Here is a 288,358-nt window from a genome sequence, read left to right as displayed (position 1 = left end):
ATACAAGAAGTGTCTGCATTGGTGGAGGATGCGCTGGTAGGATGCAGCGTTGCAGACTTGAGGTGTCTTCCGCCTCTGACTCCTCAGGAATTCATACTTGGTATTGTGCGGGCTCCTGTTCCTCTGCAGCTGGCTCTGTGGACGACATAAGAGCAGATAGTGACGAGAGCTTGGGACAGGCAACAGATGCTCGTACTGTTTAAAACAATGAGATGACAGCTCATCCTTTAACAGATGGTTTGCACAGGGAGTATCAGTGGAGATGTGCATCTCCACGTTCAGTGAACATGGAGATGTTGAGATCCTTTCACCCTGCCTGGGGTGAGCTCCATTCCCAGCATCCCAATGGTTTGTCATGCTCACCACATCAAAATGTGTCAATTCTATGAGCTGGGGCATCCCACCATCCAGTCAGGCCCTCTCCCTCTCTCTGGCATTCACCTCCTGTTTGGGGAAAGTTGCTGTTAGGACTATGCCCTCCTCTTCACCATCCACTGCTTTACATTCGGAAGAGATGTTGCAGTGTGCACTTCAGCCTCCTGTTCAGCAACAATAGGATTCTGACCTCTGCATTAAGGATGCTGAATATATCCCTCTCCCCTGGGCTCAGGGGAACTCTGTGCACCCTCAGGCTGCCTCTGCTCACTGTCAATCAGGATGCCTGCCATCTGGCTCCATCTTTGCTCTCGCCTTGTTAGACCTGAGCAGAATACTGAATGATTTCCTGCACTGTTTATTGGGGCAACACGGTGCACGGTGGTTAACACTGCTGCCTCACAGCGCCAGGGACCCGGGTTCAATTCCGGCCTTGGGTCACTGTCTGTTTGACATTCTCCCCGTGTCTGCGTGGGTTCCCTCTGGGTGTTCTGGTTTCCTCCCATACTCCAAAGATGTGCAGGTTAAGTTGGTTGGCCATGCTAAATCGACCCTAGTGTTAGGGGGATTAGCAGGGTAAATGTGTGGGGTTACGGGAATGGGGCCTGGGTGGGATTGTGGTCGGTGCAGACATGATGGGCCGAGTGGCCTCCTTCTGCACTGTAGGGATTTTTGAATGTCCTTTAGGGAAGGAAATCTGCCGTCCTTACCTGGTTTGGCCTATGTGTGACTCCAGAGCCTCAGCAATGCGGTTACTCTGAAATGGAGGGCAGTTAGGGATGGGCAAAAAATGCTGGCTCAGCCAGCGATGTCCACATCCCATAAATTTATTTAAAAACTGTGCCCAGCTCCTCCTCGCCACTCCTCGGCTGCTGACTTTGTTAGCCACCTCCAACCATGCCCTCATGGTAAGCCTTGCCAGCTTTCTGTTACCGCTTGCAGGGACCAGTGTGTTTCCAGGTTCAGTCACCTCCTCCAGGAGGACTTCCAGTGATGTGTTGGTGGAACAGGGCGGGGGATCGTGGGGGGATTGCCCTGGCATGGGCTCCGCCTGGCCTACTCCCCTCTGCATCTTCTCCTTACATTGTGGAAACAAAAGGCAGCCTCATCAATAGCTGCTGCTCATCCTTTTAATTGGACCCACTGCCTCCTACGTTCCTCCTTCCTCCCTCTGCCACCACTAACTGAATGCTGAATGTGACTCTTAGTTAGTTTCTTTGCACATTTAAATAGCATCACATGACATGGAGTCAGCATCCAAAAATGGCAGTGACATGGGGCCCTGATCCTGGATTTGAAATGCTGTCCATAGAGTGGATGCCCTGGTTAAACCAGGCTAATGACATCCTTTAAGCAAATGTGGGACAAAATGTATGAACTCGTACAATAAGCTTCATTTAAACACCAAGATCATCTTTGTGCACAGGTCTGGCAGCGAGAAGCAGCTTTTCAGACGTACAGACAGAGCAGGAGGCAAAATACTGGACACCAATCACAAGGTCTCTGCAAAGCTCACTTTCCACAATCTCCATCATTTTGTTCCATTTGGAACTTTAGCCATGGAGGAGTGTAATCTGCTGTAATACCAGAGCATCAGATGACCAGTAACCCTGCCAACACCACACATGAAAGACCAATGCAGGTAGGACGTTTGGTAAACCAGATTCTCAAACATTTCCCTTATTATTCTGACACATTTCACTTACTGGCTGAGCTGCCTCTCTAAGGAACCTTCCCGTACACTTGTGCAAAATAAAATCGCCCTAAAATCCCTTCAGCAACACCATCCTCTGCACCGCTTTAAGTACTTTGTTAGCCCTTACCCTCCCAAACTCACCAAATCCCAATTCACCATCACCCCTGTGCTCAGTAACTCACACTGGCCTCTGGTCTGACAGCACCTCGATCTCTGTGCTCCTCCGATTCTGGCCTTTGGCACCTGCGCTTCAGTCAAGGTCAAGCTGAGCATTTGAAAATTGTCGCACCTTCATTCGTTTTTTTTTCCCTGAGAGGGGTCAATATGTCTTAGTTAGTCCTCAATATTCCACATCCCTCCACAACTCATTCAGGCCTGATTCCTATTGTTATTAGACATAATGTACAAGTCACATTGCTGTTCATTTTCCATTAGCATTGCATTGCTATTCTTAATCCTCAATTACAAATACAGGCTCCACTACTGACAAAATCCACACTCTAAACAAGCAGCTGCTTATATCAGCCAAAACCCGACAACCATTATCCATTCATCTGCATTAACACCCATTTTAACATTGCCAGTTACAGCATATTATGTGCTCTGATTATTTCAGGCAGAAACAGCTGTGTTTACTCACAAGTGCGTACCTCATTAAGATTTCTCTTTCATTAAATCCCTATTTGTGTATTCAGCCCTATCTACTACTTTGGAATGTTGTTGCTCTGTGATCATTTTCACCCAGTTCATATTCCCACTGGTTTTACACTAACGTTGAGGAGAATTTGACTATTTTCTGCATGGATCCTTCCAATTTCTGTTCTTCCAGCTCTAGCTTTGCTGCAATGTGCAAAGAATTGTATCATACACACAGATCGTGCTAAGTGCAAAGAAGGTTCCCCAGGATGTTGCCTGGTCTCGAGGGCATTGGCTCTGAGGAGAGGTTGAATAAATTGGGGTAAAAGCAAAATACTGCGGATGCTGGAATCTGAAACAAAAAGGAAAAACGCTGAAAAATCTCAGCAGGTCTGACAGCATCCGTGGAGGGAGAATCGAGGCAACTCATCCACTGCACCTCTGCCCTCACCCCCTCTCCTCTCTCCCCTCCCTCCCAGAACCAGGATAGGGTCCCCCTTGTCCTCACTTTTCACCCCACCAGCCTCCACATTCAAAGGCTCATCCTCTGCCATTTCTGCCAACTCCAGCAGGGTGCCACAAGCAAATAAGTCTTTCCCTCACCTCCCCCCATCTGTATTCCACAGGGACTGCTCCCTCCATGATACCCTGGTCCACTCCTCCATTTCTTCCCACAATCCTGCAATCGTAGAAGGTGCAACACCTGCCCATTTAGCTCCTCCATTCTCACTGTTCAAAGGATCAAACATTCCTTACAGGTGAAGCAACGTTTAAATCCTTCCATTTGGTCTACTGTATTCATTGCTCCCAATGGGGTTGACTCTGCCTTGGGGAGACTAAATGCAGACTGGATGTTTTATTCGTTCATGGGACATGGGCGTCACTGGCTGGCCAGCATATATTGCCCATCACTAGTTGCCCTTGAAGGGCAGTTAAGAGTCAACCACATTGCTATGTCTCTGGAGTCACATGTAGGCCAGACCAGGTAAGGACGGCAGATTTCATTCCCTAAAGGACGTTAGTGAACCAGATGAGTTTTTCTGACAATCGACAATGGTTTCATGGTCATCAGTAGATTCTTAATTCCAGATATTTTTTATCGAATTCAAATTCCACTATCTGCCGTGGCGGGAATTGAACTGGCTCCCCAGAACATTAGCTGAGTTTTTGGATTAATAGTCTGGTGATAATACCACTAGCCATCGCCTCCCTCACTTTGCAGAACACCTTTGTTCTCTCCTCAAGAATGAGCCCAATCTTCCAGTTAGTTGCTTGCCATTCAGCTCAGCATCTCTCTCTTATTCCTGTTCTTGACCCGCTGCAGCAGTCCAATGAGGACCAATGCAAACTGGAAAAGCAACACCTCATTTTCCGATTAGGCACGTTACAGCCTTCTGGGCTCTACAGTGAGTTCAACAACTCTAAATTGTGAACATGGGCAATATGATGCTAACTGTGCCTCAATCAGATAATAGCTGCAGGGATTATGAGGCGCTCCCAGGTTGTTAGCAGTGACTCAATTGACTGTGTCAGCTAGTTGTTCTCGGCCTTTTGGCTAAGATCAAGTGTAGTACGGTCGGTAGCCCATGGTTGGCCGCACTTGGTCGAGGTCATTAGGTTACACTGAAGCTTCATATGTTTCATATGAAGCAATTTTTAAAAGCAGCATCTCGGCCTTTTGGCTAAGATGCAAATGAGCTCAAGTCTTGGAGGAGGAACCTCCCCCTTCTCCAATCAGCTTGGCTCATGTAGATCAGGCCCAGGACAGGGTGGTTTGGTCGCTCGCCCTGTCTTGTCAGCCTGGATCTGAAATGTCTCAACTTGTTGAGACTCTGAATTGGATTTGATTTGATTGAATTGGAAAAGTATTTTTTAAAAAGTTGTTCACTGCAAAGCTTAGACCGTGCTCACAGTGGTCTAAAGTCATCGGTAAACTGTGAGCAATCCATTGTCATTGCAGAGTGTATCTTTAGTGTGCTGCTATCATTATATATTTTTAACTGTTAGTGGAATTTTTAAAGCACGAGACTATTTCTGAAGTGGTACTTGCTACCCCGGTGCATTTGATAGCTGTGATTAGAGAGCACTGAATCTCGGCAGCAACTTCAACAAAAGAGAAAAAATAATAACATCTGTTCCTACAACCGCAGCTCAAGCAAACTACCATCTGTGAAGTGAACTTAAATCATTGAACAAAGAAAGATTAGCAAGGAAAAACACAGACTGGCTGCAAGGTGATGGTGGACGCAATCATAGAATCCCTACAGTGGAGAAGGAGGCCATTCGGCCCATCGAGTCTGCCCGACCACAATTTCACCCAGGCCCTATCCCCGTAACCCCACATATTTATCCTAACCCCTGACACTACGGGGCAGTTAGCCATGGCCAATCCACCTAAGCTGCATATCTTTGGAGTGGCTCCCATATACAGGCTCCCATATACACTCAATTAAAAGCCTCCAAACTCACACATACTGCCTGACTGTGTGGCCAAGGATGCAGAGGCAAAGGATGAGAATCATTAGAGTTAGTTGTAATCTGTCTCATTCTGCCAACACAAAAAATAACAATGTCACCGCCAGTTTGTTAGCTCGGTAGTAAAAGAGTATTTGTATTGGTGAGTCTTCCTCCAGTTCATTTCTGTACTTTCAGCGTCCCACATAAGAACATAATAAATAGGAGCAAGGGTTGGTCACTCGGCCCCTTGAACCCACTCCGCCATTCACCATAATCACAGCTGAGCTGATTCAACTCCACTTTCCTTCCCACCCCCATAACCCTTAACTCCCTTATCAAAAACCTGCCTAACACAGTCCAGAATATACTCAATGCCTCTGGTATTCACTAGGAATTCCAAACATTAATGTCCCTCTGAGAGAAAAATCCCTCCTCATCTCCATTTTAAGGAGAGCCATTATTCTGAAACCAAGCCCCCTAGTTTTAGATTCCTCCACCAAAGGAAACATTCTCTCAGAATCTACCCGGTGGGGCCCCCTCGGAATCTGATCTGTTTCAATAAAATCAGCCCTCGTTCTTCTGAACTCCTGTGAGTATATAGAACATAGAACAGTACAGCACAGAACAGGCCCTTCGGCACACGATGTTGTGCCGAGCTTTATCTGAAACCAAGATCAAGCTATCCCACTCCCTATCATCCCGAAGTACTCCATGTGCCTTTCCAATAGCTTCTTAAATGTTCCTAAAGTTTCTGACTCCACTATCCCTGCAGGCAGTCCATTCCACACCCCAACCACTCTCTGAGCAAAAAACCTACCTCGGACATCCTTCCTATATCTCCCACCATGAACCCTATAGTTATGCCCCCTAGTTACCGCTCCATTCACCCGAGGAAATAGTCTTTGAACGTTCACTCTATCTATCCCCCTCATCATCTTATAAACCTCTATCAAGTCTCCTCTCAACCTCCTCCGCTCCAAAGAGAAAAGCCCAAGTTCCCTCAACCTTTCCTCATAAGACCTACCCTCCAAACCAGGCAGCATCCTGGTAAATCTCCTTTGCATTCTTTCCAGTGTCTCCACATCCTTCTTGTAGTGAGGTGACCAGAACTGCACACAATATTCCAAATGCGGTCTCACCAAGGTCCTGTACTGTTGCAGCATAACCCCACGGCTCTTAAACTCAAACCCCCTGTTAATGAACGCCAACACACTATAGGCCTTCTTCACGGCTCTATCCACTTGAGTGGCAACCTTCAGAGATCTATGGATATGAACCCCAAGATCTCTCTGTTCCTCCACATTCTTCAGAACCCTACCTTTGACCCTGTAATCCACATTTAAATTTGTCCTACCAAAATGAATCACCTCACATTTATCAGGGTTAAACTCCATTTGCCATTTTTCAGCCCAGCTCTGCATCCTATCTATGTCTCTTTGCAGCCTACAACAGCCCTCCACCTCATCCACTACTCCACCAATCTTGGTGTCATCAGCAAATTTACTGATCCACCCTCAGCCCCCTCCTCCAAGTCATTTCTAAAAATTACAAATAGCAGAGGACCAAGCAGTGATCCCTGTGGCACTCCGCTGGTAACCGGTTTCCAGTCCGAAAATTTTCCATCCACCACCACCCTCTGTCTTCTGTTAGATAGCCAATCGGCCAAACTTCCCTCTATCCCATACATCCTTACTTTCTTCAACCTTTCTTCAAGCCAAAAGGCTCAACCTTTCCTCATAAGACCAACACCCTCATCCCAGGAATCAGCGAATCTTCCCTGAACTGTTTCCAATGCAAGCATATTCATTGCTACGTAAGGTGACCAAAACTGGACACAGTGCTGTAGGTGAATCTCACCAATGCTCTGTATGTTTATAGCAAAACATCTTTACTTTTATTTTCTATTCCCCTCGCAATAAAGGCCAACATTCCATTTGCCTTCTGAATTACTTGTTGTACCGACATGCTGACTTTTTGTGATCTATGTACATGATCACCCAGATCCCTCTGTACACATTCTGTAGAATCTCTCTCTAATCAAATAATTTTCTATTATTTTCTATTCTTCCTGTCATCATTGGCAACTTTACATTTTCCCACACTACACTCCAAATTTTGGCCCACTCACTTAACCTATATCCCTTTGCAGATTCTTTGTATCCTCCTCACAACTTGCTTTGCTACCTATCTTCATACATATTTAGCTACAATACAATCTGTCCCTTCATCCAAGTTATTAACATAGATCATACAAAGTTGAGGCCCCCACACTGAGCCCTGTGTCACTCCATTAACTACACTTTGCCATCCTGAAAATGACCCATTTAATCCAACTCTCGGTTTCCTGTTTGTTAACCAATCCTCTATCCATTCTACGATATCACTCCCAACACTATCAACTCATAGAACCACTGCAGTGCAGAAGGAGGCCACTCAGTCCATCAAGCCTGTACCGACAACAATCACACGCAGTCCCTACTCCCATCACCCCACATATTTACCCTGCTATTCCCCCTGAAGCTAAGGGTAATTAATTTAGTATGGCCAATTAATCTAACCCACACATCTTTGGACTGTGGGAGGAAACCAGAGCACTCGGAGGAAACCCACGCAGACACGGAGAACGTGCAAACTCCACACAGTGACCTGAGGCCGGAATCGAACCCGGGTCCCTGGCACTGTAAGACAGCAGTGCTAACCACTGTGCCACCGTGCCACCCATAACACTTGTCCTTTATATGGCATCTGACTGAATGCTTTTTGGAAATTCAAAAACATTTCATCCATCCTACATGTCCTACATCCTACATGTAACTGTCTATAGACAATTATATGGGTAAGATGGGTATAGAGGGATATGGGCCAAATGCGGGCAATTGGGACTAGCTTAGAGGTTTAAAAAAAAAGGGCGGCATGGACAAGTTGGGCTGAAGGGCCTGTTTCCATGCTGTAAACCTCTCTGACTCTATGACTCTATGTCACATAGAGCCATAGAATCCCTACAGTGCAGTAGGAGGCCATTCAGCCCATCGAGCCTTCACCGACCACAATCCCACCCAGGCCTTATCCTCTTAACCCCACGTATTTACCCTGCTAATCCCCCTGACCCTAAGGGGCAATCAACCTAACCTGCACATCCTCAAAGAACTCTAATATCAAAGGTGCTGCTACATGTCTGTGGCATTTGATGTGATTATTCCAATTTTACATAGGCTTTTCCATTTTCTATGAAAGCAAAATGCTTTCAAAAGAATTCCATTGTAGCAAAAGCTTCAGTTATAACCTCAACCTTTAGAATTAAAATCAGCACTTTACATACTTTTCTACAAGGAAAAGCAATTATTGTTTGACGAGAATATTATTAATTCTTTAGCAGATACCCATTAATAGCAGAAAAATGTGACGTACATTAAGGAGGAAGTTGTTTTTCTCATTAATTTAAGTTAGTTTACTCGGTTTGCCAAAAAGTTTGGTGCAGGCAGTCCTAATCTCATCATTAAAGAGAAGAGGTGCTCATTTACTCAGGAGTAAAGCTGTGCATATTAAAGTCTTGATTACCAGGGAACAGTCTAAACATAGAAACATAGAAGATAGGAGCAGGAGGAGGCCATTTGGCCCTTCGAGCCTGCTCCGCCATTCATTACGATCATGGCTGATTGTCCAACTCAGTAGCCTAATCCTGCTTTCTCCCCATAACCTTTGATCCCATTCACCCCAAGTGCAAAATCCAGCCGCCTCTTGAATACATTCAGTGTTTTGCCATCAGCTACTCCCTGTGATAATGAATTCCACAGACTCACCACTCTTTGGGTGAAGAAATATCTCCTCACCTCCGTCCTAAATGGTCTGAATCCTCACAGGACTCCCCCACCATCGGGAATATCCTCCCTATCTAGTCGGTTTATGGTGCACCTATCCTGCCTGCTTCATGTCGATGCAGAGCAGCATTTGGTGTCAATCAACTCAAAAATGGCTAGATAACTTGGAAGTCAGATCAAGGTTCAAAAACATTTAGACAAAGTTACGTGAGACTTCACTGCGGGAGACTGTATTAGAACTATTTGACACAGGCATCATGGCACCTTCCGTTAGGATGCACAATTCTTTGCATCTAACCATTTTGTTTCTGTGAAACTCAGTAGAGAGTTTATAGTCGGAGCTCACAATGCTACATGGTTACCATCTATCATAGCTTGCTCTCTGAGGAAGGCAGCAACATGGCAACACTGCAGAGCATGGTGAATGAACCCTGAAAATGCTGAAAAATGGCATCAGTTATCTGATGAATTCATACCCAGACTGTACCAACCGATGAAACAATATTGAATTCCATAGAACCCCCACAGGGCAGGAGGCCATTCAGCCCATTGAATCTGCAACGACTCTCCGAAAGAGCATGTTTACACAAACCTCCCCCCCGCTCCATCCCCGTAATCCCGCACATTTACCCAGGCCAGTCCACCTAACCTGCACATCTTTGGGAGGAGACTGGTGCACCCAGAGGAAACCCACGCAGACACAGGGAGAATGTGCAAACTCCACACAGACAGTGACCCAAGGCCGGAATTGAACCCGGGTCCCTGGCGCTGTGAGGCAGCAGTGCTAACCACTGTGCCACCCTTCTATTGTTACTTACATTTCCACAAGTATTTATTTAGAATGTAGGAAATAGATTTCCTCCAACCTCTCTGATGATGCATTCTCGTTTCATACAGATTCCTCACTAAGGTCGTGTGAGTGTGTGTGAGTGTGTGGGGGGGGTGGGGGAAGGGGAAAGAGTGGGGAGGGGGGGAACATTCGTCAATCTCCCTGGTTCTCCGACTGTCAGAGGTTGCTCCAACCAAATGAAAAGAGAGGGAAAGGGAGGGAAATCTGTGATAAAAACTCTTCCAAATTCAGCACTCGCTCCATAAGGTTTTGTTTAGTGTTGTTAAGCTTCAAGGATATACAGATATCGATCTTTAAACGCACCTTTGGTAAAGTGAGTACAAGCCAGGGTTAGTACCACTCCAAAGCTATTTATTCTCATTGTGATCTATGCTAATGACCTCCCTACAGCATCAACAAGCTCACATTGAGGACTTCAGACTCTTGGAAATGCCGTGCAGTTATTACAGGCCAGAAATGTGAAAACACAGGCTTCTTCCCAAAATGTACTCCTAAACTGGCTGCAGAATTGAATTATGCAGGAAAACATTCAGGGTCTCCGTGTTGAGTCAGCTTACTGATTGACCAGAAACGTAACTTCAATTCTCTCCCCACAGATGCCGCCAGACCTACGGAGTATCTCCAGCATTGTCTGTCTTTAACTCAGAAAATGGCAAGTGATTTCCATATGGTTTCTACATTAAGAATTAGTCAATAAGATAACAATCATGCACAGTGCTCTCCCCCTGGTGGGCACCTTGTGCACTCTCCAGGTGGGCACCATGTTCAGAACTCAATCTCGCTCTCTCTCTCTCTCTCTCTCCAGATGGGCATCATGTAAATAGTAGTCTGTGATACAACATATTTTTGCGAGCTGCAATCTTCAGCTTCTGATCTGACTGGTGACGTTATTAACTGCAGTAGTGAATGTAAAGCTCTGTGATAAGCATTATAAAGAGTCCCTGAACATTAACATCAGTGTAACTTTTATCACTTTTGTTCTGATCACAGCTGATGTTATTACTGAGCAGTCAAGTCCCAGAGCGGAACCTCAGCTTGACAGATCGGAACTTTTTGTTTAGTTTAGAAACGTGGATGAACAGAGTCATAGAAATCATAGAAACCCTACAGTACAGAAAGAGGCCATTCGGCCCATCGAGTCTGCACCGACCGCAATCCCATCCAGGCCCTACCCCCTTATCCCAACATATTTACCCACTAATCCCTCTAACCTATGCATCTCTGGACACTAAGGGCAATTTTTAGCATGGCCAATCGACCTAACCCGCACATCTTTGGACTGTGGGAGGAATCCGGAGCACCCGGAGGAAACCCACGCAGGCACGAGGAGAATGTGCAAACTCCACACAGACAGTGACCCAAGCCGGGAATCGAACCCAGGTCTCTGGCGCTGTGAAGCAGCAGTGCTAACCACTGTGCTACCGTGCCGCAGGACTATGAATTAATTTTTAACAAATGAAACATTTATTAGGCAAAAAGAATAGCTATAATACGCTGCACCGTCACCCTAGCTATACCTTTACAGATATACACAGATTTGTAAGGGTAACTCAAGTTACAAAGTATATCTTATGCTCTAATGTTCTCAATAAGGACACAGTCCAGGGGGTAGCTTCGATGCTACGCATTGTTGCATTGGGCTGGAATATCTACAAAACTAGTGTGGGATGAATTATACCAGACCGGTGCACGGTACTCTGCAGTCGAGTAGACGATGGCAAGAGCTGAGGTCCTTAATGTTTGAGCTTCTTTACCACATGAAGAGCCAGCAAGTTTGCTGAGAAGGTTATTTTGCATCTCAATTTTTGTGAACAGCATTGAGACTTTGTGATTTTAAAGGGGCGTGAATCACAAAAAGCAAGTTCAGCAGGTAATAGAAAAGGCAAATGGAATGTTGGCCTTTATTTCAAAGGGAACAGAGTATAAAAACAGGGAAGTCTTGCTAAAACTATACACTTACATCACACCCAGAATACTGTGAGTAATTTTGGTCCCCTTATCTAAGGAGAGATATACTGGCATTGGAGGCAGTCCAGAGAAGGTTCACTAGGTTGATCCCAGGTGTGGAGGGATTTTCTTATGAGGAGAGGGTGAGTAGGTTGGGTTTGTACTCATTGGAGTTTAGAAAAATGAGAGTCGACCACATTGAGACATCTCGGATTCTCGAGGGGTTGACAGGGTAAATGCTGAGAGGTTGTTTCCCCTTGTGGAAGAGTCTAAGGGCAGAGAGCATAATTTCAGAGTAAGGAGTCCACATTTAAGACAGCGATGAGGAGGAATTCATTCTCTGAGGATAGTGAATTTTTTTATCACAGAGGGCAGTAGAGACTGGGTTATTAAGTATGTTCAAAGCTGAGATAGATTCAGTAAGGGAATCAAGGGTTATGGGGATCAGGTGAGAAAGCGGAGTTGAGGATTATCACATCAGATTAGTCATGGTCTCAATGAATGGCACAGCAGGCATGATGGGCCAAATGGCCTACTTCTGCTCCTATATCTTATGGTCTAAGGGGAAAAGAATAATGTTATATTGTAGTATTGCTGAAAAGAGAGACATGTTGTTGATGCTTTTCATTTTGCACTCATCAGGACAAATACAAGAATGCCAAATTTCAAACATGACAAAAGGGTGCTGATTGGTTAGCAAGTCAATTCCAATTAGCCAAGGTGTTGCCATGAATAAAGCAACAGGGAACTAACTGTAGGTTCAGCAAATTCCCGGATAATTCAAAAAAGACAAAAGACTTGAACATATTCCTTTAATCTCAGGAGAACAGAGGCAGGATTCTCCGGCCTTCCAGCTACGTGTTTCTGAGCTGCGGGAGGCAGTCTGCCATTTGCTGGCAGAGGGATTCTCGCTGAAGCCACCCTAGGCTGCCAGGAAACCCACAGCTGGGGGTGCGCTGCCAGTGGGACCAGGGAATCCTGCCGGCATGAATGGCTGGCGAATCCCGCCTCGGGTTTCTGCATATGAATTATGTTGCTTCTAGCAAGTGTAAACGAAACACATTATGAGCTTGACTGAATATCTTAAATTGGTTGTCAGTGTAACTATTAGAGCAATCAGAATTGTTCAACAAGTGCTGTCCAATCACAGAATCACCTTGAACAATAGTATTACAAGCGCAGGCTGGCTGGTTAAGTGCGATCTGTACTTTGTCTATCACGAACAACCGAAGGAACATGCTGGTGATTTGATCAGCCAGTCGCTCAGATATAAAGCCCACGTTCCTGACATTGCACCAGTGTTGAAATTCATACACGATGTTGCTCAATTGTGTGGCAGGCAGGACGTCCTTTTGGTCCGACGGCAGCATCTGTTAGTGGAAAAAACCATGAATGTATATATTATACTTTACTTGCTAATGGTTCTTATAAAATTGTGTACTTTTATAAGAATATCTGCAGTTTCTCTATTGAGCTCTTGAATCACTTTGAATAAAGACAAACAAAGAATAAAGAATAAAGAAAATTACAACGCAGGAACAGGCCCTTCGGCCCTCCAAGCCTGCACCGGCCATGCTGCCCGACTTAACTAAAACCCCCTACTCTTCCGGGAACCATAACTCTCTATTCCCGTCCTATCCATGTACTTGTCAAGACGCCCCTTAAAAGTCACTACTGTATCTGCTTCCACTACCTCACCCGGCAATGAATTCCAGGCACCCACTACTCTCTGTGTAAAAAATCTGCCTCGTACATCTCCTTTAAACCTTGCCCCTCGCACCTTAAACCTATGACCCCTAGTAATTGACTCTTCCACCCTGGGAAAAAGCTTCTGACTATCCACTCTGTCCATGCCTCTCATAATCTTGTAGACTTCTATCAGGTCGCCCCTCAACCTCCGTCGTTCCAGTGAGAACAAACCAAGTTTCTCCAACCTCTCCTCATAGCTAATGCCTTCCATACCAGGTAACATCCTGGTAAATCTTTTCTGTAACCTCTCCAAAGCCTCCACATCCTTCTGGTAGTGTGGCGACCAGAATTGAACACTATATTCCAAGGGTGGCCTAACTAAGGTTCTATAAAGCTGCAACATGACTTGTCAATTTTTAAACTCAATGCCCCGGCTGATGAAGACAAGCATGCCATATGCCTTCTTGACTACCTTCTGCACCTGCATTGCCACTTTCAGTGACCTGTGTACCTGTACACCCAGATCCCTCTGTCTATCAATACTCTTAAGGGTTCTGCCATGTACTGTATATTTCCTATCTGTATTAGACCTTCCAAAATGCATTACCTCACATTTGTCTGGATTAAATTCCATCTGCCATCTCTCCGCACGATCCAACATTCTGAGTTGAAGCTTAACTATCATGACTTAAAATGAACTCACCTGGCCATGAGCCATTAGATTATAGGCTAGATTGTCTGTCCTTTATACTGTTTTTGCCAGAATGGCTGGAGGCAGATTTTAGATAGTCTCTAATAGAGACAGATAATTTTCACTTTCAATCCTTAGATCGCCTACCCCTCGTAATATACATCCGATTTTAAATTCCATTGAAATCAATGGGGATGGAAACTGGGGGACTTCAAAAATGAAATGAAATGAAAGGATATACTGGCACTGGAGGGAGTACAGAGGAGATTCACTAGGTTGATTCCGGAGTTGAGACGGTTGGCTTATGAGGAGAGACTGAGTAGGCTGGAGCTATATTCATTGGAATTCAGACGAATGAGGGGTGATCTTATAGAAGCATATAAAATTACGAAGGGAATAGATGAGATAGAAGCAGGGAAGTTGTTTCCACTGGCGGGTGAAACTAGAACTAGGGGGCATGGCCTCAAAATAAGGGGGAGCAAATTTAGGACTGAGTTGAGGAGGAACTTCTTCACACAAAGGGTTGTGAATCTGTGGAATTCCCTGCCCAGTGAAGCAATTGAGGCTACCTCATTGAATGTTTTTAAGGCAAGGATAGATGGATTTTTGAACAGTAAAGGAATTAAGGGTTATGGTGAATGGGTGGGTAAGCGGAGCTGAGTCCATGAAAAGATCAGCCATGATCTTATTGAATGGCGGAGCAGGCTCGAGGGGCCAGATGGCCTACTCCTGCTCCTAGTTCTTATGAAATAACAAACTACTCTGCCAGTTTAATCAATCAATTCAATTACTCAATTTCACTTTATTGCACAATGGAAATTCATTTCAGATGTATTGATCGTTCATTAAAAAAGTACTGACAAATAAATGATAACAATAAAACAAGGAAAATTACCCTATCACAGAGATCTAACTTTAATTAAAATGTGTATTAAAAACTATCCACTGCATCAAAATAACCAGTGAGTCTGACCCTGAGTGCATATCCTCATCAATACATCAAACTTCTCCCAGAGAAGGGCACAAAGGAGTTCAGGAATTGATTTGTCCTGCATCTGAGCGATTGTAATTCTTTCCCCGAAGGCAACGTGCAGTAACATTGAGACAAAGGGGCAATTCGAATTGTTTGTGACACTTTACTTTCGAGAGCAGATTTCGCCAAGAGAGACCTTTCCTGCTTGGTTCAATAATCTCTGTTCCCTTAAAGAGTTCACTTTCCTAAGACAATAGTACCAGGCAAGACATCCAAAAAGGCTAATACACTCTACTGGAGCTGTATAGGAACGTTTCATGACTGTAGGATATGCTCGAAAAGGATTGAGTTGTATAATTGTGCATGTCCCCTGGCTGCTACATCTGTACACTGTTCCCTCCAATTCAACTTACTTTGACATCGAGATACTTGTAGTTGGGAACAATTCAATGTCCATGTCATGAATTTTCACAGGAACGATAGTAACTAGATTTTTCCTGAAGTTTACAACTAGTTCTTTTGTCTTGTTTACATTCCCTGTAAGAGTTATCACCCCATTTTACAAACTTCTCCACTGAGTTCCTGTAGCCTCAATGGTTATTCCTGGAAACTCACAAATACCGCATCATCAGAATACATCAGGATCTGCTGTCATACTCTGACTGGCAGTCATTTGTAAAGATTTTATACTATAGAGGATAAAAAGCAACAGTGACAGAACACAGTCCTGAGGAGATCCAGAATTTGTTAGTATCAGTTCCGAGTAAATCCTGGAAACTCAAACCTGCTGGTTTCTGTTGTGAAGGAAATCATAAAATCCCTACAGTGCAGAAGGAGGCCATTAGGTCCTTTGAGACTGTACTGACCACAATCCCACCCAAGCCCCATTCCCGTAACCTCATGTATTTACCCTGCTATTCCCCCTGACACTAGGGGAAATTTAGCATGGCCAATCAAACTAACCCGCACATCTTTGGTCTGTGGGAGGGAACCGGAGTACCCAGAGGAAACCCACGCAGACACGGGGAGAACGTGCAGACTCCACACAGACAGTGACCCAAGGCCGGAATTGAACCGGGGTCCCTGGCGCTGTGAGGCAGCAGTGCTAACCACTGTGCCACTGTGCTGACTCTTCATTGATGCAAAGTAGGAGTGATATTAAAAACAAAGGTTTTTTATATCTTCTGAATAAACTCGAATGGTTGCGTATTGTTAAAAGCTGCAGAACAATGACCAAAGGTTTTTTCTTTATTCTTTCAAGTGATGTGGGCATTTCTGACAAGGCCAGCGTTTGTTGTTCATCCCTCATTGTCCTTGAACAGAATAGTTTGCACGGCCATTTCAGAGAGCAGTTTAGAGTCAACCCACGCTGCTGTGGATCTGGAGGCACATACAAAGAACAAAGAACAATACAGCACAGGAACATGCCCTTCAGCCCTCCAAGCCCGTGCCGCTCCCTGGTCCAAACTAGACCATTCTTTTGTATCCCTCCATTCCCACTCCGTTCATATGGCTGTCTAGATAAGTCTTAAACGTTCCCAGTGTGTCCGCCTCCACCACCTTGCCTGGCAGCGCATTCCAGGCCCCCACCACCCTCTGTGTAAAATATGTCCTTCTGATATCTGTGTTAAACCTCCCCCCCTTCAGCTTGAACCTATGACCTCTCGTGAACGTCACCACCGACCTGGGGAAAAGCTTCCCACCGTTCACCCTATCTATGCCTTTCATAATTTTATACACCTCTATTAAGTCTCCCCTCATCCTCCGTCTTTCCAGGGAGAACAACCCCAGTTTACCCAATCTCTCCTCATAACTAAGCCCCTCCATACCAGGCAACATCCTGGTAAACCTCCTCTGTACTCTCTCCAAAGCCTCCACGTCCTTCCGGTAGTGTGGCGACCAGAACTGGATGCAGTATTCCAAATGCGGCCGAACCAACGTTCGATACAACCGCAACATCAGACCCCAACTTTTATACTCTATGCCCCGTCCTATAAAGGCAAGCATGTCATATGCCTTCTTCACCACCTTCTCCACCTGTGACGTCACCTTCAATGGTGACGTCACATGTAGGCTACACCAGTAGGTTTCCTTCTCTAAAGGGTATCAGCGAACCAGTTGGATTTTTTATAACAAATAACAATTGTTTCATGGTCACCATGACTGATTCTAGCTTTTTAATTCCAGAATTGTTAATTGAATTTAAATTCCACCAGTTGCTCCGGTGGGATTTGAACTTGTGCCCCTAGAACATTAGCCTGGGCCTCTGGATTACTAATCTAAATGTGGAGATGCTGACGTTGGACTGGGGTAAACACAGTAAGAGTTTTAACAACACCAGGTTAAAGTCCAACAGGTTACATCCTTAATGGAGATGCATGTGTCCAAGAATGCAACCGATTCCGGAGAGTAGTCCATGGTCAGTCGGATGGTGGGATGGAACCTGTTGATGTCATCATATAGTTGTTTCAGTGATTGTTCACCATGAGTCCAAAGGAAGAAAATATCATTGATGTATCTAGTGTATAGCATCGGTTGAAGGTCCTGTGCGGTGAAGAAGTCTTGTTCGAACCTGTGCATGAAGATGTTGGCATATTGAGGTGCGAATTTGGTCCCCATGGTTATACAGTGTGTTTAGATGAAGAACTGGTTGTTGAAGGTGAAGACATTGTGGTCCAGGATGAAGCGGATGAGTTGTAAAATTGCATCTGGAAACTGGCAGTTGTCGGCGTTGAGTACTGAGGCCGTTGCAGCAATGCCATCATCGTGGGGGATGCTGGTACACGACAGTGCAGAGTTGCTGAGCAGAAACTGATAGCCAAGTTCCACACACATGTGGACAGCCTAAACCGGGATCTTGGGTTCATGTCACACTGTCTGTAACCCCCACAGCTTGCCTCCTGGACTTGCAGAATCTCACTGGCTGTCCTGTCTGGAGACTACACATTTCTTTAACCTGTGCTTAATGCGCCCTCCACTCACATTGTTTGTATCTTTAAGACCTGATTAGCTGTAAAGATTCGCATTCTAATCAGTATTCTGTAACTTGATTTTGTGTCTCTGTATGCCCTGTTTGAGAGCAGATTTCCACTCCATCTGACGAAGGAGCAGCGCTCCGAAAGCGAATGGCATTTGCTACCAAATAAACCTGTTGGACTTTAACCTGGTGTTGTTAAAACTCTTACTGTGTTTACTAATCTAAAGACATTATCGTTACACCACTGGCGGAACTCAAACCGAGCATCAGTGAGCAGGTTATTGCTCAACAAGTGCCACTTGATAGCACTGTCGATGACCCCTTGCATCACTTTACTGATGATCGAGAGTAGACTGTTTGGGCGGTAATTGGCCGGGTTGGATTTGTCTTGCTTTTTGTGGACGAGACATATCTGGGCAATTTCCCACATTGCTGGGTGGATGCCAGTGTTGTAGCTGTATTGAAACAACTTGGCTCGGGGCATAGCTCGTTCTGAAGCACAAGTCTTCATTACTATTGCTGGAATGTTTTTAGGACTCATATTTTTTGCAGTATCACTTGGAGTGAATCGAATTGGCTGAAGAATTGTGACAGAAAAAATATATATATTTATTCATCAATTGGAATATTTTATAATGCCATTTTTTTCTGCGCTGTTAAAATGGAGAATTGCTGAACTAACACATGCTTCAGCCAGTCACCTGGCGGCTTGCAGCAACTTCGAGGTAAGAATGGCCGCACAATGCGGAGTCTGGTGGCTAACTCTGCACAAAGGAAAACCTTCACAAGATTTATTCTTTCACAGCAGTGCAGTGCTCATGGCAAAAGCTTCATCAAACCTAACACCTGGGTTCAACAAAGGGAGCGGCAGTTAGTTAACCTGACACCAATGTCTCCAAAAACAAAAGGAATCTCAATTCAACCTGGATTCCAGCTGTGGGTCCAACATAAAGGAGATGTCACATCACCACCCCCACCCCCCCCCCCCCCCCCCCCGCAAACTGCACTGTGATAACCTCTGTTGGAACGTAACTCCAGCAGTTCCTGTTTGACTCCAAAAGTGAACAGAACTCCAGGCAACAGCCTGCGCTGTCTCCCAGCCAGCCGCTGGCAGCAGAAAGAACTGGGACCCTCGTCAAACCTGCCAATTGCTAAGCCCCTGAACTCGTACCTCCCAACTGACTCATTCTACCGGCTTTCTCCTGTTATACCAGCCTCATGCTGGAAAGACAAAGCCTTCTTCAATCAGCCAACCTCCCCGCGGAAGGAACCTTCCAGAGAATCATAACACTGGACACATGTAAAACTGATCATTTGTTTGTGGTCCTGCCCTGAGCCCGCTTCCTTTTTCTTTATTCCCCCTTTATTGCGTGAGCGTAAAAAGGGGTGGACATTGTGAAACTCCTCTCAATGTGTGTATGTAAACTTAAACCAACGCTTTTATTTTCTTCTTCCCTCAAGCTTCCTGTGCAAGTCATTAATAGAGAAACATTTCCAAATTCAAAGAACAAAGAAAATTACAGCACAGGAACAGGCCCTTCGGCCCTCCGAGCCTGCACCAACCATGCTGCCCGACTTAACTAAAACCCCCTACCCTTCCAGGGACCGTATCCCTCTATTCCCATCCTATTCATGTATTTGTCAAGACGCCCCTTAAAAGGCACTATCATATCTGCTTCCACTACCTCCCCCGGCAGCGAGTTCCAGGCACCCACCACCCTCTGTGTAAAAAATCTGCCTCGTACATCTCCTTTAAACCTTGTCCCTCGCACCTTAAACCTATGCCCCCTAGTAATTGACTCTTCCACCCTGGGAAAAAGCTTCTGACTATCCACTCTGTCCATGTCCCTCATGATCTTGTAGACTTCTATCAGATCGCCCCCTCAACCTCCGTCGTTCCAGTGAGAACAAACCAAGGGTTGGGGGAAAATATGTCACAATTTATAAAGAAGGAAACCAGAATAAAAACCTCACCTTTCTGTTTACGGATGGGTAGTGGGGAAATCAGGACAGTTTAAATTAACCCTCCCTCCTGTTTGTGACAAATGTCTGAAGTATCTATGATGGCTGGGACCTCAGGTACCTGCCACTTCTGGCTGAAGATGGTTGCAAATGCATCAGCTTTGTCTTTTACACTGATGTGTTATATTATCCTCCGAAGTCTGGTACTTGAAGCAAATTTTCCAAGGTCAGCTCATGCTGAAGTGGAAGTGGTCGAGAGATTCAGGTTTCTAGGGTCCACATCACTAACAATCTGTCCTGGTCCCCCTCCACGTTGATGCTGTAGTTAAGAGAGGCCACCAACGCCTCTACTTTCTCAGGAAGCTAAGGAAATTTGGCATGTCCGCTACAACTCTCACCAATTTTTACAGCTGCACCATAGAAAGCATCCTTTCCAGGTGTATCACAGCTTGGTATGGTTCCTGCTCTGATCAAGACCACAAGAAACTACAAAAGGTTGTGAATCTAACCCAGTCCATCACGCAAACCAGCCTCCTATCCATTGATTCCGTCTACACTTCCCGCTGCCTCAGAAAAACAGCCAGCCTATACAAGGACCCCATGTAGCCAAGACATATTCTCTTCCACCTTCTTCCATCAGGAGAAAGATACAAAAGTCTGAGGTCACGTACCAACCGACTCAAGAACAGCTTCTTCCCTGCTGCCATCAGAATTTTGCTTGGACCTACCTTTTATTAAGCTGATCTTTCTCTGTGCCCTAGCTATGACTGTAACACTACATTCTGTACCCTCTCCTTCCCTTCTCCCCATGTACTCTATGAATGGTATGCTTTGTCTGTATAGCGCGCAGGAAACAGTACTTTTTATTGTACAATACATGTGACAATAATAAATCAATTCAGTTCAAATCACAATAGTTTGAATTGTGGATTCAGACAGGTGTAATAAACATAAGAATAGGCGAGTCAAAACAAGTGATATTAAAGGAATGGGTATAAGTGTAGGAGAGTGCCACAATAGAGTGAAGGCTTTTCAATCTATTCCAGCCTTTACTAAGGGGCAGAGAAGTGAGAAGAGACACACAGAAATGAAGGGGTTAACCCCATATGAGAGTGGGGCTCTCTGAGGTATGATGATGGTGGCATCCCTCAGCACCATTCCCGAGAGACAGCAATGGCAGCAAACCTGCAAAGATGTGAAGCAATGCTTCGGCTCACAGCTGATTGCTTTTTTTTGTTATATCCAATCAAAATCCAATCAAAGTCCCTACAAGAGAGACATTCCAGATCCAAGCTGACAAGACAGGCTCCCTATTTCCTGTCTTAGGCTCGATCAACAAGATCCAAGTTGATAGGAGCAGGCATTACACCCCCTCCAGTGCTTGATCAGAGCTCCATCTTAGCCAAAAGGCCTAGATGGCGTTTTTAAAAATTGCTTCAAATGAAGCCTCAGCATGACCTCATTGACCTCTATCAAGTGCAGAACAGCAACTACTACACTTGGTCTCAGCCAAAAGGACGAGAAGCTCACTGATTTTTGATTTGATTTGATTTGATTTATTATTGTCACATGTATTAGCATACAGTGAAAAGTATTGTTTCTTGCACGCTATACAGACAAAGCTTACCATTCATAGAGAAGGAAACGAGAGAGTGCAGAATGTAGTGTTACATTCATAGCTAGGGTGTAGAGAAAGATCAACTTAATGCAAGGTAAGTCCATTCAAAAGTCTGACAGCAGCAGGGAAGAAGCTGTTCTTGAGTCGTTTGGTACGTGACCTCAGACCTTTGTATCTTTTTCCCAAAGGAAGAAGGTGGAAGAGAGTATGTCCGGGGTGCGTGGGGTCCTTGATTATGCTGGCTGCTTTGCCGAGGCAGCAGGAAGTGTAGACAGGGTCAATGGATGGGAGGCTGGTTTGTGTGATGGATTAGGCTACATTCATGACCTTTTGTAGTTTCTTGTGCTCTTGGGCAGAGCAGGAGCCATACCAAGCTGTGATACAACCAGAAAGAATGCTTTCTATAGTGCATCTGTAAAAGTTGGAGAGAGTCGTAGCTGACATGCCAAATTTCCTTAGTCTTCTGAGAAAGTAGAGACGTTGGTGAGCTTTCTTAACTATAGTGTCAGCATGGGGGGACCAGGACAGGTAGTTGGTGATCTGGACACCTAAAATCTTGAAGCTCTCGACCCTTTCTACTTTGTCCCCATTGATGTAGACAGGGGCATGTTTTCCACTACGCTTCCTGAAGTCGATGACAATCTCCTTCGTTTTGTTGACATTGAGGGAGAGATTATTGATGATCTGGAGGAGGAGGCCGAGTGTAGGGGAACAAAGTTTGCGGATGGTACAAAGATGAGTGGGAAAGCAAATTGCGTGGAGGATGCAGAAAGTCTGCAGAGAGATTTGGATAGGCTAAGTGAGTGGGCGAGGATCTGGCAGATGGAGTATAACGTTGACAAGTGTGAGGTTATCCACTTTGGAAGGAATAATAGTAAAATGGACTATTATTTAAATGGTGAAAAATTACAACATGCTATTGTGCAGAGGGACCTGGGGGTCCTTGTGCATGAATCGCAAAAACTCAGTTTGCAGGTGCAGCAGGTGATCAAGAAGGCAAATGGAATGTTGGCCTTTATCGCGAAGGGGATGGAGTATAAAATCAGGGAGCTCTTGCTGCAATTGTACAAGGTACTGGTGAGGCCGCAACTGGAGTACTGTGTGCAATTTTGGTCCCCTTATTTGCGGAAGGATGTATTGGCCTTGGAGGGAGTACAGAGAAGGTTCACCAGGTTGATACCTGAGATGAGAGGGTTAGCTTATGAGGAGAGATTGAGTAAATTGGGCCTGTACTCATTGAAGTTTAGAAGGCTGAGGGGAGATCTTATAGAGACATATAAGATAATGAAGGGGCTCGACAGGGTAGAGAGATTCTTTCCACTTAGAAAAGAAACAAGAACTAGAGGACACAGCCTCAAAATAAGGGGGAGTCAGTTTAGGACAGAGTTGAGGAGGAACTTCTTCTCTGAGGGTAGCGAATCTCTGGAATTCTCTGCCCATTGAAGCAGTGGAGGCTACCTCGTTAAATATGTTTAAGTCACAGGTAGATAGATTTCTGATCAATAAGGGAATTAAGGGTTATGGTGAGCGGGCGGGTAAGTGGAACTAAACCACTATCAGATCAGCCAAGATCTTATTGAATGGCGGGGCAGACTCGAGGGGCTAGATGGCCTACTTCTGCTCCTATTTCTTATGTTCTTATGATCTTATTGTTGCCGCACCAGTTCACCAGATTCTCTATCTCATTCCTGTACTCTGTCTCGTCATTGTTTGAGATCTGACCCACTATGGTGGTGTCGTCAGCAAACTTGAAAATCGAATTGGAGGGGAATTTGGCCGCACAGTCATAGGTGTACAAGGAGTATAGTAGGGAGCTGAGAACATAGCCTTTTGGGGCACCGGTGTTGAGTTACTTAGCACCGGTGTGCTAAGATAGCTGCAGAAGTCCTTGAAGGTAATCCCTGACAACTGCTTTTGTCTCACTGCTGATCCACTTCATTGTCATTGGCAGACCTGAACATCTAGTGCATGCAGCCAATAAGGAAATAAAGGCTTTACATTAACTTGACATATGTGCTTTTTTTTTGCCATCGAAATACTTTTTGTTTGGTGTGTTTCATTATGATTAGTCAGACATTTAATAAGACCATAAGATTTCGGAGCAGAATTAGGCCACTCAGCCCATCGAGTCTGCTCCGCCATTCAATCATGGCTGATATTTTTCTCATCCACATTCTCCTGCCTTTTCACCATAACCCCTGATTCCCTTATTAATCAAGAACCTATCTATTTCTGTCTTAAAGACACTCAATGACCTGGCCTCCACAGCCTTATGCGGCAAAGAGTGTCACAGATTCACCATTCTCTGGCTGAAGAAATTCCTCCTCATCTCTGTTTTAAAGGATCATCCCTTTAGCCTGAGGTTGTGCCCTCTGATTCTAGTTTTTCCTACTAGTGGAAACATCCTCTCCACGTCCACTCTATCCAGGCCTTGCAGTATCCTATAAGTTTCAATAAGGTCCCCCCTCATCCTTCTAAATTCCAACGAGTACAGACCCAGAGTCCCCAACTGTTCCTCATACGGCAAGCTCTTCATTTACAGTTCTTAAGGTGCCACATAAAAGGTTAATAGGCAAGATAAAGGCTCATGGAGTTGGTGTAGTATTTTTGCATGGGTAGATGTAAGATTTTTGAGTTTTGAAGTATAAAACCTTTCTAAGTAAAATTTCAAATTCCAACTTCTTTATTTCTAACACTAGGATCCTCAGTTGTGTTTGACCTAACAAGTTACGAATAACTACTATTTATGAATCAAGTAGAATTTATTAAGCAAAACTTTACATATACTTAAACCAAAGCAGACAACATGGACAACCCTCATCCCTTAAGTTCTTAGGAGTCCATGAGCCTTGCCAATATAAGCAATGTCTTTCTCTTCTCTGTCTTTGAAGTGATATTCAACTGTGTCCAGAACAGTCACACTCCAGAAGCCATGATAACACTGTTCCAACACAAAGATTACAATTTTCCAACCTTTATCCCCACTTTTTATGATTCTTCTTCTCTTATTTTGGAAATAGTCCAAGTTCCCATCTTCCATTGATTTAGGCTGAGAGTTGCCCCGGAGCCCCAGTTTACATTCCATTGCAAAGAAATGATAAACTTCCTTTAGACACAGAACAGTCACCAAGTCACATCCCTTTCCAATAGTACACCTATCATAAATATTCAGATGAACATATCATAAATCATTCCCACAAATACTCAATGATTAAGAACACATGTTAAAAACATTTTTTACCATAATGTTAAAACAGAAAGATGCTCTACCCTACAAATAGAGTTAATGAATGAAATGGGTTTTGTGTAATGTCATCCACATTTCAACGTACTTTTAACCAGTCCTTCAAAGTTGATTTTAAAAACTCTTTGTTGTATTGTGGGCAATTAAGACAACATACAACTGCTCAGAATCAAGATTCTTGGCAACTTAAAGTTGTAAGATAATTAAGGGCGGGATTTTCTGGCTGCGCTCGACCCAAGGTCGGAAAATCCTGCCCGAGGTCAATGGAGCTTTGCATGGTCCATGTCCCACCCGCTACAATTCCCGTGGTGGGCGGGACGGTAAAATTCCGGTCTAAGTGTAGTCGCTAAGTGTAGTTGTAAAGCATCATAACTGCCTTGACTGCCCATTGTCGAGCAGAAACTCAAACCAAACCATTTAATTTAAAACATGGTTAATCATAAAACTCTTAAATGTTTACAGAACAACAACAAACCCTAAAGATTAGTAGAATTATTAAAATCTTGCAGTCCCCAACTGAAGCAGGGATGTTTACCAACACTGATTCCTTGCTTAGCCTATATTTAATCTGACTCTATTCACTCAAAATCAAGTACATAAATCCTTATGCACCTGCTGTTAACCTTATAATATTCGTTCTATAACTTTCTCTAATCTCCTTCACAATCTCCCTCTAATCTGTTCTAAAACCCAAATTATATCCTCAATTCTCCAGTTATTCCCATGAATCCAATGTGGTTATTCCCTATTATTATTTTCCTAACCCTTCAATCAACTTAGACAAACTCGTTTAATTTTATTATATTTCCTCTAAACAATCATTGTTAAATTAGTTTCTCAAGAGAGATATGCCTTGATAATTGAACAATTCTTTCTTCCAATACTAGCCATTTTAACCACATCGCACTGCTGTCCAGTAGCCAAGCAAGTTTGAGATCTATTCTTCAGTGCATTTCAGCATACATTTTTGCATGTTAATCATTGAGAACAGCACACTCACATTGGTATCTCAACATCACGTCATCCTTCCTGCACTCCCTGTGATCTTATAAAAAGACCAGTGTGTATATACATATAAATGTTGACAGGGGCGGGGGGGAATCTCCATGACAGAGTCTTTGCTTACGTTCCACTTCAGGGTCTCAATGGCTTGGATGTTAGCCAAACTATCAAATTCAAGCCTCTTCAAAAAAACCTTATAGACAAGAACACAAACATAATCAAGAGAAACCCATCAAATAACTAATTTAATTGACTTTTACTAAAACTTACATTTAAACCAGAATATACCCTTAATGTTTATCCTAAGTTGAACCTTTCCTTTATCTCTTACTCTCAATCACTATTTACACAGCCCATTGGATATCATTTCCTATTTCATTCATAAACATTGAAAATACTTTACCGTCCAATACAATATTTGGCTTTTCCACTTGATTCCTGGCCCTAACATGTTTTGTTTGCTTATTCAGTTTAATTACTTTGTCACAGCTGTCATTGCAATTCTAAATTCCTAATAGTCACAGCCCAAAATGTTGGTTCCCATTTGCATAATCTAAATCAGTTGAAAACAGAAACGACGTCGAGGCTTAAATAACTCATGCAATTACCTGACCTTTAAGTATGCATATTGTAGAGGAAACTCCGTCATTACTGTATTGTTGTTCGCTGCTACTCTCTTTCCCCTAGTTCATGAATAGCGTGATCTGTACAAATTCCACATTTTATTCTTCTATAAAGTTGTCTTCCATTCCATAACCCCAGATATCTGTTGCAACTTCATTGACACTCCCCAGCTGCAGATCTTCTCACACATAAATATAACATTCCCTATCCTTATACAGGAAGTTTTCATTCCTAAGCTATTAGCATGTAAATACATGGTATTCAAATAACAGGTTATGCATGTTCACATAGGCACGGTAGCACAGTGGTTAGCACTGCTGCTTCACAGCTCCAGGGACCTGGGTTTGAATCCTGGCTCGGGTCGCTGTCTGTGTGGAGTTTGCACATTCTCCCTGTGTCTGCATGGGTTTCCTCCGGGTGCTCCGGTTTCCTCCCACAGTCCAAAGATGTGCGGGCTAGGTTGATTGGCCATTCTAAATTGCCCCTTAGTGTCCTGGGATGCATAGGTTAGAGGGGTTAGTGGGTAAAGATGTAGGGATATGTGGATAGGGCCTGGGTGGGATTGTGGTTGATGCAGACTCAATGGGCCGAATGGCCTCTTTCTGCACTGTAGGATTCTATGATTCTAGGCATTACCTTAGATAACATTTTACTAATTATAAGAAGCCCGTCAAAAAAATATGAATAACCCCCTTTATATAAATTTTCTAAATTCAAATAGTAACATCATAAACTGAGAAGATGTTAATTTACCTTTCTACAAAGAACAAAAAACAAGTTTTTCTTTGATACTCAAAAGCCACCCAGATTGTCTTTCCATTACCCTTTGTTTATCGAAAATTGCTTTATTAAAAATTCATTTATGGGATGTGGGCATCGCTGATTAGGCCAGTATTTATTTCCCATCCCTAGTTGCCCTTGAGAAGCTGATGTTGAGCTGCCTTCATGAACCGCTGCAGTCCCTGAGGTGTAGGTACATCCAGTAAGAGTTTTAACAACACCAGGTTAAAGTCCAACAGGTTTATTTGGTAGCAAATGCCATTAGCTTTCGGAGTGCTGCTCCTTCGTCAGATGGAATGGATATCTGCTCATAAACAAGGCATACAGAGACACAAACTCAAGTTACAGAATACTGATTAGAATGCGAATCTTTACAGCTAATCAAGTCTTAAAGATACAGACAATGTGAGTGGAGAGAGCATTAGGCACAGGTTAAAGAAATGTGTATTGTCTTGAGACTGTTGGAAACTGTTGGACTTTAACCTGATGTTGTTAAAACTCTTACTGTGTTTACCCCAGTCCAACGCCGGCATCTCCACATCATGTAGGTACATCCACAGTGCTGTTAGGGAGTGAATTCCAGGATTTTAACCCACTGACAATGAAGGAACGGCAGCGATATATTTCCAAGTCAGGATGGTAAGTGACTTGGAGGGAAACTTAATTTTAAAGTTTTATATTGACAGATATATCTAGGCTAAATTAACTCATTTGGCTCCAAGCATTGTGTTTTTCTATTTTTTTAAATCATGCAATCACAGACAACAAGCAATTCTAGAAGCTTCAGGTTTTAAGAATGTTTATCACGGCATGGTAATAATTGGGAAAACTACCCAATTCAGATATATTTATTATTATTTGTTATCTTTAGAGCTAAAGTATAATTAGTTACAGTTAATGTCCATCCCAACTGTAGACACTACTGTTTCCGATCATTTAATTTTAAAACCACCACGCCTGGATATAATAGCTCCTGATATTCAATTGAATTAAATAAATTGTGTGAGCTGCTATTCCATGCATTCAAAGGGAAAGTTACCTGAACTTTAAGGGGATTGATACCAGAGGTGAGGTGAGAGTGTCTGCCTTTGACATCAAGGCAGCATTCGACCGAATATGGCATCAAGGCGCCCTAGCAAAACTGGACTCCATCAGAATCTGGGGAAACCCTCCGCTGGTTACAGTCATACTTGGCTCAAAGGAAGATGGTTGTGGTTGTTTGAGGTGAATCATCTCAGCTCCAGGATATCTCTGTAGAAATTCCTCAGGGCAGTATCCTAGGCCCAAACAATTTCAGCTACTTCATCAATGACCTTCCTTCCATCGTAAGGTCAGAAGTGGGAATGTTCACTGATGACTGCACAATATTCAATACCATTTGCAACTCCTCAGATACTGAAGCAGCCCATGTCCAAATGCAGCAAGACCTGGACAATATCCAGGCTTGGGCTGACAGGTGGCAAGTAACATTCACGTTACACAAGTGCCAGGCAATGACCACCTCAAAAAGCGAGGATCTAACCATCACCCCTTGACATTACCAGCACTGAATCTCCCAGTATCAACATCCTGGGTGTTACCATTGATCAGGAACTGAACTGCACTAGTCAAATAAATACTGTGGCCACCAGAGGGTCAGAGCCTAGGAATCCTGCGGCAAGTACCATAGAACCATAGAATCCCAACAGTGCAATAGGAAGCCACTTGGCCCATCGAATCTGCAGCAACTCTCCAAAAGACCATCTTACCCAGGCACTGGCAAAGTATCATTGGTGGGTGGGATCCTGAGAAAGGACATTAGGTCTGTGCTCCTCATGGTCTTTGCTATTTCTCCTGCGTGGCTTCCCAGCAATCCTTGTAATCTGCTGGAGCACAAATTGCTTGACTACTGTGAGACCCTGCAATGTCCTGCAAGGTCGGGTATCCACAGCCATGATGCCAGCAGTCTGGGCTGCACGGCAGCAAGCTGAGATTGCATGACCTCCATTCGAGCTATCTTTGCAGCGCCGAGACATTGGGGGCTTTGGCTTGGCCTCCAATGGAATTGGTCATCAGGCGCTGCAGCATGGCTCTGCAAGCTTTCCCATGGTGCAGGTCAACACTAGCTCCACATTGGAAAGGATAGGCTCCAATCCCAGTATAAAAGCCTGTGCCAAGTTAGTGTCCAACCCCTCCATGCTCCCTGACAGTGACAGCAGGCTTTCAGGCCTGCCAATCAACAGGCATTTCTGTGCACATTCCCATCAGCCTTCAGTCTGTAGGCTGTGCCATTGAATCTTCATCTAAACTCATGTGACCTCACCCATTGGTGAGCTCGGCCCCATGTCACCCTTCCCGCCCTGGCCCCAGACCAGGACAGTTGTACCTGGTGGCTCAGCCTATGCATATCGTACTGCTGTCTTTCCTCTAAGGAATGCGCTGTGCCGTTATCTGAGCTGCAGGTTGCGAGTGTAAAATTTAGTGGTGGTGTTTCTTGGATTTTATGTTCCTGCACAACTCCAGGTGTCTGAAAAGGGAAAGATGCAAGGGTAGGAAGAGATGGGGCATGAACCAGTGTGTGATTACTCCAATTACAACTCCTACATCAAAATATTGTGAGATGAGGGATTAGTGAGATGTTGCAAAAGTAGATTAGGTTAGGAACATATTGTTATCTTTCATTGAATCCGTTTAGAGCATTCGGCGCAACGGGTCAGCACCAAAAATAATCCCACCCAGGCCCTATCCCCATAACCCCATGTATTCACCCCGCTAATCCCCCTGACAGTAAGGGGCAATTTAACATGGCCATTCAGCCTAACCTGCACATCTTTGAGTTGTGTGCCAACCCTTGTCCATAGTTTCGGTTGTCGGGGTGCAATGATTGTCAGCACTGCCCCCTCCACTGGGACTGAGTGTGAGGGTGAGGCTGTCTGCTGTCTGTGGCTGTGTGCTGCCTTGTCCTGTACCAGACGATTGTTTTTCGTTAGAAATCTTCTGTAGCATTCACTACTGTCCTGGTAATATATGGACAACACAACATGTTCTCCATAACTCATGGTCTCTTCAAGAAGTAAGAAGTCTCACAACACCAGGTTAAAGTCCAACAGGTTTATTTGGTAGCAAAATCCACTAGCTTTCGGAGCGCTGCTCCTTCGTTAGGTAAGTGGGAGTTCTGTTCACAAACAGGGCATATAAAGACATAAACTCAATTTACAAAATAATGGTTGGAATGCGAATCTTTATAGGTAATCAAGTCTTAAAGGTACAGACAATGTGAGTGGAGAGGGTTAAGCACAGGTTAAAGAGATGTGTATTGTCTCCAGACAGGACTGTTAGTGAGATTTTGCAAGCCCAGGCAAGTCGTGGGGGTTATAGATAATGTGACATGAACCCAAGATCCCGGTTGAGGCCGTCCTCATGTGTGCGGAACTTGGCTATCAGTCTCTGCTCAGCGACTGCGTTGTCGTGTGTCGTGAAGGCCACCTTGGAGAATGCTAATCCGAAGATCAGAGGTCGAATGTCCGTGGTCACAACCCTGCCACAGCAACCTCTGCAAGACGTGCCGGATCATCATCTCACATGAGAACACCATCCACCAGGTACATGGCACATACTCTTGCAACTCGGCCAACGTTGCCTACCTGATACGCTCCAGGAAAGGATGTCCTGAGGCATGGTACATTGGGGAAACCATGCAGACGCTACGACAACGGATGAATGAACACCGCTTGACAATCATCAGGCAAGAGTGTTCTCTTCCTGTTGGGGAACACTTCAGCGGTCACCGGCATTCGGCCTCTGATCTTCGGGTAAGCGTTCTCCAAGGCAGCCTTCACGACACACGACAACGCAGAGTCGCTGAGCAGAGACTGATAGCCAAGTTCCGCACACATGAGGACGGCCTCAACCTGGATCTTGGGTTCATGTCACACTATCTGTAACCCCCACGACTTGCCTGGGCTTGCAAAATCTCACGAACTGTCCTGTCTGGAGACAATACACATCTCTTTAACCTGTGCTTAACGCTCTCTCCACTCACATTGTCTGTACCTTTAAGACTTGATTACCTATAAAGATTCGCATTCCAACTATTATTTTGTAAATTGAGTTGGTGTCTTTATATGCCCTGTTTGTGAACAGAACTCCCACTTACCTGACGAAGGAGCAGTGCTCCGAAAGCTAGTGGATTTTGCTACCAAATAAACCTGTTGGGCTTTAACCTGGTGTTGTGAGACTTCTTACTGAGTTTACCCCAGCCCAACGCCTGCATCTCCACATCATGACTCTTCAAGAACTGCAGCTCTGACCTGAGGTGAAATATTCACTCCGTGTGTCTCCACAGGTGCAGAATTCTGCACAATTTCCTTCCTAACAACCTTTAAAAAGACCTTGATAAATCTTTTTTCTTTATCCAGAGAGTCCTGCTTTTAACGGCTCAAGAGTGTTCAGAGCTGCTGTACACATGAACAATTATTGTCTTCCCCTCTCACTCCACTATTCTTTACTCTTCTTAACATTCTAGCCAAGGTTCATGGGCAGAAGAATGCCAGCTGTTTGATGGGAGGTAAAAAGCACTTTCTTATTCATCGCCTGAGCTGCAGCTCAAAGCTTAAGGCAGGGCCGGGGCAGAGTTCGCAGAATAGCTGTCATGACCATTACAAAAAAGAGCTGGGAGAAAATGGCTGAAATTTTGTCTCTCCGTTTCTGTTATGCCATAAAATTAATACAAGATGCTGCGATTAAGATTCTCAGCCGTGCACCTCCAGTGTTGGGTATCCTTGAGCTGCCTCTAGGAAGAATGCTGCAGAATAGGTTTGTGTGAGATGTGACCATGAAAGTACAGTACAAAGTATTGACGTGAAATACTGATATGCATCGTTAACCTTAGTTACGCATTTGTACACTTCCTAATAGACCACAACAGGCATGTGTGTCAAACACTTAATTAGGCAACACTGAGCAGCGGTGACTAATGTTGGAGATGATGCTTGCTTGATTGTAATCACCAATTAGCTAATACTTTCTTTCCTGTCCAGATGCTCACATGGCTAATTCATCGGCGATTCAATATCACCAACAATCCAAAACCATTTTGGCTGATGCTAAACTGTGGCTACCACAATTCAACCTGACTCTGGAGTGAAATGAAGACTATTTCCTCTTGGGAGTCTCATTCTGCGTGGAATCTGTGGCCAGTTCAGATCCTGAAACTGCATTTATATAACTGCAGCATCAGTGTGAAGCATCACACCATTGGCATTTAAGCTGGGACTTACTTGTAATTGTTACGGTCATTTTGAGTACAGAGTGTTCTTATAAGCCTTTTCTCCGATGTAATTGTTTTACAGGCGATTTTCACAGTAACTTCATTGCAGTGTTGATGTAAGCCTACTTGTGACTAATAAATAAACTTTACTGGCGTCTGTTGAGGATTCTGAGCATGTGCAGGCTTTGGCAAGATTTTTCAGTCTGCAAGAGGGTGTTCTGTAAGCAAGATCTGTTTTACTTGTGCTCCTGTTTTCATAGTTATGACTGCTCTGCTGAGTTACTGTTAGTGTTGAATTGTTATTTATTTACATAAAGAAGCTTCTTTAAACAACGCATTCGACGAATGTTTTTGTGGTCGCACGTTACCACTTTTTGGTAACAAGGAGAAAGTAATGTTTTTGATGTTCAGTGCGGCACCGTGAAGATGTTTGGGGTGGTCGGTGAGTTCGATGAGAGAAACAAAGGCTGGCTGATTACGTTCATTTTAAATGAATGGAATAGAAGATATGATGGAGCAGTGCTCTATTCTTCTGTGTGTGTGCGGGGAAAAGACCCAAGTTGATGAGGAATCTGGCCACACCATAAACGTCAGGGGAGATTTTATTTATAGATTTAGTTGCTCTGGCCCAGAATCACCATCACCTGAAGCCCTTGGTGATTATTCAAAAACTCAAGTTTCAGAGCCGGGACTCCCTCCCTGTTGGGAATTGTTGTTTGGGGAGAAGGCCAGAGTCTCATCCCGATCTCAGAGCAAACGTCAGCTTGATGGGAGGCAAAAAAACACTTCTTATTCAACACCTGAGCTCCAGCTCAAAGCTTAAGGCAGGGAGAGTTCACTGAATAGCTGTCATGACCATTACAAAAAGGAGCTGGGAGGAAATGGTTGAACGAACAAAAGGATAAAAGGCTGATCAGAACACTCTGTACTCAATTTTGTTTCTCCATTTCTGTTATGCCATAAAATTAATACAAGATGCTGCGATTAAGATTCTCAGCCGTGCACCTCCAGTGTTGAGTATCCTTGAGCTGCCTGTGGAGGCTGTCTCTAGGAAGAATGCTACAGAATAGGTTTGTGTGAGATGTGACCATGAGAGTACAGTACTGACGTGAAATACTGACATGCATTGTTAACCTTAGTTACGCATTTGTACACTTCCTAATAGACCACAACAGGCATGTGTGTCAAACACTTATTCATTGGAGTTTAGGAGGTTGAGGGGAGATCTGATAGAAACTTACAAGATAATGAACGGCTTAGATAGGATGGACGTAGGGAAGTTGTTTCCATTAACAGGGGAGACTAGGACGCGGGGGCACAGCCTTAGAATAAAAGGGAGTCACTTTAGAACAGAGATGAGGAGAAATTTCTTCAGCCAGAGAGTGGTGGGTCTGTGGAATTCATTGCCACAGAGGGCTGTGGAGGCCGAGACGTTGAGCGTCTTCAAGACAGAAATTGATAAATTCTTGATTTCTCGAGGAATTAAGGGCTATGGGGAGAGAGCGGGTAAATGGAGTTGAAATCAACCATGATTGAATGGTGGAGTGGACTCGATGGGCCGAATGGCCTTACTTCCGCTCCTATGTCTTATGGTCTTATGGTCTTATAGGTAACACTGATGTGGAGATGCCGGTGTTGGACTGGAGTGGGCACAGTAAGAAGTCTCACAACACCAGGTTAAAGTCCACTCCTCCTTCATCAGGTGAGTGGAGGTAGGTTCACAAACACGGCATATATAGGCAAAGACACAATTGCAAGCTAATTACAGATTGGAATGTGAAGAATGGTTGGAATGCGAGTCTTTTCAGGTAATCAAGTCTTTACAGGTACAAACAATGTATGTGGAGAGAGGGATAATCACAGGTTAGAGTGGTGTGAATTGTCTCAAGCCAGGACAGTTAGTAGGATTTTGTAAGCCCAGGCAAATCATGGGGGTTACAGGTAGTGTGACATGAACCCAAGATCCCAGCTGAGGCTGTCCTCGAGCGTGTGGAACTTGGCTATCAGTTTCTGCTCAGCGATTCTGCATTGTTGTGTGCCTTGAAGGCCGCCTTGGAGAACAGTTACCTGAAGATCAGAGGCTGAATGCCCTTGGCTGCTGAAGTGTTCCCTGACTGGAAGGGAACACTACTGCCTGGCGGTTGTTGCATGGTGCTGGACGGACACCGCTGCCACACTCTGCCTCTCGCTGCCACACTCTGCCTCTCGCTGCCACACTCTGCCTCTCGCTGCCACACTCTGCCTCTCGCTGTCACACTCTGCCCCTCGCTGTCACACTCTGCCCCTCGCTGCCACACTCTGCCCCTCGCTGCCACACTCTGCCTCTCGCTGCCACACTCTGCCTCTCGCTGTCACACTCTGCCTCTCGCTGTCACACTCTGCCCCTCGCTGCCACACTCTGCCTCTCGCTGTCACACTCTGCCTCTCGCTGTCACACTCTGCCCCTCGCTGCCACACTCTGCCTCTCGCTGCCACACTCTGCCTCTCGCTGTCACACTCTGCCTCTCGCTGTCACACTCTGCCTCTCGCTGTCACACTCTGCCTCTCGCTGTCACACTCTGCCTCTCGCTGTCACACTCTGCCTCTCGCTGTCACACTCTGCCTCTCGCTGTCACACTCTGCCCCTCGCTGCCACACTCTGCCTCTCGCTGCCACACTCTGCCTTTCGCTGTCACACTCTGCCTCTCGCTGCCACACTCTGCCTCTCGCTGTCACACTCTGCCTCTCGCTGTCACACTCTGCCTCTCGCTGTCACACTCTGCCTCTCGCTGCCACACTCTGCCTCTCGCTGTCACACTCTGCCTCTCGCTGCCACACTCTGCCCCTCGCTGCCACACTCTGCCTCTCGCTGTCACACTCTGCCTCTCGGCTGCCACACTCTGCCTCTCGCTGCCACACTCTGCCTCTCGCTGTCACACTCTGCCTCTCGCTGTCACACTCTGCCTCTCGCTGCCACACTCTGCCTCTCGCTGCCACACTCTGCCTCTCGCTGTCACACTCTGCCTCTCGGCTGCCACACTCTGCCTCTCGCTGCCACACTCTGCCTCTCGCTGTCATTCTACCTGTTGTGAACTCCATGTCTCAAGACATTTTGAGACTTGTAACTCCTCACATACTGAAAAAAGGATTTTCCTTTTTAAGATTGCAGCAAGGCGTCTCTTGGCTTGTTTATTGTGTCACTAAAGCCTCGCGCACTTGTTGAATCTGACACCTGCAGATGCATCCGCCAGGCAACAACATAAGCAGTTATAGTAACCAACACTTTAAACATATTAAGAGACATAATGTTGTATTTCTAAGCTATAATTTGAAACATCTCTCAGTTTGAATAGTATTTTTAAAACACTTACTCCTCTTAACATAATGAGAGCCACAACCCATAAATACTGATGCTTTCAACAACAAAACCCCCAGCTTATCTCTCTGCCACTTCACACACCAGCTGTCTCGGTGGCTGGGTGAATAGTCAGATAGCACAACTAGGCATCAAGTGGTACAGTAGCTGTTCCTGTGAGCACCAGAACTGCTTTCCAAGAGTTTAAATTCTCTGTTTTTTCTGAACAAAGATATTGGAGAGAGGTTGTTTCCCCTTGTGGGAGAGCCTAGGACCAGAGGCATAATCTCAGGCTAAGGTGTCACCCATTCAAGACAGAGATGAGGAGGAATTTCTTCTCAGAGGCTGGTGAAGTTATGGAATTCTTTACCGCAAAGGGCTATAGAGTTTGGGTCATTAAGTATGTCCAAGGCAAGGCCGAGATAGACAGATCTTTAATCATTGAGGGGATCAAGTGTTACATGGATAAGGCAGGGAAGTGGAGTTGAGGGTTATATCAGATCAATTATGATCTAATTTGAATGGCAGAGCAGACTCGATGGGCTGAACGACCTCCTTCTGCTTCTACATCTTATGGGGTTTCCATTCAATGGCAGCAGTTTAAGCTGCCTGTAGGATTGTGGCATTTCAATTGTATGTTCAGTTCAAATCAAGTCTCCAAGACCTTTTGCTTGATTTGCGCTTAGCCAACCGGGGCAGTGAGAGCATATAAAACACTGGGCCGTAACTTTCCAGCTCCCCAGCTTGGGATTGGGGGATGCCCCAAAGATGCGCTGGGGAGTTCCTCTTGGAACTTTACAGGTAAGCGCTAGTTAGCAGTGCAGACTCCCTCTGGGCAATTGCCATGCACTGTGAAGACGACAACACGATTTAAATCACAAACTCTGAATGGTTCCGAAGGGGTTACACCGGAAAGGTGACAGGAATTAAAACCGCTTCCAACTCCCGGGTACTTAGTATAAAGACTCTGCCCCTAGACAGGACTCTCACCTCCCCAGGGAACTCCTCCTGACCTGCCAGGGGACTCCCCCAATTAACCCCCTCCTCACTGTATTTCTCACATCCCTGGCCGCCATGGGATTCCTATCACCTGTATGGGACTCTTTACCCACCTGACCAGATCCCTACCCCAAAAGGTCACATTCCCATACCCCAGTGGATTCCCACCAGCTGCACGGGACTCCTCACAGCCTCCTGGCTTCCTGATCAGATCCCCCTATCCAGCAGGCCTTACTGGACCCCACCCCCCCAACCACACCGACCTGACCCAATCAGCTCTGACGAAGGATCAGCTAGACTTGAAACGTTGGCTCTACTCTCTCTCCACAGATACTGTTAGACCTGTTGAGATTTTTCAGCATTTTTCTGTTTTTGTTTCAGATTCCATCATCCGCAATATTTTGCATTAATCTTTGTGGAACTGAGTGATACAGCTAAGGTCTGAAGTTTAATTCCTAGTCTGTGCCAAGTGCGCTGATCTGTGCAGCAGGGAAAGAATATCAGCTCCCGTTCCCACTACTAATTGTTACATTCTCCTTCTGCTTGGCATAAGTGGACCAGTCGTACACAAGGATCAGTGAAACAAAAATACGGTTCATTATTTGAAGTAAGACAATAAACAGATGGAATTAACTGGGAGACTAAGTATAGTACATCTGACCTCTACTGCTTGTTGACTGACTTCCAATCATAGGACTAATACATGTTGGCTTGGTAATAATTGGCAGCAGTTTAAGATATGTGACCTTAAAGGTGCACACACATCATATCACAGCACTACCCGTGAACGTCTCTGATTATCTCACATGACTAATCAAACCGCGATGCATTGGTTTATAATACACAACACTGTTATTAAGGAAGTCTTAACAATGCACTTAGAAACCCTAACCCTAACCACTGCCTGCTGCTGGAAGGCCACAGTGTCTGGATAGACTCTGGCTTTTGTTGAATGCCTGAATTGTACTGTTGTTTCACATTTGAAGAATGGCTGCCTAATGACGTACTAAAAAGCTGCCAACACCTATGAAACTACACCCATATACTAGCTAACGATGCCAGGAGAGGACAGAGAGTAAGTATGACCATGCGAGTGTGCTGTCGGTGTGCTAACCAAGGGCTAACTCATTTGTTACTTAGCTTAAAGGGTTACAAAGGAATCTGCTCAAGGACAGTGACTGTGCATTAAAATCTTCAGCATCATAGGAACAGGACTGGGCTAATCAATCCTGCTTCGACTCATGTTGACTTTGTCTGATTGTCATGATTTTCTAAGTGCATTGTTAAGGCTTCCTTAATAACAGTGTTGTGTATTGTAAACCAATGCATCGCGGTTTGATTAGTCATGTGACATGTGGTGAGATAATCAGAGACATTCACCGGTTTTGCCCTCTCTTCCATCCTGGACTGTAGGCCAGCACCACACTGTCTAATAAAGCTCCACTAACTGGTTAACTAACCCATCGTGTGGCAACGTCTTCACCCTTTGATCTTGCTGTACGAGTGAGTTGACCTTGGTTAGTTTATGACAAATAGATTCCAGCGTTTCCCCAATGGCTGACGTCAGCCTAACTGACCTTTCTCCCTCCCTCCTTTCTTGAATAACATGTTACAAATGAGAGGTTTTATAAGACAGTTAAATCACTTATTTCTTTATGGTAAAATGGGGAAGTGAAGAGAGTCATGTGAGCCATCATTTCTTCCCGCCATCAAGCCTGAACGGTTTAGTTATCATAGAATCCTACAGAGCAGACGGAGGCCACCTGGCCCATTGAGTCTGCCCCAACCATAATCCAACCCAGGCCCTATCCCCGTAACCCCACTTATTTTCCTGCTAGTCCCCCTGATACTAAGGGGCAATTTACTACAGTCAATCAACCTAACCCGCACATCTTTGAACTGTGGGAGCAAACCAGAGCACCCGGGAGGAAACCCACGTAGATACGGGGAGAACGTGTAGACTCCACACCGACAGTCACCCGAAGCTGGAATTGAACCCAGGTCCTTGGCGCTGTGAGGCAGCAATGCTAACCCCGGTTATCGTGAAGACAGTGAGTGGGGGCGATGGTGGGGGAGGTTGGTTCCAGGGTGAGATTTACTGGAAGTAAGGTGCAAAACGTTCACACCCAAAAACAAAGGCAGTAACAGCTGAACTGCCAGTGGACAGATTTTCAGTCTGTGTTTTTAGGAGAGAAAAGAAGACGACTGTGGTTCTTGGCAGCTACCAGGCTGCAGGCAAGAGGACAGGATGGTCTTTGGTCAAAGGGATACATCCTATGGCACTCTAACACACAGGAAGATTTATCCTGACAATGCAGAATTAGATATTGCTGGAGTGGTCCTTTCTGGTTAAGGACATCGACAAAAACTGAGGGAAACACCTTTCGACAGTGAATCTGTAGGAAGTGACTGAGAACCATTTCCTATCAAGACTGCTATCCTATGGAGAGCCTGTTGTAATGTATATGTATGTGGCATGGGGTTATCGGGCACGTTAAGACATCGAGAGGATTAGTTGCTTACGAGATAATGTTTCGTTGATGTTGCAGTAAAAGTATTAAAACGTGAGGCATTCTTATGCAATTTCTTCACATTGGCCACTGGGAATTAAAAATAGTTATTAAAATAAAAATATTTGAAAGTTATTGGTCACTACAAGGGTTGTAACAAAGTGTTACATTTGCGAACTTCCAATCTTCTGGAACCATTTTCTGGAATCATAAGCAGTGAATCCAGTATCTCCGCAGCTCCCTCCTTTAGAACGCTGGAATGTTGGCTCTCAATCCTGGGGATCTGTCAGCTTTTTGTACCTTAACTTTCTCCTATTCCTTTGCTGGTAAAGTTCCTCAGTCTTATCGGCCTTTACGTTGCACTCTATTTCTGGTACGTAACTTGTAAAAGCAAGACATTACCTCATGCCCCATGGAAACTTATTCTGCCTCTGAGGGATCAGCTTGTACTTCAGATACTCTCTTTTAAATTGTTGTAAAAGCCAGTTGTTTCTATATTTCTGGCTATTTTACTCTCAGGTCAGTGGGTGGGTAACTCGTGTGGTGGCACTGGGCTCACATACTAAAGTAAAGGTAGTGGCATCTCTTGCATCCCAGGGGAAGGGAGCAGGGCCTGGGTTATGAAGGAGCCTGATCCCAGATTAGGAAGGCGGCCACCCCTGCCCCACATCCAAACCTCCTTGCCTCTCATGTGCAGGCTTCAGGAACCCACCATGCCTCCATCACTCCGAGACCAGACACTGAGACCCATCGCTCCCCAAGAATGTACAAGGCCCTCAACTGCTCCGAGGCTGGGAACCATCGCTCCTCCGAGATTCCATTATTACAGCTTCACAGTAATGCGTAAATGACATCAGCGATAGCACCATATGTGTAAACCACTTCACAAGGACAGAGTGATCTTTAAATCAGCAGTTTTCCCTGCAGTGGTGACACCAGACATGGTGTTTCTTCATGGGCAGTGAACGCCACTCACTATATAAAAATTATCTGCAGATTGCCCCTGCCTCTATTGCAAAAAATCTTTTTCCTGCGTCCCCTACTCTTTGTAACATCAATCAATGGAACATTGGTCCTCTTTGTTCAAAGGACAACAACCCTGGCTTTTCCAATAAGTGTGATGACCAGAACTGAAGGCAATACTCTATAAACATTTGCAACTAAGTGTTCAGCATAAGGTTCCTGCTTTTATACTGAATGCCCAAGTAAGTCTACTTACGAAGCCTAAGATCCCAATACTTTACTAATCACTCTCTCAATGTGTCCTGCCACCTTCAAAGATCTACACATTTTGATTTATTATTGTCACATGTATTAACATAGTGAAAAGTATTGTTTCTTGCAAGCTATACAGACCAAGCCTACCATTCATGGGGAAGGAATGGAGAGAGTGCAGAATGTAGTGTTAAAGTCATAGCTCGGGTGCAAAGTAGGTCCGTCCAGAAGTCTGATGGCAACAGGGAAGTTGTTCACGAGTCAGTTGGTACGTGACCTCAGACTTTTGTGTCTCTTTCCTGACGGATGGAGGTGGAAGAGAGACTGTCCGGGTACATGGGCATTGATTACGCCGGCTGCTTCTCCAAGGCAGCGGGAAGTGTAGCCAGAGTCATTGGATGGGAGGCTGATTTGTGTGACGGACTGGGCTTTGTTCACGATCCCTTTGTATTTTCTTGCTGTCTTGGTCAGAGCAGGAGCCATATCAAGCTGTGATACAACCAGAAAGAATGCTTTCTATGGTGCATCAGTAAAAGGTGGAGAGAGTCGTAGTGGACATGCCAAAGTTCCTTAGCCTCGTGAGAAAGTAGAGGCGTCGGTGGGCTTTCTTAACTATAGTGTCTGCATGGGGGAACCAGGACAGGTTGTTGATGGTCTGGACACCTAGAAACTTGAAGCTTTCGACCATTTCCAATTCAACAGGGACATATCCTCCACTATGCTTCCTGAAGTCGATGACTATCTCCTTCGTTTTGCTGACTTTGAGGGAGAGATTATTGTCATCACACCAGTTCACCAAATTCTCTATCTTTTTCCTCTCTCCCTGCACTTTTTGGAGCCATTGAAGCTAATGCTTCACCTTTCTGCCAAAATGCATCACCTCACACTTTGCAGTAAATTCCACCTGCCAATTGTCTGCTGAGTCTGCTAGCCAATGTCTTGTTGCAATCAGTTAGTATCATCCTCACTGTTCACTTTTCTCCAATTCACTATCACTGGCCAATTTGGACATTTTACTCTGTATTTCAATATACAAGTCATTCGTATATAGCAAAAAGGCAGTGGTCCTAGCACAGATGTCAGGGGAACAAAGCACTCCTACCCTTCAGTCTGAAAGAAAAACAGTTACCACATCTCACTGTTTCCTGTTCTTAAGCTAATCCTTTTAGCCAAGTTGATACTGACCCTTCTATTCTATGAGCTTTAATTTTGTGAACCAGTCTTTTATGTGGTACTTTGTCAAATACGTTCTTGAAACCTATACAGAAAACATCCACTGCATTCCAATAAGTTAAAAACAAAATACCACAGATTGATACTGAGATATTCCAGCATTGGAATATGTCCACTGCATTCCCTTCATCAAAACAATCCAATGATATTAGTCAAGTGGTGTGGTGAACCATTGTTGGTTCCCACCAGGTAGTGCTGAGCCATGGTCTGGCCAGTACTATGAGTCTGTAGATATGTTACTGTTGAGCTGTTCTACCTGTTAATATAGTCCTATGGTACACCCCAGTTGGCTCCGCCTCCTGGGAGAGGTATAAAGGTCACTGCTCTGTCTGGTGACCCTTTAGTCTGGGATTGTATATAGTAGCTCTGTTATTGTTGGCAATAAAAGCCTTTATTTCCCGAGTACATCCTGCCTCCCGTGTGATATATCGCGCATCAAGTGGGAACTGCCTTTTACAAATCTGTGTTGGCTCTCTAACTCAAACCTCTCCAAGTGCCTGTTAATTTCCCCCCACCCCCTGAATATTATTTCCAAAATATTACCCACTTTTAGAACAAAGATCAAAGATCACTTTTAGAACAAAGATCGGCGGCACGGTAGCACAGAGGTTAGCACTGCTGCTTCACAGCTCCAGGGACCTGGGTTCGATTCCCGGCTTGGGTCACTGTCTGTGTGGAGTTTGCACATTCTCCTCGTGTCTGCTTGGGTTTCCTCCGGGTGCTCCGGTTTCCTCCCACAGTCCAAAGATGTGCGGGTTAGGTTGATTGGCCATGCTAAAATTGCCCCTTAGTGTCCTGAGATGCGTAGGTTAGAGGGATTAGCGGGTAAATGTGTAGGGATATGGGGGTAGGGCCTGGGTGGGATTGTGGTCGGTGCAGACTCGATGGGCCAAATGGCCTCTTTCTGTGCTGTAGGGTTTCTATGATTTCTATGATCAAAGAAAATTACAGCACAGGAACAGGCCCTTCGGCCCTCCAAGCCTGTACCGACCATGCTGCCCGACTGAACTAAAACCCCCTACCCTTCCAGGGACCATATCCCTCTATTCCCATCCTATTCATGTATTTGTCCAGACGCTCCTTAAAACTCACTATCGTATCTGCTTCCACTACCTCCCCCAGCAGCAAGTTCCAGGCACCCACCACCCTCTGTGTAAAAAAAAAACTTGCCTCATGCATCTCCTTTAAATCTTGCCCCTCGCACCTTAAAGCTATGCTGCCTAGTAATTGACTCTTCCACCCTGGGAAAAAGCTTCTGACTATCCACTCTGTCCATGCCCCTCATAATCTTGTAGACTTCTATCAGGTCTCCCCTCAACCTCCGTCGTTGCAGTAAAACAAACCAAGTTTCTCCAACCTCTCCTCATAGCTAATGCCCTCCATACCAGGCAACATCCTGGTAAATCCTTTCTGTACCCTCTCCAAAGCCTCCACATCTTTCTGGTAGTGTGGCGACCTGAATTGAACACTATATTCCAAGTGCAGCCTAACTAAGGTTCTATAAAGCTGCAACATGACTTGCCAACTTTTAAACTCAGTGCCCTGGCCGATGAAGGCACGCATGCCGTATGCCTTCTTGACTACCTTCTCCAATTGCGTTACTACTTTCAGTGATCTGTGTACCTGTACATCCAGATCCCTCTGCCTATCAATTCTCTTAAGGGTTCTGCCATTTACTGTATATTTCCTATCTGTATTAGACCTTCCAAAATGCATTACCTCACATTTGTCCGGATTAAACTCCATCTGCCACCTTTCCGCCCAAGCTTCCAACTGATCTATATCCTGCTGTATCCTCTGATGGTCCTCATCGCTATCCACCAATCCACGAACCGTTGTATCGTCCGCAAACTTACTAATCAAACCAGTTACATTTTCCTCCAGATCATTTATATATTCCAAAGAGCAAAGGTCCCAGCACTGATCCCTGAGGAATGCCACTTGTCACAGCCCTCCATTCAGAAACACGCCCTCCCACTGCTACCCTCCTGCTATTGATGTTAAATTAATTGGCCTAATGCCAATGCTGTCCACACAACCTTTCTTGAATAAAGAGTGTCACATTTGCCACTTCCAAATTCTCTGGCAGCTCCTTCCTTTCTGGGGAAGATTATGGTGAGCCTTCTATTATTTCCTTCCTTTAACAACCTGGGATGCAAAACAGGCATCTTAGCCACCCTAAACACAGCAGGTTTTCAACACTCTCCATAACAATTTGCACCCAATCCATGACCTCTACTATTTCTGTTTCCACTAAATTTTGTCAGATTCTTCTTCCTGAGTAAATTCCAATGCAAAAGAGAATTCCAGCCTTGCCTACACCTCTAACCTCTCTAATGGACCCACTCCACCTCTTACTACCTACCTTCTATTTACATACCGGTAGAATATTCGAATTCTTTTTATGTTATGTCATTCTATTCTCATTCTTTTTGCCAGATTTATTTTCCTCATGCATAATATTCTCTCTGTTTCATCATATTCTCTACTGTCATCTGAGGAGCTATGGTTTTGGTTCCCTCACCTTTTGTTCTTGTTGGAATGTGCTTAGCCTGTACCTGAAGCACCTCTTGATGATCACCCATTGTTCGGCAAGTTTTCCCTGCCAGTCTTTGGTCATTTTATCCTGGCTAGATCCCGTCTCATCCAATTAAAATTAGCCTCATTTCAATGTAGACCTTCTACTTTAGATTGCTCCATGCTCTTCTGGCCTTATGATTTGATGGTCACTCTCAACTCAAGTTCTCACTTACAGATTCTTGGGACTGGAAACTTGGCAGAACCCGCCTTGGTTTAAAGTGCCCAGCTAGACTTTAATGTTCACTCATGGAAGTTGAGGGCAAGATGGAGTCAGGCCCACTGACCCCAGGTGGCCATAGGGTAATGGAAGCTTTTGTTTAGAAAGCCACTTCAGTTCATCCCAGTCATTTTAGCTCTCCCCACTCATAGCCCTTCATACACCTATACAATGTATACCACCCCTATTCATGGCCCCTCAAATCCCCATACCAACTCATGGCCCCCACCAAGCCATTCTCCCATTCCCTCATATCCCCTTCATAGTCATTCACCAAGTAACCACCAGGAGCAGACCTCAGGGACCATGTGAAGATAAAAAATTAAATCTAATACAGCTCACTCATACACACTTGATAGTAAAAAAAGGCTCCAATGAAAGAAAATTAATTATTCTAAATCTCAAGTGGTTAAGCTAGAAACTTAACCAAGTTTCTATCAGACCCCACACTAAAGGCAGCAAATCCTTTCATAGCCTCTTTTAACTGTCAAATTGAACTCCGAACCCTCTACTGAACGTACACCAGTCAAGCATTCACAAAGATATAATAGCCCTGGGTGAAAAGTTAAAGATTTCCATTGAATCTGCACATGTAGATGGTAACAATTTTTCAAACCTACATTGAATGGCCTCAATCAAAACAATTCAGCAGCTGGTTTCATCCAGTCTTTTCACATTTTAGAGCGAGGGATTTATATAGCTGGAGAACTTAACCAAACCTTATCCCCTCTTCAAGAGTACTTATATTTACCCAATCAATTGAAAATGAATTCGAAGTGGACTTCCTATTTAACAATTAGTCCCACTGTAAAAATGTTTGAAAAGTATTATCTTGTTAAATCAGGTGTAACTGAATTTTTAAACATCAAATTAAGTTTGACGACAAGAGGTCACACGTTTAAGGGGAGGGGTGGTAAATTTAGGGGAGATGCGCGGGGAAAGCTTTTCATAGGGTGGTGGGTGCCAGGAACACACTGCCAGTGGAAGTGATGGCAGCACGCATGTTAGCAATGTTCAAGGTGTATCTTGATACAGACACATGAACAGGAGGCACACAGAGGGATAGTAACCACATATCAGTGCAGGTTTGGTGGGTCTAAGGGCCTGTTCCTGTGTATTGTTTTTTGTTGCAAGTCATGATTATTACGGAACCTCGTGTCCCAAGATAAAACTAATTTTGTATTTGTAAAATGTCAGATGTTTCCATTGCATGCTAAAAATGCTGTTGGTTTTTAAAATAAGGTATTTCAGCTTCTACTTTAATTCCACGTATGTCTTTGTAAAACTATATAAAAATATAACTTGCTTGCCAATTCCGGACTTGCTGTCTGTGAGAATTCTTCAAGGTGATCGGCTGCTTAGTCTGATTGGTATCATTGTTGCTGCACACCAGAGATCTCCAATAGCAATGCCAGAATTAAATTAATCTTGGGAAAGATGAAATGCACCCTGGATCGAGAGAGCTTTGTGGGCATCCTTCTTTATTGCTGGCAAGTACCATCACTTTAGGCAGTAATGTGCTGTCAGTATCAATTTTGTCCATTGTAAAATATTGAGTAATAATTCTAAAAATATTCAGAAATTTGCAAATTTTGCTCCAGTTATAGAGTATCATAAACCTTTCAGTCTAGAAATTGTTCCAAGGTTCACCTCATTTTGGATCAATGGACAACGTGTACGTGTGGAGAGATCTAGTCTTCTGCGGAGATTGCTGGTTATCCTATCACCGTACTGAGATGCATAGCAACTGGGATTTCAACAATGTTGCTGACTGAAGACAAAGCTACTGGAGCACAACACTGTGGATACGTGTTTACCAAACTACATTAGTAGCATGGTGTTGAAGATGTTTCCTGAAGGATGACAAAGACCACCAGGCTGACGTATGGTTATGATCACAGTTTGTGGGTCCAGGTCCCTCTTGCGATCACATCCCCATAAGAGAAGAATCAGCTGCACCGATTTGCATTTTTGTAGCCTCACCTAAATAGATTCAAGTCTCATAACACTGCACAAGAAATAAAATTAAAGCAAAAAACGAGTACTGGAATCACTGCATGCACAATCTAAATGCCTTTCTCATAGATTTAAAAATAAAGCCCCAAAAATGCTGGTAATACTCAGCAGATCTGACAGTACCTGTGTCTGACCTTTCATCAGTTGTACTTTTGACGCGAAAGCAAGGCAAACTGGTGAGAGATAAAGGGAAAAACTCTACTACTACCTGCTTTCCACACATTTCAAAACCTGCAGGTTTAGCTATAACATTTAATTGTAAGTGACTTTCGGAAAATACAATTAAGGTAGGCACAATGATTAGAACTGCTGCCTCACAGCACCAGGAACCCAGGTTCTCTGTTTTGGGTCAGTCTGTGTGGAGTTTGCATGTTCTCCCCATGTCTGCGTGGATTTACTCCAGGTGCTCTGGTTTCCTCCCACGGTCTGAAAGACATGCTGGTTAGGTGCATTGGCTATGCTAAATTCTCCCTCAGGTGTACCCAAACAGTAACTTCATTGCACTGGATAAAACCAAATTACTGTGGATACTGGAACCTATCTCCCCCCCCCCCCCCCCCCCCCACTCCCACTGTTCATGTATCACAGCTTACCCTGCCGTTTGGCCATTCACACCTTTTTTTCTCCCTATGGACTGCCATTAGCAGCCTTTCCCCTTGTTTCTATGGCTATGACTCTCTTTCATTCCCTCACCCTACAGTGTAAATATCTCCCACTCTCTATGCATTTTGGCTTTGACAAAGGGTCATCTGGACTCAAAACGTCAGCTCTTTTCTCTCCTTACAGGTGCTGCCAGACATGCTGAGGTTATCCAGCATTTTCTCTCAACTTCATTGCACTGTTAATGCAAGCCTACTTGTGACACTAATAAAGACAAGACTATTGAGGAAAGACTGTTGTAAGGATTTGAATACAGCTATTGCCATATTTATTGTGCATATTCAATATTAAAGCTTATTAGTGACACAAGTAGGCTTACATTAACACTGCAATGAAGTTAGTGAAAATCCCCTAGTCACCATACACTAGCACCTGTTCGGGTATATTGAGAGTCAATTTAGCACGGCCAATGCACCTAACCAGCATGTCTTTTGGACTGTGGGAGGAAACTGGAGCACCCAGAGGAAACCCATTTAGACATAGAGAGAACGTACAGACTCCGCATGAACCTGGATCCCTGGTGCTGTCAGGCGGTAGTACTATTGTGCCATCGTAGAACCACCCTGGGAGTATGAAGGAAAGCATAAAACGTGCAAATCAGTTCTAGTACTCCAAAAACACGTTTATGTTATAGAGATTCTGCACAGGTTACCTTGCCTTCAGGATCCATTACCAACTCTATCTCCTTGCCACCAATTCCATCACCCTCCTTTCACCATTAACTCAGCCATTTGCAACTTCAGCAGAGCTCGAAATTCCTTAATCTTCTCAATTCCTAATGCTATCTTTGCCTATGACCGCCTGCTGCCAAAATCCTTATGTATACTTTTCCAAAGCTCACTCTGGCACCCTCCCATAAATCTCAGGTAATCTAAAACTCCAATACTATAGTAACCTGCACAAAATCCATCAATTACTCCTGTGCTCCTTATTTACACTGACTTGAAGTCACCCAACACACCAAATAGAAAATCCTTATTTTCCCATTTAATCCCCTCCACACCTCACCCCTTCCTTTTTCCACAACCTTTCCAGCCCTACAACTTCAGCTGGCCTCTTGTATCCTTTCTACTCCCTTTACTGCATCATTTGTGGTTACACCTTAAGCCAACCTGGAATTCACTGTCCAAACTTCCCCATCTTTGCCTTTTAAGTAGTTCATTAAAAGCCACATTTGACGCTAACATCTATTCCTGTATCTCAAAGTCAATATTTTGTCTTTACTGTGGGACATTTTTCAATGTTAAAAGCCGTGTATAAATGGACATTTTTGATTTCAAAAAAATATTTCATCTGGGATGAAGTTGACTTTGCTGGAGTTCAGAGCTTGTATTGCCTGTCTTGAAGGTCACATTGATAGCTATGTAGTTGCAGTCTCTGGCCAGCTGAGATCATTCATGCATCTAATTAAACAGCACAAGTGCCGACAAATTTGTGCATTAACTGGTCCCCTTTCACATTAAGCCATAGCTGTTTTCTGTTGAGCTTCCATTTCTATACATACTTGTCTACAAATTTGTTCCTTGGATCAAATGCCTGCATATCTTGTGGGAAAATTAACAGGGTCCAAATCAGAATGTGTGACATTTGGTACTTTTCTAGGACTTAAGGGGACACCTTTTGGTGCAACCAATTGATCATTTCCATCACTCAAGTATTCATACCTCTCAATACTTAACAGAACTGTTAAGTTCTAGAGAATCTGCAAACAAGTTCAATACCATGCAATTTTTTTTAGGTTTTTCCTAGCATTTGCCACAAAATTCAAGTTACATCACGGCCAGAATCCTGTATTGCCAAGTGTAATTTGCATGTTAGGTTGAACTTTTATTAGAATTGCCCTCATGTGCAGCAAACGTGTTTAGCAGTCCCTTTCCATAAAGGAGTAATTCCACAGAGCTTTGGAGTTCAGTAAGCATCATCCAAGCATTTGAATCTTTTGATTTGTAGAATTCCATATCATGCACTATTCTTCCAGTGTTAAATTTCGGTAGTGCACAAGTGTCATTGAATCAGTCATTATTTTGCATTATACTTTGACTGATCAGGTCGTGTCCAGATGGCAGTACTCAATACAAAGTTCACCCATGTATCTGATATTAGCTGGCTTTGTAAACCATCTTGTATAAATCAAACCTGCCTCTAAAAATCCAAACTCTCATTCATTTTATTGGGGTAATGGAAATTTAGCCTTGCTGAAAGCTTCTTGATATTCTTTACAGCTACCCACATAGGAAAAAAAGTTATTTTACCCAAATCTAAGGGTTTTGACTAGTCCCAAAGCTGCAATCTTAGATGAACAGTAGTGGAGACATTAAAGATCACAGGAGCATTGAAAACAAGTTTTCTTCACCTAAACCCAATGGATAACTGACTGCAATTCTCATCGGAAAGTATGGGCCAGAAGTTTATGCTGGTGGGTTCGGAGGTAGAGGGCGAAATTGCATGGATGGGATTCTCTCTGGGTTCCCACCTGCCTCAACCTGACTGGGATTTTATACTGAGCTGAGCATGGGAAGCCCACTCTTACCGCACCCAGCCTCAGTTTTTAAGGTGGCAAGGTTCCTCTGTCAGATGGCCCCTTCTGACTGGGACACTACCCTTGACTAGACCTCCTTCCCCAAAGACCCTGAATTCTTCCCTTGCAATATCCTCTCCCCTCTCAACCCCTTAGACATTCCCTACACTTGCCATCCTGGGACGCTGTCACTTACCTCCAGGTCCCAGGGCTTGATTCCAGGCAGCTCCCTGCAGTGTCTCTTCCAGACACGACAGTGCTGCACCTGGGATGACTGGAGAACTGCCAACCAATCTCAAGTGAGGATGAAAGTTTTGGCTTATGCCAATCATTGCTTGTTAAGAGCGTAATATGGCATCAGGGCTACTGGAGTGGCATCAATGTGCCATCCTAAAAATTCAGGCCATGGAATTACGATCACAGAATTGGGTGTATCTGCTAAACTGAAAGGTGACAGAAATTTGCTAAGAGTGGGAACTTGATAGGGGGAAGGAGATGCTAAGTAGTAATGTAAACTAAAGGATAACAGCAAATAATCAGAATAATGCATTGAACCCGAGTAGAGGATATAGAACATAGAACAGTACAGCACAGAACAGGCCCTTCGGCCCACGATGTTGTGCCGACCTTCATCTGAAACCAAGATCAAGCTATCCCACTCCCTACCATCCTGGTGTGCTCCATGTGCCTATCCAATAACCGCTTAAATGTTCCTAAAGTGTCTGACTCCACTATCACTGCAGGCAGTCCATTCCACACCCCAACCACTCTCTGCGTGAAGAACCTACCTCTGATATCCTTCCTATATCTCCCACCATGAACCCTATAGTTATGCCCCCTTGTAATAGCTCCATCCACCCGAGGAAATAGTCTTTGAACGTTCACTCGATCTATCCCCTTCATCATTTTATAAACCTCTATTAAGTCTCCCCTCAATCTCCTCCGCTCCAGAGAGAACAGCTCCAGCTCCCTCAACCTTTCCTCATAAGACCGACACTCCAAACCAGGCAGCATCCTGATAAATCTCCTCTGCACTCTTTCCAGCGCTTCCACATCCTTCTTATAGTGAGGTGACCAGAACTGCACGCAATATTGCAAATGCGGTCTCACCAAGGTCCTGTACAGTTGCAGCATAACCCCACGGCTCTTAAACTCCAACCCCCTGTTAATAAAAGCTAACACACTATATGCCTTCTTCACAGCTCTATCCACTTGAGTGGCAACCTTTAGAGATCTGTGAATATGGACCCCAAGATCTCTCTGTTCCTCCACAGTCTTCAGAACCCTACCTTTGACCCTGTAATCCACATTTAAATTTGTCCTACCAAAATGAATCACCTCACATTTATCGGGGTTAAACTCCATTTGCCATTTCTCAGCCCAGCTTTGCATCCTATCTATGTCTCTTTGCAGCCTACAACAGCCCTCCACCTCATCCACTACTCCACCAATCTTGGTGTCATCAGCAAATTTACTGATCCACCCTTCAGCCCCCTCCTCTAAGTCATTAATAAAAATCACAAAGAGCAGAGGACCAAGCACCGATCCCTGCGGCACTCCGCTAGCAACCTGCCTCCAGTCCGAAAATTTTCCATCCACCACCACCCTCTGAAGAAGGGGCTCAGAGCCTCGAAAGCTTGTGTGGCTTTTGCTACCAAATAAACCTGTTGGACTTTAACCTGGTGTTGTTAAACTTCTTACTTCGATCAGATAGCCAGTTACCTATCCAATCGGCCAACTTTCCCTCTATCCCACACCTCCTTACTTTCATCATAAGCCGACCATGGGGGACCTTATCAAACGCCTTACTAAAATCCATGTATATGACATCAACCGCCCTACCTTCATCAACACACCTAGTTACCTCCTCAAAAAATTCTATCAAATTTGTGAGGCACGATTTGCCCTTCACAAATCCGTGCTGACTATCCCGGATTAATCCGCATCTTTCTAAATGGTCGTAAATCCCATCCCTAAGGACCTTTTCCATCAATTTACCAACCACCGAAGTCAGACTAACCGGTCTATAATTACCAGGGTCATTTCTATTCCCTTTCTTAAACAGAGGAACAACATTTGCCATATTTGGATATTAAAAGACATTTGGATATTAAAAGAGATCTGCATTACATTAAAAACTTGGTATTTTTGGAAACAAAATGATAAACAAGTGTAAGAAGTTGATAAAACCATCAAGAAAAATGATAGAAGAGCTGAGATTCTTGCACCATGAGGGAATTCAGACATGCAGAAATTGCCTCCAGTTGCTCGAACTCAGGATTCCTCCGAGTTTAAAGAACAGTTAGAGTCATGGCAGGGCTTATGGGAGACCAAAGAATTCCTTGAAGAGACATTCCAGGAGGCGGCCACCCCTCAGCTACTTATTTCAGGTGATGGGTGGCCATCTAGGAGGGAAGAGGCAGGTAAAGCAAGTTTCGTCGGTGTACTGTACACAAACTATTTTAAGTACCATGGGTTAACACTGGGAGTGTGACTAGAGGACTCTGGGGCAAGTGACTGCATGCATGGTATGGTTGGGGGGAGGGGGGGGATGTTAAAGAGATGGCAACTGTAAGAGTGGTCATGGGGAATTCAACAAATCATAGGATACACACCCATTTCTGCAACAACCAGCACGAAGTCTTGCAATAGTGCGCTGTTCCTCTGGTGTCAGGGCAAACTGTGCAGATCATAGAATCCTACAGTGCTGAAGGAGGTCATTCGGCCCATCAAGTCTGCACCGATCACAATCCCACCCAGACCCTATCCCCACAACTCCATGCATTTACCCTAGCTAGTCCCCTGACACTCTGGGGCAATTTAGCATGGCCAGTACAACAAACCCACACATTGGACTGTGGGAGAAAACCGGAGCACCCGGAGGAAACCACACAGACACGGAGAACGTGCAAACTCCACACAGTGACCCAAGCTGGGAATCGAACCCAGGTCCCTGGCGCTGTGAGGCAGCAGTGTTAATCACCGTGACACCCCTTTATGAAGTTACTGCAAAATTCCCCTAGTCGCCTCAGTCCGGTGCTTGTTCAGGTCAATGCACCTAACCAGCATGTCTTTCGGACTGTGGGAGGAAACCGGAGCACCTGGAAGAAACCCACGCAGACACGCAAACTCCACACAGACATTGATCCAAGCTGGGAATTGAACCCGGGTCCCTGGCGCTGTTAAGCAGCAGTGTTAACCACTGTGCCGCCCTTATATGTAGGACTTTTTTTTTGGGAGGGGGGTGGAAAGGAAGCAAGATGAACGGACAAGTCATGTTCCACTTTAGGAGCCAATGACTTCTGACGGAGCTTTGAAAGCTAGAAAGGAATTTAAAGAGCAGGATTTCTCAAAGTTGGCCTCTCTGGATTCTCCCAATGATGTGGAGATGCCGGTGTTGGACTGGGGTAAACACAGCAAGAAGTTTAACACCACCAGGTGTATTTGGTAGCAAAAGCCACACAAAGTGGCAACTGTAAGAGTGTGGCCAGACCATAGATTCTATGATTCTATGATCTGGCCGGATTCTATGATCACGAAGTGTGGCTTTTGCTACCAAATAAACCTGTTGGACTTTAACCTGGTGTTGTTAAACTTCTTACTGTGTTTACTCCCAATGATACATGCTAATGGAGTATAATAGCAAGACAAGCCAAGTTAAAGCATGGTTGGAAAAAGGGTGGGGGGAGGAGGATGATGATTCAGGTTTCTGGGGCAAGGATCCAAACAAGACTGGAACCAATTTACAGGCAGAAAGCAGAGGGTCGGGATAAATGGGAGCTTCTCTGAATGGCAAACTGTAACTAGCAGAGTGCCACAGGGTTCAGTTCTCGGATCTCAACTATTTACAATCTATATAAATGATCTACAAGTAGGGACAGAGCGTAACATAGCAAAATTTGTGGATGATACTAAAATTGGAGAGAAAGCAGGCTGCGATGAGAAGATAAAGAGGTTACAGATGGACATTGATAGGCTAGAAGGGGCCAGGATCTGGCAAATGGAGTTTAATGTGGAAAGTGCGAGATTATCCATTTTGGCCAGAAAAATAAAAGGGCAAAATATTCAAATGGGAAGTAGATTCAAAGCGCATCAGTGCAGAGGGATCTGGGTGTCCTTGTACGTGAATCGCAGAAACGAGCATACAGGTGCAGCATATATTAAGAAAGGCAAATGGAATCTTGGCATTTATTAAAAGGACTGGATTTTAATAGTAGCGTTGTTACAATTGTATAAGGCTTTGGTGAGACCACACCTGGAGTAGTGTCCCCAGTTTTAGTCTCCTTACTTGAGGAAGGATGTGGTAGCACTGCAGGCAGTTCAGAGGAGGTTCACCAGATTGATCCAAAGGATAAAAGGGCTGTGGTATGAGGAGCAGTTGAATAACTTGGGCTGGTACTCACAGGACTTCAGAAGAATGAAGGAGGATCTGATTGAGGTATATAAAATGCTAAAGGGGATGATAACGTGAACGTTGAACAGATGATTCCCCCTTGTGGGACAGTCTAGAACAAGATGTCATAGATATAGAGAGAGGTAGGTAGGTTCAAAACTGAGGAGGAGAAACTACTCTGAGGGTTGTGAATCTGTGGAACACACTGCCCCAGAATGCAGAGGAGGCAGAATCAATCAACAGATTCAAGAAAGAGGTAGATATATTTCCGATGAAAAACCAGATAAAGGGCTATGGATAGCAGGCAGGAAAGTGGAGTTGAAACCAGGATAAGTTCAGCCATCATCATTTTAAATGGCGGAGCAGGCTAAAAGGGCTGAATAGCCTACTCCTGCTCCTAATTCCTATGTTCGCATCAGGAGCTAAACTAAGGGCAAGGGTTTATGTAAATTTGGTAGGTGGTGAGGCACCAGGATGAAGCACAGAGGTCTTGGAGAGACAAAGTATTTGAATGATGATTAGTCTCCTACATGAGAAATGCAAAACACACGAGGATGGGTTTACAGTGCTCATACATAAATGCCCAGTGCATAGTAATTAATTTTGGTGAGCTGCAAGCACAAATAGCCACAAGGATTATATCATTGCATTAATGGACACCTATCTCAAAAACGAGGAGGAATGGACTTGTTACACCAAAGCCATGAATATTGTCAGGAGGATCGGTAAAGAAAAAAGGGGGAGACAAATATTGATCAAATATACTGTTTTAGTACAAGAGAGAGATGATGCCATCAGCATCCAAAGGCAATTTCTATGTTTAAAATTAGGGAAGAGAGAAGCCAATACACTACCTAGCTTATACTACAGGTCACCAAATAATGGGAAGGAGAATGTCAGAGAAAAAGTGCAAATTGCAGAAAAATATAGCAACAGTAGAGAAACTTTGGCAAAACAGTATAACAGGAAAGAGAGGAATTCCTTAAATATGTGCAAGAGGACTTTGTTCATCATTATGTTTCCAAGCCAATGAGCAGTGCTGGATCTAGTGCCGGGGAATTAAGTGGGGCAAATGGAGCAATTTTCAGCGAGGAAGGGAAAAAAGTGAAAATATTCAACTGGAGGGTGGCTAATTTCTTTCTAAAAGAGGACCTCACCCAGATGGATTGAAATCTGAGGCAGATAAACAGTAAATAAGCAATGGAAGGCCTTCACTGACAGAATAGATACACTCCCAAGAGAAGAAAGGAAGGGCATCCAAAGCTGGAGCTCCTTTAATGACTAAAGAGGGGTTATAAAGAAAGAGCGGGGAATCTTAAAATATGTCAGGTTCAATTTTAGTCAATAATAGTGCTGAATACAAAAAGTACAGTGGGAACTGAAAAAGGAAGAGACACAAAAGGAGTTTGAGAATAGCCAAGGAGGTAACATAAAAGGGAACCTAAAAGTATGTTATAAACGCAAATTGGAAGAGGGGAATCAAAGGAGTGCGGCCTAGTAGAGACCAAGAAAATCTCTTGTGGGGTAGAAGTGCTAAAATGAATACTTTGCATTTGACTTCACTAAAAGAGGATGCTACCAGCAATCTCAGTAAAATAAGGTAGTGGTAGAGAAATTGAATAGCATAGCATTAAACAAAAGGGCATTTAGGTCAACAGTGCTCAAAGTAGAAAAATCACCCAGTCATCTGGAGGATTGCAATTGTTACACCCCTTTTTGAAAAAGAGGTACAAGGCTGCCAAAATCAACTCAATTGTGGGAGACAATGGAAGACAAAATTGTCACTTAATACAGGTTAATAAATGGAAACCACTGCAGATTTAATGGAAAATTATTTTTGATTAACTTGATTTCTTTGGCGAAGTAACAAAGTGTCAAACTTTCAAAAGGCATTTGATAAAGTACTGTGTAACACACTTGTTAACAAGCTTGAAATTCTTGCGATAAACGGGGCATTGGCTGCATAGATATGTTATCAGTTGAGGGACAGAAAGTAATTGTGAAACCGTATTTTTCAGGCTGGAGGGAATGTGCAGTTGGTGTCCCCTTGGGAACGCTTTCTTTCCATTTATATAAATGACTAGACTAGGGTGTACAGGGCATAATTTTAAATTTTGCAGATGACACAAAACGCATGTAGCAAACAGTGAGGAAAATAGTAACAGTTTAGGCACATAAATTGATGAAATGAACAGACACATGGCACATGAAATTTAACATAGAAGTTTAGAATCTAACATGGGAACACCACCACCTCAAGTTTCTCATCCTGTCTTGAAAATATATTGCCACTCCTTCACTTGCTGAGTCAAAATCTTTTCCGAACAGCACTATGGGTGTTCCTATAACAGACAGCACAAGTTCAAAAAAATCAGCGCACCACCTGCTCAAGGACAATTAAGGAAATGTTTGTGCCCGGTCTCGAACTGGGGACCTTCTGCGTGCGAGAAGAACATGAGAATCACTGCACTGCAGAGCCATGTGCTGGGCAATAAATGCTGACTGATTCTCATCCCATAAACAAATAATAATAGGGAAGTGAGAACGGATTCACTTGGGCACTTGCCTGTACAAATACAAAAATAAAGTACAATAACAAAGGATGTCATGCAAAGCCTTTACAACACTGATTAGGATGACTGTGGCTAATTCTGGCACAATTGGATGGCAAGGCCTTGGAGAAGGTGCAGAAGAAACTGACTGGAATGTTACGGGGGATGAAAGATTTCAGTCAGCTTGTAAGACTAGAGAAACTGGGGTTATTTGCCTTAGAACAGGGAAGGTTACGGGGAGAGTTGGCAGAGGTGTTCAAAATCTTGATGGGTTCTGACAGATCAAGTAGAAACTGTTTCCACTGGCATAAGGGTTGGTAGCCAGAGGAGACAGATTTGACAAAGAACATGGAGAAACAGGAGAAAAGCATTTTTTGTTCTGTGAGCGGACATGATAACTTTCAAAAGGAAACTGGATGAATATTTGAAAAGTAAAACAAATTGCTGGGGGAAAGAATGGATGATGAGATTGATTAATTGTGTTGCTCTTTCAACAAGCCAGTAGAGACAGTGGTCAGGATTCTCTGGCCGTTCATGCTAGCAGGATTCTCCCGTTCCACATCAGTGAACGGAGATTTGACAGAGTGTATTTTCCATCCTCTCTGGCAGCAATGGCAGGGTGTGAACAGTTGGAGAATTCTGGCCAATGAGTCAGATAGCCTTCTTCTGTGCAGTATCATTATTTGGTAATTTAGCAAGTTACTTGTGAATTAGTTTAATGTCTTGCTGTACTCACCAGAACCTCATGCAGATTTTACTGTTTCGGTCGATTTCTTATTTTGCATTAACTTGAAAATTTGCTAAATTAGAAAAAGAGGACTGCGTGTCCAGAGGAGATAGGAATACCTGTGGCTATTATAATCATCCTCTGCATTTGATGGCCAAGTGAAGCATGTTGACAAGTTTGAAGCAGATCTGATATTTCAACTGTCAAACAATGTTGGAAGATGTGGGAAAACGATCACAGGCAAGGATCCAATGATGTTCAAAACAAATTTTACCTACTAATGAGTATTTGAGTGGGGTAAAGTCAATTGGCGCAAAATCAATCTGATGAACGACAATTGAGATACAATAAATAACCATGATATTAAGAGTGGAGCAAACTGAAAAACGCAATTTTGAAACTATCCACAACTATCAAATGCAAAACAACAATGCTGAAGAACTGACCTTTACTGGACTATCAAAACAACAGGTGGTGAGGGGAAATATTTATATATGCAGGTTACCTGGACAAGACAGAGGCAACATGGCACAAGATTTTTAAAGGGCCAACGTCTCAAGGTGATTAATCTCTTCAAACAAAGCAATATCTTATTTATGTGGGCGCTTCACAAATGAGGAAGAATGTTCCCATTATCACAATGGTCAAACGTAAGTAATGACTAAGAGGCAATTATTTTCCAATGATCTAATTGTGCAATTCAATAAAGTAGTAAAAAGAAAATAATCAGAACAAAGTAATTACTGAAATTCAAACAAGGATCAATTTACTTTTTTCAATATAAGCATTAGGTCTTGAAAAAGATGTATGCTATAAACTTAAGTTATTTATGAAGTGGTCCAATAAGTTACCTCCTCAAAGCATTACCAGCCACATAATTTCCCCCCAGATTTTTTTTTAATCTAACTTACCAGCATGGTAAAATGGTGAGAGCTCACATTTCATAATGCTTCAATTACAAAATACTGTAAATACACAAATTACTTTTCTTTCTAATGTAGCAAGAAAAATAACTCCAACACACGATACAAAATTTAAAAAAAAAACACAGCTGTTGGTCAACATATAATGCCCTGGGTTTATTTTGTGAGAGTTCTGTCACAATTCCAGGTGGGATTAAAAACCTTGAGGATAAATATGCCATTGGACTGGGCATTCAGACTCAGGTACTGACAAAGCACTAGTAGTAGTCTGTTAAGTACCAATCTCTTCACAGAAGAGAGGTCTATTATTTCCAAAGGAAGGCACCCGATATCGTGGTTCTGGCCTTATAGCCTTCACAAGAATCTGAAAGTAAAAGCTGGCTGTTTCAGAAACTGGAATGATGATACACGTACAGCAACTACTGCATTCATCTCCCTTATCTCCTTGTTGTTTCTTCTCTTTTTCACATGAACAAGTGAAGAATGAAGTCTGTGTGTACAGGAGCACAAAATCAACAAGAAAATTACAACTTTAACAGATACAAAAATAACTGAATGATGAATGAACAATGAAAAAAAAGCTCGGGAAACTCTGATACAGCTCAGATTTGTTTTGAAGGAGGTCCAATTTGTTTAAACTCGAATGAGCAAAAAAAACTAAGCAGCATAGAAAATAATTAGTGCTAAAATAATTTTGCAGAAGCGTCTCTGCTTCTGAAAAAAGTGTGACTTCATTTCCAGCTTGTTACTTGCGTTAGAACAAATATAAGTGGAAGATCCCTATGTCTCCATGAAGTAGTTCCATCCCCATTTACAAACCGATGCCTTAATTTTCAAATCTGTATGTATGTCACCATTTTTACATGATACACAGAAACTCAGGGACCCAGAGGGGAACCAAGTATGTTCACCATATACAAAATACCGAGGAGTCCACAGCTACCTAACACATTTACTACAGCACAGGAACCAATGAAGGTACAGTGTACAAAACTGTAAACACAGCACAATAAATAGATAAAACAGCAGGTTCCGCACCATGCACATGATGTGATGACACTTCATCTCTATAGATCTCTCACATCTCACACTCTTACTGGTTGCAATTTTGTTTTTTTTCAAGTGCAAAGCATCACAAATGAACAGTTCAGTATTCAAGTAACATATATACAAGTGTATTACAAATATGCAGTACTGTACAGATAATTGCTGTATCATAATTTACAGATGTCAATTCCTATTAACAGTAACAAAAAAAGCATGAGATGTGCATTGCCATCAAGTCCCTAGAGCTGCCATGGAAACGCAATGTGCTGCATTCCGCCATCCCTTGCATTCACAAACGCTATTGATGCATAGCACCTAAATGAGTTCCCAAGGCTGCAGCTGTCTTTGTGGACACTACGTTACTTCCATTGCCACTGTATTGTCTGCTATACTGTTTAGTGCTGGCTTTTCTGTGTCGTGGTTTTCCCTGGAGGAATAAAAAAAGAAACTGTTAGTCACTGCTCTGATCATTTTTCATATTTTCATACAGGAATACATAATGTGGTGATGGATTACACTGATCATAGCAGTAACCCAAATTTAGCTAGATTTTATAAAACGTCAGGGTGAAATTCTAGCAACTGTTTAATAAAAAATGGTTTCATAGAATCCCTACACTGCAGGAGACCATTCGGCCCATCTAGTTTGCACTGACTCTCCAACAAAGTACACAAGCCCTATATCCCTGTAACCTCATGCATTTACCCCACTAATCCCCCTAACCTACACATCTTAGAACACCAAGGGCAAATTTAGCATGTCCAATCCACCTAACCTGCACATCTTTGACCGAGAAGAAGAAACTGGAGCATCCAGAGAAACTCATGCAGACACTGGGAGAACGTGCCAACTTCACAGTCACCCAAGGCCGGAATCGAACCCGGGTATCTGGCACTGAGGCAGCAGTGCTAACTGTGCCACCATGCCACCTATTGTCCCCACTCTATGTCTTGTACATGTATGGCCAACTAATACAAGAGTCTGACATGAGTGCTCAATTTCCATTCAAACCCCTCTGACTCTAACTTGGCCAGACGTTTTGCTTGCTCTATGCAGCTGAATTGTCAGATCGACAATTTATTCCTGTGTCATAACATTTTCCCTGTATTAATTTATGCAACATATCTATCTTAATTTTCCAATGCATTACTACCTAATAAGTCAAACATCAGCAAAGACCAGTAAACAGACGTACCATGCAAATGTAACCAAATCAAAATTCTTTGTCAAGAGAAAACTGTAATTTGACTGAAAATTAGCCTAGTAAAACAGACTTGGCGATCTGTGAAATTAGCACTATTTTGAAGCAATAATTTCAGTTGAGGTTTTCAACCTGCTCCCAACGTGGCAACAACTAATAAATTGGGCTCACTGATTGTGAATTAATATAGAAGTACTGCAATCTACAAAATGTTTGCACTATTTTAAATAATTAGACCCAATGACTTCAACAATCCCCATTTAAAAGGCACATATGACAAAAAATCTTTTTTCGTAAAACACAGGGATTTTACTCTGACTAGATAATCATACTTTGCTTCTTCATTCCACTTGCTTCAACTGTGAATGGTGTTGAAGTGGAAAAGACAGCAATATTTGTAGACAATCGTATGGCGATATCTCCACTTCTTTAATAGTTGAACTAAATGCTAACATTTGTAACCATTATGGCAATGCGTTTTGGAAAATCCTCCACTGCAATTCAATATTTTCAAGAGGATTTTCACAAAAGGGCATACCTCAAGTGATAATTATTCTGTGCCACAGATAACTTTCCCTAATAGTTGACAGGAAGCATGCTTTATGTTTTGTGTTACAGCATGGTTGGAAGACCAATTATCATAACTAACATTTGATTAATTGCCAACATGAAAGTATGGACATGGATTTTTAAACGTAAACTGGAAAGGAAACAGCATGTCACCTTTTCTTCAATAATCACTTCCTAGCGGCTTGAAGACAAGACAACAGATTGGAGTCTGGAACAGGTTAGGCATTACACAAATTATGCAATATGGAGATATAAACATTGGCAAGGCCCAGCACCAAGTATTATGTGCATTAATGCAATATACATTTTTACTGTATATTTTTCATAAATCTTTCAAATCTATGTAATACGAAACTTGAGTAAAATTAAATAGAGTAAGCCAAGAATTGACTGCTAAAGGTTTACAATTATTTCTCTAAATGTCAAAAATGGAGAAAAAGTGTATTGTAATTTAAGAGTGAAACCTTAAATGCAGTATTAAATAAAGATCACAACACTTGTATGACAACTGCAAAGGTACAGTATTACATTCAAATTGATAGAAGAAAGGTAAAGGCCAGCTAGTCTGTTGAGCCTGTTCTACATGACAGTTACACTATACAGCATGCATCACCTCAAGGCAGGAACAAAAAAAAAGGAGAAAAAAATTTAAGGCCAATTTTAGGAAAAATTAGGTAATTCCTCTCTACCTCAAAGACGATCAGTAAGTTCTAGAAGGCCATAGTATTTATAGAACACACCACCTATAATGATTAGGTGATCAGCATTTGCAAGTGGAGAAAACAATCCAAGCTTTTGGTACTTTCTGCCAACATTCTGCTTATGATTTATTTCCATTAGCCTGTGTAATTTTCTTACATTGTGTTACTAGATATATGTTCCATTTTTTGTTAATAAGAGAGAATGCCAACAAAATAGATACAGGTAGGCACACAGTAAAGTTATACGTGCTTAGCATTCCCTGGAGAAAGTTCTATTATTTTGTTGTTTCAGCAAAGTAGTGTAGATTCTTAGTTAAAACAAATGGATTGGTCCACCAATAAATTCTTGCTAGTAGGATGATTGATATTATATATATATATATTATAGGGACTTTTAGTTAATACTTACACTATATTCAAGAACTACTAGATTCTGTGCCTGAAGCAATATATAAAGACTAAAACAGCATTTTAATATCAGTTGCACAATCTTCTACAAGAGCAATGAAGGGCAATTTAATTAAGTTATACCACAAGGAAGATTAACCATGGATAAAAACCATGTATTATTTAAAGATATCAAAGCTAACTTACTGGACTGACTGAAAGATGGTCTTCAAAATTCCAAATCAGCCATATAAATTTAAGCAGGTTTTAATAGCAAAATATATTTGAGGCTATGACAGCCATCGATTTAAAAATAAGAGCTTTTTTTTTCCAAAAAGGGAAACGATCCGATTGCTCACTTAAAAAAATATAAAAAAACAAAAGCACTTTACTTGCCTCCCAACCTCCTGCTCCTACCCTTAAAGTTTCCCGATGTGCTGCAGTAAAGTCTCCTTTTATCACTCCTATTTCACCATCTGGGTGGCAACATCACGTCTCTATGGCGCTATGAATTGCAGGGCCAGTGACGTGTTTATGGAGAGACACTTCCTGCAGGTGTGATGTTTAAAGAGTGAGTCATCATCAGTACCCTTTTATATAAAAAATTCAAACCATTAAATTATCAACTTCAAATTTTCAGAATATGTGGTGGGGAGAGAATTTTTTTCCCACTTAGAACAGTAAAGTTTTGTGACATCACACCATTGGGCTAATTAACTCCTTCATGCCAGTTCCTCAAATATTCACTCACCTTTGTGAAAAAGGGTACTGATTGAGAGTTTCATCTATGCTTTGAAGTCTTCCTTTTTCTTTAAATGTGGTTCAATCTCCACACAAAAATAATCAAACCCGTCTTGGGGAAGGTATAGGGGTGAAAGATTCATAGGCGATATAGCTCATACGGTTCAGTTACCATAAAAAAAACCATGAAAATACATAGTCCTTTTATAATGTCTGCTGCTTATAATGCTTTGAAGGCTACAAAGCATTAATGTAACAAGGCAAAATGCAAAAATAACCATCCCACAGCTCTGTATACATTATAAATATATGGACTAAATGCAAAAGAAAAACAAATCCATGTCAAAGGTAGCTAAATGTTCTTTCCTCCATTGTTCAGCCATTAGATTCAAATGAACCACCTCAAGTAGTGGAAAATAAAGACGGAGTTTTTAGTGGATTACAAAGCCAATTTGAAGCACAAGGTGCCAAATCATTTATCTCCAGTTATGAAATCAAGACCACAATGCTTTGTAAAAGCAGGCAAATTGCTCTTTAGCTGCCTTTCAGATAGTCTGAACAAATCTCATTGTTATACAAGGACGTGAATGTGTCTCCCTTTTGTTGGTGGCTTCAAACCCAGTTTTACAAAATGACACATTACACTGCCTACCTTTGTCAGATACAGCTCACTCATGGGCTTGTCGAGTTGCTTTGCTACGGACAAACCAAAATGCACTATATTGTTGTATTTTCTGTTATTAACTTTCTCCACACATTCCCAAAATTGCTTGGGTGTGGTGTAAACAAGTGTTTGACACTACTTAACACCTCCCAATCTTCATTATGCACATGTAGCTCTTTGACCACCAAGAGTGAAAGGGCAATCACAGCTAACCCTGACTCTAACTGCATGTTCTTACACACATTTGGGGAGGGTGAGGCAATCAAAATCAGAAGAAATCCTGACCACTTCCCTCATTGTCCGTTTCAAATCCAAGATTAACCATAATACCACTTTTCTTGCCCTGGGTGAAACCAGCACACACAAGCAGTATGAAAATGAACAACAACAACAAAATCACAAGGACAATATTCAAAATAACTAGTCCCAATTACATGGAAAGATTAAAACTGAAAACAATGGGCTGCTGACCATAAAAGGACTTCATTTTCCATGAATTTGAATATCACAAGGTGCTCTCAAACTAAATGTTTTGCCACAAGTGGGTGACAAGTATAAATGGTTGTGACAGAAAACCCTAAATGGGCAAGAGACCTGAAGAGTAAAGACTGCATATAACTGAAGACTTCTGGTATTTCACACCAATCCATTCATTGTTTGATGGAGAATGAAGAATGTCACTGTCCAGATTATATGCATGATAAATTGTATCTTTACTGCAGCATATGAGGAAACTAGCTGTTAAAGGCAATACTCTTCTTCCATAACAAAGCCCACTTTCAACCAAATCATGAGTGTTATTGATCAACATCAGGCTCAATTGCATAAATCTATACCGCACAGTAAAAAGAGATTTTCTTAAATATAAATTTGCGAGAATGGTGTTTACCTTGGTACTCCATCCATGGAGGTGGAGCCTGGAACCTTGGGCACCTGACAATTTGCTGCTGTAGCCAGCTTTAAGGCAGATGTTGGAACAGTATTTAAAGTTCTAGGTATATGCCGTGCATTCAGACTGGTGACAGAATTAACAGTAGCTACTGAGCTAGGTACACCTAGACGAAGGCTGTTGCCAATCAGAACCTGAGGACTTGAGTTTGTAGCATTTCCATGGTGACTCAGTGCACTGTGGGAAGTTGCTGTCTGTGTGTTGCTGCAGGGTGGCAGTAAGGCTGAACCTGCTGCTGATGATGATTGACTGGTTTGTACAAGAGCCGTAGGCGTGGTACTAGTGAGGTGTAAGCCCTTGTACGATCCTGAAGGAAAGCAGAGACACAGAATTAGAACATAATTGAAACACTGGCATGCTTTGGGACCAGGACAAGGGAGCAGTCGATAAAAAATTTGTGAAACCATTAAATTCAATATTTATATACAATTCTCTCAAGTTGGATTGGGCCACTATGAAGAATCAAGGCCTATCGGTAGTCCAGTTTTTATTTTTTTTCAGACTACCTGAGCAAGTACCTGAGCACAAAGAGTGGATGCAACTGACCAGTCTTTCTTGCAATTTTGCTGGCCCTATATTTTTGATGGGTGGGAGGAGTAATTAGGAAAAAAATTACAAAAGTCTGAGGACACGTACCAACCCACTCAAGAACAGCTTCTTCCCTACTGCCATCAGACTTTTGAATGGACCTATCTTGCATTAAGCTGATCTTTCTCTACACCCTTGCTATGACTGTAACACTACATTCTACACTCTCATTTCCTTCTCTATGAACGGTGCGCTTTGTCTGTATAGCATGCAAGAAACAATAATTTTCACTGTATACCAATACATGTGACAATAATAAATCAAATCAAAGCAAGCAGCCTCCAAACTTTAGCACAGATGTTATAAGATTCAAAGGTGGAGGCAAGCTCTCAAGGAAATATATTGGTGGATATTAATTTGTTTACACAGAGTATCTACCAGTAATTACCTCCCACATATAAAGTGAACTTATTGTTCTACCTTCCAAAACCACATGCCCAGATTATTTAAAAATTGGTCATAGCTTGGTTTCCTTTCCTTTTAAATTTCCTCATCCTGTAACTATCCTTGCCAAACTGATTTTAAAATCAGTGGCAGCCTGAACGAAGGTCAGTGGAAAATTAATTTAAATATCAGTGCTGCAGGAATGGACTGATAGGAAGAACTGTTGACAGTGCAATTATATGCTGCTTCAGTAAGTTCCAGTCTTTGGAAGTGGTTTTACTTGGCTAACTCAAGAGGGAAAACAAAGGATATGACACTCACCTTTTCCCTCTAAAATTTCTCAAAATAAGGATAATCATTTCATTTAAAAATGAAATGGTTTAGTGTAAATCAGAGTAGTTTTCTACTACTGTACAATGAGACATAATCTGTAGTAGGGTATCTTCAACAGTATTTGCTGTTTTTTTGAATTTGCCCGTACACATTTAGGTTTCAAGTTTTTGCGTGGCAAATTGCTGGACATGCCAGTTGACAACGATACAGTGAGGTAAACAGCACGTCTGGGATCTGAGTAAATAGGCCAAACGGTGGTCTATCTCCTTATCTAATCAGATTGAAGGATTAGGAAATAAACAGCGCCAGGAGTAAAGAGATGGTGCAAACTGGAGTGGGTAAAATCATCATCAAATCAGATACAGAAAAAGAATTTAAAAGAGGGAGAGCGTGTGCACGTGTGCAAGAGGGAGCGAGCGAGCTAAAAATGTTTTGAAATTTTCCAACAATTAAAACCTAAAGGAATGAGATTTCACATTTGTAAAAGTTACTTTTTGGTGCCAGAGAGCTGACTAACAATGATGAAACATTTTTGTCATTAAAAGGCACTTATGAACACCATACGCCTTTGTGGCAAGTTTAGTTTGTATCTACCGTGTGTACTTTCATGCTGTTCAATGCATTTCAATGATGAGGCAGAGAATGATCCGTCATTTTCATGAATCCAACATTAGAGTGGCACAATTTGGGTCAGAACCTTTAGATATTTGAGTATAACCCTGCCCTCTGTCCCTTGCCTGATGTTACAGTACCATTTGTGAATAAATAAGGACAGCGCCATTACGTTCACCATTATTTTGCTGCATGTTTCTGCACATTTTGTAGTACTGCAAATATGAAGAAAGAAAATCACATAGTAACCACATTACAAAAATTCTTCAAAGGAATTGCAGTACACAACAGCAGAAAGGGCAGGGTGAAGGTGAACAATTCTTTACAATTTAAAATGTCAACATTTTGCTTTGATTCTCATTTCAGCAACAGTATCTATCACAAGTATTCAATTTTATAAATTCATCACTCTCAGATACAGATCACGCTTATGTAACTTCTCATCTTGTGAAATTATACTCTCACCTGAGGCTTGTAGGACACCATTGATTCCAAGCACTACTTCCTCCTTTGCCTTGAAAGCCATCAACTGTTCTGATGTCATCAAAGCTGAAGCAGCAAATTGTGCACTAACTGAATCCAAAGTTTTTGAAACAGAACCCTGTCACAAAATTTAGGCAAAATCAATCACAACCTTGAAATGTTCTTACAAACAACCCAAGATCAATATTCATTTTAATAGAAAACAATTTGCAATACTAGGAATACAGCATTGTAATATTTGAAACACATCCCTCGCAAAAAAATTAACCAACAGCGAGAGTGATAAGCCAGTGAACAATTAATTGTGTAACTGTATTCATAGTTGAAAAAGCTTACAAATGGCATGAGATATTAAGACTCTCATTACTGTCTCAAACAAGATCATGAGCAACAGGTGCCATTTTCCTTCACTGAATTGATCTTGCTGGATTTCTAGCAAGCAACAGGAATAGCACTGTTCATTTCAGCAGCTTTAGATACACTCAGAGGATTATTGACAAAAATATCAATAATTTGTACAGAATCATTGTCAATTCCCTCCACTTAACAGGCAAGCCTTTTACAAAATATTTTCTTAATTTTAATCACAAACCTCTAATTCAACTGTGACACAATCCTATAATACAATTGCAGTAACTTCCAGTTGATAAAGCATAACTTGCTCAAACTTTCAAAACCAAGCTAAAAATGAATTTTGCATTAATTACTGTAATATGATACTTCCAACTATAAATCTGCCTGTCTTGCTGAACAAGCAAAACTGAACAACGCTGCCCATATTTCTCTACTGTTGTTAATTTGCATCAGCCAGCTTCAATTTCTTTCAAGTATGCCATTTAGCAATATTAAAAGCCACAACTAATGGAGAAACCAAAAATGTTAATTATGTGCAGGATTTGAAGCTTTTTGACAGAGGTTGTGTCACAATTATTTTAAAAGGTTAATGATTTGAAGATAGTTGTCCAGTGTCAAATTTTATGTGGTTTACCATATTATTTGAGCTTGGCTCATTCTTACCTGTGAAGCATTGGAGCCTGAATTATTATGTGCTAGCTGCTGCTGAATCTGTGCAAGCTGTTGTTTCTGCATCAGTACTAGCTGCTGTTGATGTTGCTGGTATTGTTCTGCTGTAAATGCTGAACACAAATTAATTTATTAAGGCAAATTTGATGCAAAAATAAATAAGACAGTGAAAATAGACTTGCAATTATAGCCTTAAAATTGCAGATTCTACATACAAATGTGATCCTGTAAGTTCAGATACAAATTTTCCAATATGCACTGGTGGCAATACTTCTTCCAAGCAAGAAAAAAAAAGTAATTTATCAGATCAACTGTCCTCTCAAATCAAGATTAGTCATCTCAACACATTCAATAGGATTTAGTTCACACACTTAATCAACTATGGGCAGCTAAAAACGATGCAGAATATTTTTGGGAGATGGTAAACAAAGCAGTGATGAAAAGATATTGCATTAAAAACTTGCTGACAAGGACAACAATCAGAGCAAACCCTCACCTGTGCCCACTAAGAATCTGTAAACATTTAGTACTGGCATATACACAAGGTCCTCAGCTTGAGCGCAACCATAAGAAGACCATATTAAGGAAATACTTGGGATGCTACACTTAGTGTCACAATGTTTGGATCAGTTAGCATCTTCAGAAACAGGGCAGGGGGTCAGAAAGAATTACTATCCAGTAATGCCAGGCCACAGTGAAAGGAAGAGGATAAATGACAGGTGGTCCAAAAAAAAACTGAATTTCATCATCAGAATTTGATTTGAATATTCCACATCAAATAAAAAGGCTTAGATTTTACAATTGAAATCCTTGCATTAAGTAACAAATTGCATTAGTATGGACTACTGCATTGAAGCAGGATGGACTCTTTTCAACCACCCACAAAAGCCACAAGGCACTTGATACATCTGCAAGTTGAGATCTTGAATAAAAACTTTTATTTTATAAAAACTTCAGAGAATTCTCAAAATAATAATTGTCAACTCATTAGTAACATATCAAATTATTAAAAGGGCAAGCAGCCACATTATTGGAGCTGTTAGTTTCTTTTGCCTATAGCACTATCCCTTTTATATTTGAGTGATCGCATTTTATTTACTCCAGTTTCTAACCTTAAAGGACAGGGTAGTTAAAGTATTCCTCCATTTTAGCCAAGAATACACTATACATCACTTGGTACAATAACACTTGTAATGTTAAAACAGCACATCACCCAATTTGCATCAAGCTACATCATGAGAATGCAAGAATTAGTTTAAAGCACAATTTCTGTCTTGCATCTCAATCACACTATCAAGTTGGTAGGAAGCAGAACCTGACTCCCCATACTACAAAAAAAGCTAACAATGTTTGAGTCCGCAGTAAAGGATAATTAAACTCTTGACCAATGCCACTGTTAAAGTTGCTTTTTACCTGTAGAATATTTTCTGTATTACACAATTCTTAACTGCATTATTCTACTTGCTGTGGTGTATACAGAGACACTAAAACCATGAATTGTAGCCTTAATGCCCAACATCACCCAGTTCTTTAAATGGAGAACTGCATTGAACATGCAGGCTCAATGTTCAACCATTTTGGCAGCAAACGATACCTCCAAATGAGGGGGCAGCCACTGTAGTGCAAGCATCTTTTTATTTTGCATAACTACTTTGCAAAACTACAAGGCCATCCTGGAACTGCATCATGAGTTACAGTTCATATAAGATCAAGACAAGTTAGGTTAACTTCATCTTATTCAAGAAAAAAGTAGGGATTTTACGATACACGTTTCAGTGGTTCAATAGTGTTTCCGCAAGATGTTTTGGAAATATATCCCTAGACGTGCTACTCTGAGGAAAAGTGAAACACTTTCACTGATGAATGAAGTCCCAAATCATCCAAGATCACAGTTGATGAGCTCTGAAATTTTAGTTGTCATTTAAGGTTGGCGTAGGAGCAATGGGGCTGTATCACCAGTGCTGGGGAAAATGGAAGCTGTACTATTGAGACAGTTTTTATTTGAATCATGCTGGGACTAGTCTTTTGGCGAGTCATATATCTAGGGTGGCAAACAGGGTTCAAATGAGGAAGATGTGATAAATTAAAGACAGAGGACAATACGAGAGCAAGGTAGCAATAAGGGAATTGATAACCTGAATGTGCGAGAAAGGGATGGAAGTGCACCAGCAGATAAGGCGAGAGATTGTTAATTAATAAAAAGATGGAAGGCACTCCATCTGAATGCACACAGTATTTGCAAAAAAATAGTATAAATGGAAGCAACAGGTATGATCTGATTGCCATAACGCAGACATAGCATGTAGGGTAACCAAGGCTTGGAACTGAATGTTCAGGTATTTAACATTTAGGAAGGATAGGCCAAAGGGAAAGGGAGGTGGGGTAATACTGTTAATAAATGGTGTCAGTACGTTACCAAGAGAGGGTCATAATGTTCCAGATGTAGGATCCTTTCGGTGAAGTTAAAAACAGTGAAGGGGAAGCAAATATTGGCAATCGTTGTTTATAGGCCACCATACACTAGTGGTCATGAAGGGCACAGTAGAAAATCAGAAAATTAGAGGGAAGGGGAGCTCGCCAGAGATAGAGGGGCAAGTATGTCCATTGCGAGAAATCAGCTTTACAGCATCATCCCTCCCTTTTAAAATGAGACAAGACGCAAGTTTTTTAAAAACAAGGGAACTTTAATTATTACCAGATTACCCATTCCTGAAGTGGTTACTACATTGAGAGGTTAATGTTAAGGAGACATGGGAGGGTGGTTTGGCCAGGTGTGTTAGGAGGAAGAAAAGTTGTTTGATTTCTGTGTTTGCACCTATTTTACAGCAAAACAGTGTTATTGACATCATGAGAATTTTTGGGGTTCCCTGATGGTTTTGGGGGGGGGGGGGGGGGGAGGAGGAGCAACTTGAAGTTTGTGAGACCCTGACATAGACAAATGAGGGCCCACTACAAGCAGAGAGAGAAAATTGTATAATGGGGAATAAAAAAATGGCAGAGAAACTAAAGTGTTGTGTACCTGTCTTTACAGAGGATGATTAAAAATCTCCCAGGAATACGAGAGAACCAAGAATGAGGAACTGAAAGAAATCAGTAAAAAGTGAAGAAATTAATGGAACTGATGGTTGGAAATCTCTTGAGCTTGATAATCTATATCCCAGGATATTGAAAGAAATGGCTTTAGAGATAAGTGGATATGAAAATTCTATAGATTTTGGAACAGTTCCTGCAGATTGGAAGGTAGGAAATGTAACCCCGCTATTTAATAAAGCTGGGAGAGAGAAAATGGGGAACTACAGACTTGTTAGCCTATCAGTAACTGGACATTTAGAAAATAATGGGCAAAGTCACACTGATTTATGAAAGGGAACTAGCAGAATAGATAAGGGGGAAAGCTGTGGATGTGGTGTATTTGGATTTTTAGAATGCTTGCAGTAAGGTCCCACACAGGTCAGCAAGTACATAGGATTTGGAGTAATATATTGGAAAAGATTGAAAACTGGTTAACCAAGAGAAAACTAGTTGGGAATGAGAGTTGTCAGGAGGATGCAAAGATGTTTCAGGGTCACTTAGGCTAAGTGAGTAAGCAAGAACATGGCAGATGGAATATAATATTGTAAAGTGTGAAGTCATCCACTTTCATAGGAAAACCAGAAATGCAGAGTAAGTCTTAAATAGTGAGAGACTGAGAAGTGTGATGTCCAAAAGGACCTGGGCATGCTTTTTCATGAGTTACCAAAATTAACATGCAGGTGCAGCAAGCACTTAGGGAGGCAAATTGAATGTTGGCCTTTACTGCAAGAAAATTTGAGTACAAGAATAAAGAAGTCTTCCTGCAATTATTTGGAGTCTGTGAGACTGTACCTGAAGTATCATGTAATTTTGGTCTCCTTACCCAAGGAAGAATATACTTGCCACAGAAGGAATGCAATGAAGATGCACCAGACTGATCCCTGGGATGGCAGGATTATCCTACGAGGAGAAATTGAGGAGACTGGGTCTGTATTTGAGTGTTTAGAAGAATCACAGAATTCCTACAGTGCAGAAGGAGGTCACTTGGCGCATTGAGCCTGCACCGACAACCCAGGCCCTTTCACCGTAACCCCACGTAATTACCTTGCCAACACCCTGACACTAAGGGGCAATTTAGCACGCCCAATTCATCTCGGCCGGAATAGAACCCGGTTCCCGAGTGCTGTGAGGCAACAGTGGCTACTGCCACTGTCTTCACGTGTAAACACTTTGCACCTTCTTCCTTGTAAAACAATCTGGGTCCCGTTTAATCTAACAACCCAGGCTTACTGTCAGGCAGATTTCAGAACATGCTATTTAACTTTAGGTTAAAGACAGTCCCACAACATAACAATATTATATATCTCTAATGTAACAGTATACTATTATGCCAAGATAGCTTCTTAGACAAGAAAGACAAATGAGTCAGCAGCAAGGATAGGGAGAAATGGAGTAACCAATGGCATTGTATAGCTAAGACGTGGTTTGGGTCAAACTACACTTCAGTGATGAGAGGATAGATTAGTTAGACTAAGAGAAATCCACATGACTAAAGTTTTACAAGTAATTACAATCATCCACCTCTTACATCATTTCAATTTATTCTGGAGAACTGGGCAGCTCAAAAGTGATTCTCACATTGGTAACGTGCATTCACTTGTTCAGACTTCTTGTTGGGACTAAACTATAAGTCACATTAATTGCACACTGGGAAGCAGTTCCATGTCTTCCTGGCTAGCTGATTGTTCAGAGAACACAAATAGAAGATGAAGTCCCAGAAGTGGAGCTGAGGTAAGTAGGGGGTCTGTAAGGAATCTATTGTTAACATCTTTGGCTATATCTTTGGGCGGCACGGTAGCACAGTGGTTAGCACTGCTGCCTCACAGCTCCAGGGTCCCGGGTTCGATTCCTGGCTTGGGTCACTGTCTGTGTGGAGTTTGCACATTCTCCTCGTGTCTGCGTGGGTTTCCTCCGGGTGCTCCGGTTTCCTCCCACAGTCCAAAGACGTGCAGGTTAGGTTGATTGGCCAGGTTAAAAATTGCCCCTTTAGAGTCCTGTGATGCGTAGGTTAGTGGGATTAGCGGGTAAATATGTGGGGGTAGGGCCTGGGTGGGATTGTGGTCGGTGCAGACTCGATGGGCTGAATGGCCTCCTTCTGCACTGTAGGGTTTCTATGATTTCTATATGAAGCAGCAGATGAGATGAGGGTCGCCTGCTTGGGTCTTGTACTTTATCATTGTCCTAGCAATCTATCAGATCTTCTACCTGCAGTAGTTTCTCAAAGCAAGAAACTCTGAATAATGGTGAACAGAACTCTTGTGTATATTGGGTCTGGAGTGAATTGAGTGGGTGGGGTTAATCAGTAATATTTAATCTCATTCCTTATTTGTAAAAGTTGGATTTTTTTTGGAATTACTTATTTTGGCTTTTGCAAGGAGGAACTTGAGTGCAAGTAAACCACCACTGACAAAACTGCCAGGAAAATAACTAAGGATGAAGCATCAGCAGATAATGAGCCAAGGACCTGCCTTCAGGTACAGCGCACATACCGTACCAAAGAACTTGCATTCATCAAAGCATATTTACATGGGAAAATTTATATTTCTGATTCTTTCCTTTGAAAGACCGGAATAGATGGCATGTTACACTGACACAGGAAAATCAACCTTCCACATTGTTAAGTAAAAAAAGTTTTCTTTTTTGTAATTAATATAATACAACCAAGGTCAATCACTAATGTCAACCAAGAAGGACTTGCACAAGTGGGTCCTGGGATCCTCACACTAAAATGGTTGTACTTTCACTCTATTTGCCGTTCAGTTGGCAATAATTCCCATTCAGAGTTAATTTCAAGGACAAACCTGGGATACAAATGTTACAAAATTAAAGATTACACTTCATAAATAAAAAAAATGACATCTCTCAACCCTTAAAGGATCCACATTGAGCAAATTGATCTCAGGTGTAGCAGATAGTGAGATTTCAATACTTCCAGATTGCCTGAAAATATGTAGACTGAATACAACAGTGGGGGGCTGTATATGCAACTTAAGTTTCATTTGGTATTGGTAAAACCATTCCCTCTCACCTTTACACTCAAGGTATATCCAAGCACTTCATACAGCAAATTACTCTGAAGGACAGATGTCTGGTATATACAGGCTAATGTTGGAACCTTTTTTGATTCATCACATTAAACTCATCCAGTCAACAAATAAATCACAGAAAATTCATGAGTCATAGGACATGTACACAAACACCCACTGAATAAGAATCAAAACATTGAACTCAGAGGTTCAACCTTTGCACTAGTTTTCTTTCATATCTGTCAGGAACAGAAATTTTATCTTTCCCTTTCAGCTACTTAGTCAACTTTGGCTTCGTTCTTTGCACCCACTTCACCCTCCATTCATCCAAATCTCAAATGTATAGAAACTTTATACTAATTATATTTGGCATTGATGCCTAGTGCAATGGCACTGGCGTAAAAATGGGTATAATTTAACATTGCTGAAAATATTAGATTAACTATATGAAATAACACAATCACGCGATCTTAATTCCCAAATATAAATTCTATAATTGCGGGACACATTACAGGTTATAGAATTTCACTGAAATAATCTCAAAATGATTTCAAGATACCAATGAACATAAATCATGTGTGTCAGATAGGAAGCACAAAAAGAAAATACAATAGGTATCCAACAGATAACAGCTTGCACATGAATTACCAAATGCCACACAAACATAGACTATTTTTAAACTTCATATAAAACCTGGGAATTATTAGTATAATACACAGCTCACAAGACCAAAGTAAAATCAAACAAAAAATGAAAATGATAACTGATACAACGAACCAGTCGATCTACTGATATCTCAAAGATAGCAACAGTTTTAAGCTGCACAGAGTTAAAATCACCATATGCGATTCCTGGCCTGAATGGAATAGAATCCATACAGTGCAGGTGGTGGCAAACTCGGCCCATCGAGTCTGCACCGACCACAATGCCATCCAGGCCCTATTCCTGTAACCTCACATTTATCCTGCTGATCCCACTAGGATCAATTTAGCATGGCCAGTCAACCTAACCTGCGCATCTTTCGACTGTGGGAGGAAACCGGAGCACCCGGAGCAGACACAGGGAGGAAAGTGGAAATTCCACAGACAGTGGCCCGAGGCCAGAATTGAACCTGGGTCCCTGGCACTGTAGACAGCAGTGCTAACCATTGTGCTGCCTGGTTAATCACAAACAAAAACAGTGAAATGCAACAAGCATTATATACATTTTAAATCAAAGTAATTCCTGAAAAAATATTCTATATAAGCTTGAACATTAAATATGAAAATCTTTCCACTTTTCACCGACAGTTTGAACATTTTGAATATTTGTATTTTTACAGCTGAACTGGTAAACTGATCAGTATTTTTTTTTGAGAATGATAAAACCATAATATGTAGGAACAGAAGTAGACCATTCGGCCCATCGAGTCTGTTCCACCAGTGAGATCATGACAGATTTGATATAATACTCATCCTATCCCCATAACCCTTGATTCCCTTACTGATCCTCTTAGCATCTGCCCTGTCAAGCTGTCTCAATAAAGGTAATCTCTCATTCTTCTAAATGTCAATAAGTATAAATCCAACCTACTCAATCTCTCCTCATAAGAAAATCCCTCCATACACAAGATCAACCAAGCAAACTGCCAATGCAGTATATCTTTCCGACAGTATTCCATGTGTGATCTAACTAGTACCTTTTAGTTTTGACCTTCTGTCTAAACTTTTCTACAAGAGTTTTCCTTGTGATTCTTTTGATACTTCTCAAGCTAAAATGTCACAAAATTACTGTCATTTCCTGGTCCTCAGGCATCGCTTACCCAGCCTAGCTTCCCACTGCACCCCCCCTCTGAATTCTTGAAGAATATTTTTGTTAATATTTTCCATTAAGTTTCTCCTTTGCTGCCTCTTCTTACATATTTTTTTTCCAGAATTTAATACATCCTTAAAACCTTTAAGGAGAAGCGGTATGGTGGCACAGTGGTTAGCACTGCTGCCTCACAGTGACAGGGACCGGGATTCGATTCCCAGCTTGGGCCACTGTCTGCGCAGTGTCTGCACATTCTCAGTGTCTGTGTGGGTTTCCTCCAGGTGCTCTGGTTTCCTCCCACAGTCTGAAGGAAGTACTGGTTAGATCCACTGGCCATGCTAAATTCTCCCTCAGTGTACCTGATCAGGTGCAGGAATGTGGCGACTAGGGGATTTTCACAGTAACTTCATTGAAGTGCTAATGTAAGCCTACTTGTAAATAAATAAAGAAACTTTAACTTAATAAACTTAAAAACTTTAACATGTTAGTTCTTTCCTCTCAATTGCTTTCTGGAATAAACTGCCTGTGATGAAAAAAAAAATCCCCTTGAAGCATTGCCCACTTTCCGTCCCCCTTCTTCAAAATTGTTCCTCCCATTTATCCCTTTCGTACAGCATATCCCACTCCAAAGTTTGTTTTCTCGAGACCAATCGTAAAAGGTAGCTATGACAAGGTCCCAAAACATTCAACTCGACTTACTGCCTCTTTAGAATTCCCTGCTTGTGAATTCCTACAACTCGTGTTTAAGGAAAGAATTCTATAGGACTAAATACATTCCCATACACTGTTAAGTCTATTAGTTATGGTCATTGGGGTTTTTGAGGCCTCACTACCAAACTTATTTGCAGCAGACAACCATAGATGCACCTTACATGATGGCCTGAAACATTTCTATCAAGACCATTTTCCCCATATCCATCCAAGGCTATGGTTTCCTCTAAACAATGTAGAAACTGTATTCAATTCATATTTATTCTTTCATGGATTTGGGCAGTGGTGGCAAGACCAGCATTTGCTGCCCATCCCAAATGCCCTTGAATTGAATGGCTTATCACATTATTTCAGAGGGTAGTTAAGAATCAACCACATTGCTATGGGTCTGGACACAGGCCGGAGCAAAGATGTTAGATTTCCTTCCCGTTAGGACACCAGTGAACAGTTTACAACTGATGATAGTTTCATGGTCACCATTACCGAGAGGAGCTTTCAAAGCCAGATTGTAATTTCCACCAGCTGCCATGGTGGGATTTGAACCTATATCTCCAGGGCATTGGTCTGGCACTCTGGATTACTAGTTCAGTGACATTATCATTGCATGCTTACAGCTTCCAACACTGCAATCTTTACAGTACGATTTCAGCTGGTTGAGCAAACCTGACTGCAATTCTCATTTTAAAATATTCCATAGAATGTTAGAACTTTGAAATCTTAAATAAGAACAGAAAAACTTAAATAAGAAATGTTGGGAAAATTTAGGTCAGGCAACATATGCAGAGAGGCACAACATCTGTGGAGAGAAACAGATTGAAACCTCAGGAGAGCCGAGGGATAGAGGTTACTCTGTAATCAAAATGACTGTTCTTGCAAAAAAAATCATCCCAATTCCCAATAATAGAAATTTAAAGATTTAAAAGGATACTCAAAATGATGTTTTGGTACCTTAATATTCATTCTTGGAAAGTTAAAACATTTTTTGTACTTGCATGTCAATTTAAAGAAAAACAAGACTGCATGGTAACCAAAGATAAAGCAAAATGTGTTGAATTAAACAAGGAAATACAACTCAAAAATGGGTGTAAAGATTCATAGCAACCCTACAGTGCAGAAGGAGGCCATTCGGCCCATCGAGTCTGCACCGACCACAATCCCACCCAGGCCCTACCCCCACATATTTTACCCGCTAACCCCTCTAACCTACACATCCCAGGACACTAAGGGGCAATTTTTTTAACCTGGCCAATCAACCTAACCGGCACATCTTTGGACTGTGGGAGGAAACCGGAGCACCCGGAGGAAACCCACGCAGACACGAGGAGAATGTGCAAACTCCACACAGACAGTGACCCGAGCTGGGAATCGAACCCGGGACCCTGGAGCTGTGAAGCAGCAGTGCTAACCACTGTGCTACCGTGCCGCCCTCATTCTCTTGCACATTGTGTACCATGGCCCTTTCACATTATAAATATATCTAGTAATGGGCTATTCAAAATGTGAATCTTTTTGTAAGAAAGGAAAATTAGGGTTATGGAAGCATATCACTAACCAATCTATTAATTGCTCAACCATGGTTGGAGCATTCATGACAATCTGAAACATTTGCCAACTACCAGTACTCTAAAATAACAGCTGCAAATGTCCATGCTATTGCAGCCACCCAAGTTGAATTCATGAGGCGTCTGAAAAAGTTAAGAGTCCCCAGCTGCTGCGTCACTGACCATCCCAAAGAAACATTCCCATCTTCTGGTACTTTAAAGTCTCAAATAAATCTCATGTCGAGGACGATGTGATTTGATTAGTAGGAACCATATTCAGAAACCATTTGATCATTTCATGTCCATAATAAAACCCACACAATGAATTACCGAAGCAACATAATCCTCTAGACATGCCAGATGGGTTTGATTTACTGTACCTCACCTGCAGAAGCTTAATTGACACAACTATGTTTGCTGTTAATTACTTCCTGTTATTAGAGGTGGCAATTATAAAGACACTATGGTCCCACATCTCATGATAATCTGTCACTAAATTACTCCGTTTTGTAAGCAGGACTTCAGTTTTGAGCATTTCAATTAATTATCCCTCAGTGAAAAAATTATTGTTTGAAGTTTAAAAAAGGGAATGACTCAAACAGCTTCTATTAATCCTGCCATTGCTGCAAGTGCTCCTTGCAGGATTGCTGAGGACATGTGTGAAGAATGGTCTGCACAGAAGAGCATGTTTTGATTATTAGTCTGATGCTTTTGTTCATTTTTTGTTGATAGTTAAATTTAATTTTAATATTGGAGACGGTTTTGGCTTCATTACTGGCATACATAGGTACATAGGGCAAATCGTGTTTGCAGGAAATAGGCTACCTACAAGCGGTATGGACTGCCAAATTTAGAAAACAGGTTATTACCCCAAGTAAAACTCTGATCATTGAAAGTGAAGACGACAACCCCTAATTGATGTGCAACTTATTAATCATAGAATCATAGAAACCCTACAGTACAGAAAGAGGCCATTCGGCCCATCGAGTCTGCACCGACCACAGTCCCACCCACGCCCTACCCCCATATCCCTACATATTTTACCTACTAATTCCTCTAACCTACGCATCTCAGGACACTAAGGGGCAATTTAGCATGGCCAATCAACCTAACCAGCACATCTTTGGACTGTAAACTGTAAAGCTTTTTCAGTAATATTCCTTTTCCTCATTTCCAAAAATGTAGGAACACTAAAAAAAGCACAGACAGGAAAGAGCATTTAGCCACAGCTTTTAACATTAGGAAGACGAGACTATTCAGTTCCTTGAGCCTGTGCTGTCATTCAGCAAGATCAAGGCTGACCTGACTGTGGCCTCAACTTTACATCCCTGCTGCCCCCACTCCAGGCTTCCTTGTAGGTTAAAAATCTGTCTAACTCGGTATTGAATAGATTCAATGATCCAGCCTCTACTGCTTCCATGTGAAGAGAATTCCGAAGACTAACAACTCTCAAAAGAAATTGCCCCTCATCTCCATCTTGAGGCCAAAATGTTGTCTGATTTCAAGAAGAAATTAGATATAACTCTTGGGGCTAAAGAAATCAAGGGTATTGGGGGGGGGGATATTGAATTTGATGATCAGCCATGATAAAAATGAATGGTGGAGCAGGCTCAAAGGGCTGAATGGCTTACTCCTGTTTCCAGTTTCTATCTTAAATGGAAGACCCCTTTACTTTTTAACGATCTTACATAGGAGACCCCTTATTTTTAAACTATGCCCACTAGTTTGGATTCCACACAAGGCGAAACATCCATTCAGCATTGGCTCGGTCAAGCTTCTTCAGAATCTTGTTTCAATTATGCCTTATTTTGATATGTGAAAATCACTTTCTCCCCTTACTACAGAAAAGTTTTCAATGATTATTCAAACTAAACTTGTGCTCGTTCAGCAAGGTTACGTTCACGAGAAAAAATTACTATCTTCAGTGATATAAATCACCTTACAATTATCTTTATCAGCAAGCTAGTTGTTCTTAAAAGGGCTTACATTTTAACAATAAACAGTACACAGGGAGAAAAAAACAACCAAATCATAGAAATCAGAAACCCTACAGTACAGAAAGTATTTGTTTCAGGAGACCAGCGTGTTCCAACCAACTCGATAGGACCTGAACTAGGAGACCCCCTCAAACCAATGCAGTACATCACATATGTATTTAATTGTTGCGTTGCCTTTTCTTTTATTCTTCACCTTGGCCCTGGATGCCGGAAGACGAAGTCTAACAGAAAAATTAAATCTCTAATCGTATTAATAATATAATCATTAATCTATCCACACCACGTTCATATCCCATATTTATTTAAATAGAGATTTCCGAGGCACAGGTTGCTAAATTAAGAAAGAGAGGGTCTAGAATTTCTTAATATTGTGCCAGGGATTAATTAGGTGCCGTTTTTAAAAAAAATGACGTCAGGTGTAAATTGGGCGGCACGGTAGCACAGTGGTTAGGCACTGCTGCTTCACAGCTCCAGGGACCTGGGTTCGATTCCCGGCTTGGGTCACTGTCTGTGTGGAGTTTGCACATTCTCCTCGTGTCTGCGTGGGTTTCCTCCGGGTGCTCCGGTTTCCTCCCACAGTCCAAAGATGTGCGGGTTAGGTTGATTCGCTATGCTAAAATTGCCCCTTAGTGTCCTGGGATGTGTAGATTAGAGGGATTAGCGGGTAAAATACGTAGGGATATGGGGGTAGGGCCTGGGTGGGAATGTGGTCGGTGCAGACTCGATGGGCCGAATGGCCTCTTTCTGTACTGTAGGGTTTCTATGATTTCTATTTCTAACCAGTATTCCAATGAATTAAGCTCGCAACCATCAAGAAGTGCCGAAACCACAAAGCTGGATTTTACTAGGAGAAAGTCCTTTTCCGCCCACTGTTTCATTGCAAACGTTAAACCGACCAAAGAATGCTACAGATTTTCCCATTTCCTACAGGTTGAGAAAAATAGCTCCTTTCAGAAAATTAAGGATTTAATTTCCATTTATATTTTTGCAAAGGGATCAAGTAGCCCACTGTAAAATAACAAGAAGAATTTCTGCTTCATGTTTATCCCATATTTTCACATACATAGGCCTTTTCGATGTCAGGCCTTTTCAACGTGCTGTCACAAAGGTTACGTTCAAACTTCCACACAGTGGCAGTCAATTTATATATAATTTTATTAGCATCTTCTGAAGTATACTATAAGAAAGACTTTGCAGACAGCTGTATTTAAGTCAGTCATTGATTTCTCAAAACAAAATATTACGTTCCTGAATTGCAACGCAATCACATTTTTATTGGATAAATTACTGTTTGAGTAATCACAGCACATACCACTATTCTGTGTTGAACCAGTGCCACTGCTTTTGCTGGAGACAGAGGTACTACATGGCTGGGTCCCAGGTTGTGCTGTTACGATTCGATTTACACCCCGATACAGCTTTCGGGAGAAGAGTTCATCACCATCATTGTCCTGAAGGGTTGGTGATCGGGGTCTGAAATGCCGCCACCGACATGCCTTAATGTTTGCTAGAATCTGACTGAGGTCTCTAGAGGGGCGATCCGAGGTATTTATTTGTGAGGTATTGGCAAATTCATTAATTGGAGAGTGGGGTGGGGAAGAGAGTATCTCAGGATCCAACTGATGAAGAACAACATCATTTTCTGTGTGCGCTCGGTCCAACAAAATCCTATAGGAAGAGGAAATGAAAGCATCCATGAACCTCTGATATTAACAGTGACTCTGAGTATATGATTCATAGTAAGAAGTTTAACAACACCAGGTTAAAGTAATGATTCATTACAATGATTCTACCAGAAGTCAGCAAATACTTCAAAAAAAAAAATGACAGCTTCTTAAAATGAAGGAAGTCATTAAAGCAACAAAATACACCAGATGTAAAATCACTACCTTGAAATTTAGGAATCAATGCAAAATTACTAAATTTAAAAGCAAAATACTTCAGATGCTGAAAATCTGAAATAAAAACAGAAAATGCTGGATAAACTCAGCAGGTCTGGCAGCATCAGTTCTGGAGAAGTGTCATTTAGATCTGAAACATTAACTCGGTTTCTCTCCACAGATGCTGCCAGAGCTGCTGGTTTATCCAGCATTTTGTTTTTATTTCAAAATGACTCACTGCTCAGTTCCACTTTAACCTCTCTCTATTACTACAATTGTTCAAGTGAAATTGCTATACAAATTATATAATGGAGAACAAAGAAACGGCTGACCAACTACATTCATACTTTGGTTCTGTCCTCACAAAGGAGGACACAAGTAACGTACCAAAAGTGTTGAGGGTTTAGTGAGAAGGAGGGACTGAAGGAAACTACTATTAATAGAGAAATGATGTTGGGGAAATTGGACTGGATTGAAGACCAATAAATCCCCAGGGCTTGATAATCTACATCCCAGAGTACTTAAGGAAGTGGCCCTAGAAATATTGGATACATTGATGGTCATCTTCCAAGATTCCATAGACTCTAGAACGGTTCCTACAGATTGGAGAACTCATGTAACCCCACTACTTTAAAAAAGTAGAGAGAAAACAGGGAATTATAGACCAGTCCGCCTGACATCAGTAGTGGGGAAAATTTAGAGTCCATAATCAAGGATTTTATAGTGGAGCGCTTGGGAACAGTGGCAGAATTGGACAGAGTCAACATGGATTTATGAATGGGAAATCATGTTTGACAAATCTACTTGCATTCTTCAAGGGTGTAACTAGTAGGAGTTGATGAGGGGGAGCCAGTGGGTGTGGTTTAATTTGGACTTTCAGAAGGCTTTTGACAAAGTCTCATGTAAGAGATTAACATCTAAAATTAAAGCGCATGGGATCAAGGTATTACGTGTAGATGGAGAAAAAACTGGTCGGCAGACAGGAAACAGAGTAGAAATAAACAGTTCTTTCTCCAAAGGGCAGGCAGTGACTAATGAGGTACCTCGGGGATCAGTGCTAGGACCCCAGCTATTCACAATATATATTAATGATTTAAAAAAGGAAGCAAATGCAATATTGCCAAATTTGCAGATGGCACAAAGCTGGGTGGGAAGGTGAGCAGTGAGGAGGATGCAAAGATGCTTCAGTATGATTTGGACAAGTTCAGTGAGTGGATGAATGCATGACAGATGCAGTATAATGTGGTGGATAAATGTGAGGTTATCCACTTTGATAGCAAAAACAGGAAGGTAGATTATCTGAATGGCTATAAATTGAGGGAGGGGTATATGCAATAAGTCCTGGGTGTCCTTGGACACCACTCGCTGAAGGTAGCATGCAGGTATAGCAAATGCTAAATAAGGCAAATGGTATGTTGGTCTTCATAGCAGAAGTACAGGAACAGGAATGTCTCTTGGGGCGAAAGGGATCAAAGGATATGGGGGAAAGACGAGATCAGGCTTTTGAGTTGGATGATCATTCATGATCGTAATGAGTGGCGGAGCAAGCTCGAAGGGCTGAACGGCCTACTATTTTCTATGTTTCTATGCAAGACTAATATTACCAAGGACTTAATATCCCCATTAAAAAATACTATTGACATTACAATGTTCCCTACTACTGACAAAATGGTCAAATCAAATCACTAAGTGCTGCACATGACAATCCACTTTCCTACAAGTTACATACCATGATGCTGCATATGCAACAAAACCCAGACACTCACACTTGCATTATTCCCCACCAATAGTTAATTCATCTGTTTTGTTATCTCAATGTGGTAGCAATAAAAACTTCATTGAGAAACAAACGAACATGGGTTTACGGTTACAGGAAATCAGATCATTTTGTGACTCATCATTTATCTACAGCATTTTGAAAATTGACAGTTACACATTTCAGCATATAACCTTTAGAAAGCAGCAGCTTATAGTTAAACATTTCTGTAAGTGCAAGTTCCTCAGCACTTTAAAATAATCAACTAGATTTACTGACCTTCCGCCTCGTCCAACACGTCTTCGTGCAAAACCAATACACCTCCTGGGGACAGTCAGTGTGGTGAGGCAGTATCTGTAGCGAATATCTCCCAACCCTCCCTCTTCTGGACTACACCATGGCCAGTTCCCTGTTTGGTCCAAGCGAGGCTGAAAGAACGAACAGAAATTCACCTCAGTGAAGGAAATATTTGCAGTTTAACAAAACTCCCCTTCCCAATAATTATTATAATTCCCTCCTTTCAACTGATTATTCAAGTCAGTACTGCATTTAGAGAGAATGCTTTAACCACTTATGTTACACAAGCAATTTATGTAGCTCAAGTGCCGTGTTTTCTATTCCAATAGTTTTGCTCTGTGAATAGGTTTCCTTTTAAAAAAAATCATTCAGGATTTGGGGAACCACTGGCTGGGCCAGATTTTATTGCCCATCCCTAACTGCCCTCCATTTGAGGGCATTTAAAAGTCAATCACAAGGATCTGGAGTCACATGTAGGCCAAACCAGGTAAGGGTGGGTGATTTCCTTCCTACAGGACATAAGTGAACCAGATGACAAACAACAATGGTTTTGGCAAGTATCTTGCAGCTTTATCAAATACGCAAGTATTCCATGGTAAATACTGCTACAAGCATTTAAAGTACAGAAATATAAATGTACATCGAGTCTCGAGGTCAATGGGGAACCCAGATTGGTCAACTAAAACAATCACAATATGACAAGTTTGGTTTGTTGGTTGTTGCTATTCTTGATTTGATTTTGAAATTCATAATTGGTTATTTTTATCCTGCTCAATGACTGGTATGCTCCCTATTTGTTCAATTGCAATTTAGTTGAGCGCATAAAAAATTTGAAGACGACAGTTACGTTTCAGGCATATGCAGGGTTATTGGTCAAAACCTGTTCTAGATGCAACACTTGGACATAGATTCTCTCCTTTTTATAAGTTTACATGGAATATAGCTTTCTACAGAAAATGAGCGGCTCATAATTATTATCCTGTCAGGAATCTTCAACTGTGGAAATGACAATTCAGTATCTTGAAAAAAGTTGGTGGCGGAATGAAAAATGAGGAAGAAGCTTAACAGAAAAACACATTTGAGGTCATCGGCCTGCATTGTTCAGTGGCGGCACTCCCAAGAGTCAGGTTGAATTTATTATGGCGGAACTCAAACAAAATCTAGGGTAACAACATTTTAAACCTAATAGTCCTTTAGACTGTAAATTAACTGAAGCTCTCTCTGTCTGTTCATGTGGATGGAAAAGATCCGATGGTAAAGAACAAGAGGAATGCATCCAGGTGTCCTGACCAATATTTATTCCTCAACCAGTATCAGTAAACATACAAACTGGTCATTTATCAATATTTTTTGCTGTATACTAACTGGGTGCCACATCTGCCTTTACGACTTGACTTCACCACTAGGCTAAAAGCAAAATATTGCTGGGAGACTGAAACAGAAACAGAAAATGCTGCATAATCTCAGCAGGTCTGGCAGCATCTGTGGAGAAAGAATAGAGCCAACGTTTCAAGTCTGGATGACGAAGGGTCACCCAGCCTCAAAACAGTGGCTCTATTCTCTCTCCAGAGATGCTGTCAGACTTGAGATTTTCCAGCATTTTCTGTTTTTTTACACCATGAGGCTTATTGGCTGTGAAGCACTTTGGGACAATCTAAAGACTTGCATTTATTTATACAGTGCTTTGCAAGTACTTTCTTCCATATCATTGTTTAAACTCATCTGAAGGTGATTCAGATTAGATTTTAAAGCAACTTCCAACACACACAAACCAAAGAAATATGGCACACTAACTTGAAGCTTTCCCGTATAGGTTCCAATCTACTGAAGACTGAATATACAAACAAAAGAATGAGCCTGTTCTGCTATTCAATAAGATCTTGGTTGATCTATTGTAACCTGAACTGCACATTCCTGCCTGCCTTTGCTAACCTTATACCCCTTGCTCATCAAGAACCTATCTAGCTCCGACATAAAAATTCAAAGACTGCTTCCACTGCCTTTTGAGGAAAGAGTTCTAAAGACTCACTACCTTGAGAGAAAGAAATTCTCCTAATCTCTCTCTCAAATGGGCAACCCTTAATTTTTAAACAGTGACCTCATCCTTTCCATATCCATCCTGTCAAGACCCCTCAGGGTCTTATATGTTTCAATCAAGTCGCCTCATGCTCAACTAAACTCCAGCCGATACAAGCCTAGCCTATCCCATCTTTCCTCATAAGACAACCCACCCATTCCAGGTATTACTGTAGTAAACCTTCTTTGAACTACTTTCAACACATTCCTTAAATAAAGGAGACTAATACTGTGCACTATACTCCAGATGTGAGCCCACCAATGTCCTGTATAAGCTCAGTTGGCTAGATGACTGGTTTGTGATACAGAGCAATGCCAACAGCGCGGGTTCAATTCCCATACCAGTTGAGGTTATTCATGAAGGCCCTGCCTTCTCAACCTTGCCCCATCTGAGGTGTGGTGATTGTAACCTGAAGTGTTTTATTCCTCCTGCTAAAGTGGACCATTCACATTTTTCAACATCATACTCCATTTGCCAGATCTTTGCCCCCTCACTTAACATACACGTGTTTGTACCCTCATGTCCACTTCGTAACTTATTTTCCTACCTAACTTTTTAATATTGGCAAATTTAGCAACCATACCTTTGGTCCCTTCACCCAAGTCATTTATACAAATGATAAATAAGTTGAGGCCCTCGAACTCATCCATGTGGCACACCAATCATTACATCCTGCCAGTCAGAAAATGACCAATTTATCCCTGTTTCCTGTTAGCTAGCAAATCTTCTATCCATGCCAATATGTTACCCTGCACGGAGTTTTTATTTTCTGCAATAATCTTTGATGTGGCACTTCATCAAATGCCTTCTGGAAATCAAAGTACAATAACATCCACAGGTTACCCTTTATTCACAAAGCAAAAGGTTAATTCTACAAAGAACTCTAATAAATTAAACATGACTCCCCCCTCACAAAATCATGTTGCGTTGCCTGATTACCATGAATTTATCCAAGTGCCCTGTGAAAACGTATTTAATAATAGCTCCTAACATCAACCATAAGGAAAATGTTAAGTTAACTGGCCTGAGGTTTCCTGTTTGACTAGTGTTAGATTTGCTATTTTTCAATCTAAATGAACCTTCCCTGAATCTATTGGAAAATTAAACATAAAGCTAGATAGTCCAGGAAATGGACTACAAGGAGCTGAAGAATTATATTTTTAAGATCAAACAAATCTTTAGTAAAGTAATCTTAAAAGGTTTTGCTGTCATTTGAAAGAGTAATGGGATCACATATCTAACTGATCGGTGTCATCCAATTTGCCTGGTTCACCTGTTACCAACAGACATAAGAGAGCACTTTTGATCAGGTTATTTACACTTAAGACAGTAAGCAAAGCACGAAGAACAGAAAGTACCAAATGGTGGAAATTTAACAACTTTTGTATTACTTGTTTCCTAAGCATCGGCAGGACTTCACTTCTGGGTTGTGTTCAGTTACAAAGAATATGCAATACCGATGAACTTCGCAATGCCCACATCTGGACAAAGCTACACTACAATTACCCAAGTATATAAAAATTGATTGTGGCAAGTTAGAATTAGCACCAGAATTATCATTTAATATTAGTTGAGCCCAAGTACAGTCAATTAATTTTGTGTCAAGACTTGTTAGGGACATTAATTTTTGGCGAAGATTGTACAAAAACTTCCAGCCTAGATTGGTACTACTAATCTGTTCTCTGAAACAAATGAAAAATAATATACTATGGCACTGAAACAATTTAAAGATTTAACCGGTCAGAAAATGCCAGAGAGTTCAAGAAAATTTAAACTACACACTAATTGCAAATAAACTACAAATGTAAAACAATTATGATTAAAACAAAGACAACATGGAATTATCTTTAAACAAAGATCTATCCTTGACAGCATCTAAGTTTTGGTACTTACAGAATAGTACTGACATCCTGCTTTCCTTCGGAAAGCGAAAGGACCATCCGGATCATTCTCTTCCTCTGCTTCCGAGGATGCAGAATGGACCTTCAGCAAAGGAAAGATAGAATGCAAGGTTGAAATTTATTTTCAAAGGCTCAGCAGAGTATGAACGTCTACTTCCCTGTAAATTTGTGATGGCTTACTGAAGCCCCTTTTCAGTCTGCCTCTGATCAGCTCTTAACTACTGAATACACAAATTCTGGCGCTCCCTATTGTGATGTGGAGGTGCCGGCATTGGACTGGGGTAAACACAGTAAGAAGTCTCACAACACCAGGTTAAAGTCCAACAGGTTTATTTGGTAGCAAAATCCACTAGCTTTCGGAGCACTGCTCCTTCGTCAGGTACGTGGGAGTTCTGTTCACAAACAGGGCATATAAAGACACAAACTCAATTTACAAAATAATGGTTGAAATGCGAATCTTTACAGGTAATCAAGTCTTAAAGGTACAGACAATGTGAGTGGAGAGAGGGTTAAGCACAGGTTAAAGAGATGCGTATTGTCTCCAGCCAGGGCAGTTAGTGAGATTTTGCAAGCCCAGGCAAATCGTGGGGGTTACAGATAATGTGACATGAACACAAGATCCCGGTTGAGGCTGTCCTCATGTGTGCGGAACATGGCTATCAGTCACTGCTCAGCGACTCTGCATTGTCGTGAAGGCTGCCTTGGAGAACGCTTACCCGAAGAACCAGAGGCCAAATGCCCGTGACCGCTGAAGTGTTCCCCAACAGGAAGAGAACACTCTTGCCTGATGATTGTCGAGCGGTATTCATTCATCCGTTGTTGTAGCGTCTGCATAGTCTCGCCAATGTATCATGCCTCGGGACATCCTTTCCTGCAGCGTATCAGGTAGATAACATTGGCCAAGTTGCAAGAGTATGTACCGTGTACTTGGTGGATGGTGTTCTCACGTGAGATGATGGCATCCGTGTCGATGATGCAGCACGTCTTGCAGAGGTTGCTGTGGCAGGGTTGTGACCACGGGCATTTGTCCCCTGATCTTCGGGTAAGCGTTCTCCAAGGCGGCCTTCACGACACACAATGCAGAGTCGCTGAGCAGAGACTGATAGCCAAGTTCCGTACACAAGGACGGCCTCAACCGGGATCTTGGGTTCATGTCACATTATCTGTAACCCCCACGACTTGCCTGGGCTTGCAAAATCTCACTAACTGTCCTGTCTGGAGACAATACACATCTCTTTAACCTGTGCCTAACGCTCTCTCCACTCACATTGTTTGTACCTTTAAGACTTGATTACCTATAAAGATTCGCATTCCAACCATTATTTTGTAAATTGAGTATGTGTCTTTATATGCCCTGTTTGTGAACAGAACTCCTACTTACCTGACGAAGGAGCAGCGCTCCGAAAGCTAGTGGATTTTGCTACCAAATAAACCTGCTGGACTTCAGCCTGGTGTTGTGAGACCGCTTCCTATTGTACCCCACAGATGCGCTTTGGGCTGATAAAACCAGGGCTACGAAATCATAATGTTGACTGCAGCTTCATTTGTAGGCCTGGCATGCCTGTGAATACATCTCCCTGTTCCCATCTGCTAATCGAGTTCTGTGGGTTGCCACTGACCATCATTCTTATTGACCTCCCCCATCTTCATTTAAAGCTCAATGTTTTATCATGTTGAAGAACCCTCATGTATAGTCCTATTATCTGCCCTCCTTCACATTTTTTTACCTGTTACCCTTCCTCTTTCCTTAGTCCCTTCTCTTTTGTCCTACCCAACCTCCCCCCCACCACCTCCATCACAATTGCCACTATGCCCAATTTTAGTATTATGGGTTTACCATATCAGCCAGTTTCTTCTAAGCTTCAGCTGAATTCTGACATCACTTTTCACTGCCCCACATCCCCAGGCTGTCTACTCCGCGATGCCTTACTATGTTGCATATTCTATCTTCAACATGCCCATATTTTTCCCATCCTGACCATCACTAACTTAGTTTTGCCTTTCTTCTCAACCTCTAACTCTACCTGTCACATCCCCAGATGAACACTGTTCTACACTCTCCCAGCATTCAACTTCAACCTGAATTTCTGCACTGCCCTTTGCCCCAAACTGTAACTGTTTTACTTTCCTTCTTTCCACTTTCTCATCCACCTTTCCCCCCTCCCCTCCCCCTCATCCCCCTTAAAACAGGTATGGAGTTACATCTGCATGAGTTGCATTGAGAAGTTTAGCTTGTTACTGAACTCGGTACTCTGATTAATTTCAATAACTAAGCATGATACAGACCTGTGAGAAGGGCTCTTCATCAGAGCTGGGAAAGTCATACTGGTTTATGTCCTTTGCATTAAAGACTGGCAGTGCAGCAGGGCTTGTTTGCTGAGGTGCAGCAGCACTTGGTTGTAAGACTTTGTGTTTTTTCTTCTCGTACTTTCTCTTGGGTCGTATAATCTCCACATTCTCTTGCTACAACACAATTAGCAGAGAGGAAACACTGATATACTAAATTGCAATTGCCACTGAGAGTTGATTATTACTACACGCATATATAACTTTGCAAAGAAATCAAATAATTTGCAAATGCAAGGAATAGGAGCTGCAGTAGGCCATTCTGCCCTTATAATCTACAGTAATTCAAATATGCTTTAAAGAAACCTTGAATTTCCACTTAAACATCCTGAAAACTGATTGAATTGCAAACTGCTTTGTTCTTAAATCTATTAGTTTGCAGTGCCACAACATAAAATTCTGACCACGGTCAGAACTAATCTACACTAACAGATGACATCAGAACCCAATGGAGATTATCTTTAGCACATTACTTGCTTTGTTTTTTGAAATGTTACCCTGACCTGTACTATTGAACATTATATCCATTTTGTTAAGTGATCAAATCTCACCTTATTAACTTTAAATTCTTTAAACTCCATAAATTCTTGATGTTTAAACTGATTGCTATTAGATATTGGAATGATGGGCACAGTGTAGGTAGGTTTCACATGTTGCCGCTGCGCCATGACTTCAGATAGAATCTCGCCACTGAAGTCACCCAGACTGTGCCTAGGATTGCAAAGGACATATTTTCAGTCAAATTACTCCTACAGATCATTGCAGTCAAGTGGTTATTGTGGTCTAGGACACAAAGCGTATTGTAAAGCATAACATCAATCTTATAATAAACTGAATTCACAAAAGGCAATTTTGTCAGCAAGAGGCAAGTAAACTTACTCGTCTTATCTGGGAGAGAAGACATGGAAAAAGATATAAAAAACAGCAAGGTGGAAAGTGGAGCTGTACTCCTTTTACTATTTACCCAGTAATTAACTCTTAGATTGCTCCACATATTATTCTTAATAGGTTACCCTGGTCACTTGCTGAGCTTATGGATCTATTCAGATTGTTTAAATTGTATATGAACAGATAATTGCAATGGAGCTCCAGTCAGATAGAACAAAGTAATTCAATCAGCAAAACCCACCATCAACAGTTGAAATTAAGAGCTAGTCTGATTTACATCTCTGATAAGCAATTTGTTATTGGTCTATGGTCATGACAATTAGAAGATGGCAACTGCCCACGTGGTTACAATTCCCATTATGCTGCTCTAAAGCCAGAAAATCTACTTATTCCCAGAGATCCACACTTTTTATTTAGGATATGAAAGTACAATTTTACACTGAAGTAGGGGAAAGAGTTAGAGGCATAAGAAAGAGGCAGAGGAAGATGGAGGGGAGGAGAAAAAGGGAGAGAGATACAGAAAGAGAAAGACATAGATAGCTAGCATAAAGTCTTACAGGAAATCAAACCAAAATTAAATTTTGTCTATGAGCAATACAAGAAATTAGTTAGAAAACTTTTAATAGCAAAAATAGGAATGCAACTGAAGGCGAGTGATACAACAGAAACATTCCAACATGTTCAGCATGTTACCAACACAAAAATTGTATAGAATTCTCCCTCTATACAATACCTTGCGCACCTTATGGATTAAAACTATTTCACAAAATATTGCTTATATAAATTTAAGATAGACTAATCAATCACCATCATTTTAACAAGATGCAAGCTTCAAGACCACTTTGAAAAATCTTCACATTAATCTATTTAAGAAATTAACGTACAAATGAATACATTATAGAAAAATTTATATTTACCTTTTCTCTACAATCTCCAAAGTTAAATGCAGCAGCTCTCTTTTGCTTTTCTCTCTGCGTTTTATCATCTCTAAGATGGTTACAGCTCGACTTAGATCCCTTCGCAACTTCAGCATCTTTTCATATGAAGCTTCATCGTTTTTACGATTCTGTAGGAAATGAAAAGCTATTTAGTTCATTGCTTCATTAGACTTTAGAACAAACAGCATTAATTATATGAACATATGAATGAGAAGGTGGCGGCCATTTGGCTCCTCAATCCTGTTCTGCCATTTGATAAGATCATGGCTCATCAGATTGTGACCTTTGCTTTCCTGTCTACCCCCTGTACCATTTGACTCCCATGTCAGTCAAGAATCTATCCAGCTCTGGTCGTGTGTGTCAACTTGCCAAATAGAAACAAAATCCCAATGTATCAGGAGGCATTTCTGAGGAGAAACATAAATATTGACTAATGTAATAACAATCCACTTCTACAGTCATTGGTAGTGGTTTTGCAAACTTTGACTAATTTGTCTGTATGAAGCAGTTACATCTTACCAAAGTTTTGAGTAAAGATATCATGCAGCTAAAGAAAAAAAACGTTCAAGTTGCAATACTGTAACAATTCTCAAAATAGGAAGGTGGGCCACGAGGACACATTTTAAAGGCTCCCTCCCCATTTACAATATATCAGGGCAGCATGATGGCATAGTGCTAGAGACATGGATTCAGTTTGGCCTTGGGTGACCGTGTGCAGGTTGTCCCCGTGTCTGCGTTGGTTTCTTCCCACAGTCCAAAGATGTGCAAGTTAGGTAGATTGGCCATGATAAACTGCCCCTTAGGCTAGATGGATTAGCCATGGGAAAGGTGTGATGTTACAGGGATAGGGCGGGGGAGGGGGCCTGGATAAGATACTCTGTCAGAGTCAGTGCAGATTCAATGTGCCGAAGGCCTCCTTCTGCATCATAATGATTCTATGATATCCAAAATTACAGTCCCAGAAGAACTCTTTCAAAAAGACCCAGAACATCAGGAAGTTTACAGCCAATTCAAAATACAATCCTCAACTGCATCCTATTACCAGACCTCAGCTCCACAAGCATTCTTCCCTCTTTATTACAGGGAGTCTTTTCATGCCAAGTGATAACTAACAGTAAGACAGTGTAGAATGTGTGAAGATATCAGAATGCTCATGAAAATTTAAAAGGAAAAGCCAGCTGCAGCTCCCTAGGCTTTAAAGCCATCAAAGTTGACTAATTGCTACTTCAATACAAATAAATAACTTTCCAGATCATAGAATCATAGAAACCCTACAGTACAGAAAGAGGCCATTCGGCCCATTGAGTCTGCACTGACCACAATCCCACCCAGGCCCTACCCCCATATCCCTACATATTTTACCCACTAATCCCTCTAATCTATGCATCCCAGGACACTAAGGGGCAATTTTAGCATAGCCAATCAACCTAACCCGCACATCTTTGGATTGTGGGAGGAAACCGGAGCTCCCGGAGGAAACCCACGCAGACACGAGGAGAATGTGCAAACTCCACACAGACAGTGACCCAAGCCGGGAATCGAACCCAGGTCCCTGGAGCTGTGAAGCAGCAGTGCTAACCACTGTGCTACCGTGCCGCCCTGCTACCGTGCCAGCCGGATCAATTATTCCTTTGGCTCCAGAGTTCAATAGTCACCACATCCTTGCACATTCTAAGGCTTTAAAAATAAGGAAAACGCGAGAGAGCCCCCAAAACATATGGGTCTTGCTGTTATTCTTCCAAGTTTTGCATCACTCTCTACAAATGTATGTGTAAATGGACAGCTCGACTCAAATGTTGATTATACTTAACAGCTAACGTTTTAAACACAAGAAATAAGAGCAGCAGACCATATGGTTCTTGAGCCTACTCTTCTATCCAACTTTAAATGCATATTACAGACGTGCCTCTGTTTTAGAAAACCTTAAAACGTAACCAGTGGGATCACAGACTATTTTAAAATATCCCTCAGCAAAACAGCATGCTTTAAACTGTTGGGACACTGCAATTCCTAAAAATTATGAAGCAATTTATAGCAATATTTTGATATAACCTCTGGCAAATGAAGTTTTGGAATTCATCTCGTTTGTATTGTTAGAAATAGAGGAATTTATTAGTTTAAAAGAAAATTAATAAAAGATACAACTAAATTGGAGGAGTTAGGATTGCTTTCCTCAGAGGTTTGATAGAGGTATTCAAAATCATGAGGGGTCTGGACAGAGTAAGGGGGAAAAAAACTCCACTCGTGAAAGGATCACGAATAAGGGAGCACAGATAGAAAGCAACAGGCAAAGGAAGCAAAAAAACAGTTTAAAAAAGTAGCGAGTGGTTAAGGTCTGGAACGCCTAGTGTGTTGGGAGCAGGTTCAACCAAAGTATTCAAAAGGGAACCAGATGGTCATCTGAACAGAATGTGCAGGGTAATGGGGAGAAGGAAGGAGAAAGGCACCAAGTAAATTGCTCAGACAGCCAGTGCAGACGTAACAGACTGAATGACCTGCTCCTGTGCATTTAACGATTTTGCAATTCCCTATACCGAGTGTTGATCTTTTCTATGATTTGAGAGATCTTTTAAATCAATATATTATTCAAACAATTGATGTTTAAAGCTCCAAATTACAAATATAATGGCAGTACAATAAATTGACACTTTTTGTAAAATAATACATAAATCAATGGTTTTAAAAATAAAATGGCAATCAGCTAATATTAATTTATGCACCCAGAATTTTGAAATCTAAGAAATTCTTAGAGGGAATTTTGCAAATGTGCAATACAACTGAGTTTACATTGTTTCACATGCTCTTTTCTACAGCAGCATTTCAGATTAGAGATAAATGGATATTGAAAAAGTACAGAGTTTTCTAGAGTGATTACTAGGTGCCCAATAGATGGCATGTTTTTCTAACCGGCCATCATGCATGGTATCAAACAAACCTTTCTGGTCTGCATCTTTTCCGTTCTTCTCCTGAAGGCAACATAAGGATCATTAGTGCTGGAACCATCCCGTTTTTCCTGTTTTACAGTTGGGATAAGTGAACAACCTCTACAGTTTTTCCTTTTCCGAATCCAATACTCATACACTTCCCAGATGAGGTCATCATCCTCCTTCAACAGCAACTTTGCCTCCTGGAGAGTTACCAGCTAACAAAAACAAATCAAAATTCCTGTTAAAATACTGACTAAATTTAAACAATATACTTTATGTAACTTTATTCTAAAACCAAAACAGAAAATGCTGGAAAATCTCAGCAGATCTGGCAACATTTGTCGAGAGATAAAGACCATAAGACATAGGAGCGGAAGTAAGGCCATTCGGCCCATCGAGTCCACTCCACCATTCAATCATGGTTGATTTCAACTCCATTTACCCGCTCTCTCCCCATAGCCCTTAATTCCTCGAGAAATCAAGAATTTATCAATTTCTGTCTTGAAGACGCTCAACGTCTCGGCCTCCACAGCCCTCTGTGGCAATGAATTCCACAGACCCACCACTCTCTGGCTGAAGAAATTTCTCCTCATCTCTGTTCTAAAGTGACTCCCTTTTATTCTAAGGCTGTGCCCCCGCGTCCTAGTCTCCCCTGTTAATGGAAACAACTTCCCTACGTCCATCCTATCTAAGCCGTTCATTATCTTGTAAGTTTCTATCAGATCTCCCCTCAACCTCCTAAACTCCAATGAATATAATCCCACGATCCTCAGACGTTCATCGTATGTCAGGCCTACCATTCCTGGGATCATCCGTGTGAATCTCCGCTGGACCCGCTCCAGTGCCAGTATGTCCTTCCTGAGGTGTGGGGCCCAAAATTGCTCACAGTACTCCAAATGGGGCCTAACCAGTGCTTTATAAAGCCTCAGAAGTACATCCCTGCTTTTGTATTCCAAGCCTCTTGAGATAAATGACAACATTACATTTGCTTTCTTAATTACGGACTCAACCTGCAAGTTTACCTTTAGAGAATCCTGGACTAGGACTCCCAAGTCCCTTTGCACTTTAGCATTATGAATTTTGTCACCGTTTAGAAAATAGTCCATGCCTCTATTCTTTTTTCCAAAGTGTACGACCTCGCACTTGCCCACGTTGAATTTCATCAGCCACTTCTTGGACCACTCTCCTAAACTGTCTAAATCTTTCTGCAGCCTCCCCACCTCCTCAATACTACCTGCCCCTCCACCTATCTTTGTATCATCGGCAAACTTGGCCAGAATGCTCCCAGTCCCGTCATCTAGATCGTTAATATATAAAGAGAACAGCTGTGGCCCCAACACTGAACCCTGCGGGACACCACTTGTCACCGGTTGCCATTCTGAGAAAGAACCTTTTATCCCAACTCTCTGCCTTCTGTCTGACAGCCAATCGTCAATCCATGTTAGTACCTTGCCTCGAATACCATGGGCCCTTATTTTACTCAGCAGTCTCCCGTGAGGCACCTTGTCAAAGGCCTTTTGGAAGTCAAGATAGATAACATCCATTGGCTCTCCTTGGTCTAACCTATTTGTTATCTCTTCAAAGAACTCTAACAGGTTTGTCAGGCACGACCTCCCCTTACTAAATCCATGCTGACTTGTCTTAATCCGACCCTGCACTTCCAAGAATTTAGAAATCTCATCCTTAACGATGGATTCTAGAATTTTGCCAACAACTGAGGTTAGGCTAATTGGCCTATAATTTTCCATCTTTTTTCTTGTTCCCTTCTTGAACAGTGGGGTTACAACAGCGATTTTCCAATCCTCTGGGACTTTCCCTGACTCCAGTGACTTTTGAAAGATCATAACTAACGCCTCCACTATTTCTTCAGCTATCTCCTTTAGAACTCTAGGATGTAGCCCATCTGGGCCCGGAGATTTATCAATTTTCAGACCTTTTAGTTTCTCTAGCACTTTCTCCTTTGTGATGGCAACCATATTCAACTCTGCCCCCTGACTTTCCTGAATTGTTGGGATATTACTCATGTCTTCTACTGTGAAGACTGACGCAAAGTACTTATTAAGTTCCTCAGCTATTTCCTTGTCTCCCATCACTAGATTACCAGCGTCATTTTGGAGCGGCCCAATGTCTACTTTTGCCTCCCGTTTGTTTTTAATGTATTTAAAGAAACTTTTACTATCATTCCTAATGTTACTGGCTAGCCTACCTTCATATTTGATCCTCTCCTTCCTTATTTCTCTCTTTGTTATCCTCTGTTTGTTTTTATAGCCTTCCCAATCTTCTGACTTCCCACTACTCTTTGCCACATTATAGGCTCTCTCTTTTGCCTTGATGCATTCCCTGACTTCCTTTGTCAGCCATGGCTGCCTAATCCCCCCTCTGATAACCTTTCTTTTGTTTGGGATGAACCTCTGCACTGTGTCCTCAATTACTCCCAGAAACTCCTGCCATTGCTGTTCTACTGTCTTTCCCATTAGGCTCTGCTTCCAGTCGATTTTTGTCAGTTCCTCCCTCATGCGCCTGTAATTACCTTTATTTAACTGTAGAACCTTCACATCTGATTCTGCCTTCCTTCTTTCAAATTGCAGACTGAATTCTACCATATTATGATCACTGCTTCCTAAGTGTTCCCTTACTTTAAGATCTTTTATCACGTCTGGCTCATTACATAATACTAAGTCCAGAATAGCCTGTTCCCTCGTGGGCTCCATCACAAGCTGTTCCAAAAAGCCATCCTGTAAACATTCAATGAATTCCCTTTCTTTGGGTCCACTGGCAACATTATTTACCCAGTCCACCTGCATATTGAAATCCCCCATGATCACTGTGACCTTGCCTTTCTGACATGCCCTTTCTATTTCGTGGTGCATTTTGTGCCCCTGGTCCTGACCACTGTCAGGAGGCCTGTACATAACTCCCATTATGGTTTTTTTGCCTTTGTGGTTCCTCAACTCTACCCACACAGACTCCACATCGTCTGACCCTATGTCGTTTAGTGCTATTGATTTAATTTCATTTCTAATTAACAAGGCAACCCCGCCCCCTCTACCCACCCCTCTGTCTTTTCGATAGGTTGTGAATCCCTGGATGTTTAACTGCCAGTCCTGAACCCCCTGCAACCACGTCTCTGTGATAAAAGTCCGCTTCAAGTCCGTGCGGCTTTGTTTCAGTATTTTATTCTAAAACACACCCATGTTCATATACCCATTTTACTAGAGCAAGTTACACAGCAAACACTAATTGCTGAGATCCCATGTCCCGCTGAGCAAAATTTTTTAGGAGCAAAATCTTGCTCCTAAAAAAGGAATATCAGATTTGATATAAAATAAAATTTGATATAATGCTAATGTAAAGACACATTAAATGTAGCCATAGCAAGTAAATAGTTTTCATACCTGCTGGCCACTGCCTTTTTCTAGACGATCAATCATCTCTTCAAATTGCAGAGGAGTGATGTCCATCTTCTTTCTTAGTTTATTCACAAATGCTTCATCATCCGAGTCCATATCATAGTCTGGTTGCTCAGCGTCCAAGCTAAAAGCTGGATTAAAGAAAATTACATTCAGAATTCAATCAAGCAAATAACTTTCAATATTACTCTGCATCTTTAATTTGAGAAGCCTTCATGGAAAACTTCTGCTTAATTTGATGATTTGCAATTACTAAGGCAAAAACAACAATTATTTATGTTGGCAGTTATTAGTGCCTTTTTTCCTTTGTTTGGACAGGAAGATATGGCAATCATTTTTGTTGGACCCTACCAAATAATCAAAATCAATGTACAATTTCATACAAGAAGCCAACTATTGTTTCTCTTCTTTCCTAACACATAAAAGGAATTTAAGTGACATTGCTGACACATTTTACAGAAGTTTAGAACATGGTTTTCAAAATCAATTCCGGTCTGCTAAGGGAAACCAAGATTATTTTAAGCCACGAGAATGCAATGAAGTGTACTAGTTAAAAGTTAGCTTAATGTTTGCAAAGAGATCCCACAATAACACAGTTTTGAAAAGTTCAAAATTCACGTGTAAAGAAGTGAGGCATTCAATCTTAATATAGAAGTAACCCTTCTCTTTCATTCCTATGTATTCTTGTCTCAAACTAGCAGTCTGGAACTACTTTTGCAACAGATGACACAGTAAACCTCTTATATTAGTAAAGATCACATTTTCAGCAAAGCACTATGTTTGACAACTCTTGCGATTAACAGTTTCCATGATATTTTGATTTGCCACATGAATTGGTATACAGTGAAAAGCATTGTTTCTTGCACACTAAGCATACCATTCATAGAATACAGAGGGGAAAAGGAAAGGAGAGGGTGTAGAGAAAGATCAATTTAATACAAGTCAGGTCCATTCAAAATTCTGATGGACAACGAGGGTAGAAGATAGAATTAGAGAGTATGTTGGGGACAGCTTGCAAGAAGTTGTCACAGCATGTTTCAATTTTGGAATAATTATTTTACCTTTATCATTTACTGTCATTGTCAGTATATAATCCCTTAATCTTTCATGTTCCAATTTCTCCTATTTATTCTGCATTAATTCCCACATCACTCTTCAAATATTAAAGATACTCCTTTTTTTCCTCAAAAGAAAACAGGTGTGGGTGCCACTGGCTGGGCCAGCGTTCATGACCCACCCATAACTGCCTTTAAGGAGGTGGTTCTTCAACTGCTGCAGTCTATGTGGTGTAGTTCCAGGATTTTGATCCAGTGACAGTGAAGGAACAGCGGATACAGTTGAAGTCAGGAGCATATGGCTTGGAGGGAAACTTACAGGTGGTGACACTCAAATGCATCTGCTGCCCTTGACTTTCTAGGTAGTAAACATCACAGGTTTGGAAAGTGCAGTTGAAGGCGCCACGGTGAGTAGCTGCAGTGCATCTCATATGTGGTACACACTGTGGTGAAGGGAGTCAATATTTAAGGTAGTGGATGGGATGTCAATCAAGTGGCTACCTTGTCCTAGATGGTGTCAAGCCTTTTGATTGTTGTTGGAATTACATTCATCCAGGCATATAGAGAATATGCCATCACACTCCTGGCTTGTGCCTTGTAGATAGAGGACAGACTTTGGGGAGCCAAGGGGTCAAGTTACTCTCAGCAGATGACGGGGTATATTTAGCCATCATAATGCCATCAAGTGTCATTGGTTAAATTTAAATTCTCTCTTGTTGGAGATGGTCAAGTGCCATTTGATGGTGCTGTCGTCAAACCCTTCCATCATTTTGTTGATGAGTGAGAGTAGACTGTTGGGACGGTAATTGGCCGGGATGGATTTGTTCCGCCTTTCGTGGGCTTTAATACTTAACAATCCACTCAAATAAATTTCTCGTCATTTGTCCTCTTTGTGAATTGAATCGGTTTTTCACTTAATGTCTCAGGGTACTTAGGCTTGTAATCTCAAAAACCATTTTTGAAATGCTGTTGAATTTACAGGATTGAGTCCCAGACATTGGCCATCAAATATGCGACAGTGGATTGTCTGGAGTAGTGGGTGGCAGCAGATTCGGAAGTAATTTTCAAAAGGAATTGGGTAAACACTAAGAAAACTTGTATGGCTATGGGGAAGTAGCACTTGTTGGATAGTTCTACAAAAGATCTTGCAGATACACCATTTATTGGATGGCCTTTTCTACCCTATTATTCTATGATTCAAATACAAAGAGGAAGTTATCAGATAAGCTTCAAATGCAACATACAAAGGTCTATTGAGAGCCAAAGACAAATGTTACAAACAATGGTGTCATGCTGAAGCATGATGTTATGCACTGATTACTCAAGAGCAAGTGAATTTTGCATACTATTCAAAACTTTCGGCAGAAATTGAGCCACAGTCATTTATAGTGTAGAACAGAAAGAGGATGATTCGCTCCCTGTCTGTCGGAGCTCTTTGACAGAGCAATGCAAAACTAATTCCACTGAATTAGACTGTCCTTGAAACTTTTAAATTCATCTGCTTCAAATATTTATGCACCATCTTTACTTCAATTGTTCTAATTTATCCCAGCCTTACAAGAAGGATATTAAATTGATCCAATGCCACCAATTCCTAGATCACAAAGCCTTTCATAAATTTAAAATCCTCTCCTTCTCTGCTTCAGTGGTAATAATGCCACCATGTTTTAGTTCACCTCAACTACAGTTCTCTCTATCTTTATAAAGCTTTGCATGTGCCAAGTTGGTAAAAGTTTAACTGGATGCAGTGTGCCTTTCTCATCTAGCAATTTCCAAGTTATTTTCTAATGTAACATAATACTTGGCACTATATCCCAATAGTAGCTAACCAATACGCTACACTATTGGCCTTATTTTAGCAGTTACATCTACTTGCACTCATGCCGTCAGGAAGTCTCGATTTGTCCACACTGATCAATATAAACTACAGTTTATTTTTCCACCCAAAATGCATTACTTAAGCTACCAAATCAAATTGCATTTGTCACCTGTTTGCCTGTGCTGCTAATCTTTGGCTTCCTGGAGGCCTTTACAGCCGCCTTGATATTTAAGCTCCTGTCTTTGCATCATCAGTAAATTCAGAGCCATATGTACACCTCCAAGAAACGCCATTTCCAACCTTTCCCCAATCCGAGCAATACATTACACTTAAGAACATAAGAAATAGGAGCAGGAGTAGGCCATCTAGCCCCTCGAGCCTGCCCCGCCATTCAATAAGATCATGGCTGATCTGAAGTGGATCAGTTCCACTAACCCGCCTGATCCCTATAACCCCTAATTCCCTTACCGATCAGGAATCCATCTATCCGCTGATTTAAACATAGTCAACGAGGTAGCCTCCACCACTTCAGTGGGCAGAGAATTCCAGAGATTCACCACCCTCTGAGAGAAGAAGTTCCTCCTCAACTCTGTCCTGAACTGACCCCCCCTTTATTTTGAGGCTGTGCCCTCTAGTTCTAGCTTCCTTTCTAAGTGGAAAGAATCTCTCCACCTCTACCCTATCCAGCCCCTTCATTATCTTATAGGTCTCTATAAGATCCCCCCTCAGCCTTCTAAATTCCAACGAATACAAACCCAATCTGCTCAGTCTCTCCTCATAATCAACACCCCTCATCTCTGGTATCAACCTGGTGAACCTTCTCTGCACTCCCTCCAAGGCCAATATATCCTTCCGCAAATAAGGGGACCAATACTGCACACAGTATTCCAGCTGCGGCCTCACCAATGCCCTGTACAGATGCAGTAAGACATCTCTGCTTTTATATTCTATCCTTGCGATCAGGGGGATTAGCTGGGGTAAATGCTTGGGTTTCAGGAATAGGGCCGGGGTGGGATTGTGATCAGTGCAGACTTGATGGGCTGAATGGCCTCCTTCTGCAATGTAGGGATTCTACGATATAGGCCAACATCCCATTTGCCTTCTTGATCACCTGTTGCACCTGCAGACTGGGTTTTTGCATCTCATGCACAAGGACCCCCAGGTCCCTCTGCACTTCCTTGAACAAAATCGCATGAGGCTCCTAATCAAAAGCCTTTCAAAAATCAGTATGCACAACATCAACATGATACTTTTACCTATCTAAATGGATGATTCTTTTAAAGCTTCAACTTTCAAAGTACAATTTGTCCCTAAAAATCCCAACTTGATCACTCGATTAACCTATGGATTCCAAGAGTTTGCTTATAATTGGCATTAGAGCAACTGACGCGGTGACCTCGGGATTCACGTGACCTTTCTCGGCCAAGGTTTTGGTAAATTTTGGATCCATGCGACTCCCCAACCAATAGGATGGAAACATGTGTGAACTCGAACTGAGGGCAGGCTTTAAAACCTGCAGCTGTGGCCTGGGCTAGCAGGTTGCAGTTTTGTATGGTTTGCTGTTACTTTGCTTGCAAATAATTCCTTGTAAATAGATTTTCTTTCTTGTGGAATAAATAGCTGTCACTCCACCTGCTGTAGGCCGCCTGGAGTCTTCGTTACTACAGTAACAAAGTAAAATAATTTGCAAGAGTGGAGGCATTTTTTTCCCCAGTGCAGATTGCATTTTGTGCAAGTCAGTACTGTCATGCACACAATGAACAAACTGCAATGCAACATGGTTGAATGTTAAATTTTCATTTTATACCTCAATCTCTTGTCTGTCAGTTCTTCCTTGTTTATAATAAGTCCACCTGAGCTAACATAATACGCCCAAGACCCTAGCTTTCAGTTAAGCCTATAAAAAGGACAGTAGTGCTAAGTGAAACAAAGAAAAATATATTCACTCTGGGAGGTAGCAGCAAATACTGACAACACCCCGATTCCTAGGAAACACAACCTGGCTAATTTGAAAATTTGAAAGAAAATAATTATTTTTAAAAAAATTCTCACTGATTCAGTGAGATGTGAAGAGGGGTTAGGAAAGGAAACGGGCAAAGCTGCACATCACTCAAGATGACAAGCTGTGGCACAGCCTACTCAACATTTATATGTGATTTCCAAATGCCAAACTTGTTTCTCAATAACACTACCGCAAGTTGATTAAAATACAGAATGTACATTACTCCCATGCAAATCTGTCAGCAAAAATGTGATACCCGAATGATTCACTTAAATGGTCAATGTAGTTAACTGCTGCTGACTTCAAGTATTCAATTGTCGCTAGACTAGAGGAATAGGAAATGCTATTGCCAAATACAAGCAAGGAATCCCTCCATGCCACCCCCCCCCCACCCAAAAAAAAACCTCACTATGCTCTGCCATTCCTAAAGCCAATATTCTGGAACTCCCTACCAAATAAACAACATTTCTAAGTTATTTTCAAATTGGGTTAAATCAGCATCCTAAATGTACGCATTATAAGCTGTGCTATAATTCATTGCTTTTAGCAAAACAATTTACATCATGAAGAGTCCCTGGACTTTATGCACAGTGTATCACAGTAAAAATGCCAGTCGGTAGCAGGGACATAGGGATAACGGGCTGTCTACAGAATGTAAAAATGGAAAATCACAGCAAGAACATTTTTGTAGGGTGCAAACAATAACGTGTGCCAAAATGCATGCAAGCAGCACAGAAAATAAAGAATCAAGACAGAAACAACACTTGCTGGGGTGAGAAGGGAAGAAAGAGGGGAAACATTGAGATTGTTCAAATATAAACAACGCCCGTCTCTCCCCCAAGTTTAGAAATGAGACCATCACAACCACAGGAAAGATATGGCAAACCAGTGCACATTCACCAGAATATCAGAACTTAAAAAGGATAAACCATGAGTGGCTGATAAATTAAGCACATATTCACCTGCTTTTAGAAAGTGGAGGGAGATCCAAGGGGTGTTGATAAAGAAGGATATAATATAAAATCCAGAACTAAAGGGCACAACCTTAAAATTTGAGCCATAAGTGAAAAGACACACTTTTGTACATAGCAACACGTTTCCCCTTCAGCAAAATCTACGCTAAATGAAAATTTCAAGTCCAAGATCGATAGAGCTATAGGCAAAGATGTCGAGGGATATGGAACAAAGGTGGTAAATAGAGCCGAAGTATACGCCAGCCACATCTAAAGGAATGATGGAACAGGTTCAATGGGCTGAATATTGTTTACTCCTGTTCATAATTATGAAATGTAGTTTACTAAAATGCACACTTGTGTATATAAAAATAATTAATTCCCTAGCAATACAACACTTTTTGGAAGGGCTGTTACAATTCTAAATTTGCTGTCTTCAGCCTGGATGGAATGATTTGATCAGTATGACAGGGAGAAAGATTTTTAAAAGCAGTTGATTTCCCAAAATAGAAATTGTAGAGTAGCTGTCAATCATTCAAATAAAACTGCCATCCTCTTTGGTTTGAAAAGCAATGTGATGCCCATGTCCACTGTGGTTTCCAAAATATGGGAAAATAGCATAAAATATCAATAATTGATTGATTAGGCAGCAACAATTGTCCAGACTGCTGTAGAAAACAAATACTGATACCCCACTGAGAATGCAGGTAGCTGTAAAATAACATATTGTTATGGTTAAATTGCATTGCAGTGCACTGAGACACAAGCATTCATGCACTGGAGACAGGGCATTAGGTTAGTCCTTAGTGTCAAAGGCCCAAGTTATAACTGAGGAGAACTTGCCCCTTTTCCTAGTCTGAAATGACCATTGAAAGGACACACAAGATGTTAATGGGTTAAAGTTCCAGGGAGAAGAGAGAAGATACTAAAAGATGAAATGAGAAGACCATAGCATATACCATCGAGCTAAATCATAAAATAGACTGAATGGACACTCTCATCCTAACCATCTTTTAGATTTTGAACTGTAGATTTACCCTTTATATTTAATCTAGTTTTCCAAATGCTACCACAGCTCCTGTGATAAATCTCGTACTGTTCCAACTCAATTTTCCCACCCACTACCCATATCCCTCTTTTCCACGAGCAAAGATCTATCATGCTGTTAAATATATTTAACAAAGGAGCATCAACATTCCTCTAGAGCAGAGAATTCCAAATATTCACCACCCTTCAAGTGAAAAAACTCCACTTCATCTCCGTCCTAAATGATCTGCCCTTTATTTTGAAGTGGAGATGCCGGCGTTGGACTGGGGTAAGCACAGTAAGAAGTCTCAACACCAGGTTAAAGTCCAACAGGTTTATTTGGTAGCAAATACCATAAGCTTTCGGAGCGCTGCCCCTTCGTCAGATGGAGTGAAAATCTGTTCTCCAACAGTGCACAGAGACACAACATCAAGTTACAGAATACTTGGATCTTCAGGTAAGCGTTCTCCAAGGCGGCCTTCACGACACACGACAGCGCAGAGTCGCTGAGCAGAAACTGATAGCCAAGTTCCGCACACATGAGGACGGCCTAAACCGGGATGTTGGATTTATGTCACATTATCAGTAACCCCCACAGCTTGCCTCCTGATCTTGCAGAATCTTACTAGCTGTTCTGTCTGGAGACAATACACATCTCTTTAACCTGTGTTTAATGTTCCCTCCACCCACATTATCTGTACCTTTAAGACCTGGCTGGCCGTAGAGATTTGCATTCTATAGTATTCTGTAACTTGATGTTGTGTCTCTGTGCACTGTTGGAGAACAGATTTTCACTCCATCTGACGAAGGGGCAGCGCTCCGAAAGCTTATGGTAGTTGCTACCAAATAAACCTGTTGGACTTTAACCTGGTGTTGAGACTTCTTACTGTCTTTATTTTGAACCCATGCACCCCCCCCGCAACCAAAAGAACTTACAGCCTCTCGGTATCTATCCTGTCAAGCCCCTTCAGAATCTTGTTTGTTTTAATTATGTCACTTCTTATTCTTCTGAACTCGAGTACAGACCTAATTTCCTCAGCCTGTCTTAGGTTGAAAGGGTTGAACTGTGAATTTTCACTTAACCATCTCCCATGCAAGTATGTTGTTCCTCAAAAATGGAAAGCAAAATGGCGCACAGTATCCAGGTGCGAGCTCACTAAAGCCCTGTACAATCGTAACAAGGTTTCTTATTTTTGCACTCCAATCCCTCTTGCAACATGCCATTTTCCTTTTCTAACTGCTTGTTTCATCTGCATACTAATTTTTTGTTTCCTGTATAAGTAAACTCAAGTGCCTTGGAACATTAACACTTACAAGTTTCACACCTTTTGAAAAATATTTTGCTTTTCTATTTTTGCCAAAGTGGAAAATCAAGTACATTCTCACATTACATTTGATCTTGGATGTTTTCTATTAATTTAACCCATCTATATATCGGAAGCCTCTGCCCTGCTTACAGCTTCCATTCTCACCTAGTATTGTCAGCAAACTCGGATGCATCCCTCAGTTTTTTTGCCCAAATCATTCACACAGATTGTAAACAGCTGCAGTCCTAGCAGTGATCCTTGTGACACTCATAGAAATCATAGAAACCCTACAGTGCAGAAGGAGGCCATTCGGCCCATCGAGTCTGCACTGACCACAATCCCACCCAGGCCCTACCCCCACATATTTACCCGCTAATCCCTCTAACCTACGCATCTTAGGATTCTAAGGGGCAATTTTTAACCTGGCCAATCAACCTAACCCACACATCTTTGGACTGTGGGAGGAAACCCACGCAGACACGAGGAGAATGTGCAAACTCCACACAGACAGTGACCCGAGCCGGGAATCGAACCCGGGACCTTGGAGCTGTGAAGCAGCAGTGCTAACCACTGCGCTACCGTGCACTCCACTAGTCATAGACTGTCAACTTTAGCATGCCCCATTTCTCTCTCTTTTTCTTCCTATCCATTAACTATTAGCCCTTATCTTGTGCGTTAAACTTGTATTCCATCTTATTGGATGCCTTTGAAAATCTGACCATTTACTGGTTCTTCTTTATCTACCTAGTCACATCTTTAAAAACGCTACCTAATTTGTTAAACACAAGTTCCTTTATGTAAAACCATGCTGACTTTGTCTGATAACAATGCACTTGGAAAGTCATTTTAAGACTCTCAACAAGAGGTTCCAGCATTTTCTGTACAACTGATGACAGGTTAACTGCTCTGTAGTTCCCGGTTGCCTGCTCCCTCCTTTCTTGAATAGCCATGTTATATTTGCTAACTTGCAGTTTGTTTGATCCATTCTATAATCCAGGGAATTTTGAAATATCATAAGCAATGCACCCACTATCTCTACCTCTTAGAATTCTAGGATGCAAGCCATCAGATCCTGGGGATTTAACATGCAAGTTGTGATGAAACTTTTTCTCTGCTGACATTAATTACCTCAAGTTCCTGACTCTTATTAGGCGTTAGGTTACCCTTGATTTTCCGTACGTAATTACCGTGAGCACAGAAACATAGGAGGCGGCCATTTGGTTCTTCGGGCCTGCTCCGCCATTCATAAGAGTCAGAGTCATAGAGATTTACAGCATGGAAACAGGCCCTTCGGCCCAACTTGTCTGTGCCGCCCTTTTTAAAAAAAAATCCCCAAGCTAATCCCAATTGCCCGCATTTGGCCCATATCCCTCTATACCCATCGTACCATGTAACTATCTAAATGCTTTTTAAAAAAGATAAGGTTGTACCCGCCTCTACTACTACCTCTGGCAGCTTGTTCCAGACACTCACCACCCTCTGAAAAAATTGCCCCTCTGGACACTTCTGTATCTCTCCCCTCTCACCTTAAACCTATGCCCTCTAGTTTTAGATTCCCTACCGTTGGGAAAAGATATTGACTATCTAGCTGATCTGTGCCCCTCATTATTTTATAGACCACTATAAAGGTCACCCCTCGGCCTCCTACACTCCAGAGAAAAAAGTCCCAGTCTATTCAGCCTCTCCTTATAACTCAATCCATCAAGTCCCGGTAGCATCCTAGTAAATCTTTTCTGCGCTCTTTCTCATTTAATAATATCCTTTCTATAATAGGGTGACCAGAATTGCACACAGTATTCCAAGTGTGGCCTTACCAATGTCTTGTACAACTTCAACAAGACGTCCCAACTCCTGTATTCAATGTTCTGACCGATGAAACCAAGCATGCCGAATGCCACCTTCACCACTCTGTCCACCTTCAAGGAGTTATGAACATGTACCCCTAGATCTCTTTGTTCTGTAACTCTCCCCAATGCCCTCCCATTAACTGAGTAAGTCCTGCCCTGGTTCAATCTACCAAAATGCATCACCTCGCATTTGTCTAAATTAAACTCCATCTGCCAGTCGTCAGCCCACTGGCCCAATTGATCAAGATCCCGTTGCAATTGGATATAACTTTCTTCACTGTCCACTATACTTTGTGTCATCTGCATTCATCATGATCAGGGCTGATCGTCCAACTCAATAGCCTAATCCTGCTTTCTCCCAATAGCCTTTGATCCCATTCACTTCAAGACAGAAAATATATTTCTTCAATATGTCTGCCACTTTCCGATTTCTCATGATAAACTTATTTTGTTGCTGCCTCCAAGTGACCAACATTTAACTACTTCAAAAACTCTTACAAGCTGTGCTGGCTAGTTTATGCTTAACTTTAGCAGCATGGTTTAATAACTTTATCATGGGTTTGGCAACCTTTCAGGTGATGTTAAGGAAGTAAAGGGGGTAGGGAATATGGTGAAACTGAGAGGGATGAGAAACAGTTTGTATTTATAGAGCACCTCTGAAACAGTAAAACATCTCAGGATTGTTATAAAACAAAATCCAACAATGAGCCATAGCGAGATATTACAGCAAGCAGTCAAACATTTCGCTTAATAGGTAGGTTTTAAGGGGTCTTAACTGAGGGAAGACAAACAGGCGGGGAGGGGGTGCGGTGGTGGGTGTAGCAGCAAAGTGAGGATATTTCAAAGTTTAGGGCATTGGCAGTTGAAGGCACCCCACTAATCCACTAATGTTAGAACAATTAGAATCAAGGTTGCTCATGAGGCCAGATTCAAAGGAAAGCAGATACCTAGAAGATTGGGGGTTTGATAGGACTACAGATAGAGAGGGGTGAAACCAAGGATTTGAAAGTGAGGATGAGAAAAACACACAATACACTAACCACACCACCCCCCATCCCTCTCTTGTTGGTTAAACCATAGAACCCCTGCAGTGCAGAAGGAGACCATTCAGCCCATTGAGTCTGCACCAACTCTCAAAGAGCATCCCACTCAGGCCCACCCCATCTGCATTACCTCGCACATTTACCATGATTAATCCACCTAACCTAGACATTAGGAACACCAAAGGGCAATTTATCATGACCAATCCACCTGACTTGCACATCTTTGGATTGTGGGAGGAAACTAGAGCATCCAGAGGAAACCCACACAGACACAGGGAGAAGAAACTCCATAGGTAGTCACCCAAGGGGCCAGAAATGAACCCAGTTCCCCGACGTTGTGAGATGCTAACCACTATGCCATTAGTTCCTCCTGAACCAAAAGGAATTACTTTTAAAAATTAGAAAGCAAAGAGTAGCCACAAAAAACAGCAGAAAATGAACAGAAAAGGAAGACACAGACATCAGCATGAATACCACAGCACTATGCTTTAGTGTGAGCAGCGCCATGGGAGGTCCATTAGAAATAAAAATGCACATCAAAATTAAACTTAATTTATATTAGTGTTCAAAATGGCTCTCTTTCACTACGATTTCAATTCTTTGAAAGGTTTAGTCCTGGTTCTCCTTAAGTTCTTGATGCTTTAACACCTGAGACATTTACTTTACACAACTCTGTATTTTTCTTTCCCTAGACTGGTGTGTTAATATGCCCGTCCTGCTCGGCTGATCAAGATACAGTTTGAAATTAGCCTAGTTGAGCAGTAACAACCAATCAGCATAATCTCTTAGTAGTTTGGAGTTTTATTTTACAATTTCCTGTTACTTTTTTTTAAAAACGGGAGTAAAACTCTCTCACTTAGGTTTTCTTTTATAGCTCCTAATATCCTCTAAGCTCATCCATATCACATGCTTCCACACCAGTCTCTCATTCTCCCAAGACCAGGCCCGCCAAAATATTTTCATTTCCCCATATGCAACGTGAACAATGCTATAGTTAAAAAATCCACCATTATAACCAAAAACAACTTGAGAAAAATTATTAACAGCTGAGCTAAGTCAGCGTCTCATTCATCAGTGGGATGCCAACATTCTATCCTTGACATTCTCTTTTGCTATGAAAAGGTAAAACGATGAGGGTCTCGCAGTCCAGTTCTGAAAAGATGAATCAAGATGAAGCATCTGACCAGAAAAATACGAGTCATGCTTTGGTCAATTGACAGAAAATAAATGCCAAGAACTCAAACAATTTCAATCTATTTGCCAGAAGGTATGAGGCCATAACGAAACATTGCCCTCAGCTTGTCTAAATCTCTTAAAGATTACAAGAATGGCAAATGTTGGTAATAGAAATGTTACACTGGTGCTGCAGAGGGAGCTTTACCATGCAGCTAGCAGCCTGTGCAACGCCGGGCCTGGAAGTGCTTGACACCATTAGCTATCTGAATTGTGTTGTGTTCTCCAGCTTGGTGCGAAATATCCACAAGGAGGACATGAAAAATGAATCTAGTCTTTACAATCAATAATAGCTGTCAGCTATAATACATTAAATTAACTTTGTATGGTGATGACACTTGGAAAAATTCTGATTTCTTAATTTCATTGCACAGTCCATTAAAATTTTGATTTATATTGTTTTATAGAAATCCATGCATGAATTGAGAGATTTTACACAGTTGACATGGAACATTAGGGCTATGGTTTTGGAAAGCAAGAGTCTTTATTTTAATTCAGATCCTAGAAGTTCAGCTTCTCTGACATGGCTCCTAACACTCATGCTATTAAATCAGCTTTTCAAGTTACTACTAACAGATATAACAGCCTAAACGTTGAGATTCACATCACCCATACCAGCAAGTTCCCACATTACACTGAAGTGTCAGCCTACATTGCATGTTCAAATCTCCAGAGTAGGTCTTGAACCTTGACCTTCTGACTCAGAAAAGAATGCTACTGAGTCAATGACAATAAACTTAAAGATCAAAACCAGTCAGCTCAGGAACATGAATACTCCAGAAATGTCAACAGTTTAATGGTTAAACTAATGATTTGCAAAAAGCAATTATAGAATAATTTGGTTTGTTCCCACTGAAGTGTCTAAGATTCACAACAAGACTAAGGGAAATGTTAGTCTTGGTTGTAGTAGTATTCGGAGCTGTGCATGACATAAATGGTGACAGTTACTTGGGTAACAAATCGTCAAAATGAATTCCCAAATAACAGCATTAATATAAATCATGAACACACGCAACTGTTTGAGTGCCTATATGTATTATAGTTTAAGAAAAGGGCGCTTGGATGTGCTAAAGGACAGAATTTTATGTTTAGTTGCCAGCTCTTAGCAATCTTTTGTGTAGTGAATACAGATTAGATTTTTAGACATCAAGAATTGCAACCCAAGGATATAATAAATACAACAATGCATAAAAAGGCTGGCTCACTCAAATTGAGATACAACAAGGCAAAGAGCGCTGGCTGTGCCTGGATTGTCTGATTAAATCAGGCAACGTGTAAAACAAATGATCGGCATTTATATTTTACAAATGGAACTGTGGCACTGCAATTTCCCTTAGCAAGATTTGAGAATTCTCCAAGCAGATCTTAGAAACAAGAGGAGGATGGGAGTGTAAGTATTAAGAATGATGTTAATGAGGGAGGGACAAATGATGCAAGTGTGGAAGCGGCTGCGTTTTCATGAGCTCTAGCACTACTCATCTTTTGATTATTTTTTAAAATCCTGATGAACAAATCAATTATTTGATCCTGATGTGCATAATCTGTGCTATGTCCCTGGAAGATCCTAACTAAACTTTGGTGATGGGGAGCCAGATTAAGTCAAGAAAATTCTTGATTGATTGGGATGGTTGGAGATGGCCAAGGTGGGGCCCAGTTTGCAGTGGTGGTTTTGCTTCAGCTGTGCCATAGTCTTCAAGATGATGAATGCCATTAGGAGTGAAGTTGTGGAAGATGGTATCTGCTCCCTGGCAGACTATGGATGCTTACTGGCACAGACTTGTTGGTGAACTGCAAGATATCCTAAAGAGAATGGACGAAGGAGAGAAGAGAATCCTGTCAGCCGAGAGGGAAATTTCCTCGGTGTGGGCTCACCTTCAGTCCTGGAAACTCCTGCTGCATGGTATGAACATCCTGGTTGATTCAGGGAGATGGCACCAGAGAAGGCGTATCCATGCACCCAGTCTCCTGAGGGGAACTGAAGAGTAATTTCCAGCTTTCATGATCTCTACTTGAAGGCTGGGCATTTTGAGTTGGATGGAGCACATGGTCTCTTGTCTTTGAGGCTTGGGGTCGGTTGAAGACTCCGACCACTGGTTTTGCATTGTCTTGTCCTCTGTTCATTGAGAAGGGATGGAGGCAGCCAGACGCAATGTGTCTTTGCCATCTGCTGGGGTCTTGGCTTCTCTATCAGAGCTTTGGGATGACAAACAACATGGCAGAGTTGCAAAGGCTTCAGTGAAACTCTGGGATGGATCTTGGCTGCTCGGCGACGACTCTATCATGGCTTTGGTCTTTTCAAGCTCTATGGATGGTTATGTTATCCTGCAGTTCTTCATTAATCCTGAGCCTTGTTACTTTGTGATTATACTCCTGATTTTATGATTATGCTCATATTATACACCCTTGTCAGGATAAAAGACAGAGGTATTTGTCAGCTGTTATACTGTAAAAATCAGGATTCGTTAACCTTGGACTGTACCACCCCCTGTAATTAGATCCTCGCGTTGATCCGGTACTGTTTTTTTTCATATTGATGGGGGCAATCCTATCACTGATTGAGGTGAACTTCATCGATTAGACTGTTTAGAATCATATTCTGCAGTTCTTCATTAATCCATGCACGTATCTCCTGTAATTACATCCCTTAATCAATCCTGTTACGTGACTTATCACATTGATAGGAGCAATCCTGTGAATGAGCATGGTAGTGAACTTTCTCCTTTACTCCAGAGACATTCATTTTCTTCTCATTTCTGAGGAGTGTGTTGTGTACTTCGTATGGTACTGGAGTGGTGAGATTTTTATCCGGCTTCTCATCTTATAATCCTGGCATACATAGTGGTGGACCTTTTCATGCAATTTCCTCTATTACAATTATAGTTAAAATGGGTAGCACCATTGCAGGGAAGTGGGCAAGTGGTTTAAGAGATAGTGGGAAGGACCCAACAAGTCCTCACAGTGGGCAAGGAAAACCTCTGCTGAAACTATGGGTTCACATATTTTTTGTATTTCAGTTGTTTTGTGGTGATGAACTACTGTTATGATACAGACAGACTCTATATCCTGGGAAAAAATGTTGCATTGTATCTTTAGCACCTCCAAGGCGGCTGGGGATGGGGTAAGAATCTCTTAGTGCACACTCAAGTGTGGTGCAAAAATCCATGGTTGTTTAACTGTCATTTTACCTGTGCTAATATCCTGTATTTTTTATGGCTGACTAAGCAACGGGAGTAGCTACTTTAAAGGTTTACTTCCCATAACTTCTGTAGCTGTTATCCGGTGAGCTTAGGTGTGCACTGCTGATAACAAAAAAGAACAGTACAGCACAGGAACAGGCTGTGCCGACACAGATGCCTCTCTAATCTAATATTTTCGTGCCTCTACATGGTCCATATCCCTCTATTCCATGCCTATTCATGTGTCTATCCAGATGCCTCTTGAACATAGTTATAGAATATGCTTCCACCACCTCCTCCAATAAATATCAGGAGTGGGATTTAGTTGATAATATGGACAATCCAGGAGAAAATTGAAAAGTTAATACAATTAGAGAGGTTACAAGAAAACATTGGCAGGGTAACATTATGAAATGTTTAAACTGAACCCTAAACCATATCACGCATAAGTGTTTAGCTAGGGAAGAAGTTGGGCCAAATTAAGGATCCAAAGGAAATCTTTATTCACGAGGGGGAACATGGCCAAGGTATTAAATTAGTACTTTGCATCTACTTTCACAATGGAAATGGTCGAGTGCGAAGGTTGCACTAAAAGAGGGGAAGTTACAGACAGGATAATAAGAAAATGTACTAAAAAGGTTTAATTTTACTGAAAGAATGCAAGCCACGTGCTCTAATCCATGGTTATTGCCAAAAGTCAGTACAAACATGAAGAACTAAATGCTCTGTAGTACCTGCCTTCTCTCCATTGGTCAAAAAAATCTCTCATTTAAAAATAACTGGCTTAGTGTCAATTGACATCTGCGAAGGGGGTTCCAAATTTTTAACATCCTTTGCAATGTAGGTTTGTTAACCTCAGTACTGAAAAGCCTAGCCCTCTGTTTTTTTACTGCCCTAGTCCTGGAGTTCCTAACCTTTTTTCCCCATAATACAGTGAAAACTTTGATTCTATTATCCTATAACATTTTAAATTCTATAGAACACAACCCTAGTTTGTGTAATCTCTACTGCATTTGCAGCTTAACCTGGAGTCCAGGCATCAATCATCATGGTAAATCTATGCCACACGGTCTCCGATTCCAATATGTACTTCCCAAGGTATGGTGCTTTGTTAGAATTGCTACTGGTATTCCAGGTGTGGTTCAAGTCAGAGCTTTGTATAATCGTAGCTCAACTCCAAGCCCCTAGTTTCTGGTCCTCTAGATAAAAAGGTTTTTTGATATCAGCTCACGATTATAACTAGCTGTGTACACCTACCCCTAGTCCTTTAGGACCTCCTCGGTTTCTTAGCTTTTTACCAGTTAGAAAATACTTTCACCTGTCATTTTTAGATCTAAAGTAGATGACCTCTTACTTATCTACAGTGTAACATTTTTGCCACAGCTCTGTTCATTCACTTAACTCTCAATTTCTCTTTGCAATTTTATGTTTCTATCTGCACTGCCTAAATTGCCACACAGTTTTGTGTCAGTGACCAGCTTGGATGTGAGGCTTTCTATCCCATCATAGAAACATATGGAGATGCCGGCGTTGGACTGGGATGGGCACAGTAAGAAGTCTCACAACACCGGGTTAAAAAGTCTAACAGGTTTATTTGGTAGCACGAGCTTTCGGAGCGCAGCTCCTTCATCAGGTGATAGAGTAGATCATAGAAACAAAAACTGGAAGGAGGTCATTCAGCCCTTCGAGCCGGTTCTGCCATTCAATATATGGCTGATCCTGTATCTCAGCGCCACATTCCTGTTTTCTCCCTATACTCCTTGATGCCATTGAAATCTAAAGAATTATTGATCCGTTTCTTGAATACATTCAGTAACTTGGCTTCCACAGCCTTCTGCGGTGGAGAATTACACAGGTTCACTACCCCTTTGAATGAAGAAAATTTTCCTAATCTTTGTTGTAAATGGTCTACCCCATATCTTGAAATTGTGTCCCCTGCTTCTAGATTCTCCAACCAGATAAAACATCTTCCCTGCATCTAGTTCATCCAGCCCTGCTAGAAATTTACACGTCTCAATCAAATCTCCTCTCATCCTTCTAAGCTCTAGTGAATACAGGCCCCTTCAAACCAATCTCTCCCTACTCTACTGAGGTCGATCCCAGTATCAGTGAACCTCTTCTGCACTCCCTCAATGGCAAGTATATATTTTCTATGGTAGGGAGACCCAAACTGCAAGCAAAACTCCAGGTATGGTCTCACTAGGCCCTGTACAACTGCAGTAAGATATCCCTCCTTCTGAACTCAAATCCTCTTGCAATGAAGGCCAATACCATTTGCCTTCCTAACTGCTTGCTTCACCTGTCTCTCCACTTTGACTGATGTACAAGGATACCCAGATCCCTTTGTACATCCACACTTCCCAATATATCACCATTTAAATAATACTTTCTTTTTTTCCCCCACACCGAAGTGTAGAACTTTACATTTAGCCATGCTGTACTGCATTGACCACTCAACTTGTCTGAATTCACCTTGCATCCCCCAGAAAATATCGCCCAGTTTTGTCTAAATTTAAATCTATTTCAATCATCGAAATCATGAATAAATATGGTGAACATTTGATCACAAACAGATTCTTGCAGGATACTAGTCAACATCCTGCCTATTGTTCCTGCTTTGTTGCCTACCACTCAGCCAATTTCCTAACCAGGTCTCAACTTTAGCCAACAGTCTCTTACGAGGAATGTGATCAAATACTCCTGAAACTTTCCTCTGTTCTACTTTAGTCACTTCAAAAAAATTCAAATAGATTCTTCAGGTGTGACCTATTCTATGTTGTTCATCTTTGATCACTGAAAGTTTTCAAGGTGTTCAGTCGCTATACCTAATTATCCCTGGGTGTAATGGTGGAACAGTTCTGAAGGTTGGCATTCAGGTACAGCAGCCGGTGAGGAAAGTTAATGGCATGCTGGCCTTCATAGCAAGAGGATTTGAGTATAGGAGTAAGGATGTCTTGCTGCAGTTGTACAGAGTCTCTGAGGCCACACCTCGAGTAGTGTGTGCAGTTTTGGTCTCCTAGTTTGAGGAAGGGCATTCCTGCTCTTGAGGGAGTCCAGTGAAGGTTCACCAGACTGATTCCCGGAATGGCAGGACTGACATATGAAGAGAGACTGGATTGACTGGGCTTGTACTCACTGGAATTCAGAAGAATGAGAGGGGATCGCAAAGAAACATATAAAATCCTGATGGGAGTGGACTGGCTAGATGCGGGAAGAATGTTCCCGATGTTGGAGAAGTGCAGAACTGGGAGCCAGTCTCAGAATAAGGGGTAAACCATTCAAACCGAGATGAGGAAGAACTTCTTCCTCAGAAGAGTTGTGAACCTGTGGAGTTCTCTACCACAGAAAGCTGTTGGAGCCAGGTGGTTAGATATGTCCAAGAGGGAGCTGGACGCAGCCCCTGCAGCTAAAGGGATCAAGGAGTATGGAGAGAAAGTGGGACTGGGATACTGAAAGTGCTTGATCAACCATGATCATATTGAATGGTGGTACAGGCTCAAATGGCCTAGTCCTGCACTTATTTTCTATAGTCTCTAACAATTTCCGAACGATATTAGGCAAATTGGTGTACAATTCCCCAATTTGCCTCTTCCACCTTAAATGGTGGCATGAAATACTACCATGAAATGTACAAGTTGCCAAATTCAAAAGAACTGATCCAAAGCGAGAACTTTTGGAAGATTATATACCGAGTGCATTCATAATGGTCTCTGCTCCTTCTTTAAGACCTGTGTAATCCACCCCAAGTAAATGTCACAGATCTCAGAGCCTGAGGCAGTACAAGTACTGTTTGAAGCAGTTTTGTATTATGATAAACAGGCAGTTTTGGGCTCATGAAATGTACCTAAAGTTTGGTGGAAGATCGGTCAATGTATTTAGCAATCTCTGGTTTTCAGTTTCTCGGCGTTACTCTAGCCACCAATAAAATGGTAGAAATCAACAGGAGTATTATCAATTCCTTTTAGTAAATGGAAAAAGTAAAAATAGACATTTATTGTGGTAAAAACGAACTGATGTATTAATTGTACGAATGGCAAACATAACAGATTGCATAGTATTTTGTTTCAAAGTGATTGGTGATAACGACAAGACACCATTTAACAGGCTCAGATGCTGGGAAGCCCAGGGAAATCCCTATCAGTTTACATACAGAAACACAATTAACTAGTCAGACATTACAATGTCTGGCCTAATACACAATTTAAAATTATATATAAATAATATTTTTAAAGTAAAAATCTTTTACATCTACTTGTCCCTTTCCACCCATTTTTAAAATTAATTTTATGGATTGTGGGCATCACTGATTAGGCCAGCATTTTTATTACTCATCTCTAGTTGCCATTGAGAAGGTGGTAGTGAACTGCCTTCTTGAACAGCTACAGTCCCTGACATGTAGGTACACCCACGAATGCCGTTTGGGAGGAAATTGCAAGATTTTGACTCAGCGAAGGAATGGCGATATATCTCCAAGTCAGGATGGTGAGCGGCTTGGAGGGGAATGTGGTATTCCAACGTATCTGCTGCCTTTTTCCTTCTAGATGGAAGTGGTCATGGGTTTGGAAGGTGCTGTCCAAGGACCTTTGGTGAATTTCTGCAGTGCATCTTGTAGATAGTAGCTACTGAATGTTGGTAGTGGAGGGAGTGGATGTGATGCCTATCAAGTGATCTGCTTTGCCCTGGATGGTGTCAAGCTTCTTGAGTGTTGTTGGAGCTGCACCCAATCAGGCAAGTGGGATGTATTCCATCACATTCCTTACGTGCATCTTGTCGATCAGCGGTCTCCAAACTTTTCAGTACGAGGGCCACATCGTATATTTTACACATTTTCACGGGTCAAAGAAAAAAATTAGTTTTATAAATGAATGAATATTTCAAGTTGCTGCAGGCCGGATGTGACCCGCAGGCCGTAGTTTGGAGACCCCTGTTGTAGATGATGGACAGGCTTCAGGGTGTCAGGAGGGAGTTACTCACCAGAGGATTCCTAGTCTTTGACCTGCTCTTGTAACCACAGTATTTACATGGCTAGTCAAGTTCAATTTCTGGCCAATGGTAACTCTCAGGATGTTGATAGGGGTGTATTCAACGATGGTAATGTCATTGAGTGTCAAAAGGTGATGGCTAGATGCTCTTTTATTGGAGGTGGTCTTTGCCTGGCACTTGTGGTGTGATTGTTACTTGCCACTTGTCAACCCAAGCTTGGGAATTGTCCAGGTTTTGCTGCATTTGGGCATGGATTGCTTCAGTATCAGAGGAATCATGAATGGTACTGATCATCAGAGAGCGTCCCCACTTCTGACTCTATGATGGGGAGGAAAGTCATTGATAAAACAGCTGAAGATGGTTGTGCCTAGGATACTACCCTGAGGAACTCCTGCACTGATGACCTGCAGCAGAGATGATTATGGGCAGCACGGTGGCACAATTGTTTAATACAAGAAAATGGCTCTCAATGCTTAGAGATGCAAAAACTTGTACTACATGTATATGCTACAAAAGGTGTCTGTTGGGCTAAAGGAGATGCAGGGGTTGGGTGCGCAGACCACAATTTAGGCCAAGATGTTTAAGGATGGCCTTAAAAGAGGGAACATTGCAGAAATAGAGTGGTTTATTGAAGGAATTCCAGAGTAAAGGCCAGCATAAAACAGTCTAAGGGTTTGCCACTCCAACTACATACATGGCTTTCATGTATAGCATCTACAGGATGCAATACAGCAATTCACCAGGGTTATTTGAGAAGCATCTCCCAAACCAGTCATTTCCACCATGTAGAGCAGCAGGTGGATGAGAGCACTCATTTCCATTTCATCCTGACTGGACATATAAAATTGTTCCTTCATTGTCACTCGTTCAATGTTTTGGAATTCCTTATCCATCAGCTCTGTGTAAATACCTTTGCCACATAGATTGCATCAGTCCAGAAAAATAGTCCATCACCACCTTCACTTCTGCTGGGCAGTGAGGATGCAAAGATGATCATCCAAAAGGCCAAACTCAAAAAGAGTAAAAGGGACACAGTTGCAGAATATTAGAGATAAGGAGGGGCAGCAGTGTCAAGCACTGTTGCCTCTCAGCGTCATGGACCCGATTTCAAATCCAGCCTCGGGTCAGTGTGTGTGGAGCTTGCACATTCTCCCCGCGTCTGCCTGGGTTTCCTCCCACACTCCAAAGATGTGCGGGTCAGGTTGATTGGCCATGCTAAATTGTCCCTTAGTGTCAGGGGGATAGCAGGGTAATTGTAGGCTTAAGGCCTGGGTGGGATTGTTGTTGGTGCAGGCTCCATGGGCCGAATGGTCTCCTCTAGACTGTAGGGATTCTACGATTCTAGGAGTGGCAAGACCATGAGGGGATTTGAACATAGGGTTCGCAGTAGTTGGGTGGAAATAGGTAAGTGGAAGTAGGCTGACTTTGCAATGGAGTACGCAGGAGATTAGAAGTTCAATTCAAGGTGAACAGATCACTGCCAAGGGAAAACAATCAAACAACTCGAGGCAAAGGAATTGGTAGGGTGGGTACAAATCTTGCTGCACATGTTGCGTGCGACAATACATGGATAGCAATAGATAAACTGCACATCTTAAAAACTTGTATTACATGCATATGCTACATCTCACTAACTTTCAAAAATAAAACACGCGTTGAACTAATCAGAGCAGCATTTGCAAAACAGACTCTGCAAGTTCCAAAAATATTGCAAGTCATTAAATGAATCTCAATAAGTGATATATATCTATCTTTATAAGCAAACTCCTTACAAAAAGGAACGAGTGATACTGGCTACCAAAACAAGCATAACCTGAAGTGAGCTAAAAGCTCCAAAAGGCTCTTATTCAGAGTCTCAAAGAATTAATGAACCTATTTTGTCACTGCAAGATATAGGAGCAAAAATAGGCTGTTCGGCCCATCAAGTTTGCTCACCATTCAATGGGGTCATGACTGATCTGATAATCTTCAACTTCACTTCCCAACTTTTCCCCATAACCCTTGAATCCCTTACTTAAGAAAATAACTCTCTCAAGCTTGAACACGTTTAATGACCCAGCCTCTACACCTCTCTGCAGTAAAAGAGTTCCACAGATTCACTATCCTCAGAAGAAATTCCTCCTCACCTGTCTTAAATGGGCGACCCCTTACCTTGAAATTATGCCCTCTGGTCCTAGACTCTCCCACAAGGGAAAACAACCTGTCAGCATTTACCCTGTTACATAGAACATAGAACAGTACAGCACAGAACAGGCCCTTCGGCCCACAATGTTGTGCCGACCTTCATCTGAAACCAAGATCAAGCTATCCCACTCCCTATCATCCTGGTGTGCTCCATGTGCCTATCCAATAACCGCTTAAATGTTCCTAAAGTGTCTGACTCCACTATCACTGCAGGCAGTCCATTCCACACCCCAACCACTCTCTGCGTAAAGAACCTACCTCTGATATCCGTCCTGTATCTCCCACCACGAACCCTATAGTTATGCCCCCTTGTAATAGCTCCATCCACCCGAGGAAATAGTCTTTGAACGTTCACTCTATCTATCCCCTTCATCATTTTATACACCTCTATTAAGTCTCCCCTCAGCCTCCTCCGCTCCAGAGAGAACAGCCCTAGCTCCCTCAACCTTTCCTCATATGACCTACCCTCCAAACCAGGCAGCATCCTGGTAAATCTCCTCTGCACTCTTTCCAGCGCTTCCACATCCTTCTTATAGTGAGGTGACCAGAACTGCACACAATATTCCAAATGTGGTCTCACCAAGGTCCTGTACAGTTGCAGCATAACCCCACGGCTCTTAAACTCCAACCCCCTGTTAATAAAAGCTAACACACTATAGGCCTTCTTCACAGCTCTATCCACTTGACTGGCAACCTTTAGAGATCTGTGGATATGGACCCCAAGATCTCTCTGTTCCTCCACAGTCTTCAGAACCCTACCTTTGACCCTGTAATCCACATTTAAATTAGTCCTACCAAAATGAATCACCTCACATTTATCAGGGTTAAACTCCATTTGCCATTTTTCAGCCCAGCTTTGCATCTCCTGAGAATCCTACATGTCTCAATAAGGTTGCCTCTCATCCTTTTGAACTCTAATGAATGCAGGCCCAACCTCTCCTCAAAGAAAATCCCTCCATACCCAGAATCAACCTAGTAAACCTTTTCTGGACTGCCTCCAATACCAGCATATCTTTCCTTAGATAACAGGACCAAAGCTGTTCACAGTATTCCACGTGTGGTTTAACTAGTGCCTAGTTTTAGCAAGACTTCCCTGTTTTTATACTCCATTCCGTTGAAATAAAGGCCAACATTCCATTTGCCCTGCCTATCTGTATACTAAATGTGTGTTTTTTACCCAACCCTAACACTAACACTAACCCCTAACACCTAACCCCTAACCCCTAACACCTAACCCCTAACCCCTAACACCTAACCCCAACCCAAACCCATAACACTAACGCTAACCCTAACCGCTAACCCTAACCGCTAACCCTAACCGCTAACCCTAACCGCTAACCCTAACCGCTAACCCTAACCGCTAACCCTAACCGCTAACCCTAACCGCTAACCCTAACCGCTAACCCTAACCGCTAACCCTAACCCTGAAAGCTTGTGGCTTTTGCTACCAAATATACCTGTTGGACTTTAACCTGTGTTGTTAAACTTCTTAAACATCAAGGTTGCCATGAAACTGCTTGCATTCATGGCTGCAGAACAGCCACAAGTTATCAGGCAAGTCTTATTTGATGGTAAACAACACAAAAAAAATTAAGGTTCCATGTATCAAAAAACTGGTGTACAATATTCTTTTTTAAAAAAACAGGAGACATGGACCGTAAAAGTCAGTATTCTTACTTAGATTTACTAGCCATGACTTCTCCCAATGCCTATACTGTTTTACCTCCTGTTGCAAAACACACATGGACTTTAGGCAAGAGCAGATCCAAACTCAACTGCAATGGCTCGAATGATCTAATAACCTCAATGACCACACAAATGAATACAGGAAGAACGGCCACTTGAAATAAGTTAGCACGGCTTCATACACCAGCCTGAGTTCCTTTCGTTAGGGAGTGGAAGCAGTTGGAGAAGTCAAGTTTCAATTGTTGCTTCCATTTAATCATTACAATTTATCTTTAGAAGTCCTGCACACGTGTTTTAAATTTCAGTTTTAGCACTTACGCTGTATGTGAATAAGCTGCTTTGGCATCTTGAACTCTCCACTGTAGACCGATTCATAGTAGGCAATGTTGCTTTCCGCCTCTGGGACAGGAATAACCATATTATCCCGTTTCTCTCCATAAACTTGTTGTGCTGAAATAGCCCGCTGCAAATGGTGTTCCTGAAAGTTAAGAAACCCAGTATTAATGCACAGCAATATTTCTAAAAGTTTTGTAGTCTTTGTGATAATACAGCATCTTCATGAACTTAAAATCTGCACTGGCACGTTAAAAAATTAAGACACTGAATGGTCCTTATGCTCTGCTATAATACCTTAGGTTTCTGCAAAACCAGTTTTAGTTATAATTATATCCAATATCCAACATTCCTGCCAAATCCATAAACTCCAACCAATCATCTTTTGGGAAGGGGCAATTAAAGAAAAAAAGTTGTCAAACAACAACCCTTTAATCTTTATAGATCGATGAAGCTGTAATTTGTACAATGACATCTAGAACTGTTCACTTTTTTCCCCAATCAGAAAATGTTTTCTCAGTGGAATGATTCAATGCTGTAGGAACTGACCCTTGCTTAAATATCTTTTCATGGAAAATCTTGCACTCTTGTCCAAGTGGGACAATACACACATGGGAATAACCAGGAAACCACTGATCTTATTTACAACCAAGATTCCTACATGTACACTTTCAGCTGAGGTCACTGAACCATAATCTAGTACGGAAATGGTCAATGTTTCACGCCATAACAGAGACTGCCAAATCTAATTGTGGAATCTGTACAACTACCCCATGTAACTTGGAGATCAGAGATGCATGCTGTGGTAAACCACTGTTAGCTTATTGCCTGTGTGTGTGTGACATACCAGGACATGCCCCTGCCGGCCCTGCCTGGGACTCTTCCCCCCCTGGTCCAGGTATAAAGGTGACTGCTCCCCACCCCCCTGCCTCAGTCTCTGGACCAGTTCATCTGCATGGGTGTGCTCCAAGTCTTTTGCTAATAAAATGCAAATTGCATTTCTCAGCTACTCACTACACGACCCTGCTGAGCCATCATTACATGGAAAGCAAAACAAACAATTATGAATGATAAGCAAGCTAAATTTTCTTGAACTTCAAGAATGTTGATCAAAAAGTTGCAAAACTATTACAGAAACATTTCAGTTTATTACGCATTTAGGTCGTATGCCCATAGTTTTATGTACAAGTTTTGCTAAAGCATTAGTTCTCAGTCATCCTACTCAGTGTTGTATGTAGTGCCAGTATTTTTAGAAGATGCCTATTTTGTGTCAAGTGGGAACGGAGATTAATTGAATACATGTGGGTGGATTACGTTAGTCAGCAAACATATTCCTGAACTCGTGCATTACTATATGCTGCATCACTCCATGCAAAAGCTCCTAACATTTTAAGCTATGCTTCTGTCACACAAGCAACGAATGCTAATTTCCTAACATTAACATTGATGAGCTGTTCAAAATAAATTAAATTTATAGTCTTAATTCAGGAGAGGTAAATGCATAATTACCGGTGTCCCTCTGGCCCATTTGTAAATTATATTTGAGAGATGCAATATTCCATTCCAGTGACATCACAAATTGAAACAAAGTGGGCTAACGATATCGCAAAATGGAACCGTGTCACCCAATCTACATTAAACTGCTTTCAATTTACAAAACCATGGGCACTAAATGTTGTATTAGAAGTACATCAAGTCGATGGGTTATCTTGGCCAGGGATTCTCATTTTGGGATTGGTTGCAGGAGGGGAAAGGGTCCACCAAAGTATAACATTCTAACACTAGGCATTCATTTCCCCAAGCCACCTGTCAGTGAATGGCAGCAACACCTTTGCACCCCAAATATAGCAGGAGGGCAGAGCTGTGAAAAATCAGTTCATGCAACTGACAAAGGTTGAAACAGATGTTAGGAATTTCACAATGTAACAAATTGCCCAACTCATGGAGCCCAGGTGGGCCTCAGTGCACATGAAACATACTTGTAGACTTGCACAAGTTATCAGGGCTCACTGGTCTGACCAAAGAGTTTGTCCCAAATTTGATCATGTATTTCACAAAGAGCTGCATGCTTCTAAACCTACACCGAACACTACATAGGCAGAATAGAGACAGAAAATGCTGGCAATACTCAACTGGTCAGGCAGCATGTGGCAAAACAGTTCTTGTTTCAGGTCCATATCTTACTAGGAAAAGTAATAGGATTTAAGCAAGTGAAAGAACAAAAAGAGATGCCTGGGTTAGGGTGCAAGGTAGGACAGGTTAATTAACAAAAGGTTTTACAGGACAAGAGTGAGTGGGGTAACATGACAAATAATGAAAACAAAGATGGTGCGAATGCAGAAGAAGAACAGCTGCTGTCCAAAAGCTGGCAAAGTCCCCCAGTGTTAAATAGTATAAGCGAACATAGATGTGCTGGACAAAGTGCTGACCCTGACCCACGTTCTGACTGCAGCTGAGTGTTGAACTAACAGGAATCGTTAAAGCCTGGAATGTGCAACAAGAGGCATAAAAAGGATGAATTAATTAGCATATAAAGTGCCTAACTGCATAAAGGGGAATCAATTCAACTGCTGGAAACTAATATTGATCAGGTGGGGGAAATCACAGTCAGGCTGACCTTAGCATTGACCTACATGTTGTATAGTTTCTGTTGTTTTGTTCAAATCGGACTACAATGTGATTACTATTGGAAAGCCAAGTGAATAAATACAGCAATATGACTGCAATGGAAGCTGCATTATTTTGCTGCTCCAAAGTTGGCTCCCATCTTCTTAAATTACTTTGGGTTTCCTGCATGATCCGATTCAACTGTTGGTCAGAAATTTTCCAGCAATTAAAGAAAGTGCAAACTGCCCATTAGAATTTTTTTTTGCTTTCAGATGCAAGCTGATCTGCCACTCTCCGCTCTGGACACATTTTGTTTCTTTGATCCTGCACCACCAACTATAGTCATTTAGTCTCACCTGACTTTCACACTTTCAGTACTTCCCTTTTGCTCTTCCCACCCTCTCTCCTTTCACTTGTTTAAAACCTTTTTTCTGTTTATTTTTATAAACAGCATCTCTTTGTAGAATACATTATTTATCATTTAATGATGAAAATTGGGGCAAATTCCTCAGGACAATTTTTTGTCAAGCTGCAAGCTCAGTTTTTCCCAGGCATAGTGTGCCAGAAGCATTCTGCAAATTGTCCATTGAATGCCATGGACTACCACTTAGTCATACTAAACTGATCTAACAGACACAAACATGTGGTCGTATGTACTTTACACAAGATCATAAATTATAGATAGGTAGGCCATTCAGTCCACTTAATTCAAACTTGCAGATTTTCTCCCCAAGTACAGTCAGGAATAGAGATAAGGGAAGCAGCCAATGGTCACAAGGGAGAAAACCTGGAGGGAGAGCTGGTGGATTGGAATGCAAGGAAGCTATGAGGATATGAGACATGAGTTGACCTTGATAGATTGGGGAGAGTTACTTAAAGGGATGACAATGGATAGGCAATGGCAAACATTCAAGGAACGCATGGGGGGACTGCAGCAGCTGTTTATTCCTGTCTGGCACAAAAACAAAATGGGTAAGAGGGCCAATCCATGGCTTACAAAAGGAAATTAGAGAGAGTATCCAATCTAAGGAAGAAGCATACAGATTGGCCAAGAAAAATAATAGGTCTGAGGGTTGGGAGCAGTTTAGAATTCAGCAAAGAAGGACCAAGGAATTGATTAAGTGGAAAATACAGTATGAAAGGAAGCTTGCAGGGGACGTAAAGACGGACACTAAGAGTTTCTATAGATACGTGATGAGAAAGAGTTTGGTGAAGACAAATGTAGGTCCCCTACAGACAGAAACGGGGGAATGTATAAGGGACAACGAAATGGCCAAGCAATTGAATACATACTTTCGTTCTGTCTTCAGAAAAGAGGACACAAATCAAATGCCAGAAATGTTGGAGAATGCAAGATTTAGTGAGGGGGAATAACTGAGGAAGATCAATAATAGCAGAGAAATGGTGCTGGGAAAATTGATGGGATTGAAGGCAGATAAATCCCCAGGGCCTGATAATCTACATCCCAGACTACTTAAGGAAGTGGCTCTAGAAATAGTTGATGCATTGGTGGTCATCTTCCAGGATTCTATAGACTCTGGAACAGTCCCTGCAGATTGGAGGGTAGCTAATGTCACTCCAATATTCAAAAAGGGAGGTAGAGAGAAAACAGGAAATTATAGACCTGCAAGCTTAACACTGGTAGTGGGGAAAATGCTCGAATCCATTATCAAGGACTTTATAGCAGAGCATTTCGAAAGCAGTGGCAGGATCAGACAGAGTCAGCATGGATTTATGAAGGGGAAATCATGCTTCACAAATCTGTTGGAATTCTTTGAAGAAATAAATAGTAGAGTTGACAAGGGGGAACTAGTCGGTGGGGTATATTTGGAGTTTCAGAAAGCCTTTGACAAAGTCCCGCACAAGAAATTATTGTGCAAGAGTAAAGTACATGGGATTGGGGGAATGGATAGTAAACTGGTTGGCAGAGAGAAAACAAAGTGTAGGAATTAATGGGTGTTTTTCAAATTGGCAGGCAGCAACTAGTGGGGTGCCACAGGGATCGGTGCTGGGACCCCAGCTATTCACAACATATATTAATGATTTGGATGAGGGAACAAAATATAACATCTCAAAGTTGCAGATGATACTAAGTTGGGTGGGAGGGTAATAAGGATGCAGATCTTCAGAATGATCTGGAGAGGTTGGGAGAATGGGCAAATCAATGGCAAATGCAGTATAATTTGGATAAATGAGAGTTTATTCACTTTGGGAGCAAAAACAAGGTGGTCGATTACTACCTGAATGGCCGTGAACTGGGAGAGGGGAGTGTGTAGGGGGGCCTGGGTGTCCTTGTGCACCAGTCACTGAAGGTAAGCATGCAGGTGCAGCAGGCGGTAAAGGCGGCAAATGACAGATATAAATGATTGAGGAAATTGCAACTGGATTGATTAGCAAGTTTGCAGATGACACAAAGGTTGGTGGATTTGCAGATAGCGATAAGGACCATCAGAGGATACAGCAGGATATATATAGATCGGTTGGAGACCTGGCAGATGGAGTTTAATCTGGAAAAATGTTGAGGTAATGCATTTTGGGAGGTCTAATAGGAAATATACAGTGAATGGCAGAACCCTTAAGAGTATTGATAGGCAGAGGGATCTGGGTGTACAGGTACACAGGTCATTGAAAGTAGCAACACAGGTGGAGAAGGTAGTCAAGAAGGCATGCGGCATGCTTGCCTTCATCAGCCGGGGCATTGAGTTTAAAAATTGGCAAGTCATGTTGCAGCTTTATAGAACCTTAGTTAGGCCGCACTTGGAATATAGTGTTCAATTCTGGTCGCCACACTACAAGATGTGGAGGCTTTGGAGAGGTACAGAAAAGATTTACCAGGATGTTGCCTGGTATGGAGGGCATTAGATATGAGGAGAGGTTGGAGAAACTTGGTTTCTTCTCACTGGAACGACGGAGGTTGAGGGGCGACCTGATAGAAGTCTACAAGATTATGAGGGGCATGGACAGAGTGGTTAGTCAGAAGCTTTTTCCCAGGGTGGAACAGTCAATTACTAGGGGGCATAGCTTTAAGGTGCAAGGTTTAAAGGAGATGTACAAGGCAAGTTTTTTTTTTTTTACACAGAGGGTGGTGGGTGCCTGGAACTTGCTGCTGGGGGAGGTAGTGGAAGTAGACACGATAGTGAGTTTTAAGGGGCATCTTGACAAATACATGAATAGAATGGGAATAGAGGGATACGGTCCCCGAAGGGTAGGGGGTTGTAGTTCAGTCGGGCAGCATGGTCGGTGCAGGCTTGGAGGGCCGAAGGGCTTGTTCCTGTGCTGTAATTTTTTTTGTTCTTTGACATGTTGTGCACCCCTGACTGCACACAGTCTCCTACCATTCCCCATCACACAATGAGAAATCCACAGAGCTGGGAAACCTGTACAAATAGAAACTGTTTGAGGAATGGAATGGAGGGAAGAAAGAAGCGACAGCGAGGCAGGGAATATAAAGATGGAAGGAGAGGATGAACAATTCAAATTTGAAATGCTCAAAAACTGTTCCTGCTCACTGCAGTTTCTTAGCAACAAGGGATTCCTAAGCAGATCAGACAAGGAAGTATTAGCAGCCTGGAAGGAGTTTGTTTCTGTCAAGACTGGGGAAAAAAAAGAGTGGCATGGATAGTATTGCATAGTGTTCTCGCCACTCAGAACCCTGCAGCTCTCGGCATATCCGGCGCTCCAACAGCAAGTGTAGTTTACAGTCCTGGGCAGAATCCTTTCTCCATCATACATCAACTCTCAGGTGACTGGAGAGAGCGCGAATAGTATATCCTGTTGTAATTAATATCTTGAGTGACTTTGAAAATGAACTTGACTGCACCCTAGAAGACCTGATTTTAATATTCACAGAAGCATAAGTTCTCTGAAAAGCAAAGCTTTACAAATTAAATTCCAAAACAGTCATCTCAAATGAGACTGAGGTTATCAATTTTGGTTGGAAATGATCTAGATGGAGAGAGACTTCAGGTGCTTCAGTGCAGAGGTGTCTCCGTGCACGAGTCGCAGAAAAGTGGTATGCAGGTAATAAGGAAAGCAAATGGAATTTTGGCATTTATAGCTGAAGGAATAGAGTATAAAAGGAAGGAAGTGTTGCTGCAACAATATAAGGCATTGGTGAGACCATACCTGGAGTACTGAGCACAGTTTTGGTCCCCTTATCTGGGGAAGGATGTAATGGCATTAGAGGCAGTTCAAAGGAGATTCACTAGATTGATTCCAGAGATGAGGGGTTTGTCTTATGAAGAGAGATTAAGCAGTTTAGGCCTATACTCTCCAGAGTTTAAGAATGAGAAGAAATCTAATTGAGGTAAACATGATAAAAGGTATTGACAAAGTAGATGTGGGGTGGATGCTTACTCCTGTGCGGTAATCTAAAACAAGAGGCCATAGTTTTACGATAAGGGATAGCAGATTTAAACTACTTCTCTCAAAGGGCCGTGCATCTGTGAATTACTACTCCAGAGTGTGATGCTCTGAGTAAATTTAAGATAGTTGGATTTTTAATTAGTAATTTTCTGAAGGATTATGAAGAATGGGAAGGAAAGTGGAGTTGAGATTGAGACAAGATTAGCCATGATCGTATTGAATGGTGGAGGAGGCTCGAGGGGCTGAACTGTCTCCTCCTGCTTCTGGTCACGTTCTTATGAAATAATATTCCTCAAAATGCAGGTGCACCAATTGTACAAAATTATAGAATAATTTGCATCAGTGTGCAGAACTGAATAGTTACCTGCAATTTCAACTTAACTTTAAGTAAATAAATATTCACTTCCAAATTTTTTCATATCACTGCTGCATAGGGCCAGTTCACCAAAGGCACACTTATTTCCAATTCCAACGTGCATTAGATTAATCTACATTAAATTCAATGCCAAGATTAAATCATCATCTTTGGTCAAAACTATGTTTCTCTTATATTTGCCACTGTCCACATTATTTGGTGACCTGGATCTTCCAAGTCAATTTTGGTTAAATACCTTCAATATATCCTCACTAAGCCAGTGGGGGATTCACAGCTGCTCAGTTTAATCCTAGCAATTGAATTTCTTGATTCATGTAACCGACCTCCATTGACCAGGGTAAAATTTGCGTTAATTAGCTGGAATTCCAGTAATTTCCCTACTGGATAAGCAACCTTAATCATAGAAATAATGTTAGCATGATACATCCACTAAAATTTATGCTGTCAGCCATGGCTCAGTTGGTTGCCTCGCAGTCATAACATTCCGGTTTCATGTCCCACTCCAGGGCTTGAGCATGTAAATCATGGCTAACACTTCAGTGTAGCACTGAGGGAGTGCTGCACTGTTGGAGATGTTGTTTTTTGGATGGGATATTAAACCAAGGTCCCATCTGCCTGTTGGGTAGACCTAAATGACCCCTTGGTGCTGTTCAGAAGAAAGGCAGAGGAGTTCTGGCTAATATTTATTCCTCTGTCAATAAAGCATTTGTACATTTGTTTGAAGGCAAGCTTTTATAACAGTGACTACACTTCAAAAGTACTTCCCAGATTGTTCAGCACTTTAAAGATTCATTTATATAGCACTTTTCTGATCACTGGATATCTCGAGGTACAATCAATCTTTCACTGCCACCATTACTATTTAGTAGTGCTAGCGAAGCACAAAGATTAATAGACATTCTACAAAGAGGCAAAAATGATTCAGGATTATGGCTATAAATCTTTACCAGAAGCTCAATATTGGTACAACAGACAAAGCTTCAGTGAATGAGGCAAGTGAATGTTATTTCAGTGTTCAACTATTCTAATAGGGAGTCCTGATGACTTGGCTATTGGAAGCTAGATTCATGGATAACTTACAATACACCAATTGCTGATAAGAATAGCAAGAGATGCCTGGGAATTCAAATCAAACAAATTGGGATGATAAATGGAAAAAAAAACTTTCAAAGATGATAAAAATCTACATGAATACCCAAGAAAGAAACTCTCCTGATGCTCTCCTCCAATGAATGCAGGTAATAGATCAAGCAGACCCACTGGTTGTGTCAGGAAGTCTAAATATCAGAATATCAATACAATAAACTGATTATGAAATCATTCCAATGTAATGCTAAACTTATGCTGAATAGAATGTTAAGCAGAAGACTTAAAGTGCAGCATTATACATGTGTGAAGACTGAGCCTTTAACAGTAAAGCATGATTCAATAGGTTTTAGTTGTACGTACTGGCATGATCTACAGATATGGGATCAGCTTCCATATGTACACTGGTGAGACACATGTCTTATCACAGAACTTATAGGACGGCGGTCAAGGGATTGTCATCAGCCCAGGAGAATGTTGCCAGTGGGGTTCGAAAGGTCTGTTTTGAGACCTCTTGTTCAAAATCTGATCTGGAGACAGCAGTGACCAACACATTAAGTGATAACCGCCAATGCTTAACAGGATAAGCTAGAGGAATATATTAATATGCTTCATATTTGGGCAGACAAGCAACACATGACATTTAATATAGAAAATATAAAGTGCTTCATAAGGGGACACCACAAAAAAAAGACTACTTGAATGGAACAAAATTCATGGAAAATGAAAGACCTGAAGCAGTCACAAGTCTCAATGTCAGTGAGTAAACCAAAGTAGATATTAGGATGTATTAAAATGTTAATACTGACCCAAAATAGCAGGGCATTCCTACCATTTCATAAACTGGCACAACTATATTTTGGATATTGCACAAATGTCGGGACACTGCAGTATAAAATAGGATATTGCAGGATTGAAACAATACAGAAGAGTACAACCAGGATAACGGAGGGATTGGATTATATGGAACTACTGCTTAAATTGGGCATGTTCTCACGAGAAGAGAATGCTGAATTGCTGTTTTTAGGATCCTAAAAAGTTATCTAATATTGAGCATGATGAGCAGTTACATTTTAACCAAATCAGTGGAACGACAGGTTTTGACCTGAAAGTGGAGGGATGAATTCAGATCTAATCTGCAGAAACACTATTTCAGTGAACACAGCCTCCCCAGGGCATTAGTAATCATTATATGACTCATGTGCATTTTTCCTGTGGTCTCTCTGTACTGTATTATGACCATGAACTGACTGCTTAGGCTAGGGGTTCCCAAATTCTGGGTTGTGACCAACAAACAAATGGGGTCAAGAGCTCCAAGGCAGCAGTGCTAACTGAAGGAGACACTTTGGCAGGACAGCCCGGGGATTAGTTCCAAGCCCCCAGGACAGGTGTGCACAGTTTTTTTTGGTGTGGTTCAGAGGGCATGGTCTAAGAGAATGAGTCCCAAGACCCCAGTAGTGCCTCCACCTGGGCTTACAAAACAATTCTGGAAGCTTCCCCTCCCTCAATCTCTTACAGCTCAATTTATTTTGATACATCACAACTGGCGCATACTAATTTTCTAGCGAATGTCACTGCCCTATGGAGACAATAGAAGCAGTGTGCTGATTAATTCAAATGAAATTGGCTAACTTATGCCAGAAAATATTTTGGAATACAGTAAATAAATAATTGAGACACATGAAATACAATAATGCTTTGACAGAAAAGGTGATTGATAGCTTCCAAAGCTCATTGTCTCTGATTGGATGGGGGTGGCTGTGTTCTCATCTTGTGTCCGGAGAAGTTATAAATTCATTTGATAAGATGTTGATTGCCATGATAGGTCAATAACTCCACGACTGTTGCATTATGCAACTTCCAGGATGGCAGAAAGCAAACTAGACGATCTGGTGTTCTATTTGTCTAGCAATCCCCATGACCCTATCTGCTACTGAAATTCTCATCTGTATGTCTTGGTCACCTCCATACTTAACTATTCCTTGCTGCACTCCCATCCTCCAATCATTGTAAAATTATCAAAATTCAAAACTGTTGCATTCATCAAATCCAGCACCATAAACAACATTACTTCTGTCCACCCTGGTCTAACAAAGAACAGTACAGCACAGGAAACAGGCCCTTTGGCCCTCCAAGCCTGTGCCGCTCCTTGGTCCAACTAGACCAATCGTTTGTATCCCTCCATTCCCAGGCTGCTCATGTGACTATCCAGGTAAGTCTTAAACGATGTCAGCGTGCCTGCCTCCACCACCCTACTTGGCAGCGCATTCCAGGCCCCCACCACCCTCTGTGTAAAAAACATCCCTCTGATATCTGAGTTATACTTCGCCAGGCTGGCATCTCTTTTTGGGTATACACAATGCTTGCTCATTTCAAAATTGTAATTTTGCGATGTTTAACTTGCAGCAACAATGGCAGACTTGCCTATTTTTACTGTGCGGCCAAATTCCTCTCCAATTCGATTTTCGAGTTTGCTGATGGCATCACCGTAGTTTATGGTAGTCATGATGTGGAGATGCCGGCGTTGGACTGGGGTAAACACAGTAAGAAGTTTAACAACACCAGGTTAAAGTCCAACATAAAGTTGGACTTTAACCTGATGTTGTTAAACTTCTTACTGTGATCACCGTAGTTGGTCAGATCTCAAACAATAATGAGACAGAGTACAGGAATGAAGTAGAGAAGCTGGTGCGACGATAATCTCTCCCTCAATGTCAACAAAATGAAGGAGATTGTCATCGACTTCAGGAAGCGTAAAGGAGAACATGTCTCTGTCTACATCAATGGCGATGAAATAAAAATGGTCGAAAGGTTCAAGTTTTTAGGTGTCCAGATCACCAACAACCTGTCCTGGTTTTCCCATGCCAACACTATAGATAAGAAAGCCCACCAACGCCTCTACTTTCTCAGAAGACTAAGGAAATCTGGCATGTCAGCTACAACTCTCACCAACTTTTACAGATGCACCATAGAAACATTCTTTTTGGTTGTATCACAGCTTGATCTGGCTGCTGCTCTGCCCAAGACCGCAAGGAACTACAAAAGGTCGTGAATGTAGCCCAATCCATCATGCAAACCAGCCTCCCATCCATTGACTGTCTACACTTCCCGCGGTCTCGACAAAGCAGCCAGCTTAATTAAGGACTCATGCACCCTGGACATATTCTCTTCCACCTTCTTCTGTTGTGAAAAAGATACAAAAGTCTGAGGTCACATACTAACTGACTCAAACACAGCTTCTACCCTGCTGCCATCAGACTTTTGAATGGACCGACCTCTCATTAAGTTGATCTTTCTCTACACCCTAGCTATGACTGTAATATTACATTCTGCAGTCTCATTTCCTTCTCTATGAACAGTATGCTTTGTCTGTACAGCATGCAAGAAACAATACTTTTCACTGTATACAAATACATGTGATAATGATGAATCAAATCAAAAAATTTACCTGCCAAAGATTGTACTGTACTATGAAATAATGCTATGGTCATATTTTTTAAAAGAGATGTTAGGATGCGATTTTTTGGCTAAAATGTGGCGAACAGCCACCCAAGGTTTCAGTTATAGTGCCACATTCTATTGGTGGAAAACTGTTTTGTGTACATGATACAGCAGTGACAATACACTTTTGAGCATCAGAGCTTGAAGACAGACGACAAATGCTGCCAGATGTTCATTTCAGTGGTATGAATTTACACCAGTGATAGCAAGACTGCAGGTGGTCTAATTACAGCTTTAACTACTGAATATGTGCACCATCACAATGTATTTACTTCATTTAATTACTTTGACAAATAGCCTTGTTGTGGTGCAATCTTTCTGCTGAACTTCTGGTTTGCTTACATTGAACACATTCAGTGTCATGCAGAAACCCTGTCAAAAGCAGTTATATAAACTGTTCAAGGATAAAATTCTGTATAGCGAAAAGAAATAATCCTTACAGCATTCTTAAGTTATTAGAACAGATAACAAGTATATATCTTTGTTTCCAAAATATGCTGAATTATATTATGAAGCCAATTTAAAAATAGCTAATAAGAGTGGCACGGTGACAGTGGTTGGCACTGCTGCCTCACACTGTCAGAGACTGGGTTCAATTCTGGCCACGGGTGACTGTAGAGTTTGCACATTCTCCCCGCGTCTGCATGGGTTTCCTCCGGTTTCCTCCCACACTCCAAAGAAGTGCAGGTTAGGCTGATGGGCCATACTAAATGTTCCCCAAGTGTCAGGGAAACGAGCAGGGTAAATACCTGGGGTTACGGACATAGGGCCAGGATGGGATTGTCGTCGGTGCAGGCTCAATGGGCCAAATGGCCTCCTGCATTGTAGGGATTCTATGTTTCTAAATAGTATGCATGCCTATGTAGCTATTCAATTTTAAACAGCTGGACAAACAGTAAACTAACCAATCCACAATGCTTATGTTTTATTTGATTAAGGGCACTCAATGCTGGCTGTCACCACTACTACTTGCATGCAGTTAGTCTGATAAAATGCAGCTTTAAAATAGATAGCTATTCAATTGAACTACAAATGTAGCCTGAAATATAAGCTGTTTGGAGGAGCTATATAAATGTTCTAAAGGTACAGAATCACTGATTCTGCAAATTGAAAATCAATAGACCATTGCACTAGCAGCTAGAGATATTAAGGTCCCTCAAAAAGACTTCTGTAGAAAATATTGAATACAAGTTTGAAACTGCAGCATATTAGACAATTCAGTTATTTGTTTCTAAACTTGTATTTTATCCCCAATTATCTGCCACTCAGGAAAGCAATGAAAATACTTACTATAGAATGCCACTAATTCCCCTGCAATTGCTGTCCTTAAAAATAATTATACCATACTGTCCCAAACTACACTTGCATGCCTACATTAGAATTGGTACATGATCTCATATTCCACTTAGATTTCAGTCAGTGATGAAACAATGGTACTCTAATGACCTCTGTGGCATTGAGTTCCCTGTTCCTGATGTTAGTTTAAAGCTGGCGCCAATTCAAGAAGATCTCCATGCATCCAGCAACAGTGAGGTCATCAAACGGGGTAGGCAATCAATTAATTATATTGACGTATTCTCTCAGACAACAAGCGAGCAAGTAAAATACACATTATCCTTTGCTTTTAATACAATTTTAAAGAAAGTAAGTAGTGATTGGGACATTTATATGGGATTTAAAAGTTTCAAATGCAGAAATTTGACATTCCAAAAATATAGAATTAGCTTCTCATGAATGGTTACATTTGGCACTCCCAGGCAGGTACAGCTTAGGTTATATACAGTATAAAGCTCATATGCTGCTGACACCTTCATCCATGCCTTTTGTTACCTCTAGGCTTGACTAATTTAATGTATTCCTGGATTACCTCCCATGCTCTACTTTCTGTAAACTTGACATCACAATGTTGCCTTTGTCCTAACTTCACCTCTCATGTCTGTGCTTGCTGACCTACAGGAAAGCAATGCGTCGTTTTGAAATATTTCATCCTTCAAGTTTTTCCATGGCCCCACCCCTTATCTATTGTCTGTTTCAGCACTATAGCATAGTGGTTATCTCACTGCTTTAATAATACAAAGGCTTGAGCTAATGTCCCTGGGAAGAATTCAAATTCTGTCACAGCAGCTGGCGTGTTTATATTCAATAAATCTGGAATAAAAACGCATCATTAATGGTGACCACAAAACTACCAGATTTTATCAAAAACCCACTTGTTTCATTAATGCTCTCTAGGGAAGGAAATGTACCATTATTGCCCAGTCTAGCCTACATGCCATTCCAGACCACAGTAATGTGGTTGACGCTTCCCTGTGAAATGGCCCAGTAATCCACTTAGTTGTATTTAAGCTGTTTCACCATCATCTTTTCAATGACAATTAGAGATGAGCAATAAATACTGGCCAATGACCCCAAAGTCCCATGAATTAATTTTTAAAAATCTGATCTCTAGCTTCCCTGATCACTCCACCATTGGTGACCACACCTTCACAACTGCCTAGGTCTTAAGCTCTAGAATTCCCTCCCTAAACCTCTCCACCTCCTTTTAAGATGCTGCTTAAAATCTACCTCTTTGGTCAAGGTTTTGGTCGTCTGCCCCAATATCCCATGCAGCTTAGCGCCACTTGTTTTAGAATGCTCCTGTGAAGCACCTTGGGATATTAAAAGCACTACATTAATACAAGCCTTTTTTTACTTCAGGGTCAGGGGTTCTTCAGTAGCAATTATGAAATTGGTACAGCTTTAAAGAACCTACTTGCATCACAAGAATCAATAATGTTTCCCCAAGGATTTTAATTTATGAAAAATAGTATTGGGGAAGTAATTCTCATCTGTTCAGTGATTTTTACTTGATTGCAATCTGCAGGCACTACCAACAATGCATAGTATGAAATGTACAATCATTAACAACTTCAGCATTTCACTATGCAGGTGCAGACTCGAGGTTGCTTTTTGTTTCAGAGGCGTAATGACAGAGCTGAGTTTCATCATCATTACTACTGCAAATTCCATTTTGTAAATATTTTGAGATTTAAGTTATAACGTCCAGAGACAGGCATGAGATTATGTGAAATTATTAGGTAATAGTTTAAAAGATTCCAGTTTAAAGAAAAATAATAGCATTTAGTCTAACTATATCAAGGCATCCCAAAGTGCTTTATAACCACATACGCCATAGTCACAGCTCCACATAACAGACTGCTTCTCCCAAACAACAGCTTCTCATGTCGAATTCCAACTGAGCTGAGCAAAGGTATATTTTATTTTGAACTTTTACAAAAATACTATATTTAAAAATTTCCAGGAACAACCTCTTCTCAGAATAGGTGAGGAAAGTTTAATTAAACAAGATTAATTAAACTATGCATTCAAAGTGTTGGGGTCATTGTTATATATACACAAAAAACACACAATTAATCTGGACTGTGGCATGGTGGATGAGTATGAAAGTTTGCAGATGACCAAGACAGTTGTTAACAGTGAAGAGAACTGTGAACAAGTTTAGCAAGAAAGACTTGGATTTATGTAGCACCCTACATAATTTATTTAGGCACCCTAATTTAGAAAAGCAATAGGGGAGCATAGAAGCAAATAACTATGATAACAGGGATGAGTGCCTTTAGTTGAGCAAAGTAAAGAAACTGGATCACTTTCACTAGGGTAGAAAGGTTAAGAGTTAGAAGAAATTATGATGAGTTTAATAAGATAGAAAAAATATTTCCACTGGCCATAATGTATCCAGCGCAGGTTTATCCAACCTGTGTTCAGAAGGCCATATTTGCATATTTTTCTTTCAAAAAGGTACATTTGACACAGCTGAATTTCAAACAAAGATTGAGCCTACTCGATGTCTGGGCTACCCTCAGTTCTGAGCACCCAACAGTAGGACCACCAACTCCTCTCCCCAAGCTATAAGCATCTCTCTCTCATACACGGCGGCACGGTAGCACAGTGGTTAGCACTGCTGCTTCACAGCTCCAGGGTTCGATTCCCGGCTCAGGTCACTGTCTGTGTGGAGTTTGCACATTCTCCTCGTGTCTGCGTGGGTTTCCTCCGGGTGCTCCGGTTTCCTCCCACAGTCCAAAGATGTGCGGGTTAGGTTGATTGGCCAGGTTAAAAAAAATTGCCCCTTAGTGTCCTGAGATGCGTGGATTAGTGGGGAAATATGTGGGGGTAGGGTCTGGGTGGGATTGTGGTCGGTGCAGACTCGATGGGCCGAATGGCCTCCTCCTACACTGTAGGGTTTCTATGATTCTATGACACCAGCAGCTCGTTCCAGAGTCCCTTCTGCCAGTATCTGGCCGGTATCTGGTTTCTACCCCAGCCCAATACTCGCTCCCTCCACCCATCAGTGAAAGTAAATGTTTATTCTGCTGTCTTCCCCTCCCACGTCTCCCCTCCGAGGTCAGGGCCAGGGCCACTATTCAAGGCCAGAGCCAATGAGGCAACAAACTCCCTCTTCTTGCTCTTTTCCCACTCCCCCCACAAACATTCCCAGCATCCAATCTTCCCTCTCCACTTCCTGGCTTCATGCCCACCCAAGTTCCTGAAAGGCCAACCCACCCAGTGAACTTGCTTTCTCCACTCAACTCCCCAGCCAAAAAAACAAATATTAAAAACTTACCTAGCAACTAATGATGTTTCGCTTTGACTGCTGAGCATGCCAATGCATGGAGAAACCAGCCTATAATCAGCTGGGCAGACTGAGCATTTTCTGAAAAGTTTTGAAGTTGAACTGTTGCCTGCACTTGTAGGGTGCAGCAGGTTACTTAAAAATGCCTCGTAGGCCAGGTCTTGGACAATCCTGATCGACGGGATCAAAAGTGGAAGCCAATAGAAACTTTTCATAAAATATATGATATAGTATCGGAAACTAAGAGAGGAAGAATCAGACTTGGATTTTTCTTTTTCAAATATTTTTCTCTTTTAAAAAGGAAGAATGGAACCAAGTGGTTAGCTAGAAAGTCAGTGCAGACGCTGTAAAATTTTATTATCCAATTCAATCAAAAGTACCTTCCAGTTAGCTACTGCCATTTATGAATAAATTTCTAAATCTTCTATGTCATAGCCGAGACCTACCAGCTATTGCTCTTTCCAGTAGTGAAGAGCTGTTCTATGGTCTTGTGCAATAGGCTCCTCATTCAGGTTGCTCTCATGGTGAGCAAGGAATCTGCCTCCTCCCCAGTTCTAGATACAGTTACCATCCCTGTAGAGACCAATAACTTGTGATCCTGGCAGTCAAAACTCTAATACCTTTCTAAAGGTTAAGACTTTTACTACAATAAACTAAAAGCAACACTGTCTAAATACTATTCTGTAGGCAACTTATACTCTAAAAAGAATCCCTCCGATGAACTTTTAAAGTTACTAAAAATCCCCACATTTATAGCTGGCTGTTCCATAATTGAACACTTTATTCTCCAGGAACCAGACCAAAGTTATTTTCAGCTTCTGATGGCTTGATTCCTTTTCCCAGCCAGATAACTTCTCAACCCCAGACTTTCACAGTGAAGGTTACCCTCGAAATTACTTCGTCTAGTCAAAGCTGGGCGAACATGGTCTCTTCAACCCAAGAACAAAGACAATTAGTGAACAATAGAGACTGGCTGGCTGCCTCTCTCTCTCTCTGCTTGCGCTCTCAGATTCTTACAGACTGACTTGTCTCAAGTTCAGGGGTACCTTTAGGAAGTCCTTCTGTTGCCTGCTCCCCCCTTAAAGCGAATCAAATGTTATCCAGGTAGAAATGCTGATTATCTACTAGATACCCAACTTCATTATATCTCGGAATTAAATAGACATTCCTGACACCTCGTTTGACTTGTAGACCAACAGTTGACCCACAATTATCACAGATGGCCCTTGCCATCGTCCATGGTGTGAACATCTTGTACCTTCTCAGTAAAACAACCTGGGTCCTCTTAACTTTAACAACCAAAACACCCATAATAACCAAACCATCCAATCTTGTTATCGGATAGAATTAGAACAGGTCACATGATCCCCTTCATTCCTCCAATTTACTGTAAAGAGGCACTCCCAGAATATAATTTTACAAACTTATTTGTAACATCAAAACAATGCTAACTTTGCTACCCGAGCAATATTATTACAACACATTCAAGCAGTAGAAGTACTCCCAGACCATATGCACTCACTCAGTTGCACTGGTGGAAGCTCACAATAATATGGGTTTTAATCTTTGAATATAATTTTAAAAGAGATCTGCTTGTTTAGATTAAGACTTTTACAGTAGAGGTTGCTCTTTGGCTCCCACCACGATTGAACTGCATTATAAATAACTGGCTCTGGATACTCAGTTTCAAGTTAAAAACAGTTCCTGAGCTCAAGTTACTTTATCCAATGGTTCCCTGGCTTGGCATATTTAAGTTCAAAATTATATTGTAGCTTTTGAGTACACTAACATAATAACTTTCATTAATTAGGACCTTTGGCATAGAAACTGTGTCACGTTGGTCTTCATAAAGGCATAATAAAAATGCTAAGCAAAAGGTGATATTATGAAGGATGAACAAAACATTGGTCAGAATTCTGACGAAAAGTAATCAACTGGTTTTAACTCTTTTCCCAGAGTATTTCCAGGAGTTTGATTTTACTTGGTCGGAGTTTTTTTTAAAAAAAGAGGGTGCAAAATAAGGAGGGGGAAGTGAAGTGGAGAGAATTTCAGATCAAGGTGCATACTTGGCTGAAAACAAGCCAGTCAATGGTAGGGTAAAGAGAGGAAAAGGTGCGAGTGACTAGAACTTAAAGCAAGTCTGTGGATCTGGAGAAGGTCATAATACAGAGACAGGAAAAGCCACAAAGGGGTTTGCACACAAGGAGGGAAATTTGAACAGAGACCCGTGTGGGACTGAGAGCCAAAGTAAGTCAATAAAGGCCATGGTCATGACAGAGTTGAGATGAAGCCACAGATGTGGAGAAAGGAAAGCAATGGAAGTATGGAGGTACTGAGGCATGGATGAGATGGCTAACAAGGCAATGTTATGGATGCAAAAGTAGACAGTCCTTAGAATAGGAGGGAACACAAGTAGGCTATTCATCCATCTGCTGTTCCACCATCAGTTAGATCATGGCTGATCTGCATCTTCTCCATCCACCTGCATTGGTAGGACAACCCTGAGTACCTTCATCTAAAAGAAAAATCTGTCAGATTCAGAATTGTCAATCGACTTAGCCTTAATAAGAAGAGTTCTCCAGATTTCCACTACTTTGTGAAATGCGTTCTGGTATTACCCCATAACAGCCTAGCTCTAATTGTAAGATGAAACCTCCTTGTTCTGGATTCACCTGCTCCGACCCTCCAACAAACAGTTTTTCTCTCTATCCTAACAACTTTTTTCATCAACACCTCAATTAGGTCACCCCTTAATCTACGTGTTTGAGAGAATACAAGTCTGGTCTACAACCTGACCCATTAAGCCCAATTTAATAATTCTGAGCGCACCAATTTTTTAAATAGTTGGCTTACAATGTGTTCAGCTGAGTGGGTTCTATTTTGGATTAATAATTTTGGCATGACTACACTTAAATCCAACACATGTACACAGACTACATACACCCACCTTCAGTCTTATATAATTTTTTTCCTAATGGAAGCAATTTAAATGAAATTTTTTCCAACATTGATAATCTATTTCCGATTAAAATAAATTACAGTAACTCAGAATAACTTAAGTTAAAGTGGAGCAGGTTCAAAGGGACAAATTGTCTACTGCTCCCAAGTCATTCAATATTACACATTAAGCAATGTGAATAACCAAGCGAATTTAAATTATTGTATAAGGATGATTTGCAGAGTTTACTGCAGTGTATTTACCAACATATTGCAAAAACACTTTCCAAATCCGTGATCACTACCACCTAGAAGACATGGGCAGCAGATGTATGCCACAACCTGCAAGTACCCCTCCAAGCGACACATCATCCTGATTTGGAGCTCCATCATTCCTTCACTGTTGCTGGAACAAAAATCTTGAAATGCCCTTCCTAACAGGTGTAGCTATACCACTTGGACTGAAGCATTTGATGGCAGCGGCTCACCACCACCTTCTCATGAGCGATTTTAAAAAAGCATGTAGTACCTTTACTATAGCAAAGCATTCAAAGGCACTTCAAGTGATCAGACAAAATTTGAGGGGCTCAACTGCAAGACATCAATTAGAACAGAGTTCAGCTATTCAACATTTGGGCAAGTTTTCAAAAGCCAGATGACACTATGGTATGCGACAGCCACTATCAAGGACATGCTAATGTGAAACAAATTTCAATAACCACAGAGGATAGCTGCAGCAGCAACAACACAGGAAAACAATTATAATTTCCCATCCCGGCTCCCTCACCCAACAAGCAGCTGGTGGAAATTCCAAAATTACTGTGCAGTACAGCACTATAGTAAACCGGCCACCTCACTTTGTACAGTGACAGTGATCCTTCATTCAACAGTTGAGTCACAGAGCGTAGCAATATACTGGAACAAAGCTGTGCAGGTTAGGTGGAGTGGTCATGCTAAATTACCCCTTGTGCCCAATGGTGTGTAGGTTAGATGAACTAGCCATTTTAAATGCGCAGGGTTACGGGGATGGGGAAGAGGGGAGGGTCTGGGTGGGACGTTCTTTTGGAGAGCCAGTGCAGATTCAATGGGTTGAATGGCCTCTGTCTGCACAATTTTATGGGCTCTAACAACTTAAACTGTCTGACCACATGGCTGAATTGTGTCTTGGAATGAGAACAAACTTACCACTGCATGTTTGTCTAGTTAGGTTACATTACAAACCACTGGACATCCAATTTCCAGAAAGTGACAGTGTTATTCGTATGATGCACATTCAACAATCTACTTGGAGGTGGCCTATTTGCGGTCAAATTCCATAATCATCACATACTGCAACATTAAGAGTGACAATAATAAGCAATTTACCCATTAGTGGAGAAGCTCTTTGCATATTTAAAAAAACTACTACCTGCTATGGATTTCTGGCCCAATTGATTCAAAGACTGAACTATACGGATTAGGAATAGCACGTCTAGGTTATTTGCTTCTACGTCTTATGATCTTATCAGCAAGGGAATCAAGGGTTATGTGGATAAAGCAGGAAAGTAGAGTTGAGGATTATATTAGATAATCGTGATCTCACCAAATACAGTGGAGCAGACTTGATGGGCCAGAAGGCCTACTTCTGGCATGTCTTGTGGTCTCATGAACAACTAGCTTACTATCCAGCTCCCCCTGGAGAAATCAATATGCACATGTGTTTATGGTAGGGGTAACCAGTAACTGTTCCACCACATTGAAAACCTGGAATTTATTATTTCAGCTGAGAAGGAAGTTGGAGCTCAACAATATTTCTGACATGCTGGATAAAAACTAGATTGTTTGCTCCTCAAACAAATCTATATGAAAGCTTCGAATTGCTCAAGTTTTCATTCAAACTGAAATTATACAAAATATTACCCCGAAACCATTCTGTCCAATTCAAATCCAATCAAAACCCCAACGCAAATGGTTCAAAACAGCTGCTCATTTGAAAATCAACCACGTTCATGCAGTTGTTCTACCTTGATCTTCAAATACCAAGTGATGGTAAATAAATTCAAAGATTTTATCAATCCCATTTTTGTGTTGTGAATCAGCCACTTAAGATGGCTGTGCAATCACGTTCAGTCTGTCAGCATCAAGCAACAACCCACAGAAAGTAGTATCTGGTGAATGATAGTACCCTAGATTTTATGAAGATCAAATTGCCCTCTACCAGCTGCATCCAAGCAGAATGCCAACTTTAAAACAGAAAAGGGCTAAGGCAACTGAAGTGCACCAATGCCATTTATATAATGAGTAATGCAAAACAACAATCCAGCAAAATTTTCTTTGTTCTAAAAGAACCAGGAGCTCATCTACCAATCCAAAACCTCACTTGCAACTTTATGTTGTACCACATGTTCAGCACCACTGTCTAGTAGTAGTTGAAAGATGAAACCACAACTTTCTCTCTGGTTACAGAATTCAAATCTCGGATATGATACAAGCACTATGATCAATAAGGAAAAAAAATCTTCACTTTTCAGGTTTCATGACTACTGGCCAAAGCAAGCATCATGACACACCATGCAATTAGTACCTTTTACAAATGCCACACAGCAAACAAAGGGATGAGGGTTATGTTGGTTGGAGACAAAATAAACAGGGATCTAAATGCTGAAATAAGTTGAGGATTTATCAAAACAGGATTTTGGAAAGTTTAAAAAAAAATAAAGATACATAAAAAAATAGGAGTCGTGCATTCAGCCCCTTGAGCCTGCTCCACATGCAATAAGATCATGCCTCATCTGACTGTGGTTTTGACTCCACTTTGCTCACTCAATCCTCAACTCCCTTGTCTCTCAAAAATTTGCCTTGAATAAATTCACTGAATTTATTCTTTCTGGGGAAGAGAATTCCAAATACGAATGATCCTCAGAAGAAATTCCTCAGTTCTGTCTTAAATGAGACCACTCTTATTTTGAAATTGAGCCCTCAGCTCTAGATTCTTCCATGAAGGAAACATCCTCTCTGTAATGCTTTTGCAAGCAAGCTGGTAGCATTTAATGATTTTCATTTTGGGCAGAAAAACTTTTTCATGCTCTGGCAGAAATGATAATGGAACTTTCCATTATTAATTATATTTTTATTACACAAGATGCTACTATACAAGTGTTTGCATGCATAGAGAAATGGATATTAATGGAACAAATATTTTAGATGACATACAAGTTCATAAACTCCAATGAAGGAAAATTATAACATGTCCATGTCAAGAGGTGATTTCTTCAGCGAGCTAGTTCAGTTAAGAGTGACAAGAATGGTTCCATTACAGGTCATGTACCAGAATACTATCTGCCATCAATATTTAATGTTGACAACATGCATCAGCTAATGACTAGAAAAGAACAGTTAACTCTAAACTGGCCTAGCTTTTCCTAAAGTTCAACTTCCCAAACTCTCATACCTACTTTCAAACTGTGCACAAAGGCAAAGTTCATTGGTAGATTGCCATATTAGAATCTTGATGCAAGATTCTGCAGATTTCGCAACCGAATCAGATGCCCTAGTTTGTGTATGCTTTGGAAAAGTGTTCAAAGCAAAACACTTTACATTAATGCTCGTACAGCCAATTTAGATGCATGGATTTCTTGCAGCTAGCTATACCAAATAAAAACTGAAAAGATCATGCAAGTTTACCAGATGAGAATTCTTAGTTTACTGGAACATGGATGGATATGTACTATTGCTGATGTTAAGAATCACAAGTTAACCGAAGTATTCATGGCTTAATCCCCTCTATGCATACATGCTTTGGCCACACTCCTATAACTTATATGGAGATTATCAAGTGCTTTCAGAGCTTTTTGGAACTATTACAATTTTAAAAAAATTGTCTCAGCCTTCAACTTTTCCACAGCCACGCTCCCAGCAGTATTTATTTGTTATTGGTGAAAGAAATGTAGCTTGAAAGTAAAAAATATACTTGGGCACATATTTGCAAAAATACTATTCGGTAGTCACTTGGAATGTAAAAATGAAACCTGCACACCCATTTAAGCTGTCAAGATTATCTGCATTAAATCAGGACAGAAGGTATAGTAGATAATTTGCTAAGATGTGAAAATCCCAAGAGATGGCTGACATACGCGAGCAATAACGCAGACTTAATTTCTCACTGTGCATTCATTCAATGCCATGAGCCAAAAGGTTCAGGGAGATAACTGCAACATGTACATCAAGTAGTCCTTTCATTACTGGCATAACGAATAAGAACTTGGAGAGCAGGGAGGAAAGGTCTGTAGTACAATGCTTGCGTCCTGCTTATTATTCTCAAACAAGCCAGTGATTTAAACAACTAAACCAGTTCATGACCTTCTACAACAATTAAGAAAAGCATTTATAATTCTTCCTTCAAAATTAAATTCAAATGAGTTTGCAGAAAGACCAGATTAAAATTGGCCTGATCATTAATTACATTTTATTGCCCAAGGAGGACACCAATTTTACCTGTTAAGAGCGAGAGCAAATGTGGGGCATAAGAATTAGCTTCAAATAGGCGTTGGATACAGAAATTCTTACATAGAATCCTTACAGTGCAGGAGGTGACCACTCAGCCCAGAGTCTGCACCAACTTTGAGAGAGCATGTTACTCAGGGCCATTTCCCTGCCGTATCCCTCAAACCCACATACCTACCCCACTAATACCCCTAACCTACACATCTTGGGACACAAGGGACATTCCAGATTTTATTAACGGAATTTAAATTCCACCAGCTGTCATGATGATATTTGAACGCATGTTCTCAGCACATTAGCCCGAGCCTCTGGATGATGAGTCGTGGCATTACCACACACTACTGCGTCCTTGATCAATAGAAAAGTATTCACGTTTAGCTGGCAAATATGAGCACACGTGGCACATGATTTAGCCTTGCATCCACCAACAAATCTGGTCAACACACATCATATACTACTCCGCTTCCCCCACAGATATTCCCTGTGAATATTCGTGGATCACTGGCAGCGTTTGGCAATAAAAAGGGGAAGAAAATTCAGTTTTGTGCTACAACCTGCTTTTGAATATTCAACACCGATTGAGGGTCATATGTCTTCAGCTCAAACAGTAATGACATCCAGTCAACTACCATGGGCCCATCTCCTCTGCTTTTGACCATCACCCAAGCTCCACCCCTGCCTAATTTTATCTTTCCTTCAACGTTCATAATCATCTTTACTACAAATGACTACAAACCCTTTGATCTCCTCCCACTACTGGTAACTACCTTGTCTAGCTTCAATGCTTACTAAAAGTCAACAGTTCCTTTTTCAAGTGATATTCATCATCAAAAAGCTCACACATTCCACGATACCATCTCCAACCTTTCCTTCCTTTTCCAACATAATGCCAATTTCACAATCACATTTGCCAAAATGGCATTCAAAATTCTTCTGTTTCCATCCTTGTCACAACAATGAGACTGGCTGAGACAAAATCACCAATGATATACTCAGACTGCAGTTACATAATATCCTTCCTTAACTTGCCTGACATGCAATACAGTAGGGTGGACCATCTTCCATTGACCTGCCTTCACAGCTCCATTATTAACTATCCTACCGCATCTAGCATTACCTCAGTAATTACTTCCTGTACATCCTTGAACTTTACTGCTTCTTCACCTACATGTTGTCAGTGAGACAGTCAACCACATTCTAAATGAAAGTGACATCTCCATCTACTTTTCACTAGCTATCGAGACTTCCTGCCTTGCCTTAAATCATACATCAATGGTTCTCCAAATGTGGTCTGTGGGTCACTGGTAGCCCAGAGGAGCTCCAGGTGGTTTATGTGCTGGTCCAGATTGCAAGTTAATAATGTGCGAAGTTAATGATGTGCTAAGTCATAACCAAGATATAGCCGATAACAGAAAAGGGATATGGGGATATGGGGAACAGGTGGGGAGATGGATTTGACACCCGGGGGAGATCAGCCATGATTTGAGCGAATGGCGGAACCGGCTCAAAGGGCTGGATTTGTCTACTTCTGCTCCTAATTCCTATGATCAAACAGGAAAACATGCCGGATCTTATTCCCATCAATTGCATAACATCACATAACCAGACCGGCTGCCGGCCTGTATGAGTCATAAACGCAAACATCAACAACAATTTTTTTAAATCAGCAAAATATATATTACTGTTATATCATACCACCGCAAGATTGGGATTTCAACACTTGTGGGGCAGAAAACAAGCACCACCTGAACATGGAGCCTGCTGAGATTGAAGCTCTCCTCCTTGGCACCAAATATCGCTCATTGGTGTCTCATCTTCCTATTTGTTCTGATGAGCTTTTTGTACAGTGGTGAGAGAAAGTGGATGGTGGGGTAGGACCACAGAATATTTTCTCCTGCTTAAGGGGCCAGATGAGCTGACCCTCACCCCAAATTCCTATCCCCTACCATCATCATTTATTTTTTGTCATGGACTGTGCTGGCGAAACCCTCATCTATCTTCACCTTCAAATTCAATATCAATGCTCTTAGCAGCCTCTACATACTCCCAAAACAATCCAAAAATGGTTAACCAAATTCTGTTCCACACTGAACAATAGCAGCTCACAGCCATGGCTAAAGTCTGTTTAAAATACTCAAATATAATTTCAACAGCTTGCTGCAGAGTGCTAATTAATGTTAACCCATAATCTTGGACTGAGCTTCTTTCCAACCCCCCAACTCACTCAACTTTCATTGGTGGAATTTTTACTCACTTCAGTCCTGAATTAGAGTACAACTACTTCACTAAACTCTTTTAATATCCCTCTCCACCTTTAAAAAAAACACCCTTCAATCAATTTTCTAGCTGTTAGCGGACCATCCTGCAGAGGACCAACATCTGTTCAGTTTTTGAGAAGTGGCTTTTTAAAAAAATTCTATATTGTTAAGGTGCTAGAGAAACACAAGTAGATGAATTCAAATCGCCCATCTACCTAACAAAGAACAAAACAGCACAGAAACAGGCCCTTCGGCCCTCCAAGCCTGCGCCGCTCATGTGCCCACTAGACCATTCTTTTGTATCCCTCTATTCCCAGTCTGTTCATGTAGTTATCTAGATAAGTCTTAAATGATCCAAGCGTGTCCGCCTCAATCATCTTGCTTGGCAGTGCATTCCAGGCCCCCACCACCCTCTGTGTAAAATACGTCCCCCTGACATCTGTGTTGAACCGTGCCTCCCTCACCTTGAACCCGTGACCCCTTGTGTTCGTCACCTCCGACCTGGGAAAAAGCTTCCCACTGTTCACTCTATCTATGCCCTTCATAATTTTATACACCTCTATTAGGTCGCCCCTCATCCTCCGTCTTTCCAGGGAGAACCACCCCAGTTTACCTAATCTCTCCTCATAGCTAAGACCTTCCATACCAGGCAACATCCTGGTAAACCTTCTCTGTACTCTCTCCAAAGCCTCCACGTCCTTCTGGTAGTGTGGCGACCAGAACTGGACGCAGTATTCCAAATGTGGCCTAACCATCGTTCTATACAGCTGCAACATTATATGCCAACTTTTATTGCTAATCTTGCTGGAAACCTCAAAACGATATTTTAAAACTGTTCTTCCTTCAAAAGGTTACTAAATTGAGGTACATCCCCCTATTCCTCCACTTCCATCCCCAGCCCTAGCTAATATGCAATAAGCAAATTTAACTTCTGATATGCTTTACTCATAAGATAATGGACTCATTAGTTCCTCATATTTGGTTCAATATCCCTCACATCCAGCCAAGTTTTGATGCATCAAACTATTCACAAATACTACACTAAAAGGGCTATACAAAATTATCAAAATGGAACAATGCAATTTGATTAAGTTGCACAATTTTCTAATTTATACAATACAAGCTTTAAGTTTTAAATCAGAATACAAGTCTGGGAAAATAGATTTAAACATCAGTAGATCTTCGAAAATCTAAAAGAGCATTTGCATAGCTATTCATAACAGAACCATAGTACACAATTTATCACTTACAAGTTACTGCTTTGCTTCAGTGTAAGTACAGCAATAAGCTGTATTTTCTTGGTGATTTCCTACAAAATAATTTATGAGGTGTCTTTGGTTTTGTACATTGTTCCATCACTCAAAAAGCAGCCGAAACACATCAATCACCACAATCTCCATGCCTTTGCAGGGATCTCCTGGTAACTTTTAAAAAATTGCTTAAGTGGAAATACAAGCACATCTGCTTGTCCAAATAAATTCAGGGACACCTCCGCCCCCCCCCCGCCGCATTAAACATCAGAGTCCTAAATGGGAACAGCTACCAGACTTCTACAAAAGCAAAATAGCACAGTTCAAAGTTTTGCAGCTTAGGTGGACTGTCCATGCTAAATTGCCCCCTTAGTGCCCAGAGATGTATAGGTTGGGTGGATTATCCTCAGTAAATGTGCAGGGTTACGAATATAGGATGGAGGGCCTAGCTGGGATGTTAGCTACAGACTCAAAGGGCTGAATGGTCTCTTTTTGCACTGTGGGGTTCCATGATGCTATGAAAACAGAATGCACTGGAAAACTCAACAAATCAGGCATCATCTATGGTCAAAATAGCCCCCCCATCTGAAAGATGGTCGACCCGAAAATTTAACTTCCATCTATCTCCAATCACATTGGCTGTCTGACCTGCTCAAATACATACATATAGAGTCATACAGCACAGAAGTAGGCCCTTCGGCACACCATGTCTATGCCGACCATCAAATATCAATCTATACTAATCCCATTTACCAGCACTTGGATCATAGTCTACTATGACTTGGCAATTTGTGCGCTAGTCCAGATGCTTCTTAAATGTTGAGAGAGTACCTGTCTCCACCACCCACTGGGTGAAAAAAAAACATTTCTCAGATCCCCTCTAAACCACTTACTCCTTTTAAACCTATGCCCTCTGGTCTTATCTCTGCCTGAGACTTGTTGGCCTACTACATTCCAACAAGACATTCAGACATCAAAATAAAAACCAAAAGTGCTGGCAACATTCAGCATGTCAGGCAGCATTTGTAGAGAGAACAGTTAGCGGCTTCACAGTAACCTGTTCTGAAAGGTCATTGACCTGAAAACACAAATGCTCTCATTCCCTGCTGCCTGAACCAAATGCTTTCATCATTGTTTTTTTTATTTCAGATTTCTGAGTCAGTGTTTCACTTTCAATCTTGAGGTTTTTCACTTGAACAATAGCCAAATAACCTTTCCATGTGAAAATATTGCATTTAAAATTAAAAACGATAAAGCTTTGATATCAACTACTACACTCCTGCTTCCAAGATGAAAAGTTGCAACAATTTGGATTAGAGAGTCTTTAACATCTTCAAGGCCAACATCAGGCCTTCCCCAGCTGCAGAAGTGCCACCTGCCAAGAGCCACCCACATGGGTTTGTTTGTCTGTCATAATCCTGAATGGCAGAATGAAGCTCTCAAATGGGCATTAATTGGTGGCAGGTTGTTCATATTCCTTCCTGCCATGGACTTAATCAAGGTGGAGGCGGGAAGGTGGTAAGATTTCCTCCCTCCTACCCGATTAAGTACACCCAGTCTCCAAACTGGCTACCAGGGGGTGGACATTAAATTCCACTTAGTATCCCACATTATCTATTTTGCTGCTAGCTTCCAAGTAATTGGTTTCACAGTAAACTCAGAGGCGGCATGGTGGCACAGTGGTTAGCACTGCTGCCTCACAGTGTCAAGGACCCAGATTCAATTCTGGCCTTGGGTGACTGTGTGTGGAGTTTGCACTTTCTCCTTGGGTTTCCTCCGGGTGCTCCCTCCCTCAAAGATGTGCAGATCAGGTTCATTGGCCATGCTAAATTGTCACTTAGTTTTGGGGGCTAGTAGGGTAAATGGCGATAGGGGCTGGATGGGATTGTGGTCAGTGCAGACTCGATGGGTCAAATGGCCTCTTTCTGCACTGTAGGGATTCTATGATTTAAACAGTCAGGAAGAGTCACATTCTGTTAGGCATTGCTTGCTGTTGGTCAAACTAGTCTAGCACACTGTCCTAATGGCAGAGGATCCTGGTAGCAATGTCTTGCACACACACCCCATCACCCACGATAAAAAACTAAATCTGTTTTATGTCCATCTAATGCAGAAACTTAATTTGGACATAACATGGGAATAGCAGCATTTTCGATGCCAAACCGACAACATAAAAAACTCAAGTTCTCAGCCATTTATTGCAGGGCAATACCAAGTCAGGCACTCATCTTGAATGGGCATCACTAAAGGACATTTTCCAAATCAGTTTCACAGTGAACACTGTTTGCCCACTCAGATTTTTTTAAAGTGCAATTCTAACCAGGTAAGACAAAGTGAGACACGCCAAGTGAAACAACCACCACCTCACTTAAAAAAAAGTTACACTACATGCATAGAAGAAACCAAGTACCCCAAAATGCAGCTAATTATCAAAATAGCTACAGTTGATGCCATTGTGCCAGGCTGCAGTATCAGAAAAGACCTGCATTCATATAGCACCTTTCAGAGTCACCAACATCAGTGAAAATGTTGGAAAGGTGGCAACCAATTTTCATAGAGGAAACTTCCACAAACAGCAATTAAATGGCCAGATAATTTGATTTGTGAAATGTTGATTTAAGAATTAAATGCTGACCAGGACCCCTACAATTCTTCAAATTTAATCTAACAGAGTAGAGATAGGTCCTCTGAAAAATGGCACTTCCAGTGCAGCACTCCTTCGATACCTAGAGTTTTGTGGACCGCTCAAGTTCTGGCACAGGATTCAAACCTACAGCTTTGATTCAGGGGCAAGAGCACTACAACCGAGTCATAACTGAAATATTCACTATAGTGGAAAGCAGTTCTGAGGTACAGCCGGTGCTGTACCTTGATCAAGGTTTATTCTCAATCTCAGCTACTACTGGAAGCAGTTTTCAGTTGGGCAGTGTGGCCTTGGAGAGGGAAGAGAAAGAAACAAAGAAGAATTCAAAACAAAACAATTTCCAAAGATAAATCATTCCCAATTAGAAGCCAGATCTGGGAAGTCGTGTGTGTTTGCACACTGCTTCCATTAGGTGTCAGCTGTGGCCCACTGGTAGCATTTTGGCTTCAAGCCAAAAGTTTGGGTACAAACCCCACTCTAGGGACTCGACTACAAAATCTCAGTTGTCACTCAGTACAATACTGAGGGAATGCTACACTGCTGGATGTGCTGTCTTTCTGATAGGATGTTAAACAGTGGCCGGTATTTCCTTTCAAAAGGACATAAAAGATCTCATGGCATTATTTGAGGATGTGGAGATGCCGGAGTTGGACTGGAGTAAACACAGCAAGAAGTCTCAACACCAGGTTAAAGTCCAACAGGTTTATTTGGCAGCACAAGCCACCAGCTTTCGGAGCGCTGCCCCTTCATCAGGCGAGCGGGAGTTCTATTCACAAACAGGGCATATAAAGAACAAAGAACAATACAGCACAGGAACAGGCCCTTCGGCCCTCCAAGCCTGTGCCGCTCATGTGCCCAATAAGACCATTCGTTTGTATCCCTCTATTCCCAGTCTGTTCATGTGGCTATCTAGATAAGTCTTAAACGATCCCAGAGTGTCCACCTCAATCACCAAACTCAAAGACACAAACTCAATTTACAAAATTATTTGAGGATAGCAGAGGTCTCAAGCAACATTACTATAGACCATTAGTGATTTTAAAAATTACTAAAAAGTCATAGTGGTTTAGGGATTTTCAACAGTAATGACATGGAGTGTTTAATAATTTGTTGTATACAATTTCAATGTATTTGGCTAAAAAAATGTTATTTTAGATGATACAAAGATATCAAGATAACTGCTGCAACAGAAAATGATAGAAATACTCAGCAGGCCAGGCAGCTGCACAAAATAGAAAAAAGGTCACAAAGCAGAAACAAAAACAAGTCACAAAAATTAACTCATTTTCTTGTTTTGTGGACGTTGCCTGATCGAGTATTTCCAGCATTTTCCGGTTTTATTTCAGATCCTCAAAATACACAGTATAAATTGCTGAAATGAGATTGAAAATCTGTTCAGACACTTAATTGGCTGGCTTTGTGTCATTTGCTGGTTGTTTCCAGCTATCGGTCGGTAATTATGCTGCTCAGTGTAATTCAATGGGATTTTTTCTTATAGCATCATAGTAACGGCAATTTACAATTGTTTAGAACATAAGAACTAGGAGCAGGAGTAGGCCATTTGGCCCCTCGAGCCTGCTCCGCCATTCAATAAGATCATGGCTGATCTTTTTTGCGGATTCAGCTCCACTTACCCGCCCACTCACCATAACCTTAATTCCTTTACTGTTCAAAAATTGATCTATCCTTGCCTTAAAAACAAAGAGGTAGCCTCAACTGCTTCATTGGGCAGGGAATTCCACAGATTCACAACCCTTTGGGTGAAGTTCCTCATCAACTCAGTCCTAAATCTGCTTCCCCTTATTTTGAGGCTATGCCCCCGACTTCTAGTTTCACCCGCCAATGGAAACAACTTCCTTGCTTCTATCTTATCTATTCCCTTCATAATCTTATATGTTTCTATAAGATCTCCCCTCATTCTTCTAAATTCCAATGAGTATAGCCCCAGTTTACTCAGTTTCCCCTCATAAGCCAACCCTCTCAACTCCGGAATCAACCTATGGAATCTCCTCTGCACCCCCTCCACTGCCAGTATATCCCTTCTCAAGTAAGGAGACCAAAACTGTACACAGTACTCCAGGTGTGGCCTCACCAGCACCCTATACAGCTGCAACATAACCTTGTTTTTAAACTCTATCCCTCTAGCAATGAAGGACAAAATTCTATTTGCCTTCTTAATTACCAGTTGCACCTGCAAACCAACTCCTTGGGATTCCTGCACAAGGACACCCAGGTCCCTCTGCACAGCAGCATGCTGCAATTTATCAATATATCAATAATAGTCCATTTTGCTGTTATGCCTACCAAAATGGATGACCTCACATTTACCAACATTGTACTCCATCTGCCAGACCCTCACCCACTCACTCAAACTATCTATATCCCTTTGCAGACTTTCAGCGTCCTCTGCACACTTTGCTCAGCTTCATCAGCTTCCTTGCATTAGAGAGCGTAGATGAAAGTAGAACATTTTCCCATGTACACTTAGATAAAAAGGTTTTGGTTTTCTCTAGAGGGGACCGCAAAAAAGAGTTACATTAAATTGCACATTCAAGGTAGGAAAATGCCCAAGACAACTCTGCTTGGAGCTATTGAAAGTGCTTCATCTTGAATCCTCTTTGCAGCTCAAAGACCTGGGACTCAATGCCAGCAAGCAGTTCAACATCCAAAAATACTGCAATAATAACAACAATGTCCAGCTAAATTTAATACAATGGATCATAAACTGTTCAAGACTACATAATTTTGAAACTTTTAAAAATTGGTTGTGAGCAAGATGTCACAAATACAAAACATACTCATTTGCATCCAATTGTCTGAAATATGAAATGTATTACATAAAATCTTGCTTCTACATTCACTTCCCGTCTCTCTGTCTACTGGAGATAGTTCATTAAGTCCAGACACATTTGAGGGCAAAAGGATGGCAGCAAGGAAGGACATTGATATGGTAGAAGAGCACCAGAAAAAGATAGAGAAATTCAAATTTACCAGAAGAAAGGCTTACTGTGACCATCAGGTTAAGTACAGAACCAAGCCGAGTGCAAGAAATATATTTCAGAACCAAGAAAGGAAGTGTGTGTCAAAAGAGTGCAAGGAAGTTATGCTGTACCTTCATGCATGCTGGTTAGGCTGCAGCTAGAAACTGCAGCAAATTCTGGGTAGCACACAGGACAGCAGAGGTCGAGGACTTGCAAGGAATGTAGGGGAATTTTAAAGAATGGTATGAGGAACAAAAAAAAACTTAAATTACATGTAGACGCTAGAGAACGCAGGGTTGTTTATCTCAGCACAGAAGGCGAAGGATAGATTTGATAGTGTTCAAAATTAAGGGGGGCTTTGATACTGTATGTAAGGAACAATGGTTTCTCATGGCAGAAGGATCAATAGAGAGGACAGAGGTTTAATTAATATAATTGGTAAATCACCACAGATAACGCAAGGGAGAAATGATGATGATTTGGGATGTACCCGCCTTAAAGGGTGTTAGTGGTGGATTCAATATCTTTCAAAGTAGGATTGGAAAAATAGTTGATGGGGGAATATTTTCAGGGTTATGGAGAAATAGCACACAGGGGGACTGACTGAATAATTCTTCCAATAGGCTACCACAGATATGGTTACTGAATGGTCTTGTTCTATGCATATATCATTTTACGGGGGTGGGGGGAAATTAGTTTCCAAGCTTAACTATAAACAATGGAGGTCACTTTGATAAGTAGTCATACACAAATCCACTGGTACAATTAATTGAGGAACATTAACATTCCTTTACATTGCAACATGAATATTTGCATTACTACACCAATACTATAACAAAAGCGCAACTAAATTCATATTTCAAAGAATGTAAATTTGGTGTAAAATACAAAACATTATAAATATAACATAGCTATCAAAAGGGTAGTGAATAAATGCTGCAATAAAAAATTGCAAGCCTGTGAAAAAAAGAGCAAATGAATAAGACTAACTGGATTGTTGTTTGAAAGCACCAATGCGGGCACAATGGGCTGGACAGCCATTTCCTGTGCTGCACTGTTCCTTGATTCTATGAAATCTCATTTAAATCCAAAAACATATTTCAACTTCTTTCCAATATGATGTTTTTCTACATTTGAAATGCTGGCTGGCAGCCTGGTGGAAGAATGAATCCAACATTTACAATGATTGAATGTGAATGCTGCATAGTAATCTCAGTGAACCATACACAGTCATGATAAACATCACAACATGTAGCTTTCACATACAATCAAAAATTCCAGCCTCTGAACCCAACATTACCCATTCAATGAATTTTCCGCAGTGGAGACTGAATGACATGTTTTGCATAATTATTTTTTGCTTTGATTAACTATACCAGGATGTCAATTACCCCCAATGTTTTACAGGGGGAAAAATCGCATGATGCTGTCGACCTGCATGATCAATCTCCAGCCTTACAGAAGTACAGGAAATTAAAAAAGGGTAGTTACCTTATTGAAATCATCAACCCAACCCCATAATTCCAATACACAATCTTGTAGTCCGAATTCAGAGACAGAGTGCTTGAGCGCCAGGGAGAAGAATGCCTTGCTCTTCATCCAAATATTTCTATACTTACAATCCACCCCAAGGCTCCTTTGGAGGCTGACTCATTACACATGACTGACATGCTTAGGTTCAAAGAACAGATGTGCAATGCCAAAATATGACACGAAAAGTTCAGAGAACAGTGTGAGCGCATGCGTGCACACACGAGTTGCTGTCAATGGAATAAAATGCAAAAGTATGAGTCTTTAAACTACACTTCACACCTGCTTTAAAAAAATGTCTATTATATTTTAAATAATTGCTACATTGCAAGAGGGGAAGTGGTGGCATTTGCTGGACGAATACTCCAGACCCAGGCTAATGCTCAAATGGTGGAATTTGAATTCAATAAAAAAATCTGGAATTAAAGTCAACGACAACTCCATCTGGATCACTAATGCCCTTTAAAAGAAAGAAAATTACCTGGTCTGGCTTATGTGTGACTGGAGACCCAAAGCAATCTGGCTATCTCTTAAATGCCCCAGAAATGGTCTACTTGCAAGCCACTCAGTTACATCAAACCATTAAACTGTCTCGAAGGAATGAAGTAAGAAGTCTCACAACACCAGGTTAAAGTCCAACAGGTTTATTTGATAGCAAAAGCCACTAGCTTTCAGAGCGCTGCCCCTTCGTCGGGTGAGTGGGAGTTCTGTTCACAAACAGGGCATATAAAGACACAAACTCAATTTACAAAATAATGATTGGAATGTAGTCTTTAAACTACAACACTCGCTTTAAGACTCCATTTAAGACTACGTTTAGACTCGCATTCCAACCATTATTTTGTAAATTGAGTTTGTCTTTATATGCCCTGTTTGAGGATAGAACTCCCACTCACCTGACGAAGGGGCAGCGTCCGAAAGCTAGTGGCTTTTGTTACCAAATAAACCTGTTGGACTTTAACCTGGTGTTGTGAGACTTCTTACTGTGTTTACCCCAGTCCAACGCCGGCATCTCCACATCGAAGGAATGAAACCAGACATAACCACCTCGCATCAACCTATGCACCAGAAACAACAGCAGCAAATTCAGACCAGCCAACCCTGCAAAGTCCGTCTTCCTAACATCTGTGGTTTAGTACAATTGGGAGTGTTGTCTCAGACTAGTTGAGCCCCAGCTTGACAGTCATCCTCACAGAACCATATCTTGCATTCAATGTCCTGGGCACTGCTGTCCAATCAGCAGGGTAGAGCCAGCAGAGGTGGCGACACTGTGGTATATAATTGGGAGGGAATTGCCTTGGGAGTCCTCAACATCGACTTAACTCCATGAAATCTCATGGATGTCAGGTCAAAGGTAAAGGAAACCTCCTGCCAATTACCATATGCTGCGGCTAGCCCCCACCCCTACTGCTAATCAATACTCTATGTCGAACACCACTTGGAGGAAGCACAGAGGGTGGCAAGGGCATAGAATGGACCAGTGTCAAAGGAGGCTTGGTAGCACCGCTACTGACTGAGCTGGATGAATCCTAAAGGACATAGCTGAGCTTGGGTTCCACCAGGGCCACTCAGCTCCAGACCTCATTACAGCCTTGGTTCAAACAAGGACAATTGAGCTGAATTCCAGAGGTGAAGTGAGACTAACTGCCCTTGGCATCAAAGGAGTGCATGGCCAGGCGTGGCATCAAGGAACCTAGCAATCAGAATTTGGGGGGGGGGGGGGGGTTTAGTTTTAGGCCAAACCAATGGGCTTTCCTTCATTGTGACTGGGTCAAAATCCTGGAACTCCCTTTCTAACAGCACTGTGGATGTACAGGCACCAAATGGACTGCAATGGTTCAAGACAGCAGCTCACCACCACCTTTTTTCCATTCATTCGTGGGACATGGGCATTACTGGCTGGCCGACATTTATTACCCATCCCTAGTTGCCCTTGAGGTGGTGATGGTGAGCTGCCTTCTTGAATCAGTCCATGTGCTGTGGGTTGACCCACAATGCAATTAGGGACAAATAGAGGTGGGCAACAAATGCTGACCTAGTCAGTGAAGCCCACATCCACTGAATGAATTTCAAAATAATGAGTAAAGTTGTTCCATGCTGGAGAAAAGAAAACCGAAGATCTAACAATTTCAATTATTTCCCACAATGACATTACACCAAGCTATAGAGACCAAAAATTCAATTTGAAGTACTTACGCAGGGAAGAATATTCAGGAGAATTTAGGAATGACCCTTTAATAACATTTTTTAAAAAAATTCAGTGATGCCCACATCTAAATTCCCTTCAAGGTGATAAGTCTTAATCAACCACTGCAGTCTATATGTTGAAGCTACTACCACAATGCACAAGGTCATCAGCTGCTCTATTCAAGGATGAAGTCGACATAGGATCACGCATTTCTATTATGCGTCATGTGACTCAGCAGGCAGACTCTTGACCCACAGATCTGTCCCAGGATGTAGTGTGACCTGGAGTGCAGGATGTTTTCTTTCTCTCCGCTTTCTCCACCTGCGCCCCCCGTTTCTGCCAGCACTTTGCCTCATCATTAAGATGCTGCGACTCAGTGTGATGCAGCTTGGTGGACAAGATGCTGCCACTCTGAACAATGGGGAGCAGTTCCTCCCAGTCATTATTAATGTGGCTTCAATTCAAGCAAACCTTCAGGAAGTTTTTTTGCCCTCCCCTGGAACGTTGACCATTTGAGGCATTGAGAAAACAGGGCCAGGCAAGAGAGGAACTTTTCAATCGACCAGTGTCCAGTTCAGTCAAATTGACTTTGCAGGGGTTTTGCCTGAATGCTTGTGGAGCTGGCGCCACGCACACGAGTATTTGTTCGACAGTCCTCCCACTGAATCCAGAGGATGTGGCAGAGGCACTGATGATGGAATTCCTCTAGCACCGCATGTCGCTGATACACAAAGCAGTGCAGGAGTATGGTGACGACAGCTGCTCTGTACACTAGGATGTTTGGTGAATTGCGAAGGACTTGCTGTGAAATATCTTATACTGTAGTTTGTAGAAGGCTGAGCTGGAGCAGCTGATCCAGTGTTGGATCTCATCAATGGTGATCCTTTGAGGTGGTTGCCAAGTTATGGGAAGTGTTCAATATATTCCAGAGTCTCTCATTCAACAAACATGAGATGTAGATTATTTGGCTGACCAGGAATGGGTTGATAGGAGTTGTGTTTTGGTAACATTTCACATGCAGGACAAGTTTCTTACATGCAGATCAGATCGAGAGTGACTTACAAATCTGTTGTGAGCAATGACAATGCAGCCACCCACAATCTACAGATCATGTATGTCAATGGCAGTCAGTTTAGTTTTGGCAAGAAGGCCACTGAGGTTAAGGAGTTTTCCAGATTAAATATTGACATCAGAAGGTTTCTGATTTTGAGGTGAATAACCATCACCAGATAGATTGTGAAAAGTATGTAGGTTATCACAACCTTATTTGACCACAGTCCGTATTTTTAAGACACTTTAAGGAATCAAATATATAAATGAAGCTATTTGAAAATAAGAGCATAATTTTGATAAAAATGTTTTCATGTTCAAAATGACCAGGAAACTTTACTAATGCCCTTGTAAAGTTTCCCCAGTACAAGCAACATTTTGAGACACTGTCTATGCCCTACTTTCAGAATTTACTTGATTATGGATTTCTTACATTTAAGCTATTGCAGTATTAACATAACCACTGCTATGATTTAATATTTAAAACACAGGGTCAGTTTTACCTGAATGTTTACAGCCTGACAAATGTAGAAACCAGCTCAGCAGATTTAACAAAAAAGGTGGGTCACTATTACAGTAGTTGTACAGAAATAAGTCCTTATGTTTAAGAGTTGTGTTGACAACAACTAGATATGCAAAATCATTGTCAATAGCATAGCCAAACTTCTTCCCTCAAAATTAAATTCCTTAATCATTCTGGTGAACCTGCTTGGTACATCTTCCAGAGGCAATATATTTTTCTTGCGATTCAATGCTCAAAACCGATCAAGGCTCTGTATAACTGAAGCATTGTTCCTTCTCCTTGAATCAACTTCCTGGAGATAAAAGGGTCAGTATCCCAGTAGCCTGTGATTATTTTAAACTGTGTGCTAGTTTAAGGGATAGTGGTTGTTGGGTGGACAAAGAAACCCCTCTGCTCCTTCAAAGTGCCAGGTCTCTTCGCACTAAGAAAATAATCTAATCTTTTGCTCAGATCCAAAGACAATGACCTTACACTTCCACATTAGTCTCCATCTGGTATAGTTTTGCCCAGCCACTTAATCTGGGGCAGGCATTCCTTTTGTAATAAGCTTCTCCCATGTGCACAACTGCAGATGCACAATGCTCTCTTTAACTTTATCCAAATTACTTGTATGTGGCAAAATAATTCTGTATTAAGCTCAAAGTTCATTTTCTTATATCTTGACTTATTCTTGCATCTTTCATAGAAGAGGACATTCACACAATTTTTATTGTATAGTTACCAGAAATAATCGTTGTTTTGATGGTGCATTGTAAAGCATCAGAACTTCTTGCAGAGTTGCACTCTATTGCTCTGGCTATATATCCTCACAGAATTAATTGATTCTTAAAAAATAGATTCAAAAAATAGCAAATTTTTAACCTATGCATTACATAGTCATTCCAATGTATAAACACTCATGCACGCACTAAATTTAAGTCACCAATTTTTCTACCAAGCCCGTCAACAAATCTAACATTAATTTGAAGTGTTTTCTTAAAAAAAACTTTAGATTACTTAATGCAAATTAAACAGCACATAAAGCCATTTTTGTAAGTGAATAAAATCAATTCAAATAAACTATTGTAAGCTTCATCCTCTTGGGACTAAATTCAATACATCTCACCACACCCTAAAAGTACCAATCAATTGAAATTCAGGCAGCACATTCAGCTGCTTGCTCCTTTGAATGATTTTTGTGCACATCCAGTACTAATTACACTCTTCATTGGTACAAGACTCAACAGGGAACTCAAAATCCGAACTTTCTAACATCAGTTAAAGCTATCCTGCACCACTTAACAGGAGATCCACGGGGACTGGATCTGGTGCTAACAATCATGCGGCAAGTGAGTTTGGCCCGGGAAATGGTAACAAATGAAATTTGGGCGTGCACAGATTCCAACGTTGCATTGGAAGCCAGTGTGAATGACCTGTAGTTGACAGACGATGCCAAACAAATGCTCAAAAAGCAATGGCAACAGATAGTCAGAGGGTCAATGCCAGGTGCCAAGCCCGAGGACCTGATCTCAGTGTTGCAACAAGTTCAATGGTTTCAGAAACACCACCATCACTCATTTACCAACAATTGCAAACAGGCTGCATAACTAACATGCACATACTTCATCTCCCTCCCAACACATTAACATTGCTGCAAGTCTTATATCAACAGCTTACAGCTTGGACAGTCAGCTATTCAACTTTGATAGCCACATTAGCAGAAGGCGGCTCACAGCCAAGGACTACACATTAATGGAACGTTCATTGCCATGGTTATAGGCAGCAGTAGGCTGAAACATTGAAGTTGACAGTATATCTACCTCATACCTAAACCACCTCCTTACAATCCACCTCTGCTTCTGTCTCACAAGTTGCAGATTGCATTGGCTTGGACTTTCTTATATTCATCCCTTCCCTTTACAACAACCGCAATTCTTGTGCATCTTTTCAGATTTCCAAGGCAGGCAATGGAACGACAGCAAGATAGTAAAGAAACAGCAGATATTGACATGTAATTTACAGGATAGCAATGAGGCAAGTTCTGCACTAGATGAGCCACCAGGCACAAGCAGCCTGCAGACAGGACACGCTTAGATATTACTCTGGGAGAGTGACATCAGAGCATGAACCTGCTGTCCCCCCTCAGGAAGCCAGCACTTATTGTCTCACTATACTGTTTTAATACTTGCCAGCCATCAATTGTCAGCCAGCCCACATTCTGTGGTTCATCTGTTCCACTTGAAATCAGCAGTCTTCCATCAGCCACTATGCAGCTACTGGGGTAGCACTAGGGCAAGCAAAGGAATATGGAAGACACCAAGGAAATACATAAAGATGAATAGCTGATATTTATAAGCAATATGGCAAATTTAGAAATTTGTTTAGGCAGATTATTTTTTGATGGCTTCTACTTTTGTATTGTGGTCAAGAGGCTGGGTTACGGTCAGTGACATAGGGAAGGTGTGGGACTACTGGTATTGCCCAAGAATTTTGATGAAGCAGTCAGAAATAAAGTGGCTAACTAGGTTGTCTTCTCCTACTCTCATGCTCCCACTCCTCAGCCATGTGGCTGGTAGTAAGGGCAGTCTTCTCATCGGGAGGTTAGTATGCAACCTTGCATACTGACTGATACTCAGTGCAGCAGGGCTTTGCTAGCATGGTCCAGGCAAAAAGTGTAGTATTACAATCCCAATGGTCAACTCTTATCACATTTCATGTGGCAGAATGGATTTCAATCTATGTATGTTGCGCATGTTTGCATGAGTTGTACACCAGTGTTATCAACTGTGTCAGTCCTCTCAACAGTGGTCACTCTTTAGCATGCAGAAATGGTTCATGAGCCACTCAAGTAGATTGCTGTAGAATGAAGGCACCATCATGACTGCTGTCAGGATACAGGGCATTAACCTGTACAATTTGCTGCCTACGAGCATATCCATTTCTAGAAGCAGTCTGTTTGCGCAGAAGCCTTCAAGTCAGCAAAAAGTTCTTCAGCACTCACCACACCACCCTTGTAGGCATTTACAACAACTATAGAAACTATTGACTTTTAAAATAACTACAGAAAGCAAACATTTATGAATTATAGCAACTGTCGGGAGAAATCCGGCAGTAACTAATTTGCAGTGGGGCAAATTGCACCATACATGAGTGTACAAGGGACACAATTTTGGAACTCATCAAGGCGCATTTGTAGGGCCCCAAGTAATTGCCATTAATGAGTTCAATTTCTGGCCCCGTCTATAACTGTATTTTTTAAATCAGTAATTTTTAATCATTCAACAAATAAGTTCAACATCCAGATCATTTATTTAGAAACAACCTGCAGAATTTCCCTTTGCCTACCTGACATTAAACTTTTCTATAAGTACTCTACCCATTTTTTTCAACCAACTTATCCAGTTCCACATTCTATTCTTCCATTCACTTTTTATTTAATTAAACATTTCCATCCTAGCACCTATTTCACATCCTCAAAGAAACAGAACTTTTGACAGGTGGGATCTTGGCTTCTAAATTCATGTCCATTTTTCTATTACATCACACTTGCCACTCTGGACACAGAGTTCATTTTATGTATTACTGGCATTAGACTAAAGGTCTTTTAGTTCTCTGGATCTGATATTGTAGCGCATTTCCTGTCCCCCATAACTCTGCAAATAAGTGATATCCCACAAATTCAAGGGCCTCCATCTGCCAATCGCTTCAAAATCCACTACGGCATTGAGTGTACTAAAGTTGGACAGTAAGCTAGCATTTTAGTTTAAACAGAGGGACAAGTAAAACTATATTGTCACTTCTTGATTTTTCAAAGAAATAATTAATTTTGGACCAAATTTTTAATATTGCAATTCCACCTACAAAGTCGAATTTGCCTTGCTAGAGTATTTCTAAACTATATCAGTGTAATATCAAATTGTGAAATACTAGATTATTCAATTATAAACTATGGCAGACAATAAATCATTCAACTGTCATATGTATTTATTAATGCCAGAGTCAAATAAATAATTCAATAAATAGTTCACAAGTCCCTACAATATAATGTCTCTACTGTAGGTTGATATAATGGTTTGCATGCAGGAACCGTTTTATTTCCTGGCTATATTAAGAACTGAAAAGAATGTAGATGAAGGACAGAAATCTCATGACAGAGGTTAACTAATACATTATTCAGCACCCATACATATTATACACATACACTTATGATATCTGTCTGACTAAGGAGATGATGGTGTGCACCCAAGGTGTATGCCACGTCTGTACTTGACATGGTCTCCTAATTTGCAATAGGCAGTCCCTTGTTCCGCTGGCACAATGATTGTGTCAGGGGTCCACTGATTTTTTTCCCCTTCTGACGGGCTCCCTTTTTCGCTATGTGGCCATTTCTTGCATCCTCTGCTTTTTCTACACCCTTCCTGACAGCTCATCGTCAGGTACTTTGATCAACAACAGGGACTTCCCATGCATCAACCCTGATGCTGGTCAACTTGAAGTCTCACTTGCTGACAACCTTGTACTGCAAACATAGGCAATCTATTGACAGCAAGCTCACTAAAGAGCATGACTTTGACAACATGGTAGTCATCCATTCAGCTCACGACTCATCGGTTGGAGTCGCCACAGGCTCAAGAGGACAAACATGCTGGGGATCCTGCATGCTGGCGTACTTACACATTTGGCATGCAGCCCTGCCAAGATCTGCCCAATGTGAGAGGCAGCAGAGTAGAAGCTGTTGAGTAGCCTCTCTTGGCTTGCGTGGGTTGCTACTATAGAGGGTGCTGAGAAGATAAACCTGGTACATGGGAGCTCTGTATTTTGCTGTTTACTTTTGGACCAATCTCGACTTGGGTTGAATTAACAGCTGTGGCCTTTGCAATCCTGATACTAATTCTGCAATCAACAAACAGATTGGTGAAAATTGTTTATGTGAAACTGCCTGTGAGCAACATTGTCAATCCAGGTGCCAATTGTCAGTCCAAACTCCTTGCAGGCCCAGGTGAACCAATCCACAAGCTGCTGTAACTGAACAGTGTGGAGTCATCAGCTATTGGCAACTCATTACACACTTCGGTCTTGGTGCGCAGCTTTGCCAAGTTGCACAGCTTGCAATCAGCTCTGGCAGGTAGACACCTTCATTTGAGTAGCTGAAAGCGTACAATAGTAGCATGGAGAAAAATATGCCAGATAGTATCAAAAGGCAACCCTGCTCTACCCCACTGCCAATATTGCAAGTGTCTGATATTGCTCCATTGCAACTGACAAATCAGCATAATTGAAAAGAAATGATGCCCAGAAGGCTGGGTCTATTTTTAGTTCTTTATGGAATCTGTCCCTGCTGATGAGATTGAAGGCAACATTTAGTGGTCTGCAATTTCCCTGGCATTTCACCTATAACAGCTGCAGTGAGAAAATCATGTCAACTGCCAATCTGCCAGCTCTGAAGCTGCACAAACTATGGGTAGATCTTGTCAGGGTCTGCAATCTGGTCAAAGAAATGCAAGCAAACACTTTCCCCACAAGACTCAAGCAAATACCTCAGCAACTGTGACAGTCAATGTGATTCCCATTGTATTTACACCAGGTGACCATTTTTGAACCATATTTGTCTTGAGACACAAATGTGTCTGAAACACAGCATCATGGAGATGCTGCAGCAGTGTTGATTTTCCACATGATTTCAGATGGAATGCCATGTCTGGGACGTTGCCACTGGCAAGATGGTCAATAACCTTATAAGCTCTACGATGAGTTCGAAGTCCCACTACTCCATAATAGGAAAGTCTATAATGGTGCTGAGCTTCTTCAGTGATGATGTACTCTGTTGCATAGTGCACTAGTGGCTCCACCCACCTTTCCATCTGCTAAGTTAATTGATGATTATCCCTGACTATCTTCAAGGGGGTAATTTGGTTGCTGCTGCAATCACTGTTGAAACTAGAAGCAAGAGTAGACTATTTGGCCCTTCAAGCTTGCTCCACCATTCATTATCACCAAATTCAATATCCTGATTTCCCCCCCCCCCCCCCCCCCAACCATATCCCTTGAACCCCAAGAGCTGTGTTTAATTTCTTCTTGAAATCAGACAATATTTTGACCCCAATTAGATTGTGGTAGTGAATTCCATACATTCCCATCCTCTGGATGAAAAAAATTCTCCTCACCTCAGTTCTAAAGGGTTTACCCCTTATCCTCAAACTATGACCCCTAGTTCTGGACTCCCCCACTATCAGGAACATTCTTTCTGAATCTATCCTATCTAATCCTGTTAGTATTTTATCAGTTTCTATAGATTCCCTCTTACTTTTTCTAAACTCCAATGAATGCAATCCTAACTAACTTAGTCTCTTCTCATATGACACCTGCCATTGCAGGAATCAGCCTGGTAAGCCTTCTCTGCACTCTTTATAGCAAGGACATCTTTCCTCAGATAAGGACACCAAAACTGCAAACAATATGCCTCACCAAAGCCATGTACAAATGCAGTAAAACATCCCCATTCCTATACCCAAATCCTCTTATGAAGGCCAACATACCTTTCTTTGCCTTCTTTAGTGCCTGACATACCTTTGTGCATACTTTCGATGACTGATGCACGAGGACACCAAGGTCTCAGTATCCACCTCTCTCAATTTGCACCCATTCAAGTAATAATCTGCCTTCCTATTATTGCTGTCTTCATACATCCCTCGATTGAAGGCCAGATTGCATGCTGCTGCAGAGTTTCAACCAGTGTTGACTGGTGCAGTGCTGAGCAGTCAGATTAAACTTAATTCTTGCAGCTCTGACAGCATCCACATTGTTTGTTGGGACTTACTTGTAGTTCACGAGGGTTCTCTGCTTGGTTGCAGAAACTGGCTCCATTTGAGTCCTATAAAATTCAAATCACTCATATTTCCTCTTCTCCAGGATGTTGAGGAACCCTTGGGTTCTTTCAGCCTGACTCTGCAAAGTACCCAGTTACCCATGCCACTACAGGGAGGCATTTTTTAAGGCTTGCTGAAGAAACCACATACTGGCATAAGAGGTTTACACAGTAAGCCAACGTTGATAGTTGAAAGCAAGAAGCAACAAGTAGACTCGCCATTAAAGGACCACCCAATATGCTAAAACACAAGCATCACATCAACCATACATGTACAATGTTTAGAGCTGATACTATTTAAACATTTCACAGAATTGAGATGGAAGAAAATGAACAAAACAGCATATTCAGCAAGCGTTGCAAGGAAGATTTCAATAATATACAAATATTTGGTCATTTAAAATATCACAGGCTTAGACTTGAAGCTTCCAACACAATGGAATGCGAACTTGCAGTGGGATGATGGAAAACATTAGAGAATTATATTCCCACAATATTTTTCATGCAGTTGCTTGGTAGTATAGAACTTGAATATTGTTGAAGAGAAGACATGTTGCCAAAACTTTTCATTTTGCAGTCATCAGAACAAACTAAAATGGTAAATTTCAAATGATCACAGCAATTTATGCTACAAGAGAAAAGGATACCGATCAGCAAGTCCACTGTGATTCCTTTTTCAAGGCAACATCTCGGTCAATGGGGAACCGTAGGCTCCTGAGCTTCCCAGTAATTCAATAAAAGGCGCAAGACTTGGACATATTCTATTTGCTTGGAGAGAATGGGTCCTTGCAAATAATACATACAAAACGAAATGCCCGATTCCCAAATTGGGCAGCATTTGCTGAACAATTCTCCATGGAACATTAGCTAAAGCAATTTGCCAACCAATCAGCATCCTTTTCTCCTGCAGCATAAAGTCTTGTGATAGTTTGAAATTTGGCATTCTTGCATTTGTCCTGGTGAGTGCAAGATAAGAAGCTTCAGCAACATTTTTCACAAGCGTGGCTTACACCCTTAATACAAGCCTCATCCGCAGCTATATTTATACAAGTTTATAATCCTAAAAAATTGCAATATACTTTGTATGCAATCAAAGCTTGGTACTGCAAGGGGCATGCCCAGTCAATTGTCATCCTCTGCTGACTTCTGAAATATGTATTTAAAATAATTTGTTCCTTTTTTACCTCCATAAACAACTGATAAAGGAATTATGGGCCTCTATTCTCACCATTAACAAAATGTCCAAAGTGATTCTCTCAACTATACATTCTTTCTGGCACAATTTGAGAAGGTAGAACTACTGACACAATTTTGAATCATACACTTTGTAATGGCTTTCACATACCATCTTCCCTTTCTCTCTCACCTTCACAATTCGAATGCAAACATCAGGGTACTGTACACTGCCTTTCTAAAGAAAACAGAATTGCATAAGATATATGCACACAAACACATTTGGCCCAATTAGCCCATGCCAGTGTTTATGCTCCACTTGAGCTTCTTCCCATCTTTCCTCATCTAAATCTATCATAACCCTCTATTTCCTTCTCCCTTATATGCTTGTCTGGCTCTCCTTAAACACATCTATACTATTTGCTTCAATTACTCCCAGAGAATGTGAGCACTACTCTCTGGGTAAAGACGTTTCTTCTGAATTCCCTGGTGACTTTTGGCCAAGAATAATCAGCTGATTTCAAACTAATGCAGAAAGCAATCCAAATCCTACATCACATTCACCAAAATTCTATCCAAGTTGGTGGTTTAGCATTGGAGTTGCCAATTCTTGATACAATAAAAACTTCAGGATCCAATAAAGCGATGACTTTAATAAATTAAGCTATATGCAACAAATTTACCACGTTTGTCTCAATCAAAATCTTATTTTTTAGTTGCTCCTGAATAATAGTAAAAGCAAAACAGAAAGTATGAGCATGAACACCACTCAACTGGCTTGGATGATTTTCTGGACTAGTCAACATTTTAATATTCTAAATGGGCTAACTTGGCAATAAATCTGACAAAGTGAGCTTCCATTCAAAGACGGCCTTGGAGAATGAAATTACAAAGCAAGGTTCGAGAAACTAAAAGTCTTCATATTATTACAAGAATAAACCGTGAAACACAAGTATGTTTAAAATATGATCTAGATAGTAAGACATTTAACTTGAACAATAAACACTGCATTAAGAGTTCAAAATTACAAATCTCATGCATAATAGTTAGCTGACTTGAACTCAAATTACACTTTTAAAAGGAATTCTATTCAGATGGAAGGGCAATGACAAAGGAAACATTAAATGGCATTGTTGGGATTTGTTTCTAAGGTGGAGAAAGCAACTTGCATGTCCAGTAGAGGATCTGCAGGGAAGGGGTTAAGGCAGTACAACATGGACTTGAAATGTTGTCAATTTGAATAAGGCTAAGCTGCAGTTATGGGGGAAGGCTGGAGTTTTGGACTAAATTGGACAGCTCTTTTGAAGAGCCAACGCAGGTACAACAGGCCAAATGGACTCCTAATTTTAAAAAAATCAGATACTTGATACAGCTGATTTGTTAAGTTTAATGGCCTTGTATAATAATGCCAAATCTACCTGCTGATATCCAGAGATCAGACAGAAGTACTGCAGTGTAAAAACCACTTGAATTTCAGTTACAACTTCAGAATGAGACTCTAGAAGGCAGCGGGGAAATACTAAGTCAGATGGTCGATTATACAGAACAAACTTGCAAAGCCAATTGTGAAGTGAGAAACATGTTAGCCAATCCTCAGAGCACAATATCAGGAATGGATTGAGGAGTAAATAAAGCCTCCCCACCCCATTCTTCTTTATACAATGCTGTGAACTCTTATGTCTGCTTGGGAGGGAAGATAACCGGGATCTCAGTTTGAGTTAATGTCTCAAAGGACAGGGAGCAGTCATCCAGTAATGCACAGAACTGTCAAGTCTAAATTGTGTGTTCAAGTCACTAGAGTGAGTCTTGATCACAACACGTGCACAGGTCAACAGCACTCTGGCATCTCAAATGCAGTACTAAAATATAAACATACCTTTGATTGCATATAATCTCAGTAAACTCAGCATCAACGTGCATCAAGGCTTTTTCCAACTGTTTTTGAAGACAATCACAACCAAATCTTTGAGATTCAGCTACCTAAATTTCTGCTACATTGCCACACATCTACACATTCAGTTCATGCTGTTCAAATTCCTCAAGTCCACTTTGCACAAAAACTGATTTGCGCTAAATCTGATTACAACCATATTGAATAATTGTCATTTCAGGAGGTCAACTACATGGTACTGATCTCACTGTTCTATTCTTACCCATTCCAATATAGTTGGTCCCTCTCTTCTCCTCATGTGATCACTTCAGCTATGTCTCTCAGTTCAAGCTGTAGCCCAATTTTCATCCCCTTCCTTTGTTTAGTTATCTACATACAAGTCCCATGAAGCTATGCCTACAACTGTTATTTTGCTAGCCAATGGTTTATTCATGGGTGAGCAAGACTTCAGGATTAACGGACCAAATACATCCATAAGACCATAAGACATAGGAGCAGAATTAGGCCACTCGGCCCATCGAGTCTACTCCGCCATTTAATCATGACTGATATTTTTCTCATCCCCATTCTCCTGCCTTTTCCCCCTAACTCCTGATCCCCTTATTAGTCAAGAACCTATCTATCTCTGTCATAAAGACATCGATGCACAAACTCCTTTGATCCAGTTCAGAACTTCAAAGCAAACACACTAATGACAATATTTTCCAATCTAACCACGCCCCCCACATCCCACTTAACAATTACCACAATATAAACAGAAAATACCCATGGAGTCAATTTCTGAAGTTGGTAACGCTTGAAACGAAAAGCAATAGAGACCAACAGTCAAGTTGGCCTATGGTTCCCCACATAAACAGCAGCTTATCCAAAACTAAACTTCAAACATGCCATGTTCAAAATACTGACCTTCATCTGCAAGTCCCACCAAAGCCTTTACTCTGTCTCTCTTGCATTTTGCATCAGATAATGCACGAGTGTATAATCCCCACTCCAGTTGTACAAAGAACAAAGAAAATTACAGCGCAGGAACAGGCCCTTCGGCCCTCCAAGCCTGCACCGACCATGCTGCCCGACTTAACTAAAAACCCCTACCCTTCCGGGGACCATATCCCTCTATTCCCATCCTATTCTGCGGCACGGTAGCAGTGGTTAGCACTGCTGCTTCACAGCTCTAGGAACTGGAGTTCGATTCCCGGCTTGGGTCACTGTCTGCGTGGAGTTTGTACATTCTGCTCGTGTCAGCGTGGGTTTCCTCCGGGTGCTCTGGTTTCCTCCCACAGTCCAAAGATGTGCGGGTTAGGTTGATTGGCCATGCTAAAAAAAAATTGCCCTTAGTGTCCTGAGATGCGTAGGTTAGAGGGATTAGTGGGCAAATATGTAGGGATATGGAGATAGGGCCCGGGTGGGATTGTGGTCGGTGCAGACTCGATGGGCCGAATGGCCTCTTTCTGTACTGTAGGGTTTCTATGATTCTATTCATGCACTTGTCAAGATGGCCCTTAAAAGTCACTACTGTATCCGCTTCCACCACCTCCCCCGGCAACGGGTTTCAGACACCCATTACTCTGTGTATGTCCATGCCCCTCATAATCTTGTAGACTTCTATCAGGTCTCCCCTCAATCTCCGTCACTCCAGTGAGAACAAACCAAGTTTCTCCAACCTCTCCTCATAGCTAATGCCCTCCATACCAGGTAACATCCTGGTAAATCTTTTCTGTACCCTCTCCAAAGCCTCCACATCCTTCTGGTAGTGTGGCGACCAGAATTGAACACTATATTCCAAGTGCGGCCTAACTAAGGTTCTATAAAGCTGCAACATGACTTGCCAATTTTTAAACTCAATACCACAGCCGATGAAGGCAAGCATGCCATATGCCTTGACTACCTTCTCCACCTGCATTGCCACTTTCAGTGACCTGTGTACCTGTACACCCAGATCCCTTTGCCTATCAATACTCTTGCCTCTTCTGCATTCTCTACTCTAGCTGTGTGCAGTCATCAACCAGCTATCAGGTTCTCTGCACATATTAACAAGCTATAATAAGCAACATAGTTTTTGATGATGCCCTAATAGAGAGTCCTTTCAATTATCATGTTGCCTTTTATTCATCTTCTAAGATGCAAGGCAAAATATTGAATATTCTTACATTACATCATAAAATGCAATTACAATAATGTCTCATTACTGAAATCAAGATTTTGAACCCAAGAATCAACTTCAGTCTAGCACAGCCCAATTTGACATTAAATTCAGCACGTGAGGGGGACCATTCTAGCTTTAAATTATTTATTTAAAAAGCAGCATATTAGGACACAATGAGGACCAGTGTGTCATCTATACTAATTTGTATTATCCATCGCCATGGTTGTAAAATTTCACTGCTTACAATAGGAAGGTAGTTAGTTAAAAGAATATGAAATGTCAACAGGATAGAAGATATGGCCCACTGTACTAAACACTAATTGCATGTAGCACTAAGACATTGACTACTTTGCATGTTACAAGATTACTCAATGCTACATGTACATAAAATTCAACTAGCAATAGTAATTCAATTCCAAAGATACGAGCGGCACAGTGGTTAGCACTGCTGCATTACAGCGCCAGGGACCCGGGTTCGATCCCCAGCTTAGGTCACTGTCTATGGAGTTTGCACTTTCGCCCCGTGTCTGCGTGGGTTTCCTCTGGGTGCTCCGGTTTGCTCCCACAGTTTGAAAGACGTGCTGGTTGGGTGCATTGATCCGAACAGGTGCCAGAGTGTGGCAACTCGGGGAATTTCACAGTAACTTCATTGCAGTGTTAATGTAAGCCTTACTTGTGACTAATAAATACACTTTACTTTAAAATAGAAAACTTGTCAACTTCCCATGGTGCCAACCTTGGCTCAGTAGGTAACACTCACTTCTGACTAAGTCCCACTCCAGAAACACATACTAGGCTTAAGTGCAGTGCTGAGGAAATGTTATACTTTTTGCTGGAAATCTTTTGAATGAGCTATTAAATTAAGGTCCTGTTTTTCCTTCCAGGTGGACATAAAAGAAATGGGGTGTTCTCATGGTGCCCTGGGCAATACTTTTTCTTAATCAACATCGAAATATATAATCTTTTCATTACATCATTGTTGTTACGGACACATGGGATTGAGGGTGATTTAGTGGTTTGGATCTCGAATTGGCTAGCTGTAAGAAAACAAAGGGTGGTGGTTGATGGGAAATATTCACCGTGGAGTTCATTTACTAGTGGTGTACCGCAAGGATCTGTTTTGGGGCCACTGCTGTTTGTCATTTTTATTAATGACTTGGATGAGGGCGTGGAAGGATGGATTAGTAAATTTGCGGATGACACTAAAGTCGGTGGAGTTGTAGACAGTGCAGAGGGAAGTGGCAGGTTACAGAGGGACATAGATAAGCTGCAGAGCTGGGCTGAGGGGTGGCAAATGGAGTTTAATGCGGAAAAGTGTGAGGCGATTCACTTTGGAAGGAGTAACAGGAATACAGAGTACTGGGCTAATGGTAAGATACTTGGTAGTGTGGATGAACAGAGGGATCTGGGTGTCCATGTGCATAGATCCCTCAAAGTTGGCACCCAGGTTGATAGGGTTGTTAAGAAGGCGTACGGTATGTTAGCTTTTATTGGTAGAGGGATTGAGTTTCGGAGCCAGGAGGTCATGCTGCAACTGTACAAAACTCTGGTGCGGCCGCATTTGGAGTATTGTGTACAGTTCTGGTCGCCATATTATAGGAAAGATGTGGAAGTGTTGGAAAGGGTGCAGAGGAGATTTACCAGGATGTTGCCTGGTATGGTGGGAAAATCGTATGAGGAAAGGCTGAGGGGCTTGAGGTTGTTTTCGTTAGAGAGAAGAAGGTTAAGAGGTGACTTAATAGAGGCATACAAGATGATCAGAGGATTAGATAGGGTGGATAGTGAGAGCCTTTTTCCTCGGATGGTGTTGGCTAGCACGAGGGGACATAGCTTTAAATTGAGGGGTGAGAGATATAGGAGAGATGTTAGAGGTAGGTTCTTTACTCAGAGTAGTAAGGGCGTGGAATGCCCTGCCTGCAGCAGTGGTGGACTCGTCAACGTTGAGAGCATTCAAGTGGTTATTGGATAAACATATGGATGATATTGGAATAGTGTAGATTAGATTGGTACCACTGGTCGGCGCAACAGAGGGCCGAAGGGCCTGTACTGCGCTGTAATGTTCTATGTTCTTTGTTTGAAAAAAGGAAAACTGCATAGCACAGTGGCTAGCACTGCTGCCTCACAACAACAGGGACCCGGGTTCTATTCCTGGCCTGGGTCGCTGTCTGTGCAGAGTTTGCCCGTTCTCCCCATGTCTGCGTGGGTTTCCGGTTTCCTCCCACACACCAAAGGGGTGCGGGTTAGGTTGATTGGCCATGCTAAATTGCCATTTATCGTCAGGGGGATTTGCAGAGTAAATACATGCAGTTACGGGGGTAGGGGCTGGGTGGGATTAGAACATAGAACAGTACAGTACAGAACAGGCCCTTCGGCCCACGATGTTGTGCCGAGCTTTATCTGAAACCAAGATCAAGCTATCCCACTCCCTATGATCCTGGTGTGCTCCATGTGCTTATCCAATAACCGCTTAAATGTTCCTAAAGTGTCTGACTCCACTATCACAGCAGGCAGTCCATTCCACACCCCAACCACTCTCTGCGTAAAGAACCTACCTCTGATGTCCTTCCTATATCTCCCACCATGAACCCTACAGTTATGCCCCCTTGTAATAGCTCCATCCACCCGAGGAAATAGTCTTTGAACGTTCACTCCATCTATCCCCTTCATCATTTTATAAACCTCTATTAAGTCTCCCCTCAGCCTCCTCCGCTCCAGAGAGAACAGCCCTAGCTCCCTCAACCTTTCCTCATATGACCTACCCTCCAAACCAGGCAGCATCCTGGTAAATCTCCTCTGCACTCTTTCCACATCCTTTTTATATTGAGGTGACCAGAACTGCACACAATATTCCAAATGTGGTCTCACCAAGGTCCTGTACAGTTGCAGCATAACCCCACGGCTCTTAAACTCCAACCCCCTGTTAATAAAAGCTAACACACTATAGGCCGCCTTCACAGCTCTATCCACTTGAGTGGCAACCTTTAGAGATCTGTGGATATGAACTTCAAGATCTCTCTGTTCCTCCACAGTCTTCAGAACCCTACCTTTGACCCTGTAATCCACATTTAAATTAGTCCTACCAAAATGAATCACCTCACATTTATCAGGGTTAAACTCCATTTGCCATTTTTCAGCCCAGCTTTGCATCCTATCTATGTCTCTTTGCAGCCTACAACAGCCCTCCACCTCATCCACTACTCCACCAATCTTGGTGTCATCAGCAAATTTACTGATCCACCCTTCAGCCCCCTCCTCTAAGTCATTAATAAAAATCACAAAGAGCAGAGGACCAAGCACTGATCCCTGTGGCACTCCGCTAGCAACCTGCCTCCAGTCCGAAAAATTTCCATCCACCACCACCCTCTATCTTCGATCAGATAGCCAGTTACCTATCCAATCGGCCAACTTTCCCTCTATCCCACACCTCCTTACTTTCATCATAAGCCGACCATGGGGGACCTTATCAAACACCTTACTAAAATCCATGTATATGACATCAACTGCCCTACCTTCAACAACACACTTAGTTACCTCCTCAAAAAATTCTATCAAATTTGTGAGGCACGACTTGCCCTTCACTAATCCGTGCTGACTATCCCGGATTAATCCGCATCTTTCTAAATGGTCGTAAATCCCATCCCTAAGGACCTTTTCCATCAATTTATCAACCACCGAAGTAAGACTACCAGGTCTATAATTACCAGGGTCATTTCTATTCCCTTTCTTAAACAGAGAAACAACATTCGCCACTCTCCAGTCCTCTGGCACCACCCCCGTGGACAGTGAGGACCCAAAGATCAAAGCCAAAGGCTCTGCAATCTCATCCCTCGCCTCCCAAAGAATCCTAGGATATATTTCATCAGGCCCAGGGGACTTATCGACCTTCAGTTTATTCAAAACTGCCAGTACATCCTCCCTCCAAACATCTATTTCCTCCAGCCTATTAGCCTGTAACACCTTCTCTTCCTCAAAAACATGGCCCCTCTCCTTGGTGAACACTGAAGAAAAGTATTCATTCATCACCTCGCCTATACCTATCAAGGACACCCAGTATTTGTTCCTTGAAAAAGTTCCACTTTTCATTAGTGCCTTTCCCTGACAGTTTCAGTTCCCATCTTATGCCCCCTAATTCTTGCCTAATCGCATCATAATTACCTCTCCCCCAATTGTAAACCTTGCCCTGCCGTATGGCCCTATCCCTCTCCATTGCAATAACAAAAGACACCGAATTGTGGTCACTATCTCCAAAGTGCTCTCCCACAACCAAATCTGATTGTGGTCAGTGTAGACTTGATGGGCCGAATAGCTTCCTCCTGCACTGTAGGAATTCTATAATTCTATGATTCTCAACCTCCAGAAGCATCTAAATGTCAATGAACTATTGTTGAAGTGCAGTCCATCCTCTGGGACAAGATAATGACCAGATCATCTAAATTGACAGCAAATTTCCTCACATCATAAACAGTGACAACACTTCAAAAGCACTTAATAGCTATGGACATGAAAGGTGCTATATAAATCAAAGCTCTCCCTTCCAATTTCATTTATTTTTGACTATTTACAATCTCTCCTCTTCCACCCTCCCACCCCCAAATAACTTTCTAACTCAAGCCCAAATACTAATTCATACTGAAGTTCAAACAATGTTCTTTGTAAATGACTTAAGCCCTGGATAATAAAATTGAAAATCTCCAGTTGAGAAATATTGTATTCTTATATACTCCATATTAAAACATGTTCTTTTTCAGAAAAGAGCAAAAAAATGTGGCAGTGCCAAATTGGAGTCAGACTACTGTATTTTGATGCCACTTCTTCACTAAACATAACATAAAAATGTGCAGTCATTTTGGCAAGAATTCAATGGGTCACAAACTATTTTTAAAAAAGATACAGCTTACTACTTTACTGAATAACATAAGGTGCCACAGAAATGGGTTTCTTGAATGCACAAGCATCCAAGAGGAAAGAATTTCAAAAAACTTAAGTGAATGCACATTGCCATTATCATTACATTTTCCCAAAACAAAAATCAGAGAAGGACTTTTTCCTCAATAGACAAACTGAACAAAGTTTCTCTCAATCATAGAAGGCTTTCTAAATAAATTTACTTCACGAAAATACCAGTCATCACTGCAATGTGAATACTTGAACAAATGTTTATGAGTTGAAAAGAAATAAATGATCAAGAAAACCAAATACACTTTCCATGGTTTCAAATCAAAGAAATATTACATGCTCAATTACGTCACAGAAATTGGTAAAACACATTGGTAAAAAATATTTCATAAACTGCCAACATGAAAAATATCCAAAACTAAAATTGTAGATTTTGGTCTAAATTTGACCTACACAGCATGTGGGTGAGGTGCATTAATCGTGTGAAATAATGATAAATTCAGTGCCATCACACTAATACAAGCATATTTTTGGCTTCATTAGTGCATTGACACTAATGTGCAAAATGAACCATGCAACATTGAATCCCAAAGGAAATGTGTCAAAATCTAAAATTTCTTTCAAATGAAAAGCCAAATAATAACGGCATGCAATGTCCCCAATCCACTATTCCTCTTGTATCAATCTCTATTCCCGCCCACCCCAGCCCAAATTGGGATGATTCCAAATTTTAAGCAAAAATTAGCTAGGTTACATTATGACCTAGTATTTCTACCAAGATAAACTAATTATTCTAGGTACTTACACCCTAGTAAAAATATACATTGGCCCAACTATCATACTTGACCCAATAACAAGCAGAGTATTACATTCATTCATCTAAATATGATGATGTGGAGATGCCGGCATTGGACTGTGCTACCAAATAAACCTGCTGGACTTCAATCGTCATCTAAATACATTCCATGTAAAATTTATTTTGGAATTCATTTTGTAAACCACCAGCACAATTTGAACAAATTAGTCTCTTTGATATTTGTCCAGTGTTCATTATGGCAGATTCCACAACAGAAGCATGAGCTTAAGGTCATTGTACAATATGTATATTTCACATGTAACATTTTGAACCAAAGTTTGTAAGCATTGCCATTTCACTGATCACACAGGTCTGAAGCCAGATTTGGATTTTTCTCCATTGCATGGTTATATTATGAATCATTTAGCTCTGTGTAAAAACAAGATTTGTATCAAATTGCTGCAATCTTATGCAGCTTATACAAGAAAAAACATTTCTAATTAACAGGTGCTCTAGCATACAAATTTCTAAACTTTGGGTACTTGCAAAAATAAACTTCAAAAGCATGATGTAATGGGACAAAACTCTTAAAAACCGCCTTTGCATTTACAGAAGTGCTTCCCAGCACAATGTTATATACACTTATTGCATCTACTGTTTATTTTAAACAGCAATTATAACAGATGGATATTTCATCATTGAATAGACCAGCTTGAGTCTGGATGTAGTCAGTGCTCCAAAACAAGCATTGGGGGACCATGGCAACTTAGATTGCTAGCAATGCTCTTATTTTTGTTTATGCCTATGCCTCAAATAAAGTCACCTAATCATGGATTTATTTAACCAACTTGCATGAAATGTTTGATGAACATCTAGCTCGGTTGCAGTTTTGATTCAGAGAACCATTTCAGGTTGTTAATGTATTGAAAACTGTAGGCAGTCTGCTTAATGGGGGACATGGGGAGGAAGTAACTTTATAATTACAAGCCAGATTACTCTATACCCAGTTAGATAGGTCTCAATGACAGCATATTACCTGTACCAAAGTCTCCAGGAACTTGAGCATATAACCTCAACTGACAATCCGGTGCAGAAAAGAAGGGTGTGGGACTGCCAAAGATGCTTTATTTTCAGTTCGGGGACTGTCCACTCAATGTGCACAGTACTTCCAGGGCCTCAAGAATTCCCCAGCGTCAATTTAGCTGTTTTGGTGCTATTAACTGAGGGATAAACATAGGCCAGAATGTTGGGAGAACTCTGCTGTCCTCCATGAATGCCACGGAATTCTTCACCATAGAGTTTATTTAAGGTTTAATCTGAGAGATCCGGTACAGTTTTATTAGGGCATTGAAAAGCCACTAAGTTATGCGAAGATTTGCAAGTGAAACTTCAATCCACAACCTTCTGACTTAAATGCAAGAGTGACACACTGCATGTAAAAGATCCTATGGCACTGATCAAAAATAAAGGAGCATTTTCTCTGGTTCCTGGACAATATTGATCACTCAAACAAAATCACTGAAATGCTTTAATTTGACATTTGTACAATTTTGTATGCAATTTGTTTGCAATATTCCACTACCCTTGCAGAAGTAATTTATTGCACTGCAAAGGGTTTTGGGGTGCCTTGAAACTATAAGGAGCTCGCACAATGCAAATTCATTGTCATATTTATTAATTTTGAGCATATTTAATTTCAGAAGCTAAGCACAATTAGGCATGAAACTATTTTACTGAAAAACTAACACCTCAAGACATAACCACACAATTTCCTATAACAATTTCTTTAGCACCAAACGCGGACTATACCATTTAAGTGACTTGATTAGTATTTGCAAAAAGTTAGAAAGACCCAGACCTCGGCATACAGGGCACAATTTCAAAATGTGCAAATAAATCAAAATTTGGAAGTATTGTGAACAGCGACGAGGATAGTGCAGAACTTCAAAAGACAAGTTGGTGAAGTGGGCAGACAAAGTTCAATACAGAAAAGTGATTCATTTGATAGGAAGAATGTGGAGACAATACAAAAACAAACTCCAAAGGAGACATAAAAGCAGAGGAACCCGAGTACATATGTGCATAAGATTGAAGGTGGCAGGACAGATCCAGAGTGGTTAATGAAACATGCAGCATCCTAGGTTTTATTGATACGGACATACTGCCCTGGAGGAGGCCAAGAGGAGATTGAATTGACGGACTCAAGATTGAGGGATCTGAACAGACAGGGAAAAACAGTTCTCACTCATGGAAGGACTAAGAATGAGCAGGCACAGATTTAAAGTAATTGATAAAAGCAACAAGAGGAAAAACTTTGAGAGTAGTTCAGATCTGGAATTGCCTGAGAGTGGGATGGAAGCAGGTTCAGATGGCTTTCAAAAGAAAATCAGACTCATCTTGGGGGGGGGGAGAAAAGAGAATGGAACCAGGTAAATTGCTAAGAGCCTGTGCAGAATTTGCCAAATGGCCTCCTCCTGCACTGTTAACAATTCTGTGAAACAGAATTTTGACAGCCACAATTGAAGAGCCAATACTGACATTGAGCAAAGGATTGTAATGTTTTCATATATGCTGTGATTCTTTAAGATTTAATATATAACTTATATGTTTTATTAGACTGATGTAGATACAGCACATTATATTCAAACTACATTTCAGAACACAATGTTTCACTTTAGTGTGGGTCAATGTTTACATCAGGTCCATTTGAACTGTGGGAAAGCAACAAGGGGAACAATGCCCCTCTAAGTTACATTTTAGACATGAATAGTACCTTGCATTACATATTCATGCAAACTATATTGCACAGAATTCCATCTCACATCTTTGCTAACAGCTTCAGTGCTCTTTAAAATGTAAACGACAACAATTGGATCTTGGTTCAATACTGCAATCGATTTTGCACCTTGACAACTTCACCTCCAACTACTTTAACATTACCGACCACTGTACTGAGATCGCCCAAACATACCAAAACTATAGGCATTCAACCTCCAGAATTCAAACAAATTACACTCAATAGTATGACTTGAAAATAAAACAACTCTGAATGCCACACAAAGTTGCCATTCACAACCTTCAGCTGAAGTCCCATGCGAAAGATGTGAAATAAACAGAAAGGGAAAAAAAACATTAAATCGTTTCTCCAAACGGAAAGGGAAAACAATTAACCGTTCCTGTGCACAATGTAATGTAGTCTGCCAATGCAGAATTCTCCCTTCAGGCCCGCACTGTGATGTTTCCACAATCGTATGTTTTCAGTAACGTGCTATATTATAGCTCTTTTGCAAAATAAGAAACACTCAACCTCATATGCACCAGTCTTTTTTTTTTAAAAAAATCACAACAGCGAAAAGAATCTACACACACCCACCACCCATGTGGGAGAGAAGTGGAGCGAATGGGGAGAGTTACACAAACTTGTCTGCAGCTGAGCGTTTGCTGTCAATTTCCTCCCCCCTCCCCCACATCCCTGCTCGCGAGCGCCACCCCGCTGCTGGGGCTGTTGTTGCTGAGCTCGGGCCCAACCCAGAGACAGAGAGAAATACAACAAAATGGCTGCCTGGCCAGTCACGTGACCTTTTGTACTCCGAGGGGGGGGGTGAAAAATATTTTCTTTCGAAATCAAAAAAACACAATTTCCTCCTTGGCCACCCCGCCCCCCCCCCTCCAAACCCGGGAAATTGAGGTTCCTCTGCGCCACCGGGTACCCCCCCCCCAACACAAAAACAACAACAGTGGCGGCGGCCAGCCGCCTCCCGAGCGGAGGGATAAAGTGTGGGTGGTTCCGGGAGGGCGCCCCCCCCCCCCGTCTCTCGGAAGGTTGCGTTTCCGCGGCCCGGCCCCATGTTTGGGAGGAAGCGAGCGAGAGCCGTGTAATGGCGGCCGCGCAACCTGCGCACACAGTAACATCGCCCCCACCCTATCCCCCCCTCCTCCCGCAGCCACCCCCCCAAAAAAACACACACAGACATACCAATAAAATAAATATATATCAAAACACGACAATCTACCCCCCCCCCCCTCGAACCCCGTACACCTACCGATTCCTCCTCCTTCTCCATCCCCGTGGGCATCTGGGGCACCGCTCGGTTGATGGAGGCATATTCGTGCAGATCCGGCAAGTCCTCGCACCGATACACGGGCAGAGGTTTCGATGCATCGAGCGCCCTTGCCCGAAACGACAGTTTGCTCATTATTCTCGACTCTCTCCCCCCCCCTCGGTTTGTATGTGCGTGTTGGCGGCGGATTACAAACCCAAACACCACCGCGGGAGAAGAGCGAGAGAGAGAAACCGGGAGGGGAAGGGAAGGGAAGGGGTGGGGAGGAGGGGAAAGGGAAGGGGTGGGGAGGAGGGGAAAGGGAGAGGGTTTGGAAGGGAAATATATAAATATATATGTGATGCGCTTTTTTTTTCCTCTTCTTTTTTTTTAGTCGTCGATGAAATGTCGACGCCTACACCCGGTAAAACCTACACGGAGCCGCCCGGAACCTATCATGGATGAGAGACTGGAGGTCCTAGTTCCATTCCGTGAAGAGAAAGCGGGGGTTGGAGGCGGAAGAAAGGCGGTTTTTGCCCCGGTCCGTTTAGGTTCCTTTTGTCGGCTTCAATACGCCATGGCCAACATGGCGGTCATTAAAGTCCAGCCATCCCACAATGCACAGCAGCAGGGACGAGGCTCGGCCCGGCTGCGCGCGCACCACCAACCCCCTCTCCCCGCCTCACCGAGCCAGACAACCGGCCGGCGGTCGGTTGGGAAGGAGGGAGGGGGATTGCTCGCCGCTCCGCTCAACAGCCCCCCCCTCCTCAAACGGTTGACTAAACCCAACAACCCGCCCCTCCCGCCAATTTTCTCTCTGACAGCAATCAAGCGTCCTGTCTTCGAGTGCACCATCTAATCCCCCTTACTATGGTCTCACAAACCCCCTTTCCCTAACCTTTTCAAATATTTCCACGCCACTCGAGCCCGTGAAAAAAAAATCGGCTCCACAGGTGTTTTTGGTTTTATTTTTTTTTAAAGACTTTTTTTCTCGCAATTTTGGCTCCTTTTGCAATAAAATAAACAATTGTCACAACGATCGGCCGCTCTTTTTGTGCCTCCCCTCCTTCTTTGCCCGTTTCTGTTCGCTTCCCTAATTCAACTACGCCACAACATGGATGCCCTCAGTCACAGCAGCTTTCCAAAGAAGCTGTTGGAAACGGCGCCCTCTACAACACCCAGCAGTGTCAGCGCTTGGGTTCTCTTTTTCTCTAATGCTCCGTTGGGAAAAGGGGAAGTGTCACATGTCTTGTACAATAACTACAGTTGAAAACTCAATGGGCAGGTTGTAATCTGTCACAGGGCATTGCGCAACCCGCGAGTAAACAATTGCCAAGTTTCCTGCAAGGCTTGTTATTTGTGCTGCTGAGCGCCACTCTTTTTTTCAAAGATCTATTTCATTACTCCAATCAAATAAATATACAAGGGAAATCTGGCAACGTAAATAACTACAACTGAGCAAAATTCCAAGCCCATCATAAAACTGGGATTCGTCTTGCAGCCAAATACACGCTGACAATTCCTTGCATGTTAATAGAAATTCAGTGTTATTTTTTGCAATATTTCCCCAACCTACTGATAACCAAAGAACTGATTAAACATTTTTAATGTTATATTTGCCACATCAAGCACTACTTTTACAAATTGACATTTGAATGAAAGCAATATGCATAAAAAGCTAATACACCATAATTTGTTTGGATTGCCGCACCAGACTCTCAGAATCCCGACGGTATAGGAGGAGGCCATTTGGCCCATCGAGCCTGCACCGACAACAATCCCACCCTATCCCCGTGGGCGGCACAGTGGTTAGCATTGCTGCTTCACAGCTCCAGGGTCCCAGGTTCGATTCCCGGCTTGGGTCACTGTCTGTGTGGAGTTTGCACATTCTCCTCGTGTCTGCGTGGGTTTCCTCCAGGTGCTCCGGTTTCCTCCCATAGTCCAAAGATGTGCGGGTTAGGTTGATTGGCCAGGTTAAAAACTGCCCCTTAGAGTCCTGGGATGCGTAGGTTAGAGGGATTAGCGGGTAAAATATGTGGGGGTAGGGCCTGGGTGGGATTGTGGTCGGTGCAGACTCGATGGGCCGAATGGCCTCCTTCTGCACTGTAGGGTTTCTATGATTTCTATGATTTCTAATCCCACATATTTATCCCCTGCTACTCTCCTCGAAACTAGGGTCAATTTCGCGTGGCCAATCAAACTAACCCCCACATCTTTGGACTGTGGGAGGAAACCGGAGCACCCGGAGGAAACCCACGCAGACACAGGGAGAATGTGCAAACTCCACATAAGCCAGGAATCGAACCTGGGTCCCTGGCGCTGTGAGTACTAACCACTGTGCCACCGTGCTGCCCCATGATATGGATTGACATTTGAATTAAAGCAAAAATGCTACTCTGAATATATCATAATTTGTTAGGATTGCCACGCCAGACTACATGATATGGACAGACCACTGCCACGGTTAAAAAAGAGCCAACTGCAACTATTAAAGTACAAAACCAATCAAAAATAAGAAATCGGTGAGGTACTGAATTTGGGAAAGTGTTTACATTTGGGTAGAACACTACTAATGGACCTTATAAATAAAGACTTGTCAACAGCCTTGCCAGGAGCCATGATTTGCTGGTGAAATTTGAAAAACTATTTAAACTATGTTTGATACATCATATACACACTGCATCCTCTATGTCTTTACTATACTTCATACATCTCGATTACTTGTGTTTTAATCTTAAATGTGTACTTTACATCTAACAATCAAAAAGTACAAAAGTCTTCTAGAATTCAAAAATGACCAGGAAGGCATTGTTAGATGAGCTTGATACACAAAATATCAAATATTTAATTTCCATTTGCTGCAATATTTCATATACAAGCTCATCTTATTTCAGCTGTATCTGTTATCTAGGAACTTTCATAATAGGTTATACTTAGTAAACAGTTAAGCTATTTTTTGCAATGAGTTTATGCTGCCAATGTCCATAACATGCAATTATAGAAAACAGCATTTTACTAGCATTCCAGTGGTTGTGATACACAAAGTGATTCATCATTTACTGCACCAGCAGCTTACACTCAATCAGAAGCAAAGCAGTGATAAAAGGGATCAACAGCGCTATCTATCAGCACTTACTTTCCAATAAATATGTTAATCGATGCAGTTTGGGTTCTGCCAGGACCACTTGTCTCAAGGTCTCATTACAGCCTTCATGCAAGCATGGACCAAGAGCTGAATTACTGAGGTGAGGAGAGAGTTGAGATCAAAGCAGCACTGGATGAAATACGGCATCAAAGAGCCCTGATAAAATTGAGGTCAAAAGGAAACAGAGAAAATGATCCAGTGACTGGAATCACACAAAGCTTAAAGGAGGAGGATGGTTACAGCTGCTGAGGTCCATCATCTCAGACACAGGACATCACTGTATAGTCACAGCACAGAAGGCAGCCATTCAGCCCTGTCATGTCTGCTGGCTGTCCGAATGAACAATTCACCGAGTGTTGTTCCCCCTTCTCCCCATAACCCTGCATATTCCTCCTTTTCAGAAATAGTCCAATTTCTTCTTGAATACCTTGAATGAAGATATCTTCACTACACTCTTCGGCAGCGATTCCAGACCTTAACTACCCTCTGCATGAAAAAGCTCCTCATATCTCCATTGCTTCTTTTGACAATTACCTTAAATCTGTACCCTCTCGTTCTTGATGCTTCCATCAATGAGAAGTTTTTCCCATCTACTCTGTTCAGACTTCATGATTTTGAATGCCTCTATCAAATCTCCTTTCATCCCTCTCTTCGCCAATGATAACAGTCCCAACTTCTCCAATCTACGCATCAGAAGTTCCTCATCCCTGGAACCATATTTAATGAATCTTTTCTGCACTCTCTCTTTCGAGTGTCTTCACATCCTTCCTAAGCATAGTGCCCCGAACTGGACACAATACTCCAGTTGAGGCCAAAGCATAGTTATTTAAAAGCTTCTTATAATTGGTCAAAGGCTTAACAATGACTGAATACATTTGTCATGGTCAGGACATGGGGCAGCACGCAGTTAGCACTGCTGCCTCACAGTACCAGGACCGATTCCAGCCTTGGGTGTCTGTGTGGAATTTGCACATTCTCCCAGTGACTGCTTGGGTTTCCTCCGGGTGCTCTGGTTTCCTCCCACACTAAAGAAATGCAGGTTAGGTAGATTGGTCATGGTAAATTGCCACTTAGTGTCCAGGTGCTGGAGTGTGGCGACTGGAGGATTTTCACAGTAAATTCATTGCAGTGTTAATATAAGTCTACTTGTAACACTAACAAATAAACTTTAAAACAGAGATGTCCAAGTTAGAAGGATTAGCTATGGTAAATGCACAGATAAGCAATGGACATAGGGATAGGGTGTGGATGTCAGCCTGAGTAAGATGCTCTTTGAGAGTTGGTGCAGAATCGGTGGGCTGAATGGACTCCTTCTGCAACGTTGGGATTCTATGATATGAAAGATAAATATATGTATATACTCATCAGTTATTTTATATAAAGTTTTTTGTGCTTTTTCAAAATGGATAATGGCTGAGTGGACAAAATGGTTCAGCCACTCAGTCACCTGATGCCTTGTAATAGTTTCAAAGTAACAACGGCCATGTTACTTTTCCAATTCAATCAAATCAAATCCAATTCAAAGTCTCAACAAGTTGAGACATTTCCGATCCAGGCTGACAAGACAGGGCGAGCGACCAAATCACCCCGTCCTGGGCCCGATCTACATGAGCCAAGCTGATTGGAGAAGGGGGAGGTTCCTCCTCCAAGGCTTGAGCTCATTTGCATCTTAGCCAAAAGGCCGAGATGCTGCTTTTAAAAATTGCTTCATATGAAACATATGAAGCTTCAATGTAACCCAATGACCTCAACCAAGTGCAGCATCCAATCCATACTACACTTGATCTTAGCCAAAAGGCCGAGACGGCCATGTAAGGATGGTGAGTCTGCTCCAGCCACATTTGAACAAAGGCAAGCCTTTGCAGGTCTTAATCTCCCACAATGGTGCTAATGGCCAAAGCACTGGCAGTCCTAACACCATGGTTTCGACAGGAGAGCCTATTTACCAACCCGAAACCAGGGTCTCTTAGAACAAAATAATCCTGACTCCAATTAAACCCCTCAAGATTCTAGCCATGGGAATATACCACTCATGTCCAACATCAAGGGAGTACGTCACATGACCTTTCCAACACTGCATTGTCATATCATCCAGCGGAATGGAATTCTGGTAGTCACTGTTTGAACCTCCAATACGAGTAGAATTTCTGGCAAAAACTTGTGCTGTCTACCATAAAGCTAGTGGCAGCAGAAAGAACTCTTTACCTTCCTCAAACTTGCCAACTGCTGAAAGAAACATTGGAACTTGCCTCCAGACCAACTCATTCTACTTGCCTTCTCCCACTGTGGAAATCTCGCTTTGGAGAGATGGAGCACTCTACAATCAGCCAACCACCCCTTCGAAGAACATTCCAGTTGACTTCTGATTCTGGACACATGCAAAATCCATACTTGTATTTTATCGTGGTCATGCTTTGAAAACTCTTTCTTTTTCCTTATCCCCCCCTGTGTGTGTGTAAAAATAAACCAACACTTTTATTTTCACCTTACGCCGAGTTTGTTATGCAAGTGATTATTTAAGGGTTGGGGAAAATATACCACTAAAGGCAAAATAAGGATAAATAAAAACACCTCTCTGTTTATGGACAGATAGAGAGTGGGGAAACCAAGGCAGTTTAAAATTTCCCTCATCTTTTTGTATGAATATACTAGAGTTACATAGTGATACCCCCTCCCTGCATTTTTGATTGTGTGCAAAATAAACTAACCATCTGATTTTACCCCACCTTGAGTTTACTGTGGAGTTAATAACAGGATTGGATCACTCCAAAACTTGGGGGTGGGGTTAGTGAAAATACACCAGCACTCAAGGGGAAAAATCAAAAGTTAAAACACCTTAAAGACAGGTGATGAGGGGAGAAATCGGGGCTGTTTTAAATTAAACCCCTGCCTGTCCATAGCAGAATTATACACAAGTTTAATATAACCTCATTTTTGTAATTGATCTTCCAATTAATAAAGCTGAAGATACTGTCTGCTTCATTAATCACTCTAAACCTGTCCTGTCACCTTCAATGACTTATGCATTTATCACAGAATCCCTACAGTACAGAAGGAGGCCATTCAGTCCATTGAGTTTGTACCAACCATAATCCCACCCAGGCCCTATTCCAGCATTTACCCTGCTAATCCCCCTGACACGAGGGTCAATTTAGCATGGCCAATCAACCTAACCCGCACATCTTTAGACTTAGACCTCAGCTGGAGTATTGTATATAGCTGAGAAGAATGTGAATGCATTTATGAACCTCAGTCCCTCTGTTCCTGCACCACTTGGAAATTGTATCCTTCATTTTATCTCTCTCTATTTTTCCTACCAAAATGAATCATCTCATCCTTCTCTGCACTGAACCTCATCTCCCATTTGTCCACACATTCCACAACTTGTCTATGTCCCTTTGAAGTTCTATACTATTCTTCTCAGTTCACAATGCTTTCACAGAACCACAGAATTGTTACAATGCAGGAGGCCATTCAGCCCATCATATCCACACCAGCACTCCAAATGAGCATCATGACATAGTACCACTCTCCTGGTTTTTCCCTGTACCCTTGCACATTGTTTCTGGTCAGATAGTTATCTAATGCCCTCTTGAATGCCCTGATTGAATCTGTCTTCACCACACTTCCAGGCAGTGCCTTCCAGACCTCAACCACTGGCTGTATGAAAACATTTTTTCTCATATCACATTTGTTTCTTTTGCAAAACATTTTAAATCCATGCCCTCGTGTTCTCAATTCTTTATGAGCGGGAATAATTTCTCACTATTTACTCTGAACAGCCCCTTCATGATTTTGAACATCTCTATCAAATCTTAATTCAGCCTTCGTCTCTCCAAGAAGAACGGTCCCAACCGCTCCAATCTATCTTCATAACTGAAGCTTCTCATCCCTGAAACCATTCTTGTAAACCTCTTCCACACTGTCTCCAATGCATGCACATCCTTCTCAACTATATACAATACTCTAGCTGAGGTCTAGTGTCTTATACAAGTTCAGCATAAATCTCCTTGCTCTTGTACTTTATGCCCCTATTAATAAAGCCCAGGACACGCTGTTTTATTAACTGCTCTCTCCACCTGTCCTGCCACCTTCAATGACCTTTGCACATATACACACAGGTCCCTTTGCTCCTGCAGCACATTAGGTAGTACAGCACTCCCTCCTTGCTGCACTGGATGTCAGTGTTGATGTTTGTTCTTCAGTCCTGAAGTGGGAAGTGAACCCAGAACAGAGACAAGAGTTCTACCAACTGAGCCACAACTGACACGGTTTTGTATCATCCGTAAATTTGAAACTGTACCCATTACAATAAGTTCTATCTAGTTCATTAATATACATTTGGAAGAGGAAGAGTCCTGACTATTGATTCTCTCCTAAATTATTGTTTCTAGAAGCTTCCCCTTCACCAAAGTTAAACTGACTGGTCTGTGGTTCCTAATCTTGTCTTTGCACCCTTATTTTGAACAGGGGTGTAATATTTGCATTTCTCCACTCCTCTGGCACCCCATTCACTTCACCACAGATATGCCATGCTGCAGTGTGTCCCACCTACAAAATGCGCTGTAGTAGCTTACCAGAGCTTCTTTAACAGCAGCTCCTAAAATCTCAACCATGGAGAAGAACAAGGAAAACCACCACCTCCAAGTCACACACCATTCTGAATAGATCAATGTGTCTTTATTGTCGCTGGATCAAATCTTGGAAGCATCTGATCTAACAGCACCGTAGCAGTATCTTCATTACATGGGCTGCAGCAATTCAAGAAAATGGTTCACCACCACCTTCAAGAGCAATTAAGAGATAGGTAATAAATCCTAGCCTTGCCAGCAACACCAATGCCCTGTAACGGTTTAGGTGCAACTATAATTATTGTATCAAATTTGGCATTTTAAATAATGTCTCAAAATATTGACAACTGTAGGTTGTGCATCTAGGTGTTTTTTTGACGAGGTTCCGTTTTACATTAAAATTTGTTTTGTTAATTTCACTAATTAAACCTAAGCAGCCTAACAGAGCACATCACATTCATAGCGTCTGCTTATATTCAGAACACAAGTTGTATGAGGGGAGTGAAATAGATCCGTGGCTTAATTTTGTGAAATACTATATAGCTTTGATTAAGACTCAATCTCATCTAAAACATTTTGCAATAAGGACTTTGAATTTACATTGATCTTGTTTATTTCACAGCATACTTGATATAACAAACTATTAATTTTTATTCCAGTATTTCAGATTTTCTATTTATAAATCTTTTAAAACACTTCTTACCATCAATACAACATTAAATAAATGCAATGGCATTGTGATATTATTCACATTGGAGTCAACTCTTATCTAATGCAATTAATATTTCTGAATAACCATATCCTTCACTACTCTGCAGACAACGTTCTATGGTAGATATGACCTATCCATTTACAACAATGTATTTTTCAAACAACGTACAATTGCTGCAAATATTGTATAAGAAAGAACTTGTTCTTACAAAGAGCTGCATCAGGTTCTGATACATCCCAATGTATTTCACAAACAATTAATTGCCAGTTTAAGTGCAGACTTTGTCAGCAAATTCAGCACCCAATTTGCAAAAGACAAAGCACCACTAATAGCAAATGAGATTAAGATCCATTATCAGTGCTTTACATCGAAGAAACAATATTGGCCAGGACTGTGCAACAAACTCCCCATCTCTACTTTAAAGAGTTTCATGAGATCTTTTACAATTAACTGAACAAGTAGTTGTCTATCTATTTAATAGCTCATATGAGCAGATGCATAAATAACAATGCAGTACTCAGCACTGCACCCAGGTGTGAGCAGTTCTGGATAATTTTTTAAAATTCATTCATTGGACATGGCTGGCTGGCCGGCCAGCATTTATTGCCCATTCCTAGTTGTCTGAGGGCAGTTGAGAGTCAACCACATTGCTGTGGGTCTGGAGTCACATGTAGGCCAGACAAGGTAAGATGGCAGATTTCCTTCCCTAAAGGACATTAGTGAACTAGATAGGTCTTTATGACAACTGACAGTGGTTTCATGGTCATCAGTAGATTCTTAATTCCAGCTATTTATTGAATTCAAATTCCACCATCTGCTGTGGTGGGATTTGAATCCGGGTTCCCAGAACATTAGCTGAGGTTCTGGATTAATAGTCTAGCGATAATACCACTAGGCCATTACCTCCCCTGAAATAATATCACAAATTGCATCACAATATGTCACTGGAAGATCTTGGTAATCTATGGCATGTTTTACTAGCACTTTAAGAACATGAAGCTTAAATTGAGAAATTGCTAAGAGGGCTCCAAACACTAAGTCCAAATCACCCTCCTGCAACACACAGTAATGTTCCATTTTGAAAAATTGAGCTGATTAATTAACTAATAGATGATAGTGTAGTGACATTTACCAAACTATAAGTTGAATTTTGATCTAATTTTGTTTTGCCATTATTCCAAATCTTTAAAACTAGCTTATCTGCTGGCTATTCACGTTCCAAAAATGAAAAAAAACTGCAGCATATCTGCTCTAATTTTGCTTTAGAAGAACATTTCTTAGCTGCAAGATCATCCAACTTCAGTACTACTTGGTTGCTGTTTACGCCCTTTCTATGCAATGGGCCTGAGGCTCAACAGTAGCTATGTTAGGGGATTTATTGGAGCTTAGGGAACAAACAAAGATCGAGCCACAAAAAATTAGTGATGCACAATGATCCAGAGGTGGAGGAACACAGTTCCTCTTGGACAGGCATAGGATTGAAGTTCAGGACAGGGATGGGCAAAACTGCAGTGCAGAGTGCAGGTTAAGATATAAACTGTGGAGCACTGGATAAACTTGCATATGGAATGAAAGACTGAGGATGGCCAGGAGAACACTGAAATAGTCGTCTGGAGGTAACAAGAGCATAGAAAAGGGTAGGAGTGGAGGGAAACAGGAGTTTAATGGAGACATCGAAATGAGGGGACTGGGAGCGAGGAGGTTAGCTCGCAAATAGATAAGGAATGTAGACAGGGTAAGAGGGAGGTTAGACAACTGATGGAGAAGGGAAGTGCTCAGGCTGAAGGTCTGAGATGTGTCTATTTTAATGCCAGGAGTGTAGTGAATAAAGTGGATGAGCTTAGAGCGTGGATTGCTGCTTCGAATTGTGATGTGGTGGCCATTACGGAGACTTGGATGTCTCAGGGACAGGACTGGGTGCTTCAGGTGCCGGGTTTTAGATGTTTCAGGAAGGACAGGGAGGGAGGCAAGAGAGGGGGGGGGGGAGTGGCACTGTTGATCAGGGATAGTGTCACGGCTGTAGAGAAGGTGGACGCCGTGGAGGGATTGACTACGGAGTCTCTGTGGGTGGAGGTTAGGAACAGGAAGGGGTCGGTAACTTTGCTGGGTGTTTTCTATAGGCCGCCCAATAGCATCAGAGATGTTGAGGAGCAGATGGGGAAACAGATCCTGGAGAGATGTAGGAATAACAGAGTTGTCGTGATGGGAGATTTTAATTTCCCAAACATAGATTGGAATATCCCTAGGGCTAGGGGTTTGGATGGAGAGGAGTTTGTTAGGTGTGTCCAGGAGAGTTTCCTGACACAGTATGTGGATAAGCCTAGAGGAGAGGCTGTACTTGATCTGGTGCTGGCTAATGAACCTGGACAGGTGGAGGATCTCTCGGTGGGTGAGCATCTTGGGGATAGCGATCATAATTCTATCTCCTTCACGATAGCATTGGAAAGAGATAGGATCAGGCAGGCTAGGAAAGTGTTTCTCTGGAGTAAAGGGAAATACAGTGTCATCAGGGAGGAAATTAGATGGGTAAATTGGAAGGAGGCATTCTTGGGGAAAAGTACCGAAGGAAAGTGGAGGATTTTCAAGGAATGTTTGTCTGGAGCTCTGCATGACAACGTTCCGATGAGACAGGGGGGTGTTGGTAGGGTACGGGAACCGTGGTGCACGAAGGTTGTGATGAACCTGGTGAATAAGAAAAGAGAGGCGTACAGAAGGTTCAGAGAGCTAGGAGGTGTTAAGGATTTAGAGGAGTATACGGGATGTAGGAAGGAGCTTAAGAAGGAAATTAGGAGAGCGAGAAGGGGTCATGAGAAGACCTTGGCGGGTAAGATTAAGGAAAATCCCAAGGCTTTCTACAAATATGTCAAGAGTAAAAGGATGAGATGTGAAGGCATAGGACCCTTAAAAGGTGAAGGGGGAAAAGTTTGTGCGGAACCGTTAGAAATGGCGGAGGTGCTTAATGAATACTTTACCTCGGTATTCACCGTGGAAAGGGATCTGGGTGGTTGTACTGCTGGTTTGCGGTGGACAGAAAGGATCGAGCATGTGGACATAAAGAAAGAGGATGTGTTGGAACTATTGAATGGCATCAAGGTTGGTAAGTCGCCGGGACCGGATGGGATGTACCCCAGGTTACTGTTGGAGGCGAGGGAGGAGATTGCGGAGCCTTTGGCGATGATCTTTGCATCGTCAATGGAGACGGGAGAGGTTCCGGAGGATTGGAGGATTGCAGATGTGGTCCCTATATTCAAGAAAGGGAACAGGGACAGCCCGGGAAATTACCGACCGGTGAGTCTAACCTCAGTGGTTGGTAAGTTGATGGAGAGGATCCTGAGAGACAGGATTTATGATCATCTAGAGAAGTTTAGTATGATCAAAAGTAGTCAGCACGGCTTTGTCAAGGGCAGGTCGTGCCTTACGAGCCTGGTTGAGTTCTTTGAAAATGTGACCAAACACATTGACGAAGGAAGAGCGGTGGATGTGGTCTATATGGACTTCAGCAAGGCGTTCGATAAGGTCCCCCATGCAAGACTTCTTGAGAAAGTGAGAGGGCATGGGATCCAAGGGGCTGTTGCCTTGTGGATCCAGAACTGGCTTGCCTGCAGAAGGCAGAGAGTGGCTGTGGAGGGGTCTTTCTCTGCATGGAGGTCAGTGACCAGTGGAGTGCCCCAGTGACCAGTGGAGTGCCCCAGGGATCTGTTCTGGGACCCTTGCTGTTTGTCATTTTCATAAATGACCTGGATGAGGAAGTGGAGGGATGGGTTGGTAAGTTTGCTGACGACACCAAGGTAGGTGGTGTTGTGGATAGTTTGGAGGGATGTCAGAAGTTGCAGCGAGACATAGATAGAATGCAAGACTGGGCGGAGAAGTGGCAGATGGACTTCAACCCGGATAAGTGTGTAGTGATCCATTTTGGCAGATCCAATGGGATGAAGCAGCAGTATAATATGAAAGGTACCATTCTTAGCAGTGTAGAGGATCAGAAGGACCTTGGGATCCGGGTCCATAGGACTCTTAAATCGGCCTCGCAGGTGGAGGATGCGGTCAAGAAGGCGTATGGCGTACTAGCCTTCATTAATCGAGGGATTGAGTTTAGGAGTCGGGAGATAATGCTGCAGCTTTATAGGACCCTGGTTAGACCCCACTTGGAGTACTGCGCGCAGTTCTGGTCACCTCATTACAGGAAAGATGTTGAAGCCATTGAAAGGGTGCTGAGGAGATTTACAAGGATGTTGCCTGGATTGGGGGGCATGCCTTATGAGGATAGGTTGAGGGAGCTTGGTCTCTTCTCCCTGGAGAGACGAAGGATGAGAGGTGACCTGATAGAGGTTTACAAGATGTTGAGAGGTCTGGATAGGGTAGACTCTCAGAGGCTATTTCCAAGGGCTGAAATGGTTGCTACGAGAGGACACAGGTTTAAGGTGCTGGGGGGTAGGTACAGAGGAGATGTCAGGGGTAAGTTTTTCACTCAGAGGGTGGTGGGTGAGTGGAATCGGCTGACGTCGGTGGTGGTGGAGGCAAACTCGTTGGGGTCTTTTAATAGACTTCTGGATGAGTACATGGGATTTAATGGGATTGAGGGCTATAGATAGGCCTAGAGGTAGGGATATGATCAGTGCAACTTGTGGGCCGAAGGGCCTGTTTGTGCTGTGGCTTTCTATGTTCTATGTATAATAGGCAGTATTTGTGATGGGGAGGATACAGAATTTGAAGCTTGTCTTTGGAGGTTATAGGGTCAGATTTAGTATTTTTCACAGGTATGGTCCCAGCCTACTGCTAACATTGTACCATCTACAAAGGGGGGAAGGAAAGCCTAAGTAATCACAGACCAGTCGGCCCAACCCTGGTGGTAGGTAAATTAGAAAAATTCTGAAATATGTATAAGTTGTCGTTTAGAGAAGCATGGATTTAAGGAGAATATCGTATCTGACGAACAAATTAATTATTTTAGGAAGTAACAAGTAGGTTAATGAGTGTAACACAATTGATGTAGTCTACATGGATTTTAGTAAGGTCCCACATGGCAGACTGAAGTATAAATTAAAAGCTCATGAGAACAAGACAAAATGGTAAATTGGCTCAGTGGCAGGGAGCAAATGTTTATAGTAATAGCTGCTTTAGTTACTAGAAGGCAGTTTCCACTAGTTCTGCAGGGATCAAGGTTCCTTGATGTTTGTGGTATAAGATTAACCATTTGGACTTAAATATAGAGTCAAGATTGAGATTGCAGAAGAATTGCCTATATGGTTGATCATGAGGAAAAAAAAGTTGTAGGTTGCAGGAAGGTATTAGTGGTCTGCTCAGGTGGGACAAAAATAGCCAAATTGAATTCAATCCGGAGAACAGCGAGACCATGCATTTGGGAGGAAAGACAAAAATGGGAGGATTCAGATAGTGTGAAGGAACTGAGTGGATTCCTGAAGATAAGACAGGTAGGTCAGATGGTTAATGAGACATATAGGATACCTTGAGTCATTGACTAGGGCATATAGGGTAGGGAGATTATGCAAGAACTATGTAAAAACACTTGTTGGATCAGAACTAGAGTGCTGTGTACAGTTCTGGTCACCATACCACATGAAGGATGTGATCTAACTAGAGACGGTACAGAGGAGATTTCCAAAGATGATGCCAGGAATGGAGAACTTTAGCTATTAGGAAAGATCGGATAGGCTGGAGTTTTTCTTTTTGTAACAAAGGCGGCCAAGGGGAGATTTAATTGGTATGTGTAAAATTACAAGGGGCCTAGAGAGAATGGCTGGGAATTTCCATTTGCCGAGAGGTCAATAATCAGATTTAAAGTAATCGGTGGAAAGGGTCTAAAACTGACTGCCTGAAATGGGTCACAAAGACGGAAGCCCTCATCACATTTTAAAAGCATACTTGGATAACTTGCAGGACATTTATGAGTGGCACAGTGGTTAGTACTGCTACCTCACAGCACCAGGGACCCAGGTTCAATTTTGGCCTCTGGTCACCATTTGTGTGGAGTTCGCACATTCTCCCTGTGTCTGTGTGGGTTTCCTCCCACGGTCCAAAGATGTGCGGGTTAGGTTGATTGGTCATGCTAAATTGTCCCTTACAAAGAACAATACAACACAGGAACAGGCCCTTTGGCCCTCCAAGCCCGTGCCGCTCCCTGGTCCAAACCAGACCATTCTTTTGTATCCCTCCATTCCCACTCCGTTCATATGGCTGTCTAGATAAGTCTTAAACGTTCCCAGTGTGTCCGCCTCCATCACCTTGCCTGGCAGCGCATTCCAGGCCCCCGCCACCCTCTGTGTAAAATATGTCCTTCTGATATCTGTGTTAAACCACCCCCCACCCCCCCCCCCCCCCTCACCTTGAACCTATGACCCCTGGTGAATGTCACCACCGACCTGGGGAAAAGCTTCCCACCGTTCACCCTATCTATGCCTTTCATAATTTTATTCACCTCTATTAAGTCGCCCCTCATCCTCCATCTTTCCAGGGAGAACAACCCCAGTTTACCCAATCTCTCCTCATAACTAAGCCCCTCCATACCAGGCAACATCCTGGTAAACCTCCTCTGTACTCTCTCCAAAGCCTCCACGTCCTTCTGGTAGTGTGGCGACCAGAACCGGACGCAGTATTCCAAATGCAGCCAAACCAACATTCTATACATCTGCAACATCAGACCCCAACTTTCATACTCTATGCCCTGTCCTATAAAGGCAAGCATGCCATATGCCGCCTTCACCACCTTCTCTACCTGTGACGTCACCTTCAAGGATCTGTGGACTTGCACACCCAGGTCCCTCTGCGTATCTACACCCTTTATGGTTCTGCCATTTATCGTATAGCTCCTCCCTACATTATTTCTACCAAAATGCATCACTTCGCATTCATCAGGATTGAACTCCATCTGCCATTTCTTTGCCCAAATTTCCAGCCTATCTATATCATTCTGTAGCTTCTGACAATGCTCCTCACTATCTGCAAGTCCTGCCAGTTTTGTGTCGTCCGCAAACTTACTGATCACCCCAGTTACACCTTCTTCCAGATCGTTTGTATAAATCACAAACAGCAAAGGTCCCAATACAGAGCCCTGCGGAACACCACTAGTCACAGGCCTCCAGCCGGAAAAAGACCCTTCCACTACCACCCTCTGTCTTCTGTGACCAAGCCAGTTCTCCACCCATCTAGCCACCTCCCCCTTTATCCCATGAGATCCAGCCTACCATAAGGGACTTTGTCAAACGCTTTACTAAAGTCCATGTAGACGACATCCACGGCCCTTCCCTCGTCAACCATTCTGGTCACTTCTTCAAAAAACTCCACCAGGTTAGTGAGGCATGACCTCCCTCTCTCAAAACCATGCTGACTATCGTTAATGAGTTTATTCCTTTCTAAATGTGCATACATCCTATCTCTAAGAATCTTCTCCAACAACTTCCCCACCACGGACGTCAAGCTCACCGGCCTATAATTACCTGGGTTATCCTTCCTACCCTTCTTAAATAACGGGACCACATTAGCTATCCTCCAATCCTCTGGGACCTCACCTGCGTCCAGTGACGAGACAAAGATTTGCGTCAGAGGCCCAGCGATTTCATCTCTCGTCTCCCTGAGCAGCCTTGGATAGATTCCATCAGGCCCTGGGGATTTGTCAGTCTTTATATTCTCTAACAAACCTAACACTTCCTCCCTTGTAATGGAGATTTTCTCCAACGGTTCAACACTCCCCTCCGAGACACTCCCAGTCAACACATCCCTCTCCTTTGTGAATACCAACGCAAAGTATTCATTTAGGATCTCCCCTACTTCTTTGGGCTCCAAGCATAATTCCCCACTTTTGTCCCTGAGAGGTCCGATCCCTGACAACCCCTTTGTTTCTAACGTATGAATAAAATGCCTTGGGATTCTCCTTAATCCTGTCTGCCAAGGACATTTCGTGACCCCTTTTTGCCCTTCTAATTCCCCGTTTGAGTTCTTTCCTACTTTCTTTGTACTCCTCCAGAGCTCCCTCCGTTTTTAGCTGCCTGGACCTAACATATGTCTCTCTTTTCTTTTTGACCAGTCCCTCAATTTCCCTGGTTATCCACGGTTCTCGAATCCTATCCTTTTTTACAGGCAACATGCCTGTCCTGTAGCCCTAACAACTGTTCCTTAAAAGACTCCCACATGCCAGATGTGGATTTACCCTCAAACAGCTTCTCCCAATCAAGAGCTGCCAATTTCTGCCTAATCCCACTAAAGTTAGCCTTCCCCCAATCCAACACCTTACCCTTGGGACACCACTCATCCTTTTCCATCACTATCCTAAAGCTAACAGAATTGTGGTCACTATTTGCTACATGTTCCCCAACGAAACTTTGAAGACCTGACCGGGCTCATTCCCCAGTACAAGATCCAGTATAGCCCCCTCTAGTCGGGCTCTCTACATATTGTTCCAAAGAATCCTCCTGTACGCATTTTACAAATTCCTCCCCATTCAGAGTCCCAGCTCTCAGCGATTTCCAGTCTACACCAGGGAAATTGAAGTCTCCCACGACAACAACCCTATTTTTCCTGCACCTATCCAGTATCTCCTGACATATCCGTTCTTCCACTTGGGCTGTTGGGGGGCCTGTAGTATACCCCCAACATAGTGACTGCGCCCTTCCTGTTTCTAAGCTCCACCCAGAGTGACTCGTTACACGACCCCTCTGAATTGTCCTCCCTCTGCACCGCTGTAATATGCTCTCCAACTAATACTCCTCCAACTAATACTCCCCCACCTCTTTTGGCCCCTCCTCTGTCTCGCCTAAAACACTTGTACCCCGGAATATTCAGCTGCCAGTCCTGTCCCTCTTTCAACCAAGTCTCTGTCACCGCAACCACATCCAAATTCCTCGTGAGCATTAAGGCCCTAAGTTCGTCTGTCTTACCTGCTACGCTCCTTGCATTGAAGTATAAGCACTCCAGACCTCCAGTCCCAGTGAGGTCATCCTCCCCCAGAGTGCTCTTCTTCTTTGCCAGCCTTGTCCCAGCCCCAAGCTCGTCCCCAGCCTCTACACTTGTAGACCTAATATTTTGATCCCCACCCCCCTGCCATACTAGTTTAAACCCCCCCCGAACTGCACTAGCAAAACTCCCAGCCAGGATATTCGTGCCCTTCCAACTTAGTTGTGACCCGTCCTTCTTGTACAGGTGTCCTCCTCTCCTGGAAACTTCCCATTGATCTAGGAAAATGAAGCCCTCCCTCCTGGACCAGTCTTTTAGCCAAGCATTGAATTGTACTAACTCCCTATTCTTAGCCTTACTGGCACGAGGCATTGGGAGCAGCCCAGAGATGGCCACCCTGGAGGCCCTACTTTTTAGTCTATTTCCCAACTCCCTGAATTGCTCTCGTAGGATCCCCCTGCTCTTCCTACCTACGTCATTTGCACCAATGTGTACAATGACATCCGTTTCTTTATCTTCCCCTTTTAAGATGCCTCCTATCCGCTCGAGACATCCATTACCCCAGCACCAGGTAGGCAGACTACCATCCTGGAGTCCCGTTCGCACCCACAGAATCGCCTGTCCGTGCCTCTAACCGACGCATCCCCCACCACTATTGCTCTCCTAACCCCTCTCTTTCCTTTCCGGGCCACAGAGCCTGACTGTGTGTCAGTGACCTGGTCACTGTGGCTTACCCCTGGAGAGTCATCCTCCTCCACACTATCCAAAACAATATACTTGTTTTGGAGTGGGACAACCACAGGTGACCCCTCCACTAATTGCTCACTCCCCTCCCCTCTCTCCTGTCGCCGAGCCCTTCCTATTGAGAGACAGCCACTGGAGTACTCTGGTACATTACCCTTCTGACCTTTACTCCTTCTAACTGTGACCCACGTGTCTTCCTCCCGATGCCCCTGTGTAACTAGTTCCCCTTAGTGTCAGGGGGACTAGCAGGGTAAATATGTGTGGTTATGGAGATAGGGCCTGGATGGGATTGTCGTCAGTGCAGGTTTGATGGACCAAATGGCCGCCTCCTGCACCGTAGGGATTCATGACTACAAGCTGAAAGATGCGACCAGACTGGATAGTTTTTTTTTCCAGCCAGCACAGTTGCAATGGTCTCCTTCTGCACTGCAAATCTTTCTAAACAGGCTATTCTGTCTAACCAACTGATGCCAGCGTTCTTCTTCCACTCCAGCCTCCTTCTTTCTCAATTCTATGACAACTCTATTCTCTTCTCCCTCATATACATATCTCCCTGATCCTAAAATCCTAAAATTATTCATCTCAACTAGAGCTCTACATTCTCACTATTCTCTGGGTCAAGAAGTTTCTCCTGAAATCCCTATTGATTAGCTGGTTATCTATCTTGCGTTGACAGCTTCTAGCTTTACTCCTCCCACGAGGGGATACACTGTCTACTTTATCAAAATCTTTCATAATTCTAAAGACCTCCATTATATCACCTCTCCACCAAAGATGTAGCCTGTTCTTTATTTCCAGTTAGGTGACCAATCTCTTAAACATAGTTGCACATAAAAAATTTTTTAAATCTCAATGATGGCAACGCATTCCTCTGGGTAGCTGATGCAGCCTTCCAGAAGTTAAGATCTCCAGGATTATGTTGTTGTTTTGCAGAAGTCTCTTCCAAAGGTTTGATTTCACCAATTAAAATCAGAAATAAAATGGCATGCAATGAAGGTTAACAGCCATATGTTTCCAGTTTGCAAACTGGAAACATGATGTACTTGCTATAAAATGCTAGATGAATTAATGAAAGTACGATTTGTCTATAGAATAGGGTCAAATGTTTTTGGGTGATTTTCATGTTGCTATATCTGACCTAATCAAACTTGTATAGACTTTTCAACCAGACATTATGCACTCAGGTCAAGGAAATTGATCACAATTGCTGGAAATCATCAACCTCATCCACAGCTTGGATTCTCTGATGCTGCTGCAGTGAATGGAATGTTGATTGAGCAAATTCTCCGTTCCCGCTGGCAGTGGGGTAGGAACGCACGAGATTGGAGAACCCCACCCAACGTCTCTGAACTATGACCGTTAGTTTAAGTCGGGATTGCAAACTTCTGGTCATTGACAGTTTTCCAAGAGTTCAAAGGCAACTTTCAATGTTAAGATCAGATCAGAATGAAAATCAATTTCAACTTCAAATCCACTGATCCATTACGTGAAGGAAGTGTCTCTTAGAAACTACACTCTGAGGAAGTATCTATTTGAAATAGAGCTAGAACTTATAATTGTTAGTTTACTCATGCTCTATTTGACTTCACTTCCTCATAGGCAATAAGGAACTGAAAAACATTACTTTCTCTTAAAATGCAGAAAATAAATGCCCATGGTGTAGGGGGTAACATATTAGCAGGGATAGAAGATAGTATGTATAAATGGGTCTTTTACGGATTGGCAGGATGTGATGGGTGGAGTTCCTCAGAGGCCTCAACCTTTTCCAATTTATATCGATGACTTTGGGAAAGGGAGTGAAAGTATGGTAGCTAAACATGCAGATGACTGATAGATAGGGAAGTATGATAACATAAGGAAGCTGCAGATGGATATAGATAGGTTGAGTTAGTGGGCAAAAATCTGGCAGATGGAGTATAATGTGGGAAAATATGAAGTTCACTTTGGCAGGAAGAATAAAAAGCCAGGGTATTACTTGCATGGAGAACAGCTGAAGAATTCAGAGGTGCAGAGGAATCTAGGTATTCTAGTGCATGAGTCACACAAAGCTAGCATGCAGAAGGTTAATGGAATGCTTTCCTTTATTATTAGAGGAACTGAACATAAAAGTAAGGATGTTATGCTTCAGTTATACATGGCATTAGTGTGATCACATCTTGAATACAGTATATGGTTTTGGTCTCCTTATTCAAGGGAGGATGTAAATCCATTATTGGTAGCCATGATGTGGAGATGCCAGCATTGGACTGGGGTGGACACAGTAAGAAGTCTCTCACTACCGGGTTGAAGTCCAACAGGTTTATTTGGAATCACAAGCTTTTGGAGTGCCGCTTCATCAGGTGAGTGGATGAAGTAGCTGAAGGACGAAGGAGCTGATGAAGGAGCAGTGCTCCGAAAGCCCATTGGAGGTAGTTAAGAGGAGGTTTACTAGATTGATAGATAAGACGACAGGGTGGACAGATTGGGTTCATTTCCATTCAGAGTTTAGAGAATGAGGGGTGATTTGATTGAAGTATACAAGATCCTGAATAGTCTTCACAAAGTGGAGATGGAACAAATGTTTCCTCTTGCTTTAATTCACTTCAAACCTCAGTGAAACAACACAAATACCCTCTGCAACTGTATAAGCATTACTTGATGAAATCCAACTGCATTGTGCATTTTTTTGGAACTCCGTCAGGTATTTGAGGCTATCTGGCAACTGTATCAATGGAAGCAGTCCATTCCTCCCACCACAGTCCACCGTGTGTCGGTGGTGGAGGAAATGAATGGCACCCCATCCACAAACAATCAAGTGATTTGCTTTGTCCTGAATGTTAAGCTTCTTGAGTGTTGTTGGAGCTGCACTCATCTGTTACTTTGTAACAATATGTTTCATTGAAGAATTTTTTCAGTGCACATGTGTTTACCCACAAGATTGAGGTCTGAAATAGATAAAAGCTTTTGATATTGATACGGTGGTTGTGATTGACTGATTGCTTTACGAGACAGTATGAGAGTATTTCACCGGGAATACGAAATGGCTTTTTAAAGTTGATGACTCAAGATTGGAGTTTACCGCCTCTCGGAGGAGTCATGAGCTCATGAGGCTGAACCACATCTCCGGTAAAATTGTTTGAAAAGCCCACCTCCACAATTCAGCTGGCAAGGGCTGAAGTGTTCCATGCTAGCTGGCTACTCTCACCTTTATTCTATGCCTGACAAATTGCCAGAAAATCAGAATGGGGTGGGAATCCTAGAATCAGGTCCCGCCCACCATTTTTAAAAGAGTTCCCAACTCGATGAAAATCTGGGCCATTAACCGTGTTGCTCTTTCCACAGATATCGCCACATCCTCTAAAGTATTTCCAGCATTTTCTTCTTTTAATTTCAGATTTGCAGCATCTGCAATTTTTGCTTGGTAACTCTACAAGTCTTTGACCTGCTTCTGCCCCTTCCCTGTCACATCGATTTCCTGGTGTTGTTGAAGATGGCCTTTTCTCACTTGCGTACAGTCATCTGTTCTGTATTCTAAACATTGCTGTGGAGCTTGACTGCAGACCTGCATGGATTTCCATAGTGTGGGAAAGAATGAATGGCCTGATTTTGTTGGGACTTCCCAATTTTTCTTGCCTGTTGTCCTTGCTGTTCGAAGGAAACAACACAACTCCTTGCTCTCCAGATTTGTTTGAGAGAAAGATTGGGAATAAAATGCACAAGGAAGATTTTCCTCTCCCTACCCACATTTTTATTGCTGACATGTGAGCACTATTGATACTTTTTGTTCTGGTTGGCATGTGTGCTTAAGATCAAGTTCTGCTAGTTGTTGTGCCTGCAAGATCTATGCCTGACAGGAATTTCAAGTTTTGGAATTGTGTGGTTCTGTAACTAAAACTCTAATCTACTTGTGCAACTGTCAATCTTTGATGAAAGCGTACATTTTATTCATGCCAACTTCTTTTTGCTAATATTAGTTAATGGGAGAAATACCCTCACTGTTGCAACAGACCACAAAGAATTTATCTGGGCCATGATATTTTGGATCAAGGTGAGATTAATACTTGGAAAATGGATACTGTCAAACACAATTATTATAAACACTATTGTTTAAAATGTGAACTTGGTCATAAATAATCTTGTAAGTAAATAATTAAATCATCACAGCTATATAAATTAATTACATTAAAATTCTGGAATCAAGCTGATGGGTGACACGGTGGTCCAGTGGTTAGCCATACTGCCTCCTAGCACCAGGGACCTGGGTTCAATTCCGGCCTTGGGTAACTGTCAATGTAGAGTTTGCACTTTCCTCCCATATCTGCATGGGTTCCTCTGGGTGCTCTGGTTTCCTCCCACAGTCCAAAGATGTGCAGGTTAGGTGGCTTGGCCATGGCAAATTGCCCCATGTGTCCAAAGATGTGTAAATTAGATGGATTAGCCATGGTAAAATGTGTGGGATTACGGGGAGAGGGTGGGTAAAATAATCAGTCAGTGCAAACTTGATGGGTCGAATAGTCTCCTTCTGCAATGTAGGGAAACCACAATAGGCTAATGTGAAACGTAATTTCAATATCCAGCTCAAGGGGTGGCAGGTTAGAAGAATGGACAGAATATAAAGAACAGCAAAAAAAACACCTAAAAGATTTAATAAGGTGGAGAAACATTAGGAACTTTCTCTCGTATTCTAAACAGATTAGAGTTTCTATTGATAATTAAATAAGGTGAGCGTTGGTCTGATAGAATGAGAGTTTGGAGAATTAATAATGGAAAATGAGATGACAGATGAATTGAACAGGCAATTTGCATTGGTCCTCGTGCTAGAGGATACAAGTAATATCCCATAAAGAGCTGTAAATGAGGAATTGGAAAGGAAGGAGGAACTTGGGGAAGTTACAATCGCCAGGAAAGTGGTACTTGGCAAATTGTTCAAGCTGTTGGCTGACAAATCCCCAGATCCTGATGGATTTCATCCTAGGATCTTAAAAGTTAGTGGCTGCTGCGATAATTGGCGAGTTGATTTTTAATTTTCAATTCGACTGGAAAATGGCAAATGTAACTCCTTTAATCGAAACGGGAAACCACAGGCTAATTAATTTAACATCTGTCTTGGGGAAATGTTAGAAGCTATTATTAAAGATGTTAGGCAGGGCATGGAGAAAAATTCAAGGCCATAGGCAGAGACAAGATGGTTTTGTGAAAGGGAAATCGTGTTTAACCAATTTATTGGAGTTCTTTACAGGGGGTCATGTTGTGGATAAAGGGCAACCAGTGGATGTACCGTACTTCAATTTCAAGAACGCATTTGATAAGGTGCTACATCAAAGGCTATTGTGGGGGAAAAAAGCTCATGGTGTAGGGGGCAACATATTGGCATGGATTGATGATTGGCTAATCAGTAGGCATAACTGGGTCATTTTGAGTGGCAGAATGTAATGGGTGGAGTGCCACAGGGATAAGAACATCAGCCTTTTACAATTTATAGGCATAACTTGGATGAAGGGAGCAAAGGTATGGTTACAAAATTTGCTGATATGAAGATAGGTAGGAAAGTAAATTGTGAAGGGGACATAAGGAGGTTAACAAAGGGACATGGATAGGTGAAGTGAATGGACAAAGATCTGGCAAATATAGTACAATATGGGTAAATGTGAAATTGTCCATTTTGGCAGAAGGAATTAAAAAAGCAGCACATTATCTAAATAGTGAGTTTGCAGAGCTCTGAGAAGCAGAGGGATCTGGGTATCCTAGTGCATCAATTGCAGGTACAGCAACTAATTATGAAAGTTAATAGAATGTTATTGTTTATTCTGAGGTGAACTGAATATAAAAGTAAGGAGGTTATGCAACAATTGCACAGGACACTGGTGAGACCATGTCTGGCGTGCTATGTACAGCATTGGTCTACTTATTTAAGGAAGGACGTAAATGTATTGGAAGCAGTTCAGAGATTGTTTACTAGACTAATACCAGGAATGGACAAGTTGTCTTGTGAGTAAAAGTTGGACAGATTAGGCTTGTATTCACTGGGGTTTAAGAGTTAGAGGTGACTTGATTGAAACATTTAAAGATCCTGAGGAATATTGACAGGGTGGAAAAGATGTTTGTTCTTGTGTGAAAATCTAGAACACGGGGTCATTGTTTAAAAGGAGTCAACCATTTAAGACAGGGATGGGGAGAATTTTTTTTCAGAGGGTCGTGGGTATTTGGAACTCCCTCAAAATGCAGGGGAAGTAGAGTCTTTGAATATTGTTAAGGTAGAGGTAGATAGATTCTTGATAACAAGGGCATGAAAGGTTATTAGAGTCAGGTTTACAGCATGGAAACAGGTCCTTCAGCCCAACTTATCCATGCTGCCCCTTTTTTTAAGCCACTAAGCTCATAGAAATCATAGAAACCCTACAGTGCAGAAGGAGGCCATTCGGCCCATCGAGTCTGCACCGACCACAATCCCACCCAGGCCCTACCTCCACATATTTACCCGCTAATCCCTCTAACCTACACATCCCAGGACTCTAAGGGGCAATTTTTAACCTGGCCAATCAACCTAACCCGCACATCTTTGGACTGTGGGAGGAAACCAGAGCACCCGGAGGAAACCCACGCAGACACGAGGAGAATGTGCAAACTCCACACAGACAGTGACCCGAGCCGGGAATCGAACCCGGGACCCTGGAGCTGTGAAGCAGCAGTGCTAACCACTGTGCTACCATGCCGCCCTAAGCTAGTCCCAATTGCCCGCGTTTAGTCCATATCCCTCTAACCCATGTAACTTTTTAAGAGACAAAATTGTACCTGCCTCTACTATCATCTCTGGCAGCTTGTTCCAGACACTCACCACCCTCTGTGAAAACATTGCCCCTCTGGACCCTTTTGTATCTCTCCCCTCTCACCTTAAACCTATGTCCTCTAGTTGTAGACTTCCCTACTTTGTGAAAAGATATTGACTATCTAGAGTGTGTGTGTGCGTGTGTGATCCTATTGAATGCCAGATCAAACGGAGTCTACACCTAATTCATAAGTTCGTATGTCAACCCTTTTTTGTCAATAAAAGAATAAATAAACCCAAATATTCTAAATTAAAAATGGTTGTACGGTTTAATAAAAGCTTTTTGATGGGACATTTTGACAGCCATTAAAGTAAATCGAATGGGACCAGATTATTAAATGTAGCAACTTGAAATTAAATGAATAAAGATCCCAAGGTGCTTCATAAGAGCATTATCAAACAAAATGACACTAAGCTACCCAAGGATACGTTAGGTCAGATGGCCAAAATGAGGCCATGAAGGGATTAGAAAAACAAGACTGAGGATTTTAAAATTTGAGGCTAAGTGGGTGTCAATGCAAGTCTGCTGGCACAGAGATGATGGGTGAAGGGACTTGAAGCGAGTAAAGATACAGGCAGCAGAGTTTTGAATGTCGTCAAGTTTACAGAGTACAACTTGGAAGTCTGGCCAGGAATCACAGAATCTTGAGTGCAGAAGGAGGCTCATCAAGTCTGCACTATCTAAAAGCACCTTTTACCTTGTCCCAACAGTGATGGTCAAGTCAAGAGCTAACAGGCCAGCAGGTGAGCTCTGGCACGAGTCAAGTCAGGCACATGTAATGGAAGTAGGAATAGGTAGTCTTCGAGATGGCACAGATGTGGTCAGTTCATCATAAAAGATGAGGCATTGCTGACATTTTTAAATGCACATCCAAGAAAGTAAACTGAAAAAAAACCAGGTTAAAAATATCTTGTATGATTGAAGATGCAGTACACTTTCACTACATGTAGAGGTCTCTAGTTCATTCTGTAAAGAGGCACATTACAATAGTGGGAGATCATCAATGGCTCAGTCAGCATGCAGCAATGTATACATTTGATTTTCCATATTTACAGTTGAGAAAAGGGAGAAATGACTCCTGGTGTCTAAATAATACAGCACCTCTATGAAGGACATGCAACAGAACCCCTGGTCTATGCATCAATAAAGATTCCACTACACTAGAGCAAAAGCACCCAGTACTAAAAACTAGTGTACAACTGCTAATTAATTTGGCAAATCTCAACATCTCCCTGATACTGCTTCTATTTCAAAATGGAAAATAATTTCCCTTTGCACAATGAACTAGTCAATTAGAGAAATAACCTGGAATATAAATCAGAATAAAGATTGCTCCTCTCCACCTGTGACTTGCCAATTCCTTAATGCACAATGTTGTTTAAAACACCATTGTAAATTGTTTTTATGACCAAACAATTACTATTCACTACGAGCTAGATATTGTTATAGTATCTCACGGATGTATCAATGAATCAGTACAAACTCAGCCCATCCACAGCATCACATCAGAGGTATACACGGTGGCACAGTTGTTAGCATTGCTGCCTCACAGCGCCAGGGACCCAGGTTAGATTCCCGGCTTGGGTCACTGTCTGTGCAGAGTTTGCATAGGTTTCCTCTGGGTGCTCCAGTTTCCTTCCACAGTCCAAAACATGTGCTGGTTAGGTGCATTGGCCAGGCTAAATTCTCCCTCAGTGTACCCGAACAGGCACTAGTGTGGTGACTAGGGGATTTTCACAGTAACTTCACTGCAGTTAATGTAAGCCTACATGTGAAACTAATAAATACTTTATTCAAAAATGAGTTAAGACTGACAAATTACTTCCTTACCAAGGCCCAATCCCAAAGAAAGTACCCATAAAATATTAACATGTATTCCCAGCTACAGTATCCAAAATGCTAGTGAAAGCCAGAATAAACCGGAGTTCACAGTTTCGCATTTACTATTAAGAATTGTTCAGAGTTATTAAATGTGCATTCTAATAAAGGGACAGCAGCACTCCAAGGCAATTTGTATATTTACTGAATAAACACTTAGGAGCACACACAGGGGATAAGAAAAGATGAATCGTCATTACTTGTACATAAATGAACAGAGTTAGAATTTTTTTTTAAAAGGCTAAACTTTGGATTGTTTTAAGCCACTGAAATATTCAGATTCTTACAAACACCCAAAAGGTGAAACATTTCCATTTTAAAACAGGATGGTGATCATTTTCAGCTTAACGTGGCACATTTATGTCAATGCTGCTCAATGGCTAGAGGTCTGTGTAATAAATGAATACACTTCATTGTAAAACAGAAGCAATTTGTTTAAAATAGAGCTGGTACAGTTGGTATTCTAATTAGAAGTCAATTACACTCATTGTCAGCAAAGAGCATTCAACACTGATCAAATGCACTAACATACACTTAAGAGCACGGATGGTGGGTGCAGGTTCAATGGTAAGGGAATTGGGAGGAAAAAAAGTACAGGGCTATAGGGAAAGAACAAGGGAATATAATTAACTGGTAGCTCTACCAAAAACATGGCAGAACCACGAAAGACCAAGTACTGAAGAACATAAATAGTTGCAGGGTAGGTCATTTGGCCCTTTGAGCCAGACCTGCCATTCAATATCGTGGCTGACCTAACTGCCTTAATTTTACTTTCCTGCCTGCCACCATAATCTCTGGCTTCCTTGTAGATCAAAAGTCATGTCTAACTCAGCCTTGAATATGTTTAATAACCCAGGCTCCACTTCTCTCCGGGGTAGTGAATTCCAAAGATTAATAACCGTCCGAGTAAAAAATCCCTCCTCATCACCACTTTTAAAGGGCAGATCCCTTATTTTTAAACTGTGCCCCAAGTTCTGCTTCAAGAAAGTCAACCATTCTTATCAGGACTGATCATTCAGGACTGAGGATGAAGAGAAATTATTTCACTCAAAGGGTTGTGAATCTTTGGAATTTGCTAGCCCAGAGGGTCGTGGATGCTCGATTATTAAATACATTAAAGGCCGAGATAGACCTTTGGTCTCCCACGAAATCCAGAGATATGGGGAGTGGGCAGAAATTTGGCATTGAAGCCCAAGACCCGTGCGATTGTAATGATTGGCAGAACAGTCTTGACTGTATAGTCTGTTACTGCTCCCCTTCCTTATTCCTATCAGCATCTACCCTTCCAAGCCTCTGCAGAATCCACATGAACTTCAATGAGTACAGGCCCAACCTGCTCAACCTTTTCTCACAATACTATCGCTTCATCGCATGGAGTGCACGGACCACCCTAGCGAACTTTCTCTGATCTGCTTCCAATGCAAATATCTTTTTTTTTGAGTTCTTTGCCCAAAGGCAGATCCTTGTGATTATCTGCCTAACCATGTGCCATGGCATTTTATTATGGGTAAGGCAAAGAGCAAGTCCAGAAGCTACCCAAGCTGGAATGAGGACCAAATCTCATGATGCTGGCATTAACCTGATCTATACGCAAGCATCTAGCCAACTGAGTTAACCGACCCACCAACTCCTCAAATAAGGAGACCAAAACTGTCTGGGTGTGGTCTCACCACTGACCTGTACAGTTGTACCAAGGACTTATTTTGTATAAATGACCTCCTTCAGTGCAGTATGAATCTATGATAAGAAAATAATGTGTTAAAGGTGCATCCTCACATATCTCACGACCATCTGGGTCAGGAAATTTTTTTTTAGTCTTGATGATAAAGATTCATCAACTCTCCATATTGCTTTATGAAGTAGTGAAAGTTAGTGTTATGCTTTGAAAAAAAAAGAAAAAGATCAACTGCAAAATGAAATGTTTTAGGAAGTGGATGGTTAGTACGTGAAATGTGCATCATCGGGAATAATTGAGGTGAGTGGCATAAATACTTCTAACTGGAAACTAGATAAACTAAGGGCAAAAGGAACAAAGTACTGCTAGCAAAGCTAGAAGAGAAGGGGTGGGAGGCAGCTCGTATACAGCATTAACACCAGTATGGAATAGTTGGATAGAAAGGCCCATTGCTATACATTTTATGTAATCAGGAACCATGTTAGGCTGAATGGTTTCTGTACCGTAAATCTTCTAAACCCAGTTGACATTAGGTAAAGGCTCGGCTTAGAGAGAGCAGAATGTGGCTTGATCCCTTTCCCATTCTCATAGTCATGGAGGTTTACAGCATGGAAACAGGCCCTTCGGCCCAACTTGTCCATGCCACTTTTTAAAAAAAAACCCTAAGCTAATCCCAATTGCCTGCATTTGGCCCATATCCCTCTTTACCCATCGTACCCATGTAACTATCTAAATGCTTTTTAAAAGATAAAATTGTACCCGCCTCTACTGCTACCTCTGGCAGCTTGTTCCAGACACTCATCATCCTCTGTGTGAAAAAATTACCCCTCTGGACCCTTTTGTATCTCTCCCCTCTCTCCTTAAACCTATGCCCTCTAGTTTTAGACTCCCCTACCTTTGGGAAAAGATATTGTCTATGCCCCTCATTATTTTATAGACTTCTTTAAGGTCACCCCTCAGCCTGCCACGCTCCAGAGACAAGTCCCAGTCTATTCAGCCTCTCCTTATAACTCAATCCATCAAGTCCCAGTAACATTCTAGTAAATCTTTTCTGCACTCTTTCTAGTTTAATAATATCCTTTCTATAATAGGGTGATCAGAATTGCACGCAGTATTCCAAGTGTGGCCGTACCAATGTCTTATACAACTTCAACAACTCCTGTATTCAATGTTCTGACCGATGAAACCAAGCATGCCGAATGCCGCCTTCACCACTCTGTCCACCTGTGACTCCACTTTCAAGGAGCTATGAACATGTACCCCTAGATCTCTTTGTTCTGTAACTCTCCCCAATGCCCTCCCATTAACTGAGTAAGTCCTGCCCTGGTTCAATCTACCAAAATGCATCACCTTGCATTTGACTAAATTAAACTCCATCTGCCATTTGTCAACCCACTGGCCCGATTTGATCAAGATCCCGTTGCAATCAGAGATAACCTTCACTGTCCACTATGCCACGAATCTTGGTGTCATCGGCAAACTTATTAACCATGCCCCCTATATTCTCATCCAAATCATTAATATAAATGACAAATAACAGTGGGCCCAGCACTGATCCCTGAGGCACACCGCTGGTCACAGGCCTCCAATTTGAAAAACAACTCTCTACAGCCACCCTCTGGCTTCTGTCGAAGCTAATTTTGTATCCATTTAGATCTCTGCTTCCCATCCCGCTCTATAAAATATGCAATTTTAACTTTAAAAAAGAGCTTTGCTGAACCTTTGTAAAAATGCTCAGGTTTCATAATTCTGCCATTTATTGTCCAAACTGACCACTTTAATTTACAGGTACATTTATATGTTTGTACACAGCCTGATGTACCTTGTCTGTACTTCCACAATGTACCAGCCATGGCTCTACACTAAATCTTTAGGTCTTCTATTTCAGATCAAATTCTACAGTGTGTCCCACAGATGGCAATATCAATGCTCTGGATCAGGATATGATGATATAAGTTTACTGCTCCAATCCCATTTAGGGACAAGACAATTAATCTGACAAAAATCAAAGATGATCCCATTTTTCAGGCAAAGTAATGAAATTACACCACATAGTACACCATTTTAAATTCACATGTGAAGCATATATATCCTCCAATAAGGCTAACATGGGATCTTGTACCTCAATGTCCCAATTTATAAAGACAGTATACCCGATAATACAATAACAAGCAATTATTTGAAAGCTTATAAAACAGAAGCAAAACAATTCAAGTCATAACTTATGAACTATTAGTGAAAATAAAGTTGCTAATGAAAATTTGTACGTTAGACAAAGTATTCAGCAGCAGATTATTTTTAATTTCAAAAAATCAGCAGTGCATCACAAGATACTGAAGCATCAATTTCACCACATTAAAGTGGCAATTTCTAGTTTTGTGTAAAATCTTGCATGGAGCAAAATAACGTACTTTGCATGTAAAGACTTGTAAGGACTTACCAAGCAAGTATCCTTTAGTGGGATCATCAAGGCTTCGGTTAAAATTAGCATGCAATATCCAATCCATGTTTACAAAAAATTGGTATGGTTTCCTTTGGGTCCCAATGAAAAGAAAAGCCTGCAAGTATAAAAGCCCATTTTAGCAACATTTCTATTGATATTGTGGTATATAATTACAGAAATGTTAATTTCAACTACATTCAGTCTCGAGCAGGATTTGCCTGCATTTCATAATTGTCAAACTTGCCTAATGTTTACATCAGGTAGATAAATAACAATTTCAAGTCATATTCATTCATGTAAAAGGCATTTTGTGTCAACTGGAATATATATAATCATTTATACCTCAAAGATTACTCAAGCACATATTTTCTGAACCCTGGGTACTTGCGCAAAAAATAAATCATTACATAGGATTTATCTTGTTTTGTAGCAACATAATTCAAACTTATCATTTGTGCTTCATATTCATAATTTGAGTATCGTTTGACGATTATACTAGCCCGGGATTTCACGATATAAAATGGTTGAAGTTTCTGTCAGACACCCTGCTCCTCCACATGGTGTGCTGTTTTAAACCTTGCCAATACACTCAGCACTGAAATCGCTGTAAATGGTGTGAACTTGGGGTATTTATCCACTTGCTCCACATTCGAGGTGGCTAAAAAAGTTAGGGTTAACGAGAGTTTTTAAGCTGAGTAATAAATGAGAATTTCTGCCAAACAACATCTTTAGTCCTGAAAAATTAATTTTACTAGCCTGGAGTCTTATTTCCTCAAAATAAGGCGCACACAGCAGAATTAGAGTGCAGGTATCTCAAATTTGTTAGGCTGGGGGAGACTTTAGAGATAGGGAGGGCAATGGCCATGAAGGAATTTGAAAATAAGGATGAGAATTTTAAAAAAAAATCAAGATGTTGCTTTGTCAGGAGCCAATGTAAATCAGCACGCATGGGGTGCTAGAGGAATGGAACTTGTTCTGTGAGTTAAGGTGTAGGCAGCAGAGTTTTAGGTGAGCTCAAATTTGCAGAGTGTTGAGTGTGGGCGACCAGCCAGTAGTGCACTGGAATGGTCGAGTCTAAAGGTAATGAGAGACGAATGACAGCTTCAGCAGGAGATTATAATAGGGGTGAAGTTATGGTTGGAAATAGGCCATCTTAGTTATGGCACTAATGAGGTTGGAAGCTTTTCTTGGGATCAAAACTGACAAGGTGGTAAACAGGCGGGTTTAAGAATGTTGCCAGGGAGGGGGATGGGAGTCGTAAATAGAAGCAACATACTGCAGATATTGAAAATGTGAAATAAAAAGGATGGGGTCAATAGCTAGTGAATGGAGTTTGGAGTAGGAACCAAAAACAATGGTGTTGGTCGTCTTAAAAAGTTTGATACTTTAATTGGACAGGTTAAAGAACACCGCTGTTGCCAACAGGTGCAGACAGTCTCCTAGAAATTGAGACACACTGGAACAGATGCTTCATTAATAAAAGTTTCTGCTGGAAAAGCCCTGCAAAAAGTCTGAGTGGTTGTACCCCAATTCAACAGCAAAAGCCATTCCTTTTCTGTCAAGACCAAGCTTTGACCTGATATAAAATGATGGCATTATTTCGCTTCAAGAAGTGACGCTCATGATGCGCGTTATTACTCACGAGGCTCGAGATGCTCAAGGAAATAAAGGCTTTTATTTACTATTACAACGAAGCTACCATATATAGTACACGATCCCAGACTGAGGGGTCCCAGACAGAGCAGTGATCTTTATACCTCTCCCAGGAGGCGGAGCCCGACTGGGATGTACCATAATAACTATAATACAGGTAGAACAGCCCAACCCTAACCCCAACAGTAACAAGTAGAACAACCCATCCCTAACCCCAACAGCAACATATATACAGACTCGTAGTACTGGCCAGACCCTGGCTCAGTACTACCTAGTGGGAACCAGCGATGGTTCACCACAGCTCATTACAACCTTTCCAATCAATCACACATACACACACCATTCCAATTATAATTTTTAAATTAATTTCAGGTTTTAGAATTTTACACTGGACCTTGAGAGAGATGCAGGTACAGGTTGAACAGGAGAAAAAAAACTTTTGTAATGAACACATGACCATTCTCCACTTAATCTCCTTCAGTGATAAGAGTCCAGTCTGGGTCTTTTAACTGTAATGTTGTAGTTGTTTACTAAAAATCATAATTTCAAAACATTAAACTGAGTGTTCATGAAAGGGCGGCATGGTGGCACAGTGGTTAGCACTGCTGCCTCACAGTGCCAGGGACCCAGGTTCGATTCCCAGCTTGAGCCACTGTTTGTGTGGAGTTTGCACGTTCTCCCAGTGTCTGCGCGAGTCTTCTCTGGGTGCTCCGGTTTTCTCCCACATTCTGAAAGACGTGTTGGTTAGGTGCATTGACCCGAACAGGCGCCGGAGTGTGGCGACTAGAGGATTTTTCACAGTAACTTCATTGCAGTGTTAATGTAAGCCTACTTGTGACTAATAAATACACTTTAACTTTATTTGCTTTTAAAAAAACAGTTCAGACTTTCTTAATCAAAGTTCCAATTTGTGGATGCCCAAAGAAAGGAAAGTTTATTTATTAGTCACAAGTAAGGCTTACATTAACACTGCAATGAAGTTACTGTGAAATTCCCCTAGTCGCCACACTCCGGTGCCTGTTTGGGTCAATGCACCTAACCAAATTCCTTTAATGGATGTACAAATTCCACCTAACCAAATTCCCTTTAATGGACATACAAATAGACACGCACGATTCCTACAGTAGCCATTATAAAGGGACAAGTTAGTGTCTGAAATTTGATGGGAACAATAGTTACTATGTGTTGCTCACAAAGTCGAAGAGTAGCAAGTCACTCTTGCCTTTCTTTTCCCCATTCTCGAGCCCCCACAACACCCCTAGTACCAACACAGCTCAGAATTTAGGTTGTTAGTTGAAAACAGTCTATTTAAACAATTATAAGCGGGGTCACGTGACACAAAGCTGCTGATTTCTATATGTGGTGATTGGAAGGAATCCTGTACAGGAGTCCAGCACTGATTTTGGTTTTGCATTTATTAATTCCCGCACTTGTTTCTTGGGACTGCAGTCATTTTTCCTCTGGCAGCAGTGACTTGGAAAGAATGCACACTCGGTTACATTTTAAACTACTCTATTTTCAACAGCCAGGGGGAGCTGGACAACATTCTGAATACAAGCTACATGGCATTTATTTATTTTCCAACGTCACATATTAGCAGAAGAAATGTTCTGTTTACAGGATTGTTTCATTTTTTAAAAACTGCCAGAGGTTCCTTTGGGCACTAACTGACACATCAATTAGCACAAACACATCCATGCAGGTAGCAATTAAACAATGTTGTTTAAGAATTTATTTGAGAAAAATCATACAACTTGCAAAGTACAGGATGTGAAATTCTCATTACTTCATCTTGTGTAAATCAACATTGTCTGAATCATATCCAACCCTCCCGCGCATTCGCACCATTTTGTTCTGTGGTGCCTGTAGCTACAATCCTTCACTTCCTCTGCATTTGCTGCATTGTTGTTATAACTTTACAGCTGGTGGATTACTTCCACCAAATTTTCTTTCAGTTTCTCACACTTGCAGGCAGAGCCTTGAAACACATTCTCTGTCCTGTGTGCGCACACAGAGCCATACGTGGCAACCTCAGGAAAAAAGGAAGAGCTGACCAATAATTTTAAAAAGCTGACAACGCAAAACAAGACCTAAATATAGGCCTATGACACGTAGCAGCACGAGCCAGTGCTATTCTCGGTTACTCTTCCCTTCTCTTGGTTTTCTCCCTGTTATGCTCCTCTCTGCCCATTATACCATCTGATGGGCAGGATTCAAATTAAAATAATTTATATTCATATAGCACCTTTAACATAAAGCACTCCACGGGAGTATTATAAAACAAAGTATGACAGAAGGACACCCAAGAGATAGGCGCAGGAATAGACCATACAGCCCAAGTCTGGCCTGCCCGCCATTCAATATCATGGCTGATCTTGGGCCTCAACTTCACTTCCACCCCTCTCTCTGACCCCATCTGCAAAAGCGCACAAGGGTATATTAGATTTGATGATCAAAAGCTTGGTCAAAGAACTAGATTTTAAAATACTCACTCCAATATCTGTTAGTGCAATTCTAGTATTTCTGGAAAGAGAATTAGAGATGAAGGAGGGGGTGTACCTTCCGCTCCCAGTGGTCTGAGACTAGATGGCGGTAGTGTTCATATGGGCATACTGAATGAATGGGAGAGTCAAAGGAAAGAAGCCTGGCTGAGGGATAATGAGCACGAGCTGTTTGAATAGAATGGTGGTTTCATACACTTTCAATTAAATAATGGTGAGCGCTCACTGGGTTGAAATGTCAACTAGTTAGCATTAAATAGGCACAATTAGCATCTTGCTGTTGTTTCTTTCTCTTCCTGCAGGCTTTCATCTGTTTCCAAAATGAGTTTTTTTCCTAGAACAGATTGTTAGCTTGTCGCCAGAGGCTTATAGCTTAATGGGCACCACTCCACATCAAGCATGGCTGACCAGCCGTCTCTCCTGCTCTTACCACCAGCCATTGACATGTTGGAAGGATTTTGCAGTTTGACACTCAACCTGTTGGCCGCTTTATGAACACACCTTCCTTGGGACCTCAAGTCCTGGTGAGGGACTCAAACCCAGAGCTTTTGGCTCAAAAGCAGGGATGCTACCTATTGCAGCTCAGCAATTAGCATGCCTCCGGTGTTAATAGGGCAATTTATGCAGGTGGAAATTGTTTCCAATCATACTTATTTTTGTACAGCAAGTGTGGCGGGCATGTCTAACACCACCCTCAACAATTCAATTCTGCAGTTATAAGAAACCCTCACAGCCCGAATTCCCCTCTCTGGGAGCACATTCATTGGTGTCCACCAGTGTACAATTAGTGGGAAGATACCTCAATAGCATGAGTCAGACAAATGCAAGTGCCACTTGAGGCACATCTCCAGTGCTCACCCATTTGAAACTTGCTAACAACTCATGTGGTGACCCATGTTCTTTTCCCCTCCCCTCCCTCAGAGCAAGGGGGATAATATGCAGTAATTTTGTTTTCAAATTGTAAATCCTCTTCAAGGCCAATGTTGGACCCCACCAATGAGGCTCACATACACCCTTGTAGAGGCCAGTATGCCTCAATCCAAGTTAGCCATGATGTGGAGATGCCAGTGTTGGACTGGGGTAGGCATAGCAAGAAGTCTCTCAACAGGTTAAAGTCCAACAGGTTTATTTGGTGAGTCACCTGATGAAGGAGCAGTGCTCCGAAGGCTTGTGCCACCAAATAAATCTGTTGGACTTTAACCTGGTGTTGTGGAACTTCTTACTGTGTCAATCCAAAGTTGACTGCTATTGCCACATGGGATTCCATTTCAGGTGCCAGAAATGAGGTCACCTGTCTATCTGAAGGACCATGCAGAATAAAAGCATAGAAATAATCGAGACAGTGCAGCAATCACAGCTCCACTGTTTCCCTTGCGATCCTTGCGTTCTTGCTCAGGGCCAACATAGGGAAAAAGGAAGAAACCCTAGACAAGTCCAGCCTGCATGATTTTGACCACCAGCCATTAGATTCTGCTTTCAGAGTATCTTTCGCTACTTTCACACATTTAATAATGAAAATAAAATATTGGAAGGACATTTTGTGCAACAAATAACATTTGCTGTACCGTTCAGACTGGTGCTCTAAATTTAGTTAATGGAAGATGATAGTTTCAGTGATGGGTAACAAATCTAGGAATACAAACAAGAAGCACAACATATGGATACAGTAAACCTCTGGTATTCAGTGCAGTATGGTAGCATTGAAAAATACAAATCACTTTGTCCACACATTGGGTCAAATTTCATCAACTGTTTCATCAACTGTTTCAGCTATGTCAAATGCAAGTAGTTCCAAGATGAATGTACAGGAAAATGGGTACAGATTCTAAAATGAAATTTTTAAATACTAATTTACTTTGTCATTAGTTTCCATATGCAGCTGCCATGACATGTCAGGGGGATTAGCAGGGTAAATATGCAGGGTAATCCCACATGTCAGGGGGATTAGCAGGGTAAATATGCAGGGTTACGGGAACAGGGCCTGGGTGGGATTGTGGTCAATGCAGACTTGATGGGCCAAATGGCCTCCTTCTGCACTGTAGGGATTCTATGACAAACAAACATTCAGTCTTAAATTTAGAATTCCAATCAAAATCTGCTGCCCTAAAGTCAACCTGCATCCCTCCTTTGCAATGCACCAGAAAATGTGATTTTAGCAAAAGGAAGGGATTAAAATCCATTGTAGGGAATATATCTACTTCATTCGATCTAGTGATAAACAGATTAAGGTGTTTTACAACTTTAAACCCCATCTGTGAAATTGTGACTGAAGAGATTTTGGGACCATTCTTTAACCAGAAGTTCCTTATTGGGTTCAGTAAATTATGCAGATAGGAGCAAGAAGAACATGGGCAAAGCAGGTGTGTGTTAACACAGTAGCAGATGGAGATCAATGTGGGGACGTACCTGGCTCCAAAAGCAGAAGTTTTCGGTTAGGAGGGAGGTAAATGAGAGTGGGCTCTTCAGTTCTGCACACGTTACATGTGGGGGCCATCAAATCATTGTAATTAATCACTGCCCTTTTGCAAATTCTTTCATTGCACCAAAACTTCACCTTTTCAGTGCCAACTGAGAAATAGCAAATATATTCAAGGCTTCTGGCCAAAGAAACTACTCTGCGGTTTAGAAGTTCCTCAATGGGGTCAGCAGGTAGGGATACAGATATTAAAGCTGGCCTCTGAATAGCCAGCCCCCATTTCAGTGCTACAACTTCTTCAGAAAAGTGAGGAACTTGCCACACAATGAAGATGTTACAGCTCTTCCTTGGACAATGGCTATTAACCCCCCAAAAAATGATGCATTTTTTGATTGTCAGATTTGCTGATGTGGTGGCTGACCAATGGGAGCAGATTTGACCTTACCCGGCACACACACTTACAATTAAAAAAAACACAATTAGGATTAGAATACTGAAAAAGTAGATATTCCTGACAGGACTACAGAAGGAATTGAAATCTGAATGGCCCAGGCTTTCAATTTAATTAAAAAATAAATCCACATCACGAGTCCAGCGGCATAATGTCGTGAGCTTATACAATCTATTTATACACCACAGTGAGTATTTTAGCTTGAATATTTCTGTTCTGTACTTCTAAACCCCAATATTCATTTTTGTTCACGGAGGACAAATCCCCTCAAATAATCATTTCAATAGTTTTTAATTGTAGAATCCAGGAATGATTGCATCACAGGAAGCTGTTCAGCAGAGTGTCCATTTCGGCTCTCAGAGTGAATCAGTGAGTCCCACTCCCCTGTCTTTTCCCTATAATGTAGCCCTGCAATGTTTTCTTCTATTCTGATTATCTAATTCTCTTTTGAACCCGAGCTTCCTCCAAACCCTCAGGGAATGCATTCAGATCTTAACCACTGGCTGTGTAAAAATATTTTTCCCGCTGGGTCTTTGGCCAATCACTTTACAAAGTGTCTGCTGGTTCTTAAACCTTCCACAAACAGGGACAGTTTCTCCACATCTACTCTGTCCCGACCCCTCATGATCTAAACACCTCCATCAAATCTCCTCTACATGTATATCTGAGCAAATACACATGTAGGTTAATTGTGTTTGTTTTATTAATTTGTGGGAATCACTGGCTAGGCTAGCACTTATTTCTCATCCCTCATTACCCTTGAGAAGGTGGTGGCGAGGCTCTGTCTTAAACCACTGCAATCCACGTCACGTTGGTACACCCACAGTGCTATTAGCAAAGGAGTTCCAGGATTTTGATCCAGCGACAGTGAAGGAATATTTCCAAGTCAGGAAGGTGTAGGTGGTTTGGATGGGAACTTGGTGTTCCCACGTGGCAGCTGCTCATCTTTCTAGGGCAGTGGCATTCACTATGCAGCCCTTGGGCCTTTTGTGCCCCGCACTCATCTGTCTGGTGCTCCCACCCAGAAGACAGAAGAAAAAAAATTTAATCCAGGTGATGGGAGTGTTATCCACCAGCCGGAAACCCGGCAAGAGCCACGCATTGGCTCCTTTGAGGAAGGCTTACTGTATTAAGTGCCAATAAAGAGGCCTTTCCCAGGCAGCAATCCCAACCCAAAAAGCTGCCAGTCAGAGGCAAACAAAACTGCATTGTCATCATGGTGGCTGCCAGCTACACAGAGAACCAGCTTCAATGAATAAACCAGGCCGTCAGTGAGGGCAGGATGGGTGTCACAGGGAGGTTCCACTTAACATCAAAACCAATCAATTTTACATTTAAATGTTTTTATTACAACTCACATTATCATCTTTTGTGATCTTCTGGTCAATGGCAACCTCCAAGACGTTGAAAGTGAATGATTCAGTAATGGCATCGTTGTTGAATGTCAGAGTCATAGAACAGCACAGCACAGAAACAGACCCTTCAGTCCAAGCCGAACATTGTGCCCTCCCAGCTAGTCCCAATTGCCCATGTTTGGGCCATATCCAGCTAAGCCTTTCCCATCCATGTACTTATCCAAATGCTTTTTAAATCTTGCTACTGAACCTGCCTCAACCACTTTCTGTGGCAGCTCATTCCCATGGGAAGGTGGTTGGATTCTCTTGTTGAAGATGGTCATCGTCAGGGACTTATATGGTGCAAATGCTACTTGCCACTATCATCCCAAACCTAAATATTGTCCAGGTCTTGCTGCATATTGACAGAGACTGCATCAGTATCCGAGAAGACTCAGGAGATCAGGGAGACCTCCGGTATCCCTGACGACAATACCTGCAAAAGATGCATCCAGCTGCTAGCAAAGCGTGTTAGGGAACTGGAGCAGGAGCTTGATGACCTCTATCTAATTCGGGAGAATGAGGAGTTTATAGACAGTAGCTTTAGGGAGGTAGTTACACCTAAGCAGCAGAGCACAGGAAATTGGGTTACTGTAAGGAGAGGAAATGGAAATGTGAAAGGACAGGCAGAGCAGGGTTCCCCTGTGGCCATACCCCTCCACAACAGGTATACTAAATTGGATACTGTTGTGGGAGATGCTTTACCTGGGACAAGCTGCGACAGCCAGAACTCTGATACAGAGTCTGGTTCTACAGCGCAAAAGGGTGGGAGGAAGAAGAGGAGAGCAGTAGTGATGGGGGACTCAATGGTCAGAGGTACGGACCGGAGGCTCTGTGGTCAGGACAGACTCCCGCATGGTTTGTTGCCTCCCGGGTGCCAAGGTCAGGGATGTCTCTGATCGTGTGCACAGCATTCTAAAGTGGGAACGTGATCAGCCAGATGTCATGGTACACATCGGTACAAATGACGTAGGAAGGAAGAGTGAGGAGGTCCTAAAAAGAGAGTACAAAGAGCTTGGAAGGAAGTTAAAAAGCAGGACCCCCGAGGGTAGTAATCTCAGGATTGCTACCTGAGCCACATGCCAGTGAGGGCAGGAGTAGGATGCTTGGGCGGATGAACATGTGGCTGAGGAACTGGTGTAGGGGGCAGGGTTTCCGATTCTTGGATCATTGGGACCTCTTCTGGGGCAGGTGGGACCTGTACAAGAGAGACGGGTTACACCTAAACTACAAGGGGACCAATATACTTGCAGGGAGATTTGCTAGTGCTGTTGGGGAGCGTTTAAACTAGATTTGCAGGGGGATGGGAACCAGAGTGTCAGAGCAGATAGTGGAGCAGGGGTAAAAAGACAAGTTAGTTCAAGTAAAATCACAAATGGAAGGGTTGAGTGTGGTGGAAATAACCTTTTGAGGTGTGTCTATTTCAATGCCAGGAGTATTGTGGGGAAAGCAGATGAGCTGAAGGCATGGATAGACACATGGAAATATGACATTATAGCCATTAGTGAAACTTGGCTACAGGAGGGGCAGGACTGGCAGCTCAATGTTCCGGGGTTCCAATGTTTCAGGCAGGATAGATTAGGGAGCTTGTCTACAGAGGCCCTATGGGTGGAGCTGAGAAACAGGAAAGGTATGACCACATTAATTGGCTTGTATTATAGACCACCCAATAGTCAGGAAGAATTGGAGGAGCAAATCAGCAGAGAGATAGCTGACAACTGCAAGAAACACAAAGTTGTGATAGTAGGGGATTTTAATTTTCCACATATAGATTGGGACTCGCATACTGTTAAAGGTTTAGACGGGGTAGAGTTTGTAAAATTTAGGAGAATTTTCTACATCAGTCTATAGAGGTGCCAACTAGAGAGGATGCGATATTGGATCTCCTATTGGGAAATGAGTTAGGGCAGGTGATGGATGTGAGTGTGAGGGAACACTTTGGATCCAGTGATCATAATGCCATTAGTTTCAACCTGATCATGGATAAGGATAGATCTGGTCCTCGGGTTGAAGTTCTGAACTGGAAAAAGGCCAAATTTGATGAAATGAGAAGGGATCTGGGAAGTGTGGATTGGCACAGGCTGTTTGTTCTCTGGTAAGGATGTAAATGGAAAGTGGGAGGCCTTCAAAGGAGAAATTTTGAGAGTGCAGAGTTTGTATGTTCCTGTCAGGGTTAAAGGCAAAGTAAATAGGAATAAGGAACCTTGGTTCTCGAGGGAGATTGTAACACTGATTAAGAGGAAGAGAGAGTTGTATGAAATGTACAGGCAGCAGGGAACAGATCAGATGCTCGAGGAGTATAAAAAGTGTAGCTACTTAAGAGGGATATCAGGAGGGCTAAAAGACATGAGGTTGCTTTGGCAGACAGAGTGAAGGAAAATCCAAAGAGCTTCTATAGGCATGTTAGGAGCAAAAGGATAGTGAGGGATAAAAATTGGTCCTCTTGAAGGCCAGAGTGGTAGACTGTGTATGGAACCAAAAGAGATGGGGGAGATACTAAATGGGTTTTTTGCATCCGTATTTACTGAGGAAACGGGCATGGAGTCTACGGAAATAGGGCAAACGGGTAGGGAGGTCATGGAACCTTTACAGATTAAAGGGGAAGAGGTGCTCGCTGTGTTGAGGCAAATCAGAGTGGATAAATCCCCAGGACCCGGACAGGGTATTCCCACGGATCTTGAGGGAAGCTAGTGTTGAACTTGCAGGGGCCCTGGCAGACATATTTAAAATGTCAGTATTCACGGGGGAGTTGCCGGATGATTGGAGGGTGGCTCATGTTGTTCTGTTGTTTAAAAAAGGTTCCAAAAGAAATCCGGGAAATTATAGGCCAGTAAGTTTGATGTCGGTGGTGGGCAAGTTATTGGAAGGTGTGATAAGGGATAGGATCTACAAATATTTGGATAGACAGGGACTTATTAGGGAGAGTCAACATGGCTTTGTGCGTGGTAGGTCATGTTTGACCAATCTATTAGAGTTTTTCGAGAAGGTTACCAGGAAAGTGGATGAAGGGAAGGTAGTGGATGTTGTCTACCTGGATTTCAGCAAGGCCTTTGACAAGGTCCCTCATGGGAGGTTAGTTAGGAAGGTTCAGTCGCTGGGTATACATGGGGAGGTAGTAAATTGGATTAGACACTGGCTCAATGAAAGAAGCCAGAGAGTGGTTGTGGAGGATTGCTTCTCTGAGTGGAGGCCTGTGACTAGTGGTGTGCCACAGGGATCAGTGTTGGGTCCATTGTTGTTTATCATCCAGATCATTGATATAGATGACAATGTAGCAAATTTGCTGATGATACAAAGATTGGAGGTGTAGTGGACAGTGAGGAAGGTTTTCAAAGCTTGCAGAGGGATTTGGACCAACTAGAAAAATGGGCTGAAAAATGGCAAATGGAATTTAATGCAGACAAGTGTGAGATATTGCACATTGGAAGGACAAACCAAAGTAGAACGTACAGGGTAAATGGTAGGACTCTGAAGAGTGCAGTTGAACAGAGGGATCCGGGAATACAGGTACAGAATTCCCTAAAAGTGACATCACAGGTGGATAGGGTCGTAAAGAGTGCCTTTGGTACATTGGCCTTTATAAATCAGAGTATCGAGTATAAAAGTTGGAGTGTTATGGTAAGGTTATATAATAAGAAGTTTAACAACACCAGGTTAAAGTCCAACAGGTTCATTTGGTAGCAAAAGCCACACAAGCTTTCGGAGCTCTAAGCCCCTTCTTCAGGTGAGTGGGAATTCTGTTCACAAACAGAGCATATAAAGACACAGACTCAGTTTACATGAATAATGGTTGGAATGCGAATACTTACAACTAATCAAGTCTTTAAGAAACAAAACAATGTGAGTGGAGAGAGCATCAAGACAGGCTAAAAAGATGTGTATTGTCTCCAGACAAGACAGCCAGTGAAACTCTGCAGGTCCACGCAACTGTGGGGGTTACAAATAGTGTGACATGAACCCAATATCCCGGTTGAGGCCGTCCTCGTGTGTGCGGAACTTGGCTATCAGTTTCTGCTCAGCGACTCTGCGCTGTCGTGTGTCGCGAAGGCCGCCTTGGAGAACGCTTACCCGAATATCAGAGGCCGAATGCCCGTGACCGCTGAAGTGCTCCCGAACAGGAAGAGAACAGTCTTGCCTGGTGATTGTCGAGCGGTGTTCATTCATCCGTTGTCGCAGCGTCTGCATAGTTTCCCCAATGTACCATGCCTCGGGACATCCTTTCTTGCAGCGTATCAGGTAGACAACGTTGGCCGAATTGCATGAGTATGTACCGTGTACCTGGTGGATGGTGTTCTCACGTGAGATGATGGCATCTGTCGATGATCCGGCATGTCTTGCAGAGGTTGCTGTGGCAGGGTTGTGTGGTGTCATGGTCACTGTTCTCCTGAAGGCTGGGTAGTTTGCTGCGGACAATGGTCTGTTTGAGGTTGTGCGGTTGTTTGAAGGCAAGAAGTGGGGGTGTGGGGATGGCCTTGGCGAGATGTTCGTCTTCATCAATGACATGTTGAAGGCTCCGGAGGAGATGCCGTAGCTTCTCCGCTCCGGGGAAGTACTGGACAACGAACCCATTAAGGACGGTCACCTCAGCACCTCACTGTACCGCAAGCCCACAGATAACCTCACAATGCTCCACTTCACCAGCTTCCACCCTAAACACATTAAAGAAGCCATCCCCTACGGACAAGCCCTCCGTATACACAGGATCTCCTCGGATGAGGAGGATTGCAACAGACACCTCCAGACGCTGAAAGATGCCCTCATAAGAACAGGATATGGCGCTCGACTCATTGATCAACAGTTCCAACGCGCCACAGCGAAAAACCGCACCGACCTCCTCAGAAGACAAACACAGGACACAGTGGACAGAGTACCCTTCGTTGTCCAGTACTTCCCCACTCCGGGGAAGTACTGGACAACGAAGGGTACTCTGTCCACTGTGTCCTGTGTTTGTCTTCTGAGGAGGTCGGTGCGGTTTTTCGCTGTGGCGCGTTGGAACTGTTGATCAATGAGTCGAGCGCCATATCCTGTTCTTATGAGGGCATCTTTCAGCGTCTGGAGGTGTCTGTTGCGATCCTCCTCATCCGAGCAGATCCTGTGTATACGGAGGGCTTGTCCGTAGGGGATGGCTTCTTTAACGTGTTTAGGGTGGAAGCTGGAGAAGTGGAGCATCGTGAGGTTATCTGTGGGCTTGCGGTACAGTGAGGTGCTGAGGTGACCGTCCTTAATGGGTTCGTTGTCCAGTACTTCCCCGGAGCGGAGAAGCTACGGCATCTCCTCCGGAGCCTTCAACATGTCATTGATGAAGACGAACATCTCGCCAAGGCCATCCCCACACCCCCACTTCTTGCCTTCAAACAACCGCACAACCTCAAACAGACCATTGTCCGCAGCAAACTACCCAGCCTTCAGGAGAACAGTGACCATGACACCACACAACCCTGCCACAGCAACCTCTGCAAGACGTGCCGGATCATCGACAGATGCCATCATCTCACGTGAGAACACCATCCACCAGGTACACGGTACATACTCTTGCAATTCGGCCAACGTTGTCTACCTGATACGCTGCAAGAAAGGATGTCCCGAGGCATGGTACATTGGGGAAACTATGCAGACGCTGCGACAACGGATGAATGAACACCGCTCGACAATCACCAGGCAAGACTGTTCTCTTCCTGTTCGGGAGCACTTCAGCGGTCACGGGCATTCGGCCTCTGATATTCGGGTAAGCGTTCTCCAAGGCGGCCTTCGCGACACACGACAGCGCAGAGTCGCTGAGCAGAAACTGATAGCCAAGTTCCGCACACACGAGGACGGCCTCAACCGGGATATTGGGTTCATGTCACACTATTTGTAACCCCCACAGTTGCGTGGACCTGCAGAGTTTCACTGGCTGTCTTGTCTGGAGACAATACACATCTTTTTAGCCTGTCTTGATGCTCTCTCCACTCACATTGTTTTGTTTCTTAAAGACTTGATTAGTTGTAAGTATTTGCATTCCAACCATTATTCATGTAAACTGAGTCTGTGTCTTTATATGCTCTGTTTGTGAACAGAATTCCCACTCACCTGAAGGGGCTTAAAGCTCCGAAAGCTTGTGTGGCTTTTGCTACCAAATAAACCTGTTGGACTTTAACCTGGTGTTGTTAAACTTCTTGCTGTGTTTACCCTAGTCCAACGCCGGCATCTCCACATCAAGGTTATATAAGGCATTGGTGAGGCCGAATTTGGAGTATTGTGTATAGTTTTGGTCACCTAGTTACAGGAAGGATGTAAATAAGGTTGAAAGAGTGCAGAGAAGGTTCACAAGGATGTTGCCGGGACTTGAGAAGCTGAGTTACAGAGAGAGATTGAATAGGTTGGGACTTTATTCCCTGGAGCGTAGAAGAATGAGGGGAGATTTGATAGAGGTGTATAAGATTTTGATGGGTATAGATAGTGAATGCAAGCAGGCTTTTTTCACTGAGGCTAGGGGAGAAAAAAACCAGAGGGCATGGGTTAAGGGTGAAAGGAGAAAAGTTTAAAGGGAATATTAGGGGGAGCTTCTTCACGCAGAGAGTGGTGGGAGTGTGGAATGAGCTGCCGGATAAAGTGGTAAATGCAGGGTCACTTTTAACATTTAAGAAAAACTTGGACGGGTTCATGGATGAGAGGGGTGTGGAGGGACATGGTCCAAGTGCAGGTCAGTGGGACTAGGCAAAAAAAAATGGTTCGGCACAAACAAGAAGGGCCAAAAGGCCTGTTTCTGAGCTGTAATTTTCTATGGTTCTAAGACTCAAATGGTGCTGAATATTGTGCAGCAAACATCCCCACTTCTGACCTTGTGATTGAGGGAAGGTCATTGATGAAGCAGCTGAAGATTGTTGGGACTTGGACACTATGCTAAGAAACTCCTGCAACTGGGATAATTAGCTTCCCACAACTAGGTATGGCACAAAACAATGAAGAGCTTCCTTCTTGATTCCCACTGACTTGAATTTTGCTAGGGCTCCTTGATGCCACACTTGTTTTGTTCAACAGATTAGCCAGGAGTCAAATGTGGCTAACAATTACATTTTTGCTTTGCAAACAAAGAACAGACATGGTCATTGAGCACACGATCTCAATATACTTATGCATGTTTACTTAAATTTGTGGTACATTTGAAGAAACCCAGAAGATAAGAGAACATGCAGTGGTAAGAAAAAGCTCGAGAGATTATCACTGCATGCAAAGCTTTTTTGAAGTCACCAGAGCCATTGGTAGACCAAAATCAAATGGAAAAATTCCCCTTCATTCACAGGATGGCATTTCTCTTCTGAAAAATTACAATGTCATCTATCAATGTTAGAAACAGTGAAACCACAGTGACTATTCCCCTAGTGTCCTGTGGTAGAACTCACAAGTGAGCCACCATCAGTGGGAGAGTGCAACAAGCAATCAGACTGATTTTTAAAAAAGCTACAAAAGCTTGCAGCCCTGATTACATTCCTATTAAGGTCCTCTAAGCTGGTGGAATTTTGCTCATATCAATACTTGATGCGCACACCGTTCATTGGACATGGGCGTTGCTGGCTGGCCAGTATTTATTGCTCATCCCTAGTTGCTCTTGAAGGGCAGTTGAGAGTCAACCACATTGCTGTGGCTCTGGAGTCGCATGTAGGCCAGACTGAGTAAGGACAGCAGATTTCCTTCCCTAAAAGGCATTAGTAAACCAGATGGATTTTTTTCAACGATTGATAATGGTTTCATGGTCATCAGTAGATTCTTAATTCTAGATTTTTTTTATTGAATACAAATTTCACCAACTCGTGTGGCGCATTTCAAATCTGGGTCCCCAGAACATTAGCTGAGTTTCTGGATTAATAGTCTAGCGATAATATCACTAGGCCATTGCCTCCTCTGTACATGTACATTGGCCTGCATTTTCAGTGTTAATACCTGTAGCTAAAGCAATCATCACTGTAGCCACACTTTTAGTGGGCAATTTTTATTAGAAATTTCTATTGATGGCAGGGACAAATGGGCTGACAGTGAGCCAAGAGGGTTTAGATTTATTTATAGTCTTTGCCACATTCCAAGTCTCTTCTTTTAATCGGGTAAGTCAGGGATGGATTGTTCTGCTGAGTTTGGGTGCGATCTTGCCTGCCGTTCATGCCATGCCCCCACTGCAGCGAGGTCAGAACTTGGTGGCTAGCCAAGTCTCCATTCACTGCAGCAGGATGGGAAAATCCTGTCGGCAAGAACGGTGATAAGATTCTGGCTTTTGTCTTTTTAATGGAATTTTCATTTCATATTTCTACTTGTTTCTTTAACTGTTTCCACTATTTATCACCGTACCTTTTTTAGTCTATTTATCCAATCAACCGTAGCCAGTTCTTCCCTCAAACCAATTTTATTGCTTTTGTTTAAGTTTAAAGATTCTTGATCGGAACTGGAATGTGTCACATTTATGAAATTCAATTGTATTATGATCACTCTTGCCCAATGGACTATTATACTATGTGACTATGAATTAGATTTGCCTCATCGCACAAAAAGGAAAAGAGGTGAAAAATATTTGCAATACTCTATTTTTCCTGTATGCATCATCATGAGAGTTTGACTTGCCACAGTGTGACAGATTGTTCAGTTGACCGAGTAAGGGTGGTGCATACACAGTAACTACAAGATTACCACATCTGGTTCAATACAGAATATTCATATTATGCAAATAAATCAGCCTGCATTTCCATGGTTTTGAAGTTCTCTTGCATTCTGTGAAGTAATTTTAATCCCCCGAGTTGGTTGTGGATTCCATGCTTTGACTGAAATTCTAATTTGCACAAACTGGAAGTGGGAAAGGGAATGAATAATACCAAAAAATGAACCATTACCCCAGGAAAAGGGTCCATCTTAAAAGGTTACAATCCAACTGACTCGAGGAGAAATACATCAAAGCATGCATTTTTACTACTATCCTGAATGAGCCTTTTCATTACTACACTGAATGGGCAACACATCATACCGCCCCCAAAAAAAAATCAGATTACCTGACAACAGCAATAATTATAGCATCTACAACTCTGGCCCACTGTAGAATTTTAAACAAATGAAATGATACCACTGGATTGGCAATAATCAATTGGGTAATAATATCTGCGAGACTCTAAAATCCCAACTTTCACCCAGAGTCCAGTGTGGGGAACATGACAAGCCCCATGACAGATGTCAGAGGTAGGTTCTTTACTCGGAGAGTAGTAAGGGCGTGGAATGCCCTGCCTGCAACAGTAGTGGACTCATCAACATTAAAGGGCATTTAAAGGGTCATTGGATAAACATATGGATGATATTGGAATAGTGTAGGTTAGATGGGCTTTAGATTGGTTTCACTAGTTGGTGCAACATTGAGGGCCGAAGGGCCTGTATTTCCTGTGCCAGGGTAGTGAAATACTTTAGTGAGATTAATGGCTGGTCTGTCTCCATTCCGTCACCCACATGATGCATACAGTATCCAGAACTGTAATGGTGCAGAAGGAGGCCATTTGGCCCATGTCTGCACTGGCTCTCTGAATAACCAACTTGCCTCATACTGTTCCCCCATCTTCCCATAATCTTGAGCATTCTTCTTTTTCAGATAATAGTAATTCCATTTTGAATGCATCAACTGAACCTGCTTCCACCACACTCTCAGGCAGTGCATTCCAGACCCTAAACACTTGCTATGTAAAAGTTTCACCCCATTTTACTTTTGCCAATTACTTTAAATCCGTGCCATCTCGTTTTCGATCCTTTCAGAAATGGGAATAGTTTCTCCCCATCTACTCTGCCCAGACCACTTGTGATTTTAAATACATCTATCAAATCTCCTCTCAGCCTTCTCTTGTCCAAAGAAAACAGTCCTAACTTCTCCAATCTATTTTCATTGCTGAAGTTCCTCATCCCTGGAATTATTCTCATGAAACTTTCTGTACTGACTAATGCCTTCACATCCTTCCAAAGGTGCAGAGCCCAGAAGTGGACGCAATACTCTAGCTGAGGTTAAACCGATGACTTACACAAATTCAGCATAACCCCTTTGATCTTGTATTCTCAAGCCCTATAAATAAAGCCCAGGATACTGTATGCTTTATTTTCTGCACTCTCAACTTGTCCTGCCACTCCGTGTTAAGCACATATACATCTAGGTCCCTCTGCTCCTGCATCCCTATTTGAAGCACTGTTTAAAGTAAAGTTACATCCCCCACCTCCAATATCCTTTTGTACGCTATAGAAACGTTTTGACAAAGAGCAGGTCCCACCCCCTTTGAGATTAATTCCTGGAGGTTCCAGTTAAGGTGGGTGGGGACACGCACAGACACACATACACGAAGGGGAGGGCGGTATGGTGGCACAGTGGTTAGTGCTGCTGTCTCAGCGCCAGGGACCCAAGTTCAATTCCAGCCTCAGGTCACTGTCTGTGTGGAGTTTGCACGTTCTTCCTGTGTCTGCCTGGGATTCCTCCAGGTGTTCCTGTTTCCTTCCATAGTCCGAAAGACATGCTGGTTAGGTGTACTGGCCATGCTAAATTCTCCCTCAGAGTACCCGAACAGATGCCAGAGTGTGGCAACTAGGTGATTTTCATACTAACTTAATTGCAGTGTTAGTGTAAGCCTACTTGTGGTGATGCTAATAAATAAAACTAAACTAAGGGAGAAGAAGCAACTTTCAAATGGTTTGTAGCCACAAATGTGAGGCATCAGCTTATTGCTCCACTGACTTGCTCATAGCTCTACACAGAGGCCTTCAGAGCAGTCCCGTATTAGATACTTCCCATGCCTTTCACCCTGAATTGCTGAATATTCAAACTGGATACCTTGCATAGACCTGCATGATGTTCCTGTGACCAGCCACTAAGTGAAAATTAATGGAGTAGCATCATTTTCTGTTCATGAACATTGCTGGCTGGTGTTCCAGTGCTCTGATGGCAACGTGTGTGCAATCAAAGACACCATGTTAGCAAGGTAAGCCAGCCACTGTTGCAAGTCCTGCGTTTTCTCCTTTTTAATTGCAAGTCATTGGGGAAGGTAATGTTTCTCCCCTGGCAAAAAGGGCATCAGTCAACTGCTTAGTGTAGACTGGGAAATACATCTTACGGCAACCTAAAAAGGATCCAACGGTGATAAAAATTCACGGCTGTAGAAACTTTAAAGGCAGGTTGCAGAAATCTTCAAAATCTGTCTGGAGAAGTGCGTTCAACACTGTTCAAGTAGATCCAAGCAGATTGCATAACTCTACAGTACAGAGGGATCTGGGTGTTCTGGTACATGAATCACAAAAAAGTTAGAACACAGGTACAGCAAGTGATTAGGAAGGCAATTGGAATGTTGGTATTTATCGCAAGGGGTATATACATAAGTAGAAAGTGCTGTACAGGGCCTTAGTGAGACAGCCATCTGGAATACTGCATACAATTTTTGTCTCCTTACTTAAGGATGTAATTGCATAAGTGGTTCAGAGAAGGTTTAGTCAACTGATTCCTGGAATGAAGGGAGGAAAGGTTAAGCAGATTGGGCCTATATCATTGGAATTTAGAAGTATGAGAGGTAATCTTAAGATCCTGAGGGGATTTGATAGTTTAGACGCTGAGCGAATGTTTCCCCTTGTAGAGGAGTCCAGGGTGCACAGTTTAAAAATGAGGGGCTCCCATTTAAGACTGAAATGAGGAGAACCTCTCTCCTCAGAGGAACTTTAATTGATGGACTTCTCGTCCCCAGAGTAGTGTGGGCTGGGATAGTGCATATGTGCAAGGTTGCACGAGACACATTTGTGCTCAGAGTCTGGCATTACCAGCATGTGTGTGTGCATGCGCGGCCACAATCAGATCAGCCATGATTGTATCGAATGGTGGAGCAAGCTCCAGTGGCCAAATGGCTTATTGCTGCTCCTAATTTTGTGGTCAAGGTTGGTGCAGGATCATGAGAGATCTCCTCTCTTGCTGGTGGTTGCTGAGGTTACTGATGCTGCTCCTTGTCCAATTCTTCCTCAATCCACAAAAGCACTGACAACAATTACATGCCTACATACAAAGAGCTTACAAGAGTAGGATGCCCAAATAAAGTAAATGTAGTTGGAAAACTCATGAAAATAAAACAGCAAGCACAGCCCCTGATTCAGTGAACTGCAACTGAGCTCTTTTCAGCTAGGAAGTGAGGGGTCTTCCACAAAAGGCGGTAAAACTAGGGGTCCCGATATAATTGAGGGGTGATGCTTCAATGTTAATGAGCCCCTGGCTTTTTTTTTAAGATGGCGGTGGGCAGGAATGATTCAGTAACGTTGCACTATGTATCCGGAGACAATTTTAACATGTGCACTGTTTGCGATTGATAGGCTGGGTTAAAAATCCCAGTGTTCATCTTGATCTCTGCATTGTCAGAAGAAAAGCCTTTCATGCCAGGTTGACTTTACTACTAATTAGTTATAAGCTGTGACAAAAAGATTACAATAATATAATTCAGTATGTGATGTCAAAAATGCCTCTTTACATACTATGGTTGCTCCCAAAGTGGAACATCCGTACAAAAAGGTAAAAATAAAAGTCTCAAACAGAAAATGTACAGTAAAAAGTACAAATTCTGCACTGAAGGCTAATAAAGTTCAAACAGTTAGTTGAACAAATATTGATGAATTAAAGAAGTCAGCACACATTTGTCAAGGGAAAGTTGTGTTTAACTTGCTGGAGTTTTTTTTCCCATCAGGCAAGAGAGAGATATGAGTAATGTGGTGGTTGGGGTGTACATGGACTTCCAAAAGACCCTTGATAAAGTGCCACATAACAAGCTTGCCAGCAAAGCTAAAGGCCATGGAATAAAAGGGACAGTGGCAGCAACGATACAGAATTGGCTGTGTAATAAAGTGCGGCTGACCAGTTGTTTTCAGATTGGAAGATATACAGTGGGAGTTCTTTAGAGATTGATACTAGAACCGTCACTTTTTTTGATCTACATTAATGATCTAGACTTGGGTAACAATTTCAAAATTAGCAAGTGACACGAAACTTGGAAGTACTGTGAACTGTCAGGAGGATAGTACTAAACTTCAAATAGGACATAGGTTGGTGGAATGGGTGAACAAATGGCCGACAGAATTTAATGCAGTGTGAAATAGTACGTTTTAGAAGGAAGAGTGAAGAGGGACAATACAAGATAAAAGGATACAATTCTAAAGAGGTTGCAGGAGAAGAGGACCTGGGGCATATTTTCACAAACTAGGGAAGATGGTAGGGCAGTTTGAAAAAGGAATTAATAAAGCATAGAGGATCCCAGGCTTCATTAATAGACGTATAGAGTACAAAAGTTATGGTGGACTTCATAAAACACTGGCTTGACCTCAATTGAGTTTTAGCAGGCTTCATTTCTGGGCACTTCACTTTAAGAAAGACGTGAAGACATTTGAGAAGGTGAAAAATAGGTTTCCACAAACAGTTCCAGGCATGAGGAACCTACAGATCAAGAACAGCCCGTTTCTCCAGAACAGAAGACCAAGACCAGACTTGATCGAGGTACTTTTATTCAAAATCATAGGGGCTCTGGACAGAATAGGTTGGGAAAAACTGTTTCCATCTGCGGAAGTGTTGGCAACCAAAGGACATTTAAAGGTGAATGGCAAAGTGAGAGAACTTTTCTTCCCCCCGCCCCCCACCATGCAATGTGGGGGTGAGGATCTGGAATGCACTGCCAGTGTGTGTGGAGGAGGCACGTTCAATCGTGGTTTTCAAAAGAAAATGGGATAATTACCTGAACAGAAGAAAAAATGCATGACCATGGGGAAAGAGAATGGGGCTAAGTCGCTGCTGCAGAGAGTAGGATGGGCTGAATGGCCTCCCTCTGAAGTAGCCATTCTACAGGTCAAGCTTTGTGGCTGATGGCTTCCCAATAATTTGACTGCATTGTCTGTTGGAGAGATTTGTTGCCACTGAAAAGCGAGCAATAAAAGATCACTCAATAAGAAATACATTAAAGCTGGGTGAAGTTGCCCTAGGCCAGAGATACATTTCTGGAAGTGTTGCATTTCTGCTGCCCTGCTGTCAGGTCATTAATGAACTTGTACAACAAGATGATACATGCCAGCAAACATGCAAGTTAAAGCAACAATAGGCCTTTTCTGCCCTACACAAGTCGAAGGAGTAGGCCATTGTGGGCAACTCAGTGGTTAGATCTGCTGCCTCACAGCTCCAGGGACCCGGGTTCAATGCCGGCTTTGGGTCACTGTCTCTGTGGAGTTTGCACATTCTCCCTGTGTCTACGTACGTTTCCTCCCACACTCCAAAGATGTGCAGGTTAGATGGAATGGGCATACTAAATTGTCCTTTAATGTCCCAAGATGTGTAGGTTAGGGGAAATAGTGGGGGTAAATGCGCAGGGTTAGGGCAAGGGGATGGGCCTGGGTAAGACGCTCTTAAGAGAGTTGGTGCAGACTCTAGTCTGGGCCAAATGGCCGCCTTCTGCACTGGAATGATTCTACCAGGCCCTTCAGGCCTGCCCCGTTATTTAATATGATCATAACTGATCTATGCCGGCCTCACCTCTCTTTTCTGTGCCATTTCCCCACAGCCCTCTATTTATCAAGTATTTATCCACCTCCACTTTGAATAGTTCTAATGAGCCAGCCTCAACTACCCCTTGGGGCAGAGAAATCCAGAGATTCACCACTCAGAATAAATTCCTATACACTTTAGTTTTAAATGACCAGCCCATTATATCCCCTTGTTCATGACTCTCCCATTAGTGAAAACATCTTACCAACTACCCTATAACCCCTCTCAGAATCTTATATGTTTGAATAAGGTCACCCCTCACTCTTCTAAACTCCAAGGAATACAGACCCAGGCTATTTAGTGTCTCTTGATAGGACAACCCTCTCATCCCAGGAATTGGCCTGGTGAATCTCCTTTGGATTGCCTCCAATGTTACTATACCCTTTTTTAGGTAAGGGGACCAAAAACTGTACTCAGTTTACCAGGTGAGGCCTCACCAATACTTTGTAGAATTGCAACAAAACCTCCCTCTTTTTAAACTCCAATCCCTTTGCAATAAAGGTCAAGATGCAGTTTGCCGCCTTAACATGTTGGACCTGCCAACTAGCTTTGTGATTCATGCTCGAGAACACCTCAATCCCTCTGTACTTCACTCACCTGCAGTCTCTCTTCATTTAGATATTAATCTGCCTTTTGATTCCTCACACTTTCCCATTAAACTCCATTTGTCAGGTTTTCATATAGTCACCCAATCCATCTAAATCCCATTGCAAAATCACAATATCGTCATCACAACCTCCCTTCCACCTATCTTCGTATTATCGGCAAATTTAGAAACCTTACATTCTGTCCCTTCCTGCAGATCATTAATGTAAAGAGCGAACAATTGCAGGTCAAGAACTGATCCCTGTGGTACTCTACTAGTGAACACAGGAAGAAGTCTCACAACACCCGGTTACATCTTTCCACTCCGAAAGGAACCTATTTATTCCAACACACTGTTTTCTATGTGACAGCCAGTATTCATGCTAACATGTTTCCTCTAATTCCACGGGCTTGTGCTTTATGCATCAGCCTCTTATGCGACACCTTGTCAAATGCCTTTTGGAAATCTAAATACACGACATCTTCCAGAGGTGATGGTGGAGCAGGCACATTAGCAACATTTAAGAGGCATCTGGATAGGTACATGAATAGGGAGTGAATAGAGAGATACAGACCAAGTAAGGACAGAGGTTTTTTCTTTACTTCAGTTAGGCATCATGATCAGCACAGGCTAGAGGGCCAGTTCCTGTGCTGTACTTTTCTTTGTTCTATCTCAGGCTCCCCTCTACTTACACTCCTTGTTACATCCTCAAAGAATTTGAGCAAATTTATCAAACACGATTTACCTTTCATTAAAACCATGTTAACAAGATTTGATTATATTTAGCTTTCCTAAATGATTAGCTATTTCCTCTTTGATTATTGACTCCAGTGTCTTGCCAATAAATAGATGTTAAACTAACTGGCCTATAGTTTCCTGCCTTTCTCCTTTTTTGAAAAAGGGTGTTTTCCAAATTTATCTACTATATTAATATACACACTGCAGGACCGGCATTCAAAAGCTCGGTTTCAGTCTGATTTTTCAAATTTCAAAGGTTGCTGAGCAGAATGTCAATCTACCACTAAGGCAGTGCCAAGTGAGCTTGCCAACAGCAACCAAGGGGTCAGCAGGTCTGAGTAAAGCTATAAATTCCTGCATGGGTTAACAATGTCTTTGAAATGCAGCAAGTCTGTACTTAGTGACGTGCAAAACATTTTGCAATACAGATAATTTAACTGCCTCCTCATTTTACACAAGATCATTAAATTCAGGACTATATACTCCGTAATAATTCATGTAGGATTACGTAAGAGGGCCTGCTTATCTAAAACACCAAGAGAAAAGGTACTCATTTAAAATATGTACATTCTTTTCAATAAAATAAAGTTTTAAACAGTACAAGTGTTTTAAAAAACTGAACAGTTGCGGGGAAATGGTGGCGTAGTGGTAATGTCGCTGAACTCGTAATCCAGAGACCTAGGCTAATGCTCTGTGAACATGGGTTCAAATTCCAGCACATTAGCTGACAGAATTTGAATTCAGTTAATAAAATCTGGACTATAAAACTAATCTCAGTAATGGTGACCGCAAAAAGCATCTGGTTCACGAATACTCTTTGGGGAAGGAAATTTGCCATCCTTGCCTGGTCTGGCCTACATGTAACTCCAGACCAATGCAATGTGGTTGATTCTTGGCTGTCCTCTGAAATGGCCTAGCAAGTCATTAGTTCAAGGGCAACAAATGCAAGCCCTGCCAGTGACACCCAGGTCCCACGAAAGAATAAAAAAGACTAGAACACTCAGTTTATTTCAATAATGACTTTCAAATTAGCAATGTTGGCTCTTTCCCCAAAGGATAAATCCTTTAAGCTTGGAACAAAAACTGCTCCACTTACAACAAGATAAGTACATCACTGGAGAAATGTCCTCTGCCTTTGTTTTTCAGTATTTTATTTGCATCTTCACTTGTAGACAAGTGCATGATGAAAACTGGGCCTTGGATCGTGTGATGTCAGTGAATCCAGAGCTGATCTAAAACAGTTTCACCAATGGGGGTTTGTACAATGTGGTTTTAGACCTTCCAGAGGAACATCTGGTACAGTCTTTGTTGCAAGACAAATCCATGAAAAATGTCAACAATAACCAACCACCAGAAACTCTCCATTGCATTCATTGACATGATCAAAGCATCTGACTCATCGCAAGGCTCTGTGGATTGAGCTCCAAAGATTTGAATGTCCAAGAGACTTCACCACTATTTTACAACTGCTTCATGATGATCATGACAACAACTGTCTCAAGTGGGAGATCTCAAACAGTGTCCATCAAAATCCAGACTGGTGTCAAGTAAGGTGGTGTGATAGCCCCCATTCTATTAACAATCTACCCAACAGTGGCCATTCACCTCAAAAGCTCAACTGCCCTCTGGTATGAGTAATAAATACTACCTGGAGGAAAACTTTAACCCAAGCTGGCCACATACATGATCTATAGTTTGCAGAAGACTGGAAGTGACATTGCCCAATCTGCACCGGATTGCAAGCCACCCTCAATCTGTTCAATCCTGCATACAAGAGCCTGTCCTTGAATGTTGCCAAAACAAAACTCTTATCAACCCACACCTGCTCAGACAAATAATCCACCTCCCATGAAGGAGAGATTCTGGAAAATGATGACCACTTCCCATACCTTGGTAGCCACCAAACTACAGAAACGAGTGTTTGACAAAAGTCAAAGTCTACAGAGCTGTTGGCGCCAGCACACTCCTGAACTGTAGTGAAATTTGGGGCGGGATTTTCAAATTGTGCATTGCAAGAACAAAAATTCCCACTCAAGCTCAACGGATCTTTGTATGGTCTGCCGATTTTTCTGTCTCGCCTGCTATGATTCCCGCAGCGGGTGAGATGGGTGATTTTCGCCCTGATCTGCGTATTGGTGACACATAAAAGCATTAGAGAAATTTAATCAGAAATGCCTCTGCTGCATTCTCCAGACTCTGAGGACTGAACAAATGTCAAGTGTCCTTTACAAAGCTGGCTCGACAAGCAATCATGCAAAACTGCTGCAAAAATCAGCTACAATGGACAGGACATTGTATCCCGATGGATGGAAAATGCCTCCCCTGCCAGGTTCTACTCACAAATGGCCAGTGTTCTGGGGAGACAAAAAACACTTCAGACACTCTGAAGCTCACTTTGAAGCACAGCAGCATTGATATTAATGATTGGGAGCAGCCTGCTACTAATTGTTTTAAATGGCAACAACTTGTCCATCAAGTTGCAACATGCATGGAATCCAAACACCTCCAATGAGGAGGCAGAGTAGCAGCAGAGGAAAGGAAAGGAAGCCAATTCTTTATTGCAGATCCAACTACCTCATGGGACGTCCTGCTCCACGTACCCAAAGATCTGTGGGTTGAGAATCAGCCTGTTCAGTCACGAGGAGTCATGACAGAAACTTGCAACCCTGAGAAGCCATCCTCCCTGAATTGAGGGACAGCCAAGAAGGACGATACTACAGTAGTGGTGGCAAGAGATAAATAACCTGCATTTATACTGTGCCCTTTTATAACTTCGGGGCATCTAGTGCTTCAGAGCCAATGAAGTACTTTGAAAATAGAGTTATTGTTATAACATCGGAAGTACAGCACAAATCTCCACACAGCAAGCTCTTGTTACCAGCAATGAAATAAATTTTCAAATAATCTGTTCAATAGCATTGTTCAAACTGACAAATGTTGGGCAGAACACAGGGAGAGCACCTTTGTTCTTCTCCAAATGGGGATTTTTTTCTTAATGTCCATCTGAGGGGGCAGACAGGAACTTGGCTCCCATCTCATCCAAAAGGGAGCAACACCCTCTCAGTACTGCATACAAATACCAGCCTGATATAGGTACCCAAGTCTCTGGGGTGGGACATCAATGCAGAACCTTCTGATGGAAGAGGAGAGGTTGCTGCCACTGAGCCGAGGTTGGAATAATCTGAGGCCACAGTTGCCCTCAGTGAATGGTGGACATCAGTAGGTCACAGCTTCTGCTTGAGCCAAGCCTCTTATGGTTTCTCAGCCGTCAGCATGTCAGCGTTTGCACTTCTACACCTCGACTGGCTGAATGAAACTAAAACAGTCAAAAAGGACATTCAGCCAGAGGTTGGTTTTGTAACATGGCCTGGCCTCCAGAAAGAGTTAATCTTGTGAAAAACTGAAGATTTTTTAAAAAAAAATGTTAAGCTCAAGAGTTTTATAATTAATTTTACGTACCAAGATATCCAGTCTGCACTGAGTTAGCTGATAAATCAGGAAACGTGCGGCCTCCAACATTCAGCTCAGTAACTGAGTAGAGGCAAAATATATTTTGCTTTAAATCAATTGCATTCTTGATCACAATTAAGTGATCCCTGCTGCATGGGGCACATGCTCAAATATTAGTTAAGGAAATGATTGAGCTCAGCTCTGCTGCTTTTCAGTCACAGCCTGCCACTGCGCCACGGACCAGGGGCACAAAAGAAGAACAGCCATCTGACCAAAATTACTGGAGAGCTTCTCCTTCTCCACTGCTCGGCCCCACAACCACAACATGCAAAAATGTGAGGTTTGCAGGAAAAGGAAGGAAATAGATGGGGGAGGGGAAAAAAATTGAACCAAAGAATTTTTATGAAATCTATCATGGAAGACTTTTTCATATTAACCTGCCTTTGGTGTGGAACATATATTACTGTAATATCATTGCACAGAGACACTGAAACTAACAGGATAATCAAGTTTATTTATTTAGTCACAAGTAAGGCTTACATTAACCCTGCAATGAAGTTACTGTGAAATTCCCCTAATCCCACATTCTGGCCCCTGTTCGGGTCAATGCACCTAATTAGCACATCTTTCAGATTATGGGAGGAAAGCGGAGCATCTGGAGGAAACCCATGCAGACACGGGGAGAACATGCAAACTCCGCACAGAGAGCGATCTAAGCCAGGAATCGAATCCGGGTCCCTGGAGCTGTGAGGCAGCAGTGCTAACCACTGTCACCATGCCGCCCACAGTAACTAGAATAATAAACTAGTTAACAGAGTCTGAAAGTCCCTAGAGTGGCCACTGTTTAAAAACCAAAGTCATTAGATTAGGGAAATTCCACACAAATCAGGCAAAAAAGAATTAAACATCAAGGTTGTTGCAATTTAAAAGCACTAAACATTTATTAGCAATATGTAACTTGTTATCATGGAAAGCTTGGATCCTCAAAGCCTCGGTGTTCAACCTGAGGATCTGATAGGATCATCAAATTTGTCCGTCTATTCACAGATGTCTGCAAAATTTGCTGGTTTACTAATTAATTCTGTTGCTAACAACTCGTAAGACATCATAGTCTGCTGTTTATCTTTGGGTAGTAGACATTTTTAAAAATTACAACGGGGGGGGGGGGTGGTTCTTGGATTTACCAATGTTTTCACTGCTCCCAATACACAAACATTTCAGACTACTGACTCAATAAAATCATTAGACTTGAGGATTCATTTCCCATTTTAATCAGAGAATAGAAGACAGCGGAAATGCTTCATCTCAAATTTTATTCATTTAATGATCCCATCATGCTTTGGGGCAACTTCCAGCAATAGGACACACAAATTAATCAGTTGATTACTGAGCTTGATGAGCATTTCCATGCAATTAATCATGGGTAATATATCAATAAGCTCTGAAATAATGAGCATTTAATCAATTGTTATAATTGGCACAGTCAATTTGCTTCCAAAACAGAGCCCAAGATGGAGGTCCAATTTAAGGTAAGGTATTATTTCTAAAAGTCAGGAGAATCAAAGATGTTTTTTAAAAAAAATGACAGATTAACACACATGGCTTTCCTGCAATTAAACCTTTTTTAGACATATTACAGTGCATCTCCAAGTATTATCCCATACTATGTGCAGGAATAAAGACTTTAAAAATATATATAGTCCACTACAGAACCTTGAAACAACAGCACTTCAGCCCAATGCCCAATTTTTTTTAAAAAACTGTTCCCATACTCAGCGCTCTTAATCTTGCTTTCTTTCTTTACCTCTTATTAGTCTTTTTATACATTATTCACCAAAACATTTTGCCCTAGCTGCCGCAGTAAATGCAGCAACATGTAGCATGATTTGCCAGTCAAAATTTCCCAATTGTAAACCCAAAAGATTTTTTTCATGCATGCTGGGTTTTAAGTTCAAAGCTTCTCCTTGCTGGGATATATTAAACATTGAGAATTTTCCATGACCTATGGGCGAGGAAGTAAAAAAAAAAAGGTTGGTGTAAAAGAAAAACAAAAGACTACGTTTTTCATCCATTATCTATTTGTAGTTTTACAAAAATATATTAAGAGCAGCTTCCTGTCTACAATATCTGATCTAGAAACCTAACTAACATGGCTGCTTGGTCACAATCTGTGGTACTGCAGTACGTTACAGTAACCCAGAGAGCTCAAGATAAACCTCAATGCTTGGGGAGTTTTTATTTTCTCCTCAATTTTGAAACCACATTAAAGTAAACATTTAAAAAAAAACTACTGATAAATATGGTGACATAGTGGAGACTCTCAGCAAAGTTATTCTTCACACAGCTTGCATCTTTACACTCCACATCACCACCATAAATATACCTTTAAAAACTTTACAATTTGGAGTCAACAGTGCTTTCTTCTGGCATGGTGGCACAATGGTTAGCACTGCTGCCTCACAGCGCCAGGGACCAAGGTCATTGTCTGTGCGGAGTTTGCACGGAGGGCGGCACGGTAGCACAGTGGTTAGCACTGCTGCTTCACAGCTCCAGGGTCCTGGGTTCGATTCCCAGCTTGGGTCACTGTCTGTGTGGAGTTTGCACATTCTCCTCGTGTCTGCGTGGGTTTCCTCCGGGTGCTCCGGTTTCCTCCCACAGTCCAAAGATGTGCGGGTTAGGTTGATTGGCCAGGTTAAAAAAAAATTGCCTCTTACACGAGTCCTGAGATGTGTAGGTTAGAGGGATTAGCGGGTAAATATGTGGGGATAGGGCCTGGGTGGGATTGTGGTCGGTGCAGACTCGATGGGCCGAATGGCCTCCTTCTGCACTGTAGGGTTTCTATGATTTCTATGATTCTCCCCGTGTCTGCTTGGGTTTCCTCTGCGTGCTGCAGTTTCCCCCCCACACTCCATAGACGTGCGGGTTAGGTTGATTGGCCATCCATAGTGTCAGGAGGACAAGCAGGGTAAACGTGGGGTTACGGGGATAGGGCCCGAGTGGAATTGTTGTCAGTGCAGGCTCGATGGGCCGAATGGCCTCCTTCTGCACTGTAGGGATTAATTCATGTTTCATGATTTTGAAGATAGATAACAATTAAATTACAACCCTCATACTGCTTCTGTGCCATAAACATAAAACATCCATGCTCAGTTTTACTTCAATCTATACCAACAAAAATTTCTCAGGATTTCATTTTTTTTAGAAAGCTGGATTGAGAAAAGGGGAATAAATCTGGAAAAAAAAAATCAACATTGATAAAAAGGACCAGGGCTGATTTCTTTTTTCAAACATCCACAGATCTCCCTAGGTTTCATTATGGGTGTATTAACAGCCCCAGGAATGCCGGAGGGAACAGGGGGGAAAAAAAAAAAATCAATGCTGAAAAGGAATCAATCACATTGCAAGGACAATTGGATGACTCTTTTCAAAGCTGCAAAGTTAGGGCTGTCGGCTCCTATGAGGGCCTTTCTGGGTGTGTCAGCTGTGTTGGAACAACAAGGAGCAGCTGTGGCACTGCAAGCCTCAGTTAGGGCAGGCACAGTACACCTGCCATTACCATGCCGATGACCTCGTCATCACAATTTGGAAAACAGATCAGCAGCCTCAACTTCAAGCTGCCATTCTGCCATGATTGGGTCTGCTCTGCTGGTGAGCATTCAAGACATTTTGACCCCCACCCCTCCCATCACAGTTATAGCTAAAAAGTGTCGAATGTCCTGGGGGAGCAAAATGTACTAAAATAATTAAAAGACAATCCAAATGCAAGGTGCTTACAGAATGAAGGCAAGGGCCTTCAAATGGGAAGCAGGAGAAATTTGAAAACATAAGTAGGATTTGTTGTAATCTACAATAAGTTTGCTTGGGACACTGGGGAAATGAAGACCCATTTGTTGTCATGGGTTTGGGGTCGCTGGATGAGGGCTCTGCCCCATTACAAAGTTTGAAGGATAATGTGGTGGGTCACAGGTTTGATTGCTCCCACTCCACAGCTTCTGTTCTTGATATGGAAGATGCCAAATAGATGACATGTGAAATGGAAGGGATAGCACCAGTCATTACACCCATTTTGTGCACTGCCTTGCAGCTAGCTGAGTTGGGGGTGGTTTGGGATCAAGTTACACAATCTGTTCTCTGTTGCAAGAGGTGTACGATCTGAAAGGGTGAAAATGGGACAACAACAGTCCTTTGGCTGAAGTTAGCCTCTTATTTTTGTGACTGAAAACAAGGAGGCATTTTCGAACTAGGTCAAAATTGAGTGACAACATATTATTTTGCAACATTTTTGGGATAAAGGACTCAGGAGTCAATGGACAGGCCAAGAGGACCTCGTAAAACAAGTGTCTATTCACCAGAAGTTGCGTCTAAATAACTAGAAGTGTTTGAAAAATAACAACATGGCAGTGAAATTCCTCCAAAATTATTTTAGAAAAGAGAAACAAAGGTTGAACTTGCATTTATATAGCAACTAATATGCTCAGAACATTCAAATTCACATCCAGGAACTACAATGCTTCAGATATATTACACAGTCATTGTTATAGCAAGGCAAAAGCAGCAGCCAATGAGCACACAGCAAGCTCCCACAAACAGCAAAGAATTTAAAAAAACAATTAATTTGTTTTAGGGGTGTTGGTTGAGGGATAATTATTTGCCAGGATACCAAGAGAGCTCCACTCAGTGGTTAGCACTGCTGCCTCACAGCGCCAGGGACCCAGGTTCGATTCTCGGCTGGGGTCACTGTCTGTGTGGAGTTTGCACATTCTCTCCATATCCACATGGGCTTCCTCCGGGTGCTCTGATTTCCTCCCACAGTCCAAAGATGTGCTGGTTAGGTGCATTGGCCATGCTAAATTCTCCCTCAGTGTACCCGAACAGGTGCCGGAGTGTGGTGATTAGTGGAATTTCACAGTAACCACATTGCCGTGTTAATATAAGCATACTTGCGACTAATAAATAAAAACATTGAATGTCAAATTAACAAAACTTTAATTATAAAACAGAGAAAGAACTTGCATTAATATAGCACCTTTCATGCTTTTTGTATGAAGCTTATTGAATTTTGAAAATAATTCTCTAATTATACAGATATTTAGAAGATTGTAAAACCATGTTAACTCTGCTTGATTGTGTTAGATAAATTTAGAGTTCTTTGAGAAAATAACCAGCAGGGTGGATAAAGGGAAACCAGTAGATGTACTATATTTGGATTTTCAAAGAACATCCCATAAAGGTGCCATGTAAAAGGTGTTCAGGAGCTCATGGTATCGGGAGCAATATATTAGCAAGAACGGGTTCCAAAGTCCACCCCTTCATCCTCGCTGTGAAACCTGGGCAATGAGCAAGAAAGGATCAAACAGGATGAAATACAGTGGGACTCCTCATGCCCTGGGTGACTTTGATTACTATGAAGAGCCCTAGAAATAGTCAGCAAATAGGTTCTGGCAAGTAAGTGCTCAATGGCAGAACAGACAAAGGAAGATCCACCATTTGGAATATCTCAAAGGGGGTTCTGGTGGATGAAGGCTGCAGCAGAATGAAACCTCCAATAAACTTGTGGTTTCCTTGCCCTTGGATCAAGTTTTCATTCTGTTAAGACATGCGTGGAAGCTGGTGTGCAATGGTTTGCATGTTAAAAGATGCCAAGGACTGGTGCCTTTCTTTCCGAGCATATCTCTCAATCCCTTCAGTAACCAGGAAATGGTGATGAATGCACACTTGTGTTGCTTCTAGTCATGACCTGCACGAAGGCTGTAGTTACAAGATGGTTGTTGAGCACGCAGACGAAGCAGGGGTGCCTTTCAGCAGTTGTGATTGCAACGGAGAAGCCCTCTTTCTGCTCACCCCGTATTGTGGAGCGGGCTAGAAAAGATGCACCAAGCAAAGTTTGCCTCACCTCTCCCATGTTCAGAGGGGTCACCTTCTATGATAGAACAAAGACAGCACAGGAACAGGCCCTTCAGCCCTCCAAGCCCGTGCCGCTCCCTGGTCCAAACTAGACCATTCTTTTGTATCCCTCCATTCCCACTCCGTTCATATGGCTGTCTAGATAAGTCTTAAACGTTCCCAGTGTGTCCGCCTCCACCACCTTGCCTGGCAGCGCATTCCAGGCCCCCACCACCCTCTGTGTATCATAGAAATCATAGAAACCATAGAAACCCTACAGTGCAGAAAGAGGCCATTCGGCCCATCGAGTCTGCACCGACCACAATCCCACCCAGGCCCTATCCCCATATATTTACCCACTAATCCCTCTAACCTATGCATCCCAGGACACTAAGGGCAATTTTTAGCATGGCCAATCAACCTAACCCGCACATCTTTGGACTGTGGGAGGAAACCGGAGCACCCGGAGGAAACCCACGCAGACACGAGGAGAATGTGCAAACTCCACACAGACAGTGACCCAAGCCGGGAATCGAACCCAGGTCCCTGGAGCTGTGAAGCAGCAGTGCTAACCACTGTGCTACCGTGCCGCCGTATCCTTCTGATATCTGTGTTAAACCTCCCCCCCTTCACCTTGAACCTATGACCCCTCGTGAACGTCACCACCGACCTGGGGAAAAGCTTCCCACCGTTCACCCTATCTATGCCTTTCATAATTTTATACACCTCTATTAAGTCTCCCCTCATCCTCCGTCTTTCCAGGGAGAACAACCCCAGTTTACCCAATCTCTCCTCATAACTAAGGAACATAGGATAGGAACATACAAAAGACAAATACAGTAAAGTTTGGGAATTGGAACGTCAGGACCTTCATGGACATATCCACGAATGATCATTGCACTGCGCTTGTTATCTGAGAATTCCAGCAATATGACATCAACATCACCGCTCTGAGTGAGGCCAGGAAGCTGCAGCTCAAGGAACTCCCAAGACAGATTTACTTTCTTCTGGAAAGGGAAATCAGAAGAAGAACACAGAATTCACAGAATGGATTTGCCATGAAGAATTAACTTGGGAACTGGCTTCATGAGTACCCTCTTGGAAGAAATGAGCAACTCCAACTCCATCTCAAAATGGCAAATGAACCAGTTCACTACTGCAAATCAGTGCATATGCCCCAATTCTGGATGCCGATGATGAAACCCATGAAAGATTTTGATGCCAAACTTGACCAAAGCTCTCCAGGAGGTTCCGAAGGAGTCATGATGTGGAGATGCCAGCGTTGGACTGGGGTGAACACAGTAAGAAGTCTCACAACACCAGGTTAAAGTCCAACAGGTTTATTTGGTAGCAAATACCATAAGCTTTCGGAGCGCTGCTCCTTCGTCATTTCCACTCCATCTGACGAAGGAGCAGCGCTCCGAAAGCTTATGGTATTTGCTACCAAATAAACCTGTTGGACTTTAACCTGGTGTTGTGAGACTTCTTACTGTGTTCCGAAGGAGGACAGGCTTGTTCTTCAGAGATTTCATTCTCTGGAATGAAACTATTGGCAGGGAAGGAATTCCTGAAAACACAACCAGACACCCCCAAGTCTGAAGATCCCAAAATCAGGCATTTGTGGAGTCATGGAAGATAATCATCTTCGTTAGCAAGGGATAGCCAATAATTAGCATGAATAGAGGATTGGCTAACAGAAAACAGATAAATGGGTCATTTTCAGGTTGGAATACTAACTAGTGGAGTGACACAGGGATCACTATTGGAACTTTCCCTCATTCTGACGCAAAGACCTGCTTGAATTTTTTTGGAAAACAATCCAGGGACAATCTTGGAGACTTCAGCCTTCTGAATTCAGGAACCATGCAATCAGGAAAACTGCAACCTTTTCCACCGATTACAACCCTGTCTTTGTTCATCCATTCTTAGGATATGGGCACCTCTGGCTAGGTCAGCATTTATTACCCATCCCCAATTGCTCTCAAGAAGGTGATGGCGAGCTATCTTCTTGAACTGCTGCAGTCAAAGTAGTGTAGGTAGACCCAGAGTGCTGTTAGTTCCAGGATTCTGACCCAATGACAGTAAAGGAATGTCCATACATTTCCAAGTCAGAATGGCGAGTGGCTTGGAGGAGAACTTCTAGGTGTTGGTGTTCCCATGTGTCTGCTGTGTGTCCTTCTAGATGGTAGTGGCTGAGAGTTTGGAAGGTACTGTCTAAAGAGGCTTGGAGAGTAAGTAATTGTGAGGAGAGTAAATTGAAGCAATGAATTAGTTAGCATCTGTATGTAACATTAATGACCAAAAATGTCCAAAACACAGTTAATGATAATACTCAAAAGAGCGGGGTAAATAGTCAGCAGGGAGAATTTCTTCAGATTAACTGCTAGAACAACGAAATAGTGTATTTCAGCCAAAGAAGAGATTTTTGCTGGATCCAATGTCCTTCTGATTTCTAACACAAACTCTCTTCTTCTGGCCTCTCACAAAAATACAAGGCAAATTATATTTTTGTCTGATTCATGCCATATGGAATTGACAGGCAAGATAAGACTAGTTGGTTTAACAAGTCTGCCCATACATAATGGCTGGAGTATCCTGACTAGACACACCCCAGCTCTCGCAGCTGTATAAATCTCTTGGCAGAGGAGAAAAAATCCTAGGGCCAATGAGGAAAAAAAATACCCTGGAAAATTATACTCCAAACTCAAGTGATGACAACCTGTCCATGAGAGCATGTGGACAAGGTATTATCTATAAAAATTCTCCTCCACAGTGTGATCGCTGCCCTAGTTAAGAACCATTGCAGGTCCCAATGGAAGGCATAAAGCAAGTAAACACCAATCATAACTCTTGGAATGTATTCCAGAGGTACACTACATTCTGAGAAGTGATCCAACGAACATTTTGTCTATGCCTATTCATGCTAAATGTAGGTCGTCAATCCTCCCAATGTTAAAATATAATAATTAGCAGTTCATCTGCTTTAACGGCCCTTTAATTATTGAATAGACTTTTTATCAGGTTTCCACCAAGTCTGTGATCCTGTAAAATAAATAGATCAAAGTCAAGCTGGAGCCATTCTCAAAAGTTCTCCTGTGGACCATTTCCAAGACCTCTATATCACCAACCATGTGGGGTGATCAGAATTGGGCACAGTGATCTGGAACTCTATAATGATAGAATTGTGTCCTTTGATTTACGTTAAATAAAAGTTTATTAACACATCCCAACACCCTGTTAACTTTAACTACAGTTTCTCTACATTGGTCATGAACCTTTAGTGATCTGTGCACATTAATACTATCATTTTGTCTTCCAGTATTGTTCTCTCCATATGATACTTGCATTAAGTTGGCTCTACCAACATGTGTGACACTACATTTATCCAAGTTGTACAATACTACATTTATCCAAGTGCATGGCCACTTCCCAAGCACATCCAAATCTAAACAAACTTCTTTATGGTTTAAACCTTATACAGATTTAATCATTATCTCCAACTATATTCAACATCATGGTCCAGAACACTGTTCACTATTGAAGTCAGAGAACGTAGCAAGCCTAGGACCACTCCCTTGGGGCACCCTTGAGGACAACACTAGTAACGTCCCTTGGATCAAATCCATTAACTATATTTTTGCGGCTGTGGGATTAGAGACAATAACTAATCCAGGATATCAAATTCACATTGATATCACAAAATTCTATCTTGTGAAACAATGTAGCGCAAGGTGCTTTAACAACTTTCTGGAAAGTCCAGGTAAACGATATCCACTGGATTTCCCTTATCCCTAGGTGATTCCATCAATCTATTTTTATACTTCTAATAGTACTTTCCTTTCCCAATGATCACAAAGAGCATCTCTTCTATTTTTTCTAGCACCTTCCCATAATGGACGTCAGGCTGACAAACTTGTAGTTTCCTGGTGCAACAGCAAAATACTACAGATGCTGAAAATCTGAAACAAAAACAGAAAACACTGGAAATATTTAGATCTTTCAGCATCTGTGGAGAGAGTCTCAGAGTTAACACTTAAGGTCTGTGCACATTAACTCTCCACAAATGCTACCAGACCAGCTGAGTATTTCCAGCATTTTACGTTCTCATTACTGTAGTTCCCTCTTCTCTCTTAATCACCCTTGGATGGATAATATCTGGCACTGGAGGCATATCAATTTTGAGCTTTCCTTTATTCTATCCTAAATTGCCTTACTATAATGTTTCAATAATAGTGCTGTTCAGTGCACAGCAATGCACATCTTGAACTTAAATATCACCGACAAGAATATGGACTGCTGTGAAATTGTCATTCAACATCTCTGCCATAACCCATGAATGAGTTCCAATCTGCCCTATGGTATTCTTTATAGTGACGCTTTTCATTCCTATATGGTCTTTCAACAAAATTGAAAAAGCTTTTCCCTTTACGTAACATCTTAGCAATAAAAGTAGCTAAGAGATTTCTTGACATCTGTTCTATTCAATTCAAAGGATTTTCCAGGAAGACAAAGTTTCAGTTTCTCATCTCCACCACAACCGGTCTTCTTAAACCATTCTTACCTCCAAACAATGCGTAAAAAGCGACCATAAAGATTGAGACCAACCATTCAGATGTCCATCCTGCTTGCTTATTTTCTCCTTGTTCACCAAGACAAACCTCCTCTCCGATTCCCCCTTAAAGTCAACTCACTCTCTATTTCCTCTCCCAACTCCCCTTCCAAGTTCCAAGAAACACACACCTCTTGATCTCTAAACTCTATAGCTAAATTACTGCCCACCCAACTTCTCACCCTGGCTATGTTAGTTGATATCTTCAGTTTCCTCACCTCAGGCACTGTTCCCTTTCCTTCAAATCTACCACCATCACCCTTCTCCTCAAGCAAACAAACCTTGACCCTACAATGCCAGTCTCCAACCCTCCTTGCCTCTCAAATTTTGCCTACTGTTCTCAGAACCTTGTTCTCAAATCAGGTCTTCACCTTTGCCACAATCACCAAAACAGCTCTTACCACAGTCATAAATTACATCTGAGGTAGTTAACCATGACAGAGATAAATTACCACCCTCATCCTTCTGACACGGTTAACATAGAACATAGAAAGTCACAGCACAAACAGGCCCTTCGGCCCACAAGTTGCGCCGATCACATCCCCACCTCTAGGCCTATCTATAGCCCTCAATCCCATTAAATCCCATGTACTCATCCAGAAGTCTCTTAAAAGACCCCAACGAGTTTGCCTCCACCACCACCGACGTCAGCCGATTCCACTCACCCACCACCCTCTGAGTGAAAAACTTACCCTTGACATCCCCCCTGTACCTACCCCCCAGCACCTTAAACCTGTGTCCTCTCGTAGCAACCATTTCAGCCCTTGGAAATAGCCTCTGAGAGTCCACCCTATCCAGACCCCTCAACATCTTGTAAACCTCTATCAGGTCACCTCTCATCCTTCGTCTCTCCAGGGAGAAGAGACCAAGCTCCCTCAACCTATCCTCATAAGGCATGCCCCCCAATCCAGGCAACATCCTTGTAAATCTCCTCTGCACCCTTTCAATGGCTTCAACATCTTTCCTGTAATGAGGTGACCAGAACTGCGCGCAGTACTCCAAGTGGGGTCTAACCAGGGTCCTATAAAGCTGCAGCATTATCTCCCGACTCCTAAACTCAATCCCTCGATTAATGAAGGCTAGTACGCCATACGCCTTCTTGACCGCATCCTCCACCTGCGAGGCCGATTTAAGAGTCCTATGGACCCGGACCCCAAGGTCCTTCTGATCCTCTACACTGCTAAGAATGGTACCCTTCATTTTATACTGCTGCTCCATCCCATTGGATCTGCCAAAATGGATCACTACACACTTATCCGGGTTGAAGTCCATCTGCCACTTCTCCGCCCAGTCTTGCATTCTATCTATGTCTCGCTGCAACTTCTGACATCCCTCCAAACTATCCACAACACCACCTACCTTGGTGTCGTCAGCAAACTTACCAACCCATCCCTCCACTTCCTCATCCAGGTCATTTATGAAAATGACAAACAGCAAGGGTCCCAGAACAGATCCCTGGGGCACTCCACTGGTCACTGACCTCCATGCAGAGAAAGACCCCTCCACAGCCACTCTCTGCCTTCTGCAGGCAAGTCAGTTCTGGATCCACAAGGCAACAGCCCCTTGGATCCCATGCCCTCTCACTTTCTCAAGAAGTCTTGCATGGGGGACCTTATCGAACGCTTTGCTGAAGTCCATATAGACCACATCCACCGCTCTTCCTTCGTCAATGTGCTTGGTCACATTTTCAAAGAACTCAACCAGGCTCGTAAGGCACGACCTGCCCCTGACAAAGCCGTGCTGACTACTTTTGATCATACTAAACTTCTCTAGATGATCATAAATCCTGTCTCTCAGGATCCTCTCCATCAACTTACCAACCACTGAGGTTAGACTCACCGGTCGGTAATTTCCCGGGCTGTCCCTGTTCCCTTTCTTGAATATAGGGACCACATCCGCAATCCTCCAATCCTCCGGAACCTCTCCCGTCTCCATCGACGATGCAAAGATCATCGCCAAAGGCTCCGCAATCTCCTCCCTCGCCTCCCACAGTAACCTGGGGTACATCCCATCCGGTCCCGGCGACTTACCAACCTTGATGCCATTCAATAGTTCCAACACATCCTCTTTCTTTATGTCCACATGCTCGATCCTTTCTGTCCTCCGCAATCCAGCAGTACAACCACCCAGATCCCTTTCCACCGTGAATACCGAGGTAAAGTATTCATTAAGCACCTCCGCCATTTCTAACGGTTCCGCACAAACTTTTCCCCCTTCACCTTTTAAGGGTCCTATGCCTTCACATCTCATCCTTTTACTCTTGACATATTTGTAGAAAGCCTTGGGATTTTCCTTAATCTTACCCGCCAAGGTCTTCTCATGACCCCTTCTCGCTCTCCTAATTTCCTTCTTAAGCTCCTTCCTACATCCCGTATACTCCTCTAAATCCTTAACACCTCCTAGCTCTCTGAACCTTCTGTACGCCTCTCTTTTCTTATTTACCAGGTTCATCACAACCTTCGTGCACCACGGTTCCCGTACCCTACCAACACCCCCCTGTCTCATCGGAACGTTGTCATGCAGAGCTCCAGACAAACATTCCTTGAAAATCCTCCACTTTCCTTCGGTACTTTTCCCCAAGAATGCCTCCTTCCAATTTACCCGTCTAATTTCCTCCCTGATGACACTGTATTTCCCTTTACTCCAGAGAAACACTTTCCTAGCCTGCCTGACCCTATCTCTTTCCAATGCTATCGTGAAGGAGATAGAATTATGATCGCTATCCCCAAGATGTTCACCCACCGAGAGATCCTCCACCTGTCCAGGTTCATTAGCCAGCACCAGATCAAGAACAGCCTCTCCTCTAGTAGGCTTATCCACATACTGTGTCAGGAAACTCTCCTGGACACACCTAACAAACTCCTCTCCATCCAAACCCCTAGCCCTAGGGATATTCCAATCTATGTTTGGGAAATTAAAATCTCCCATCACGACAACTCTGTTATTCCTACATCTCTCCAGGATCTGTTTCCCCATCTGCTCCTCAACATCTCTGTTACTATTGGGCGGCCTATAGAAAACACCCAGCAAAGTTACCGACCCCTTCCTATTCCTAACCTCCACCCACAGAGATTCCGTAGTCAGTCCCTCCACGGCGTCCACCTTCTCTACAGCCGTGACACTATCCCTGATCAACAGTGCCACTCCCCCCCCTCTCTTGCCTCCCTCCCTGTCCTTCCTGAAACATCTAAAACCTGGCACCTGAAGCACCCAGTCCTGTCCCTGAGACATCCAAGTCTCCGTAATGGCCACCACATCACAATTCGAAGCAGCAATCCACGCTCCAAGCTCATCCACTTTATTCACTACACTCCTGGCATTAAAATAGACACATCTCAGACCTTCAGCCTGAGCACTTCCCTTCTCCCTCACTCGTCTAACCTCCCTCTTACCCTGTCTACATTCCTTATCTATTTGCGAGCTAACCTCCTCGCTCTCAGTCCCCTCATTTCGATTCCCTCCCCCCAACCTTTCTAGTTTAAAGTCTCTCCAGTAGCCTTAGCCAACCTTCCCGCCAGGATATTGGTCCCCCTGGGATTCAAGTGCCACCCGTCTTTTTTAAACAGGTCACACCTGCCCCTAAAGAGGTCCCAATTTTCTGGTTGACCAGAAAATTCTGCTCTAAAACTTCTCCACTGGCTGGGTGGGACTGCACTTGCCTGGTTTGATTCTTATCCATCCTACCATAACTAGAGAACCATCTTCAATGGTTTATCTTTCCTATTTCCATACCGTTACCTCTGGTGTCCCTATAAAGATTTACCTTGTCCCCTTCCTATTTCTCATCTACATCATCCAGAAGTACAGTATCACTTTCTACATGTACACCAACACCAAGCTTTACCTCACCCTTCACTGTCTCTAAACTGTTACTCTGCTTGTGTGTCATTCATTACTTGATGTGCAGAATCTTCCTGCTGCTACCTTATGTGAAAGACAGACGCTTTGGCTTTGATCCCTATCACAAACACTGTTCCTTTGCCACCAACTTCATTCATCTCTCTCCCTGGTAACTATAGCACGTTGAACCAAACTGTCTTTGACTCTGCGGTCATATTAGAGTTTCTTACCACATATCCTCATCATTCCTATGACCACCTCTGTAATTCCGTCCTTTTCTGCTACAATTCTCAATGAAGCTTCCGACATTCTACCCTCCCTAAACCTGAGGTTATCCAAAACACTGCTACCCATGTCCTTACTTGCACCAGATCCTGGTCACCTATTTCCTGTGCCCCCCCCCCTCGCTAAGCAATGCCTCAATGATAAATTCTCATCCCTGTTCTCAAATCTCTCCAAGGCCTCATCCATCGCCATCGGTGATCTCATCCAATGTTACATCCAGAGATCTTGATGCCTCACAAATTTTAGCCTCTCGCGTATCCCCAGTTTTAACTACTTCACCATTGGCAGCCATGCCTTCAGTTGCCAAGGCCAAGCTTGGAAACTGTCACCCTCAAATTTATCCACCTTTCTACCTCTGGTTCCTCTTAACACTGACCAAACTTTGTCATCCAGGCTATTATCTCCTTCTGCGACTCATTGTGAAATTTTGTTTGATAATTCTTATAAAGCACTTTGGGATGTTTTGTGTTAAAGGTCCTATAATAAACACAAGTATTTGTTGGTGTATCCCTCAATTGTACTCAATACATGTCCCTATTCTTTCTTCACTTATTATTTCATGAGTGTTTCAAGATTGTATGAGCAGAAGCTGCAATCCCAAGACCAAATCTAAAGATTTTAAGTTTATTTATTAGTGTCACAAGTAGGCTTACATATGAAGTTACTGTGAAAACCCCATAGTCGCCACACTCCGGCGCCTGTTCGGGTACACTGAGGGAGAATTTAGCATGGCCAATGCACCTAACCAGCACGTCTTTTAGACTGTGGGAGGAAACTGGAGCACCCGGAGGAAACCCACACAGACATAGGAAGAATGTGCAGATTCTGCACAGACAGTGACCCAAGCTGGGAATCGAACACGGGGTCCCTGGCGCTGTGAGGCAGCAGTTCTAACCATTGTGCCATCCATATCAATCATTAAAATGATGGGACTCTATTGCCAATAAATACAGATGTCAGAAATTAAATGCATCGTTTTGTCTCGCTTGCACACTATACTGTTTTAGCTATCTAATCCAACATTCTATTTCCTGGATAGTCAGAAGCTTTTTCCCAGGGTGGAAGAGTCAATTACTCGGGGGCATAGCTTTAAGGTGCGAGGGGCAAGGTTTAAAGGAAATGTACGAGGCAGATTTTTTTTTTTTTTTTACACAGAGGGTGGTGGGTGCCTGGAACTCACTGACGGGGGAGGTAGTGGAAGCGGATACGGTAGTGGCTTTTAAGGGGCGCCTTGACAAATACATGAATAGGATGGAAATAGAGGAATATGGTCCCCGGAAGGGTAGGGGGTTTTAGTTCAGTCGGGCAGCATGGTCAGTGCAGGCTTGGAGGATCAAAAGGCCTGTTCCTGTGCTGTAATTTTCTTTGTTCTTTATGCTCTGCACTGGACAAAGAGGCTCAGCACCAAGTCTAAGAGTTTGAGGTAGTAAAACATTTGACAAAGTACCTCATGGTAGGTTGGTGCAAAAGGTTGGATTTCATGGGATAAAGGGGGAGGTGGCTAGATGAGTGGAGAACTGGCTTGGTCACAGAAGACAGAGGGTGGTAGTGGAAGGGTTTTTCCGGCTGGAGGCCTGTGACTAGCAGCGCTCCGAAGGCTAATGGTATTTGCTACCAAATAAACCTGTTTGACTTTAACCTGGTGTTGTTAAAACTCTTACTGTGTTCACCCCAGTCCAACGCTGGCATCTCCACATCATGACTAGTGGTGTTCTGCAGGGCTCTGTATTGGGACCTCTGCTGTTTGTGATTTATATAAACGATCTGGAAGGTGTAACTGGGGTGATCAGTACGTTTGCAGACGACATGAAATTGGCTGGACTTGCAGATAGTGAGGAACATTGCCAGAGGCTACAGAAGGATGTAGATAGGCTGGAAATTTGGGCAAAGAAATGGCAGATGGAGTTCAATCCAGATAAATGCGAAGTGATGCATTTTGGTAGAAATAATGTAGGGGGGAGCTATACGATAAATGGCAGAACCATAAAGGGTGTAGATACGCAGAGGGACCTGGGTGTGCAAGTCCACAGATCCTTGAAGGTGACGTCACAGGTGGAGAAGGTGGTGAAGAAGGCATATGGCATGCTTGCCTTTATAGGACGGGGCATAGAGTATAAAAGTTGGGGTCTGATGTTGCAGATGTATAGAACATTGGTTCGGCCGCATTTGGAATACTGCGTCCAGTTCTGGTCACCACACTACCAGAAGGACGTGGAGGCTTGAGAGAGAGTGCAGAGGGGGTTTACCAGGATGTTGCCTGGTATGGAGGGGCTTAGTTATGAGGAGAGATTGGGTAAACTGGGGTTGTTCTCACTGGAAAGACGGAGGATGAGGGGTGACCTAATAGAGGTGTATAAAATTATGAAAGGCATAGATAGGGTGAACGGTGGGAAGCTTTTTCCCAGATCGGTGGTGACGTTCACGAGGGGTCATAGGTTCAAGGTGAGGAGGGGGGGGTTTAACACGGATATCAGAAGGATATATTTTACACAGAGGGTGGTGGAGGCGGGCACACTGGGAACGTTTAAGACTTATCTAGATAGCCATATGAACGGAGTGGGAATGGAGGGATACAAAAGAATGGTCTAGTTTGGACCAGGGAGCGGCAGGGGCTTGGAGGGCCGAAGGGCCTGTTCCTGTTGTGTATTGTTCTTTGTTCTTGTTCTAGTAGTGGGCAACCTGCAACTCATGTGGGTTGAGTGCAGCCCACGAAACATTTCATTGACCGCTGCCCACGCGCAGGGTTACCATATTCCGCTGATTTCTGTCCACACAGGTTTTTTCTACTGGTATAATTGAATTGATACACACACAAGTGGCAGTGCAGTGCTGATTGCGCACAGCATTGATGGCAAGAGCCATGCACTCCCTCAGCATCCAAAGTGTAAATATTTCTTTTGCTTTTACCATTTGAAGTTAATGACAGTTCTATTAATATAGAAATGATTAAGCATTTTCTACTATTCATTATGAAATATTCAGCGTGTATTAAATGTATTGAATCTTATTCATGGGGTCATGGTTAGTGAACAAGCCTGATTTCAATCTTAAGGCCCACAGAGATGAAGGAGCACGCACTAGACTAGATTGCCTCTTACTGGTTTTTGAGGTCTCTTTTGGCTTCATCTGTCTGAGCATTATATATCTAGAACTTGGGTTCTTCCTCACGTGTTTCACCACTAAGTTCCTTTAATTGTACCACTTAGCCTTGAAAGAGGATCATCAATAGTCATTAGTCAACTCGTATATAACATCACCAAGTCTTGAATTCAGTTAGACTTTGCAGTCTTAAAGGAATAAAACCATACTTGGTTACAAGACAGATGACCACCACTTGGTCTGTAATATTGTGCAGTTCTTTGTTAAAGCTCTCGAAATTTAGTCTGCTACTGGTGGGATTAACATGATACATCATGCTCCTGTGCTGCCAGAGGAGCATATACCATGAACAGTTCGAATTTCACAAGGTGATGTCAAAGAAATCTAGATAAATAATATATTGAAAGCCGTATGTAGTACCCAGACATCAATGTTACAAACACAAAGTGCGAGGGCTTTGATAATGCAACCTGAAACTAATGGGAATATTCTAATCCACAAAGTACACTGACTAAACAATTAAACTGAATAACTTAGTAAGTAAATACAACCTCAAGGGAAATGCAAACCTATACCTTAAATTTACACAAGTTCAATGGGAAAACTCTACATCATCCAATTTACCCCGACCACAATAAAGGTGTTTTTTTTAAAAAAGGGCTTGTTTCTAGTTTGAGCAAGCTGGGCTACAAATAGTTAAAAATTGGATATGGGTCATTTATGGGCATGATGTGCTATTACCCTGCAGCTGATCAAGGTGATGTAAGCAGCAGGTAAACTTCACGCTGCCTGCTCACCTCCATGACCGAGTTCAGCCCAGCACTAAAGGCATTGTTGCCTGGTTCCAAACACAGCAGGGTATCCTGGTTTGTGCAAGACTCGTATGAACTAAAGCTAGCCTACCCCTCCTGAAGCCTCATGAACGGAAGGTGCACTCACGTTGCTACATGGTCTGGAACTGTTTGTGGAAGAGAGTTTCTCAGGAGAGGAACCATGCAGCAACAGGCCAGAGAGGAGGTTTGGTTCTCTGACACAGCACAGGAGACCTGAATGCTAGTAGTGAAGGAGAGGGGGAAAAGCTCATTTTCTGCAGGGGCCAGGAAATCCTCCAGGCATGCACTTTTGAAGTGAATGAGAACTAATAGCCATGGAGATCAATGCGAGGATTCTGACTCACCCCAAGGGCTTGGGTACACAGCTGGAAAACTGTTCAATAACCTCACGTGTGGTCAGTGAATGCATCTTCAAATACCATCTACTGCCCAACACATCACCAACTTCCGACACTGCTCAATGCACAACATGCCCATCACCCAACAATGCTGACCAGTCAGAACTCACAACCTCAATGCTCCAGTCCACCCTCACAAACCACTGCTCAAACCTTACACCCTTATCTTGCATTTTCCACATACTACCAGCAATTCACTTATGACCGGCACACCAGCCAAATACATCGCACCACATTGACACATAACAGGAGTGAACAGCAAAAACATAAAAATAAATGGTAGGGGGCAGACACACCTGCATGTCCTTAAACCTATGGGGGAAATAGTCCTGGGAACAACTGGAGTATCCATAACAGATATCATAGCCAGAGGCATCACTGAAGCCAGAGAGGATGAAAGTATGTTCCTGCCTTCTCAAATTACATTTTATCCTCATCACACAGCCTAGGATGGGGTACAGGTTGCAGACAATGTGACCACACACCTCATTTTTCCTCTCCCCTCATCTCAACCCTCTCCTCTTCTGCATTTTTAATTTCTTATACACAAGACCAGTCACCTGGCTAACCACTGCAGCCTGATGTGAGGGCAAGAGCAGATAACTCATAAGGCACGGTCACCGGCTCTAATGCATCTCGCCACTACCTCGGCAGCCATTTCTTATACTACCCAAGAATGCAGTCATCAGGTCCAGGAGATTTGTCAGCCTTCAGCCCCAATATTTTTCTTGGTACTAATACTCTGGATTTTCTACTATTCTTGGGGTGCATTTAAAGCCTTCTGCAGGGAGGACTGAAATGCCATTTTCTTGTTGCCCATGATTACTTTCCCAGTCTCACCCTCCAAGAGACTAATGTTTATTTTAGCTTCCTATTTATATACTTGTGGAAGCTCTTGCAGTCTTATTATTTCTTGCTTGTTTTCTCATTCTAATTTCACCCTCTACGTTTTTTTAAAAAAAAAGTAATCCTTTGATTGTCACCCATGTCAAGGTGGTGCAGTCTGAAGCCAGCCCTCAGCCAGGAACTATTAAACGCCACCCTGTAAGGACATTGAAGTCTCCTCCAGGTCAGTTGCCTTCCACCACCTAATGCTGCTTTGGAGCACTAAGCCAGGCAAATGCACCCACAAGGCACACACTAAAGAAAACATAAGGGTGAAACATTGAGAATTGTATGCATGAAATAATTACTTTATGTAAAGATTTTAGTCAAGGTGATGCAGTGATGGTCCATAATTGAAGGATGGACAGGTAGGGATGTGTGCAGCAACGTTGATCTTGGGATTTTTCCAGGGAAACTGGAGACTCACGAAGCACAAATGGATAGGCCATCCAGATGATGTTCGGGTGCCTTCCTTTGTTATGGTTAGAATTGCTAATTGAGGATGCTGGTGACATAATCCACGCTGTTCCTGGTCACAGCATAGCAGCTCTCATTCTAGGAGTGCTGTCTATGTGTGGTCAGATGGGTCATGAGCCAGGTGTAGTGTTGACCACCTTGTCACCAAGCCATCACCCTCTTGTTTAACTCGGTGACACAAAGATGACTGGAATGGCAGACCAACGCAGGATAAAAGTTTCATGACCGCTGCCAGGATAACAGACAGTCACCAACATGAAGGAGTATGTGGGAGGGAGAGAAAGATCACATGTCAACTGCACGTTCAGGCAGTGGAGCCCGTTGCAGTTTTGAGTAAATACGTGGCTCCCCAAGAGCCATATGCATGCAGTTGATAGCTCGCTGCACCACTAGGAAGCCTACTACACCAGCAAAGCCACATTTGACTTCTGTGTTTAAAAGATAAATCAATGAAATCTCCTCTGTGTGTACAGGGCCTCAAGAAATATTGCCAATGTTGTTATAGCTCCATCCCAGATCTCAAGGCATTGAAATTAATACCTGGCAGACACAGGCAGCACCTTCCCCGCTTTGCTCTGCAGCCTTGTTGGAGGAGGTACCACAATCTAGTGATCACCCCCTTGGTGAAACACAGCCACCGTAGACTCAGTTCCTGACTAAAGGTGTAGGTAAGACAAAACTCTAGGTGGTGTAGCCTACTGTTCACAGCCCTCCTCCTCTCTCTGCACACAGTTTCTGCTCCTTGCTCAAGTTCCACATCGTGCCACAGCCCAAGAGCAACCTTAACTACAGCCTTCATAACGGAGCAGGTTTCCTGCCGAGAGGCATTTAAAATCCACTCCGTCTTTGTAAAAGGTCCAGCACCATTCCTTGACTAAAGAACCTTCATGAGCTCCTCCAACAAGTATTTCTACCAACTCTTCAGCAGCAAAATAAGTAAAAAAAGCACCTCCTCTAAAAGTTCCATGGTGACCACTATTGAGGGAAGATCCATCGTTCAGCTGCGCTTGTTTAAAACAGAGTGTCAGTAGGATGTGAGAAGTCCAAAATGGCTGGCCAAGCCTCAAATCAGCATCTGATGTTAACTGACGTCATGATGCTCACTCTGCACGTTTCCAGCACATGCAAGGGAGGCTCATTGTACTGTCGTTCCTAACAGGATGATTGATGCAGACTGTGCCAGAAGTTGACTGGATGGATCCTGCATCATCGTTTTGAACCGTAGTGCTGAAACCAGCAGTTCTACAGAGCTGAATTCTGCAGCTCAGATATTCGAGCGTGCAGTGAGAAAGAATGGTCTCCTGAGGTTCTGAGTAAATGCTTCTAGCATAAAACCAATTTAACTGTCAACCAATTGTTACGTGGACCATATTTTCCAAGCCTGGAGACTTTTTCTAATCAGATTCTAAAAGTTCTATTGTTGAATAAATATAGTTTGTCAAAAGTAATACCCCACACTGTTAATTTTTGTTCCCATTTTGACTTAATAGCAACATGTTACGTTAGAATTCTGATACTCTGGATACAGGACCAAGCTCAGCAGTGCAGTAGCTTCACAAGAGAGATTACATTTAATTGTCATCCCTTAGAATATTAGTACAATAGTGCGTTATGAAACCAGACCAGTATCCTACAGGATTGGATGAATAATCTAGAAAATTCAAAGCCAAACCTTACCACGACAGCTTGAAGCTTCAGTTCAGAGAATTGAATTCAAGTTGAAAAAGAAAATCTAGAAATACAGACATCAGTTAGAAGGATCACAAAACTGTTGGGAGTATTGCAAAGCAGAAATGGTTCACTGCTTCTGACCTGATCTGTCCCACATCAATATGGTATCTTAACGGCTCTCTGAAGCCTTGCAAGTAACTCAGTTATATCAAACTGTTACAGGTGAATAGCAGAATTGTCAAGAAATACCACCACCTTCTCAGGGCAATTAAGGATGGGCAATAAATGTGTATCTTGCCCACAAACCAAGATTTAAAAAATATATATATATACACACACACACATATATAAAATGTCAAATAGAGAGCAAACCAGAATGTACGTTTTGGGTGTAGTAAAACTAATGTTTTGCTACGATCCCTGCAAAGACCAATAACATATTAAAGTGATTCCCAAATACTGACTCAAAAAAATTGCAATAACAAACTATAAGCAAAAAAATCAGTGACCATCAAAATCTATTTCACTCCATCTTCTGAGAACCCCAAACTAACCTCCAGCAGCACAGCCACCCAGTCGATTCCTTCCACCCGGCCACACCATAATCAGAGTTTTTAAATTCCTGCCAGTTCCTTCTCAACTAGACGACCAACTACTATCAGCATTCCCCTCTGGTAAACACAGAGCAGCTTTTCCCCTGCTGCTTGCAATGGCTGCTGTTATCTTTCTGTCTCTCTCTCCTAGGGACGGCACGGTAGCACAGTGGTTAACACTGCTGCTTCACAGCTCCAGGGACCTGGGTTCGATTCCCAGCTTGGGTCACTGTCTGTGTGGAGTTTGCACATTCTCCTCGTGTCTGCGTGGGTTTCCTCCGGGTGCTCCGGTTTCCTCCTACAGTCCAAAGATGTGCGGGTTAGGTTGATTGGCCATGCTAAAATTGCCCCTTAGAGTCCTGAGATGCGTAGGTTAGAGGGATTAGTGGGTAAAATATATAGGGATATGGGGGTAGGGCCTGGGTGGGATTGTGGTTGGTGCAGACTCGATGGGCCGAATGGCCTCTTTCTGTACTGTAGGGTTTCTATGATTCTATGAAGTAAAGAGTATTTCATCAAACTCCTGACCTGTGCCTTGTAGATGATGGACAGGCTTTCATGTGTCAGGAGGCGAGTTACTCGCAGGATTCCTAGCCTCTGACCTGTCATTGTAGCCATAGTATTTACATGACTAATCCAGTTCAGTTTCTGGTCAATGGTGACCACAAGACATAGGGGCAAAATTAGGCCACTCAGCCCATTGAGTCTGCTCCACCATTCAATCATGGCCCAGGATGTTGATAGTGGGACATTCAGCGATGGTAATACCATTGAATATCCAGGAAACGATGGTCAGATTCTCTCATGTTGGAGATGGTCATTGTCTGACACTTGTGTGGTACAAATGTTACTTACCACTTATCAGCCCAGGCCTGAATATTATCCAGGTCTTATTGCATTTGTACATGGACTGCTTCAGTATCGGAGTTGCCACACCAAATGATGCAGTCATCAGCGAACATTCCTACTTCTGACCTCATGATGGAAGGTCATTGATGAAGCAACAGAAAATGGTTGGGCTTAGTACACTACCCTGAAGAAATTCCCGAGTGATGCTCTGGAACAGAGATAATCTTCAACAACCACAACAATCTTCCATTGTGTTCGATACGATTCCAACCAGCAGAGAGTTTCCTGCCACGATTTCCATTGACTCCAGTTTTTTGGTCTCACAGACTAGCAACAGCCTGCCATAGTCATACAGATAAATTTTCCAGACACCACAGGACATCCCTGGACACATCTGGTCCATCCTGCTGATTACCATGTACTGCACCCCTCCCTCTCAGATGAAGCAGCAATACTCCTCTACATTGAGAACTATTGGAGGAAGCACAGAGGATGGCAAGGGTACAAAATGTACTCTGGGTGGGGGGCTTCAATGTCCATCACCAAGCGTGGCTCAGTAGCTCCCATACAGTCCATGCTGCTGAGTCCTAAAGAACATGGCTGCTAGACCGGGGCTGTAGCAGGTGGTGAGGGAAAAACCATACTTGATCTCATCCTCACAAACCTGCCTGTCGCAGGTGCATTTACCCATGACAGTATTGGCAAGAGTGATCGCCGCATAGTCCTTTTGGAGGCAAAATCCCATCTTCACATTGTTGTGTGGCACTACCACTATGCCAATTAGGATAGATTTCGAACAGATCTAGCAACTCAAGACTGGGCATCCATGAGGCACTCAACTACAATGTAAACTCAAGGCTTGGCATATCCTCCACTCTATCATGACCACAGAGCCAGGGATAAAATACGTATTCAAATACATCCCGATAATGGCTGAACTGAGGAACTCCTAGAGCGACTGCTTGTTGTTGCAAAGATTAGTCTTGACAATGGCAGAAATCTCAGTGTGTTAGATATAAGTTTATATGAGCAGTTGAACCAGGAGCACTCCTCGTCACAATGGATGTCTCGGCACTCTACACCAGCATCCCCCACGACGATGGCATTGCTGCAACTGCCTCAGTAGCAAAGCCGACAACTGCCAGTCTCCAGATGCAATTTTACAACTCATCCACTTCATCCTGGACCACAACGTCTTCACCTTCAACAACCAGTTCTTCATCCAGACACACGGAACAGCCATGGGGACCAAATTTGCACCTCAATATGCCAACATCTTCATGCACAGGTTCAAACAAGACCTCTTCACCGCACAGGATCTTCAACCGATGCTATGCACTAGATACATCGATGACATTTTCTTCCTTTGGACTCATGGTGAACAATCACTGAAACAACTATATGATGACATCAACAAGTTCCATCCCACCATCAGACTCACCATGGACTACTCTCCAGAATCGGTTGCATTCTTGGACACACGCATCTCCATCGAGGACGGTCACCTCAGCATTTCACTGTACCGCAAGCCCACGGATAGCCTCAGAATGCTCCACTTCTTCAACCTTCACCCTTAACACGTTAAAGAAGCCATCCCCTACGGACAAGCCCTCCGTATACACAGGATCTGCTCAGAAGAAGAGGATCGCAACAGACACCTCCAGACACTGAAAGATGCCCTCATAAGAACAGGATATGGCGCTCGACTCATCAAATCGACAGTTCCGATGCGCCAGTGAAAAATGCACTGACCTCCTCCGAAGACAAACACGGGACACGGTGGACAGAGTACCCTTCGTCGTCCTGTACTTCCCCGAAGTGGAGAAGCTACGACATCTTCTCCGGAGCCTTCAACATGTCATTGATGAAGACAACCATCTCGCCAAGGCCATCCCCACACGACCACTTCTTGCCTTCAAACAACCGCACAACCTCAGACCATTGTCCGCAGCAAACTACCCAGCCTTCAGGAGAACAGTGATCGCGACACCACACAACCCTGCCACAGCAACCTCTGCAAGACGTGCCAGATCATCGACACGGATGCCACCATCTCACGTGAGAACACCATCCACCAGGTACATGGTACATACTCTTGCAACTCAGCCAACATTGTCTACCTGATACGCTGCAGGAAAGGATGTCCTGAGGCATGGTATGGGGGAGACCATGCAGACGCTACGACAACGGATGAATGAACACCGCTCGACAATCACCAGGCAGGAGTGTTCTCTTCCTGTTGGGGAACACTTCAGCAGTCACGGGCATTCAGCCTCTGATCTTCAGGTAAGCTTCTCCAAGGTGGCCTTCACGACACACGACAACGCAGAGTCGCTGAGCAGAAACTGATAGCCAAGTTCCGCACACGAGGATGGCCTCAACCGGGATCTTGGGTTCATGTCACACTATCTGTAACCCCCACGACTTGCCTGGGCTTGCAAAATCTCACTAACTGTCCTGGCTGGAGACAATACACATCTCTTTAACCTGTGCTTAACCCTCTCTCCACTCACATTGCCTGTACCTTTAAGACTTGATTATCTGTAAAGACTCGCATTCCAACCATTATCTTGTAAATTGAGTTTGTGTCTTTATATGCTCTGATTGTGAACAGAACTCCCACTCACCTGATGAAGGGGCAGCGCTGCGAAAGCTAGTGGCTTGTGCTACCAAATAAACCTGTTGGACTTTAACCTGGTGTTGTGAGACTTCTTACTGTGCTTACCTCAGTCCAACATTGGCACCTCCACATCATGTTAGATATGACTCAGTCACTTGTAGATTTTTCAACTGACTCCACCGATTTGAGCTTTGCTGGGATTCATCCTTAAACGCCTCCTTAGATGCGAAGTGCAACTCTTACGATTTCATCTTAGGTCAAGGCTCCAGAGGAATGTTTTGAGCTGCTAACAGTTGGACTTGCGCCTCCTCGCACCTTATGAACAAGTTCCTTCCCCCACATTTACCTGCCCGCCCGCAGGCTCAATGCTTGAACTGTGAGCTCTTCGCCAGAAAAATAACTTGTGCTGCGCTGCTGGCCCAAAGGGTAGTGGCTGGTGCACTCCACCAATCAGCTACCCAAATGTCAAAATCTACCTGACAGTTTGGTTAGTTATTTAATTAATTTTAGTCATGTTTAAAAAGAGTCATTTTTGAGGTAAGCAATTGATTTGCTGAGAAGAACATAGGACATTGGAACAGGAATAAGTTATTTAGCCTCTTGAACCTGTTCCACCATTCTATAAGTTCACAGCTGATCTGTGACCCAACTACATAGAATCCCTACAGTATAGAAGGAGGCCACTCGGCCCATTGAGTCTGTACCAACCACAATCCCACCCAGGCCCTGGCCCCATAACCCCATGCATTTACCCTAGCCAGTCCACTGACACTAAGAGTCAATTTATCATGGCCAATCCACCTAACCCGCACATCTTTGGACTGTGGGAGGAAACCAGAGCACCCAGAAGAAACACACACAGACAGGAGGAGAATGTACAAACTCCACACCGACAGTGACCCAAGCCGGGAATTGAACCCGGGTCCCCAGTGCTGTGAGGCAGCAGTGCTAACCACTGTGCCACCCCAACTACTGCCCATATTCCTTAATACCTTTCAGAAATCGATCAATCTCATTTTAAAATTAACTGATCTGCATACCACCTTTCACATGATGTAGTGTTTCCTTTTTTCACTCCTGAAGTGTCTGACTCTATTCGTCTATATGATATTCGCCCTAGTCCTTGACTCAAGCAGTAGGAATGATTCCACTCTATCCATCCTATTTATTCTCCTCAATATTTCAAAAACTTCAAAACTACTCACTCAACCTTTTAAATTCCAGACAAACAAGCTTAGTTTGTGTAATCTCGCCTTGTTACTTACCCTCTAGAGTCTCGATATCATTCTGGTAAAATCAACGATACACTCCCTCCAAAGCCAATCTTTCCTTCCCGAGATGTGGTGCCTAGAACTGCTGGCAGTACTCCAGGGGTGGTCCAAACAGGGGTCTTATATAGCTGAAACATGACTTCTCCCCTCCCCGCCCTACATTCTAGTCAATCTGGCTCCCTAGTCGGTTCATTGGCCTTTACTGTGTGCTCATTTCCAGCAAGTTCACTGGCCATTCACCAACCAACCTGCTGGATTAACAATTATGTTGTTATGGATGACATCACAATGTAGCTTCAAAAGAAACAATCCCCTCCCCACCAAGGCCATTCTACACTTACCAAAGATACAAACCTCCCAGAAACTCAGGCAGCTTGTTCACGGGAAACTGCTCCAAGGATTTAATTGGTATTCGAAAGAAAGGTTTCAATGTACCATGAAGTCTTTTAAAAACTCTAACAAACTATTTAACTTAAAAATATAAGAATTTATTGAACAGTTACATTTTTTCACCACTTCCATCCTCTCACGGATCAGAAGCACATGGGGAAAGACCTCCACAGATATAATTTTATTGAACAGTCGCATTATGAAGCGAATCAGTGAATGTTTTATGTGTAAAAGTAAAGAACAAATGTTTCAAAATACCACAGAAGAGCTATATGAAGTATCAATTTCTTTATTGAAAGCAGAATGGAATCTCAGGATAATAAATTAATGTTGAAACATAAAAACTAAATAAGGATTTACACTCTCAAATCCTCAAACAATGAGCTGCCAATCACTGATGCAAACTTCCTCGTAGCTGCTTTAAGAGCTTGAGAAGAGGAAACAAGTTTGCGCCTAGCCAGGGAATGATTTATAGCACACAGGAGATGAGGGGGGGGGGGGGGGGGGGGGGGGGGAATACTGAATGCTGTTTTATACACTAGAGATAAGAAAATTGAACCAAAGGGAACAGGCAGCCATATCATTCATTACTCATTATGTAAAATAAAATGAAGTCTTGATAACAATTTGCGAAACACTCCACCATTTGTGTGTGTCTGGAAGGCAAACAGTTTATACATTCACTGAGATGGAATGATTATTCAAAGCTCTCAGATCACCATTTAGAATGTAACATATCGCACTGAATTTCATCTCCACCTTATCTTCAACTTATGTACCATGCTCGTCTTTCTCTCAAAAAAATAGCCACAGTTATAAAATATAAAATGGTTTTCAAGGACTGACTATCACATTCATCACACCATTTTCTTCATTCTTTTTACTGGGCAATAGTTGTACTTCAAATTTATTTGAGTCAGAGCATCAAGAGAAGAAAGGAGAACTCACATTTCTGCACTGTGCACATGAAAGTCTAAGGTTATAGCCAAGAGCAGTCCATTTACTTCTATTCCAGTTAATATCTGTTCTTAGCAATAAAGCCAAGAGGTAAGGCACTTGTCCCTGGTAAAACTCTGGAAAAATGCAGCAACAGCTAATATTTTACTCCCCAATAGATCTTTGTGACAATAGCTTTAACGATGTCACAGCAGCTTCCTTATGACCTTCACAAAGCTGCTCAACTACAAAATCAGTGATGTGAATAAAAATATATATCTATTTAGGCAGCATGGTGACAATGTATATTCAAGTAGTAGAATGGACGGTGGGTAGCCAGAGTTCTTGCGATGCTAGGTTCTGATAATTACCTGGGAAAGAACATGGGGCATCTTACCCTAAAGGAGTGGGTAAGGATCTGTGCGTGTCGGAAGGAGTGGTGCAGGGAAAGCCCCGATGAATACTCTGTTCCACTCTCATTAGTCAGCTAACAACTGCTGTGGAGGTGGACAAAATTTTGTACAATTTCCCCAATCCAAATTTAAGCTAGAAATAATTCAGCTGATGGTAACTTGGGTGGTACACTTGTGTTTTAACCTTAGAATTCTGGTCCAGCTGTATTGATCCTAAATAAAATTAATCTGATCGGATTCAAACCCCCAACGCTAATTTGTCATGAATTGACAATCTCACTCCCTCGAGTTGCTCAGTGTGATAAATGAAACTGACACAGAAGATAATATTCTGACTTTAGGCAAAATAAGGAACCTCCCTAGACCTAGCTTATGACCTGACACCAGATGCAAAATATCTATAGCCATTTAATCAGCATAAAATTTCCTTCTGGTATGGAAAAAATGTACGTAGTTGCCAATTACACAGCTCTAGTTTAGCTTTTCTTCTAAGAGCATATAATTACCTTTACTTACTTGGCAAAAGATCAACAGTGCTCACCTTTGGACAGGAAGTGGGCAATGAAGGTAGAAAATAAATCTAATTTTGATTTTTTTTGTTCTGACAATTGTTCCACATCAGAACAATTATGCTCATTCTAGAACAGATATTCATAGAACAATCTCTAATAGAATTAAGCAGAGATTTAGTTTAAAAATACCAATGACAAGCTTCTTTCTCAAAAAGAGTCAGCCATCTCAAATACAGCAAAGAGTGAAGCTAATGTCACTGAACAACATGAAGAATTCTCAATTCCAACACCTCCAAAGCATTGTGAGTAAAAACATAGCACTTCCAATAACCAATTATATTCTATGTTTCCTCACTCTCTCTTTTCTCCAATCTTAGCAAAATACTTCAATTCTGATGAAGGATAATAGCCAAAATGTTAATCTGTATTTAACAGATCTTGATGGACCTTCAGACACTGAATTTCCAGGACTTGCTGTTTTTGTTCAATTATTCTCTTACAGGGCAGGTTGCACGTGGGCTTGAAGACCTGTTAATCAAATTGTAATTTGATCAAAAACTGTAAATAACTCAATCATCCAAAATAGACATGTTTTTCACTGGAACCAGTGTGCGAGAAAACGGAGTCCAATATTTATTGGACAGGGAAATCAACCCAACCCAATATTCTTTTCTACCATCTTCAATTAAAATTGAAGTACTAACTGGTTGAGTTATAAAATGTACAGTTAGTACTTCAATTTTAATTGAAGATGGTAGAAAGGAATATTGGGTTGGGTTGATTTCCCTGTCCAATAAATATTGGACTCCCTTTTCTCGTGCACTGGTTCCAGTGAAAAACATGTCTATTTTGGATGATTGAATACATTTTACTAATGATGCTCTAGGTGTTGGAATTGAGAATTTTTCATGTTGATCAGTGACATTAGCTTCACTCTCTGATGTACATAATAGAAAGGATGCATTATAGCATTTCTCAATTAGTAATGGAGCTACTGCATATTCTAAAGGTGATGGTTTATACAACATGAGCTTTGATGTTCTGTCTGAAAGAGTACAAAAAGATCCAACACCAAACAATATTGCAGACAAGCAGCTGGAATGATTTAACATTCCCCACAGTCAACTGTAGTTAAATCTCTTCTTAGTTGATGCCTCAGCCATAGGAGGACATTCAGGTTCCAAAAATTCAGTTTCGAGAGTTAGTCAGATATGGAGCAATGTAACTCTTACATATAAATGCAGACATTTCCTGACTTCTTAGATGTTGAATCATGTTGGGAAGCTGATTCCACAAGTGCTGGCACCTTGCCCAAACGACCATTCTTCATGGGTGAAGCAGCACAATGCATGTTGGCAAGACACAGAAGGATAATGTGGCTGAGCTTGATCATGACCTTGTCTAACATCCACACTGATGGATCCCACATTTCAGCAGGAGTCACAAAGAACTAACACATTACTTGGGATGTCAAGGCTTTGGAGCACAAAGCTTTACCAGAATGATACTACTGATAAGGGACTTTATAGTTACGTGAAGAAACGGGAGAAGCTAGGTTTGTTCTCCTTGGAACAATTGAACCAAGATGACATTTAAACAAATGTATTCAAAATCATGATGGTTTTGTTAGATTAAATAAGGAGAAACAGTTTCTATCAGTAGATGGTTTAGTAACCAAACTTAATTGATAAAAGAACCAGAGGACATTTTAAAATGTAGCATGTAATGCTCTGCAATGAACTCGATAAAGGAGTGGTCAAAGAAATTTCAATGACAACTTTCTAAAAGGAACTGGATGCATACTTGCAATTGAAAACACTGGAGTCTTGGAGAACAGCAGAGGATTGGGACTTAACAAATAACTCTTAAAAGAACTGACTCTTCCCCTGATTGGGAAATGGATCTTGATTTGACTTATTATTGTCACATGTATCAACATACAATGAAAAGTATTGTTTCTTCCGCACTATACAGACAAAGCATACCGTTCATTGAGAAGGAAATGAGAGAATGCAGAATGTAGTGTTACAGTCATAGCTAGGGTGTAGAGAAAGATCAACTTAATGCAAGGCATTAAGTCTGACAGCAGCAGGGAAGAAGCTATTCTTGAGTCGGTTGGTACGTGACCTCAGACTTTTCTATCTTCTTCTGCGCCTTATGAAATTAGCCTGGAATCACTGGGACCACAATTGAGGACAACTAACTCAGCAAAGGTCAAAGATTAAAACTTAAGATTTGCCTACCTTCTATGGCATTTTTTTTTTAAAAAATCACAAAAATTAAAATGAGATCTGATTGACTATTTCATTTCTCCCATGCCCCAAAAATGGAGAAATTAAAAAGGTAAAGGCCAAAATTCACAACGGGAGTAAAAGGGTAGCAGAGTTGAATAAATCATATAAACATACAAATTAGGAGCAGAAGGCGGCCATTCAGACCCTAGAGCCTGCTCCGCCATTAAATAAGATCATGGCTGCTCTGTGTTTCCAATTCCACATTCCCATCTACCTCTGATAGATTCTTGTTAGGTAAAGGAATCAAAGGCTATCTACCCCCGCCTTAAAAATATATTCAATGACCTTGCCTCCACCACCTTCTGAAGCCAAGTCCCAAAGTTGCATAACCCTCAAGAGAAAAGAAAAGGGTGACTCCTAATTTTAAAATAGTTCAGGACTCACTCACCAAGATTGAGTTGTAAAAAGGGGTAGGAGTGTGTCAGCAAGATAAAGGAAAACCTCCTTTGTTCTGAGGTCCTGGATAAGAATGAAAATGAGTAAGAGCGCATGGAGTCTGATCTTAAACTGCGAGGGCATAGAAATAACATGTTGGCTAGTGTATTTGAAACTTGAAAGGAATGTAAAATTAAAAGTCCAGTGGAGCACTTGATCATAATTGGTCTTGAAGGAAAGAAAATGCATTTTTAATCCTGGAATTCAGTACGCACTTTTTCTCTTGCCTTAAATACCAATTTCTGGTGTTCCTTGTGGACCCAATCCCTGAGGCATATCAGAACATCTACAAAGCAGGAAAGTAATACCAAAATGGTGGTGCACGATCAGGTGAAAGATTGTTTGTGCTGAAAAATGACACACAGAACTAAGATAGCCTTGATGAATATAGGAAGTGCAGGGATGAAGTAGAAAAGGAAACAAAGAGGGGGAATGAATAAAAGATTAGCAAGTAAAGTTAAAGAAAAACCAAAGATGTTTTACCAATATACTAATGGTTGGTTAAGGAAAAAAGTGGGGCAAAGTAGTGATGAAGACAGGAACTTGTGTGTTGATGCAGAGGCAGTGAGAATGGTTTTAAATAAATATTTTGTCTCCATGTTTATAAAGGCAAGGGATGGTGCAGATATAATAGTCCAGGAGGAACACTGAGATATTGGATGGGATAATCATAAAGAGAGAGGAAGTACTCAAAGGGTTGAAATCCTTGAACGTTGATAAGTCTCCAGGGCCAGATGGACTGTTTCCGAGGCTGCTAAAGGAGATCAGGGAGGATATAACAGATGCTCAAAGGATGATGTTCCAATCCTCAACTAGATACAGGGGAGGTGTTGGAGAATTAGAGAAATGCAAATGCAGTTCCATTGTTTAAAAAGAGATCAAAAGAAATGCCAAACAATTATAGGCCTGTTAGTCTTACATCAGTGGAGGGCAAATTAGTAGAATCAATCCTGAGAGATAGGTTTAATGTAGAAACACATGGACTACAAGGATGGTCAGCATGGATTTGTTAAAGGAAGCTCTTGCTTCACAAACATGATTGAATTTTTTGAGGAAGGGACAAGAACGGTTGATGAAGATAATACAGTAGATGTTGTGTACATGGATTTTAGCGAGGCGTTTGACAAGGTCCCACATAACAGATTGGTCAAAAAAGTAAAAGTCCATGGGATACAGGGCAATGTGACAAAGTGGATCAAAAGTTGGCTTAGTGACAGGAAACAAAGGATAATGGTCAATGGATGCCCTTGCGAATGGAAAGTTGTTTCAAGTGGTGTTCCACAGAGCTTGCTGTTGGGAACAGTGGATAGTGTAGAGGACAGCTACAATCTACAAAATGATGTCAATGGATTAGTGGAGTGGGTGGTAAATTGACAGATGGGTTTTAACATAGAGAAGTGTGAGATAATGCATTTAGGGAGATCAAACAGTTCTAGAGAATACACAATAAATGGGAATATACTAAGAGGTGTAGATGAAGTGAGGGATCTTGGCGTACAAGTACACAGGTCACTAAACACAGCAGTTTAAGGAGACAACATTGTAAAGAAGGCATTGGGAATTCTCTTCTTCATTGGCTGAGGTATAGAATATAAAAGTAAGGATATAATGTCGGAATTGTATAAAACACTGGTGAGGCCACAACTGGAGTATTGTGGGCAGTTCTGGTCATCATATTACAGGAAGGACATAATTGCTCTGGTGAGAGTGCAGAGGAGGTTTACAAGAATGGTGCCAGGGCTAGGAAAGTGTAGCTATAAGGAGAGATTGGATTGTTGAGGTTATTTTCCTTGGAACAAAGAAGGCCGAGATAAAGGTGTACAAAACCATGAGGGAAAGAAATCGAGTGGACAGGATAAAATTGTTTCCCTTGGTAGAGAATCCTAGAACCAGGGGACATAGATTCAACATAAGTGGCAGTAGGTGTAGAGGGGATAGGAGGAAGAACTTTCTTTTTATTTTAAATGCAAAGGTGGTGGGTGTCTGGAATTTGCTGCCCGAGTTGGTGGTGGAGGCAGAAACCCTAAACTCTTAAAAAGTACGTGGATCTGCACCTTACATGCTGTATGTTACAGGTGCAGGTATATGCATGCTGTATGGGCCAGGTGCAGGAAGGAGAGATTAGAAAGGGCATCTCGGGCTGGCATGGACAAGATGAGCTGAATGGCCTCCTTAGTGCTGTAACTTTTCTATGTTTCGACGGCTCTATGGAATGAGGGCAGTGTGGTGTAAATATTTCTGGATTGAATATCATGTTAAGAGTGCCACGCTTAATATTTTATGTAGAATCCTTATAACCAGTGAGAGAAGATTTTCAACTAGTCAGTCGGTGATGGAGTTGATTATTCAACATACACAAATACTTGAATGTATGAGCTGATCAAGGTGCCTAAACTATTTTTAAAATGTTGATAGAGAGAAATGATTTCCTCTGGGTGAGAGAAATCAAGACAAGAGAATGTACAACACTAAGCTGGATGGCAGTGTGTGCTGTGAGGAGGATGCCAAGAGACTGCAGGGTGACTTGGACAGGCTGGCTGAGTGGGCAAATACAATATAATGTGGATAAATGTGAGGTTATCCACTTTGGTAGCAAAAACAGGAAGGAAGATTGTCTGAATGGTGGCAGTTTAGGAAAAGGGGAAGTGCAACATGACCTGGTGTCATGGTGGAACACTCTCTGAAGGTTGGCATGCAGGTACAGCAAGCAGTGAGGAAAGCTAATGGCCTGCATGGCAAGAGGATTTGAGTATAGGAGGAAAGATGTCTTTCTGCAGTTATACAGGTCCTTGATGAAGCCACACCTCGAGTATTGTGTGCAGTTTGGTCTCCTAGTCTGAGGAAGAACATTCTTGTTATTGAGGGAGTCCAGCAAAGGTTCACCAGACTGATTCCTGGAATGGCAGGACTGACACATGGAGAGACTGGATAAAATGAGCTTGTACTCACTGGAATTTAGAAGAATGAGAGGGATCCCTTAGAAACATAACATCCTGATGGGACTGGACGGGCTAGATGCAGGAAGAATGTTCCCAGTGTTGGGGAATTCCAGAACTAGGGGTCAGAGTCTAAGAATAAGCGGTATGCCATTGAGGACTGAGATGAGGAAGAACTTCTTCATTCACTGTTGTGAACCTGTGGAATTCTCTACCACAGAAAGCTGTTGGGGCCAGTTCATTAAATATGTTCAAGAGGGAGCTGGACATGGTCCTTGTGGCTAAAGGGATCAAAGGGTATGGAGAGAAAGCAGGAATGGGATACTGAAAGTGCCCGATCAACCATGATCATATTGAACAGTGGTGCAGGCTCAAAGGACCAAATGGCCTCCTCCTGGACCTATTTTCTATGTATTCGTAAAATGAAAACTGGCCATCCAAGAGCAAAATCATGAATCACTTTTTCAAAGGATAACACAAATTGGAACTGTTTCCACAAAAGGCTGTGAATGCTACAAAAATTGAAGCTTTGCAGGCTGAGATGGATACATTTATGTTATGGAAGGGTATTAGGGAACTTTTTTCCGGCTATAGAGCAAAGACAGGTGCGTACAAGGACTTAGGGAGCAGCCATGATCTAATTGAGTTGTGGAGTAGGTTCAATGGATTGAATGTTCCTGTGGCTATGAATCCAGGCACCAAGAGGTGAGAGAGTACACCATGCAACCCTTACAATTTTTAATGTCACATTGTTTTCAATATAAAGTATACCATTCACTTTCCTCCTTTAAAAATACAAAAACACAAGCAATAGTGAATCAATGCTAACTTCAATTGCAGAATGGAAGTTATAATGTAAACTCCTCAAAAACTAGACAGACGGGAAATAAAGGCACACCCTTACAGTTCTGAGTTACATACTGGTACAAGGGATACAAAATGGATTCACAGTATGAAAATGAGTCCACCATTTCATCAGCACTCCTTGTCTTTTCATAACCAAGGACACTGAGGTGGTGACTGCAGTCACTCCTGTGCACCTATGTGTTAGAATCCATGGCCAGAGAGGTCTATGTTCCGCATTGGTTCGCTACATGCTTCATTTAATGAGGGCATGCAAAAATATTCCTTACAATTGCACCATGTTACCAGTGAGTGGGAAACCTTATTTGCTGCAGCAAGTTGAATTAACAGCTGTCTTCTGGATGGTTCTAAATCAAATCTAAATTTATCTTTGAAGACAAATGAACACATATGTTGACAACCAATGCGAATTACGGTCACATAAATCTTGGGCGCCAGAAGTGTCCATGATTTGAGCCTTCAGTGGCACAATGAAATATTTCTGGTATTTCTTATTAATTTAGTCTTTTTGATGAAATTGCGGACCACTCTCAGTAATTTTAGAAATATATCATGGATTACTTCCGCAGAGGCAGATCAGTACCTGGTGCTCTCCACGGATTAAAAAAAAATACTGGTCAGACATGGTGAGGTGCCCTGGCGCACCCAGCACCTGAGGACTAATCTCTGGCTGCATTGAATTATTGAGAAATAACAATGCAAATATGACTATAAATAATAACTGCTCTTTTGCAAATGTAGAACAACAATGGCCACACGTACTCATCCTTTAAGATCCTATCCGAGTGTTGCTGTGGGGTGTTTCTAGAGCACTAAGGTCTGGGTGATATTTTCACATATGGGATTTAACAATGTAGGTTTTAAACACATCTTCAAGTCCGTCATCTACTCTCGTTAAAAATCAAATCACCCCAGCTTTAACTCCAACTCAAGGCCTCGAGTTTAAATCCAAGATGCCCTATACCCTTATGTAATTGTTTTAGAAATGTACACTCATTTCACACAAAAGCAGAAAATCAACTCCATGGGCGTTTACTTGGTGGTGGTGGGGGGGGGGGGGGGGGGGGGAGAATGGGAAGAGACATTAATCCTGTGTCATAATGAAAACTATGCAACCTTTTATTTTATCTGCATTGGTCATTATTACCACCGTCACTTTTTACATTACAAAACTTGGGAAGGGGAAAAAAATGGCACCTGGTTTCTGCAGTAATACATCTCCCCGATTCAATAACGTGATAGATAGATGGATACACACACACAATTTTAAAAACTCAATAGAAAAGGATGAGATAAGTTACAAAGAATCGTTTGAAGATTTTGCAAAGAGGAACAGGGGAGTTAAGAGAGATCCATCGGATTCTCAGTAAAATGAAAGTGTTCCCGTTTGATACAATTTATCCAGTCCCCGCCCCTGTGGTGAGAGGCAGTAGGAGCAAGCAGTACATTTTAAACAGGGGCCCCACCAAGATGAGCGGAAGATCATGCTTTTTTTCAAAAAAAAAGGTTCAATAATCCCTAGGCAAAAAAAATGGAAGGTTAGGAGGGTAGAGTGGGCGCCTTTTCCCCCTTCTCTCTATTCTCCCCTCAGCCTGTAAACCCTTTCCCCTCATTCAAACACTTTTTAAAATAAAACAAGAATATATTACATTATATTGATTTTACGCCCGCCCCCATTTTTTTTTGCCTTCCCCCCCTTTCAATTTGGTCAAATCGACATTAAATCCAAAGTCCCTCAGAAGCACAAAACAGCGCCACCAACAACAGTCAGTCAGTGCAAACAATCCGAGCGTCGGTAAATCCACCACCGTGTGCAAAAATTAAAATAAATAAGAGCCCCCCTTCCCCAATGCATCGGAAAATACGCCCAACTTTTCAATGTTTTAAACGTCCAATTAAGCGGCTTTAAAATTCCAAAACACACTTTAAAAATATAGAAATATTGGGGAGGGGGAAAGGGGAGAGACAGTTCTCCAGACCTGGGCACCAATGGCGCGGAACAGGGAACATGAATTTGCAAAAGACAAGAGGAGCAGCGACCATTAGTCCAGCCATAACTTAATATAAAAGGCAGCTAAAGATGTCACCCAGCACCTCTCTCTCTCTCAAAGCCAAGGGTAGCCAACAATGTCTCAGCAGTTCAAACCTCACCCCCCCCCCCGCCATCTCCATTATTAAAAAGAGTTACATTTATCAGCCTACCATTCAACATGGAAAATTCACCACATTTTTTTGGTGTCTTTTTTAAAAATAAAATGCCCTTTAACGTGGGAATTTTGCTTCTAGGGAAATAATCTCATTTTTGTCTCCTGTGGGGGGTTGGGCGCAAGGGGGGAGGGGGGGAGAGAGAGACAGAAAGAGAAAAGAAGAAAAAAAAGTCCCGACTCGATCCAATAAAGTTATTTTGGAAACTATTGATATTTCTCTCGTATCGCCGGACGGTGTGTAAAAGCCTCTTAAAGGAAAAACTAAATGTTACATATTCCCTTCCCTCAGCATTCTCTTCAAAAAAAAACACATACACACACTGCTGGCAATTATCAGTATCTTTTTAGCCACGATTGACGCGACAGCATGGGCGGAATCGAACCCGATGCAAAAGGGAATTAGACTCGTCATCTTTTCCCCCCCATGCTGCTGTTAAATTTACAATATATTAGATACACACATCAAACGCTAAGTTCCACCAAACAAGATTTTAATTAGCTGCGAATTTAACGAGGATGAGAATTATATATATTTTTTTCTCCCCCCTCAAAACTCACCAGTCTGTATCCAAGGGAAGATGTTGACAAGCCCTGTCCGAAACGATTATCGGAAGATCTCTGATGTTACTTGTGCTTTAGGAACAACAGCAGGCGATGCAGGCAAGAAGAAGCCTATTCTATCATATCAAACAGCCCCAGCCGATCGCTGTTTGCAAACGTTTCGTTGCCCTTCCCACCTGACAGCACAGCTCTGTGATCAGAGGGAGGAGGAAGGGGGGGTGGGGGTGGGAGGCTGGAAACAGCCCTGTGTTATCACTAAGATTTAAACACAAGCACAGAAGACTTGGGGGTTAACAACTTTGCAATGGCTAATAGGCGCCTTGTGATTGGGTGGCGAGTGTCACCAATCACCTGTAGAGAGCTGATGTCTGCTCAGCTCACTCTCACTGGCACAAGTTGAGGTTTTTAAAGGAACAAAAAAAAATCTGCCAATAATCCACTTCTCCCACAGATTCTCCTCTTCCCCATCGCACTGTGTCTATTTTTCCCTTTTAAAAAAAAACAAATCTTTGTGAATGATATTGCTATGGCCTGAATCATTTTCTTTAGCCACACCCTCCCCTACATCAGTCGATTTTTATGATGCAATAATATTCACCAAAAAGTATCTTTTTTTCTGAGAGAAATCACATTACATTTCTTCAGTTGTGCCCCCCCCCCCCCCGTGAGGCATGCGGCTCCCCCTTCTAAGCTCTTTATTTAAATGTATTTATAAGGCAGAAAAGGCTGAGGGGAGGGTGAACAGTTTGGATTTAACTACGTTACAAAGAGGGTGGCGACTGTGTGGAATGAACGGTTGTTATAAGGCCATGAAGAGACTGTGGATTTTTTTTTAAAGGGAGCATTAGATAGATATTTGAGACGGTGGGCGACTGAGAAGCATGGACTGTAGTTTTTTTTTCTTCCCAGTTATGTATTTTGCTGGATTCTAAAATGTAAGTAAAATTAATATTTTCAAAATAATTAATTTGGTTACAAGGTGGATCAGGCGATCAGATCAGGCAGAGAGCTTGAGAACCAGGTTTATGGGGGTGATGCTTCAAGTACTTGCAGGCATTTGGTTGATGCATTTTGTATCATGAGAATGAACCCGGATGGTTAAACAAAATAACGTATAAATGTTGTATCAGAATGAAGACAGGCTCCTCCGCTGTATAGGCCACGCTTCAACTCAGGCCTCCCCTTCCCAAATAAACATATAGAAATGCCTGTAAAATATGCAAAAACAAATTTAAAGGTTTGAATGTAAAATACTGGAAACCATACAATGAACAAATTGCTTCTCAACAACCATCAACAAGAAACAAAATTTAACATTGCTTAACCCTCCACAAAATGATTTTTATAGACGAGCAGGTCTTCCATAGCATTCCATAGCATTCCATAGCATCGATTCAAGTCGGAGTTTTTATCAGAATCGGTGTATTATGATAAGTGACAATACTAGGGATACTGATTTATAGAGAAACCCTGGGACCCGGAAGTACTGGGAAGAGGGCCCAGTTTACTGGGTAATGTTCTCATGACCCTAGCAGTATTTTGTGAATTGGAGCACTGGAGGAGTAGTAGGTCTGATGTTTCCAACAATATTGGAAAGCGAGATTCTTGGAAGATTGAGACAGTTCCTGGGATCTAGGATCCATAGAGGAGGGATAGTGCAATTTGGGAGCATTATGAAAGGTGGCATCAAGTTCAGGATACATTGATAATGATCCTTGATCAAGAAGAATGAGAATGGGATCTCAAGGTCCACGAACCTGAAAGTCACAGGATCTGGAAATGGGTAAGAGTCTAGGAGTGGCAGAATTGGAGTTCAATCGGACTGTTGATCACCAATTTTTACAGATGCACCATAGAAAGCATCCTTTCCGGATGTATCACAACTTGGTATGGCTCCTGCTCTGACCAAGACCGCAAGAAACTACAAAGGGTTGTGAATGTAGCCCAGTCCATCATGCAAACCAGCCTCCCATCCATTGACTCTGTCTACATTTTCTACTGCCTCGGAAAAGCAGCCAGCAGAAGCAAGGACTCCACGCACCCAGGACATTCTCTCTTCCACCTTCTTCCGTCAGGAAAAAGATACGAAAGTCTGAGAACACATATCAACTGATTCAAGAACAGCTTTTTTCCTGCCACCATTAGACTTTTCAATGGACGTACCAAAAATTAAGCTGATCATTCTCAACACCTTATCTGTAACTAGAACACTATATTCTGCACTCGCTCCTTTCCTTCGCCCCTATGTACTCTATGAATGGTATGTTCTGTGTATAGAATGCAAGAAAAAATACTTTTCACTATATCCCAATACATGTGTCAATGATACGTCAAATCAAACTCAAACCAAATCAATGACTGGGGAAGAGGCTTCAGAGTACTGGAGTAGACATACATGTTCAATGTCAATCATAAGAGTGGCTTGGAGTACCACCACAGACCGAGCTGGCTGGATCCTAAAGGACATAGTTGCTAGATTGGGATCAGGGCAGGAGGTGAGGGAATCAACAAGAGAGAAAACATACTTGACCTCATTCTCACCAAGCTGCCTGCCACAAGTCCATGACAGTAGTGGCAGGAGTGACCACCGCACGGTCCTTGTGGAGACGAAATCCCATCTTCACCTTGAGGATACCCTCTGTTGTGTTGTGTGATACTACCACCGTGCTAAATGGGACAGACTTCAAGCAGATCTAGCAGCTCAAAACTGGGCATCCATGAGATCCTGTGGGCCATCGGTAGCAGCAGAATTATACTCAAACGCAATCTGTAACCTCATGACCCTGGTTCAATGGAGAGTGCAGGGGGGAATACCAGGAGCAAGACCAGGCATATCTAAAAATGAGGTGTCAACCTGGTGAAGCTACAAAACAGGACTACTTGCATGCCAAACAGGATAAGCTGCAAGTAATAGAGTTAAGTGATCCCACAACCAACCAATCAGATCTAAGCTCTGCAATCCTGCCACATCCAGTTGTGAATGGTGGTGGACAATAAAACAACTCACTGGAGGAGGAGGCTCCACAAATATCCCCAATCTCAGTGATGAAGGAGCCCAGCACATAAGTGCAAAAAATAAGGCTAATGCATTCATAACAATCTTCAGCCAGAAGTGCCAAGTGGATTTTGGCCTCCTCCAGAGGCCCCAGCATCACAGATGTCAGTCGCTGGGTCAAAATCCTGGAATTCCCTCCCAAACAGCGCTGTGGGTGTACCAACACCTCAGGGACTGCAGTGATTCAAGAAAGCAGCTCACCACCACCTTCTCAGGGGCAGCTAAGGATGAGCAATAAATGTTGGTCTAGCCAGCATTGCCCACATCCCATAAAATGAATTTTTAAAAATTATTTTAGTAGGAGGGAGCGTACATCCCCATTAAGATACCAGGCCCCAAATCTCCTCCCCAGCTGGCCTACTTCCTCTGTGCTTTAAAGTATCCCTGTATTCTGTCCCCACCTTTCAACACTTTGCCCATTGTCAACCAGATTCTGTTCCTTGGATTGGTCCTCTTAAGGATGAATATTCTGTTTCTTGACTAAAGGCCAGAAAATTCTGGATAAATAGTGCGCAGTTCCTCATATGCATGTGCTAGAAATGTAGAGGAGTAAAATTTACCTTTTGGTTAATGTGTTTGCAGTCTTATAAGGAATCCAACTAGGATTCACTAAAAATTTCACTAAAATAACTTAGGTTGTAAAACCCTCAAATTTTCATTGCTTTCGTGATTTGCAAGCTGATATCCGCAAAATGAAAATCCATACAGCTTCAGAAATAGTTCAGAAGGAAGAGTATATTTTTTATTCAGTACAATATCATAGAATAGAATCATCCAACGGTAACACCAGAGAAGGAAGTTATTCAGCCCATCCAGTCTGTTCGAGCCCTCTGGAAGAGCAATTTATCCAGTGCTCGTCCTCACCATTTCCCCATAGCCCTGCAAATTTTCCTTTTCAGGTTTTGAAAACTTCATTCGTCCCCACCTCTACCACACTCTCAGCAGTTAATTCCACATCCTAAGCACTCACTGTGTTTAAAAAAAGCTTTTCCACAGATCTCCATTGCTTCTTCTGGCAATAATCTGTGCCCCCGGTCTTGATTCTTCCATCAATGGGAATAATTTTTCTTTTCTTATTTTTTCCCAGGTTGACTCAGCCAGCATTTATTGCCCATCCCTAATTTCCTTTGAGCAGGTGGTGGCGAGTCACCTTCTCGAACCACTGCAGTCCATGTAGATACGCCCACAATGCCGTTAGGAAGGGAGTTCCAGAATCTTGACCCAGCGACAATGAAGGAACAGCAATATAGTTCCAAGTCAGGGTGGTCAATGGCTTGGAGGGAAACCTGCAGGAGGTGGAGTTTCCATGCATACACTGTCCTTGTCCTTCTAGGTGGTAAAAGCCGTTGGTTCACTAGTTGACCCCAGGTATGGAGGGAGTTTCTTATGAGGAGAATTTAAGTAGGTTGGGACTGTACTCATTGGAGTTCAGAATAATAAAAGGCAACTTTATTGAGACGTATAGAATTCTCGGGTGCTTGACAGGGTGGATGCTGAGAGATTGTTTCCCCTTGTGGGGGAGTCGGTTGCCTAAAAAAATTGCGATAACAGATCCTCAGAGAGGAATTAAAATGCAATTGTATCGTAGTTAAGATCTTAGATTAAACCCTATCAGATCTCTTGCAGATGAGGGAAGACTTATCTCTCACAAAGGCAGTACAGATAGTGTGATAGACCAAGCTGGAGAAGCAATACAGAACTGTTGTTCGTGGGGAAAGTAATATCCCTCGAACAGAATGGGTGTCTAACAGAAAAGAGAAAGGCATTGAAGTAAGAGCCTTGAAATGAAATCAGGGAAAAGAACCATCTTGAAATGCTGTCTATGTAGCAGGCACCATGGGTGGCATGGTGGCACAGTGGTTAACACTGCTACCTCACAGTGCCATGGACCCCTGTTCAATTCCAGCCTTGGGTGACTTGTCTGTGTGGAGTTTGCACATTCTCCCCGTGTCTGCGTGGGTTTCCTCCGGATGCTCCAGTTTCCTCCCACATTCCAAGGATATGCGGGTTAGATGGATTGGCCATGCTAAATTGCCCCTTAGTGTCAGGGGCATTAGCAGGGTAAATACGTGGAGTTACGGGGATAGGGCCTGGGTGGGATTGATGTCGGTGCAAGCTCGATGGGCCGAATGGTCTCTTTCTGCACTGTAGGGATTCAATGTTTCTATGAATAACCTGCACGAGAGAGATCTTGGGGTTCAAGTCTATAGCTCCCTGAAAGTGACCACACAAGTAGATAGAGTGGTAAAGAAGACATATAGCATGCTTGCCTTTATTGGTTGGGGAATTGAGTACAAAAGTCAGGATGTCATGTTGAAGCTTTATAAAACTTTAGTTAGGCCACACTTCGAGTATTGCATTCAATTCTGGCACATTACAGGAAGGATGGAGAGGGTGCAGAAGAGGTTTACCAGGATGCTGCCTAGATAGAGGATATGAGCTATAAGGAGAGGCGGGACAAACTAGGATTGTTTTCTCTGAAGCAATGGAGACTGAGGGGAGACCTGATAGAAGTCTATAAAATTATGAGAGGCATTGATAGGGTTGACAATCAGAATCTTTTACCCAGAGTTGAAATGTCTAATCCTAGAGGACATGCACTTAAAGTGAGAGTGGGTAAGTTCAAAGGAGTCGTGAGGGGAAGTTTTTTACATAGAAAGTGGTAGGTGTCTGGACCGCGTCACCAGGGGTGGTGGTGCAGGCAGACATGATAGGGGCATTTCAGGGGATTTTAGTTAAACTCATGAATATGCAAGGAATAGAGGGAAATGGACCAAGGGTAGGCAGAAGGGGTTAGTTTAATTTAGTGTCATGTTCGACACAACATCATGGGCCGAAGGGCCTGTTCCTGTGCTGTACTGTTCTATGTTCTATGTTCTAAGAGGGAAGAATGCCCAGCAGGGGGAGCAGAGCCCCACAACGGTGGAAAGTTAGGACATTTTAAAATTGTCTGCTGATCTAAAATACATGTAGCTTGCAGGAAGAAAGAGAAAATAACAAGGTCAAGTCAGATCCAAGGAGTGGAAGAGCCACAGAAAAATCAAATTACCTTCCTGGGAGAAGCTAACAAAGAGAAAATTATTATTGGAGCATTAAATTAGATGGTCAACCCACAGAATTCAAGCCAGGTACAGGCACACATGTTTCAGTATTATCTGATGAAGCAGAGTTGTTTGAAAATATTATTACACATTACATTCATTCTCCATTCTGTTGCAAGATTCAGGAGGGAGTACGCTGAAAGTTGTGAGCCAACACATGGCGAGATTAAGATACAAGGATAAAGGCATTATTGAACCCCTGTGTGTTATACAGAACTAGGAGTCATCAGAACTGAGCAGAAAATAACGTTTGCAATTGAGTCTGATTTACAAGTTGATGAAACTGCTGATGAGTAGTCCGGTAATGTATTTAGAAAAGAACTTCTATCTCTACTTTCAGATTTAGGAAACCTGCAGACAGAATATCATGTAACCATAAGGTTATTCCTCTTCACAACGAGTAAGGTCACTCACTCACTCTTGGACAAAATCAAAAGTGAGATAGAACACATGTTACAGCAAGGGGTCATCTCTGCAGTGACCATGCTGTTAAAGTGATGTTCTGGAATAGTCACAGTGCTAAAGCCTAATGGTTAAATCTGAATTTGTGTGGACTTGACTCAATTGGCCAAGTCAACAATGCACAAAATCCACCCACGTCACCAGCAATTGTAACAGCGCGAATATCATCTTCAAGCTTGGGCATATTGCTGTTTCAAGTTCAAGAAGATAGGTAAAGAAGTTCAGTTTATTATGCCTCACAATCTCTCATGGAAACAGAAAAAAGGTATGCAACCATTGGGAAAGAACCACATCGGCCTGTGAGATGTTCTCTAATTATGTCATGGGTTTAAAGTTTAAAATTGAAACTGATCACAGACCTTTGGTTACTCTTCTTAACTTAAAGGAAATTACAAAAATGCCACCTAGAATTCAACATTTTAGACCGAGACTCATGGGATATGTTCTTTGAACATACTGAGTATGTTCAAAGGATGTACCAAACAATAGCAGACGAGCTATTAAGAAGACCAATGGAAGTAGTTAGGCTGGAAGATTTAAATTTTATTGAGGAAGTGAAAGCATATACTTCGCTTATTACTGAACAGTTACCAGCCATGGAAAAGAGTTATAGGAGCTTAAACAAGGACAACAACAGGACAATCAATGCATCCAGAACAGATGGCTAAATTACACTCCTAACTAACCAGTGCATCACCATTTTTTCAAATTGAGAAAACATTTAGGCCCCAAC

At 42.2% G+C, this 288,358-nt stretch overlaps 1 protein-coding gene across 7 annotated transcripts; it reads right to left on the bottom strand.

Annotated features, from left to right (window-relative positions):
- Window positions 1-57,973: 57,973 nt before the first annotated feature.
- On the bottom strand, window positions 57,974-281,335 carry LOC144506915 (enhancer of polycomb homolog 1-like). 7 transcript variants are annotated; one of them, XM_078233313.1, is made up of 16 exons: window positions 281,005-281,313; window positions 214,422-214,539; window positions 125,486-125,535; window positions 123,338-123,497; window positions 98,691-98,836; window positions 95,304-95,510; window positions 92,348-92,496; window positions 91,094-91,253; window positions 90,483-90,659; window positions 88,189-88,278; window positions 84,201-84,349; window positions 81,598-81,953; window positions 68,142-68,260; window positions 67,107-67,242; window positions 64,665-65,031; window positions 57,974-59,938 (listed from the first exon to the last, which is right to left on the bottom strand). In XM_078233313.1, the coding sequence occupies exons 4-16, from the start codon at window positions 123,435-123,437 to the stop codon at window positions 59,866-59,868; spliced, it is 2,229 nt and encodes a 742-aa protein (XP_078089439.1). In that variant the 5' UTR covers window positions 123,438-123,497; window positions 125,486-125,535; window positions 214,422-214,539; window positions 281,005-281,313; the 3' UTR covers window positions 57,974-59,865. The 7 variants fall into 7 exon arrangements, 5 of the variants coding, with proteins under 5 accessions (XP_078089439.1, XP_078089426.1, XP_078089457.1 ...); XR_013499977.1 differs by lacking the exon at window positions 125,486-125,535 and adding an exon at window positions 62,767-62,919 and having other exon boundaries at window positions 58,221-59,938; window positions 281,005-281,283; XM_078233300.1 differs by lacking the exon at window positions 125,486-125,535 and having other exon boundaries at window positions 281,005-281,335.
- Between the last annotated feature and the right edge of the window lie 7,023 nt (window positions 281,336-288,358).

Source organism: Mustelus asterias, chromosome 2, assembly GCF_964213995.1.
Source record: "Mustelus asterias chromosome 2, sMusAst1.hap1.1, whole genome shotgun sequence".
NCBI lineage: Eukaryota > Metazoa > Chordata > Chondrichthyes > Carcharhiniformes > Triakidae > Mustelus > Mustelus asterias.
The sequence above is the reverse complement of the archived record's forward strand: the minus strand, read 5'-3'. Positions and strand labels throughout refer to the sequence as shown.

Bases quoted from the DNA above. Each gene is read 5' to 3' on its own strand.
- LOC144506915 (XM_078233287.1), bottom strand. From the start codon at position 183,699: ATGAGCAAACTGTCGTTTCGGGCAAGGGCGCTCGATGCATCGAAACCT. The intron at 95,511-98,690 runs GTATGAAAACTA...TGTTTTTGTTAG, and splicing joins AAAAAGGCAGTGGCCAGCAG to CTGGTAACTCTCCAGGAGGC. The intron at 67,243-68,141 runs GTAAGAATGAGC...ATTTTGTGACAG, and splicing joins CAGGCTCCAATGCTTCACAG to GGTTCTGTTTCAAAAACTTT.